Here is a 202,005-nt window from a genome sequence, read left to right on the forward strand (position 1 = left end):
AATTTATTGCATATCCCTTATAATATCTGTCCCATCTCTAAGCTCTAGGATTGGCTCTCATGTTCGGAACAGTGGTCCCTCAGCAAAGATCAGGTCAACATCTCCCCCGTAAATTGACCACAGGCCGACACATCTGAACGAAAATATATGTAGAGGAGGACACGGATGTGTGTTGTTCTCTCCATTCTTTGCCACAAGCATATCGAAAATATCAAAATAGGCTTACAAGTAAATATCATGAAATCATTTCATAGCATAAATATGTTTATTAATTATTAAACCATAAATAACAATCACTTTAAAGATTAGGAAACGTAGAAAATTTTCAGCTAAAATATACATATACATTACATAAAAGATTTTATACAAAGATAAAAAAGGTCATTTTTTTTTCTACTCCACAATTAAACACCTGATTTTAATTGATAAACATCAGCTTTTATAGAAAACTTTCAAACCTCAAATATCTGGGGGTTTTTTTTGGTCAGAAACAAACATGGAATACAAAAATATTTTTTTGATTTAGCAATTTTAGACAATGTTGAACACCAAGGAGGCAAACACTAATGGCAGATGTACAAGTGATTTTATCTTCTTCAAGATGGGAAAATAATTTTTTTTATTCATTTTTGCAATAAATCTGGTTTGTGTTAGTTGAACAAAGGAGGCCAAAAAGAAACATTAATAGAATTAATACTAATAGAAAATCTGCTCAAAAATCAATCTGTTCTAACTGGCCAACCATGTGTTACTAGACTGGATCCACATTGCTAAATGGTGTGAGGTCCACTTTTCCCAGGTTGGAAAATATTATATTTCTCATATAAAATGATCTAAGTATTTTCACTTTCTTTAAATGATTTCATTAAACCTGCCAAGAAGGTCGCATCTTAACACTTTTGCTTCTTTGGAGGCTTTTGCTTCTATGACGAACTGTACTTGAGCTTTGAGTTTGTTCAGGTTGGCTCTCCGGTATCTCTTTCTCTTTTATCGGGGAGGTGAGAGAGTTTTTTCTTACAAAGGAAAAAAGTTGGGATGTGATATCTGCAATTTCCCGTCTGTGATCAGCAGAAGTTGGTGTCTTTCCATCCGCACCTTCACCCTCTGATTTTGAAGACTGGTCATTGGAAGAACTTCCCTTGTGCTTTTTTCCCATCTTTAAAGTTTTGATGGTATCTAATGCCTGATTAAATTCTTGTCTCAATTTCTCTATTTCAAAGATGGACCGATCTCGTTCTTCTTTACAGTTTTTAAGTGAACTGTCTAAAGAAATAAAGAATTCTTTGCCAAGCTTAGAGAATGCTTCTTCTCCTTAAGAAAAGAAAAACAAATATAATATAGCATAATTATATCATGAACTAAGATCAAGCAAGGTCTAAAACAAATGAAAGAATTTTTACAGCTACATCTGAAAAAAAGTCTGACTTCTAATGTATTATATTAGGGGTCCCCAACCTGTAGCTCGGGAGCCACATGTGGCTCGCAGTCCCATGGATTGTGGCTCGCGGCTGTCTGCCAGCTTGGTGCATTAGCTCCAGGTCTAGCAAACAGGTATGAGGAGAACATCTCAGAATGGTGAATTTTGTGAATAGCCCTGCACAGAAGAGCAGATCTGGATGACATATACTGGTCTTAGGGGTTTAGAGATAATTTAAGTATGGTACGCTGGAGACAGGATGATACTACATGTCAGAGGAGGTGCTTGAAGCTGGATGCAACAGTGTGGTGGGAGAACTTCATGGGAGAATACTGAATGGGGGGATTGTGGGAACCCCTGGATCATGTTATACTGCTTCGGGGTTATTTCTATGGAAAAGCTTTGGTTATCATTATACCAGTAATGGGGACTTTGGTTGCCACTACTGTGAGGGGGACAAGAGCTGAATGTGGCTCGCGACCCTCTCTCAAAGATGAATGTGGCTCTCAAGGTCAGAAAGGTTGGGGACCACTGCATTATATCAAATAAATCCTACTTCTACACATATCTAGGAGTTGTATAGCAATCTTCAGTCAATCTCCTATTATTGGGTGGGACCTCTCTAAGTCCCAGGTAAGGCTTTCATAATACCAATTCCCACTAGGTGTCCGGGAAATGCAATCTGGGACCTGTCAGAAAGACAATCATTTACAGAGGCTTGCGATATTATTCACCCCCCCTTTGCATTTTTCGTGTTTTGCTACCTCACAACCTGGAATTTCACTTTTTTTTTTGAGAGTTTGCATCAGTTCATGTAAAGAACATGCCTACAGCTGTGAATATTTGGTTTTCTTTTTATTGTGTAGCAAACAAAAAATAGGACAAAATAACTGAAAACTTCAGTGTGCATAACTATTCACCCCCCTAAAGTCAGCACTTTGTAGACCCTCTTTTTGTGGCAATTACAGCGGCAAGTCACTTTGGATAAGTCTCTATGAGCTTTTCACATCTTCCCACTGGGATTTTTGACCATTCCTCAAGGCAAAACTGCTCCAGCTCCTTTAAGTTAGATGGTTTCCTCTGGTGAACAGCAATCTTCAAGTCTGACCACAGATTCTCAATTGGATTAAGGTCTGGGCTTTGACTAGGCCACTCCAAAACATTTACACGTTTCCACTTAAACCACTGTTGCTTTAATAGGATGCTTTGGGTCATTGTATTGTGAAGGTGAACCCCTGTTTCAGTCTCTAATCACTGACAGATTGAAACAGGTTTTGCTCAAGAATATCCCTGTATTTTGCACCATCTGTATTCCCCCTCGACTCGGACCATTTTCCCTGTCCCTGCTGCCGAAAAACATCCCCACAGCATGATGCTGCTACCACCATGTTTTACATAGCATTTACCTTGGTGGCCAAAAAGTTCAATTTCGGTCTCATCTCACCACAGCACCTTCCTCCATACATTTTGGGAGTCTCCCTCATGTCTTGGTCCCTGACTTGTTTGGAGATCTCCTTGGTGTTGCTTGGTTATTGAGGCCTCTTGCTTAATGGTGCTGCAGCCTCTGTGGCCTTTCAGTAAAGGTGTGTATATACTGACAGACCATGTGACACTTAGAGTGCACACAGGTGGACTCCATTTTACTAAGCATGTGATTTATGAAGGTACAAGTGCTTCTCACTAAATTAGAATAACATCAAAAAGTTAATTATTTCAGTTCTTCAATACAAAAAGTGAAACTCATATATTATATAGAGTCATTACAAACAGAGTGATCTATTTCAAGTGTTTATTTCTGTTAATGTTGATGATTATGGCTTGCAGCCAATAAAAACACAACAAAAATTATTAACTCAGTAAAGTAAAAAAACACCTGCAAAGGCTTCCGATGCATTTGTAAAGGTCCCTTAGTCTGTTTCAGTAGGCTCCACAATCATGGGGAAGATTGCTGACTTGACAGATGTAAAGAAGGCAGTCACTGACACACTCCACAAGGAGAGCAAGCCACGAAAGGTCATTGCTAAAGAAGCATGCTGTTCACAGAGTGCTGTATCCAAGCGCATTAATGGAAAGTTGAGAGGAAGGAAAAAGTGTGGTAGAAAAAGGTTCACAAGCAACCGGAATAACCGCAGCCTTGAAAGGATTGTTAAGAAAAGGCCATTCAAAAATTTGGGGGAGATTCACAAGGAGTGGACTGCTGCTGGAGTCATTGCTTCAAGAGCCACCACACACAGACGTATCCAGGACATGGGCTACAAGTGTCGTATTCCTTATGTCAAGCCACTCATGACCAGTAGACAATGCCAGAGGCGTCTTAACTGGGCCAAGGAGAAAAAGACCTGGACTGTTGCTCAGTGGTCCAAGGTGTTGTTTTCAGATGAAAGTAAATTTTGCATTTCTTTTGGAAATCCATGTCCCAGAGTCTGGAGGAAGAGTGGAGAGGCCCACAATCCAAGCTGCTTGAGGTCTAGTGTGAAGTTTCCACAATCAGTGATGGTTTGGGGAGCCATGTCATCTGCTGGTGTAGGTCCACTGTGTTTTATCAAGACCAAAGTCAGCGCAGCCGTCTACCAGGAAATTTTAGAGCACTTCATGCTTCCCTCTGCCGACAAGCTTTTTGGAGATGGAAATTTCATTCTCCAGCAGGACTTGGCACCTGTCCACACTGCCAAAAGTACCAATACCTGGTTTAAAAACAACAGTATCACTGTGTTTGATTGGCCAGCAAACTCACCTGACCTTAACCCCACAGAGAATCTATGGGGTATTGTCAAGAGGAAGATGAGAAACACCAGACCCAACAATGCAAACGAGCTGAAGGCTTCTATCAAAGCAACCTGGGCTTCCATAACACCTCAGCAGTGCCACAGGCTGATAGCCTCCATGCCACGCCGCATTGATGCAGTAATTGATGAGCCCGACCAAGTATTGAGTGCATTTACTGAACATACATTTCAGTAGGCCAACATTTCAGATTTTAAAAACATTTTTCAAGCTGTTGTTATAAAGTATTCTAATTTACTGAGATAGTGATGACTTTTGTTTTCATTGGCTGTAAGCCATAATCATCAACATTAACAGAAATAAACACTTGAAATAGATCACTCTGTTTGTGATGACTCTATATAATATAGGAGTTTCACTTTTTGTATTGAAGAACTGAAATAAATTAACTTTTTGATGATATTCTAATTTAGTGAGAAGCACCTGTAACTGCTTGCACCAGAAATATTTAAGGGTTTCATAGCAAAAGGGGTGAATACATATGCACATGCCAATTTTTAGTTATTTGATTCATAAATTTAATTTATGCCTAGATTTTTCTGACTTGACTTAACTATTTAGTGCTGAAGCATCACACACAAATCGGATTTCAAAAATTTTTAAACACAGGTTGTAATGTAACAAGATAGGAAAAAAGCCAAGGGGGTGAAAACTTTTGCAAGCTACTGTATTTGATTGCAACTAGAAGTTCATAGTGGACCACAGAACTAACAGTATTATCAGCCCTCCTGAGAGTGTCCAATTAGTTTTACAAAGACATGAAAAGGCAGAGTGTGGTATTTTTATTTCTTTTAAAGGGAGTTTGATACCCCCAAAACTTGATTTATGCTATTAATACAGTCCTACAGGGGTCTTAGTCCTTATAAACCTCATATCTGCAGCATCCCTTCCCTCCCATGGTACAGAAAAATGGTTTTATTTCATATGCAAATGAGGGCTCCTCTGTGAGCCCTGGGTTTGCATCTCCACACTGACACTGCAGGAGCAGAATAGTGACGCGCGTGAATACACAGTGTCAGTGCGAGCGCATTCCCACCCCTCTCTTCTATTTGCAGCAACCACTCATTGTTCACAGGATCACACAGTAGCAAGTAACGAAATTATTCAATCCCCATTGCAAATTATTTTTATTAACAGAGTTTACAAACTTTCTGCTGTTTGCAATAAACCAATGAAATAAACAATTTCATAGCTCAACATAATTAATATAATAGGTGGCATGTTGTGTTGAATTTGGAGAAGCCACAGAATCACTGTTCAAACCTAGCACAGGCGCTCGGCGCACCCTTGGTGTGGGCAAACATTTAAGTGCATCTTTCCATCTATCTCTGGCGATATGAAGCCAGAGCTGACAATCAAAGAAGAGAGGCGTGGAGATAGAGGGAAAACAAATAGATGGGAAGGTATACTTAAATGTTTGGCCACGCCAAGGGTTCACAGAGCGCATGTACTTGGTGTTAATAGTTATTCTGTGCTCACAGTGAACGTATCACCAGGTCAAAAGTGGACAGTTTTTGCTGTTATTTTACCCCCGCTGCTCACCAGAATATTCCTTTTTTTGTTTGTTTTTTAAAATCTGCAATACGGGCCTTTTAAGTTTGTGCAAATTTTTATGGTCTTTAAGGGCGAAGTCAGATGGCTGTATAACACGGACGATGATAGCATCACAGTGCACAGACTGGCCGGCAGCTCTCCTCACCCGAGCGTGACAGCTGCACAGGAATACACTCTGTCACACTCGGGTCAGGAGAGCCGCCGGCCAGTCCAAGCATTGCGATTGTCTGTGTTATCCAGCCGTCTGTGTCCTTAACAAGAGGATGTGGCTCAATAGTTAATAGGGCAGAGCAGCCTAAAGACATGCCCACAGAGTAATATGTAAGTCATTACCCCTTAGTAAAGAGCATAATTATTAGCTCTGAAAAGGCCCATATCTCTGGAACCATATGGCGAATTTCTAAAAAACTGATTAATCAGGGGAGGAGCAGGAATTGGCCATTTATGACTGGTGACAGGTCACTTTTAAATTGTTCTTGTTTAATTGAAAATAAACCTAATTTGCAATTGGGATTGGATACTTTTAATTGCATATGTATAAAATGTGGATCTATTAAGACTTATAAGTTGCATTGTTAAAAAAAACTAGTCAAAACCGTTGCGAGTGTTTAATGAACAATCTGAAAATAACATTATTGATATTGTAACTCTTTATAAGTGCTTTGTTGCAGGAGATACATAGAAAATGAAGCACAAATATTAATAAAAAAAACGCTACCTTCATGCTGTTGAGTTGCTGACGGAGTCAATGTGTCCACAGCATCTTGAATCTGTTCTGCATTGTTCTTAAAAATTGTTAGGAAATTTCTTAAAGAAGTTTCAGAAGCTTCAGCTTTAAGGTCAGCATAGGAGGAAAGCACCTCTAAAGTACAGAAAAGAGAATAAAGGGTAGCCTTCATTTTAATCTTTTTTTTCTAAAAATCAATAGTACACATTAAAATAAGAAACGTTGAAATCCATCTTATTAGAGAAATTGCAATGTGTGAACATACCCCAAGTGTATGTGCACACAGTAAGTGTTTGCAGCAGAAATGTCTGCACCATTCTGCATCTCTTCGCAAGAAAAATGCTGCGCAAAATCGGTGAGGGTTTGCTGCATGCATTTTTGGTGCAGATTTTCCCCCACTCATTAGTATGGGTGAAATCGGCAGCAAAAATGCTGAAAGAATTTACATGCTGCAGATTTAAATCTGCTGCAAATCTGCCAGGAAAAATTTGCAACGTGGTCATGACACTTCAGGAATCTCATTCTCTTTGCTGGCACCAGGAAATCCTTCAGGTTTTGTGACAAATCTGGGAAGAAAAAACATGACAAAAACATGACAAATCCGCAACGTGTGCAAAGGCCCTAAGAGTCTTTACACTAAAAGGACTCCTTCACACACTATTTTCTTGTCTCAATCCTAAAACACATGTCAAAAACATCACGTGGTTCAAGTATTTTTTACGTCTTCAACGCTGTACTGACATGGGTAATATACCTTGTGATGTGTGTGTCTTTCCATATGTTTTTTCTAATGTATTGTTACCGGACATGGAACAATGTTGGTGGGATTACAATTGCACAAAGTCTCCTTTTAATAGTTTTTGAAGAGATGTGTCTGCTGCTAGAACTTTGTGTGGCATTGACCTGGTCTCTAATCTGAGCTGCTGTTAACCTGCGATTTCTGAGGCTGGTGACTCGGATAAACTTATCCTCAGAAGCAGAGGTGACTCTTGGTCTTCCTTTCCTGGGGTGGTCCTCATGTGAGCCAGTTTCTTTGTAGCGCTTGATGGTTTTTGCAACTGCACTTGGGGACACTTTCAAAGTTTTCCCAATTTTTCGCACTGACTGACCTTAATTTCTTAAAGTAATGATGGCCACTCGTTTTTCTTTACTTAGCTGCTTTTTTCATGCCATAATACAAATTCTAACAGTCTATTCAGTAGGACTATCAGCTGTGTATCCACCAGACTTCTGCACAACACAACTGATGGTCCCAACCCCATTTATAAGGCAAGAAATCCCACTTATTAAACCTAACAGGGCACACCTGTGAAGTGAAAACCATTTCCGGTGACTACCTCTTGAAGCTCATCAAGAGAATGCCAAGAGTGTGCAAAGCAGTCATCAAAGCAAAAGGTGGCTACTTTGAAGAACCTAGAATATAAGACATATTTTCAGCTGTTTCACACTTTTTTGTTAAGTATATAATTCCACATGTGTTAATTCATAGTTTTGATGCCTTCAGTGTGAATGTACAATTTTCATAGTCATGAGAATACAGAAAAATCTTTAAATGAGAAGGTGTGTCCAAACTTTTGGTCTGTACTGTATGTATGTGTATATATATATATATATATATATATATATATATATATATATATACATACATACAGTGCTGTGCAAATTAATTGGGACAAAGCCAAAAAAAAACATTTTTGAATATTTAATAATAAAATGTTATAATGCACTGTTACATACTAATTTTAGTAAGAAATATGTCCTCCTTTGGCAGATATGAGATTTTGGCATTGATTCTACCAAGTTTTTGCATAAATTCTTCAATTCTTCATCATGGAACCACACTTGTATGGCACTGTTTTTCATGCGTTCTTTGGTTGTACAGTCCATTTTTCCAAGACATCTCTTCACAATGCTCCACAAATTTTCTATAGGATTTAAGTCTGATGAATTGCCAGGCCAGTCCAGCACTTTTACTTTATTTTCTTCCAGGAATTTCTTCACACAATTGGAATTGTGGCATGGAGAAAAAGTACACTAAACCACTCCTCACAGAAACAAGCTCTCAACTGAAGCGGAGGGGGCAGCTAGCTGTTATTTTCTGACTAAAACCAGTCAAACCACATTTTGGTTGTACACTTACACTTGTTCAAAGCAGTTAAAACTGGTTTGAATCACTGACTGGTAACCAACTTACGATTTTACTTAAAAAATGCTTTGTCCCAATTAATTCAGACAGCACTATATATATATATATATATATATATATATATATATATATATATATATATATATATATATACACATACACACATACATATACACTACTGGTCAAAAGTTTGGGGTCACCCAGACAATTTTGTGTTTTCCATGAAAACTCATACTTTTATTTATGAAATGAGTTGCAAAATAATTAGAAAATATTGTCCAGACATTGACGAGGTTAGAAATAATGATGTTTATTTGAAAGAATAATTTTCTCCTTCAAACTTTGCTTTTGTCAAAGAATGCTCCCTTAGCAGCAATTCCAGCATTGCAGACCTTTGGCATTCTAGCTGTTAATTTGCTGAGGTAATCTTGAGAAATTTCCCCCCATGCTTCCTGAAGTCCCTCCCACAAGTTGGATTGGTTTGATGGGCACTTTTTGCATAACATACCGTCAAGCTGCTCCCACAACAGCTCAATGGGGTTGAGATCTGGTGACTGCACTGGCCACTCCATTACAGATCGAATACCAGCTGCCTGCTTCTTTCCTAAATAGTTCATGCATAATTTGGAGGTGTGCTTTGGGTCATTGTCCTGTTGTAGGATGAAATTGGCTCCAATCAAGCTCTGTCCACAGGGTATGGCATGGCGTTGCAAAATGGAGTGATAGCCTTCTTTATTCAAAATTCCATTTACCTTGTACAAATCTCCCACTTTACCAGCACCAAAGTAACCCCAGACCATCACATTACCTCCACCATGCTTGACAGATGGCATCAGGCACTCTTCCAGCATCTTTTCAGCTGTTCTGCGTCTCACAAATGTTCTTCTGTGTGATCCAAACACCTCAAACTTTGATTCGTCTGTCCATAAATCTTTTTTTCCAATCTTTTTCTGTCCAATGTCTGTGTTCTTTTGCCCATATTATTTTTTTCCTTTTATTAGCCAGTCTCAGATATGGCTTTTTCTTTGCCACTTTGACCTGAAGGCCAGCATCCCGGAGTCGCCTCTTCACTGTAGACGTTGACTTGCGTTTTGCGTGTACTATTTAATGAAGCTGCCAGTTGAGGAGCTGTGAGGAGTCGATTTCTCAAACTAGAGACTCTAATGTACTTGTCTTATTGCTCAGTTGTGCAGCGGGGTCTCCCACTTCTCTTTCTACTCTGGTTAGAGCCTGTTTGTGCTCTCCTCTGAAGGGAGTAGTACACACCGTTGTAGGAAATCTTCAGTTTCTTGGCAATTTCTCGCATGGAATAGCCTTCATTTCTAAGAACAAGAATAGACTGTTGAGTTTCGCATGAAAGTTCTCTTTTTCTGGCCATTTTGAGAGTCTCATAGAACAAGCAAATGTAATGCTCCAGATTCTCAACTAGCTCAAAGGAAGGTCAATTTTATAGCTTCTCAAATCAGCCAAACCGTTTTCAGCCGGGCTAACATACTTGTGTAAGGGTTTTCTAAACATCCATTAGCCTTCTTACACAGTTAACAAACACAATGTACCATTAAAACACTGGAGTGGTGGTTGCTGGAAATGGGCCTCTATACACCTATGTAGTTATTGCAATAAAAACAAGACGTTTGCAGCTAGAATAGTCATTTACCACGTTAACAATGTATAGAGTGTATTTCTGATTCATTTCATGTTAGCTTCATTGAAAAAAAATGTGCTTTTCTTTCAAAAATAATGACATTTTTAAATGACCCCAAACTTTTGAACGGTAGTGAATATATATATTTATATATGAAAAAAATAGTAGAAACAGCACTCCAAAAATAGATGATTTATTAGCTCAGGAAGAGCTGTGGCAACGTTTCGGCTGAATACAGCCTTTTTCTGTTTTTTTTCATATGTAAGAAGGTTTGGTATTTACCTGGAGGACGGGCACCAACTCATTTACAAGTTGTTTGCTTGTGTTGCTCTTTTTCTTTTTTTTTCATATATATATATATATATATATATATATATATATATATATAAATATATATATATAAAATTTCCACCATGTTTAGAGCTTCCAGGACAACAGAATAAAAAAAAACCTGCTATTGAAGCATATACTGGCTATGTGTGCCTCGTAATTCCCGATTCACATTTTTGACATTTTAAATTATGCTGAAGTTTTGTGGCAGAAACAATAGACACATTGTTAGAATTTCTGAATGGTTCAGATGCCGAATTACAGGAAATTGCTTTATCAGGTAAAAAAAAAAAAATCTAGAATGCACAAAGTTAAAGCTTTAAAGAAAAACATCTAAAAATGTCAAAGTTGCATGTCTTAAAGTATTAACAAAACATTCACTGTCCATTTCACTTGCCTACTAAGAGCACGTTGTCCAAGTTCTTTCTAAAGGGTAAAAACTAATAACAGTGACCAAGTTATCCTGAAAAGTGTCGGCTGGATGTGCAAATGCTATTTCTATGTCTCACTAACCTTTCAGTGGAGAACAAACAACCGACACAACATTTTCTTGAAAATTATGATAGGCTTGTTTTATCCCTTGGAAAAGAGCTTGTGTGTACTGAACTTGTAGGTTGTAAATACCCCGGTGGAAATCAAGTTCAGCTTCCAGGGCATGGATCTAGAAAACAAAGGTCACAACAGACAGAATGACAAGACTTCCGATCGTTAGCACAATACGGACAGCACAGCACAAGTTTCTGAGGTGATAAATAAAGTAATACATTTATTATCAATAAATATATACTCATTAAAGCGGTTGTCTAGATACAAGATATGCATGACTTATCCTTAAAATAGGCCATGAATATCTGATCGGTCAGGGTCCGACACCTGACAACCCCACAGGTCAGCAGAAATTAGCTCCGAGGGTGGATGTAAACACTCTGAATGGTGCTGTGCAGTGCAGACCAGCTTTGCTCTATGTGTAGCCGCCGCTGCCGGGTACTGCAGAAAATCTCCTATTCTCCTGAATAACAGCTGATCTGCAGTACCCAGCAGCAGGTGCAAAGTTCACCTCTGTTCAATGTATCTAAATCCATTCGCCAATGTAACTAATAACAGCTGATCAATGGGGTTTCTAGGTGTCAACCACCCATTGATCTAATATTGAGGACTTATAATCATAAATTTAGAGAAGAAATTAGTGTCATCCAAAAGCCTGCATTCATAGCCCTCTGTACAATCAGAGGACAGTTTATTGGGACCATCAGAACATCGACACAATGAGATTATTACATTGATTTTGCAGACAAAAGATTACTGGATGCTATAGAAAGTTGAATGTGAAAGCATCAGTGAATACCACAATGTTTAGTACAAGACTCAATGAGTAAATGGGATGGTTGTGGGTAAAGCTCTGGTGCAAGTAGAAGAAAAATGAGAGAACATTTCCTGGGAACTATACAAATGGAGAAATCCCTTACAGAACTAAAGATAGTCTCTTTCATTCTGTGAGTGCGCTAATTTGCATTCTTGTCTCCCATGTGCACTGTCTGTAAGACTCCATACTTGGGTGGTCTCTTTAAGAACCACCTAGTTCCAGAGAAGCAGGTGTTACAAGATTTTTGAAGGTGGAGCAATAAGGCAACAAATAAAATGAACACAATATGGCCAATTTAATTGACAGTGGCTTATACTTTTTGATTAATTGGTTCAGTTTTAGATAAACTAGTTTAAATTTACAACACTTATTAGTTGGTTTATTCTGGTATAATGTGCCCCATCCTGGTATATACTAGTATAATGTTCCCCATCCTGGTATATTCTGGTATAATGTCCCCCATTCTGGTATAATGTCCCCCATTCTGGTATAATGCCGCCTATGCTGGTATAATGCATACCATCCTGGTATAATGCCCCCCATGCTAGTCCCCTCCCCTGCCTCTGGCCAGCAACGAGTATTGCAGCGTAGGGAACGGCAGGTCTCTACACCACAATACATTTCACCTGAATCTGCAGGATGCACATCCAGGTGAAATTAGAGATTCAGTGGGTCCTCCTCCCCATGAGCCTGGTCGCACCGTGATCGTTACACTCCTGCTCTGTTCCAAAACTTAGCAACACAATGTGGGCTCAATACTGACACACTGTTGTGTATCTCAAACCAAGTGCCTTTCCAGGTGAGCCATGTCTCTTTTCAAATGAGATGGTAACATTGTTTAAAACAAATAATAAATGTTTAAATAAATGGGAACAAATAAAAGCAGAAATGTACTAGAATAAGCATTATAAGTCTCCCCCAATGATTTACTGTATATACCGTAGTGTTCAAAATAATAGCAGTGTGTTCAAAACATGAGTTAAGAACAAAATATTTATACTAGATTTTATTGCCATGCACTGGGAACATTGCACACTGTTTTCTAATTGAAAACATGAAATGTATACAAATTTTTAACCAGCTGCTCTAAAAAATAGCAGTATCTGCATTTGTCTTTACAAACTCACAATATGTACTTTCTTTGAGGATTTAGCATTCTTGTGAATCACTAACCCAATATTTAGTTGTATACCCAGAGTTTTTTAGAACTGCTTCACATCTATGTTGCATAGAGTCAACCAATTTCTGGCACCTGTCAACTGTTATTCTAGCCCAGGATGCTTTGACTACATCCCACAATTTTTTGGCACTTGTTGGCTTGGCCTCAGAAACCGCATTTTTGATGCCATCCCACAAGTGTTCTGATTAAGGTCTGGGGATTAGGCAGGCCACTTCATAACCTCAATTTTGTTGGACTGGAACCAAGATTTTGCTCGTTTACTGGTGTTTTTAGGGTCGTTGTCTTGTTGAAACACCCATTTCAAGGGCCTTTCCTCTTCAGCGTAAGGCAACATGACATCTTCAAATATTTTAATTTATGCAAACTGGTCCATGATCCCTGGTATGCGGTAAATAGTAAGAGAAATAGAAACATACTAAGAGAAACATGCCCATATCATGATGCTTGCACCACCATGCTTCACTATCTTCAAAGTGTACTGTGGCTTGAATGCAGAGTTTAGGGGTCGTCTGATGAACTGTCTGCAGCCCTTGGACCCCAAAAGAACAATTTTACTTTCACAAAATGTTTCTCCATTTCTCTTTAGGCCAGCTGATGTGTTCTCTGGCAAATTGCATCCGCTTCATTACATGTCTTTTTTTTTTTTTTTTTTTTTTTTTTAATAGTGGGACTTTGCAGCGACTTCTTGCTAAGAGATTAGCTTCACACAGGCGTCTTCTAACTGTCACAGTACTCATAGGTAACTTGAGACTGTCCTTGATCATCCTGGAGCTAGCTGATCATTGGCTGAGCCTTTGCCATTCTGGCTATTCTTCGATCCATTTGAATGGTAGTCTTTCATTTTCTTCCACGTCTCTCTGATTTTGCTTTCCATTTTAAAGCATTGGAGATTATTTTAGCTGAACAGCCTATCGTCTGTACTTCTTTATAAGTTTTACCCTATCCAATCAACTTTTTAATCAAAGTACGCTGTTCTTCTGAACAATGTCTCGAACGACCCATATTTCTCAGGCTTTCAAGGAGAAATGCATGTATAACATGTGCTGGCTTCACCCTTAAATAAGGGCCACCTGATTCACACCTGTTTCTTCACAGAATGATTGACCTCACTAATTGAACTCCACACTGCTATTATTTTGAACACACCCCCTTTCAATAAATTATTCAAATACACAGACTCAAAAACATGCAGATCATGAATGCGGAGTCTGTTGGTTTTCTTAGAATCTAGTGCACCAACTGGTAAATTGTTTGACATGTGGTAATATAAATTATATCAAAGACAGTGATTAATCTAGTTAGTCATATTGGACTGCTATTATTTTGAACACTACTGTAGGTAAATAGACGATAAACTATCACACAATTGTTAATCCGAATTAAGGATGATTCATGATCAGTCCTTAACTGTACATCACAATACTGGGAATTACAATGTATGGGGAAAGGAATAAGAATGCTTGTAAATTAATTCAATAAAAATAATCAATTTATTTATATAGCGCCGCCATATTCCGCAGCGCTTTACATTTCAGACAATTTACAGACATTAATCGGCACTGTCCCCATTGGGCCTCACAATCTAGATTCCCTCTCAGTATGTCTTTGGAATGTGGGAGAAAACCGGAGAACATGGAGGAAACCCACGCAAACACGGGGAGAACATACAAACTCCTTGCAGATGTTGTCCTTGGTGGGATTTGAACCCACAACCCCAGCGCTGCAAGGCTGCAGTGCTAACCACTGACCCACCTGAGCCACCATGATGATGCTCATAATAAAGTACACATGGCTAAGTCAGAATAAAGCATAGACAGATGCAACTTCTTTTGACAATTAAAACTGATGGCCACATATTTCAGAAACTTGGAGAAGCCATGTGATCGGCTGATCGCGAAGCTGACATCAATCCTTAAAAGGACTCCATCCCTACCATTTAAAGGTGATGTCACGTACAAGCACTCAACCTGGTACGCTTTGGTTGCCTCCTGCCACCTTCTTTGAAGACGCAAATATTCTGGTTTTCCTGTAGCCAAGATGGCCACCACTGTGACATGAGAAGTATTAGTCTGAACAATGCCTTCCTTGCCTATACTATGATGTGGTTGTGTAGTTCAGACTTACCATTGCTCCTTAAGACATTGAAGTGGCCATCTTAAATGTAGGAGGAACAGAACATTGGTCTCAGTGGAGGAGGCAGTAGGAAGCAAACAGAGAACCAGGCGGGGAAAATATACATGACAAAAGTATAGTCCGTCTACAGTACCAGGGTGGAGGGTCGCTTTAAAGTTAAGGTGTGAAGATGATGCAGGATATGAAACAGCAGAGTGATAACATTTTTATGACATGTCTTGGTAGCTAAAATCTAATTGAAAACCTACGTAAGACTAATGTCTGCAAAAATAATCTATAAAGTACAGACAAGGCTCACTATCAAAAGAAGACATAGGATCAATAAGTCTAAGTCTATGATCAAAAGCTTTTTGTGTGACATTAATCAAAAAGGAAAGCTATACACACGTAACAGATTTTTGTTGATAAACAGTGCTAAATAGTTAAAGGATAAAATTATTTTAAAACCTAAAACTATGTTAGGGTGATGGAAAATATGGGTCTAATTTTTCAAACAAAGGATTTTTGAGCCACGGCAGTATGACAGTATTTATTTTCAAAAAGGTTCATAAGCACAGCTGGGTCCTGCTACCCCGCTGTCAGCAAAAAATAGATGTGGAATGATTCCACCGCACCCTATGCATTCTCGCCTCTAAAACAAACGCCTGCAGAGTGGAGGAAAAAATACATTTTTTTCCACATATAATATCTGTCACATTCTCATCTTAGTGACAGTGCGTGCAATAAGGTCTGCAATTCAAATGTTTACCAGGCTACCTGACAAATAGCAATGTCTGGGTATGGCAGATTATAGGGAAGAAATATCACTGCAAAATGTGAACACCAAAGAGAAATGGAGCAAGAGAATGGAGGTGTAAAATAAAATGGATATTTCTGTGTGGTTTTTGGAAAGGGATGATTTTTCTAAGTGTAAAAGAGCAATTTTAACGGAACAGAGGAAATTCAGCAATAAAATGATACGGAGAAGCTGCCAAAATTCTACTTTAACAAGAAATATTCAGAAGCTGCAGATACTGTAAATTAAGTCTGGATAAATACATTGAGTCTACACCTCGCTCTAATGCCTTGTACAAGATCCATTAATTACGTTCAGCTCATTGTAAACAGACTTCGTTCATTACTCGGCTACGTCTGAAGTATCTTCACCCCTTAATAATGGCCAGGCCATTCTCAATTTGTCACTTCTGTTCATTTATTCCAACCTTCGCAGCGCCGTAACTTTTTTTTTCTTTTTATTTCTGTTGTCTTGTGAGGGCTTGTTTTTTTTTTAAAGTTATCTTTTTTATTGCCACTACTTAACTTAACATTGGCTTCAATAACAATGGAAAGTGGGAAATATATTCTATGTGAGGTGGAATAGAAAAAACAAATAAATCAGCATTTAGCTTCTTTTACAATGTGCACAACTTCATTTTGTGAGTCAATACAATAACAGGAACAATAACTATTTTTTTCTTAAAGAAAAAGAAAATAATATCTAAGGCTTTGTTCAAAGGCAGCGGGTTTTTTTCCAGCATTTTTTAATGCAAATTAAAAGCTGTGTTTTACAGAACCAGCAAAAGTACGGTAATGAGAACTGCAGCGTTTTTGAAATCTGCAGCATGTCAACTCTTTCAGCAGTTTTTGCAGCAGTTTTTCACCCATAGAAAGCAATGAGAGTGCAAAAACAGCAACTAATGTTTTGTGCGACGTCTTTTAAGTGTTTTTGGTTGAATAGAACTAACTTTATTAAATAGGTACCGTAGACAAAGCAAACATATAATTAGCAGACCCCCCCCCCCCCCCAAAAAAAAACTGCAAAAAGAAATACGACAAAAATAGCATGAAAATGTTGCAAAAACGCTGAAAAATGGGCATTTGGAAGGTGGTGTTTTTTACCTTCAAGAGAGCAGAAAAAAAACGCATTAAAACGGTGCATGTGAACATAGTTAAAGACTCATATGTTCTCTATTTTAGCAACTTTCTTTTTATTTTTTAGTGTTCACAGTGCAGAATAAATGTGTGATTTTGTAAAAGTATTATTTTTTTATTTTCGGAATAGGAAAAAGGGGGTGATTTAAATGTTTTTATTTTATTTTCATATGCTTACAATTTGTTCCCCCTATGGTACTTGAGCCTGTGACCACCTGATTGCTGGTACAATCAATGCACTGCAATACTTCCACATTCTTGTATATTGACCTTTGAGTGTATTACTAATCCCTGGGGTACACCTGTGAGCCTTTATTAGGTCTCCGGCCACCATGATAATCCATTGTTACCCAACAATTGCATCGATGAAGGATACAAAATTACTACAGGTTCTGGCAGGTATTAATAAGCAGCCCTATATTAGAAACCTTGCAGTGTGATAAAAGAAAGGACTGAGAGATAATCGAAGTCTAAGAATAGTGTCTTCAAGGAGGGGGCATTTTAGCTATGGAAAGTGTTAAATGAATTTGGCAGCCCCCTTCGAAAGTGCTTCACTGGTCTTGGTTTTCCAGAATCCATGCAATAAAACCTAATCAAGCAGCTGTTTCCTGGGAGGATCCTGACTCCGTGAAAGCTCGGTAGGCTTCAGAGCAGCTGTTTATAATAATGGTTTTACTTCACACATAACAGAAAGCAGATCAATTGCAAAGCACTATACAATGAATAGATGATTGAATCATGGTGCTAAAGTAACCTTCAAGATACCTGTTGCACTGCCATTAGTCTGGAATAATTGGCGGCTTTCACTAATGCTTCAGCGGCTCTCTTTGCCCGTTGCTGAGGAGCGCCTTTGGGAAATGCTGGCAACACTGCAAGAACATTCTCCACAGTAAATTCCTGGCTCACAGAACACTCAATTTTTGCCTGTAATACAAACATAATAAAGTCAACTGGTGGAAACCAAGAAAGCATCTTCTTCTATAAAACGCAGGTGGAAACAAGCTGAATAAACAGATAATATATGGAGAATTATAAAGTCATAAACATGAATGGAAATCAAAGCAGTGACAATTTCGTTAGCTAAATGTTTATAGCTCGCCTTACGTGCCCCCGTGTTTTACCGCCATTTATAACTAAACATCGCAATGACGAGAGAGCAACCCGGACACTTACATCAATATGTGTGTGGTTTCTATAAAAATATTCTCTTACATTTTCTATTACGAGCTGTCTAAATATATTTATACAGAAGGGATCATCACTGGCCAATGTGGAATTACACAATGATTAGTCACTCACAGGCCACCATAGCAGTCGTGGGGAGAGCTGTATGTGCTACAAGCACAATCCACTATTCTATCAACACACTATTCAATTAAAATTGTTTTCGTTATATTTTGTATGATAGTTTGTAATGTGGAAAATGTAAAAAAAAATCCAATAATGTGAACATACAGCTCTGGCAAAAATTAAGAGACCACTGCATAGTTTTCTAAAAATCCCCATCTCTACATGTCTGACAGCCATTCCATTCCAGTGTCAGTTGAATTCCAACCAAAGTCCACCTCATTCTACTTAATGTGCTTCTGATTAGGTGATCACCTGAACCAAATCTTATGTAACGAGGGAAAGTATAAAAAACATTGCTGTGGTCTTCACAATCCTCTTGCAATAGGACAAGCTGGATGGCAAAAACAAGTGCTAGGAAAAGCCCAAAAGTAATTTGAATGAAAAAATAACTTTTAACCATGTAAAAAGGAGTTGAAAAGAAAAGTCTTGAGTGAGGAAAAGAAGGGCTCAATTCTGGCTTTACTAGCAGAGGGATACAGTGAGCGTCATGTTGCCTCCATCCTTAAAATTTCAAAAGACAGCAGTCCATTACAACATGGTCAAGCAGCAGACATTGTGGACAACAAAGCTACAGACCGGCAGAGGGTGAAAGCGACTCTCCACTGACCGGGATGACCGTCATCTTATTCGAATGTCACTCAGCAACCGCAAGATGACATCAAGTGACCTACAAAAGGAATGACAAATGGCAGCTGGGGTGAAGTGTACGGCAAGAACAGTTCGTAACAGGCTCCTAGAGGCAGGACTCAAGTCATGTAAAGCTAGAAAAAAGCCTTTCATCAGTGAGAAGCAAAGGAGAGCCAGGCTGAAGTCTGCCAAAGACCATAAGGATTGGACCATAGAGGACTGGAGTAAGGTAATCTTCTCTGAGGAGTCTAATTTTCAGCTTTGCCCAACATCTGGTCGTCTAATGGTTAGACGGAGACCTGGAGAGGTATGCAAGCCACAGTGTCTTGCACCCATTGTGAAATTTGGTGGAGGATTGGTGATGATCTGGGGATGCTTCAGCAAGGCTGGAATTGGGCAGGTTAATCTTTGTAAAGGACGAATGAATCAAGCCGCATACAAGGTTATCCTTGAAAAACACTTGCTTCCTTCTGCTCAGGCAATGTTCCCCAACTCTGAGGACTGTTTTTTTCCAGCAAGACAATGCCCCATGCCACACAGCTAGGTCAATCAATGTGTGGATGAAGGAGCACCAATCAAGACCCTGTCATGGCCAGCCCAATCTCTAGACCTGAACCCCATTGAAAACCTCTGGAATGTAATCAAGAGGAAGATAGATAGTCACAAGCCATCAAACAAAGAAGAACCGCTTACATTTTTGTGCCAGGAGTGGCATAAGGTCACCCAAAAGCAGTGTGAAAGACTGGTGGAAAGCATGCCAAGACGCATGAAAGCTGTGATTAAAAATCACGGTTATTCCACCAAATATTGATTTCTGAACTCTTCTGAGTTAAAACATGAGTATTGTTGTTTCTAAATGAATAAGAACTTGTTTTCTTTGCATTATTTGAGGTCTGAAAGCACGGTTTATTTTTTATTATTTTGAAGATTTCTCATTTGCTGCAAATAAATACAAAATTTTTAGCTTTGAATTTCGGAGACATGTTGTCAGTAGTTTATAGAATAAAACAACAATGTACATGTGACTCAAAAATATACCTATAAAGAGAAAAATCAGGGAAAATGAAAATTTTGCAGTGGTCGCTTCATTTTTGCCAGAGCTGTATATTGGTCCTTCAGTAAGCATCCAACTAACTGGAACTTTATTGTAATATTTTATGACATGCTAGATCATTGATGTTACGTCTTCATAAAAAAAATTAGGGATATATGAAGCAACAGCCATCAGTCTATATTAAAAATGAAAATTATACTAATATCTTACTTCTATACTAAAATAAGGAATTGGGGTTCTCCAGTTGAGGTTCTTATGATAACCTATCCTCATGGGTTTCTACCCAAGTGTTAAAAAAATGGTGAATTAAGCATATGTTGTGAAACTCTTCTCTTTACCAGACACTGAGAAGGAGACGTGCAAAGTCTTCCAGTTGAAGGTTGGGGATCACAGTTTCCTTTAAAGGGGTTGTCCAATACTGAAACAACCCCTTGTGAACCCTATGTTACCCCCCTTAGTAAAATAATAACACCTATAGTTGCCTCCAGTGCCATTCCAGTGGTGTGGGCACTGGCTATGCCAAGGCTCACGTAACATTGTCTCCTCTTTTGGACAAATCAAAACATCCAGAGGAAGTGAGAGAACGGCTGCTGAGAGTGAAAAGGACGCTGATCACAATGTCTCATGAGCCGCGGGAGAGCCAGTGACGACAGGGCTGGAATGGCGACTGGCATTGGAGAATAGTATAGGTGTTATTATTTTACTGGGGGGAGGCTTAGGGGTCACAAGGGATTGTCCAAGTAGTGGACAACCTCTTTAAGCTGTGCTACACCGCTAAGGGTTCCCACTGAGCTGAATCCCTGAGCTCTCTCCTTAAAGATATTGCAAATATCACACCACCCAATCACAAGCTGTGGCTGCACTGATAGAGAGTACTAACTCCTTTGTGCATCGATCTCTGTGATCAATGTATTAAAAGAGCAGGAAGCTAAACAATGCTGAAGACTAGAGTGGTGAGTAACCCAATGTAAGAAATACTAACCCTTCCACTACCTCAGACTACCAGGGATTTGGACACTAATCCTCCCTTTGCCCTAGATCACCAGAGATACTTGCATTAACCCTTTCATGTGCCTTATACCATCAGTCATGCAAATATTAACCAGCGCTATGGAGTCGACTCCAAAAATATATAGTAAATTGGGTACAGTATTTCAATGCTGTATGTACTGAATATTTTTTCATAAGAATTTGGGAAAGTTATGAAATGTCCTATAAATGTCTGTCCTATTCCTGATCTAAGGGTCTAGGCTTTTAGCTGAAATGAATCTGTTGCCTTAAAATAATTAGATCAGATTTGAGGTCATCTATGAAGGAGGATCTGATGGAGGCGATACTATTTCTCAGAACAAATTCATAGACTTCACAAATGTTATTTAGTAACTTTTTGTTGAAAATGTTTTTTCCCCACTTACTGCATAGTGTATTGCATAATAACAATTTTATAAAAGTTTTTTTTTGTGTGTTCTAAAGTTGTATGGCAATAAATATATCTAAATATATTATTGATTATTGTATCATAATGGTGATTAAAAGCTTGATGCTACCATTTTATTACAGTAAACTTGTCCCTTAAACATGAGCCATGTATGAGGGAGTCGGAGGTTTGGCTTACCGACTCCACAGCTCTTAATATTAACTCCTCTACTTCCCATGACATCCAGGGATAATTGTATTAATAGTTTTCCTCCACTGGATCAATAGGGTTGCAAACATCAATCCTTTCTATGCCTTATACCACCAGGGTTAGCATTACTAAACCCTTCTCTTCTCTAGACCACAAGAGATGCTGATAATAATCTCCTTTGCCACAGACCGGTGTTTCTCAATGTGTAACGTTGGCCTCACCAGTGAGGCACCAGCTAGTTGTCAGTGAGGCGCTGCTAGGGAGTCAGTTTCCATAGAAGTCTTCGTATGCTGCACAGTGATCATATGGCTGCAGCAATTTTTGATTTAGCAACAAAATTGACTAATTCTGTAGTTATTTTAATGTAATACTGGGTTCAGGAGGCAAAAAAATAAAATTCAGAAGTATTATTAATTTGATCATGGACTTTCACTACAGATGGTGAGGCCCAGACAACATATTGATCAGTCTAATGAGGACCCAGTATAAAAAGTTTGAGAAGTCCAGCCCTAAACCAACAGTGGTCCTGGGAGTAACCCATATCTGCTATACGGAAACAGAAATTAGGCCCTCCTCTATCCTAGAGCATGGCAATGCTTCTATAAGCCCAATAACTACCCTCGCTAATTAGTTGGCATTATACAGCAATATTTAGTAGCTGCTGTTTTGGATCACTCAGCTTAGAGGCAATAGTGTCCAGGTCCCTATATGTACCGCTTAGAAAAAACACTGATTGTAGTTTGCAGTGGAGTTACAGTCTGCAACATTTGTATTCTCCAGTACATGGATGATTTTTTTGCTAGATTTAACCAGCTGTCACTGCCATTTAACTGCCCTGAGATGGCCAGGCAAGTGTTTAAAAAAAAATAAAAACAACACACACCTCACAGCTAACTCGTCCCGCTGTCTGTTCCTATTCTTTTCCCCTTCCTTTGTTGTGAGCATCCTCTTTGGCTACTTCACTCCTTGCCATTGCTTCTATTGCTGACTAGGCTTCTGACATCACCGTACCGTCGCAGCGTATGTCTTGACATCACAATAGGTGACTTCCAAGGCCTAGACAGCGATTGAAGAGGCAGAGGTCCAAATCACGGGCTGACCAGACCACAGACCAGTGCCAGTCAGTATACCCACTGTAAAATAAATGGACCAAGCATAACAACTGTCTTACATTTAGGTAAATGATTCATTAAGTATGCAACAGTAATATCTAATAGTGCTTTAAAATAAATGTTAAATATCTTAAAAGAAAATTGTTTTAATAGTAAAAAGGAAAATGTTTTTTGTGATCTAAAAGAGGAATTCAATACTTGATCCTAGAACAGTCTATTTGAAAGGAAAATGTATTTTAAATCATCCCTAGTATACCATAAATATGGAAGATCACATTGCTGAAGTCATGGATCACCATTGAGATTCAAAATTATAGGGCACCAAAATGTCTGCCACTTTGTAGCAGGCAATCAAAAGCTACAGAATAATAACCATACCCCAAAAGAGAATTCAAAGGGAAGGGATGGGGAAAATAATTTATGATACCCGGTAAATAGCCACAATCAAATATCCATTAATATGGTATAGGGCAACAAGGGCAGGTAATGATGAGGGAGGGCGAGAAGAAATCAAACTTTCCCTCAAATGAAACCCTAAATAAACATCCTACCTAACCGCGGAGGTTAGCACCCTAAATCAAACGCAATATTGGCGCCCCCGCTTGATGTCTTCTTACACTAGGAGACCCTAAAAAGGTCATACTGATATCCTTGGGGCATTACCCTAACACACCTTCAAGAAACACCAGTTATATACCTCCTGATAAACCAGTATTGTGATGGAGAAAGGCGTCGAGGTCTTGGTGATATGGTAGCTATGTTGGGTTCCTTGCACTTAAATCACTTTATTAACTTTTTGGCTTTTGCGTAGAGTTGTGGGATTTGGATTGATTTACCCCCCCCCCCTCCTTTTCCTTTTATAGGGTTTCTACATTGGTCCTTAGCACTTTATTGGCATGTATTGTATATAATCACTATATGTGGTAGATAGGTAGGGAGGTATGGGGTGTTTTGTATGTGTGATTTATTTGTTATTCCCATGTGGATATAAATTCTGTCCTCCCTTGTTGGGGGAGCTTTTATTAGGAAGGGGGAATATGGTGGTATAGGGCCTTTTTAGGGTCCTATATCATATTAATGGATATTTGGTTGAGGCTATTGCACTGGGTATCATAAATTATTTTCCCCCCATCCCTTCGTTTTGAATTCTCTTTTGGGGAATGGCTATCATTCTGTAGCTTTTAATAAATATTAGTAAATAGTATTTTCATTAGGGGTTATTTAGCTATGTGAGATATTTTGAAACCCTCCAGATACGTTTTTCTAGTTAGCCCACTGTATAGCAGGGCAGATATTACATTGGCATCAATATGTCAAGGATGTGGCAGTTGTGATGTGTCATACTGAAGAGGGATGAGCTGTCACTCCACTCAGTCTACATGAGCCATCGAATTAGTCGCATTAGGATTCAGGTTAGACGTCTCCTTAACTAGGGTGGATTCAGTCACACAATTACTCCCAGTCTGGGGAAGAGAAGGCGAAGTCAGAACCTGCGGGAGAATTTACATGGAGGGGCTTTGTTTAGAGGTGCTGGGCAATAGCCCTTAGGGATGCTGCAATGGTTAGCTGGTGGCCAGACGGCCTAGTATCTACTTTAGTACTATTATGTGACAAGGAAATATAGCTGGCTGTGGCTAGTTTACATGAAAATGAACTGCGTTGGATATGAATGTGTCCAATGAGTGTGCACATGTGTATGATAAAAGTAATCTGGCAATGTACAGAGGGATGGAATTCCAGATCAATGGTTTTCAGCCCCATTTATTTGGTGGAAGGCTCCGTAACCCGACATCTCCCGTAGACTAGAGGAAGGAAGACTTTAGAAGAGAGCTCCATAGCACCATAGACTTAAGAAGGTGGCCCTGTAGCCCCTCTGGTTCATCACCCCAGTAGAGCACTTATGATCTAGTGGCTTTGGAAGAACAACTTAACTTGGAGTTTTGAAGAACAAAATAGAAATAGCATTTAATAAAGGATTGTCAAGCTGCATAAAATTCCTAAAAGATAAACTACACAAAAAGAGCAGAGAAAATCTGAAAAGACCTGTTTGAGAAATCGCAGTGAAAGTAGCCTCATTCAGATTCAGCGTTTCACGTACGTGTTCTATCGTGATTGTCAAGGGTAGAAAACATACCTATTGTAGTCTATGGGGCTTTTACCATGACCGTGTGTCTATGCAAAAATCATGGAGACATGTCCATTTTTTTACCAGCATCACAGATGAAAAGTACCAATATAAGTCTATGGGTCCATCAAAAACGTGCCCAGCACACGGACCTCATCTGTGTGCAGTCTGTGTGCAGTCCGTGATTAACATGGTAATGGATAGGAGAAGCTTTGTAATTTATTTATTTGTCCATACATTAAAATCACTGATGAAACACTGACGGTAAAAACTGATACACTGACCAAACACTGAAGAAAATTGGATCCAAAACATTGATGACAGGTACTAGATTTTTGCGTATGTGAAAACTTGGATGTCTGAATAAGCCCTAACTTTGCTTTAGCACGGTAAAAGCTCATGCTGATTTTCAAGCAAAACAGAATTAAAAATCAAATTAAAAATTGTTAAATGTGCATTATAATGGAGTCTCAACCATTTACTGTGCATAAGCAAACATTTAGTTAGGAGGAAACATCTGAGAAGAAAACATTTATCCAGGAAATTAAAAAAAAACTTTGTCAATGGCCAATTTGCAGGGGTGTTAAACTTTATCAGGAAGTATAAATGTAATTTGTGGACTAAAATAGGATACTAAAATAAGCCAGTTTTAATAGTTCGGTAAATTGGAGAATGTTAAAAAAAAACAACCAAACTTTAATTTTCAAATAAGATTAAAGAAATATACACTGGTCTGATGACATTTTCATATATTGGGATGTTGCTAATCCGGAAACCTCCTGATCCTATACGGTTTAGGTACATGAGTACTCTTGGTATACTGTTCATCTGTTTATGCAATCATCCTGTTTGACCCGAAAGCTATATCTCATGTATTTTCAATGGGAAGAAAAGAAATAAATGCTCTGCCGAAGAACCTTGGCAGCGGCTTATCTAGCAGGATGACAAAAGGGTCGGATGCTTGAATTGGGAGGTCCCCACACATGTTAGATGTGTATGGGAGCCTACTCAGGGATGTGAGATGCAGGACTTTCTTTAACACTTGTATAAGTAATGTGCACCACAAAGAAACAGTTTTTAATTATTGCATGTATATACTTGATATAACAAAATATGATTGTGATCCCAATTGGGAGATGAACATAAAACAATCTGTGCAAAGCACCATAAACTATGTAGGTGCTTTATAAGATAACTATTCATAGCTACTGTTGAATACTGAGAAAAAGGTTGGCTGAATAAGGCTCTGTATGCATCCTCTTTGGTCATAAAGAAAGGCACAACAATCTGCCAGGTAACTCGCAAAACGGACACCAATGGTTGGTACCCATCAAACCCCATAAGACAATATGGTTAGTCTGGCTCTGTCAAAGTGTCTTTCCTTTTGACATGAAAACTAGACCCGTACAAAGCACTATGGTCCAGATTCATCAAGACAAGCGCTGTTCACGCCGGGGGAGGAGTCCTGAGGAGATAATTTGCATATTCCCACTGCATTTTGGGGTAAGTGAAGAGTCTCCGCGAGCTCAAAGAACACTGGATTTTGGCTGTTGGAGCTGAAAAGAGGACATCGGTAAACCAGGGGAGGAGTCCTGAGGAGATAATTTGCATATTCCCACTGCATTTTGGGGTAAGTGAAGAGTCTCCGCGAGCTCAAAGAACACTGGATTTTGGCTGTTGGAGCTGAAAAGAGGACATCGGTAAACCAGGGGAGGAGTCCTGAGGAGATAATTTGCATATTCCCACTGCATTTTGGGGTAAGTGAAGAGTCTCCGCGAGCTCAAAGAACACTGGATTTTGGCTGTTGGAGCTGAAAAGAGGACATCGGTAAACCAGGGGAGGAGTCCTGAGGAGATAATTTGCATATTCCCACTGCATTTTGGGGTAAGTGAAGAGTCTCCGCGAGCTCAAAGAACACTGGATTTTGGCTGTTGGAGCTGAAAAGAGGACATCGGTAAACCAGGGGAGGAGTCCTGAGGAGATAATTTGCATATTCCCACTGCATTTTGGGGTAAGTGAAGAGTCTCCGCGAGCTCAAAGAACACTGGATTTTGGCTGTTGGAGCTGAAAAGAGGACATCGGTAAACCAGGGGAGGAGTCCTGAGGAGATAATTTGCATATTCCCACTGCATTTTGGGGTAAGTGAAGAGTCTCCGCGAGCTCAAAGAACACTGGATTTTGGCTGTTGGAGCTGAAAAGAGGACATCGGTAAACCAGGGGAGGAGTCCTGAGGAGATAATTTGCATATTCCCACTGCATTTTGGGGTAAGTGAAGAGTCTCCGCGAGCTCAAAGAACACTGGATTTTGGCTGTTGGAGCTGAAAAGAGGACATCGGTAAACCAGGGGAGGAGTCCTGAGGAGATAATTTGCATATTCCCACTGCATTTTGGGGTAAGTGAAGAGTCTCCGCGAGCTCAAAGAACACTGGATTTTGGCTGTTGGAGCTGAAAAGAGGACATCGGTAAACCAGGGGAGGAGTCCTGAGGAGATAATTTGCATATTCCCACTGCATTTTGGGGTAAGTGAAGAGTCTCCGCGAGCTCAAAGAACACTGGATTTTGGCTGTTGGAGCTGAAAAGAGGACATCGGTAAACCAGGGGAGGAGTCCTGAGGAGATAATTTGCATATTCCCACTGCATTTTGGGGTAAGTGAAGAGTCTCCGCGAGCTCAAAGAACACTGGATTTTGGCTGTTGGAGCTGAAAAGAGGACATCGGTAAACCAGGGGAGGAGTCCTGAGGAGATAATTTGCATATTCCCACTGCATTTTGGGGTAAGTGAAGAGTCTCCGCGAGCTCAAAGAACACTGGATTTTGGCTGTTGGAGCTGAAAAGAGGACATCGGTAAACCAGGGGAGGAGTCCTGAGGAGATAATTTGCATATTCCCACTGCATTTTGGGGTAAGTGAAGAGTCTCCGCGAGCTCAAAGAACACTGGATTTTGGCTGTTGGAGCTGAAAAGAGGACATCGGTAAACCAGGGGAGGAGTCCTGAGGAGATAATTTGCATATTCCCACTGCATTTTGGGGTAAGTGAAGAGTCTCCGCGAGCTCAAAGAACACTGGATTTTGGCTGTTGGAGCTGAAAAGAGGACATCGGTAAACCAGGGGAGGAGTCCTGAGGAGATAATTTGCATATTCCCACTGCATTTTGGGGTAAGTGAAGAGTCTCCGCGAGCTCAAAGAACACTGGATTTTGGCTGTTGGAGCTGAAAAGAGGACATCGGTAAACCAGGGGAGGAGTCCTGAGGAGATAATTTGCATATTCCCACTGCATTTTGGGGTAAGTGAAGAGTCTCCGCGAGCTCAAAGAACACTGGATTTTGGCTGTTGGAGCTGAAAAGAGGACATCGGTAAACCAGGGGAGGAGTCCTGAGGAGATAATTTGCATATTCCCACTGCATTTTGGGGTAAGTGAAGAGTCTCCGCGAGCTCAAAGAACACTGGATTTTGGCTGTTGGAGCTGAAAAGAGGACATCGGTAAACCGCGCGCCTACCGGCGCGCGCATTTTGAAGCTTTTTTTTTAAGCTTTTTTCACTGTTTTCAGAACATTAACAATAAGAACATGGGAGAGTCCAGGAGCCATTTGGTGAGCTGCATATCCTGCTACATGTTCACAGACTTGCCAGTGGAAAAGCCAAACTTCACATGCCAGAAATGCAAGCTTGTGTCCCTGTTGGAGGAAAAGTTGCGAAATCTAGAAGAGAGGTTAACTACCTTGAAAATCATTAAGGAAGGTGAAGAGTTCTTAGACAGAGCAGAATTATCTCTTCATGATTCAGAAAGGGAAGAAATTCGAACTGCACCTGACGAAACAGAGGAATGGAAGCATGTGACCCACAGAAGCCGGTGGATTGAGAGGCAGTCAGCACCCATACTGCTCAGGAACCAGTACCAGGCTCTCACGCAGGAGAACCATGAAGAAATACAGCAAAATAAGACTTTGCCAGCAATGAATAACCTTGTAAGCCCTCAGAATCCTCCTGGATGGAGAAAGAAGAATGTTGTGAAGAAAAAACGGAGAGTGGTGGTCATGGGGGATTCCCTGTTAAGAGGAACAGAGGCAGCTATCTGCAGACCAGACATAACCTCAAGAGAAATGTGCTGTCTTCCAGGAGCAAAAATTAAAGATGTGTCTGACAGGATATCAAGACTCTTCAGACCTACAGATCACTACCCATTCCTGCTAATACATGTGGGGACAAATGACACCGCAAGAAAGGACCTGGAAACCATCTGCAGTGACTTTGAAGACTTAGGCAAGAAAGTGAAAGAATTGGGAGCGCAGGTGGTCTTCTCATCCATCCTCCCAGTGGATGGCCATGGAACAATGAGGTGGAATAAGATTCTACAGGTGAACAACTGGCTACGTCGATGGTGCCGTCAACAAGGATTTGGATTTCTGTATCACGGAATGAATTACCTATACGATGGACTACTTGCTAGAGATGGGGTGCACCTTACTAAGACTGGAAAACATGTATTTGGAAGTCGCCTTGCTACACTCATCAGAAGAGCTTTAAACTAGAACAATGTGGGAAGGGAAGCAAAAGGCCAGAAAAAGCCATACAGCTGACAAATACTATTGAGATCTCTGCTACTGGAAGTGGAAAGGAAGAACAAAGACAAAACAATTTAAATAATAAAAATATGGGAGGAAGAGAAACCAATCACAAACTAAAATGTTTTTATACAAATGCACAAAGCATGGGCAACAAACAAGGAGAATTGGAACTACTAATGCAGGAAAAGGAATATGATGTCATTGGAATCACTGAAACTTGGTGGGACGATACACATGATTGGAATAAAAGGCTAAAAGGATACAACTTATTTGCAAGAAACAGACTTGATAAACGAGGAGGAGGTGTTGCATTGTATGTTAGAAAAGCGTATATCTGCACAGAGATTGAAGCTTCAGAGACTGGGAGTTCTGTGGAAACTGTTTGGGTAAGAATACAAGGAGAGAACAACGGAAAGGACACCATTGTAGGCATTTACTACAGGCCACCTGGGCAAGCTGAAGATATGGATGAACTCTTTATGTATCAAATGACCAAGTTCTCCAAAAAATATGACGTAGTGGTCATGGGAGATTTCAACTATCCAGACATTTGTTGGGAATCTCTCTCAAGTAAAACTAACAGGTCAAGCAAATTCTTATCCTCTCTTGCTGACAACTTTATCTTCCAAAAGGTAGGGGAGAAAACAAGGGGATCTGCTACTTTGGATCTAATCCTTATAAACAGGGAGGAAATGGTTGAGGAGGTAAAGGTGGCTGGGACCCTAGGAGGCAGCGATCATGCTATTATAGAATTTTGGATAACTAGAGGAGGAAGACATGTGAAGACTCAGACTTCAAGGTTAGATTTTAGAAAGGCAGATTTTAAGAGACTCAGAAAGAGAATAGGAGGGATCCAATGGCTGGATGTCCTTAAGGACAAAAATGTCCAGGAAGGATGGGAAATTTTTAAAAATGAGATTCTCAAAGCACAATCGTTAACAATCCCGAAAAGTAGGAAGAATGGGAAGCATTTAAGGAAACCAGGATGGATGAACACAGAACTTAAACACATGCTAAAAAGAAAGAAAGAAATGTTTATTAAATGGAAAGAGGGAGGCATATCTAAAGAAGATTATAATGCAGTCTGCAGATCCTGCAGGGCACGTATCAGGTTAGCTAAAGCTGACAATGAATTAAGGCTTGCAAGAGATGTCAAAAGCAATAAAAAAGGATTTTGGGGGTATGTCAAAAGTAAAAGAAAAGTCAAAGATGCTATAGGATTTTTACAGGATGAAAATGGAGAAATGGTAAGAGAGGATGTTGAGAAGGCCGAACTTTTTAATTCCTATTTTGCATCTGTTTTCTCTCAGAAAGAAAATGTAACATCAACTGATCTTCACTGTCCTTTTAAAGGAATAGAGGAATCCAAGTTATCTGTAAACAGAAAGATTGTGAGGGAATATTTAGCTAACATAAATGAGTTCAAGTCTCCAGGTCCAGATGAATTACACCCCAGAGTACTGAAGGAGATCGTAGAAGAAATTTTAGAACCACTCTCCATAATCTTTGAAAATTCTTGGAGAACAGGAGAAGTCCCAGAAGACTGGAGAAGAGCAAATGTTGTTCCTATCTTCAAAAAGGGGAAGAAGGTGGACCCAGGGAACTATAGGCCGGTGAGTCTGACTTCTATACCAGGAAAGATCTTTGAACAAATTATTAAACAACATGTATGTAAGTACATGGATAAGAATGAAGTGATTAACCAGAGTCAGCATGGGTTTGTAACTAACAAGTCATGTCAGACTAACTTAATTTCCTTTTATGACAGAATCACTGACTGGGTGGATCAGGGAAATGCTGTAGATATAGTATATCTTGACTTCAGCAAAGCATTTGACAAAGTATCTCACACCATCCTTATTGAAAAAATGACCAAGTATGCAATGGACCAGGCAACTGTTAGGTGGATTCATAACTGGCTTAGTGATCGGACTCAAAGGGTGGTTGTAAATGGCTTCACATCCAGCTGGATGAATGTCTCAAGTGGGGTACCACAGGGCTCCGTCCTGGGACCTGTATTGTTCAACATCTTTATCAATGATTTAGATGAAGGAATTGAGGGTAAACTGATTAAATTTGCTGATGACACAAAGCTAGGAGGGATAGCTAATACTAGAGAAGAGAGAGAGAGGATTCAAAAAGACCTAAATAAACTGGAGCAGTGGGCAGCAACCAACAGAATGGTTTTTAACAGGGAAAAATGCAAAGTACTACATCTGGGCAATAAAAATGAAAAAAGCATATACAGAATGGGAGGAATAGAGCTAAGCAACAGTACATGTGAAAAAGACTTAGGTATACTAATAGATCATAGACTGAACATGAGTCAACAGTGTGATGCAGCAGCAAAAAAGGCAAATACAAGTCTGGGATGTATTAACAGAAGCATACAGTCTAGATCACGTGAAGTCATTATCGGTCTTTACTCCTCTTTGGTCAGACCTCATCTGGAATACTGTGTACAGTTTTGGGCACCACATTTTAAAAAAGACATAGACAAACTGGAGCATGTTCAGAGAAGAGCGACCAGAATGGTGACTGGTCTGCAAACCATGTCCTATGAGGAACGGTTGCAGGATTTGGGAATGTTTAGCTTGCAAAAAAGAAGACTGAGAGGAGACTTAATAGCTGTCTACAAATATGTCAAGGGCTGTCACATTGTAGAAGGATCATCTTTATTCTCATTTGCACAAGGAAAGACTAGAAGCAATGGGATGAAACTAAATGGGAGGAGATACAGATTAGATATTAGAAAAAACTTTTTGACAGTTAGGGTGATTAATGAGTGGAACAGGCTGCCATGAGAGGTGGTGAGTTCCCCTTCAATGGACGTCTTCAAACAGAGGCTGGACAGACATCTGTCTGAGATGATCTAGTGAATCCTGCTTTGAGCAGGGGGTTGGACCAGATGACCCAGGAGGTCCCTTCCAACTCTACCATTCTATGATTCTATGATTCTATGATGAGGGTGCGTGCGTCTTAATAATCTGGCATATCTAAAAAGTGCAAATCTTACTCTGATCATAGACTGGAGTAAGATTTCTGGTATAAGGTATGCCACAACTCATTGTGAATTTGATGAGCTGTGGCATCACGTCGCTGTACCACCCTAGGTCCGCTCAATTTGGCAGAGCTCTATTTTTTCACAGATGAAATTGGCGTGAAAATATTTAAAATCATAACATTTTCGAGTTGTAAAATAATGTAATGATTTATCAAAGTGTTTTACCCCAGATTTCTGGGTCTGCAGCATCACCACTACACATACAGACCGGTTCTCATCAACCCGGGATCCCATAGCAGCCTGCTAAAAGTCCCCATCACAGCTATCTTGGCCCTTCTGAGAAGCTCAGCCAAGGACTGGGCTCCATGGCAAACCAGGAATGGTATAAGCAATGGTACGATCACAGGTTCAAGACTCGTAAGAGAAATACAATAAAAAAAAAAAAAATTCAAACCAATAAAAAAATATATATAAAATGAATTATCCTGTACAATAAACACCTGAAAAAAAAAACAAAACAAAAAAGGAAACTTTTTTTTGGTCACCACTTCTCCCTGAAAAAAAACAAAACAATGAAAACGTCTGTACCCCAAAATGGTATCAATGAAAGCGTAAGCTTGAAACACAAAAAAAACATTTCACAGCTCTCTCTCTCTCTATATATATTATATTATATTATATTATATATATATATATATATATATATAATATTTCCATTCAATTACAGTCTGGCTAAATTTACAGGTACATTAGTAAATTCCCAGAGAAAACTCAGACATCATTATCAAAGGACTGAACAAGATTTGCAACTTAAAATTCATACGGAATACATAAAAATGCCAGATAAACACACACATACTTCAAAAAAATTAATTTTTTCTCAAAGTACAAAGCAACCCAAGATCCCTCCTGTATTATGACTCAAGTTCAAAAAGAGCGTGAAAATTAGCTTTGAGCTAAATAACCGGTGAAAATTAAATGGGAAAATATTCCCTACAGAATGGATTCATTTATTATGTTGCTTCATGTGCTGTAAAGATGCACAAACGTTTCTTAACGGCAGCAGACACCTGCAGGGAAATTTTAATGAAATCTGTCAGTTACTTTAAAAGTTGGAAAACTGCAGAAAAAAATAAATTAAGTGAGTGATTATATAGAAAAGAAAAAAGGAGGAATCGTCTGAGCCAGGACGTCACCAGCCATAACATGGAGAGGCCGGATGGCACATTGGTAAATATTTCTCAGTTTTTTCATACTTCATGTGTCCTCCCTGTTGTCCAATATAACATTAACCCCTTAATGACATGTGACGTGCCTGTGCGTCCCGTTTGTGGGGTGAGCGTACAACGCAGGCTCCTGCAACAGTCAGGATTTGGGATAACCCTGATCCTGGCAGTTTACCCAGTTAGATACCACAGTCAGTCCACAAAATGCAACCAACTAGACAAAAAGGGGAATGCAATCCAACACAATCTTCCAGGTTGATATGGCAGCCAGAGGCGTACAAAAGGCCCCCTGTCTTCCCACCTTAGTACTTCTGTTAAATATTGGAACAGGAGAATGATCCAACAGGGAGCTAAAAATTGTCAAAATCAAACAGAGGGCTCTGTTCAACTTTTTTTCCCCACAGTTATGGGAAAAACTAAGTACATCCTCTTCAAATTATATGGTGTGAAAAAAAAAATCTGGTCCTTAGAAGGTGTCCCATTTGAGGAGTCCCCTGTCCCCAGGCACAGTTTGCTTTTAAAATAATCGGCAGAGCAGAAGTCATGTGGACAGCTCTGCAGCCAATCAGTGAGCTCAGTGGCTCTGAGCGGCATGTGCCATCTATTCGGGCAGAGACGATGAGCTCACCGATTGGTTGCAGCACTGTCAATGTGACAGATACAGGGAGCAGTGGCGAAATCTCAGTGCTGGACCAGTGTAGGGTAAGCAAAGGACAGGGTTGTTTTTTTTTTTTTTTTTTTTAATAAACTGTGCCTGGGGACACAGTTTCTAGAAATGGTAAACCCCTTTTTAAATTTAGGTAAATGTAACTTACAAATTACACCGTGTCGTAATTTTTTTCCACCCTACTACTGAACTTTGCCATAGTTAGAGGCACATAATGGCTGATTAAATCTGCTGCAAGTGCGGGGAAAGATGCGGGCTCATGGCAGGGGACATGGCATAAGACATAAATATACATCATAAGTCATGCAGGGGGTTAATGGTGCGAATCGCCCTATACAATCCTGTGTGCATTTGGAATACCCGGCAACCACCCCCTGATGTATGGTGGGTTTGCAAGTGGTTTTTCATTAGTGGTGCCTCCGCCATTATCAAGAGGGTCTGCTGTATCCGGTGGTGCATTGTGTTGTCACATGGTGTTGGTAAGTACAGTTGCCTTTTTTCTCAGATCCTTTTTTCAGTGAATTTCTTTCTTAGATGTACTGTATATATCATTTTTTTAACGTGGCAATGTTTTGTTTTAAATGATCACAATCTTTATTAAAAGACAAAATTTATAATCTTGCATTGTTCACATTGACTACTGGGGCTTTTTTTTTTTTTAGAATAATACGTTGTAATATTGCCTCTTAAAAGAGTCTTGCTGAAACCGTTCTGAAAGAACAATGACAGGCAACACTTCTATACATTAATCACAACAGGCGATGTCACAGAACCCCTATTCCCCCTCCCTTCACAATGACATTTGCACACGCTCATTAGGTGCTTCAATACAAAACATAGAGTTTGAGTCTATTCATTGTGGCAAATGTACATGTGATGTTTCCGGAAAGAACACGAAGCAGTCTATGTGAGTCTCGATAGTCAATGTGAGAAAATTCTACGTTTTCTATTTTTTTCAATTTGAAAAAAGTCATTGGCAAAAATTAAAACAAAAGAGAACTAACATTTTACAAAAAAACCCGAATTAAACAATAGGTCATAAAAACTGATGCACAGATTTGAAGAAATAGTGTGAACGGAGGCATGTGACACTTATGAGTCCTCCCACATTTCATGTTGTTGCAGCCCGAGCCACTTTAGAGACCCAAAAGTTTTTCCTGTATACATTTTATAGAACATAGTTTATTTAAAAAAAAAAAATCTTAATATATTGTAATATATCATTCAAATTCAATGTGTTGATAAGAGAAAAAAGTCAAACAATAAAAAAGTATACAGGACAATAATAAAAAATACAAAGTACATAGAAATCTTTAAATGACATATAGCAAAGAAAAACAATAGGTATTCACTCACCCAGGGTGCAGACGGCACAATGAGGGTCATTGTGAGCAAATCTCTGCAACATTCCTCCAAGGACTGAGTACATCTTGTCAAATGATTTATTAACCGGGAATATGTAACTGTAGGAAGTATATGATGTGCAGATTGTGAAGGATCTGTTCCCGGGGCTAAAATAATGCTCAGTGTCTGTCTTGCAGCATGCAGGTGTCTGAACAAGGTGCTAAGTTTTCCTTCAAGCGCACTCTGTTTTAAGAAAAAAAAAAATCAAGTCAAACAGTATCATCAAACACCCTAAACTTCATCCTTTTGACCTAAGGGGAAATTTCCATCACAAATTTTGTGTATGCGAGTAGAAACTCAGCTTGTTACATATTACACAGGTAGAATCCAAGAAACATATATATAAGAAGCTCATAAAAAAAAAAAAAGATTTCAACTGCTGTATGCCAAGTACAACTTACATACTGTGCCTGGCATCCAGCTGAAGATGACATTTAGGAGGAGCCCTGCATGGAAGACCTTTTAAAGTGCATGTAAAATAAATTACCATATATACAGAGCCTTGATAAAGTATTCATACCCAGTGACCTTTTACACATTTGTTTACATTACACACAATTGGGATTTATGTGATATACCAACAACAACTGCTCAAAAATCAGCGGAAAAAGCCCTAACAACACAATCAATAGAATAGATATTTTTGACCACCGTAAAAAGGCACAGGGTGAACACACCCTTAGGCTATTTTACCAAAAGAGCAGCTACAGGGAGAAAGTGACATTTTATTCTCCCTGCAGCTGCTCATTTTATCAGGATGTTGCAGGGAGCTGTTACAGTTGCCGCTCACCACTGTTATCACTCCCTGCCACATTAACAGTCTGTCCTGCGGGCACACTACAGAACAGCATGGCAGTCAAAATACAGGGGGAGTGATTACAGTGAGCTCACTGTATATGAGTGGTAACTGTTACAGACCCGTGCCTCAACCCAAAGACGGGAAACGAGAGGATGCTGGAATTAATTTTCTCCCTGTAGCCGTGCTTACAGTAAGCCTTCCAGACAAGATTTAAATTGATTCGGTCACGAGTTTTTTGCCAGCCCATCAAAGGCAGCATAATGTAGAGAAAGAGACCCTGATTCCTGCAATGTGTCACTAACTGGACTGCTTGCTAGAGTTTTGATTAAAAACTGTTTTAAGTGCTGAAGATCTGTTCTCTGAATCCTGAGCTCTGTATAACCTCGCCCACACCACTGATTGACATCTCTCTGTATACACTGTGCATAGGCAGAAAGCTGCCAATCAGAGGTGGAGGCGGGGTTGGACTACCCGGCAGCAGGTTTACTAGTCCTTTGGTGATAATATCCTACTGATAAAACAATCATTATATAAAAACTGCAGCAAGCAGATCAGTAAGTGACACATCTCTGGCATCAGAGTTTCTGCCTCTACATCATGCTGCTCTCAGATTAAGTAGCAAGAATCTGGAGACAGATTTCTTTTAAATTCTATTTACCTGCACACGACCACTATATCTGGAGGTAAATTGCATTTTTGCAGGTGACAGGTTTCCTTTAATTCCTTAGTGACTGAGACAATTATGTCCTTAATGACCAAGCCAAATTTTACAATTCTGACCAATGTCACTTTATGAGGTAATTACTCTGGAACGCTTCAATGGATCCCACTGATTCTGAGAATGTTTTCTCGTGACATATTGTACTTCATGATAGTGGTAAAATTTGTTCAATATGAATTGCGTTTATTTGTGAAAAAAAATCGGAAATTTGGCAAAAATTTGGAGAATTTCACAATTTTCAAACTTTTAATTTTTATGCCCTTAAGCCAGAGAGTTATGTCACACAAAATGGTTAATAAATAACATTTTCCATATGTTTACTTTACATCAGCACAATTTTTGAAACTTAATTTTTTTGTTAGGAAGTTAGAATTTTAAAAAGTTGACAAGCAATTTCTCATTTTTCCAACAAAATTTACAAAACCATTTTTTTAAGGGACATCATATTTAAAGTCACTTTGAGGGGCCTACATGATATAAAACAGCCAAAAGTGATACCATTCTAAAAACTGCACCCCTCAAAGTGCTCAAAACCACATTCAAAAAGAAACTCCCAACAACCGAGCCCATTTTGGAAATTACACCCCTCAACGATTTTATCCAGGGGTATAGTGAGCATTTTGAAAGCACAGACACTACACAGAATTTGATAACATTAGGTCGTATGAGGCAGTGAGGGGGATCATATGCGAGGGACGGTATGTATCCCCCAGGATGCGCATAAAGGCATATTGAACCCGCTGGAGTGCATTGCAGTCACAGAAATATCTGTGGTTGCAGTGCAAAATAAAAGTAAAGTTTGGACTAGGTCAAACTATTTGGCTAGGTTATATTTAAGTGGGGCGGTTCACTCCCTCCAGCCGGGTGTTACAAATGGCTCATGGCCACAGATTCCATTTAAAAACCTGTAGCTAAGGTTTGGGTGTGTCAGTGGTTTGTTTGCAAACTGAAGAGTAGGTGGCTCTGCAAAACAGGTCTGTGTGAAGCTAACAAACAGCCAAGGAAACCAAAACTCCTGGCAAACCTCAGGCGACCTGGCGGTGCAGTAGCAACGGGTATTGGAGAGGGACTGTTTGACGCCCGGCTGCGATCCGGAGGATACCATTTGCCTTTTCTTTGTGGGTTTTGGAAAATAAAGACATTTGAGTTGAACTTTACTGGGTCACGGCCTCATTACAGCACAGTGTGAACACCGCCGCACTACAGTCGTCATTAGTTTGAGCGCAAGTGCTCGCTACTCAAGTTTGCATCAGGTGCTCGGGTATACACCGAGTATTGTGGGTCTTCGAGGGATATTTTTTGGCTCTCCAACAGCCGAGAAACATGTGGGGCGGAGACTCAAGAATGTCACTGGAGGACCAGCAATACTTGGTGCATACTCAAGAACCCGATGCAAACTTGAGTAGCGAGCACTTGCGTTCAACACTAGTCGTCATATCGTAGTCCTTTTTTTTCTTTTTTAACTTTTGAAAAAAAAACAATCCTAACTCTAATCCTTAGTCTAACCACAACCCCAACACTAACCCCAACCCTAACACAATCCTAACCGTAACACAACCCTAACCCCAAACCCAATATTTTATTTTATTTTTTTTTATAATTTTTATCTGACTAAGAGGGTGACAAAGGGGGATTTGTTTCACTATTTTTTGGCTTTTGATCACTGTGATAGGGTCCATCACAGTGATCAAAAGGAACCAATAGGAAAATTACCTCTGCTGTTTCTGGGTACTGGCTGGCAGATCTTGGTGGGCACACTGCGACCGCCATTTTTTTTTTTCAGGAACATGACACGGAGGGCTGGTGGACAGAGCAGGAGGGACCGGGGAATTCCAGAGGTACCAGGGGGGGGACTTGAGGACATCATTTCTCTTTCCTCCGACATGTATATCATGTCAGAAGAGAGAGAGAAATGATTTTAATGGCGAGCACAGTTTTTTTTTTCGTGATCGCCGTTATTTACTGAATAGTGGCGATCACGTAATTGAGGACCAGAAAATCCGGCCCTGATCATGTTCTCCACGGTCTAAGCTACTCCCCGGTAGCTGAGACTTCAGATATTTTCCAACTCAGGGGGATGCTGTACCCTTATGGCCGATCACAATTTTAAAACAGCAAAGAGGGAATAAGGCCTCTTAGCGGCCACCGTTTTAATGCGTATCGGCAGTCATTAATGGGTTAAGCTAATAAAAGAAGACATGCATGTCAGAGCTCACCAACCCCAATGTACTACCCAATCCGCTCACTGTTTGTGCTTAGATTATATACTTGAATGGAAACACGTACACTATAGAATATTGTTATTTTAAATGTACTGCATCTACCAAAAACCTTACCATCTGCACAAGAAAAACAAAATAGAAAAACAATATATAAAGCAAAGGAAGTGAGAAGTCCATCTTTGCCACTGACAGTGATGGAGGAGCTGTGTACACGGCCAGTAGCCTTAAGGGACACACTGGTCTTGTAAACTGTGACAATATAGATTATTCCTCTGAATTTTCTACTGAAAAATAATGACACTGCAAAGGAAAAGTGATAAAGCTGGCAATAAAATAGTTATGATTAATAAAATGATTCAGAATAACAGCTAAAAGTATGCCTTAAAGACACAGCTAAAGAGTAATAAATTTATCTGGTGTCTTCTTTGTATCAATCTAGTTGACTAAAAAAAAAGAATTAAAAACATTTCCAAATTTGATGTAATATATTCAATAGCCATTCAGCTTCCAAATATCTATAATTTATTCATGTAATTAGTATGATGTACAGTGGGTACGGAAAGTATTCAGACCCCTTTAAATTTTTCACTCTTTGTTTTATTGCAGCCGTTTGGTAAATTCTAAAAAGTTCATTTTTTTTTCTCAATAAAGTACACTCTGCACCCCATCTTGACTGAAAAAAAACAGAAATGTAGACATTTTTTCAAATTTATTAAAAAAAAACAACTGAAATATCACATGGTGATATTTCACCATGTGATATATCTCCTCCATATATCAGTGACCTAGTCTCCCGTTACATACCCGCACGCAACCTCCGATCCTCACAAGATCTCCTTCTCTACTCCCCTCTTATCTCCTCCTCCCACAATCGCATACAAGATTCCTCCCGTGCTTCCCCCCTACTCTGGAACTCTCTACCCCAACACGTCACACTCTCGCCTACCGTGGAAACCTTCAAAAGGAGCCTGAAGACCCACCTCTTCCGACAAGCCTACAACCTGCAGTAACCACTGATCCACCACACCGCTGCACGACCAGCTCTACCCTCACCTACTGTATCCTCACCCATCCCTTGTAGATTGTGAGCCCTCACAGGCAGGGATCTCGCTCCTCCTGTACCAGTCGCTGTCAGATTGTGTTCAAGATTATTGTAAATGTTCTTGTATTACCCCTTGTATTACCCCTTTTTCACATGTAAAGCGCCGTGGAATAAATGGCACTATAATAATAAATAATAATAATGGTCATAAGTATTCAGACCCTTTGTTCAGTATTGAGTAGAAGCACCCTTTTGAGCTAGTACAGCCATGAATCTTCTTGGAAATGATGCAACAAGTTTTTCACACCTGGATTTGGGGATCCCCTGCCATTCTTCCTTGCAGATCCTCTCCAGTTCCGTCAGGTTGTATGGTGAACGTTGGTGGACAGCCATTTTCAGGTCTCTCCACAGATACTCAATTGGGTTTAGGTCAGGGCTCTGGCTGGGCCAGTCAAGAATGGTCACAGAGTCGTTCTGAAGCCACTCCTTTGTTATTTTAGCTGTGTGCTTAGGGTCATTGTCTTGTTGGAAGGTGAACCTTCGGCCAAGTCTGAGGTCCAGAGCACTCTGGAAGAGGTTTTCATCCAAGATAACTCTGTACTTAGCCGCATTCATGTGTCCTTCAATTGCAACCAGTCATCCTGTCCCTGCAGCTGAAAAACACCCCCATAGCATGATGGTGTCACCACCATGTTTCACTGTTGGGATTGTATTGGGCAGGTGATGAGCAGTGCCTGGTTTTCTCCACACATACCGCTTAGAATTATCAACAAAAAGTTCTATCTTCGTCTCATCAGACCAGAGAATCTTATTTCTCATAGTCTGGGAGTCCTTCATGTGTTTTTGAGCAAACTCTATGCGGGCTTTCATATGTCTTGCATTGAGGAGAGGTTTCCGTTAGGCCACTTTGCCATAAAGGCCCGACTGGTGGAGGGCTGCAGTGATAGTTGACTTTGTGGAACTTTCTCCCATCTCCCTACTGCATCTCTGGAGCTCAGCCACAGTGATCTTGGGGTTCTTCTTTACCTCCATCACCAAGGCTCTTCTCCCACGATTGCTCAGTTTGGCTGGACGACCAGGTCTAGGAAGACTTCTGGTGGTCCCAAACTTCTTCCATTTAAGGATTATGGAGGCAAAGGGCTCTTAGGAACCTTGAGTAATGCAGAAATTCTTTTGTAACCTTGGCCAGATCTGTGCCTTGCCACAATTCTGTCTCTGAGCTCCTTGGGCAGTTTCTTTGAGCCCGTGATTCTCATTTGGTCTGACATGCACTGTGAGCTGTCAGGTCTTATATAGACAGGTGTGTGCCTTTCCAAATCAAGTCCTATCAGTTTAATTAAACACAGCTGGACTCCAATGAAGGAGTAGAACCATCTCAAGGAGGATCACATGAAAATGGATAGCATGTGACTTAAATATGAGTGTCTGAGCAAAGGGTCTGAATACTTATGACCATATGATATTTCAGTTTTTTTTTTTAAATAAGTTTGCAAAAATTTCTACATTTCTGTTTTTTTTTAGTCAAGATGGGATGCAGAGTGTACTTTACTAATAATAAAAAAAAACTTTTTATAATTTACCAAATGGCTGCAATGAAACAAAGAGTGAAAAAATTTAAAGGGGTCTGAATACTTTCTGTACCCACTGTAGGTTTAAAAGGTTACAAGCACGTATAGCAGACAATCTGGAAAAGTTACAAGATCAGCGGGTGTGAGGGTGATCATGATATGGTAAAAATGTACTACCTAGTATTGTGGAAACAGGACGGTGTCAGCTAACAATCCAGTTATAAAAATCAAAGACCACACTGCAAACCAAATTTATAATTCAGAAATTATCCGTCTGTCGTGCCCAGCTGGTATAATTTACTATTGACAACCTTCAACTTAGCAGTTAAGAGTCTTTTGACAGAAGTAGAATCTCGACTTGCTTCTCCACGCTCGAACATCAAGTAAATCTCAAGTGGAATGAAAAAGTTTTTGCTTTAAGGTTATGTGCACACACGGCCTTTTAGATGCCAGCGTACCGCTGAGTTTTTCAAGAGAAAGATACTTCAAGAAAACACCGGTGGCATTTTTCCTGAAGCATCTTTTTTTAAGTCCTCTGCAAATCTGCTGCAAAAACTCATATGTTGGCAGGAAAATCAGAGGGAAAATACATGAGTTTTTGATGCATTCTTGCATGCATGGTTTATGTGTTTTTCCAATTCATTAGTATGGGTGAAATCTGCAGTAAAAACGGTGAAAGAATCAACATTCTGCAGATTTAAATCTGCTGCAAATCTGCAAGGAAAACATACACAGCGTGTGCATGAGACTTCAGAAATCTCATTCACTTTGCTGGTACTAGGAAATCCTGCAGGTTTTGAGACAAAGCTGTGCAGAAAAAAAACCTACAAAAAGTGCACTGTGTGCACAGACCCTAAAAAGTCCGGCACACACTGCACCAGCAAGGGGAGTGACCCACTTGCCCCACTGCACCCGTGCTGCAAGGCAAAGCCCCCGCGGCTTCAGGTGACACTATCCCACAGCAACAATGACCATTATACAGCACCAACACCAAGTGGAATAATCTAACAAACTCACCTTCCACACAGTCTCAGTCAACAAGCTGAAAGCAAAATAGGTAGAACTCCTCTTGCAGCTAATTAAAAACGCCTGGGCCAAGTAAAACCAATTAAAACAAAAAAGGAGTGGGAACGTATGCAATATGCTATAGCAGTAAAAAAATAAATAAATAAAAAAATGTGCAAAAATTTACTAAAGTGAGCATGATCGTTACAGGCTCATTTTTCAGTAAAAAAAAAATAGGTTGGCAGGTCATTAAACAGAACCCATCCAAGTGTAGGAGTCGTAATATATGGCCAATAACAGTAAAGCTGACCAAACATGTCTCATAGGTGTCGGCTAGACACTTGGGGCACTTTCAGAAGTCTGTGACCCTTGGTCCAATCTCAGATAGTAAAGCATGGACTAACCTCTTGTCTCTCGAACCGAGCATGACAACCTCCTAAAAATACATGAAGCTCGGGTCAGGAGACGCGCGGTCAGGCTGTGCATTGCAATCCGAGATTGCATCGATGATCACGGACATCTGATAGAGCCCTTGCTCAAATGACAGTTTTCCTCCCGAAGCCCCATTGTTAGGCTATGTCCACACATCATGTTTTTTTCTGCAAATTTTCAGCTGCCTTTTACAGTAACAGCAAAGTCTGAGATTCTAGAATTCTTAGTTCACACATGTTTTTTTTTTGTTCAGGATTTTGTGCCTTGCGTGTTTTTTTTCTAAAATAGAGCATGTCACTTTCAGCGTTTTCCACCCACTAGAAGTAATTGGTAGTGAAAAAACGTTAAAAAAGCCTAGTGTGAACATAACTATCAGGTTTTGCTACGTTTTTAGTGAAAATAAGCAAGTACAGCAGTATGTGAAACTCATTTATTTTTGTGATTTTACCATCTTGTCTTGGTCACTGAGATGGTAGTTTGTATTAGTACAGTGTAATTAAGTTAGTGATGTGTACAGTGTAAACATTGGCTGAGCTAGGTGTGAGATTGAACAATATCTGTGGCCCAGGCAGGTATGAAATTGAACAATGCCCTGAGCAACTCAATGACAGACCCCATAGTGTGAAAGTATATAGTGTCATACAAACTCAATGCACTGCCAGTGTCTTAGGTAAACTATTCCTGAACAATTCACCTCCCCCACTGTACATTTGTAATTCTGGTTAATATGGTTTCACATACCTCTTGCATTGGTGACCTGTGCTCACGCTTCTGTGGTGGAAGCAAAGCTGAACTTTGACTATGTCCACACATCATCTTTTTTTCAGTGTTTTTGTGCCTAAACCAGAATCAGATGTTTTTTTTTACTGTACTTTATGTAAATGCATAACAGAGAAAAAAGGACAGTGAGAAAAACGCTGAAAAAGTGCACAAAAAAAATGCAAAGAAGCAAGAAATCAGCAACAAAAATCCTGCACAAACTCCTGGCAAGAGATCAGGTTTTGCTGCAGAAAATGAACGCTGAAAAAAACATGATGTGTGAACATAGCGTTACAATTCAGCACTATGTTTTGGGTGTGATTCAGGAGGCCCCACACACAGAATATTCTCAAACCCACAGAAATTGGTGAATTTTACTAGTTTTTCTCTCATGTGTATGGGCTCCTTTACACCACAGTAACATTCATTACAGTACATTAGGACTCTACTGACAAGCATTAAAGATCTAGCAAGAACATTTAGTAATAATATGTTAAATATTATCCACCACTTGGCCTTTAAATACGCAAAGAAAGTGTCCTTAAATGTCATTTCAGGACTAAAAATATTGTAACACAAAGCAAAGCATTGTGAAAACCTCAGGACGAAAGGTTAATTGGTTGATTCATACTCTGCTCATTGTGTTGACTTGTCCAAATAGCTGAGGAAGAATATATTTAATAGAAAACATAATATGGAGCAACAGGCCAACATGAATCTGCAGGCTTTTGTAAACATTATTACTACCACCCGGGAATAGTTTTTAAGCAAATATTAATCTTGTGAATTAATTAAGGAATGCATATGATCTTTAATAAAATCCAAGTGACTAATTCAATATTTTCATTGCAAATGTGACTTGATTGGATCTTACAACATTAGGTATTTACAGAAAAAGAAATAGAATTATCATTTCTACTATGTTGTTAAGAGTTCTTATTCATACACAGGACTGTGCAAAGGTTTTAGGCAGGTGTGGAAAAAACTGAGGAGAATGCTTTTCTTAATAGAAGTGTTAATAGTTTATTTTCAGCAATCAACAAAATGCAAAGTGAATGAACAGAAAAGAAATCTAAATCAAAATTTCATGTGACCACAGTTTGCCTTCAAAACTTCTAGATATACTTTCACAAAGTCAGGCATTTCATAGGACTAGAGGAGTAAGAGTGACCAATTACACCAAACAGGTAATGATGATAACAATCATCATTTTCATATGAAGGTTATAATAATAATCTTTTTATTTATATAGCGCCAATAAATTCCGCAGCACTTTACAATTCAGACAATTTAGAGACATTATAGGCACGGTCCCTAATGGGGCTCACAATCTTCATTCCCTATCAGTATGTCTTTGGAGTGTGGGAGGAAACCGGAGAACAAGGAGGAAACCCACGCAAACACGGGGAGAATATACAAATTAATTGCAGATGTTGTCCATGGTAGGATTTGAACCCAGGACCTCAGCGCTGCAAGGCTGAAGTGCTAATCACTGAGCCACCGTGCTGCCTTGTTGAAGGTTGAAATATGGCCATTAACTGAAACAAAAGCAACCGTGTTAGAGACTTAAAAGTGGGTTAGCAACAGCCAAACTCTGCTACAATGGTGAGGATGTGGAAGACTGTTTCATGTCAGGTTTATACTACATCCCCAACCAGTTATTCAACACTTAACTCCCTCCTCCGCCACCACTGCCCCCTCCGACCTCCCTAATCTCTTCAGAGGACTTTGCCACACACTTCAAAAATAAAAATCGACCAAACAACGCAAATTTTTTTTGTTCAACCACGAAAACCCCTTTGTAAACCAGACCAATGCCCTTACCCCATAACCTCCCTCTCCAAGCAGAGCTTACTCATCTCCTCTCCAAATCACACTTCACCACTTGTGCACTTGTCCCCATCCCATCCCACCTCCTCCCCAACGTCACCACCACACTTCTCTCATCACTAACCCATCTCTTCCACCTATCACTAACTTCTGGTACCTTCCCTTCTGCTTTCAAACATGCTACAATCACACCTATCCTAAAAAAGCCATCCCTCGACACGACCGCTATTTCCAGCTATCGCCCCATATCGCTTCTCCCATTCACTTCCAAACTCCTTGAGCAGTATGTTCATGCTGAACTTTTCTCTCACCTCTCATCTAACTTGCTCTTCGACAACCTATAATCTGGTTTCTGTCTCGATCATTCCACTGAAACTGCCCTGACCAAAATTACTAACAACTTACTTACAGCGAAAGCTAACAGACAATTCTCTATAATCCTCCTTCTTGACGTCCCCTCTGCCTTTGACACAGTTGACCACTGTCTCTTACTACAGATCCACTCTTCCTTTGGCATCAAAGACCTTGCCCTATCCTGGATCTCCTCATACCTACTCAACTGCACATTTAGCGTCTCCCACTTCCACACTACCTCCTCATTCTGCCCTCTCTCTGTTGGAGTGCCTTAAGGCTCTGTCTTAGGACCCCTACTCTTCTCGATCTATACACTTGGCCTGGGACAACTCAAAGTCCCAGGGCTTACAGTACCATCTGTATGCTGATGACACTCAGATCTACCTCTGCTGTCCAGAATCCTGGAGTGTCTATCAGCCATATCCTGCTTCTTCTCCTCTCGCTTCTTCAACCTCAATGTGGACAAATCTGAACTCATTATCTTTCCTCCATCTCACGTATCTTCCCTATCTGATCTATCAGAATAAATGACATCACACTTTCCAATGTCCCGGAAATCCGCTGCCTCAGATTAAACCTGGACTCTGCCCTGTCCTTCAAACCACACATCCAAGCTATCGCCACCTCCTGTAGCCTCCAGCCCAAAAATATTTCCAGAATCCGACCTTTCCTCAACCCTCAATCTACTAAAATTCTTGTGCATGCCCTCATCATCCTCTTCTGAGGCCTACCTGCTAACACTCTCGCACCTCTCCAGTACATGTTTAACTTTGTTGCCCGACTAGTCCATCTTTCTCCTCGTTACTCCTCTCCTTCCCCCCTTTGCAAATCCCTTCAATGGCTCCCAATTCCCCAGCGTATCCAGTTCAAACTACTAACATTGACCTACAAAGTGTAGCATCAGTGTCTCAGCCCCCTGACAGGCAGAGACGCCGCCCCCCTTACCGCCGCGCTCCTGGCCCGGCATCTTCCGGCCCTCCTGCTGCTGCCGGCGCACGCAGCTTCCCGAGCACTGTGCTTAGGGCGCGCGCGTGCTCCCTCCCTCTTAAAGGGACCGCGCACCCTGTCCTAAGGAGTCCCCGGCCAATGGCCAGAGGACCTCTCATATAAAAGGCACCTCCTCCAAAATGGAGGTGCCCGTGCAAGGTTGTAGCTCTGTGTTCTAAACTCTGCTTCAGCCCTCAGGTCCCGCTGCTAGTCTGACTACCAGTCCAGTCCGCTAGCCTGTCTACCTGTGTAAGCCAGCCAAGTACACTCTCCAGCCCGACGGTCTGTCTACGGTCCTAACCCACCAGTCTGTCTATGGGCCAGGGTTGCCTGCCTACCTGAAGAACGTACCAGTTACCTGCCGTGCCTACCAGCCAGCCTACCTGGAGGCTCCTGCCAGTTACTCGTGGTGTCTGCCGTCTGTCTTCCCGGATCACCGGTCAGCCTGCCTGCCGTGCTCCTCTGCTGTACCGGTCAGTCCCTGCCTTCTGACCCGTGGGAGTCACCTGCTCTCATACAAGGACTGGTCCAGAGTAGCACCTGGTCCCTCTGCTCGGTCCTTCCCTGGTTCACAGAGTCGATTGAGCCGCTGTGCGACCTTGGTCAGTCCGAGCTGATACCTAGTTACGCCCCTCTGGTCCCTCCTTGCACCGCAGCACAGAGGTTCCACCACCCAGATCCGTAACACAAAGCCATTCATAACCTTTTTCCTCTGTACATCTCCGAACTAATCTCACGATATCTTCCCTCACGTAATCTATGGTCCTCCCAAGACCGCATTCTCTCCTCCACACTTATTCTTACCTCACCCAATCGCCTCCAAGACTTCTCCCAAATATCCAGACGCAAGGATATGGCCCAGTACCACCATATATCTAAACATACACTCGTGCCAAGGTCCCAAAAGAGACAATGTAGAAAGAAAGGAAGTGGAGGGAGAACAGGCACCAAGCGTAATGAATAATCAAGTATAGAGGCAGTGTATTGAAAACATAGTGTAAATTTTATTATAGTCAGGACATACAACACCACTTGTTAAAAAACATAGTTAAAATGACATATAAAACAGAAAAACAAACATCTGGACAAAGATGACCCCTTAAAAAGGTTTTAGCATATATCCAAAAAGTACTGAATACACCTAAATTCATATATCAAAAAATGCATCACCGATATGGTATAAGAATAAATAATTCTAATAATGTAGACATATGGCTAAAATGTATCCCCTAAATAAATTATACATTATAAAGATATAGAATAAATAATTTGAACAGGGGGAAAGAAGATATGTCTATGTTCTCCCTAAAGCGGACAGTACCCAATAGGTCATAGTGGGAAGGGGAGAATAGGTAAATAGATAAAGTATACCAACCATGTAAGGTCACAGTGGAGAAAAAGGGGGATGTCAACAGTGCATTACCCTACGCGTTACGCCATTAGGTTCTGGCTTCCTCAGGCCCTGAGTTATTAGAATTATTTATTCTTATACCATATCGGTGGTGCATTTTTTGATATATGAATTTAGGTGTATTCAGTACTTTTTGGATATATGCTAAAACCTTTTTAAGGGGTCATCTTTGTCCAGATGTTTGTTTTTCTGCTTTATATGTCATTTTAACTATGTTTTTTAACAAGTGGTGTTGTATGTCCTGACCATAATAAAATTTACACTATGTTTTCAATACACTGCCTCTATACTTGATTATTCATTACGCTTGGTGCCTGTTCTCCCTCCACTTCCTTTCTTTCTACATTTTCCCGAATATCCCTCATCCTCTGGAATTCTGTGCCCCAACACATACGATTATCAACACATTCAGATCCTTCAGACGGAACCTGAAAACCCATCTCTACAAGAAAGCTTACATCCTGCAATGACCACGCTGCCACCTCAACACCACTGGAGGTACTGCAACCTCCCCAACCTACTGTCTCTTTCCTCATCATCCTGTAGAATGTAAGCTCAAAAGAGCTTCTTCCCTCAGTATCACTCTATCATTGTTAGTTTGTTTACTGTAAATTATATCTGTATTTTGTATGTAACCCTCTCCTCAAGTACAGTACAGTACAGCACCATGGAATTAATGGTGCTATATATAAATAAATAATAATAATGTCACAGGTCATACACCATGACAAGACTGAGCACAGCAACAAGACACAAGATAGTTATACTGCATCAGCAAGGTGTCTCCCAGGCAAAGATTTCAAAGCACACAGGGGTTTCAAGATGTGCTGTTCAAGCAGTTTTGAAAATGCACCATGAAATAGGCAATATTGATGACTGTAGATATAGTGGTCGGCCAAGGAAACTTTGTGCAGCAGATGAAAGTCACATCACGATTAATTCCCTTCAAAACTGGAAGATGTCCACTCCAGTAGTGCTATCCGCTCAGAACTAGCAGCAACCAGTGGGACCCAGTTACACCCATCTACTGTTCAGAGAAGTCTGGCCAGAAGGGGTCTTCATGGAAGAATTGCAGCCAAAAAGCCATGCCTTCAACATGAAAACAAGGCCAAGCGACTCAATTATGCATAAAAAGAAATGTTAGTAGGTGCTCTGGACTAAGGAGTCAAAATGTGAAACTTTTGGCTGTAACAGAAGGCGATTGTTCACCGACAGACTGGAGAGCAGTACAATAACGAGTGTCTGCAAGCAACAGTGAAAAATAGTTAAGGTTCCTTGCAAGTTTAGGGCTGCATTTCAGAAAATGAAGTGGAAGATTTGGTGAAGATTAATGTTGTTCTCAAAGCTGAGAAATACAGCCAGATACTAACTCATCATGCAATGTACTCAGGGACACAACTAATTGGCTCTTAATTTATTCCATAGCCGGACAACAATCTCAAACATATAGGCAATGTCATGAAGAACTATTGTCAGCGTAAAGAACAACAAGGAGTCCTGGAAGTGATATGGACCCACAGAGCCCTGATCTTAACATCGAGCTTGTAGGAGATTGCATGAAAAGACAGGAGGATTTACGTAACCTCCCTGTCCAAGTCCTTCAAAAACTAGAGGACTTGATGCTGTTTTGAAGGCAAAGAGTGATCACACAAAATAATGATTAGCTTTTACCTTAGTTCATTCACTTTACATCTTGCTAATTGATAAAAATAAACCAATAACATGTTTAGTTTTTTTAAAGCATTCTTACATTTCAACAATTTTTCCACACCTACCTAAAATGTTTGCACAAAACTGTAGATTTAAAAAAAAAAGAATACATTTTTTTTTAGAACCCAGCTAATGTTTTCACAAATTGAAGCCAGCCTTCATACATGGTTCTTCCATCACCTTCCAGTCAACTTTGACTCTTTCATTACAGCAGAGATTAGTGAGGAGTGAGGGAACATAACCAAAAAACACTGAAGTTAGTCTATGCTATTAAAAGCATTCATTATGATTTGCTCATTACAATTTTACGCACATTCAATGAAAAAAGCTTTAGAGCATTAAAGAGAAAAGGTAATGAAGTAGCATAAACTACCTGTACCTGTATATAGTAAGGGGAGGCCCTCATCTTCTTAAGGCAGTCCTGGTATTATAAGACAGCTCAAAAAGCATTTGGCACATGTGCAGTGAACTTGTAATTTCAGGACTCAAGAATTTTGCTCTCAAAAATGCTAAAACAGGACCATGAAGGTTTGGCTGTCTTACACAAATGTATCAATAATTTATACTGTAAACCACAAACATCTGACAAAATCTAAAAATTTTTGACAGCACACAACATAACGTACAGTATATAGAAAGAAAACCTAATTTTTACTTACAAACACCTTTTCAGCACTTTTCATCAAACAGTGATTCTAAAAATATATCCATATATTTTTTTGTATATAGATAGGAATTTTCATGCATAGAAACAGTAAGATTTATGTTCACATATATGCATTCACAGGAGCAGGTGTTCAAAAAATGGCAAAACTGATTTGACCGTTTATAGAGAGTCATTTCTGACTGACTGAAATGTGTTCCATCTGTCAGAAACATTTTAGACATTTTTCTTTAGTGATACTAGTTATCGCCATCACTGTTAGATTATAACGGGTATCGTTAGAGTCGTGGTCAGAATATTTTATGAATCGGGTTAGAACAGGGTAACCTTTGCTGATGGTTTTGAGGGATGTGAGTGTTTGGCATGACCTATTTGAGACAGTCATTTGGACTCTTGTAACTGGATTGCGGCAACAATAAAAAAATATATATATATATGCACGGGGTTGATTAGAAGGGCAACTGCTTATATTCTCAGTACTTTTCCAGGGGAAAAAAAAGTTCCCTATATGTAACAATCATAGAGCAAGTATGTTGTCTAATAAGGTGGTAAAACATGAACCCCTGGGGTTATGTACAGGAAGTCTGGATTTTTATAGAATGGTTTATCCTGAGTTTAACACTTTTTTGAACTGCCTGTTACAGTGGCATGTAAAAGTTTGGGCACCCTGGTCAAAATTACTGTTATTGTGAACAGTTAAGCAAGTTGAAGATGAAATGATCTCTAAAAGGCCTAAAGTTAAAGATAACACTTAACTTTAGGCAAAAAAAAATGTTCATCTTTTAAATTTTAAAAATTACAAAAAAGGAAAATGGGATGAGTCAAAAGTTTGAGTACCCTGCATGGTAAGTACCTAGTAGCACCCCCTTTTGAAAGTATCTCAACTTGCATATGCTTCTTGTAGCCAGCCAATAGTCTTTCAATTCTTGTTTGAGGGATTTTCATCCATTCTCCCTTGGAAAATTCTTTCAGTTCTGTGAGATTCCTGGGTTGTCTTGCATGCACTGCTAATTTGAGGTCTAGTCACAGATTTTCAATTTTGTTCAGAACATGGGACTGTGAGGGCCATTGAAAAACCTTCAGATGCGCCTTTTGAGGTAGTCTATTGTGGATTTTGACATGTGTTTAGCATAATTATCCATTTGTAGAATCCATCCTCTTTTCAACTTCAGCTTTTATACAGATTGTGTTATGTTTCCATCAATAATTTGTTGAAATTTTATTGAATCCATTTTTCCCTCTACCCGTGAAATGTTCCCTGTGCCATTAACTGCAACATAACCCCAAAGCATGATTGATCCACCTTCATGCTTAATGGTTGGCGAGATGTTCTTTTCCTGAATTCTGTGCCATTTTTTCTCCAAACATAACTTTGATCATTGTGGCCAAAGAGTTCTATTTTAACCTCATCGGTCCAAAGGACTTGTTTCCAAAATGCATCAGGCTTGTTTAGATGTTTTTTTGCATAATTCTGATGCTGAATTTTATGGTGAGGACACAGGAGAGGTTTTCTTATGATCACTCTTCCTTGAAGGCCATATTTGTGCAGGTGTCTCTGAATAGTAGAACAATATACCACAACTCCAGAGTTTGCTAAATCTTTCTGAAGGTCTTTTGCAGTAAATCGGGGAATTTTAATTAGCCTCTCTAGAAATCTTACGAGCAGCTCTCACTGAAATTTTGCTTTGTCTTCCAGACCTTATCTTGACCTCCACTGTTAATATTAACTGCCATTTCTTAATTACATTTCGAACCGAGGAAAGGGCAACTTGAAAACGCTTTGCAATCTTCTTATATCCTTCACCTGCCTCCACCATTTTCAGTGTGCTAGGCAGCTGCTTCGAAGAATCCATGGCTGCTGTTTTTTGGCACAAGGTTAGAGGAGGCTGGATTTTTATAAGGCTGGGAAATCTGCATCACCTGGCCTTTCCTAAAGATGATAGTGAACAAGACATAATACTAACAGGCTAATTAAGGTCTGAAACCTTGGTCAAAGTTATCTGAACACACAAAACTCCAAGAGTGGCCAAACTTTTGAATGGGCTCATTTTCTTTTTTGTAATTTTAAAATGTAGAAAATGAAATAATATTATATATATATATATATATATATATATTTTATTTTTTTTTTGCCTAAAAAGTTTAGGCCTTTTAGAGATAATTTAATCTTTAACTTGCTTAATTGTTCACAACAACAGTAATTTTAACCAGAGGTGCCCAAACTTTTACATGCCACTGTAAGTAACAAAGAAATAAACTCACGCACTTCTGTCACAAACTGCTATGGTTTTGAGTGATGTATAACCTGTATAAACCAAAATGCAAAACTGCAGCAATTTGCAATATGACTGTGTGTGCCTTTTGACACGCGTTATTATGTACTTATGAAAAAAACAAAAAACCTTGAGAAAATTACAATAAAAAAAGTGTCCTACAAGAACCCAGTCTTATACAGGAAGATGAGGAGAATCACTCATCACAAATTCTCCTCTTCTCCATGCTGCCTGTCAGTACCCTTTGCTATCCCCACTCTACTCCTTATTACTGGTTAATGGCTAGGGAGGTAGGCTTCCCACTATAGCAGGCTGTATTTCAGCCTGGATCATAGCTAGAACTTCATGATTTACAGCAAGACCTAGATTGGAAGTCTAGTAGGGAGAGCTTCAGACATTCATGCAGCTTTCACTTCAACACACCATATCTCAGGCTGGAATGGGCCTAGACCATTAAAGCTCTGAATCTAAGAATTAAAACAAAAACACTATCTCCAATCTAGTCTGAGAATAAGTCATTACGTATTAAATATATCCTTGCTACTGATGTGCCTCCCTGCGATGATATATGAGATACAGGGTAAGAGTTCATTTGTCACCATTTGGTAATTGATTTTAAAAGTAGAATAACTGTCTTGTAACACAAGTTTCAGATGAGACCAGAGCAATGTAATAATGTCTATGGAAAATGTTAATTACACCAGGGGTCTCAAACACGCGGCCCGCATGCGGCCCCTCCAGCTGCTTCTTGCGGGCCGCAGGCACAGACCCCGTAACGATCGCGGCTCTCTCCAGCAGCCGCCGACATCAGCGCTGTAGTGCAGTGTATTGCCGCGCAGAGACCGGCTCTCTGCACAGCAATACCAGTGTCAGCAGCAGGCCTATCAGAGGCCAGCAGCTGACATCTGCGTCCCAGCGCAGCGGCGTATGACATCACTGCCATGCGCAGATGTCAGCTGCTGGCCTCTGATAGGCTGGCGGCTGACACTGGTATTGCTGTGCAGAGAGCCGGTCTCTGCGCGGCAATACACTGCACTACAGCGCTGATGTCGGCGGCTGCTGGAGAAAGCCGCAATCGTTACGGGGTCTGTGCCTGCAGGCCACAAGTGCAGAAAGGACGCCGAGGGAAAGGAGGACAGGTGAGAATCTTTTTTTTTTTTTCTCTGTCATGTGAAATACACTACAGGGGACCTGTGCTCAGTATGGGGGGGGGGGCACTCTGAGCGCTGTATGGAGGGACGGGGACCCTGAACGCAGTATTGGGGGGACGGGGACCCTGTGCACAGTATTGGGGGGGACGGGGACCCTGTGCGCAGTATTGGGGGGGACGGGGACCCTGTGCGCAGTATTGGGGGGGGACGGGGACGCTGTGCGCAGTATTGGGGGGGGACGGGGACCCTGTGCGCAGTATTGGGGGGGACGGGGACCCTGTGCGCAGTATTGGGGTGGGGACCCTGTGCGCAGTATTGGGGAGGGGACGGGGACCCTGTGCGCAGTATTGGGGGGCGACCCTGTGCGCAGTATTGGGGGGGACGGGGACCCTGTGCGCAGTATTGGGGGGGGGACCCTGTGAGCAGTATTGGGGTGGGGACCCTGTGCGCAGTATTGGGGAGGGGACGGGGACCCTGTGCGCAGTATTGGGGGGCGACCCTGTGCGCAGTATTGGGGGGGACGGGGACCCTGTGCGCAGTATGGGGGGGACAGGGACCCTGTGTGCAGTATGGGGGGGGACGGGGACCCTGTGCGCAGTATGGGGGGGGGCGGGGACCCTGTGCGCAGTATGGGGGGGGACCCTGTGCGCAGTATGGGGGGGGGGCCCTGTGCGCAGTATGGGGGGGGCGGGGACCCTGCACGCAGTATGGGGGGGACCTAGATGGGGGATATGTCTGCAAGATAAGGACCAGAATGGGGGACCATGTCTGCAATATGGGGGACCATGTCTGCAATATGGGGGACCTGGATGGGGGACCATGTTTGCAATACTGGGGACCATGTCTGCAATATGGGGGACCTGGATGGGAGACCATGTCTGCAATATGGGGGACCTGGATGGGAGACCATGTCTGCAATATGGGGGACCATGTCTGCAATATGGGAGACCATGTCTGCAATATGGGGGACCATGTCTGCAATATGGGGGACCTGGAGGGGAGACCATGTCTGCAAGATGAGGACCAGTTCAAAAGGTGTATAGAAAATAAAATGGTATCACTAAAAATGTCACTTTGTCATGCTAATAATGCGGCCCCCCAAATTAAATGTTTTTCCGTGTGCGGCCCATATGTCCAGCTGAGTTTGGGACCCCTGAATTACACCATGACTTGGACACACTGTTTGAGAATATCCTATACAAAAAGATTTAAAAGAATGTCAAGTTATGCATTTGGGTACAAATAATGTGCATGTACCAAGTGTTCCGGGATAAAGCTAGGAGAGTCACTGGTATAAAAGGATCCAGGCATAGTTAGGAAGGGATAGGCGGACCTGTGGATGTTCAGGTCCATCCGAACTCTATAAAAATGTTCGGCTCGGGTACCAGAACGATACCTGAACTTGATCCCGAACCCAAACCCCATTCAAGTGAATGGGGGGCCCAAACAGCCGGCTGTTTCCACGTGGTCCTCTGTGTAACAGTGTGGGAAACAGTGGCTGTGACTGGCAGTGACCTTACTGAAGTCACCGCCGGTGACAGCCGCTGGGTATTGCGGTTCCCCCGCTGTCACACAGAGGACAGCGTGTGAGCCAGTGGCTGTGATCAGTGTCGCCAGCTGTCGCTGAATGCAGCGAGAGCAGGAGATGCTGATGAGAGTAGTCATCAGCCGGCACCTGTGCATCGCAGTACCTTTACTGCTATCAACAGGCGCCGGAGACAAAGAAGAAGATGGACTTGACGTGGATTACTTTGTGGGATCATTTTATTAATTAGTGGTGGTTAAAAATTGGTGAAAGAGGTCTAACGTGGGGGAGTCTTTATTCAAATAATTTTTTTTCTGTGTGTTTATTTACTTTTACTACTGGGTTAGTAATGGGGATGGTCTGAATGACACCTCTCCATTACTAACCCCAAAAACAATTATTTTGTTTGCCAAAGCACCAGAGCAATCGGGAAGAGCTGAGGCTAAGGGCCAGAATTGTCGCATCAAATATGATGCCCCACTTCTGGGTCGGCTACAGACAGATATTTGTAGGTTGGAAATGGCCCAATAACCATGGGCATTCCCAGCCTATTAATGTCAGCCCACATCTGTCTGCTTTCCCTTAGCTAGTAAAATTATGTGGGACCCCACAATGCTTTAATTTATTTATTACTAATAAATAACTGAAAAATACTAAGAAATAAATAAATGAAAAAAAAATGGTGTAGGGTCCCCCTATTTTTAATAACAAGCCAAAGGAAAGCAGACAGCTGTGAGCTGGTCTTATTATGGTGGGAAGGGGCTATTATCCACGGACCTTCCCAACCTATCAGCCCCCAGCTGTCGGCTTTGCCTTTGCTCATTTTTAAAAATAGAGGCACTCTAAAAAGAATGATGTGTGGTGCATCCTATTTTTAATAACCAGCTAAAGCAAAGCAGACAGCTAGGGGCTGATATTAATAGTCTAGGAAGGGCAATGGATATTGGCCACTTCCCAGCCTAACAAAGACCAACCCTCAGCCGCTCCAGAAATGACGAATCCATTAGATGCGACAATTCAGGCACTTAGCTTCGGCTCTTCCCGAATGCCCTGATGCAGTGGCAATCAGGGTAATGGGATTCTGCGGTTGATGTCAGCAGTGTAATGTCTGCCGACATGAAGCTCACGGGTTAGTAATGGAGAGGAGTCTATCATAAACCCTTGTTACTAACCCAGTAAGTAAAAAGAAGAAAACACAACGAAAGTCCGCCGTAATTCATTATATAGAGGTCCCACAACGATCTCGGTCTTTTTCATCCAGTCTATAGAGCTCCGTTCAGGGAACGCAGCTATATAGACTGGAGCAGTAGCCACAGTCCGGTCTCGCGCTGCAAGGGCAGCGCGAGAGCGGGACTAAAGAGTGACCGCAAGCCCAGCACTCGGCATTCCGGCACTCATGCTGCCCTCGTGAGAACCGGCCGCTGTGAACTGAGGTAACCTTATTGATTTCACCTCAGTTCACAGCAGAGCGAGCAGGAGGCTGCTGCTCCAATCCATGGAGCTGCATTCTCTGAACGGTGCTCCATAGACTGGGTGAAGTTCTCGTTCTGAGACGAGGCTCAATAGGGTTACTTGCAGTCAGCGGCAGGTAGGAACGTGAAAATTTCCATACCTGCTGCTGAACGAGAGCGAACTATGACGTCTTGTTCTGGATCATTTCACTATTGGATTACCGTTGGAACTTCCTGGATTTATTTTTAATTAATAAATGGGTAAAAGAGGGAGCATGGGGGAGTCTTTATTCAAGTAAAGTATTTTTTTCCTGTATGTCTGTGTTTTTAAAACTATTCACTTACTGGGTTAGTAATGGGGGTTTCTGATAGACGCCGCCCCACTACTAACCTCTGGGATTGATGTCAGCAGACATCACACAGCTGAAATCAACTGCAAAATATCACCCCGCTTGCCAATGCACAAGGGCAAGAGGGAAAAAGGGGCAAAGTGCCAGAATTGGCGCATCTAACAGATGCCCCTTTTCTGGGGCAGCTATTTTTAGGCTGGGGAGGGCCAAATATCCTTGCCTTTGCCAGCCTGAGAATACCAGCCCGCAGCTGTCTGGTTATCAAAAATGAAGGTGGTAATACGCCATTTTTTATTATTTAAATCATTTAAAAAAACGCCGTGGGGAGCCCCTCTATTTTCGTAACCGGCCAAGATAAAAGCAGACAGCTGCAGCCAGCAACTGTCTGCTTTACCTGTACTTGTTATTAAAAATAAGGGGGACCTCACGTCTATTTTTTTTTTTTTTTTTTCACATGGCTGTGATGGGGCCGGATGTGCCCACACCGGAAAAGCTTGTTGATTGGCTTTCAACAAGCTTTGTTCGGGCTGCCAAACCGAATACTAACACGAAATTCCTTGAGAAATCCGTGTTCACAGTCCGTGCACGGACACTAGGTGTCCGGCAAGGAACCCGAACTTTAGTGTTCGGGTTCGCCCATCACTAATATTGCATACTGTAATTTAGTGCAACTAAATACTGTAATTTTGAGCTAACTATCAATCACCAGTTTATAGGACTAGCATGATATGGACATGTACAAAGAGGTGTAAAAATAATGAAGTGCATGGAGACCCAGACTGCAATGATGTGTCACTTACTGGGCTGCTTGCTATCATTTTGATAAAATCACTGACTTATCTGCTGCAGATCTATGCCATGAATGCTGATACCTGTATAACCCCACCCACACCACTTATTGGCAGCTTTCTGCCCATTGAAAGTGTAAATCAGAAAGCTGCCAATCAGTGGTAGGGTCGGCATTTTGCAGAGCTCATGAATATAGAGGGCTACAGTAGGTTACTAGTCCTCTAGTTATAATCTCCTGATAAAACAGTGATTTTATAAAACCTACACTAAGCACCCCTGTAAGTGACATATCACTGGAATTAGGGTCTCTGTATGTATATTATGCTGATCTCAAAGTAGGTGGAAATCCTGGTGACAGATTCCCTTTAAGTCTTTAGAATACAAAATGGGACATGATAAATTTGTACACATTTATAAATGACCCATAAGACACATGGTAAAACGGAGTTTAACGTTAAAGGGGTATTTTCATCTCCAATATCCTATCCCAATATGTAGCAGGTGTAATAATAGTATTAGCAAATACCTCCAATTAGAAATGCATTTGAGTCCTTCTGATACCCTATGCCACTTACCCCATGTGCAGGGCATTTCAGTAGCTTAGATACCCATGGTAACTTACGACCACTCATATAATGACAGTTAATTGTTAGTGGTCATACCCATTGATACCTAAGCTACTTCAATGCCCTGCAAGTTCAGAATTTTGATGAATGATCAATTTTGGCAGAGAAAGAAGCATATTTTTCTGATAAGATATATTACAAAGTTGCTTATTTTCATGTGTTGATCATGTTTCATCTGTTGATTTAGGAAATACATTAAAGTGACGGTTACTCTTTAAGCGATGACCTGGTATGCGATGGGGTGATGGTTGTTTCCCTTGACCAGACGCTTCAAGGAGCGTGATTGCAGCATGGCGACATTACGTACTATTTAACCATTTGCTAAATCTGCACATGACAGTAAGCAATAAAGCAATAACACAAGAATAAATATCTACATGATATAAAAATACAAAATAGAAATACAAAAATAAACTTCGATCATTCATGTTTTTAAAAGTTAAAGTGCCATTGCTTGTCCTTATTTCTCTTATTTTTTACCTATCAGATATTCTTCTGAACTCGTCTTGAATATAAAGCAACTGTACAATATACTGTACAAATAAATAAAATATCCTTTAGATTAGATAGATTTTCACATTAAGGATTATTATTTATCCTGTATAACTGCATAATATCTTTAAAATATAGTGCGATAAAAATAAAATGTTGCATAGCCTTTCCCTTTGCAATTAAATTACAATATTCATATCGGTGTGACCCCTTGCCCTTGTGATTACCATTCAGAAATGCCCTGTTGAAATGCAAATTCCTCCCTTTGTTATCACTAATCTAATGCACTGTAAAACATTATGTAAGCAAAATGGTTGTAATTCTCAAAGACTTAATTGTAAAGCCTGCTGCACATATTTTAATAAGCAATGTGAAATCCTGCCAGCAGGTGCACTATATGAGGTAGTGCTGGAAATGAATAATTCAACAAGGAAAGCACTTCTGCTGAGAAGGAATTTGCAATAATGTTTTTTGCATGCGAGATCAGTAGCTCCCATAGGCTGTCAATGTCAATTTGCTTCAGTTTAGCTAGAAAAGGTCACACCCATAACACAAACAAAAGAAGTATGACATGGCCATTGTGCCTTTCCTCCTACAGGTTAGGACTGTTTAGCCAGTCCATTTGTCCTAATAATATAAATTGTGTAATGGTTCTTGCTGTTCAAATCAATTTTGAAATTGGTTTTGACAGACAGAATATATGCTAAATACATACAGTACAGACCAAAAGTTTGGACACACCTTCTCATTTAAAGATTTTTCTGTATTTTCTTGACTATGAAAATTGTACATTCACACTGAAGGCATCAAAACTGTGAATTAACACTTGTGGAATTATATACTTAACAAAAAAGTGTGAAACAACTGAAAATATGTCTTATATTCTAGGTTCTTCAAAGTAGCCACCTTTTGCTTTGATGACTGCTTTGCACACTCTTGGCATTCTCTTGATGAGCTTCAAGAGGTAATCACCGGGAATGGTCTTCCAACAATCTTGAAGGAGTTCCCAGAGATGCTTAGCACTTGTTGTCCCTTTTGCCTTCACTCTGCGGTCCAGTTCATCCCAAACCATCTTGATTGGGTTCATGTCTGGTGACTGTGGAGGCCAGGTCATCTGGCGTAGCACCCCATCACTCTCCTTCTTGGTCAAATAGCCCTTACACAGCCCGGAGGTGTGTTTGGGGTCATTGTCCTGTTGAAAAATAAATGATGGTCCAACTAAACGCAAATAGGATGGAATAGCATGCCGCTGCAAGATGCTGTGGTAGCCATGCTGGTTCAGTATGCCTTCAATTTTGAATAAATACCCAACAGTGTCACCAGCAAAGCACCCCCACACCATCACACCTCCTCCTCCATGCTTCACAGTGGGAACCAGTCATGTAGAGTCCATCCGTTCACCTTTTCTGCGTCGCACAAAGACACGGTGGTTGGAACCAAAGATCTCAAATTTGGACTCATCAGAGCAAAGCACAGATTTCCATTGGTCTAATGTCCATTCCTTGTGTTCTTTAACCCAAACAAGTCTCTTCTGCTTGTTGCCTGTCCTTAGCAGTGGTTTCCTAGCAGCTATTTTACCATGAAGGCCTGCTGCACAAAGTCTCCTCTTAACAGTTGTTGAAGAGATGTGTCTGCTGCTAGAACTCTGTGTGGCATTGACCTGGCCTCTAATCTGAGCTGCTGTTAACCTGCGATTTCTGAGGCTGGTGACTCGGATAAACTTATTCTCAGAAGCAGAGGTGACTCTTGGTCTTCCTTTCCTGGAGCGGTCCTCATGTGAGCCAGTTTCTTTGTAGCGCTTGATGGATTTTGCAACTGCATTTGCGGACACTATCAAAGTTTTCCCAATTTTTCGGACTGACTGACCTTCATTTCTTAAAGTAATAATGGCCACTCGTTTTTCTTTACTTAGCTGCTTTTTTCTTGCCATAAAACAAATTCTAACAGTCTATCCAGTAGGACTATCAGCTGTGTATCCACCAAACTTCTGCACAACACAAGTGATAGTCCCAACCCCATTTATAAGGCAAGAAATCACACTTATTAAACCTGACAGGGCACACCTGTGAAGTGAAAACCATTTCCGGTGACTACCTCTTGAAGCTCATCAAGAGATATTTTCAGTTGTTTCACACTTTTTTGTTAAGTATATAATTCCATATATCATTTTCTTTTTGTTAACAGATTTAATTTTAGAATTTCTTACCGAAAGGTATATATATATATACATACATATATATATATATATTGTGACAGAGTCACAGATCTGAATGAATGAAATATTCTCATTGAATACTTTGTTCTGTACAGAGTTGAATGTGCTGACAACAAAATCACACAAAAATCATCAATGGAAATCAAAATTATTAACCAATGGAGGCCTGGATTTGGAGTCACGCCCAAAATTAAAGTGGAAAAACACACTACAGGCTGATCCAACTTTGATGTAATATCCTTAAAACAAGTCAAAATGAGGCTCAGTATTGTGTGTGGCTTCCACGTGCCTGTATGACCTCCCTACAACAACTGGGCATGCTCCTGATGAGGTTGCAGATGGTCTCCTGTGGGATTTCCTCCCAGACCTGGACTAAAGCATCCACCAACTCCTGGACAGTCTGTGGTGCAACGTGACGTTGGTGGATGGAGCGAGACATGATGTCCCAGATGTGCTCAATCGGATTCAGTTCTGGGGAACGGAAGGGCCAGTCTATAGCTTCAATGCCTTCATCTTGCAGGAACTGCTGACACACTCCAGCCACATGAGGTCTGGCATTGTCCTGCATTAGGAGGAACCCAGGGCCAACCGCACCAGCATATGGTCTAACAAGGGGTCTGAGGATCGCATCTCGGTACCTAATGGCGGTCAGGCTACCTCTGGCGAGCACGTGGAGGGCTGTGCGGCCCTCCAAATAAATGCCACTCCACACCATTACTGACCCACTGCCAAACCGGTCATGCTGAAGGATGTTTCAGGCAGCAGATCGCTCTCCATGGCGTCTCCAGACTCTGTCACGTGCTCAGTGTGAACCTGCTTTCATTTGTGAAGAGCACAGGGCGCCAGTGGCAACTTTGCCAGTCCTGGTGTTCGGTGGCAAATGCCAAGCGTCCTGCACGGTGTTGGGCTGGGAGCGCAACCCCCATCTGTGGACGTCGGGCCCTCATACCACCCTCATGGAGTCGGTTTCTAACAGTTTGTGCAGACACATGCACATTTGTAGCCTGCTGGAGGTCATTCTGCAGGGCTCTGGCATTGCTCCTCCTGTTCCTCCTTGCACAAAGGCAGAGGTAGCGGTCCTGCTGCTGGGTTGATGCCCCCTCCACATCTCCTGGTGTACTGGCCTGTCTCCTGGTAGCGCCTCCAGCCTCTGGACACTACGCTGACAGACACAGCAAACCTTCTTGCCACAGCTCGCATTGATGTGCCATCCTGGATGAGCTGCACTACCTGAGCAACTTCTGTGGGTTGTAGAGTCCGTCTCATGCTACCACGAGTGTGAAAGCACAATCAACATTCAAAAGTGACCAAAACATCAGCCAGAAAGCATTGGTACTGAGATGTGGTCTGTGGTCACCTGCAGAACCACTCCTTTATTGAGGGTGTCTTGATAATTGCCAATAATTTCCATCTATTGTCTATTCCATTTGCACAACAGCATGTGAAATTGATTGTCAATCAGTGTTGATTCCTAAGTGGACAGTTTGATTTCACAGAAGTTTGATTTACTTGGAGTTATAATCTGTTGTTTAAGTGTTCCCTTTATCTTTTTGAGCAGTGTATATACATACATATATTATATATACACACACATACACACACACACATATATATATATACACACCGCACCATTCTACTGAAACTGCACTGACTAAAGTCACCAACGACCTACTAACCGCCAAATCTAAGCAACACTACTCTGTCCTCCTCCTCCTAGACCTGTCATCTGCCTTTGACACAGTGGACCATTCCCTCTTACTACAGACTCTCTCATTTATCGGCATCACAGACTTGGCGCTATCCTGGATCTCCTCATACCTAACAGACCGGACATTCAGTGTTTCCCACTCACGCACCACCTCCTCATCTCGCCCCCTATCTGTCGGTGTCCCGCAAGGTTCAGTTCTAGGACCGCTGCTCTTCTCCTTCTACACCTTCGGCCTGGGACAGCTCATAGAGTCTCACGGCTTTCATTATCACCTCTATGCTGATGACACACAGATCTACCTCTCTGGACCCGATATCACCTCCTTACTAACCAAAATCCCACAATGTCTGTCTGCTATTTCATCCTTCTTCTCTGCCAGATTTCTAAAACGTAACATGGACAAAACAGAATTCATCATCTTTCCGCCATCTCATTCAACCCCCCCAACTGACCTATCTATCAACGTCAATGGCTGCCCACTCTCCCCAGTCCCTCAAGCTCACTGCCTTGGGGTAACCCTGGACTCTGAACTCTCCTTCAAACCACATAGCCAAGCCCTTTCCACTTCCTGCCGACTCCAACTCAAAAATATCTCCCGGATCCGTGCATTCCTCAACCATGAATCTGCAAAAACACTAGTGCACGCCCTCATCATCTCCTGCCTTGACTACTGCAACCTCCTGCTCTGTTGCCTCCCCTCTAACACTCTCGCACCCCTCCAATCTATCCTAAACTCTGCTGCTCGACTAATCAACCTGTCCTCCCGCTATTCCCCGGCCTCTCCTCTCTGTCAATCTCTTCACTGACTCCCCATTGCTCAGAGACTCCAGTTCAAAACCCTAACCATGACATGCAAAGCCATTCACAACCTGTCTCCTCCATATATCTCTGACCTAGTCTCCCGTTACATACCCGCACGCAACCTCCGATCCTCACAAGATCTCCTTCTCTACTCCCCTCTTATCTCCTCCTCCCACAATCGCATACAAGATTTCTCCCGTGCTTCCCCCCCTACTCTGGAACTCTCTACTCCAAAGTATCAGATCAGACTCTCGCCTACCATGGAAACCTTCAGAAGGAACCTGAAGACCCACCTCTTCCGACAAGCCTACAACCTGCAGTAACCACCGCTCCACCATACCGCTGCACGACCAGCTCTACCCTCACCTACTGTATCCTCACCCATCCCTTGTAGATTGTGAGCCCTCGCGGGCAGGGTCCTCGCTCCTCCTGTACCAGTCGCTGTCACATTGTGTTCAAGATTATTGTAATTGTTCTTGCATTATACCCCTTTTTCACATGTAAAGAGCCAAGGAATAAATGGCGCTATAATAACAAATAATAATAATACACACATATATTGTATAAATGAGATAAATTTATTTGCATTTTGCAGTGAGAAATATTTGATCCCCTATAAACCATTATGAGTACTGGCTCCTACAGACCAGCTAGACGCTCCTAATCAACTCGTTACCTGCATTAAAAACAGCTGTCTTACATAGTCACCTGTATAAAAGACTCCTGTCCACAGACTCAATTAATCAGTCAGACTCTAACCTCCGCAAGATGGGCAAGACCAAAGAGCTTTCTAAGGATGTCAGGGACAAGATCATAGACCTGCACAAAGCTGCAATGGGCTACAAAACCACAAGTAAGACGCTGGGTGAGACGGAGACAACTGTTGGTGCAATAGTAAGAAAATGGAAGAAATACAAAATAACTGTCAAACGACATCGTTCTGGGGCACCATGCAAAATCTCATCTCGTGGGGTATTCTCGATCATGAGGAAGGTGAGAGATCAGCCTAAAACTACACAGGGGGGACTTGTTAATGATCTCAAGGCAGCTGGGATCACAGTCACCAAGAAAACCATTGGTAAAGGTTTAAAATCCTGCAGTGCCCGCAAGGTCCCCCTGCACAAGAAGGTACATGTGCAGGCCCGTCTGAAGTTTGCCAATGAACACCTGGATGATTCTGTGAGTTATTGGGAGAAGGTGCTGTGTTCAGATGGGACAAAAATTGAGCTCTTTGGCATTAACTCAACTCGCTGTGCTAGGAGGAAGAGAAATGCTGCCTATGACCAAAAGAACACCGTCCCCACTGTCAAGCATGGAGGTGGAAACATTATGTTTTGTGGGTGTTTCTCTGCTAAGGGAAGGGCTGTGGAGTCGGTAAGCCAAACCTCAGACGCCTCAATTTCCACAACACTGACTCCAACTCCGACTCCAGGACTCCGAGTCCCTCATACATGGCTCATGTTTAAGTGATACATTTACTGTAGTACAGATTCATCTCAGCTAAAAGTCTAGACCCTTAGATCAGGAATAGGACATTTCATAACTTTCCCAAATTCCTATGAAAAAATATTCCCCACAAACTGCATTGAACTACTGTACCCAATTTATTATATATTTTAGGAGTTGGAGTTGGTCCATTTTATACCGACTCCGACTCAACAGCCCTGGCTAAGGGCACAGGACTACTTCACCGCATCAATGGGAGAATGGATGGAGCCTTGTACCGTAAAATCCTGAGTGACAACCTCGTTCCTCCGCCAGGACATTAAAAACGGGTCGTGGCTGGGTCTTCCAGCAAGACAATGACCCAAAACATACAGCCAAGGCAACAAAGGAGTGGCTCAAAAAGAAGCACATTAAGGTCATGGAGTGGCCTAGCCAGTTTCCAGACCTTATTCCCATAGAAAACTTATGGAGGGAGTTGGATCTCCAAGTTGCCAAGCAACAACCTCAAAATCTTAATGATTTAGAGATGATCTGCAAAGAGGAGTGGACCAAAATTCCTCCTGACATGTGCGCAAACGTCATCATCAACTACAAAAAAACGTCTGACTGCTGTGCTTGCCAACAAGGGTTTTGCCACCAAGTATTAAGTGCTGTTTGCCAGAGGAATCAAATACTTATTTCTCACTGCAAAATGATAATAAATTTATCTAATTTATACAATGTGGTTTTCTTGATTTGTTTTTCGATATTCTATCTCTCAATGTTAAAATTAACCTACCCTTAAAATTATAGACTGTTCATGTCTTTGTCAGTGGGCAAACTTACAAAAACAGCAAGGGATCAAATAATTATTTCCTTCACTGTATGTATCTATCTATCTAACTTGATAGGTACACACACAAACACATTATACAGTGGCATGTAAAATTTTGGGCACCCCTGGTCAAAATTACTATTATTGTGAACAGTTAAGCAAGTTGAACATGAAATGATCTCCAATAGGTCTAAAGTTAAAGGGGTATTCCCATCTCCAAGATCCTATCCCAATATGTAATAGGTGTAATAATAAGAATATTAGCAAATACCTCCAATTAGAAATGTATAGTTTTTCTGAATCGCTATGTCTCTTTCCTCATGTGCAGGCATTGCAGGACCTTAGGTATCCATGGTTATGACCACTGGTATAGTGACAGTTACTTACCTCATTACTAGTGGTCGTAACCACGGATACCTAAAGTCCTGCAATGCCTGCACATGAGGAAAAGTACATAGCGAATCAGAAAACTATACTACATTTCTAATTGGAGGTATTTGCTAATTATATTATTATTACACCTACTATATATTGGGATAGGATCTTGGAGATGGGAATACCCCTTTAAAGATTACACATTTTCTTTGTATTTTGGGCAAAAATATATATATATATTTTCATCTTTTACATTTAAAAAATTACAAAAAGGAAAATGGGCGAATGCAAAAGTTTGGGCACTCTGCATAGTTAGTACCTAATGGGAGGAAACATACAGAGAGAAGCAGTAAATACCGTTTAAGAATTTGACCAAAATTGTCCATATTAAGTACTGCCCATCTAAGACTGTATAGTAAACTAGGTCATCTAATGCACTCAACAACAAAATGGGAGGGGAAGCGAACAGCCCCCAAACAGATAGACCAAGACAACATGGTTATAAATATACAAACATATTTTATTGATTAAAAAGAACATACAAAATGAGAATGGATAGCATACAAGGGGATACACAAGTGGACATCCCTGGAGCACACGGCCAAAATATTACATATACGGTACAATATTGTGTATAATAGTATATAGAGGAAATCAGGTATTAATTATAAGGACCTAATCCTGTCTAGTCATATATACCGCATCAAAAAATACAACTAGAGGTCACTAAATCTATGTATATACATTCCAGTGTCTTCTATTTTTTTATAGTTATTATTAGTAGTTAGTGTGAGATTCCTGAGTCTCACTGTGAGGGCCATTGTAAAACCTTCAGCTTGCGCCTTTTGAGGTAGTCTATTGTGGATTTTGATGTGTGTTTAGGATCATTATCCATTATCCATTTGTAGAAGCCATCCTCTTTTCCAGTTCAGCTTTTTTACAGATGGCGTTATGTTTGCATCAAGAGTTTGTTGAAATTTTATTGAATCCATTCTTCCCTCTACCCGTGAAATGTTCTCCGTGCCTTTAGCGGCAACACAACCCCAAAGCATGATCGATCCACCCCCTTGCTTAATGGTTGGAGAGATGTTCTTTTCCTGAAATTCTGTGCCCTTTTTTCTCTTCGCTATTTTCTTATAGCCTTCTGCTTTGTGGGCCTCCACCATTTTCAGAGTGCTAGTCAGCTGCTTAGAAGAACCCATGGCAGCTATTTTTTGGCACAAGGTTAGGGGAGGCTGGGGTTTTATGAAGCTGGGAAATTTGCATCACCTGGCCTTTACTAACAATGATAGTGAACAAGCCATAACCCTAACAGCCTAATTAAGGTCTGAAACCTTGGTCCAAGTTATCTGAGCACACAAATCTCCAAGGGTGCCCAAACTCTGGCATCGGCCCATTTTTCTTTTTGTAATTTTTAAAATGTAAGACACTAATTATAATATATATATATATATATATATATAAAAATATAAAGAGGCAGCACTCCAAGAAATTTTTAAAAAAAAATGGACTTTAATGAGCCCAAAGGCGACGTTTCGGTTCACAGAACCTTGAGAAAGGTTCTGTGAACCGAAACGTCGCCTTTGGGCTCATTAAAGTCCATTTTTTTAAAAAAATTTCTTGGAGTGCTGCCTCTTTATATTTTTTCTATTGACATGCAGCAGTGTGGACAGACTGTTTGGAGGCTTGGCACCGACTAGTGAGTAATATGAAATGGTGCTGTCTTTCATATATATATATATATATATATATATATATATATATATATATATATATATATATATATATATATATATATACTAGATGGTGGCCCGATTCTAATGCATCGGGTATTCTAGAATATGTATGCGGCCGACCGGGCGCAATCAGCAAAACGGTGTTTAAATTTGGCGGCAATATCGGTGATTGGTCGCGGGTGGCAGCCGCGACCAATCAGCGAACTGTGTTAGTGAGGACCGGAGAGCTTGTTTAAATTTGGCGATAAAATCGACCAATCAGCAGAGCGTTGTTTAAATTTGGCGGCAATCTCGCTGACTGGTCTCGGCCGGCCGGCGGCCGGGAACAATGAGCAGAGCGGTGTTTAAATTTGGCGCCAAAATCGCTGATTGGTCGCGGTCGCTGGCGGCCGCGACCAATCAGCACAGCGGTGTTTACATTTGGCGCCAATCTCGCCAATTGGTCGCTGTCGGCCGCGACCAATCAGCAGAGCGGCGTTTAAATTTGCAGTCTATATCGCTGATTGGTCGCGGCCGGCCACCACGACCAATCAGCACAGCGGTGTTTAACTTTTGGCGCTAAGATCAGTGATTGGTTGGGTCCGAAGACCGCGACCAATCATCGAATCGTCTTGGTGAGCACCGGGGAGCGGCGCTGTCTGTGCGGGTACTTCCGCTGCGAGAACCCGGGACATGAGCGGGCGCTCGCAGCAGAAGTATCCCGACCCGCAGCGCTGCTCCCCGGTCCTCTCTTCCGCATGGAGGTCAGCGACGCCGGCGGTCCTTCCGCTGCTACCGGCCGGGAGATGAGCGCCTCGCGCCGGTCATCTCCCGGATGCATCTCCGTCCCGCAGATGGGTCTGGAGGTCGAGGTCCTTCCGCTGGTACCGGCCTCGCGGCGCTCATCTCCCGGCTGCATCGCTGCTGAGCTCCGTCCCGCAGATGAGCCGCTTACGGCCGCCATCTTTTTTCAGAAATCCCGCGGACCTGATTGGCTGCTGCCGGACCAGTGAGCGACGCGGGATTTCCTGGACAGACACACAGACAGACGGGATAAGACGATTATATATATAGATATATATCTATATATATATATAGATATATATTTTTTTTTTTTGCCTAAAATAGAAAGGAAAGATGTCACTTTAGCTATAGCCTTTTTACAGATCATTTCATTTTTTACTTAACTGTTCACAATAACAGTAATTTTGACCAGGGGTGCCCAAACTTTTACATACCACTGTATACACACACACACACACACACTATAGAGAGATCTGATCTTATCTATATATATATATCTATACATCCAAAAAGGGAAAAGGCAGCACTCTATAGTCCAAAAAGTGACAATTTATTGACCCATCATGTCAGGGCGACGTTTCGTTCCACACTGAGGAACTTTTTTAAGCTTGAAAAAATACACTTTATTCTTTTTGTATCATCTTATTTCTGTCACCCCAGCAGCAGCATTACTTCACTCTCTTGGAGTCAGATTGAATCCTCACTTATAAATGCACTCTAGTTGCTCAATTTCCCCTTTGTAATCTTGCAGCATCTGTGACAAGATAATATTCAATAGATGGCTCTACATGTTGCAGTGTGTGCACACTTTACTCTCTTCCATGTTAATTATTCATTCAGTTGTCTCTCCTTCTCCTATGTCTTAGTTGAGATATAAAGGATTGAGAATCTATCAGATCTTTAAATTAAAAGCTTTGAGGATTTCAACATGAGGTTTTCTGCAGCTATCGACTTGACAGTTGGGTGTTTTTTATCTAAACCAGCTCCTTTAACCAAAATAAAAAAAAAAAAATCACTACAAATTAAATATGTACTAGTATCAAAAAATGCATGATAACATTCCCATTTAAAGAGACAGTATAAGTATTTAATACTTAAAGAACCATTCCCTCCAAACTTTTTACTACACTACTATACTGTATAAATATACATGTAGTGTAGTGTAAGTGTGTTAATATACTCACCGATCACTATCTTTCCCTGGTTACCAGCGCAGCTCCGCTCCTCTTCTTCATGACGGTTGTTCTGACTCATCAGATCATACTGGGCTTTATGTGTGAGCCAAAAGTGGCTTTTATTATGTAAGTCTATGGAAAGTCAGAGCATGACTCTGGTGGGAGTGTGTCTATAATATTATTAGATAATATTTTATAAATTCTCATTAGTAATATAGTAGTAGATAAAAAGTTTTAACCTTTTTTATTATGAAAACCATATAATAGTCACTGTACTGTATACTTGGAACTTTACTGTTTAAATCAATTCAGTATATTTTAGTGTAAATCATATAGGGGAGTCATCATATAGGGTATCCACCATCCTGTAGTCAGCTATTCACGCAACTGTTTGGTAGGAGGTGCCAGGAGTGGGACTCAGGCCAATCTACTGAAGTTATTTTATTATTATAGCAGATTTTTTATTTTCATCTTGATTTTTTTTTTGTTTGTTCAATTTGGTTTAGATAAATGTAATGAAAAAAAAACAAAACAAACAAACACTGTACTCACCTTTCCTGACACTTCTGAACCAATACCCCCCTGGACTCCAGCCACATGCGATTGCCACAGAAGCACCAGAGGTGAGTAGAATATTCTATTTTTTTTTTTTTTTTTTTTTCATTTTAATTGCTTGACTTGTTTCTGCAGGGAAAACCACCAAAAATATCCAGACAAAATATCTGCACGACTTGGTGTCTATCTCCCTTTGGCTTTCAAGCCTGAAGTGGTTAAAAAGTTACAAAAGACATAAAATGCAGTGGATATAAAAAGTCTACACACCTTTGTTAAAAAGCCAGGTTTTTGTCATGTAAAAAAAAAAAAGTCAGAACTTAAATAATGTGGTTGCGCAAATATACACACCTTTAGAATAATACCTTGTTAAAGTACCCTTTGAATTTATGACAACATTCAGTCTTTTTGGATAGGAGTCAATCAACTTGGAACATTAAGAATTGTCGATCTTTGCTCACTCCTTGCAGTAGCACTCCAAATCTGTCAGATCGTGAGGGCATCTCCTGTGTACAGCTCCCTCTTCAGGTCAACCCTCAGATTTTCAATTGGATTCAGGTCTAGGGTCTGGCTGGGCCATTCCAAAATGTTGATCTTCTTGTGAAACCATTCTTTTGTTGATTTGGAGGAATGCTTAGGGCTGTCATTTTGCTGAAAGGTAAAATTCTACTTCATCTTCAGTTTTTCAGCAGAGGCCTTAAGATTTTTATGCAAAATTGACTGATAATTGGAATTGTTAATATTTCCCTCTATCTTGGCTAAAGCCCTAGTTGCAGCTATTGAAAACCGCCCCAAAGCAAAATGCTGCCTCTACCATGCTTCATTGTGGGTATGGGGTTCTTTTAGTGATGTGCGGTGTTCGACTTGCACCAAACATACCTTTTGGAATTATGGCCAAAAAGTTCAACCTTGGTCTTATCAGACCAAAATGCATTTTCCCACTTGCTTGCTGAAGGCCTCCTGGCAGCCTACTAGACAATTTTTTTGCTGGTCTTTTATAATTTTTTTTTAGGGATGTTCAGTTCTAGGTAATGACCATGTTGTATGAAATTTAAGCCACTTCATGATGACAGTGTTCCATAGTATATCTAATGCATTGGAAATGCTTTTGTACCCATTTCCTGACTGAGAACTTTCAACAATGAGATCCCTTTGCTGTGTTGTAAGATGTTTAAGAACCATGGCTTTTGCTGAAAAATACAACTAAGAAAATTTCAGGAAAATCCTAATAGAACAGGTAAGCTTTATATGGGGTTAATCATAATCACTTGAAATGATTGCAGCTATGTACTGACTACTATTTAACATGAGTGTAAATGTGATTGGTTAAGTCTGAACACAACCACATCTCCAATTATAAGAGCATGTTCACACTTATGCAACCACATTACTTTAGTTTTGTTATTTTAATTTTCAGTTTGTTTCTCAATAGATTTGGGCAAATTATTGGTAACATTAAAGGTTGATAAAGTTCTGAAATGACTCTTCTTGGCATGATTTTTAGTACATGACAAAAACCCAGCATTTTAACAGGAGTGGGTACACTTTTTATGTAGACTTTATGCACAGCAATTCATTTTGACATTGCTGTGAGTATTTTCTTTTAGGACAGAATCCTCCTGTAAGACGTAGTGTGCACAAATCGTAATGTAAAGTGCTGTTGAAATTAATGGCGTTACATAAGCAAGTAAAATAAATAAATAAATACATTTATTGTAGTATATGAAGGGCATGGTCTGGCCTTTTAGAGACCAAGCATTTTAGTGAGAAAGTGTGAGGGGCTTAACTCTTACCTCCTCTTCTCCACAGGTGAAGCAACATATGGATGAACACACAAGCTAAATGTAAAAGAGGAGGTAAGAGTTAACCCTGGCACACACAAAAATGGGAGGTGATGAGAACACTTTATTACCTGGGGCAGTGGGCACCAAACGCAGAAGAGAAGCCCTTAAGTATTTAAGGATGGTGGTGGCCCATGATATATATTTTATCTCCTATCAGACTGAGCCGACAGTGAAAGTTTCAGGGAGATGTAGATACTACTAACTGCTCTCCCAGTTGATGGAGTCGTGCTGCAGCTGTTATAGGATTAACAAAAATAGCCCGACGTACATAATTTCTAGACAATTAGCTCCAACTCAGCTAGCCGATTCCTGGTTAAGTGCAGAAACTCGGTACACATATCCCCCTGCCCACTGCTCTCCTCACGCGGCCTCTTCACTTCTTCCTATCCTCTCCCACCAATGGTGAGACAACACTGTTGTGGGGGAGGGTTGAATTCAATTGTCCAATTCTAACAAAAATTTGATTAATTGCCCAGCTCTAGTCTCTAATAAGACACCCCTTTTTAGGATGGAGACATTTGTCATCATTTATGCAATGAGCTTAAATAATAATAAAAAAAAAGAAGATTACTGGAAACTTAGAGGTGTTTTCCCATCTCCAAGATTGTATCCCAATATGTTGTAGGTGTAATAATAATAATGTTATCAAATACCTCCAATTAGAAATGTAGTATAGTTATCCTGATTCGCTATGTCGCTTACCTCATCTGCAGGCATTGCAGTTCCTTAGGTATCCATGGTTATGACCACTAGCAACAGACTGTCACAGTGATCGTAACCATGAATACCTAAGCTACTCTAATGCCCTGCACATGAGATAAGCGACATAGTGAATCAGGAGAACTATACTGCATTTCTAATTGGAGGTATTTGATAACATTATTATCACACCTACAACATACACCGCTCAAAAAAATAAAGGGAACACTCAAATAACACATCCTAGATCTGAATGAATGAAATATTCTCATTGAATACTTTGTTCTGTACAACATTGAATGTGCTGACAACAAAATCACACAAAAATCATCAATGGAAATCAAATGTATTAACCAATGGAGGCCTGGATTTGGAGTCACCCCCAAAATTAAAGTGGAAAAACACACTACAGGCTGATCCAACTTTGATGTAACGTCCTTAAAACAAGTCAAAATGAGGTTCAGTATTGTGTGTGGCCTCCATGTGCCTGTATGACCTCCCTACAACACCTGGGCATGATCCTGATGAGGTTGCGGATGGTCTCCTGTGGGATCTCCTCCCAGACCTGGACTAAAGCATCTGCCAACTCCTGGACAGTCTGTGGTGCAATGTGACGTTGGTGGATGGAGCCAGACATGATGTCCCAGATGTGCTCAATCAGATTCAGGTCTGGGGAACGGGCGGGTCAGTCCATAGCTTCAATGCCTTCATCTTGCAGGAACTGCTGACACACTCCAGCCACATGAGGTCTGGCATTGTCCTGCATTAGGAGGAACCCAGGGCCAACCGCACCAGCATATGGTCTCACAAGGGGTCTGAGGATCTTATCTCGGTACCTAATGGCAGTCAGGCTACCTCTGGCGAGCACATGGAGGGCTGTGCAGCCCTCCAAAGAAATGCCACCCCACACCATTACTGACCCACTGCCAAACCGGTCATGCTGAAGGATGTTGCAGGCAGCAGATCGCTCTCCACGGCGTCTCCAGACTCAGTCATGTCTGTCACATGTGCTCAGTGTGAACCGGCTTACATGCACATGCACATTTGTGGCCTGCTGGAGGTCATTTTGCAGGGCTCTGGCAGTGCTCCTCCTGTTCCTCCTTGCACAAAGGCGGAGGTAGCTGTCCTGCTGCTGGGTTGTTGCCCTCCTACGGCCCCCTCCACATCTCCTGGTGTACTGGCCTGTCTCCTGGTTGCGCCTCCAGCCTCTGGACACTACGCTGACAGACACAGCAAACCTTCTTGCCACAGCTCGCATTGATGTGCCATCCTGGATGAGCTGCACTACCTCAGCAACTTCTTTGGGTTGTATAGTCCGTCTCATGCTACCACGAGTGTGAAAGCACAACCAACATTCAAAAGTGACCAAAACATCAGCCAGAAAGCATTGGTACTGAGATGTGGTCTGTGGTCCCCAACTGCAGAACCACTCCTTTATTGAGGGTGTCTTGATAATTGTCAATAATTTCCATCTATTGTCTATTCCATTTGCACAACAGCATGTGAAATTGATTGTCAATCAGTGTTGCTTCCTAAATGTACAGTTTGATTTCACAGAAGTTTGATTTACTTGGAGTTATATTCTGTTGTTTAAGTGTTCCCTTTATTTTTTTGAGCAGTGTATATTGGGATAGGATTTTGGAGACGGGAAGATTTTAGATTTTTTTTTTTTTTTTTACAAAAGAATACTTTAGTGGCCAACTCTGTTTTCCCAAGACCAGCTTCAAGTCCCGAGTGACTATAGCGGTGTCAGTAGGTGTAAGATATTAGGGCACAGAGTGCGAGAAGAAAAAAGATAACTACTGCTGCGCCTTTCATGCCCATCAGCGCCCTGCCAGACAGCAAATTGCTTCGGAAAACTGCTCTTTTCCAGGTAAACCAAGGTTCCAAAATCCCTTATTTTTTCCACACTGCACCTTGTGTACAGAATGGAATCTCTTTCTAGCTGTGTCAGGCTGCATGCCCACTAGGCGTTTTTCAAGCATTTTTGCTGCGGAATTTCCGTAGCGAAAAAGCTTAAAAAACGCTTGGTAATACGTGCCCCATGGTCCCCAATGATAATCCGCACGTGCTGTGCACATGAGGCGGAAATTTCCGCTGCGGATTATCATTACATGTGCACATGCGGATATGAAGCGATTCAATGTGCGGATGGTAACCGGGTCTGGAGAAGAGGAGACTTTCACCCAGACCCAGGTACCTGTATATAAAAAAAAAAAAGAATTTAAAATAAAAAATAAAGATTATACTTTCCGATGTCCCCCGGCCTCCTCAGCGATGCGTCCGGTCTCTTGTACAGCTCGCGGTGGTGTGAGGACCTGACATGACTAAATGACGTCATCACAGGTCCTTTTACACAACCGCGAGACACCAGGGAGACCGGACGGAGCGGAGAAGGAGAGCGCGGGCCATCGGAAGGTGAGTATAATGTTTCTTTTTTATTTTTCACCATTCTTATTCTTTTTTTTAAACTATTACTTCGTCACACTATATAAATCCATGCCGTTTGCATGGATTTATATAGTGTGACCAAGTTGTCAAGCACTTTTCCAAGTGATGCTAAAATCGCCTGGAAAAGCGCTTGATAACCCGCATGCAGAAATGCATGTAAAAACGCTTGACAAACGCTTCTACCTGGCGGGAAAAATGCATGTAAAATCTGCATACGTTTTTCCTGACAGAGAGAAGCGGAAAAAATCTGCAGCATTTCTGCATCGTGGGCACTTAGCCTCAGCAGCGCTATCATGTATACGCACCTACACATCTACCAGATGATCACACTGCGGGTATTTATTAACTATTTCTTAACTATACATACGAGGCTTATAAAAGCGTCCTGCTATAAAGATGATGGCGCGCAGTATGTTTCCTCAGAAGAATCAACAATCAAATATCATCATCCTAACAATGGGTTTTCTAGTTTCAGCAAATAAATCTGATTTATTGTAAAATGAAAAGTTTTGTAACTTCTTAATATAATTAGGGTGTTGATTCAATTCTATTTTATCTAGTATATCCGATTCGGTTTTACTTGTGAAAACCACAATACGCAATTAATGAAATAATATTTATATCCCGTAGCAATGTACGTTTGTGTACTTCAACCTTTATGATACATTATTTTCAATAACCCCCTGCTAAAACCTTTTTCCATATACATCTGCTTTTCTTTTATTATGACTACAAATCATCAATTATCCAAAAACAAAAAAAAAATGTTACTGCCTATGGTCAGGAAATAAACAGGATTTTTATTTTCAGACTGGCACATTGATTTAAAAAACAGGGCTGAATAAGGTGTGATTTTTAGTTATATATTTTAAAGCTTCATCTTTGCCATGTGTCCACGCCACATTCTATTGATGGGCCTAGGGAGGGTCCTAGTCCGTGCAAGTACACCAGATTTCCACAGTAAACCCTGCCCAACGCCTCTCTTGTGGCCTTGATTGATAGCTCTAGCCTTCTGCTGTGTCTCGGATCTTCACATTGACATCTCAAGGATGTGCCATGCGTTCCCAGTCCAGAGTGCTCTCCTGGCTGGACAGAGGCCATACTAATGCACCGTATACATCAGGCTGTTGCTCAAAGCAGGGAGTTTAATGAGTATGTGCCGGGTAGGGGATATTAATGATGAAATCAGTGACATACCAGAAGGGTAGAGACGTCAGTCAAGGCCAAGAAGTAGGCACTGGGCAAAGTATACTGCAGAGAGCCAGGGCACTTGCAGGGTTTGGGGCGCACACTGAGCACTTGTTAGCTCATATGCATAATGGTTTAAAGTTAATTTTCACAGCAAAGGTGCATTCAGATGTCCATAGAAATTGGTCCGAGATCGGATTGCGATGTACGGACTGGTCGCCGGTCTCCTGCCCCAAGAGTGACAGCTTCATATATTTTTATGAAGGTGTCACGCTCGAATCAGAAGACTCATGGCCAGTCCGTGCATTGCTGTCCGATCTCAGACAGATTTATATAGAAGCCAGGAAGATCCAGGCAAAATCCCTTTAACATGCTCTTTATCTTAATCTGTTTTAACAAACATTTTGGAAAATCGTAGCCATGACATTATTACTATTGTGTATAATGGCATCTTGAAAACTTACCACATAGAGAAGGTTAAGGTTATCAACTTTCCCATAACAAAGATCCAACAGGGTCACTGGGTTTTTAGTCGCTTGTCTTACGGACATTATCCAAGGTAGAGCCAGATTTTCTACACTTGTTGTCTATAAAGTAATAGCAGGAAATATATGATAATAGGTTTGCAAGGAATACAATATAACAGAGCAAGGGGGTTAAATGCAGTGCAGTAATAGCAGACCATAAGTAGAACAATCACGACCAGGGGGTGCGTTCTGCATCCTCCAGTCGGGATCCCATAGAGAAGTAGGGATCAGATGGAAGAGAGTATGACTGCACAATCTACAGAGGGCTTCTATGACTATGGCATTACATAGCTCTGCATTTGAGCTGCAGAACAGAACAGTATGACATTTATCAAAACTAGAAGCAAAGTTGCCTAATTTTTATATTAGAACATATGGCTGAGATAGAAATACCCTTTAAGGTCACAAGCTGTACTTGCACATTGGGGCATATTTATCAACCTGCTAATTCTTAGGCAGCGCAATCATTAGGTCCATTTACACTACGCGATGTGCACGCCAACTCTGCTTCAGCTCTGTAATAGATCGCTTAGTGCACATCAGCACTGGTACCCAGGTCCTGAAAATCAGTTTGATTACAGGATTTTGTGCAGCCTATTTAGATTGCATAATTGTCGTGAAACGAGTGTACCTAGAAATGCTGGTTTATACGAATCGTTCAGTATATAAGGTACCTTCAGACTAAACAGTCTTAAAATGCACCAGCTTTATCAAAGTCATTCATACTGGTTTATAAATCTTTGTACTGTCTAGCCCAACTTTACACCACCTGTAAGTTGGCTTACTTTGTGCCAGAAATTTGTGGCAAAATTATAGCACATCTATTGTAGCATGATTTTGCATTTAAGTCATGCACATTTCCAGCGACGCCACACTCCTCGTCAACCGAGGCGTAGAACGTGTCTAATATATGGCACAAGCCATGATAGGCTGTGGTTTTTTTTCACACAGTTTTAGTGCATCCCATTAGAAAATTATTTTGAAATACATTTCTTGTTCTTTTTTTAAGATGTTCTCCAGACTTATGATATAGATAACCCATCCTTAAGATAGATCATGATGTGATGATGTGTACCAGGTTTGCAACATGTTATATTTTCACTTGTCCTGACATAAGTTATCTTACAAATTTTCCTAATAGCAAAATTTGCAAAGGGTTTTTTAATGGGAGCTGATCTACAGCACCTGAGACCGGCCACTACACCGTGTCTGTGGCTATGCTGCAAACAAAAATATAACATGTTGGAAACCTGTTACACACATCACAATATGATCTATCCTATCACATCATGATACACATTATTGCAGCATAGCCACAGACACGGTGTAGTTGCCGGTCTCAGGTGCTCACATGATGATACACATTATTGCAGCATAGCCACAGACACGGTGTAGTGGCCGGTCTCAGGTGCTCACATCATGATACACATTATTGCAGCATAGCCACAGACACGGTGTAGTGGCCGGTCTCAGGTGCTCACATCATGATACATATCTTTGCAGCATAGCCACAGACATGGTGTAGTCACCGGTCTCAGGTGCTCACATCATGATACATATCTTTGCAGCATAGCCACAGACACGGTGTAGTGGCCGGTCTCAGGTGCTCACATCATGATACATATCTTTGCAGCATAGCCACAGACATGGTGTAGTCACCGGTCTCAGGTGCTCACATCATGATACATATCTTTGCAGCATAGCCACAGACACGGTGTAGTGGCCGGTCTCAGGTGCTCACATTATTATACATATCTTTGCAGCATAGCCACAGACACGGTGTAGTGGCCGGTCTCAGGTGCTCACATTATTATACATATCTTTGCAGCATAGCCACAGACACGGTGTAGTGGCCGGTCTCAGGTGCTCACATTATTATACATATCTTTGCAGCATAGCCACAGACACGGTGTAGTGGCCGGTCTCAGGTGCTCACATGATGATACACATTATTGCAGCATAGCCCCAGACACGGTGTAGTGGCCGGTCTCATGTGCTCACATTATTATACATATCTTTGCAGCATAACCACAGACACGGTGTAGTGGCCGGTCTCAGGTGCTGTAGATCAGCTCCCATCAAAAAACCCTTTGCAAATTTTGCTATTACGAAAATTTGTAATGTAACTTATGTCAGGACAAGTGAAAATATAACATGTTGGAAACCTGGTACACACATCACAACACAGTGAACAGCAAAGGCCCCCATGCACATTAGACTAAATTCAGCCAAACATGCTGACATCAGATGACTGCCTAATGTATAGGGGCCTTACTCTTCTCTGACAGATGATGTCAAGTGAAAGAAGGAATCCAGAAAGATATGGGGTGTTAAATTTCAATGACCAATATCTTTTTCTCCTTGGAGGTAAGCCCCTATCAGTGGAGTCTAGCAGTGGCTCTCTCAGAGAACACAGAAATACTTGGCCACTGGGAGCTGGGAGTTGGCTATCAAATTAGTACATGGGCCTTCAGAATGAGAAGATTCAGCTTAGAGATCTTAACGAAAACTATTGAAAATTTTGCAGTATTCTAATACAGACATAAAAGGGAAAGGACTGAATCCATTTGGCATCAAAACTATGGGGGTCCCTTTGGTAGGACATAGAGATGAGCAAATCAGTTCACAAGATATTTTGTGGCTGTTGGATGGAAGCACAGCGAACCACCTCCTACATGCCGGCATCCCAGACTCCTCTTTTAATTAACCATCCAGGCACAACATCATCATTGCTGCATGACATGTCACACACAAAATGTTGCAGAAAACTGGCTAATCAGAAGAGGGTCCGGGGATGCCAGCTGTTGGGAGGTTTGCAGAGCTTCTATCTGGCACCACAGAATATTGACGTGACCCCTGGAACAAAGGTCTTGCAAATAAATTCGCTCAACTCTAGTAAGAAGCTATAAGTCTGCTCATTACACAAATATTATTGACTTAAAGAGAACCTGTCAAGACGATTCTGTAAGTAAAAACATTGCTGTAATGGCGCTGTAATACTGATTAAATTGACACCTTTGGTGAAGAAGTCTTTGTGGTTCTTCTGTAATCAGCATTTGAAGTTTTCTATTAATTAGGTCTTCTCCTCCCTGTCTGTGATTCCCTGGCCCTCCACTGCCTCTGGTCTGTGAGTAACAGGTCACTGCTGAGATTTCACACAGAGGAGGCCGGTCATTCACAGACTGGAGGCAGGCGGCCGGGCCGGGGAGTCAAAGACCGGTGACAGCAGAGGCGGGGAGTCACAGACCGGAGGCAGCAGAAGCGGGGAGTCGCAGACCGGAGGCAGCAGAGGCGGAGAGTCGCAGACCAGAGGCAGCAGAGGCGGAGAGTCGCAGACCAGAGGCAGCAGAGGCGGAGAGTCGCAGACCAGAGGCAGCAGAGGAGGGGAGTCACAGACAGGAGGCAGCAGAGGCGGAGAGTCACAGACCGGAGGCAGCAGAGGCGGAGAGTCACAGACCAGAGGCAGCAGAGGCGGAGAGTCGCAGACCGGAGGCAGCAGAGGCGGAGAGTCGCAGACCAGAGGCAGCAGAGGCGGAGAGTCGCAGACCAGAGGCAGCAGAGGAGGGGAGTCACAGACAGGAGGCAGCAGAGGCGGAGAGTCACAGACCAGAGGCAGCAGAGGCGGAGAGTCACAGACCGGAGGCAGCAGAGGCGGGGAGTCACAGACCGGAGGCAGCAGAGGAGGAGAGTCACAGACCGGAGGCAGCAGAGGCGGTGAGTCAGACGGTAAGGAGAAGAGCCGGTGTACCGTCAAGCCCCTGTGCACTGAAATCTAATTAGCAGAAAAGTTCAAATGGTGATTAAAGAAGAACCACAAGGTGGATTTCTTCACCAAAGGCATAAATGTAATCTGTATTACAGCGCCATCACAGCCATGTCTTTACTCTACATTACAAAATCTTGCTGACAGGTTCTTTATAATCAATCTTTTAGAGTAGCAGTCCTCTAGTACTTAGTAACAAGGGACAAACATGTAGATACTGAATGGAATACAAATGCATATAATGATCTATAAGATGAATAGTGCATGATGGCAACAGGAATCCACATACAATCCATTATATTTCAGATTTTTTTCATAGCCTAAATTATATTTGTAATAACCTACAGTAGAGATGAAAAGAGTCAAAATGTGACATATCAGAAAGAGCAGAATTATTTCCATCAGTTTCTCTAGTGGTCAGAAGTCAAACGTCCACATTAATATTTCACTGACAGGTCCTATGACCTGGCCTTTATATACTTATTTAATTGTCTTGACTTTCGGCCTTGCTGGTAGCCTGTCCATACCATCTGTACACTGCTTGATGCCTTTATGTTTTTTTGTCTTGGTTTAGAGTTTCAATAGATTTTAAAAGGTTAATCTACTAATAAAAACTTATCGCAAGAAGGAAATGTTCCTCCCAATGGGGTCTATACTGTGAAACGCCAAATTAGTAATAAACTTCTATTATCAGAATGATTTTCTTTATAATTACTACTTATATGATAAAAGTACACAGCAGCTAAATTTTCTACCACTGTCCTGTGACTCAACAGAATTCCCATTCCCATTCATGGCAAACACTAAAGAGCATAATAATGAATTATTTTAATGTACTCCAAGACATACCTGTAATAGAAATTACCATCAAGAAAACAAACAGGTGCATAACGTCTCATAAAATATGACCTTTATTTAAAAATACATAGATAACATAGATAAAAGAACAGAGTAATCCTACGGAGGACCACATGACATATACTTTTAATCTTACATTGTTGATTGCTACCTACATTGTCAATGTTTTTGTTACTCACTAGCTCTGGGCTTAAACCAACTCATAGTTTTCATTAACAAACTGTTTGATCACAATAGCAGAGCAAAAAAAGTGTGAACTAGTACTTAGATTGCCAAGAGCTAGTGTGGCCTGTGGTCCTGTGTGCCCCAATGCACGTTTCGCCCAAGCTTCATCAAAGGCTTGTCACGCCCCCTGGAGAAGCCTGGGCGAAACGTGCGTTGGGCACAACGCACACAGGACCACAGGTAACACTAGCTCTTGGCAATCTAAGTACTAGCTCACACTTTATTTTGCTCGGCTATTATGGTCAAACAGTTTGTTAATGAAGAGTATGAGTTAGTTTAAGCCCACAGCTAGTGAGTAACAAAAACATTGACAATATAGGTAATAACCAACAATAATATTAAAAGTATGTGTCATGTGGTCCTCCATAGGATTACTCAGGGCCAAGTGTTCATGCATATGGAGAATTGGGAAAGATAGTGGTCAGGTACTTTAACAGATCTAGGATCCAAAAAGTGAAATTGACCTCACAGTAAAAAACATGGGTTCATACCTCTTTCACTTGAAGGTTTTCAGGATAGTAATTGCCATGCTATAGGACTTGCTAGATGAGCCAACTACTCATCTTAAGGTATGTATGCCACAGAGTAGAGTATTACTGTAAATGCAATGCCCTAATGTATTAAGGCAGGTTCACCAGAGGTAAAACCAAGTTGTATATTCTCTGCGTAAAACAAAGTAACGTCCAAATGAGTTAAGCTGACGTACCACATGGATACCCATAAATATATTTGCAGATGAAATCATGTTTCAATAATTACTTCAATAACTGCTAGTCCGCTTTGGGAATGGCAGGTTTAGGAAAAGAACAGCAACCTGTGTTCGTGCTTTCAAGATGTTCTGCCAGCCATGGATGAAGCGTAAATACTTCGATATGCCAACTTCACATTAAAGAAATATATGAAAATACTCATTTACTGTGAAGTAAAACATATTTGCTGCTTATTTTAGTGCATAAGTCCTTTATATTACAGTTCAAGACACATAGATGTGAGCGCTTGTAGCTTTGGCTCTCCGCCAGTGTTTCCTTGTAACCGTAAAGTCCCCCACTTTTCCAATGGGCCCACAAGACTCTGTCCAGGAAAATTAGCTCTCCGTCCAAAATCTCACCTACCCAGCTATGTTTCTTCACGGTTAAAGCCTTTTCCAACATCCATTTCTTACGCTGAGAACCTGGCACATTGTATTTTACTCTGCCTCATAAAAATGTCCAGAAATAAAAGTTAACAAAACACAAAACCTGAAAAGAATGAAAAGATGTAGGACGAGTTAGTACTCACCCCACTGACTCACCTTTAGTGAACCTAAGCTTGTATATTAGGAAACTGTACATAAAGAAATTCTCTAATACATTTTTATCATCAGGACTGTCCCCTCCATGAGAAGAAATTATCTGATAATATATTACTAGAATTGTCATTAGACTGGGCAGTATATACAGTTAGGTGCAGAAATATTTGAACAGTGACTGAATCGTGGTGATTTGGGCTCTGCATGGCACTATTTTTTATACAACTAAGATACAGTTGAAGTGTAGACTTTCAGGTTTAATTAAAGGGGTTTAACAAAAATATCCTGTGAAAAGTTTAGGAATTGCAACCATTTTTTTACAAAGCCTCCTCATTTCAGGGGCTCAAAAGTAATTGGACAAATTAACTTTATGATAAATAAAATGTTAATTGTTAATACTTTGTAAAGATTCCTTTGCAGGCAATGACGGCGTGAAGTCTGGAAGCCATGGACGCCACCAAATGCGGAGTCTCCTCCTTTGTGATGTTTTGCCGGCCTTTACCTTTACTGCAGCTGACTTCAGTTATTGCTTGTTTGTGGGTCTTTCTGCCTTAAGTTATGTCTTAAGCGTGTGAAATACATGCTCGATGGGGTTGAGATCTGGTGATTGACTCAACCATTACAGAATATTTCACTTCTTTGCCTTAAAAAACTCCCGTGCTGCTTTCGCAGTATGTTTTGGGTCATTGTCCATCTGTACTGTGAAGCGCCGTTGTAACATACCTGGCGGCACCCTTGCATGGTGGTCCATCTCCCACTGTGCAAGAGCGCGCACTTGATCTCCAGTCCAGAATGTCTCTCTGGCTTCCCTCCATGCTGTCTGTTTGTGTCTGTTTCTGCTGCTTAAGGGCGGCGCCCGATCACTTCCTGCTTTTTGTACCTGCTGTGGGTCACACCCCTTGTGCGTCCTCAGCCTATTGCTGTCTGCCACCTGGTATATAACCCAGCTGCTCCAATCAATCCCTGCCTGAGCATTGTGTTTCATTCAGTGTGTGCTTGCACTCTGAAGGTGCCAGGTCCCGTTCTGTGTTTCTCTTGTCCGCCTATCCTGGAGGCTGTATTTCCAGGCCTGTCTGAACACGCTCCTAGCCTGTTCCTCCCGCCTTCTAGGGGCCGATTACCTAGACCCGCTCCTGTATCTTGTCTGTCCTGTCTGAACACACTCCTAGCCTGTTCCTCCCGCCTTCTAGGGGCCGATTACCTAGACCTGCTCCTGTATCTTGTCTGTCCTGTCTGAACACGCTCCTAGCCTGTTCCTCCCGCCTTCTAGGGGCCGATTACCTAGACCCGCTCCTGTATCTTGTCTGTCCTGTCTGAACACGCTCCTAGCCTGTTCCTCCCGCCTTCTAGGGGCCGATTACCTAGACCCGCTCCTGTATCTCGTCTGTCCTGTCTGAACACGCTCCTAGCCTGTTCCTCCCGCCTTCTAGGGGCCGATTACCTAGACCCGCTCCTGTATCTTGTCTGTCCTGTCTGAACACGCTCCTAGCCTGTTCCTCCCGCCTTCTAGGGGCCGATTACCTAGACCCGCTCCTGTATCTTGTCTGTCCTGTCTGAACACGCTCCTTGCCTGTTCGTCCCGCCTCTCTGGGGGCCGTATTCCCAGACCCGCTCCTGTATCCCGCTGCAGTGTCGGTCTCTTCTGTACACTCAGTTCCAGTCTGAACTCTCTCCTATCCTTTACCTGTTTTGCCTCTATGTCCGTTCCTTTCCTTTTTCTGCAGAGTCTGAACTCGTACCTAACTCCTGCTTGTTGTCTCTGTACTCCCGTTTGTGAGTTTGTGGTCCACTCGCTACTTCACTGCAAGTACCCTGTGGGTATCTGGCTCTGCCTTTCCCTTCCTGTCTGTTCCGTGTGAACAGAGCCCTGTCTCGTCCTGCTCTGCTCTTGCTCACCGCTCCAGGCGGTCTCGTCCTGCTCTGCTCTTGCTCACCGCTCCAGGCGGTCTCGTCCTGCTCTGCTCTTGCTCACCGCTCCAGGCGGTCTCGTCCTGCTCTGCTCTTGCTCACCGCTCCAGGCGGTCTCGTCCTGCTCTGCTCTTGCTCACCGCTCCTGGCGGTCTCGTCCTGCTCTGCTCTTGCTCACCGCTCCTGGCGGTCTCGTCCTGCTCTGCTCTTGCTCACCGCTCCTGGCGGTCTCGTCCTGCTCTGCCCTTGCTCACCGCTCCAGGCGGTCTCGTCCTGCTCTGCCCTTGCTCACCGCTCCAGGCGGTCTCGTCCTGCTCTGCCCTTGCTCACCGCTCCAGGCGGCCTCGTCTTGCTCTGCCCTTGCTCACCGCTCCAGGCGGCCTCGTCCTGCTCTGCCCTTGCTCACCGCTCCAGGCGGCCTCGTCCTGCCCTGCTCTCGCTCACCTCTCTGGGCGGCCTCACTCTGCTGTGTTTGTCCGCCACATCTGTGGTTCTGTTCCTGAGTCCCAGTGTGTACTGGGTCCTATCCCGCCTGTGTTCCTACCTGCTAGTGCCTTCCTGTCTGCACTCTAGCCGTGCTTGCCTGTACCCCCCTGCCTGCATACCCACCTGCCTGCATACCAGTTGTGCCTGCCTATTCCCACCAGTCTGTGTGCCAGCCTAACCAGTCTGTTCCTATATTCCCCTGTGTGGGTCAACAGCAGTGTCCGGGGTCTGTCCTGGAGTAGCACCTGGTCCCTCTGCTCGGTTCCTCCTTGGTGCACTGGCATCGTATGCCGTCGTGCGACCCTGGTCGGATCGGGTGAATACCTAGTTACGCCCCTCCAGGCATTCACTCTCCGGCACGGGCCAGTGGAATCACACGCACACGCCGCTCAGCCCGGGCGTGTGCATTACAGCATGCTCAGGCCATGGTTCCCGTTGAGCCCCACGGCCTTCGCTCTCTGAGACGTTTTCCAGCGAATACATGCATTAAAAATAAATAAATACAATTTTTTTTTCTCTAGCTGAGTTCCTGGCTAATTACGCACCCGTCCAGATGGATCTATCTGCTCTCGTTCCTGCGGATCCGCCACGTTACTATGGGGATCCAAGACAAAGTTGTGCATTTGTGGAGCAATGCATGCTACACTTCAAGTTCTACCCTCTTTGCTTTCCCACCGATCGGGTTAAGGTGGCATTCATTATGTCTAACCTAGCGGGTGATGCCTTGGAATGGATAAACCCCCTATGGGAAACACAGGATCCTATCGTCCTGGACATAATGGCCTTCCTGGTGGCCTTTCTAATGGTCTTCGATGATCCTAACCCGGAGGCTCCTGCTGAAGCTTCACTTCCCAATATCCCGGAGCAGCCCCGTTGGGTAATGTGTGTGGGTAGCGCAATAGTCCTCCAGCCCAATGAGACTACTGCCCACCCAGAATCCTCACAGGGTGACTACGCTCTCCGGAATACTTCTCCCAACCTCAAGAGGCAGTCCAGACGTGCTAGACGTAGAGGCAAGCCGTCACGCCAGGGTCTGTCCTCCCTGAGACCTCCTGACCCCAACCTTGAAGTCCCTACTGAAGTGTCATCTCCCTGTATCCCGGAGAAGCCCCAACGGGTAATGTGCGTGGGTAGTGCACCAGTTCTCCTGCCCGAAGAGACTACTGCCCATCCAGACTCCACACAGGAGAACTTCCTGCACCCGGCATCAGATGCTTCACCCACTTTAACCGGTGTGCATGTCCAAGGATGCTCCGAAGCTATGATTACCTCAGAGTCTGTGCACCTCTACTACCTGGCGGAGGACCCCCAGTTGCCTCCTCAATCCTCCGGGATACCACTCGATGACAAATGGAGAGAGACTTCTCTACACCTGGTACTCGATACTTTGTCCGCTTCGTCCTGTGAGCCTGACAATGGGTACCCCAAAGTGGTAGTTACCCCCGAGTCTCTACACCCCTCCGACCAGGCGGAGGACCTCCAGTTGTCTCCAGAACCCTTTGGGGTGCTGCCTGGTATCGAAAGGACAGAGACTCTCCTATACTCTGTACCTGATACCTCGCTCGCTTCGTCCAGTAAGTCCAACCTAGTGTACTCCGAAGCAGAGGTTACTCCCGAGTCTCTACACCCCTCCGACCGGGCGGAGGACCTCCAGTTGTCTCCAGAACCCTTCGGGGTGCCACCTGGTGGTGAATGGACAGAGACTTTCCTATACTCGGTACCCGATACCTCGCCTGCTTCGTCCAGTGAGTCCGACCTAGTGTACTCTGAAGCAGATGTTTTCTCCGAGCCTCTGCACTCTTCTGACCCGGCGGAGGACCTCCAGTTGTTTCCTGAATCCTCCGGGGTACCACCAGATAACAAAGAGACAGTGATTTTTCCACATCCTGTACCTGATAACCCGTCTATTTCTTCCTGTGAGCTTGACAAGATGTACCTCGAAGCAGAGTTTACCCCCAAGTCTCTGCTCCCCTCCAACCCGGTGGAGGACTTCCAGTTGTCTCCTGTACCCTCTGGGGTGCCACCTGAAAATATGTGGAGAGAGACTTCCTTGTGTGCTGTTCCTGGTACTCCACCCGTTTCGTCTGTTGCTGAGGATGACTGGATAGGAGGTAGCATCCTAGCTAACCAGATGAGACCAGTTTTTCCTGTGGACAGTGGGAGTGATCTCCTTAAAGTGAAGGATTGGCCCTCGAATTCCCTGCGGAAGATTCTGGCAGGCCTGAAGAAGAGGGGGCGTAAGAGGGGGGGTACTGTAACATACCTGGCGGCACCCTTGTATGGTGGTCCATCTCCCACTGTGCAAGAGCGCGCACTTGATCTCCAGTCCAGAATGTCTCTCTGGCTTCCCTCCATGCTGTCTGTTTGTGTCTGTTTCTGCTGCTTAAGGGCGGCGCCCGATCACTTCCTGCTTTTTGTACCTGCTGTGGGTCACACCCCTTGTGCGTCCTCAGCCTATTGCTGTCTGTCACCTGGTATATAACCCAGCTGCTCCAATCAATCCCTGCCTGAGCATTGTGTTTCATTCAGTGTGTGCTTGCACTCTGAAGGTGCCAGGTCCCGTTCTGTGTTTCTCTTGTCCGCCTATCCTGGAGGCTGTATTTCCAGGCCTGTCTGAACACGCTCCTAGCCTGTTCCTCCCGCCTTCTAGGGGCCGATTACCTAGACCCGCTCCTGTATCTTGTCTGTGCTGTCTGAACACGCTCCTAGCCTGTTCCTCCCGCCTTCTAGGGGCCGATTACCTAGACCCGCTCCTGTATCTTGTCTGTCCTGTCTGAACACGCTCCTAGCCTGTTCCTCCCGCCTTCTAGGGGCCGATTACCTAGACCCGCTCCTGTATCTTGTCTGTCCTGTCTGAACACGCTCCTTGCCTGTTCGTCCCGCCTCTCTGGGGGCCGTATTCCCAGACCCGCTCCTGTATCCCGCTGCAGTGTCGGTCTCTTCTGTACACTCAGTTCCAGTCTGAACTCTCTCCTATCCTTTACCTGTTTTGCCTCTATGTCCGTTCCTTTCCTTTTTCTGCAGAGTCTGAACTCGTACCTAACTCCTGCTTGTTGTCTCTGTACTCCCGTTTGTGAGTTTGTGGTCCACTCGCTACTTCACTGCAAGTACCCTGTGGGTATCTGGCTCTGCCTTTCCCTTCCTGTCTGTTCCGTGTGAACAGAGCCCTGTCTCGTCCTGCTCTGCTCTTGCTCACCGCTCCAGGCGGTCTCGTCCTGCTCTGCTCTTGCTCACCGCTCCAGGCGGTCTCGTCCTGCTCTGCTCTTGCTCACCGCTCCTGGCGGTCTCGTCCTGCTCTGCTCTTGCTCACCGCTCCTGGCGGTCTCGTCCTGCTCTGCCCTTGCTCACCGCTCCAGGCGGTCTCGTCCTGCTCTGCCCTTGCTCACCGCTCCAGGCGGTCTCGTCCTGCTCTGCCCTTGCTCACCGCTCCAGGCGGTCTCGTCCTGCTCTGCCCTTGCTCACCGCTCCAGGCGGTCTCGTCCTGCTCTGCCCTTGCTCACCGCTCCAGGCGGTCTCGTCCTGCTCTGCCCTTGCTCACCGCTCCAGGCGGTCTCGTCCTGCTCTGCCCTTGCTCACCGCTCCAGGCGGCCTCGTCTTGCTCTGCCCTTGCTCACCGCTCCAGGCGGCCTCGTCCTGCTCTGCCCTTGCTCACCGCTCCAGGCGGCCTCGTCCTGCCCTGCTCTCGCTCACCTCTCTGGGCGGCCTCACTCTGCTGTGTTTGTCCGCCACATCTGTGGTTCTGTTCCTGAGTCCCAGTGTGTACTGGGTCCTATCCCGCCTGTGTTCCTACCTGCTAGTGCCTTCCTGTCTGCACTCTAGCCGTGCTTGCCTGTACCCCCCTGCCTGCATACCCACCTGCCTGCATACCAGTCGTGCCTGCCTATTCCCACCAGTCTGTATGCCAGCCTAACCAGTCTGTTCCTGTATTCCCCTGTGTGGGTCAACAGCCGTGTCCGGGGTCTGTCCTGGAGTAGCACCTGGTCCCTCTGCTCGGTTCCTCCTTGGTGCACTGGCGTCGTATGCCGTCGTGCGACCCTGGTCGGATCGGGTGAATACCTAGTTACGCCCCTCCAGGCATTCACTCTCCGGCACGGTCCAGTGGAATCACACGCACACGCCGCTCAGCCCGGGCGTGTGCATTACAGCCGTCCAATCGTCCTTGCTGCAGTTGGTTGAATCTGAGCAGAAAGTATCGCCCCGTACACTTCAGATTTCATCCAGCTGCTTCTGTCTTCAGTCACATCATCAATAAACACTAGTGACCCAATGTCATTGGAAGCCACACATGCCCATGCCAGCATATCGCCTCAACCGTGTATTACAGAGGATGTGGTTTGCTTTGCATCATTAACCTTTCCAAAGCCTTCTCCATACTTTCTTCTTCCCATTATTCTGGTCTTCTCTTTATGGTAGACTTAGATACTGAAACACCTACTTTCTGGAGAATGTTCTTCACTTGGGTGTATGTTGTGAAGGATTCTGCGATCATCCACCACTGTTGTCTTCCATGGACGTCCAGACCTTTTTGAGTTCCTGAGCTCACCAGTACACTTTTTGTTGTTGCAGAATGCTCCAAACTGTTGATTTTGCCACTTTTAACATTTATGCTATCTTTCTGATGGATTTCTTCTTTTTTTCAGCCTAACAATGGCTTGTTTTTTTCCAGTTCCAGTAACAGCTCATTTGATCGTAGGTTGTGGGTTCACAGCAACAGCTTTCAAATGCAAATTCCACACCTGGAATCAGCTACAGACCTTTTACCCTACTTAACTGATGATGGATTAACGAGAGAATAGCCCATGCAGCTCATTAAAGAACTTTTGAGATAACTGTCCAATCATTTTTGGTCCCTTTAAAAAGAGGCAGCTACATATTAAACAGCTGTAATTCCTAAACCCTTACTCCAATTAGGATGTGAATACCCTCAAATTAAAGCTGAGAGTCTGCACTTTAAGCCCATATTGATTAACAAAACATATTCAAGATATAGTTATATAAACAGCTAAAATACCAAAACTTGAGACACTGTCCAAATATTTCTGGACCTAACTGTATATTTAGTTGAAAAACAGCTTCGGTCTGTAAATAACAATTAGGGCCCTTACAGACGCAATGACCACCAATTGTTTAGACAGACTGACCATACTTCCATGTACCCTGAAAGCGCCTTAATTTGATCGTTCCCAATTATTGGCCTAGCTAAATGGGCCCTTAATTAAGTGGCATTGGACAATACTTTAATCAATCCTGGTCAAAAAATTCAACTGAAGAATACAAATAAATTCAGAAAAATAATGCTGAAGTTTTTCACATCAATTACAATTTTGCTGGTAGCTTTTCAATTTCACCTCTGCCACAGCAGTGAATATACACCATCACTATTCATGAATAAAAAAAAAGAAAAGTGGCAATTTGTGTTTTTTTTGCTAGAGATATGGTGGGAAATAACATACAAAATTCTAAATTGCACAAAGTAAGACTAAACTTACACTTAACAGGTACCTGTCACAATAAAGGGTTAAATCTGCCAGCAGCAAGGTATAGAGAAGGATATATCGTTTTGTGGAAAGAAAGAGAAAGAACCTAGCATCCAATATACATGAAAGACATCTGGATTTACTTAAGGTCAGGGTAAGATCCACATGAAAGAACAGAGGAGAATTGTTGAAATCTCTGCCATTACTATGCTGAGGGGTCTAGTAAGTGGTATCACTCAATGATTGGTAACCTTCCCTGTAAGTGCAGACATACAGAGATGGCTTTGAGTACGACTCCCCCACCCCCACACCCTACTGGACCCCTAATGCCAGAAAGTGCAAAGATGAGAAAAATCCAAGTTATACTGAATGTTTTCAGACAAAACTATATCAATTATCTCAGAGCCTCCAGCTTTATGATATCCAGCGCAGAATACATGTTCTACATGACAGGTTCCCCATAAACTGATATTAGGATGCCGATCCAGCTATTGTCACTAAGACAGGAGTCCAACCTTACGAATGTTGTTAAAAAAATGAAGAACGGAACTATATTTATCAATTTTAACTTCATTGTTTGTCAGCTATTGTACTAATTTAAAATTTTATCCTAAGGTGTCTCAAACAATATTTAGACAACACCTGCAGGAAAAACCATCACATTTTCATAGAATCATAGAATGTTAGAGTTGGAGAGGACCTCCAGGGTCATCGTGTCCAACCCCCTGCTCAATGCAGGATTCACTAAACCATCTCAGACAGATCTCTGTCCAGCCTCTGTTTGTAGACTTCCATTGAAGGAGAACTCACCACCTCTCGTGGCAGCCTGTTCCACTCATTGATTACCCTCACTGTCAATAAGTTTTTTCTAATATCTAAATTGTATCTTCTCCATTTCAGTTTTACTCCATTGCTTCTTGTTTCCACGTGCAAATGAGAATAAGGGTGATCCCTCTACACTGTCACATCCCTTCATATATTTCTAGACAGCTATTAAGTCTCCTCTTAGCCTTCTTTTTTGCAAGTTAAACATTCCCAGAGCCTTTAAAGGATTGGCCCTGATAAAATAAAAAAAAGCCTATACTCCCCTCCCGTGCAAGCGCCGTTCCTGTGGTGTCGGCACTCGCTCTCCCCGGGGCTCTCGAGCGGTGTTGTGACACGTGACGCCGGCGCTCAACCAACGTTGATGTCACTGTCCCCGCCTTTGTACGAATTAAACATGAAGAGGAAGTCAAAGAGCAGCCGCAGCCCAGACTTTCTTTCCATGTTCAATTTCACAGGAGGCAGGGACAGTGACAGCAGCGCTGATTGGGCGCCTGGCTCACGTGTCACAACACCGCACGAGAGTCCCAGGAAGAGTGAGTGCCAACACCACGGGAACCGCACCGACATGGGAGGAGAGTATACTTTTTTTTTATTTTATCAGGGCCAAGCGTGGGGTATGAGAAGGGGTTGTCCTAGTAGTGGACAACCCCTTTAACTGTTCCTTGTAGGACATAGTTTGCAGTCTGCTCACCATCCTGTTAGCTCTTCTGTGAATTTGCTCCAGTTTTTTTATGTCTTTTTAAAATGTGGTGCCCAGAAATGGACACAGTATTCCAGAAGAGGACTGACCAAAGAGGAGTAGAGGGGGATAATTACTTCATGTGATCTACACTTTATACTTCTGTTAATACATCCCAGAACTAAGTTTGCCTAGAGGTAAGTGAAAAAAAGACTCTGCGGGTTGATATGTGGTAAAATGACAAATTTCCTATAAAGAATTTTTTGGGCACTATTTATGGATGTTGGCAAATCCCTGTTTTCTATCTCTAAGGTGTCCCAAGTTGCAGGATATAAGGAGCTGTGAGGTTGTATGTTGGGTAATAAGCAAAATGTTTAAGCTACTCATATTGAAGATGCTTCTTGTCTGAGTGCCAGGGAAGTGTCTACACCTCCAACTACTTCACTGAACTGTACCCAGTCCACAAAACCACAAATCACCAGTTAAGTAATATTTCTAGTATATGCTCTTCTTCCAGTGAGTCATAATTTTTTACCAGACCAAAAAGTAATGCAATTCATTATTCTGTGTATACTAACCCTTGCTTAAGTGGAATTTAGTTTAAATGATTTTAAAAGCAAAACTAATAGCAAACGTATGAGTATTGGGTATGAATTTATAGAACTGTATTTTGCCAAGTGTAGTCATTAAAGGGGTTGTCCGAGAGCAATCATAAACCTGATAAGTTTTGTAAAAAGGTGACATAAGGCAGTTTACTAATAAACTTGTTCAAAACAACAGGCTTCACCCCATTTCATCTTCTTTCAGATGATCACAAAAATATACAGATTTTCTTGATAACTGTGCTTTTCTGACATAGGCTCCTTCTCCCTATTAGGCATCAATTATTTCTGACAGATAAAACACGGACCATTGTTCAAACGGGTTTTGGATAGGAGTTTCATCAGTGTTTGGTCAGTGTCAGATTTTACCATCAATGTTTCATCAGTGATTTTTCAATTAAAAAAAATTAACCTGCAAAGCTTCCCCTATCCACTAAAATGTTAGTTACGGACAGCACAAGGACTGCAAACAGATGCCATCCGAGATTTTCAGACTTATAGACTTGTATGGGTAATTTTGATCCATGACTCAGATCAAGACATGGTTGTTTTTGGAGATACATGGTCCATAAAAAAAAGCATGGACACGAGTATAGTACTATAGACTTCAATGGGCATGTGTTCGACCCCTGAAAATCATGTTAAGAACAAGCGATTCATGGAGGTCCAAATGAGGCCTAAGTCAGTGACTTACATTCAGAATTCCTGTCTAGCTCAGGTTAGTTATACCAAGCCTCTTCTCTTTCTCCTAATAAACTGTGATGGAGAAGAGGGTGGGCTCAGCTAATGAACGGAATTCGACAATCAGCCCCTTCATACATGTCACCTGTAAGCAAGATGAGGGAGGGAGCTCCTGGACGCCAGAGAATGGGTCAGAACTTCACAACTTTCATGAAAACCTGAAAACTTCCAGGACTATGTTGATCTTATTGTGGCACTAAAATGACGACTGTCAGAAAGAGAAAACTACCCCCTTAAACCTCTGCTGGTGACCTATTCTCTTTAAAGTGGTCATCCCATCAGAGACATCGCCTTTAAAAATGGTCACAGTGTGTGTGTGTGCTTCCTGTGTCTAATATGTGAGTGATGTGTACTGCATGTGTCTTCATATGTGAGCCCCAATGGGGACAGTGATGATGATGTCTGTGAAGCGCTGTGAAATTAATGGCGCTATATAAGTGACTAAAATAAAATAAAAAATAAATATGTGAGTGGTTTGTGTGTGTGATGCAGGTGTCTGATATGTACATGTTAGATGTGTCTGATATGCGAGTAGTATGTGTGCTGCATGTGTCTGATATGTGAGTATTATGTGTGGTGCATGTGTGCTGCATGTGTTTGATATGTGAGTAGTATGAGTGTTACATGTGTCTGATGTGAGTAGTATGTGTGCTGCATGTGAGTCTGATGTGTGAGTAGTATGTGATTCATGTGTCTGATATGTGAGCGATGTGTGTGTTGCATGTGTCCAATATGCAAGCAGTGTGTACTGTACATGTCTGATATGTGAGTGGTGTGTGCGACCAATAGGTTAGCAGTGTGTACTGTACATGTCTGATATGTGAGCGGTGTGTGTGACCAATATGCGAACAGTGTGTACTGTACATGTCTGATATGTGAGTGGTGTGTGCGTGTGACCAATAGGTGAGCAGTGTGTACTGCACATTTCTGACATGTGAGTGGTGTGTGTGTCCAATAGGTGAGCAGTGTGTACTGTACATGTCTGATATGTGAGTGGAGTGTGTGTGTCCGATAGGTGAGCAGTGTGTACTGTACATGTCTGACATGTGAGAGGTGTATGTGTGTGTACAATAGGGGAGCAGTGTGTACTGTACATATCTGATATGTGAGCGGAGTGTGTGTGTCTGATAGGTGAGCAGTGTGTATGCCTCATGTGTTTGATAAGTGAGTGATATGTGGCACTAAGTAGAATAAGATCTGAAAAGCAGCAGCTAGTGAATAATGAGCAATTCTAAAAGTGAATATATGAGCATTTCATTATTTAGTCAACACTTGAGCACCAATACCATATTAGTACGACACAAAATGGCTCAAGTTCTTTTGTGCCCACTTAAAGCAGAAAAAGATTAAAATGCAGCCATCGGACTAAAAAAAATTATTTGTGCACCACTGAGTTATAATATCTAATCATCAAACCCAAAATTAACAGTAGGGACAGTTTGATTGATGCCAGACTCACTGGAATCCTACACTAATGGAAACCTGATTATCAGACTTTCACTGTAATGTATAGTTCTCCTAAGTTGAGGAGAAATAACTAAGGACAGGTGTTTGCAGAAACAGGTAATTCTTAAAAAGTGGAAAATACCAGCTGATATCTTCTAATAAATATGTAGAAAGTGTGCAAAAGCTGAGCAAAACCAAACAATGACAGACTATATAAAATTAGAAAAAAAGGTGAATGTGTTCCTTTGAGTGAAGAGAGTAAATAACTTGGAAGCCAAGTGATCCTGTGTTCAAACACCGATGTGTTTGCATTCTCTGACATGTTTCTAAATAGTATGTTTGCATATCGACTGCAAATACTAGAGGGATGATTATGAAACGTAGAGTGGGGTTATTCATTCCATCATGACAGATTTCTGGTTGGGAGAGCTAAAAACGGACATACACCAGGGGAATGTCAAATGGAGTAAAGACAGCGGCCTCAGCTCTGGAACCAAATATTCTTCGTTGCAGCCGTCTTTTCTTTCCATAATCAAAGTAATAATATTTGTAAAGCACAAACGTACTAATTCTATAATAATATGTATGTGTATGATCTATCTGTATACACACACAAAGAAGTGTAACTTTCATGGGTTCTCTGCCTGAATGTGTATTTTCAGAAATCTGATTAACAACGTTTTCCTGATTTACTCTTTATGAGATCAGCTCCTGTTTTTTGTTTTTAACAAGAATTATATGAAATGAACACAACCTGAAAAAAAAAAAACATCCACAGCGATGCACTCAGTAATTACGTTTTACTACAAAAATGTTTGAAGAAATGTATCGGTAACACTGAGAGGGGATGAGTGTATTACTGACATTACAAAGTTTACAGAAAGGAGTTCATAATAAATCATCCTTCCCTCACAGGCATACAGGGAAAATGTCATTAAAACAACCTGCTGAACAGATCAGTTATGGATTGTTTAACCACTTCGCGCCAGAGCCTGTTTTTGCCTTCGTGACCGGGCCAATTTTTTCATTTCTGACCACTGTCACTTTATGAAGTAATTACTCTGGAACGCTTCAACGGATTCATCTGATTCTGAGACTGTTTTTTCGTGACGTATTGTACTTCATGATAGTGGTAAAATTTCTTCGATATCACTTGCGTTTATTTGTGAAAAAATCGGAAATTTGGCGAAAATTTTGAAAATTTTGCAATTTTCAAACTTTGAATATTCATGCCCTTAAATCAGAGAGATATGTCACACAAAATAGTTAATAAATAACATTTCCCACATGTCTACTTTACATCAGCACAATTTTGGAACCAAAATTTTTTTTTGTTAGGGAGCTATAAGGGTTAAAAGTTGACCAGCGATTTCTCATTTTTCCAACAAAATTTACAAAAACATTTTTTTAGGGACCATATCATATTTGAAGTCACTTTGAGGGGTCTTTATGACAGAAAATACCCAAAAGTGACACCATTCTAAAAACTGCACCCCTCAAGGTGCTCAAAACCACATTCAAGAACTTTATTAACCCTTCAGGTGCTTCACAGGAATTTTTGGAATGTGGAAGAAAAAAATGAACATTTAACTTTTTTCACAAAAATGTTACTTTAGACCCAATTTTTTTTATTTTCGCAGGGGTAACAGGAAAAAATGGACCCCAAATTTTTTTGTTCAATTTCTCTTGAGCGCGCTGATACCCCATATGTGAGGGAAAACCACTGTTTGGGCGCACTGCAGGGTTCGGAAGGGAAGGAGCGCCATTAGACTTTTTGAATGTAAAATTTGTTTGAATAATTAGCAGACGCCATGTTGCATTTGGAGAGCTACTGATGTGCCTAAACAGTGGAAACCCCCCACAAATGACACCATTTTGGAAACTAGACCCCTTAGGGAACTTATCTAGATGTGTGGTGAGCACCTTGCACCCCCAGGTGCTTCACAGAAGTTTATAATATTGAGTCGTAAAAATAAAATTTTCACATTTTTCCCACAAAAAATGTTTTTCATCCCCTAATTTTGCATTATCATAAGGGTAACAGAAGAAATTGCACCATTAAATTTGCTGTGCAATTTCTCCTGAGTATGCCGATACCCCATATTTGGGGGAAAACCACTATTTGGGTACACTGCAGGGTTCGGAAGGGAAGGAGCGCCATTAGACTTTTTGAATGTAAAATTTGTTTGAATAATTAGCGGACGCCATGACGCATTTGGGGAGCCCCTGATGTGCCTAAACAGTGGAAACCCCCCACAAGTGACACCATTTTGTAAACTAGATCCCTTAGGGAACTTATCTAGATGTGTGGTGAGCACATTGGGAGACATAATAAACAAATCAGTAGCAGGTGAAGAATTGATTTTATTTATTTTTTACGCCGTTCCTCGTGCGGTATAAGTGATGAGATTACTTTATTCTTCAGGTCGGTGCGATTACAGAGATACCAGATTTATATTGGGTTTTTATGATTGACAGCTGTTACACACTAAAAGACGCTTTTTTTTTTTGCAAAATCTAGTTTTTGCATCGCCATATTTTGAGAGGTATAATTTTTCCATATTTCGGCCGACAGAGTCATGTGACGGCTTGTTTTTTGCGGGACGAGTTGACATTTTTATTCGTACCATTTTTGGGTACGTGACATTTTTTGATCGCTTTCTATTCCGTTTTGTTGGGAGGTAAAATTAACAAAAACCAACAATTCAGGAATTGTTTTTTGAGGTTTTTTTTTATGCCGTTCTGCGTGTGGTAAAAGTGATAAGGCAGCATTATTCTTCGGGTCAGTACGTTTACAGCGATACTACACTTACTGTATATTTTTTTATGTTTTGGCGCTTTTACACAATAAAACAATTTTATAGAAAAAATATTTTTTTTGCATCACTTTATTCTGAGCGCTAGAACTTTTTTATTTTTCGGCAGAGGGAGCTGTATGGCAGCTTTTTTTTGCGGAACAAGATGACGTTTTCAGCGGTACCATTTTTATTTCCATTTTGCTTTTTGATCGCATTTTTTTCCACTTTTTGTTTGGCGATATGAGGAAAAAAGCATAGTTTTTTGCTCCGTTTTTTATTTATTTTTATTACGGTGTGCACAGAAGGAGTTAATTAGTGTGACAGTTTTATAGCTCGGGTTGTTTCGGACGCGGCGATACCAAATATGTGTACTTTTTTGGTTTTTGCATAAATATACGGATTTATCGGTTTAATATTTTATTTATTTATTTTGTGATTTCTTTTAACAGTTTGAAAACATTTTTTTTACATTTTTACTTAGTCCCTGTATGGGACATTAATTTTTATTTTTCTGATCATTGATCTAATCCAATGTAATAGACATATATTACATTGGATGAGACCACTGCTGACAGTTTCACACTGTGTCTCCTGCTGGACTCAGCTTGCAGGCTGAGCCTAGCAGGACACCATATATGGCAGATCTGGAGGCGGTCATGTGACCTCCAGCTGCCATAACAACGCCAGGTCCTGGAAGGTATCAGGGGTCGTCGGAGAGGTAAGTAGACGACCCCCTCTCCACCTGCTATCTTCTATATGTCGCGATCACTATAGATCGCGGCATATAGAAGACAGCAAAGGGTTAACATCACTGGGACCTGATCCAATTAGGTCCCGATGATGTTCCCTGTCAGAGCTATGGCTCTGCACCGCACCCGCAGAGCTTGCCGGACCCTCGGGGTCCTGAGCGCTGCGGGACCACCCACCGTTTTTAAACGTCGGCGCTGCACAGAGCCCAGGCAGCGCCGACGTTTATCTACAGTGGTCGGTCGGGAAGCGGTTAAGAACTAAATACTACAGACACACTTCCACTTCTGTACAGAAGACTTTTCAGCAGTATCATCACAGACAGGATTACAATTAAAATGAACTACTCTTTATATAGTAGATAAGACAGGATCCACCATTCACTAAAGGCCCCGTCACACTTAGCGACGCTACAGCGATCCCGACAACGATAAAACCTGTCAGGGATCGTTGCTGCGTCGCTATGTGGTCGCTGGTGAGATGTCAAACAGTCAGATCTTCCCAACGACGCAGCAACGATGCGGCGACCCGTAGCGACCTGTATAACGATGCACGCCTATGTGTTTCTGTGTCTGAGTCGTTAACAAGGTCGTTGGTAAGGTGTCAAACACACCGATGCATGCTACCCAGCGGGGCCTCAACGATCAAAGAAATGTCCAGACCATTCCGACATGACCAGTGATCTCACATCAGGGGCCTGGTTGCTGCTAAGTGTCAAAAGTAGCGAGATCTTGTGACTCAGCAGCGATCTCGCTAGCGATCTCGCTTAGTGTGACGGGGGCTTTAGTGTCAACACAGCTCACCTTCTCCCCCTCACTTCATAAGGACCTAGACAGATTCTAATTTAGGCAAAGATAAGGCTTCTATATAAACAATTAGGTTACATTTTGAGTAGTAGCTTTGGGTGAAAGCTAAATATGTTTAAAAAATTACCCCCCCTCCCCAAAAAAAAAAAAAAAACATTGAACATAAAAACTCGATTTAAACATCAGGTCATTTTCTGATGACACATTCCCTAGAAGATCACATTAAAATAGGCTAAACCTGTCGACATTAGCAAGAAGAGAGAGCATTTTATGTATTGAGGGTCTTAAACCTCTGATATCGATGGAGATTTGAATTCAAAGATTTGATCTTTTGCTCTCTGCCACAAGAGGTGCCTGGCGGCAGCGGATTGCCCCTCCCTATTGAAAACATATCAATGCTTGGTCAATCAAGTGTATTGGAAAATCAGGAGAGATGGTACACATCTATCTAAGGTGTATGGGCACCTATAGATTAAATCAAATGGCCAGCTGAATGGCAATGTAGATTATCTATAGATATAAATTTCCTCTGGATCAATAAAGTGTATTGTCTCGTATAATCTACACACAATGGAAAAAAGAAAACTGTACATTCAACAAACTCTGCATGAATCAATAATACAGTGCCTGCAAGTAGTATTCAACCCCCTGCAGATTTAGCTGGTTTGATAAGATGCAAATAAGTTAGAGCCTTCAAACTGCAAACGAGAGTAGGTTTTATGAACAGAAGCATAAATCTTACAAACCAAAAAGTTATGTTGCTCAGTTGAATTTTATTAAATTTTAAACATAAAAGTGTGGGTCAATTATTATACAACCCCTATGTTTAATATTTTGTGGAATAACCCTTGTTTGCAATTACAGCTAATAATCGTCTTTTATAAGACCTGATCAGGCCGGCACAGGTCTGTGGAGTTATCTTGGCCCACTCCTCCATGCAGATCTTCTCCAAGTTATCTAGGTTCTTTGGGTGTCTCATGTGGACTTTATTCTTGAGCTCCTTCCACAAGTTTTCAATTGGGTTAAGGTCAGGAGACTGACTAGGCCACTCCAACACCTTGACTTTTTCCCTCTTGAACCAGGCCTTGGTTTTCTTGGCTGTGTGCTTTGGGTCGTTGTCTTGTTGGAAGATGAAATTACGACCCATCTTAAGATCCTTGATGGAGGAGCGGAGGTTCTTGGCCAAAATCTCCAGGTAGGCCGTGCTATCCATCTTCCCATGGATGCGGACCAGATGGCCAGGCCCCTTGGCAGAGAAACAGCCCCACAGCATGATGCTGCCACCACAATGCTTGACTGTAGGGATGGTATTCTTGGGAGTCGTATGCAGTGCCATCCAGTCTCCAAACGTCGCGTGTGTGGTTGGCACCAAAGATCTCGATCTTGGTCTCATCAGACCATAGAACCTTGAACCAGTCTGTCTCAGAGTCCTCCAAGTGATCAAGAGCAAACTGTAGACGAGCCTTGACATGACGCTTTGAAAGTAAAGGTACCTTACGGGCTCGTCTGGAAAGGAGACCATTGCGGTGGAGTACGTTATTTATGGTATTGACTGAAACCAATGTCCCCACTGCCATGAGATCTTCCCGGAGCTCCTTCCTTGTTGTCCTTGGGTTAGCCTTGACTCTTCGGACAAGCCTGGCCTCGGCACAGGAGGACACTTTCAAAGGCTGTCCTGGCCGTGGAAGGCTAACAGTAGTTCCATAAGCCTTCCACTTACGGATGATGCTCCCAACAGTGGAGACAGGTAGGCCCAACTCCTTGGAAAGGGTTTTGTACCCCTTGCCAGCCTTGTGACCCTCCATGATCTTGTCTCTGATGGCCTTGGAATGCTCCTTTGTCTTTCCCATGTTGACCATGTCTGAGTGCTGTTCACAAGTTTGGGGAGGGTCTTAAATAGTCAGAAAAGGCTGGCAAAAGAGATCTTTAATCCACACATGTGAAGCTCATTATTCTTGGTGCCTGAACTACTTCTTAATACTTTAGGGGGACCAAACAGAATTCTTGTGGTTTGAGGGGTTGAATAATAAATGACACTCTGAATTAACTTTTTACGTTTAAAAAAAAAAAAAAAAAAAAAAAAAATTTGCTGCAGTGCATTTCCCACTTCCAGGCTGATCTCCAGTACAAATGTCACAATGCCAAGTTAATTCCGCATGTGTCAACCAGCTAAATCTGCAGGGGGTTGAATACTACTTGTAGGCACTGTACATGTGAATGTAAGAAACTTTGCAATATGTCTTATCAGAGAATTCTTCTTCTTTCTCCACTTTTTCTGCCCTCTGCCTCCTGAACTCAATTTCCACTGCTCTACTCAATTTTGTCCATGGCAATATGGACTAGCACCACAGTGACATGTCAGGTTACACAGCCTAATATACACGATGGAAAGGGGATGTAGGAATAGGAGTGAAGACCAGAGGGAGAAAACAGGCAGGGAAACACATAGAAAGATGGTGCTGAGCTTTCGAGCAAGTAATTTACTTAACCCAGAGCTGGATTCACAGCTACACTGCTCAGTATTGGTGTATAATTTCCTCCATGCTGCTTCTGCCGCCACGGTCTGTGTGCTAAGGAGTGAAGAATAGGAATTCATCCCTGCATGCTACTGTATGATGTGTATGGGAGACATGATATAAGCTAGTCTTCTCCCACTAGCTCAGATATGACTGCAAATATAGATATAGAGTCTGCAGAGGTGAATATTGGTGAAAATGAAGGATAAAAATGATATAATTTCCAAAGATTGTTTTATTTTTCATGAACACAGATTGGATAGCTTATTCTGAAAAAATTTACTGGAAAGTATCGTACATTTATCCTTTATAAGAAAGCCATCATCAGAAAATGACCTAATGTTAAAATCAGGTTTTTGTGTTAAATATTTTTTAGTTCATTTTTGTCAATTCCATTTTTTTCCATATCAAGATCTGCATTAGAAAAAAAAATCTTGCAATTTTTACACTGACCACTTGGCTTTTTTATACACAAGAAACAGGAAATAACACATACATTTGCCACAATGAACAGACCTTCACCCTATCTTTTGTATTGAAGCATCTAATGAGCGTGTGCAAATGTCAGCTGTGACATCACCTATTGTGATTGATAGCTCTTGTGTTATCAGCTGTATCTGTCATTGTAATCCGGCCTGGACTGATAAGCGGCCTGCTGAAAACTCTACCTGAAAGTACTGAAAAGAGGAGTCTAAAAAAGCCCTAGTGGCCAGTGTGAAAATTGCAGCATTGCCAATTTAGTTTCTCATTCAAATAAATATGAAAAAAAATTGACAAAAAAAATACATGCAACACAAGAAAAGGATTTAAACAATTGGTCATTTTCTGATTACACATTCCCTGTACAACACCTTCTGCAGTTGTTTTACTGGCTAATCCTCTCCACTACAAGAAACAGAGCAGTGGTCACTGCTTTGTTTTTTTCATGTTTTTTTGTACAGACTTTTTCATTTATTTTGGCTTTTTAGTACGGCTTTTGGCTTTGGCTTTTAGTACGGTTTTTGGCTTTGGCTTTTAGTACGGCTTTTGGCTTTGGCTTTTAGTATGCAGAATGTTCCAATAGATCCATATTTGTACTGTTTTAACCCTTGTAAGTCAAAAGTTTTTTGTTTTTTTTACAAATGCAATAACCCAATTTGCATAGTTTACATGTGCTTATAACTCGTTATGAGAAGTATTTCAGTAACATTTCAGAAAAAGCAACAACAAAAAAAGAAAAAAAAGTCATACGTAAGTGTAAAAGAAGAGCCCTATTGCTATTGGTAAAAGACCACAGGCTTCGCAAAGAAACGAGCACTTCTATAAAGTAATAGGACAGATATATTAGTGTATTTTCACTGAACGGTATCTTGTGAAAAGTCCACACATCCGAAGTGTCAGCCCCCCAGCAATCTCACATTCCTGCCTCCCACTACTCCGCTCGCGTGGGCCATTTTCTGTAATACGTTCTATTACAAACAGACGTTTGCCTATTTGCAAATAAAACTAAAGTATGGAAAGACCCAAGGAGAGTAAATGATGCCAACCTTTTAGGAAGAGAACTGCTGAGAGCAGGCTTCAGAGCCCCAGCACGTTACATAATGACCTATTAGGGTGAAACCATCTTGCATATAGCTGCTAATCCATTAACTTTTTTTTAAACCATATTTATAGCACGAGTAGGGAACGATCAAACAAGAAATTTCCTGTTCTCCTCCATCACTCCGCCTGCCTCGATTCATGGATGCTATTTATAATGTCTAAAAACCACAGCAAGTGAGAAGCAAGGGCTAGCCAAATCTGACTATGCAAGACTGACATGGAAAATCTGTACGCTATGAATCACTAACATATGGCGGAGGGGAAAAACCAAAGCTAAACAGCGCAGTCAATAAAGGAGACACTGTGAAATTAACTAGGTTTCTAACTCATGTAAGAAAAGCGGAAACAAGTACGGTTTTATGGGGGGCTGAGAGCAGCCAATAAGTACAGCTGTGGAAAACAGCTATATTTGGATATTACATGACCACTTCACTTTCACCATATATTAAGTGCTCCGAAAAATGCAATGTCATTAATGTCGCCTCTGCAAATTCATATTTGGGCTTAGGGATTCTTAAGACTCAGAGTACAAACCTGACAAACCCAACTGGATATGTAAATAAAATAAAAAAGTATGTTTTTATATAATTCTGAACTTTGTACATTTAATAATACATTCCTGTTATTAGCCAACATGACCTGATCAACGAAGCTGTCCATAATTAAAGGCAACAGCCAAATTAAACAGATTGGTCCCCACTAATAGCATGTCTGTAACCTCGGCATTGTTATAGTAAGTGTGAGGAAAGGGCCGTCCAATAAAGATCAAATTATCCACTAAAAGAAGCCAAAATTATAGGACCTCTCTAATGACTGTGCTCATACAAACACGTGCCTGTATCACTGACGCTAGAACATAACGGAGGTCTTCAAGATCAGCGATCAAAGGGTGACTATAATGATGCTCATATGATATACACAACTTATTACATAGTCCTAAGGCTTAGTACAGGAATAAATACAAGATCAATAATCCAAATAACTGCAAGACTTCCATCGTGGTTTTCCACGTTGAAACAAAGGCAACCATACATTTTCCATTGTCGGAATATCATCGTTTGGTACAATGTATTAAAGGGAATCAGTGGTCAAAAATGTAGTTATTAAGCCACCGCAAGCATTCTACTGGGCTGATAAATACCTTCCTACACGACTAGAGAGAGCAGCATACACTGGTTTTATACAATCAATTTCTCCCTCCTTAGATTTAAACACGGAGACGACTGAAACTTTGCTTTATCTGCTCCAAAGTGGGTGCAGGGCTTCAGAAGAACTGAACCCAAATCTCCACACCAAATCCAAAAAAGGAAGGCAGGATCATAGAGCTGTCATCATGGATGCCATAAAAAACGAGGCTATGACACTGGTACAAAAAAGGCAATGCCTGCTGGGGAAATTATGGCAAATAATGCCAGTTTAGAAGAAAACACTTAATAAGTAGGGCTGTAGAGAAGTTTCTTTCTTCTGAAAAAGAACCATGTGTTCTCTTTAACATCAGTACTGGTGTATTCACTGTTACTGTATGATGTGTACATTGAAGTAACTAGTATTTTTTTGATCACTTACTGCCATAAAGGAACGATTTTGGCGAAAAGAAAGAGGACTTATTCAACTTTCCCCCATCTAGAACACATGCATGCTCAGGAAAGCAGAGCATGCATGTGCATGTTTTGGCTGAGAGGAACAGCTGTTGGGATGAGGACCCATACAGATTCGCTTGTTTGGCTGTCAGTTCTCTCTCCTGTCTGCCCTATACACAGGAACGCTTGGCTGAGTGCTTCTGTGCTCTTTAAGATAGAGCACTGTCACACTCATCTGCAGGCAGATTACCTCCAGGAGAACAAAAGGATCAACCGCTGAAATCATCTGTAGGGTAAGAGTCGTGAAGGCCCCATAAACACAAGACAGTCGGCCGGTCTCCTCGATATCTCTGGGTTCAGCTGACTTTAGTCTCATGTGTATGGAGACCATAACACACCAAAGGTTGTATCAAGCGTATGGCTACCTTACGGACACACGCTTCATCATTAGGTCATGTACTGCATATTAAGAAAAAACCTGGGAGTTTGAACTGAAACGTAAATTGATGTGCATGCAAAATGTAAATGCATGTTCACATAAGGCCTATGGACAGAGAAAAACCAAAGACAAGCAAAATACCTAAATAACTGAAAGAAAATGGATAAATCGCACAGTGCACAAATAACTGCATATTGTAGTGGTTGAGATTTTATAATATGTATATGTGTAGTTAAGTACCCGAAACTTTTAGGTTTTGGCAAGAGTAAGAACATTTTGTCAAGTATCTAAGAAATATTTTATTAATTCCATCACTGGGTAATTGCTTTAAAAAAAAAAGTATCAGGATCTCATTCATATGAAACGTTATGTAAATTACTGATATTTTAATGGATTCACAAATGTTATATTGGCTCTGCCAAAATGGAAAAAAATAAACTGAATAGCACAGCTCGAATCCAGCTCCACATGTCCTGTTAGATAGACACATTTTCTTAAATTAGCCCCCCTTCCATCCAAACAGATTTCAGGCACCTTCATGTTACACACATTATCCCATCCTGCTATTAGGTCTATGTCAGCAAAGTGGCTGACTAATTCACTGCTAGGCCCAACACTTACGGCATTAAAAATAAATGGCGACAGGGCTGTGACAGCAGTTAAGTGCTTTTATAAGGCAACACCAACTTTACTCATGCATTTCTGTTACTGCTGCATTTAACTTTTTATTGAATTATTCTGTTCACAAAAACTTAATATGGCTATTCTGAATATCAGAGATAAAAAAATATCTTTGGGCGTGACAGAAGTAGGACACTAATTTCAAAGTTATTTCTGATTCATTTTACTGAAGGATACCTATCGCTTTACTATTTTTTTATATGCTATTCCTAAATAAACTTCCTACAGATCAGTGGGGGTCTGGTCTTGAGACCCCTGATGTCTGCCCAAACGCCTGCTCACAAACTTTCATTTTAGCAGTGCTCCGGTCCTGTATGAGTCCACCTACTAAACAGTGTATGGACAGTCTATGGGTCCGTACCATTGTGTAGGAGCTGAGCCCTAAAACTTGCTGAAGTGAGCACTTGTGAGCAGTCTGATGAGCCATCGGTAGGGGTTTCAGGACCCGGACTACCCACTGATCTCCAGCATGCTAGGGGGGAATAAACTAATCAAAATGTGAAATGATAGGTACTCTTTTAATGGGAACCTGGCAGCTGATTCGTGCTGCTGGAAACGGGAACATGAATCAGAATCCGGTATCGTCATTTCAGACAGGTAGATTTTACACTGAAACGCTGCAGCATGTCAGAGAATACATACATTTACAAGCCATCCAGGGACCGTGTCAGCCAAGTGACTAGTCCAAGAGACAGGTCCCCGGGCGGATTCTACATGCTCCACTCTCCAGACTGACAGGTCTGTCCCTATAGTGGACCGGAGCCATCCTCCTGGACTAGTCATCTGAGTGGCATCGTCACCCGCTGACTTCTAAATGTATGTTTTCTCTAAAACTGTGCAGTGTTTAATAGCAAGAAATACCTTGCTGAAATGACAACCAGTACCCGACTCATGCTGCCCGTCGCTCAGCATCACAGGTTCACTTGAAATTTTATTCTCTGGTTGCACGAGCTTCTTGGGGAATTCATGGGGGATACACGTCATATAGACATAACCTATAAATTGACAAATATATCATGAGGCAGAAAAGTATAACTTGACACCTAACTATTAGTGATGAGCGAGCGTGCTCGTTTAACACTTTCACCGAGCATGCTCGGGTGCTTGCCGAGTATCTTCGGCGTGCTCGTATATTATGTTCCAATCACTGAGTCTGCATGATTTACAGCTGTAAGACAGCCTGAATACATGGGAGGATTCCCTAACAAACAGGCAATCCCTGCATGTGTTCAGGCTGTCTTACAGCTGTAAATCATGCACACGCAAGGACTGGAACATAATATACAAGCACGCCGAAGATACTCGGCAAGCACCCGAGCATGCTTGGTGAAAGGGTTAAACAAGCACGCTCGCTCATCACTACTAACTATACAAGTTCAATGGCTTGGGTTGTGTTAGGAGTTGACTTTCTATGTCATGATATCTTTCTTTTGTGTTAGTTTAAGAAAGGCTACAACAGTAGCAGAGCTGGGTTTGTAATCTGTACAACACATCATAATATTATAGAGGGTTAACTGGGGTTTTACAGCATGTAAGAAAGCAGTAATCCTATACTCCATTAATACAACAAAAGCACCCCTGAAAACAGAAGGATCAGGCATAGAAAGTATAACTGCTCCATCCTTCTCTCCTCTTACATCATCTGTCAAGGAAAGTCAGGAGATTCCCAATAAACTTCAGCTGATGGGGCCGATCCTGCTTAAATTAGAGGGTTTGGCAGACTAAGAGAAAAGTCACAATTTCTATATCATGCACACCAATGGAGATAAATAGATAGTGTAGGTATATTAGAAGACAGACAGACATATAGCTCGCCCACTCGCTTGCTCATAGAAATGTCAGCGTTCCTGGCGGTTGTTAACTTGGGCAACACACCTCTGTCCTAAAACAGTCAATAAATCCTAGATTCTAGGATTGTTCCATTCCATTCTAGATTGTTTTCTAGATCTAATAATTCTATTACACATCTAGCACAGCGAATCACTGATAAAACTGCTTATACCAAAACATGCTAAACAGCTGAGCAAATAATTATGTAACATGTCCGCACATAGTATTTCATTCCCTTTAAGGTGCAAGGCTGTGTGACCTTCTACACATTGCAGATTAAAAAAAAAAAAAAAAAAAAAAAAACATATAGTGTGTGACACCAGCCAGTGGGGGAATCTGCACGTTCTGTGCTGTTACATTGCTGCAAAATCAGCAGCAAAATCAGCATGTATATAAATCTGAGCGCAAAAAGGTGCAAAATCCATAGAGATAACCTGGATTTCGCTGAAAATGTTACTTCTCTACCCTGAGATGGGTGAAATCTACGACGCAAATCCAAAGAAATGACTTGCTGTGGATTTAAATTTTCACCCAAAAACATTTCCAGTTATTAGATGACCTTTTCGAAATCTCATCTCCTTTGCTGGCCCTTTACTACGTTGCAAATTTGGGATGAGCAAATATACACAGAACGCAAATATGCCACATGTGCATTTCCTCTAGGGCTTCATTCACACGTCTGTGTTCCATGTACATGTTGTATCTTCTTTCTTCACACATACAACACGTACCAATTATAATCTTTGCTGCTGTTCACATGTACATGTTTTTCGCGGACTGTGTGTCTGTGCAAAACACATGGAGACATGTCCATTTTTTTCCGGCACTGCAGATGATAAGGGCCAATACAAGTCTAGGAGTCTGTGAAAAACAAGTACAGCACACGGATGGGATCTGGATCAGTGTGCTGATCGTATATAACATTCTGAAGTATAGGAGACGCTTTGTCATTTATTTATCCATCCATAAAAAACAATTGGTGACACTGATGGCAAAAATTGACACACTGATCCAAAACACTGATTACGCCGGTACCATTTTTTTCCACATACATGTTTATACACGGACATGTGAATGAGACCTAACACAGCTTTTCTTCATGACCCCGTTAAAAATCTACGCCTCCCGTTGGCATTGTACTGAAGGTTATATTCTCATTTCAGAGCTCTTTATTCCCCATATAAAACAATAGAAGCAAAAATGGCGAGATAAGGTTTGAATGGTTCCAATATTTGTTTAAAAATTCATTTCATTTAGACAATTGCTGTCATGGATACGGTGCTAGAAAACCATTGTTGGTGGGAGATGAGGAATTGGGTATAGATTCCAGAGATTCTGCTGAAAACTTAACAAAGTAGCTGTAAATCATGATGATAAATTTGTGGTCGTCGTCCCTTTCAGGCTAACAAACAAATGTGTAGCTGTTTTCTATTTTTTTCATTTTTTGATACACATGAACTCCATTGTGAGCGTCTATAAAAGACAAAAGCCTCAATGAGTAGACATTTGCATTATCTTGCTAGTCATTTCAGTTGCAGAATGGCCCAGGGAGGAAATCGAGGGATGCGTTAACCCCACCTCAGACTCCAATTAGCATTCCTAATTTAATTACACAAATATAAATGGAAATTTTGTATTTTCTTTTTGGCTGCACAGAAGAGATAATTCTATAAAAAGAGAGTTTTTCTTTGTGCATATAAAGCTTTAAGCTAAAAAAAATATATACTTCGGAAAACCCTTTTCTCTCTCATTAGGTTCCAATGCATTGATTTTGTGGACTACATTTTGGAATAATTGACAAGTGTCTGTTTTCTTTGCAGTTACATGGTCTTTATGATTATAACAAAGAACATTAAAATAAGACGTAATCTTGCTACGAAGCTACACGGAGACATCTAGTGTTAAACAAGAGAAAAGCAGAAGATTCGGAGGATTTTCAGATTTTTGTTGCCATTTTACTTTTACCAGTGTAACTAATCTTCAGTTCACTAAGAAGTTCCCACAATGAGTATTCGGTGCGTTTTTTTTGCTGTGTATTTTTCAGCAGTTACAGCAAAGTGTATGTGCTTTTTCTACGCTGCAGAAACTGATCTGCGGTACGATTGTGAAATCGGCAATAGTCAATTTCTCCTCTGGGTAAATAGGTGTTATGGATTTTCCTTACAGGCATGAATGAGATTAGGAAGATCCACAAATAAAAAACTCACATGCAGCGAAAATGCAATAAAATCACGTGTAATCCACACTAAAGTTTTATCAAAGCCAAGGAACAGGAGGTTTCCAAACCAAAGCAGCTTTGTTTAAAACAAGACAAGAACTGCAGCGGGAAAACACACACAATTGAAATGCTTTAAAAAAAATGCACTTAAAAATGCAAATCTAATTTAGCTAATTGGTGCAGAAATGCTGCAGAAAATCAGCAACGTCATAAACGTACCAAATACTCATTGTGAGACCGATAGAATAAAAGTAAAAGTATAGTAGATAGTTGTAAAGAAAGCTTCCCTCCATCGCCGTGCTATTTACCGCACACAGATTTGTATAGTATTGCTGAGTTGGTCACTTAGCACAATTAGTCATAACACCATAATATATGTTTTACCAGAAGATTTGTGATATTGCATGTAAGTTTACACAAAGTTATATCTACTGACAGAGTGAACACAATTGGTCAAAGCCGCATAAATTCTCATTATACCAGCAGCAAACCTAAAGAAGTGCTCTAAATGCATAAAAGAAATGAAAAAAAATCTGTTTATAGAATATCTGTGATTGCTTGTTCACAAAATAACTGTTCAAACCAAGCCGAGCACCCTTTTGGTGGCTGAGCAGTTCCGTACACCTTCCCACCTGCCTGTTCTCCATCTATCTCCTCTCTCTTCTTCCTTGATTGACAGCTCTGGCTTTACAGGAGCCAGAGGAGAGCGGAGACACATTGAGAACAAGAAGGTGGGATGGTGCCCTGAGTCATTCAGCCACGCCAAGAGTGTAACGAGCTATGCTTGGTTTGAACAGTCATTTTGTGCTCACAGATTCGCTTTAATAAAACTATGGCACTTTAATACTCTGCTGAGCGCCATGTTCCTTCAGCTACTCTTGCAAAGCTGAATATGGGGCAGATACAGTCTACAGCCCAAATTCAGGTTTCTAAAAAAAAAGATAAAAGCGTGTGCCACAGACCCTTCATTCTAGAATTTGGAAGATGTCAAGCAGCAGACCTGATCCACCAATTAAAACTTTTGACATCTGCCTAAGACACACCAAAAGTAAGGAGAACTGATAGAGACTTTTAAAACCAGTTCCACCAGTAGAATCTGACCACAAATGAGCAGCTGGAGGCCAGTGGTACCTGCAGACGTCCTCACCTGATGACGGTGCTGCAGTTTGTCCTGCATGGATTGGCAGATCTCAATCATTCGTATTAGCTCTACTCTGGAGACTTGTACGTCAGGAGTGCGGTTTTCGCTGGTAAGTAGAGACCTGATTTACAAAGGGAATTAAATGACTTAAGACGCTGATTTATAAATAGAATGTGCTTGAACTGACAAAAGTGCATATTTTTAAAAAGAAATTACAGATTTGACATAGATTGCACAAATTGGAAATGTATAGTTATAGATACATACATACAACAACTCCCATCATGTCAAATGTCATGTGTAAGCCGATCTACAGCACATGGCTATTAGTACTTACTGCATCTTCTCTACAACGGCTTGTAGTGCGTCGCCAAGCTCAAGAAGTACAGACGCCCTGGAGCTGAGCCCTTCCGTCAGCAGCATCACCTGATGGCAGACAGGAGGCAACAATCACCCACACCAAAATAAATCTAGTAGAATATAAAATACTTCAAACATTGGTGTGAATTTACTTTATTAGTACTTAGAAGGTATGTTTCTCTAAAATCAGAAAACACCTTCAAGCATTAAATAAGTTTCAGTACAATACTTTTTCCCTGTGTCATTTCTCATGATTACACATAACCTAACATTATGGACATCTATGGTTTCATTTCTCTGCCTGGGTGGATTGGATGGGTTGTTACCGATCTCTGGTGAGAATTTCATGTCAATAGCACCTTTAGAAATATATTTACTTAGAGAATTGGTGACGTGTTCAATACTTATTTCACCCACTGTATATAATAACATTCAGATGTTTCTTCTGTCAAATTCTTACAATTCTGGTTGTTTTTGTATGGCATATAATTATGTCCTGGGAAAAGTGCGATGTGCAACCAGGCTAATATTTCTGGTTTCCACAATGGTTTGCACCTAGGTTTTCCAAAAAGCCCAGGGCGTGTCCTTATGGGGCATACAGTGGTTAGCACTGCAGCCTTCCAGCGCTGGGGTCCTGGGTTCAAATCCCACCAAGGACAACATCTGCAAGGAGTTTGTATGTTCTCCCCGTGTTTGTGTGGGTTTCCTCTGGGTACTCCAGTTTCCTCCCACAATCCAAAGACATACTGATAGGGAATCTAGATTGTGAGCCCCAATGGGGACAGCGACGATAATGTCTGTAAAGCGCTGTGGAATATGATGGTGCTGTATAAATAAATATATGCAGCGGATCTGTGTACAGAAAAGCTACTGCATTTACAGTAGCCAGATTTATAGGAGAGCCCTTGCACAACCAGTGTACCCCTGGGAGAACTTGTCTCATCTTTTCCACATCGGAGAATTAATCTGTTCTCCAGAAGTCCAAAGCACCAGAGGATGCCAAAAAAAAAACTTAGCTGTTATTTAATCCATCCATAAAAGACACATTGCAACGTTTCGGCCAAAATGGCCTTTGTCAAGCAAAAAACGGAAAAGAATAAAACATAGTTGTTCACCTGTGTTGTAAAATCCTAAATCAACGGCATGCCATTTTTTTGCTGTAGATTTCATGCAGGTTTCACACTTTACAATGTAAACAGCAAATCTACTGGTCGCAGCTAAATCCGCAGAGGTATTTGAGAATTTTCTGTTGTGGAAATCCCTGTATGAACACACTATATCAGTATGTGCACACAACGGCTTTTTCAGGTGCCTTCCGCCTGGAACAGCTTTAATTAAAAGCTACAAAAAAATGAACATAATTAACAGCAATGTAAAAACAACTTGCTGTGCATATGTTCCATCTTTTGTCACTACTTTTAACAGCTTCAGACTTCGAAACCAAGCAGCATGTTCATTCTTCGGGCGATTTCCTCTTGTAAGCTGCTCGCTTATTAGTAGTCTTAATTCCGAAGAAAAAAAGATGCCGGTCGCAAAAACGACTGTAAAAACGCCAAAGACGATGCAGGAAAACACTGCCAACATTTTCCTGGAGCCTGAAGGCAAAGGTGCTTTCACATTGCATTTAGGCACCAGTTCGGTGGCCTCGTTTTGCGGGAGGTTCGGACGTATGCACCAATGGAGCCATAGACTATAATGGTGCCAGCAGAGCGAACGTGCGCGCTGCCGTGCATCATTTTCGGGCGTATATGCTTACTGGAGGAGGACATTCAGATGTAGTAGACTGTGTCTGTGTATCCACCTCCAGTAGGCGTATATGCAATAAAATGATGTACGGCAGAGTACACGTTCACCTTGCTAGCACCATTTTAGTCTATGGCTCCGTTGGCACATACAATACAGACCAAAAGTTTGGACACACCTTCTCATTTAAAGATTTTTCTGTATTTTCATGACTTTGAAAATTGTACATTCACACTGAAGGCATCAAAACTATGAATTAACACATGTGGAATTATATACTTAACAAAAAAGTGTGAAATAACTGAAAATATGTCTTATATTCTAGGTTCTTCAAAGTAGCCACCTTTTGCTTTGATGACTGCTTTGCACACTCTTGGCATTCTCTTGATGAGCTTCACCGGAAATGGTTTTCACTTCACAGATGTGCCCTGTCAGGTTTAATAAGTGGGATTTCTTGCCTTATAAATGGGGTTGAGACCATTAGTTGTGTTGTGCAGAAGTCTGGTGGATACACCGCTGATAGTCCTACTGAATAGACTGTTAGAATTTGTATTATGGCAAGAAAAAAGCAGCTAAGTAAAGAAAAACGAGTGGCCATCATTACTTTAAGAAATGAAGGTCAGTCAGTCTGAAAAATTGGGAAAACTTTGAATGTGTCCCCAAGTGCAGTTGCAAAAACCATCAAGCGCTACAAAGAAACTGGCTCACATGAGGACCGCCCCAGGAAAGGAAGACCAAAAATCACCTTTGCTTCTGAGGATTTGTTTATCTGAGTCACCAGCCTCAGAAATCGCATGTTAACAGCAGCTCAGAATAGAGACCAGGTCAATGCCACACAGAGTTCTAGCAGCAGACACATCTCTTCAACAACTGTTAAGAGGAGACTTTGTGCAGCAGGCCTTCATGGTAAAATAGCTGCTAGGAAACCACTGCTAAAGGACAGGCAACAAGCAGAAGAGACTTGTTTGGGCTAAAGAACACAAGGAATGGACATTAGACCAGTGGAAATCTGTGCTTTGGTCTGATGAGTCCAAATTTGAGATCTTTGGTTCCAACCACCGTGTCTTTGTGTGACGCAGAAAAGGTGAACGGATGGACTCTACATGCCTCGTTCACACCGTGAAGCATGGAGGAGGGGTGATGGTGTGGGGGTACTTTGCTGGTGACACTGTTGGGGATTTATTCAAAATTGAAGTCATACTGAACCAGCATGTCTACCACAGCATCTTGAAGCGGCATGCTATTCCATCCGGTTTGCGTTTAGTTGGACCATCATTCATTTTTCAACAGGACAATGACCCCAAACACACCTCCAGGCTGTGTAAGGGCTATTTTACAAAGCAGGAGAGTGATGGGGTGCTACGTCAGATGACTTGGCCTCCACAGTCACCAGACCTGAACCCAATCGAGATGGTTTGGGGTGAGCTGGACCGCAGAGTGAAGGCAAAAGGGCCAACAAGTGCTAAGCATCTCTGGGAACTCCTTCAAGATTATTGGAAGACCATTTCCGGTGACTACCACTTGAAGCTCATCAAGAGAATGCCAAGAGTGTGCAAAGCAGTCTTCAAAGCAAAAGGTGGCTACTTTGAAGAACCTAGAATATAAGACATATTTTCAGTCGTTTCACACTTTTTTGTTAAGTATATAATTCCACGTGTTAAATCATAGTTTTGATGCCTTCAGTGTGAAATGTACAATTTTCATAGTTATGAAAATACAGAAAAATCTTTAAATGAGAAGGTGTGTCCAAACTTTTGGTCTGTACTGTATGTCCGAATCCCGTTTTGGGGTTCAAGTGTAAGCCCCGACAGGTCAACCAAACGGGTGCCAGAATACAATGTCAAAGCACCCAAAGAAACTATGTGCACATATCCTTACTTTGCCAAGTCATTCACTGATACAGACATGAATTATGTATCATTTGTGTTACACAGACTACGTTATACATGTATTCCTCAGTTACCAATAAATATAAGTAAAAAGATTGGAGGTCACCTTGCAGCAGTTGATGGGCACACATGAATTGGCCAATTTATGCGCTAAGAACCTCCATTTTTTGTAAGTAAAGCTCATTGAGTAATAACACAGTTTAAATCAAATGGTTTTATTGTCTTTATGTATCTTGGCCATAATGGAGTGCTGCTGCGCTTTCTTTTTATGTAAGTAAAAAGATAGACATTTATAATGGAAACTACCATTAAACACTATTATCTTTCCTATTTATAACACTGTCATAAATGTAAAAAATCACAACAATTGATGTTCTAGTCTTTTGAACCAAGAGAGCATTAGAGAGTAACTAAACTCCTCTGATTGTGGGTTTTTTTCAAATTTGACAGGCACTTTAATTGCCTGCAGATCGGTTTTGGGCCAAATTCTGAAACCCCTACAGATTGCCAAATAGACCCCCAAACAGTGCACAGTTCAGCACACAGGAGAGCGCACACAGTATTGAGTGGGCCACATAGTTCTTATGAACGTTGTGGGTGACCTTTCTTGTGCAACATTTCAGCTTATATCCATTATATTCTTGCTTACTAATCGCATTATATACTTTGCCCTCCATTTTGGCATAATCTGGCCTTATGAATATATTAATAAAGCATTTGAAAAGTGCCAAACTATGAAAAGCTTTCCATTGCCAAAGTGAAAGTGTCTGACCATAAGGAGACAGTAGATGTCCTACTGGCTGATATATATTACCTGTCGTTCCAGCTGTAAAACCTGGGACTTTAGGAGTTTCACGCGGCGTTCATCTAAGCATTGGTTCTTGCTCTCATCAATTAGCTGCATGTATTGAAATCTATGGAGAAGAATGAAAAATGCCATTCAGTTTCATTCAGCAGTGTAGCACTGGGGTGCTGGGTTCAAATCCCACCAAGGACAACATCTGCAAGGAGTTTGTATTTCTCCCGTGTGTGTGTGGGCTTCCTCCAACTCGAAAGCCATACTGACAAGGAATTTAGATTGTGAGCCCCAATGAGGACTGTGCCGATAATGTCTGTAAAGAGCTTCCGAATATGATGGAACTATATAAGGAAACATAATAAAGTCACTTATTAAAGTGGCTGCCCACTTTCTCTGTATTTTAACAAAATGTAGTGGGGACATGATTTGGGGCACTTACTAATGTACAAGTATAGGTTCTCCTCCTGCTTTTAGTTTTGCCTTCTTCACAGACCTCACAGCGCTCCTATACAAAATGGATGCTAGTAGATGAAAATGTTACCAGACCTGTCCATCAGCCTCCATGTATGAACTTTTTTTCATTTGGAGGAGGCTGATGGACAGGTCTGATCACCTGCTCCTCTACCATCAGCCATTTTTTGTACAGGAGAGCTATGCAGTCTTTGATGAAGGCAACACTATTAATTATAGGATGAGAACATGTAATACTTATATATTAGTAAGGGCCACACAATCACATTCCCAACACATTTGGGAAAATGGACAACCCCTTTAAGCAAGTCAGATTAAGAGGACACGTCTGCAACCGCAAAGATGGAGAGAATGCTTAGGTTAGAGCTTCCAATTAATAAGACTACAGACTTCACTACGGTTTCCACTGTTATTTTTAATTGGACATTATTGGAGGTTTTTCACCCTCCATGTTGACAATGCTTAAGGCTATGTTCACACGTTGCGTTTTTGCTGTGTTTTGTTTTCTGCAAGTAAAACCTGCTCTCTTGTGAGTAAAGAAGCTGCTTACAAAAAGCAGGTTTTGCTGCGTTTATGCTGCGTTATTCAGGTTCCAAGTTCAGCTTTGCTTCCACCACAGAAGCATGAACACAGGTCCCCAATGCAAGACATATGTGAAACCATAAAACCATTTTTGTAAAAAAGGGCAATTTGATCAAATTATTTAGTGGAAATAAGATTTTTGTGTCTGAAAAAATAGTGACTATTCTGAACAAAAAACTTCATAGGGGTTCATGAAAAAATATATAATTAGAAATGTAACAGCGGGGGGGTTGAATTGGTCAGGAATAGTTTACGTAAGACATTGGAAGTGCATTGAGTTTGTAGGATACTGTTTACTTTCACACTTTGGTCAGCCCTTGAGTTGGCCATGTATTGTTCAATTTCACACCTTGGTCAGCCAATGTTTACTTTTCACACACTGCTAATCTAATTAAACTGTACTAATCCTAATTGCCATTCTCAGGTGATGAGACCAAGACATTATGGTTTAAACTTGGGAAAATCACGAAAATAAATATTTTCACATACTGCTGTACCTGCTTTTTTCACTAAAAATGCAGCAAAACCTGATACCTGCATTTTTGCACTTACTCATTGCTATCTATGGGTGAAAAAAAGCTGCAAAACTGCTGAAAGAAGTGACATGCTGCAGTTTTAAAAAAAGCAGCAGTTTTCCAATTCAGTCAGGAAAAAAAACAATGTGTGTACATGAGATTTCTGAAATCTCATAGCTTTTGCTGGTACTATAAAAAGCAGCTTTTAATTTGCAAAAAAAACGCACCTTTTAATTAAAAAACGCAGCAAAAACACAACGTGTGAACATAGCCTTAATCTCCCACCGTGTTTCCCGAAGCGCGGCCCTGGCAAGTTACCATGTCAAATCACAAGTTCCATGAAGGGGGAAGGAAAAGAACTGGGGTCAACGAAAACCTCAGATTTTGGATTCTACCTGTAGCCGCCTTTTAAATCTAACTCCCAACTTGTGTGACAATCGCTGTAGTCAGATCCTTAATAGAAAAGCCAAGTGAAAAGGGTCACAGGGGGCACAGAATTTAAGGACAGCGGAAGCAATCCTGAACTGTTTGACTGAATCCTCTACACTTTTCTTTCATGGGGTTTGGGAAAAAAAGATGGCAATGAAATGTGATGGAGCTTTTAGGACACAATGGGACCACCTTGTTCTATTAGGACAAAAGAAAAATAAAATAAACCTTTCAACACATTTTTAAGAAACCTTTTAAAATAAGGTTGATAAAGCATTCACTTTAAAAAAAGGAAAATAAAATAATGCTATGGCCGTACAAATAAATGTTTACAGTGACTCTTGAGAAGCTGCAGATCCATAAAATATTCCATAAAGCACCATACACAACATCATTTAGTATGCTGCTCATTTCAAGGCAAGCATCATGGTCCTGGGTGACCATCTTTTCCATGAAATGTCAGAATTCTTGCCTGTCGATCAGAAACTGGGACCACAAGAGTATAACTGAGATCTGTGGTGACGGCAGTGGTAGTTCATCCAAGGCAATACTGGAGAAAAACAGATCTGCCCACACATCAAAAAGTCAGTGTCCTAGAGAAAGTGCTTAAAATAGAAGATCAAGCTTCCACCTGCTGCTTATCATATGTAAGCATTATAGGCTTATGAATATTACATCCATCACTTCAAAGGGGATCTGTCAGCAAGATTTCACCCCCAAAACTACCTACATGCAAAAGTAGCTCTTTCAAAGACAAGTCCAGTAATACCTTTATATGGCCAGTCTGTTCCTCCGTTACTGAGAAATCAGAGTTTTAATTTATATGCAAATAAGGCTGAAGAGCTATTGGAGATCTGAAGCCTCTGTCACTCCGGCTCTATTCATGCCCGGCACCTCCTTCTCCTACTTGACTGACAGCCTGTGTGACTATCAGTAATGGAGCTGTCAGTTAATCAGGAGGAGGTGGCGATGGGCTTTCTCTAATGTGAACAGGTGTTTTACATAAATACTAATGCTGCAATCTTACACGAATGTAGTTTTATTATGTAGCATAGCTTATACTAATGAGACAAGACTAGTCTGGCGGGGTGGTCTGTCCCCCTGGACTAGTCCTGCCTCTCTCTGGGTGTGAGTGACAGCTTGCAGGCAATCCCGACTCTGATTATGCCGGATGTCAATCACTCCCATGGAAGTGTAATTAGAAGATTAGAAGTACTAATAGCAGTTACTGGTAACAGCCGGGATTTCTTTCTGAATAAAATATTATTGTACTTTTACTTATATGCTTTCTGGCCTAAATATTTGTGACCACAACATTGTTATTAGAATTACCCATTTTTTATCTAGTTCTAATCTGAGAACATAAATTAATTTGAATAATTAATAAAACATATTCATTCAGGCTATGTTCACACGTTGGGTTTTGCAGCGTGCTGCAGATTTTTATGCAAATTTTCAGTTGCGTTTTGCAGTACCAGCAAAGTCTATGAGAAACCAGAATTCTCTGTTCACACATCTTGTTTGCTTTTTTTTGCTGCGTATTTTGTGACTTGGATGGGTTTTTGGAAAATAGAGCATGTCACTTCTTTCAGCGTTTTTGCTGCATATTTGCAGCGTTTTTTTCACCTATAGGAAGTTGGGTGGTCAAAAAAACGCAGCAAAAACGCATCAAAACCTGCGTTTTCAACGCAGCTGTTTTCCTGCCAGAGAAAAGTTAGCAGCAGAAAAAAACACAACGTGTGTGAACACAGCCTTATAAGGGACATTTCTTCATCACTCCTTTGTTTCCTGGGCACTTTCTGCTCAGTGATGGTATTGTATAGCCTTTTCAGTGTAGTCCCAATAACTACTGCAGTAGGTTCCTACTAAGATTTGTGTGCGTGTTTAATTCTTCACAGATTTCTGCATTAGTGGGCAACAAAAGAATACCTGATCAGACTAAAGAAATTTACATGCAAATCAGTAGTGGGCCTGGCTTTGGACCAGTAGGCACGTGCCAACTAGTCATATAGTAATAATCTCCTCCTGATAAAACACTACTTTTATAGAAACAGAAACACGCATTCTATTAAATGACAAAGTGCTGGAATCAGGGTCTCAGCCCTTACATTAGGCTGTTCTCAGATCACATAGCACAAACCTGCTGACAGATTCCCTTTAGAACATATGGGAATAAAAGGATGTAATCTTTGCCTGAATGTAGTCATTGGATCATCTGAGGAGGATTGGGCTGATGTTGGTGTCCACATTAGTCTTCTCCTGTTCAACTTCCCTGAGAAATAGCCCTATAAGAAACTTTATATACAGTACAGACCAAAAGTTTGGACACATCTTCTCATTTAAAGTTTTTTCCGTATTTTCATGACTATGAAAATTGTACATTCACACTGAAGGCATCAAAACTATGAATTAACACATGTGGAATTATATACTTAACAAAAAAGTGTGAAACAACTGAAAATATGTCTTATATTCTAGGTTCTTCAAAGTAGCCACCTTTTGCTTTGATGACTGCTTTGCACACTCTTGGCATTCTCTTGATGAGCTTCAAGAGATAGTCACCAGAAATGGTTTTCACTTCACAGGTGTGCCCTGTCAGGTTTAATAAGTGGGATTTCTTGCCTTATAAATGGGGTTGGGACCATCAGTTGTGTTGTGCAGAAGTCTGGTGGATACACAGCTGATAGTCCTACTGAATAGACTGTTAGAATTTGTATTATGGCAAGAAAAAAGCAGCTAAGTAAAGAAAAACAAGTAGCCATCATTACTTTAAGAAATGAAGGTCAGTCAGTGCGAAAAATTGGGCAAACTTAGAAAGTGTCCCCAAGTGCAGTTGCAAAAACCATCAAGTGCTACTAAGAAACTGGCTCACATGAGGACCGCCCCAGGAAAGGAAGACCAAGAGTCACCTCTGCTTCTGAGGATAAGTTTATCCAAGTCACCAGCCTCAGAAATCGCAGGTTAACAGCAGCTCAGATTAGAGACCAGGTCAATGACACACAGAGTTCTAGCAGCAGACACATCTCTATAACAACTGTTAAGAGGAGACTTTGTGCAGCAGGCCTTCATGGTAAAATAGCTGCTAGGAAACCACTGCTAAGGACAGGCAACAAGCAGAAGAGACTTGTTTGGGCTAAAGAACACAAGGAATGGACATTAGACCAGTGGAAATCTGTGCTTTGGTCTGATGAGTCCAAATTTGAGATCTTTGGTTCCAACCACCGTGTCTTTGTGCGATGCAGAAAAGGTGAACGGATGGACTCTACTTGCCTGGTTCCCACCGTGAAGCATGGAGGAGGAGGTGTGATGGTGTGGGGGTGCTTTGCTGGTGACACTGTTGGGGATTTATTCAAAATTGAAGGCATACTGAACAAGTATGGCTACCACAGAATCTTGCAGCGGCATGCTATTCCAGCCAGTTTGCGTTTACTTGGGCCATCATTTATTTTTTAACAGGACAATGACCCCAAACACACCTCCAGGCTGTGTAAGGGCTATTTGACCAAGAAGGAGAATGATGGGGTGCTACGCCAGATGACCTGGCCTCCACAGTCACCAGACCTGAACCCAATCGAGATGGTTTGGGGTGAGCTGGACCGCAGAGTGAAGGCAAAAGGGCCAACAAGTGCTAAGCATCTCTGGGAACTCCTTCAAGATTGTTGGAAGACCATTTCCGGTGACTACCTCTTGAAGCTCATCAAGAGAATGCCGTGAGTGTGCAAAGCAGTCATCAAAGCAAAAGGTGGCTACTTTGAAGAACCTAGAATATAAGACATATTTTCAGTTGTTTCACACTTTTTTGTTAAGTATATAATTCCACATGTGTTAATTCATAGTTTTGATGCCTTCAGTGTGAATGTACAATTTTCATAGTCATGAAAATACAGAAAAATCTTTAAATGAAAAGGTGTGTCCAAACTTTTGGTCTGTACTGTAGCTTATAAAAAATTAACTTTAAGCTTCATTGAAATAGTGGTATTGTGACTATGTGCAAATTCTGTACAGCGTTATACTAAGGCCACGGCCCCACTATCAGTGTTCGGTCAGTATTTTTTCTCATGAGTGGGAGCCAAAACCAGGAGTGGGTGATAAATGCAGAATTGGTGACTTGCTTCTATTATACCTTTTCTCTGATTGTTCCTCACCTGGTTTTGGCTCCCACTCCTGAGAAAAAATACTGACCAGAATACTGATAGTGGGGCCGTGGCCTTAGGGTAAGCTTTATGGGGGCCCTTTTTGGACCTCCATATGTCATTTTGCATTGTTCCTTTATTTTTCGGATTATATAAAATAAAACAAAAACATTGAGAGGAAAACATTGATCAAGTGACACAAACCTAAGATCTTCTAGTTCCTGTTTAAGTTGTTCATTTTCTTCCTGAAGTTTCTAAAGAATGAGAGAGTATATGAAAAAGTAAATCTTATACATGCAGAAACACACCACAACATGAATCAGTCTATGAAAAGCGAAGTTCAGATTTTTATTTAATACAAAAAATGTTAAAAAAAAAAAAACCTGAATACCCTGATAAAAAGATTTATGACACCCATAAATGGTGGAACATCATTGATCCCAACTGTCCTCCAATTGTTTTCAAAGCAATGAAAAGCCAGAAATGGAAACCCATTTATTTCTAGTTGGCACAGTCATGTATCTGTAACCCTAAATGACATGTCAGAAACACTAAAGAATATAATAAATGTATCCCCTATCCCAAGAAATCATTACTGGATGTCACACACACAATGATCAAAAAAAATAATGCAAAGAGGTTGTGTTAGTACGTAAAGATCACATGACTGTCCCGCAGTGGCGTAATGTCACACTCATGGTCCCAATGCAAACTCTATAACAGGGTCCCAAACTGACATGGGTATTTAATAGTTTAGGTCGTCTCATATGGTTCCGCCTACACCACAGACTTTGGGTGCTACTGCAACCCCTGCACCCACTATAGTTACACCCCTGCATCATCATTATGACCTCTCTGACTTCTAAGAAATTTAAGATATTCTTTATAGCAATGAATATTTTTTAAATGAATTTCCCTTAGCTCAGAATATTTCAAGTTTACTTTTAGCTTATTTTCTTTGGGAAAAATACAGGAACATATTAGGAAACTGACCGCCAATTTTTGCTCATTTCCTGAAGACCTCCTACTTGAGGCATGGGACTGGAACTCATTCATCTTTCCATGATTCCCCGGGCCAGTGGAAAGATGTGTGCCTGCTGTGGACAAGCGGACAGGCTTCCCAGCCTAGTCAGAAAAAAACATACAGATGCATGACTGCAAAAGGGAGAGACAAACATTATACAAAAAGTGACCGTAGTTCACAGCAAGAACCAGTAGAAGCATAAACCACTATGGAATATCAAGGGTGCAGCATCGGCTTATAGAGACGTACTGAAAGACGGAGAAGAATAATCATAACCTCACTATGTACAGTAAAAAGCCAGAATGGTGCTAGAAAAATGAGAGTGACCATGCAGTTTCATTTTTTCTGGTACCAAGTGAACATGCCAGAGTCTCTCTCTAAATGGAGACTGTATGGGTCAGCTAGGAAAGCTGAACAGTCTGTGTGTTGGAGCTGCAGAGAACATGTGGAAGCTGCAGCCTGTTCAGTGTGAACTGTGCCCAGAGTTGAACACTTCTGTGTGGCGCTGAAAGCTGCTGGAGCTTGGTCTGAAGGGGATACCAAGATTTGGTAGGATCTGCCTCTTCTCTGTATATGAAGCTTGCTCCAGGAGAAAGGACTGTAATCTGTTCGGGTGAGCGTGCATTAACATATGTGTCTAGTGAATGAGCTGTTTGTTTTCTGTTATAACTTTGTGCCCAGAAGAGGCTGGTTTTAGTTTTGAATCCCTTAGTGTTTTATGAATGCAATAAAACCACATGTTTGGACCAAACCGCATTGCTTGTGTGAACATTACCTAATGCCTACCTGAGAGCATGAATCCCTACAATATGTAACGATTTACTTAGCACGGCTACTTAGCCTTTTGATCCGTATATTTTTATTGTTCCATTACATGTTATATATATACACGTTTTTTTCTATGACCCTGCCACTGGATTTAGAATCATATTCACCCACCATGTGTAATTGATTGCATCTGATACACCCATTGTCTTTTATTGTACAGTATTTTTGATTTTATCTTCAGTAAATAAAATGTAGATGCCATTTATATGAGAGAGAGAGAATGTTTTAAGGCATTTTGATTACTTACTGCAAAGTCAATATTTTACATACATTTCATTAGTATTTGGTACCATTGCCCTTAAACTGAATGACTTGGGTGAAACGTTTGGGATATCCTTCCACAAGCTTCTCACAATAGTTGGTCGGAATTTGGACCCATTCTTCCTGACAAAACTGGTGTAACTGATCCAGGTTTGTGGGTCGCCTTGCTCACACCTGCCTTTCCAGCTTTGCCCATACATTTTTAATAGGATTGGGATCAGGGCTTTGTGATGGCCAAAACATTGACTTTGTTATCCTTAAGACACTTTGTTACCATTTTGGCAGTATGCTTCGGGTCATTGTCCATTTGGAAGACCCATTTCCGCCCAAGCTTTTTTTTTTTTTTTTTTTTAAACAATATCTTTTTTATTTGGTTTTTGAAAACAATAACATCAAGATATTTATACAATACAAATAAACTGATCTGAACGTACATTGTAAAAGAATAACATAACATACAGGACTGAATAACGCATTGAAATATATCCAGACAAGTAGGAAAGTATACCAAAGTCAAAGCTTGGTTATATTATCAGGATGATCTAGCCAAGCTCTCCAATTTACCATAAATGTAGGCATCTTATTATTTCTATATGCTACCATTTTTTCAAATACACACGTTCTATTTATTGAATGAATTATTTCTTCTATTGTGGGTATCCCAGAGGATTTCCAATATCTAGTGATCGCAATTTTCACTGATAACAGAATATGAGCAATAAGTATTCTATATTTAAAATCAATAGAATGAATTCCCAGTAAGAGCATTGCTAAAGATGGTGAGGGTTGTACTGTGCAGTGAATTAATGATGAAATCAGTTTGAAGACGGCTTTCCAGATGGGGGCTATTAGTGGACAGGTCCATTGATATGGATGAGAGAACCTTTAGAGCCACAATTACGCCAGCATAACTGCAAGGATGCAGGAAACATTGTATGTAATCTCACTGCTGTGTAATACAATCTCAACAGTTTTCATATATGATTCGAAGTAGGAAGCACATGTAAATGTGCGAGTGGCTAATGCTAGTGAGCTGGACCATTTATTATTTGCTAGGGGGTGCCGAAGCAAAAAACAACGATCATATGACCCATTGTATAGAAAGTATGAAAAAACTTTATTCAAAATATTATTACAGAGAGTCTAGAGAGACAGAACACATGCCAAAAATACATACATTGCTTTAAAACATACTTAAAAACAAGCAAGTATCACGCAAGGTGCAGGTATCCCACCTCTCAAATCACCTTATTCACTGGTGTCATGTGTACTAATACATAGGGGAAACATGAACAAACCAGTATATATAGTATAAATAATAATCTCAAAATTATTCATGTCACTACCCTTCATACATCACGCATGATCACCTGTCATCATCATTACCTTAATGAGAGTAGAGCCTGCACCGAGCGTGATTCCCCGACGCGCGTTTCGGCACTAATGCCTTCCTCAAGGGGACTGCTAACCAATGGGGCGGCTATACCACCCCCAACGGAAGTTGTAGATCATGTGTTCGTTACCATAGCGGCACACGACACTACCCAGTAATGCACCGCGACTCGCCGGAAGTGACGCAGGGCGCGTCGCCGTAACTAGGACACCAGCCCCCGTAGGCATCGCGGCAGCAAAGGCTACCCTGGGATGCCGAAAGGAGTCCGGCGTGCAAGGACGGCGATACCCCTGCGTACTGAGTCTCACGGTATGTACAATGAAAAAGAACTCACATATACACCAATGTCAAAGAAGAAAAAATAAAAAACTGTACAATGTGAAAAGCATCATTACGAGTTGCACAACACAGCCCATTATGGAAGGATTTATGCCCCATCTCATAGTCAAATCCTATGGTCACGAAAAAAGGCTCATACTAATGAATTAACATAGATGCACACATATGGGATATATATCGTTCTCTACTATCAACTTAGAATTTGGGAATATCCCCAATATACCTCCTATATATGTGTGTGATTCAATCTGAACCCAGTTGCTTTCCTTTTCGTCTCTCCACCGTCCTTTGACTAGGTCGAGTTGGGAAGCCAAATAATAATCTAGTATGTTTGGAAGACCAAGTCCACCCAGCTTTTTAGGTCATTTTAACAGGTGATTGGACAAGTGAGGTCTTTTATTTTTCCACACAAAAGCGTTGAATATTTTATGTACCTGATGAAAAAATGCCTCTTTGAGAAGTATTGGGATAGTACGAAACAAATATATTATCTTAGGTAGGGAAAACATTTGAAAGGCTGCTATGTGTCCCACCCATGAATTCTCATATTTACCAATTTTATTCAAATCTGATTCTAAAGTGTGAAGTAAGGGGAGATAGTTTGATTCATATAATGCTGAAGTTATAGGGGTTAGTGATATCCCCAAGTATGCAATGTAGTCTTTTCTCCAATCAAGGAATACTTTTTCTCGGAGTTGGGCAAGGACTTTGTCTGAGATGTTTAAAGGGAGAATTTGGGACTTGTTTTCATTAATTTTATAAAATGACGTTTCCGAAAAGTTTAATAGTTTTTAGAGCTACCTCAATAGATGTTTCTGGTTCAACCAATGTCAGTAACACATCGTCTGCATACAGTGAAAGACAATGCGAACGCCCATGTACCTCTACACCTCTAATCTTAGTGTTTTGCCTGATAGCTTGGGCCAGTGGCTCTATAGATAACACTAATATCAGGGGTGACATAGGACACCCCTGCCTTGTGCCGTTTGTTATTAAGAATTCATCAGACATGGTTCCATTAACAAACACCTTTGCGGAGGGTATTGAATAAAGGGCTCTAATGGCATGAATAATTGGACCTTCAAACCCAAACTTATTCAACACCGAGAAGACATACGACCAATTGACTCGGTCAAACACCTTCTCAGCGTCCAGGGTGACCAACACTGCCGGAGCCTTACGTTTATTCATTATATCAATCAGGTCTATGGCTCTCCTTGTGTTGTCTGCTGCTTGTCTCCCCTTTACAAAACCTGTTTGATCTATTGAAATTAAAGATGGAAGAAAGGAAGCTAAGCGTAATGCTAAACATTTAGTGTAGATCTTAAGATCGCTATTTAATAGTGATATTGGTCTGAAATTTTGTGGGGTGTCAGGGGTTTTTCCAGGCTTTGATAATGTAATAATGGTGGCAGAGAGCATCTCCTTTGGGAATGAGCCCTGGGAAACTGCATGTTTTAGTGTTTCTGTTAGGAAGGGGGTCAACTGGTATGTGAAAACTTTGTAGTACATATTTGAAAAGCCGTCTGGACCTGGCGCTTTATGCGATGGTAAAGATTGGATGATTTTCTTAATCTCTATGCTATTGAGCGGAGTTGTTCAGTTCATCTAGTTCATCTTGAGTCAAGGAAGATTTAGTTTAGATAAAAAAAGACTGTGTCTACTGGGTCTGGTGTTATATGATCGGGGTCTGATGATAAATTATAAAGCGAAGAGTAGTAATCTTTAAATTTGTTCGCTATGTCTCGGGGATATATATTTTCTGATGATTTGGGCCGTTTATAAGAGAGTTGATTTTAGCTTTAGATTCTCTGGATTTTAATCTGTTTGCTAATAGTTTCCCAGCTTTATTATCATGAGAGTAATAATGTGTTTTAATTTTTTGGAGATTCTTTTCATATTTCTATACAGGAACATTTGTTTAATTTTTCTAAACTCTAATTCTGACATAATTTCATCAAATCGTTTTTCCCTCTCTTTTCTACTCCTATGGCCTAGTTTAATAAAAATTCCTCGCATGAATGCCTTATGTGAACTTCAAAGGGAAAACATTCATTTGAAAGAATTCATGCAATTTATTTCGGAGATATTCTACATATTGAGGGTTAGACATAAAATATGAGTTGGCTTTCCAGGGATATGTAAGATGTGAACAATGTTCTCCCTCTATTTGAAGAAACACAGGAGCGTGGTCCGACCACGTGTTAAGACCTAATGAGGAGGAAATAACCTTGTTTAATAAAGATCTGCATACTAAGAACATGTCTCTTTCAATATTGTGTTGAATTCTCCAAATATCATATACAGTGCCTACAAGTAGTATTCAACCCCCTGCAGATTTAGCTGGTTGACACATGCGGAATTAACTTGGCATTGTGACATTTGTACTGTAGATCAGCCAGGAAGTGGGAAATGCACTGCAGCAAATTTTCTTTTTGTTTTTTTTTTTTTTTTTTAAAACGTAAAAAGTTAATTCAGAGTGTCATTTATTATTCAACCCCTCAAACCACAAGAATTCTGTTTGGTCCCCCTAAAGTATTAAGAAGTAGTTCAGGCACCAAGAATAATGAGCTTCACATGTGTGGATTAAAGATCTCTTTTGCCAGCCTTTTCTGACTATTTAAGACCCTCCCCAAACTTGTGAACAGCACTCAGACATGGTCAACATGGGAAAGACAAAGGAGCATTCCAAGGCCATCAGAGACAAGATCGTGGAGGGTCACAAGGCTGGCAAGGGGTACAAAACCCTTTCCAAGGAGTTGGGCCTACCTGTCTCCACTGTTGGGAGCATCATCCGTAAGTGGAAGGCTTATGGAACTACTGTTAGCCTTCCACGGCCAGGACAGCCTTTGAAAGTGTCCTCCCGTGCCGAGGCCAGGCTTGTCCGAAGAGTCAAGGCTAACCCAAGGACAACAAGGAAGGAGCTCCGGGAAGATCTCATGGCAGTGGGGACATTGGTTTCAGTCAATACCATAAGTAACGTACTCCACCGCAATGGTCTCCGTTCCAGACGAGCCCGTAAGGTACCTTTACTTTCAAAGCGTCATGTCAAGGCTCGTCTACAGTTTGCTCATGATCACTTGGAGGACTCTGAGACAGACTGGTTCAAGGTTCTATGGTCTGATGAGACCAAGATCGAGATATTTGGTGCCAACCACACACGTGACGTTTGGAGACTGGATGGCACTGCATATGACCCCAAGAATACCATCCCTACAGTCAAGCATGGTGGTGGCAGCATCATGCTGTGGGGCTGTTTCTCTGCCAAGGGGCCTGGCCATCTGGTCCGCATCCATGGGAAGATGGATAGCACGGCCTACCTGGAGATTTTGGCCAAGAACCTCCGCTCCTCCATCAAGGATCTTAAGATGGGTCGTAATTTCATCTTCCAACAAGACAACGACCCAAAGCACACACCCAAGAAAACCAAGGCCTGGTTCAATAGGGAAAAAGTCAAGGTGTTGGAGCGGCCTAGTCAGTCTCCTGACCTTAACCCAATTGAAAACTTGTGGAAGGAGCTCAAAAATAAAGTCCACATGAGACACCCAAAGAACCTAGATAACTTGGAGAAGATCTGCATGGAGGAGTGGGCCAAGATAACTCCACAGACCTGTGCCGGCCTGATCAGGTCTTATAAAAGACGATTATTAGCTGTAATTGCAAACAAGGGTTATTCCACAAAATATTAAACATAGGGGTTGTATAATAATTGACCCACACTTTTATGTTTAAAATTTAATAAAATTCAACTGCGCAACATAACTTTTTGGTTTGTAAGATTTATGCTTCTGTTCATAAAACCTACTCTTGTTTGCAGTTTGAAGGCTCTAACTTATTTGCATCTTATCAAACCAGCTAAATCTGCAGGGGGTTGAATACTACTTGTAGGCACTGTAGATCCTCTTTGCACAGTAAAGATGAAAATTGAGATGAATATCTTTTAGATTGGGATGAGGAGTCTAATACGCTATCATTTATTAAGTTGAAATCACCGCAAAAGATAACGTGACCCGGTTTTATTTTATTAACTTTTTCAGTAGCCTATATAAGAAGTTTGTCTGGGCTTTATTGGGCGCATATACTACTACAAAGGTGTATAATTACATTGTTGATAGAACAAATTTGGATTATATATCTCCCCTGTGAATCTATCACTGCATTTATAGGTGAAAAAGCTACCAAACTATTCACAGCTAAAAGCACTCCCCTCTGCTTTTTCATAAAACAGGCCTGAGTTACATGGGGAGAGAGAGGGTGTCTCCCCCTAAGGGTATGTGCACACAATGTGGATTAAAAGCAGAAATTTCCTGAGAGTTTTTTGCCTCTCCCTGGCAGAAAAAAACACATGCGGATTTACATGCGTTTTTGACACGTTTTTATATGCATTTTTGAAGTGTTTTTGAGCATTAATGAATGATTTTTGGAGCTAAATAAAGTTATTTGGTGGGACATTGCTTAAGTCATTGGATTACCAAGAGCTGGGGTGAATATATTGGTTCATTTAAATGATTAAAGAATGGGTCTGTTGTATTTCAAATAAAGTGTTTACATGGTGTCTGTGTGTTTCTTTACTTTGTTTGGTCATGAAAAGGTCTGATTGACGACACCACCACCACCACCATTGACATCACCAAACAAAAGAGCTGGGTGTCAGCTGATCCCATTCATTCAATTTTCATTAGCATTTCTATTCATGTAATTTATGTGACTGTAGTGAGCTGTTTTTTTTAGCCTGGAAAGGTGCCATTAGGCACACATTTCCCTGGTCATTAAATAACATCTCACAGCTGGTTTGTTAGCCACTACATCCCCCGATCAGCACGCTGCAGCGCTTTGGACAAAACGTATTTATGTTGCGTCCAAAACGTGGTGTTCTAATGCCGCACTTCTGTTGTCGGTACACGTGAATCCACCGCATATAATGACACTTCAATCGGTCAAAATGTGCAGCGGAGACTAGCGTGTCCACTACAGAAATTGATACACTGTGGGTGAGTTTGGGTAAGTGGCCACGATCAGATGCGTGTATATACAGCATCAAACCAGCAGTGTCCAGATGTTACAGCATAGTGGATGGGATCTCTAGAAATACTATGTCCACTATGCGTGCATCGGAGGCTGCGAATCACACGTGGACACTGACATGCGGCGCGTCTTTCAGGATCGCTGGGTACTGAGTTCGGTAGATGTTTTGGACGAGGTACGCTGTGAATTCTATGAATTATGATATCAGTTGAGGAGCAATTTGGTATTGTTTCTTTAATCAGATCTTGCAGGTAACCCCGTACGTTTTGGGGAAGCACATCTTCTGGTATTCACCTCAGCTTTATGTTATTCCGATGGGATCGATCCTCTATGTCTACCAATTTAGTTTGTATATATTCCAGCTCATCTGACAGCTCATTGTGGACATCAATTAGACTGTTATGAGAGTTAGAAAAGTCTCCCATTTTTGTTCTATATGTGAAACCCTTTTATCCAGTTCTTTAGCAAAGTCTTTTTGTATAGAACTACTTAATGCCATTAACATGTCTTTTAATAAAGTTTCAGATGCTGGCTTATCAGTTGTGACAAACTGTGCAAGCTGAGCTGTTGCACAAGAAGAGAGAGTAATAACCCCACACCCTGTTGTGTTATCCGACTCCTCACCCAGCCTCCGCTTAGCTTTATTTTATTGAGGGTGAAGGGATATCCCTCCGCCTGACAGCCAGAACTTTATTTTCATCTGGAACTATATTTTCCTCTGCCAAAGGACCCCAGAGATTGATTTTGCCGTGGGGGAGATCCTGATGATGCTACACTCACTGCAGATGGTGATCTTGATCGTGTTGGTGAGGTCCGAATCGCAGGTGAACTTTCATCTCTGAGGTATGTGTGTTTCTGGTCCAGGGTGTCAGTGTCATCTTTGCCTCGGTCATCCATGAAGTAAAACTCGAGTTTACTTCGGCACTTTTGATTTTCTTTTCCCTCGGGTCATCATAACAGCCGATGGGTGACAAGGGAGGACCGGATCTGTGATAATGACGCTGGAAATGTCGCTATAACAGCTCAAGGCAAGACAGAGCTCTGGTATCAGGCAGCCATTTAGGTCAGCAGCCAAGCCATGCCCCCCATTTCCACCAAAGCTTTAACTTCCTGGCTGATCTCTTGAGATGTTGCTTCAGTATTGCCACATAATCTTCTTTTCTCATGATGCCATCTATTTTGTGAAGTGCACTAGTCCCTCCTGCAGCAAAACAACCCCACAATATGATGCTGCCACCCCCATGTTTCACAGCTGGGATGGTATTCTTAGGCTTCCAAGCTTCTTCCTTTTTCCTCCAAGCGCAACGATGGTCATTATGCCCGAAACGTTCAATTTTAGTTTCATCAGACCACAAGACATGTCTCCAAAAATTAAGGTCTCGGTTCTGGTGTGCATTTGCAAACATTATTTCTGGCTTTTTTTATGTTTCTTTCGGAGTAATGGCTTCTTCCTGTCAGAGTAGCCGTTCAGCCCATGTTGATGCAGTACTCGTTTCACTGTGGATACTGACACAATCTTACCAGCTTCCGCCATCAGCAGCAAGTCCACAATTCTCTTCCTGACATCTTGGCAGATTTCTTGTCAGTTTTGTCAGGAGGAATGGGCCCAAATTCCGACCAACTATTGTGAGAAGCTTGTGGAAGGATATCCCAAACGTTTCACCCAAGTCATTCAGTGTAAGGGCAATGATACCAAATACTAATGAAATGTATGTAAAATTTTTGACTTTGCAGTAAGTAATAAAAATGCTTTAAAACATTCTCTCTCTCTCTCATTATTCTGGCATTTGGCAAATATTAAAAATGATGGTAATCTTAATTGACCTAAAACGAGAAAGGTTTTTTTCTGATTTCATGTCAGATATTGAGAAAAACATGTATATGTGTCTTTTTATATAGTGTATGTAAACTACTGGTTTCAACTGTATATGTTGGCTGGAATTATGTTGCTTTTTGGTGTACTAATAATGTTAATGCCTTGGGACACGTTACCTTACCGGTACTTTCCTTATAGGATTGGTATATAGCCATACTGAGGCATACACCAGCCATAGACTTCAACTCAAGAAGAAAGGTAACCACACAGTGTTTGTTATTGTGTGGGGCATGCTGTACAGGAAGGTGTGGATTGTGGTGCTTTTACAAAACAAAAAGAGGTCAAAAAGACAGGCCAGGTGGCTGGAGCCTTATGGAGCTTGTTGCTTTTTCACATTCACACCAAATGTAAGGCTGGGTGCCCACGTAGCGTTTTTCAAGCGTTTATGCTGCGGAATTTCCGCAGCGGAAACGCTTGTGAAACGCTAGGTAATCCGCACCCCATGGTCCCCAAGGGGATTGCGCATGTTCTATGCACATGCTACGGATTTTTCCGCAGCGTTTATGCTGCGTACAAAAATCAGCAGCATGTCATTTAATTTTGCGGAAGCGCAGCGGAACTCCCGCCATTGACTTGCATTGAAACGCATAGAAACCGTGACTGTACATTTGTACAAGAGGCTTCTATGCGTCTCTATGTGCGGATGGTACCCAGTTCTGGAGGAGAGAAGACTCTCATCCAGACCTGGGTACCATTGTACCTGTAAAAAAAGAATAAAATAACAAATAAAGTTTATACTCACCTTTCCGAAGGCTTCTCTCTGAATGCCGGCATCGCTGAAGGACCAGCGGTGACGTCACAGTCATGTGACCGCAGGCCCTTCACCGCTCTGTCTCGCGATATGCCGGCAGCCGGGAACCAGACAGTAACGAGCGCTGCAGCCACGCCGGGCATCGGGGGTGAGTATAGCTTTATTTGTTTTAATTTTTACGGTTCACACTGTATAAATCCATGCTGTTTGCATGGATTTATACAGTGTGACCTAGTTGTCAAGCACTTTCCAAGTGATGCTATCGCCTGGAAAGCGCTTGTCAATCTGCATGCGGAAACGCATGTGAATCCGCATGTGGATCTGCATGTATTCTGCAGGAAAAACGCATGCACAGTCTGCATGCGTTTTTTCTGCCAGGGAGATGCAGAAATGCTGCAGAAATTTTCTGCTTCATTCCTGCATCGTGGGCACATAGCCTAAATGGAGCAATAGATTACAACAGACTTGAAGGGGTTTTCCAAGCTTAAATTTTTTAGTCAAAGTTTGCTCTGTATAAAATCACTGGGTTCAACTCTCTTGTGCCGCCTAATTTGTCATGACCATCGAGTCCAGTGATTGCCAGCAGCAGTCACGTGATAATCATGTCATTGCCGCTGTCAACAAAAAGGGGCAGCAAAGGAAAGGCAGAACTGGAGCAATAAAGGGATAGAAAGTCCTCGTTCAGCCAAGTTTGTTTTTGGACACAAGTCCATTTTTTGATGGCCCACAGAACTCAACGGTTGGGTAAAAATAGGACGCCATACTGACACCATCCATTTGTTTTTAAAAGATCCATTGCAATGATTATATAGGAAACAGAATTAGGTCTTTTATTATTATTTTTATTGAGATTATTAATCAAATGGACAAGATGACACAGGCATGACATAAGGACAGGACAAAACACTGCCATATATGCAGTCTAAATGCTCATTTTAACTCATCCTTAGGTGATTTCCTATTATTACATAGAGTAACCGTGTGCACTAAAAATAAATAAATCTGGAAACCCCCTGAAAAATGGATAGGGTAAAGGGTAAAATAAAAAGTATTGCACAAACCGCAATTTTAATCCTATGCACAGAAGACAAACAACAGATTCCAAAACGTTGTTAGGGATGAAATCCATATTAGTAATGAATACAGATGATGGCTCCTGTGTTGGGGGATTCAGAGGTTTTAGTAGCTTTCGCTATGTCCAAGCAGCAGCTGTTTTTATCCATTGACACTCATGTCCATTGTCCTGTTATAATAGGAGAAGTTGAATAGAAGTGATCGCAGTAGGAAAGCTCGCAGGCACCACACGTTCAGTGCCAAGCGCCACACTCTAATTAGTGAGCAGTTCCGGTCTGACAAGAAGGCCTTAACCTTCTGGAGGGCATAATGAGCCAGGCAATGTTTGAAGCTTAAAAATAAGCTGCAGCGAACAAGAAAGGAGCTGAGAACTACTTTAAAATGTGCTAAACCAACAGATACAGGTGACCGAACACTGAACTGTACACTTGGCAAAGGCGAGTGAAGCTCTGGGGGTAGAGAGGGGTCGCTGGGGCTTTGTTGGTCCTTTTGTTTACGAAACAAGTGACACAATCTGAGCGATCACAGCTCCTCGCAGCTAGTTATGTGCAGCAAATTAGAGGCAAAACTATCTTAGTGTTAATAAAAATGAAAAGAGGCAAATCAAGAGGAATGAAATGTGCAAATTGCTGCCGAGCTTTGTTTAAATTACACTTAACAGACTAGGAGAAAGATAGATAGATAGATAGATAGATAGATAGATAGATAGATAGATAGATAGATAGATAGATAGGTAGAGACACACAAACTCCCAAGTCTGAATGCAACACAATTATTGTCTTGTTATTTTGAGCAAGATGTTACATATCAGTCCAAGTGTAGATTTTTTGTTGCTGTACCGCAGAGGAAAAAAAGGCCTCCAGGATTGTAAGCGTCTTTTCTTTAACTCTGTAAAAGCTAGGCTCTAAAGTTCAGCAAAAAGCTTGGAAGAACTCTGGTGCAGCGGCCATGTCAGAAGTCTGTGCACGCCGGAACAGAGCCCTGCTAACTTTCCTCAGCCTCCAGAGTCTCTTTTGGAGGCACGATAACCTGTGTGTTAAGAACATTGTGCAGCTTACTAATCAGAAGAAACGCCGAGAATGCTGCAGGTACAAGGACGTTCACATGGTTCTGGTCCGGCAGCCATGTCAATAGTTTGAGCATGTCAGACTAGAGCCTTGCTAACTTCCTACTACCTCCAGCATCTCTTCTGCAGACACAATGACCTGTGTGTTAAAGCCGTTGTGCGGTCTGTTAGTCAGAAGAGACAATCTGAATGCCAGGTACTAGGATGTTCACGGTCTTTGGTCCAGTAGCCATGTCAGTAGTCCGAACACGTCAAACAAAAGCTCTGCTAACTTCCTACTACCTCCAGCATCTCTTCTGAAGGCACAATAAAACATGGAAAGATTGTGGATCCACAGCAGCCATTCAATCCTGGACCAGGTCAGCCTACATCGATAACATTTCTGATATTTATCAACCAGATAAGACCCTATCCTTGTGCTATTTTCTTCTACGCAGCTTTTTTTTTTTGCATTTCCTGGAGGCACAATGTCATGTGTGCTAAGGGTGTTGTGCGGCATACTAATCAGAAGAGATCCTGGGAATGGCGCAGGTAGTAGGAAGTTCACATGGCTCTTGTCCAGCGGCCATTGACTACCAATGTGGTTGCTGGACTAGAATCCTGCAAATCTCTTTTGCTTAACTCCACTAGGTCCTACGCTGGACGTACAGTAAACGCCTGAGTTGCAAAAGACTTTATTCAGACTTACATAGAGGCGTACCCATAGACTAAAGTTAGCGAAACATTTGTTTATGGTAAAAATGTTATGTCATTATGTCATATTGCAGCTTTTTGGACATACAGAAAAGTGTACATGACCAAACGTTTTGCAGATATAAATATAATTTTTTTTCTACTTTATTGTCAATAGAAGACGTTTTGAAACGTAACGCATTATGTTTCTTTATGTCTGATATAAATGTTTTTAATGAATTTGTTGGGGAAAAAAGGTTTACTCCCATAGACAATCCTTCTGCACTTCCCGACAGAGTTGAGCCTGTCTAAACCAGCAAAAACTAGTGGGGGTGAAAAATGGATACCATTTTTTGTTTCTTTAAACTTATACAGACATAGCTGGACACATTACATACATTAAGGGCCCAATTCATGAAGGGGTTTTTGCCAGTTTTCTGACATAAAACATCAACAAGTGTCGCAAAATTTTTGAGCAACACAAAGTGGAACAAATATTTTGCAACTTTTGGTGTTTTCACAACAATTTCAGAAAGCTCTGTCAAAGTGGGCAGAGCTGGGACGGGATAAAGGCCCCCCAGCAAGTTCATGAAAATTTGAGGTGTTCCTTAGGCCGGAAATATTGCTCCAGTCGCTGACAGGTGTAACATTTCTGGGAGAAATGCACAGAAGAGCACGCCAGTTGTAAGATGCCCCTAATTCATTAACTGGTGGGCACCTCATAAAGAATTTGACACATCTTACTCCAGCACGCCCATCATTAAGAATGATGGGAACAACATCAGTCTTAACGAATCGAGCCCTATAAGTCGAAATTAAGGCAGGTGTAGGTCAATGGAAGCTACACATTTGAATACGTTTCTAATATGTACAGTACAGACCAAAAGTTTGGACACACCTTCTCATTTAAAGATTTTTCTGTATTTTCTTGACTATGGAAATTGTACATTCACACTGAAGGCATCAAAACTATGAATTAACACATGTGGAATTATATACTTAACAAAAAAGTGTGAAACAACTGAAAATATGTCTTATATTCTAGGTTCTTCAAAGTAGCCACCTTTTGCTTTGATGACTGCTTTGCACACTCTTGCCATTCTCTTGATGAGCTTCAAGAGGTAGTCACCGGAAATGGTCTTCCAACAATCTTGAAGGAGTTCCCAGAGATGCTTAGCACTTGTTCACCCTCTTGCCTTCACTCTGCGGTGCAGCTCACCATCTCGATTGGGTTCAGGTCTGGTGACTGTGGAGGCCAGGTCATCTGTCGTAGCACCCCATCACTCTCCTTCTTGGTCAAATAGCCCTTACACAGCCTGGAGCTGTGTTTGGGGTCATTGTCCTGTTGAAAAATATATGATGGTCCAATTAAACGCAAACCGGATGGAATAGCATGCCGCTGCAAGATGCTGTGGTAGCCATGCTGGTTCAGTATGCCTTCAATTTTCAATAAATCCCCAACAGTGTCATCAGCAAAGCACCCCCACACCATCACATCTCTTCCTCCATGCTTCACGGTGGGAACCAGGCATGTAGAGTCCATCCGTTCACCTTTTCTGCGTCGCACAAAGACACGGTGGTTGGAACCAAAGATCTCAAATTTGGACTCATCAGACCAAAGCACAGATTTCCACTGGTCTAATGTCCATTCCTTGTGTTCTTTAGCCCAAACAAGTCTCTTCTGCTTGTTGCCTGTCCTTAGCAGTGGTTTCCTAGCAGCTATTTTACCATGAAGGCCTGCTGCACAAAGTCTCCTCTTAACAGTTGTTGTAGAGATGTGTCTGCTGCTAGAACTCTGTGTGGCATTGACCTGGTCTCTAATCTGAGCTGCTGTTAACCTGCGATTTCTGAGGCTGGTGACTCGGATAAACTTATCCTCAGAAGCAGAGGTGACTCTTGGTCTTCCTTTCCTGGGGCGGTCCTCATGTGAGCCAGTTTCTTTGTAGCGATTGATGGTTTTTGCAACTGCACTTGGGGACACTTTCAAAATTTTCCCAATTTTTCAGACTGACTGACCTTAATTTCTTAAAGTAATGATGGCCACTCATTTTTCTTTACTTAGCTGCTTTTTTCTTGCCATAATACAAATTCTAACAGTCTATTCAGTAGGACTATCAGCTGTGTATCCACCAGACTTCTGCACAACACAACTGATGGTCCCAACCCCATTTATAAGGCAAGAAATCCCACTTATTAAACCTGACAGGGCACATCTGTGAAGTGAAAACCATTTTCGGTGACTACCTCTTGAAGCTCATCAAGAGAATGCCAAGAGTGTGCAAAGCAGTCATCAAAGCAAAAGGTGGCTACTTTGAAGAACCTAGAATATAAGACATATTTTCAGTTGTTTCACACTTTTTTGTTAAGTATATAATTCCACATGTGTTAATTCATAGTTTTGATGCCTTCAGTGTGAATGTACAATTTTCATAGTCATGAAAATACAGAAAAATCTTTAAATGAGAAGGTGTGTCCAAACTTTTGGTCTGTACTGTACGTCTGACGTATACCACGGTGTAGTAATTTTTTCATTTTTTAGCCCATCTCATTTTCAAGACCATACGTATTCATTAACTTTTTTTCCAAAATCTGAGAAGCATCTCCTATTCACTAAAATTAAAACCAAAGAATGGCAGCAAACTGAGCGAATTCTAAGTGCTGACATGACTATGAATGCATGTCTTCAATAGGCAACAACAAATGCCCAATTCTGACCCATTTTAGTCACCTCATCTCTTCCTCAAAAAGAATGAAAAATAAGAAAAGTGATCAAAAAGCCATATATGCAGTGCATCAAAATGGCAACAATAAAGACTACAGCTCTCCTGACAAATAAAAGCTATGGTGTCATTTCCTGCACATTAGAAGTGGCAGAGGATTGGTCACATATGATTTATTTTTTTCCACCATTTTAACTATTTTTTTTTTTTAGAGTGAAAATGTTAGAAGATTAGCACTCAGAAGGGACTTGAATGAAATTGTTGAGTGCCATAGTCCTAAGGATCTCAGTAAAGGCAATTTTTGTCCTAAAATGTTAACTCGGATCAAAGAAATGGCCAATACTGCTACATTATTTTTTTTTCAAAGACCTTACAAAGAACTAGAGGACGTTCATTACATGTGGAGGAAAGACAATTCTGACATCTATTAAGTAAGGGTTCTTTACAGTTAGAGCAGTCAGACTCTGGAAAACCCGACCACAACTAGTAATGGCAGATAATTTATCGGCATTTAAAAAAAGGACTGGATGCTTTTCTTATAGCAAATGGTTTTGTGGGTTAAAAATGATCTCATGATAGGTTAAATATAATTGATCGAGCACTGTTGAACTTGGATAGATTGGTGTCTTTGTTAAACCTATGTAGAAGGCCAGCACTTCAAAATAAGACTTCCATTTTTATTCCTCTTGCAACAATTCAGCTATTTTAGTATTTTTTAAGCATTTCCTCTTTTTATTTTATGTAATAAGTGAGGTAGTGAGTGGAGTACAGATAGGCTGTCATTTTTCTTATACCAGCATCCATTTAAAGAGAACTTCTCAGGTCCCCCATGCCCAGAAACCACCCCCATGTGTTTATTCTTATGTTAACACCCTGCCGGACAAGCCCTTATACAGTGTAAGTGATTGCAGTGTATGGCAAAAATGAATGTTAAAAATCCGCTATCAATAGATAATTAGTTTTAAACTAGTCGAGGGGCGTTTGTTTCCTCGGAGTAACGTACACCCAGCTTCATGGCGCACTGACATGCAATGATTAATGTTTGAGTGCGTGCGTGAGAGCTGGCGGTGACAAACAGGTGCGGCAACATGATTAGTAGGATGACTATTGTAGGGAAACCAAAGCCCCCCTCAACTAGTCTGAAACTAATTAGCATATTGGATTTTTAACATGCTTTTTTGCCATACACTACAAAACACATACTGTACAAAGGCTTAATAGGCAGCATGTTAAAGAGGTTGCCCACTACTTTAGTATTGATGACCTGTCCTTAGGATAGGTCATCAATGTCTGATCGGTCAGGGTTTGACACCCGGCACCCCGGCCGATCAGCTGATATTGGTGTCGGCGGCCACCAGCCGGAAGTACTCCCTTGCGAAGCTGGCAGACTTCTGATAGTGGACGCGGAAGGGTACTACACATCCGCCTCCTATTGATTTGAAAAGGAGGCAGATGTGTAGTACCCTGCGACGGCTACTATTAAAAGACAGAGCAGCTCCGCAAGTGAGTAGTTTTTTTGCCTGCAGCTGCCGATGACTACACAAATAACAGCTGATTGGCGAGGGTGCCCCGACCGATCAGACATTGATAATCTAAGGATAGGTCATCAATACTAAAGTAGTGGACATCCTCTTTAACATAAGAATAAACACATGGGGGCAGTTTGGGGGATCTGTCATGTTCCCTTTAAAAGCTGAATAAAGCAATATCCCTTGCACTGCCATTAGCTTCTATGCGGTGTAATTGGCGCTCAGCACCACAAACACCTCTGTCCAGGGAGCTACTACCCTTGATGTGAAATTACCCCACAAGCGACACTTACGTGCACGTGTGTATGTATCTTGTAACATGTATGATAATATCTGTAAAGCGCTATGGAATATGATGACGCAATATAAGTCAGCAAAACAAAAATATTACAAGGGCAATTCTATCATTAGCCCTCAAGGTGGATCCGGCAATCATCACCGCAAGCTGCGAACTACATGATCCCGCTTTACCAGTCTTAAGTGGAAACTTGCTGACATCTTGTGGCCTACATGAGAACTGCAGAACTTACGCTTTAAATATTCTTTATGGAGAAAAAAAGAGATGATGTAGAATTACTATAAAAAAACTGTAGTAATAATAAATATAAAGCAGAAAAAAAGATGTTTTATTTCTAAATAGTAACTTGTAGCTTTGCTTACAAAGTAGTAACTAAAAAACCCTTGGGGCCTGTAAAAATGAATAACTGTTCCTGTCCCTGAGCACTGCTCGGTGCCAGCCCTGTGTATTCTCTAGACGTCATGTCATTCGGAGTCTACAGTCTTTGTGATTTAATGTCCCCGACTACACGGTCAGCAAATCCTCGGTATTCTTTTAGGTGAATGGTCAGCAGTATTATGTATGGAACATTGATTAGGGATGCCAGAATTATCTGTAAGGTGGGGGGGGCGACCCCTGGGACTCCCAAAAAATCCCAGTACGGGGGATGCCTAGTCCTCGATTACCTGTCTCCATTTAAGCCTATGTAAGATACAGCCAGCACACTTACAGACCACAGTGGGGTCACAGACTTCTACCTTCTTGGATCAGACATTACAGAAATAGCAAACGGAAAGATTTTGAAGGAAAACTTCATTTAAAGAATCAGTACTCCTTGAAATGCACAAATCCTAAAATGTCGCCGCCTTGGTGACAACTTTTACCATTTCTGCAACTTTTACCATTCAGCCGTCAGATGTTTCTACCTAGTGAAGACATTGGTCCCGATTCATCAAAGTGCTTACATCAGAAACCTGGCATAAGACACTTTGAAAAGATAAAAATTTTGTGCAATGTAAGTGTTTTCATGCCAAGTTCATCTTGGGATCGGGCATGGTGATGCCCGCTTGTCTAATTCATGACAAACTTATGCCTGAAATCTTTCTATATTCTCCAACTGGTGTAAGACTGGCATATGACCCTTTTAAGACATGCCAGATTGATTAAGAGGTGTCCGCTTCTCAATGAATCAGGTGCCTCAGACTCCACCGCGCCTCCTCATCATGAGTGTCATGAACAACGCCCATCTTGGTGAATGGGGACCTCTAATGTAGCTGGATGCCATATCTTTCATCAGAAATAGTTACAGGCCACTCCTGAGAAACAGTACACGCCATGTGTACCCTGTAGTGTATCCCTGCATGCAGATACATAGGCCCGGTTCATGCCAGTCTTAGTGAGGGGGCATGTTGGAGTCAGACGCCTCTTAGTGAATCAGGAGGGTCTGACAAGTGGCATGCTCCTCTGCGGGATTTCCCACAAATCTTATTCCAATCAATCCACATTGTGGCAGAGTCGGGCGAAACTGACCTGACAACTGCACATTGCCCAAAAATTTTCAAAGCGATTTATGCATAAATCTCTGATGAATTGGGGTCATTGTTTCATCAGCTAGTTAGATCAGATCCGTGTGCGCCAAGAATGAAAAACGTTATGTTTTTTTATTACATGAAAAAAAAATACAAAAACAAAATGCGGAGAACGTTTTTCTTCCTATTAATAGCCATATTCAAATAAAACACATACCGTGGAGAGTAGAAACAAAAAACAAAATATTCACCCCAATTAGGGAACAATGACGGAGTCCCATAGAAGATCCTCATCCCGTCCAAACAGGATACATCAATGAATAATGGAGATAGAAGTAGCAGGAATAATTAGCGACATAACACGCCATCACGAGGCTCTCATAGACTTACACTGAGAGCTTGTGATCGTTACCCCTGACTTGAGGTCAGTCATAGGCTGCGGTCGCAAGATGGTGGCACAGGACCGGAGCGGAGCCGGAAACAGATGAAAACGGCGGCTGTAATACCTGAGTCAGGGAGCTTAGATTAGTGACACCGCTCCAGTGCTGAAATAAAAAAAAAAAGATGCTGGAGTGGCGATTTATATTAGTATCCTCTTTACAGGGGTTATGTGCCCCCTCTCCGACGCGGCGATCGGCCGTGCTTACCAGTCACATGGTATATGGGCAAATTACTCCAGACATGGAGACAGGAACTCACTGACAAATGACTGTGCGCGTGTGCAGGGACTGCTGGACAAAAGCCGTGCAATGATAACCCCAGGGAGGAATGAGGCAAATACAACCAATAATAACACATTGCCCCTAGGTCTCATTCACACATCCGTATTTAAACACGGATGTGAAAAAAATGGTACAGGTGTCATCAGTGTTTTGCATCCGTATGTCATCAGTGTTTTATTATAGATGAATAAAGAAATAAATAAATTACAAAGCTGCTTCTAATGTTAAACATGGACTGTACACTGCTGCCATCCGTGTGCTGTATGTGTTTTTCACAGACCTATAGACTTGTATTGGCAATTTTCATCTGTGCTGCCGGAAAAAATGGACATGTCTCTGTGTATATTGCACGAACACATAAAAATCATGGAAAAGTGAAAAGCACTATAGATAATGGGTATGTGTTGTATCTGTGAAATAAAGTGAATGGAACACAGAAGTACAACACAGACGTCTGAATGAGGCCTATGCACTGGTCCCCAGCCTTTTTTCACATTGAGAGCCACAATCAGCTCTGCGAGATTGTCGAGAGCTACATCCAGAGCCCCCTCAGCAGTGGCATCCAGCTACAGCCCCTCGCTTTACACCCCCCATTACTAGTGACACCCAGAGCCTCCATTACCAATATAATGACAGCCAAAGCTTCCCCACAGAAATCACACCAAGGCAGTATACTTACCCCCTAGGGTTCCCGCCTTACCCCCAGGGGTTCCACCTTACTCCCCGTGAGGCTCCCACCTTACCCCAACTGTAGGGCTTCCACCTTACTCTCGGAGGTTCCCACCTTATCCCCAGGGGATCCCATCCAGTTTCAAGCACCTCCTGAGACTGGAAGTACAATCCTATCTGCAGCCCCCCCAAGGCCAGTACATATGTGCATGCAGCTCTACTCGTCTGTGCGGGGGCCACTCACAAACGTCACCATCTGGAGACCTGCTCTTCATAGCAGTTTGCTAGACCCGCACCAAGCTGATAGACAGCGAGCCACAAGTGGTTCCCGAGCCACAGACTGGGGACTCCTGCCCTGAGGCAACAAACCTCTTACTTCCCCATACCAAATAAAACGTCACTTTATTATGTCATTCCAAATATACTAACTACGCACACCATGAAGAATGGAGGAGCCCCCCTTGGAGATCTTGGCACATGTACCAGTAAAATAAATATAGCATGCTGCCCTATTTCTTCAGGTAAAAAGATGGCTGTCGTGATTGCACGGATATCAGTCATGTGATGGATCTACAGTGTCAGAGCAATACAATGCAAATAAATAGGGCAGATGTGAACATGGACTTCTGCAACGTCAAATATCACTTAAAAAATAGAGAACATAGAGAATGCAAAATCAATCTTAACAAAATAGGCTAGAAATGTTTAATCCTTTTCTTGCAGGTCTGTCCTGGAAACAAGCGCTGGATTATCACATTCTCCGGGTGACACGGAGGTCTGGCCAGCTCTAGAAAACCAGCTCTGCTGGAAAAATGTAACTCAACCGAAAAAGAAAAATCTGTAACAGCAAGGAGTCATTTCATAGTGAAAGCTTAGAAGATCTGTAAGAGGTGCAGTCACCGGCCCTACGCGGCCAGACACCCAAACTGCTGCTATTATAGCACCTACGTCTGTGCAAGTGCTGTGCCTAAAACAGGATTCTGGGAAACGAGCAGTGGAAAGTCAAGGAGTTTTTTATTATTTGACTATTTTTCTTACATTTTACAGGAATTCATTAGCTAAAGTAACATAACTGCTAATCAAATTTATCTGCACGTCGTTTAGTGAAAAAGTTTTTAGGAACTGTACAAATTAAATGGAATATTGAGATCTCATGTTAAAGGGCCTGTCAGCACAAGATGACTGATCAAACCAAGCACAGGCACTCGGTGCATCATAGCGGGGCCAATCATAGAAGTGCACCTTCCCATCTACTTGTTTTCCCTCGATCTCCACTCCCACCCCAATCTTTGATTGACAGCTCTGACTTCATAGAGCCAGAAAAAGGCAGAAATAGAGGGCAAACAAGTGGGTGGGAAAGTGCACTTATATGATTGGCCCCGCTATGATGCACCGAGTGCCTCTACTTGGTTTGAACAGTCATTCTGTACTGGCAGAGTCCCTTTAAAAAGGGCTAAGAAATCTGCCAGAAATGCCAACCTGTTAAACTGGAGGTGAGTGGGTATAAATCCACGCAGCCAATGGTCCAGAATGGAGTGGAAGACCAGAATAGTTTAAATGTGGTTTTTATATGTCAATGGGTTTCGAAGTAAACAATTTCTTCATCAGGACAAATCACTCTGGACCATTGGCTGAACCCACTCACTTCCAGTATAACTAGTTTATCCATATTGTGACTCTGCAGCAGACAACTTTCTAAGCCAATACAGGGTGATCATAATCTGCTTTTTACCTTCCCTTTTTAACCCGGATAAGACCTTATTGCGCTTACTGTCTCTCCAGTTTTTTATCCTCTCGAGAAATGCCAACCTGTCACCTGAAGAGCCTCCAGAAAACAAGGACATCTGGCAGAAAATTCAGCGCTATGAGCTGCATTTACTAACGGTTAGTGACAGCACAGCTTCAGCGCTTCACCAGGCGCCTTCCCTCACCAAACTGACACAACACATGAGCAAGAGAGGGGTGATATGGAGAGACCACTCCACCAACTGAGAACCTACTGGATCTATAAAGTAAAGTTCTGCCCACTTAAGTGCAGAAGAAGAAGGTTGACAGTGAAGAGAGAGATGTGGCATAATTATAGGGAATGTGTCATCACAAAATAACCTATTGGTTAAATCAGATTTTTATCTGAAATTTATTTTTCTAAAAAATATTAGCAATATTTTGTTTTGGTTTTTTTTCATATCCCAATCTGTATAAAAAAAATAGAGTCCTGCTATTTCTCACTGACCACAGGGGATATTCTTAACTCTAACTTTCTATTGTTTCAAAATAGAGCACTCGGACATTAGCCACATTGAGTAGTCTCCAGCCCCATCTTTTGTGTTGAAGCATCTAATGAGCGTGTGTAAAGGTGATTGTGAAAGGAGGGGGAGCCGGGTCAGTTGTGGCATTATCTATTGTGAATGATGGATCCTGTGTTATCAGCTGGGTACCTGTCATTGTAATATTAAGTTCCCACAATGAGTTTTTGATGCTCTCTATTTTTGCTGCCCAAAAAAAGCAGCGTCTTACAATTCTAGCAAAGTGGATGGGATTTATAGAAATCTCCTGCCCGCTGTGCTTCTGTTTTAATCAGCATAAACTGACCTGCGGTGCGTGTTTCAAAACCGCAGCATGTCAATTTCTCTTGTGGGTACGCTGAGTTTTCTTTGTGGAATTTCCCCATAGACTTACATTAGGTGCGAAAATATAAAATCTTATGCCCAATCGCAACGTCAACTTCTCTTGTGAATGCGTTTTATGTACGCATTTTCCCCACAGAATTACATTAGATGCATAAAGTCAGCAGGTAAAAACTGCTTATGTGTTTTTAGAGCGTTTTTGTGGCGAAGAAACAAAAAAAACTGCATGAAATCCACATGACTGCATCTATAAAGTTTACTCAAAGCCAAATGCCAGGATATATCAAAAACAAAGCAGATTAATTTAAAACACGACATACCATAAAGAGACAAAAGCCACAGCGTCAAAAATGTATTAAAAACGCATGTAAAAAACACAAGTAACCCAATAGGTGCAGAAATGCTACAGAAAAACTACAAGAACAAAATCTCACCAAGTACCCAACGTGGGAATAAGACCCCTCATCCCATGATGAGTATTTGGTGAGTTTTTGATGTTGCAGATTTTCTGTAGCATTTCTGCACCTATTATGTAAATTAATTGCGTTTTTGAATGTGTCTTTTCTTACATGTGTTTTTATCACATTTTTTTTCAGCTGCGTTTTTTGTCTGTTTTTGCTATGACGCGTTTTAAATAAAACTACTTTGATACTACCTGTTACTTAGCTTTAATAAAAGTTATTTGATTAAGTCATGTGCGGATCACATTTGTTTCTGCTATGAAAATGTACTAAAAGGGCATATGCATCTTTTATATCCAAGTTTTCCTCATCTCTTTCAAGTCTATAGGGAAGATCTGCAAATAAAAAGGTTATTTACTGGAAGAAAAATTAACATGTCGCTGACTTCAAAAACATACCCTGGGTCAGTTTATGCTGCGAAAAAAAAAAACCTAGTGGGTATGAGATTTAGAGAAATCCCATTCACTTGGCTAAAACTGTAATATGCTGCTTTATTGTGTAGCATACATACACAGCATCAAAAACTCATCAAATGCTCATTTTGGGAACTGAGCCTAAGATATGTGAACAGAAAGTCTTTTTCAGGTGGATTCCATTAAAAAGCGCTGAAAAAACACAAAAAAATTAACATAATGTGCAACAATGTAAAAATAACGTTACGTTACTTCTGTTAAACACTTTAAGGTTCGGAAGCTGTGAAGGGGGTAAAAGAAGCAGCATGTTCATTCCGCAGATGGGGTCGGCCAGGCAGCAGCTCACTAGCCATAGTTGAAACAAAGGGTCAGATAAAGCGAAAACAAGGGTCAGATATTGACTTATAGAGTAGTTACCTTTCCCAAGTGGTACTTGTGAGATAGCTTTCTTGCAGAGGAAAAGAAAGCCAATTTGCATAATCTTCAATCATGGCACAATGCTAATAAGACTCCATACTGAGCTAGTCTCATTAAAGGGAACCTGTCACCTTCAGATTAACACATAGTGTTATAAACAGGTAAGCGATTCAATCATGTCTGGCTGGCTTACTGGAGCAGTCTCTTACAGGAAGAAAATGGAGTGCAGAGTATGTTTTCAGAGCAGGATGTCAATCACTGGGCAGGGGAGTGATTACAGCCACACTCACTGTGTAATGAGCCTTGATAGTAATAGCTCCCTGCACTGCCCCGATGACTGGAAGTGAGCGGCTGCAGGGAAAATATAACTTATTTTCTCCCTGTAGCTTCTTTTCCAATAAGCTGATCAGACTTAAATTGAAATGCAATTTACCAGTATGAAAATATGGTTTCGGGGATGAAATGTTTCCTTTAAAGAGCGCCAATACCTCCCAAAGTTCAGATGATGTCCAAGCAAATAGCTGTGTGCAACACTTACCAGTAACTTATAGTTTTATACTATAACTTTCAGTCTAACAGGGTATCTAGAGTATAACAAATAATTATATATACCAGTAAAATAAAAAGCAAACACTAGAATTTCACACAACTAACGATACCTGGAGAAGTTCTGAGGAATGCATGAACGACATGTTTCTAGCAGCAGATGTCTGAAGGGCAATGATTCTGGAAATAAAAAAGGATATCTTATAGTTTGCAATATTTCCTTGTATTAAAAAATTACAATACTTATCTCATTAACACCGTACACGCCTTTCTATTTCTATCCTCATTGATGAGATCCAGGCTGAATGCATAGTTGTCAAAATCCTCCAGAGCAGGAGCGGAGGATCAGTGTTTTGACCTGTCGCTTAGGTTTGCTTTTTTTTTTTAAACAAAAGTTGTAAAGGTGTGCTGGATCTGATCCCGAGAGACCCAAGGGGTACCAAAAAAACCCTGCCTTAAAACTGGAAGCATCCCCAACTCTGTAAACCATTGGCAAAGCTGGCCAGTACTGGCATAAAACGCCAAAACTCCCAACATTTGTGACATTACAAACAATTTTATGTCAGAATTCTGGGGAAAACCGTGTGATATGTGGGAGCCGGTGTCTTCTCTTATTACATGGTCTTAAAAATGTTGATATACTGGAAAAAAAATGTTAACAGCTTCCCGTTACTCAACAGCCTTTTCTTGTGCCGCCTTCCACAAGACATGACAATGCATTGTTTTCTTTTCTCTGGGATGAGAACCCCCGGGGCTCCCTATCTTCACCTCCAAGAAGGGACACAGGAGCAGGAGGGGAGCACAGTACAGAGGGGTCCAGAGCGGCTCTATTAACACCTTACATGCTATGGTCAACTGTGACAACAGTATGCAAAAAGTTTAGGGAAAGCTTTGCATGTACAGGCCCCCCACAACTGATCACAGTGTGCTGATGTGGTGCTATGGATATTGTAGGGGTCTCCGAGTCTTCCACAGACCAAAGCATATTAGGCTGTACCAGAAAAAAAAATAATAAAATTGGTATTGCCATGTCTGTAGCAACCCGCACTGTAAAATTACAGCGTATCAATATTCATCCCACCAGTTTAAAAACCACAGAAAAAAAAAAAAATCTGCAAAAAAATGACAGAAATGCAGTTTTGAATTGGTACAAAAAGAAAAATAATTGAAGGGACACGATCTGCAAAGCTTCTGAACACATAAATGGGTATTCAGATACAAACCTCCTGGATGTCCACCCACAGCTTGTTCCTTTGTTGGCACACATCTGGCCCAGGCTAACATTACTGCCAGGACTGGTGTACAGGGCCTAATAAAGAAAAGCGCTGACCCGCAAACACCTCCAGAGCAGCTCGTGGGCCACACACAGCTCGGACTTCTGGAAGGGTTAGGTCTCCTTATGCTTTTTCCAGTATATTAAAAAGTAAAGAATAAAAACAGCCCAAAAAAATGGTCACTTCCTATTTAAAGGGAAGTTATCATTAGAACATGACCTTGTTTAAATCAGGTTTTTTTATTAATTGTATATTTTCGGCAATTAATTTTTTTTACATATCATAATGTGTACTAAAAATAAAAATGAGAAACCTTGCAATTTTCACCGCTATGGGGTTCTTTAATTCCTGTTGTTTCAGTAAACAACAATTGTACATTATCAACAATGAACAGACCCTGATCCTATTTTTGTATTGAAACATCTAATGAGCGTGTGCATATTTCATTCCAGCACCGGTTCGGGGCCCTGTAGTGGCTTACGTCCAAAACCCCTGCAAATCGGGATTTGGATGTATGCGCTAACAGAGCGATAGACTATAATGGTGCGTGCACTCTGCCGTGCATCATTTTCGAGCGTATAAGCCTACTGGATGCGGACAATCAGATGTAGTACACTGCGTCTGAGTGTGTGCCTCCAGTATGCGTATACGCCCGAAAACAATGCTCGGCAGAGCGAACGCACAATTATAGTCTATGGACCCGTCGGCGCATACGTCTGAGTCCCGATTTGCGGGAAATTTGGACATAAGCCCCAATGGGACCACCAAACGGGTGCCTGAACACAATGTGAAAGCACCCCAATTGTGATGGGAGGGGGAGCAGGGTCAGCTGTGACATGAAATATTGTGAATGTTGGATCCTGTGTTATCAGATGTGTACAGAGGTGTTACCGATCATTGTAATCCTGCCTCTGATGATCAGGAAGGTGTTCTGATCAGATGAGACCAAAGTAGAACCTTCTGGGCTTAATGCAAAATGCAATGTGTGATGGAAAACTAAGGGTATGTGCAGACGTATCTCCTAGCCTGTGGCCCCGACGCTGCGGAGGAGCCACGTGCGGATATGCAAATGAGCTCCACCTTTTTTTTTATTTTTTAAACCTACAGACTTTCCCCATAGAGATTAAGTCTATGGGGAAAGTCCGCGTGCGGACCCGCAGGAGGGATTGACATGCTGCGGTCTGGAAAGACGCGCCGCATGTCAGTTTCCGCGGGTGCACGGAGACGCATAGTGGACATGGGATTGGTACAAATCCCATCCACTATGCTGTAACAGCTGGCCGCTGTGGGTTTGACGCTGCATAAGTCCGCAGCGTCAAACCCGCAGCGGCTCCGGATCGTCTGCACATGCCCTAATACTGCACATCACCCTGAAAACAACATCCCCACATTAAACATGGTGGTGGCGACAGCATCATGCTGTGGGGATGCTTTTCTTCAGAAGAAACAGGGAAGCTGATCAGAGTTGATGGGAAGATAGATGGAACTAAATACAGGGAAATCCTGGAGGAAAACCTGTTAGCTGCTGCAAAAGACTCGAGACTGGGGTGAAGGTTCACCGTCCAGCAGGATAACGACCCTAAATATACTGCCAGAGCTATAATAGAATGGTTTAGATCAACACATATTCATGTGTGTGAATGACCCCATCAAAGTTCTTGTGGAAAGACTTGTAAATTGCTGTTCACAGACATCTCCATCCAATCTCACTGAGCTAGAGCTTCTTGCCGGCTTCAGTGGTCATCATGTGACCTCAGAGCATGCAATTTGCATGGTTGTAGTCGCATGCAAACTAGAATCTCGGCCACTGAGCTGCAATGACAACTACTAAAACCTGCAAGAGAAGCTGAATCCAAACAGTGTGTTCATTACACTCCACTAGGATTGAGCAAGTAGCAGCACTTGCCAAAATGTCTTCATGGGTAGACAACTCATGCAGCCCAAACCGCAGGGAGCATGAATTGTAGGCAGGTATATTATTATCTGGCTTTGAAGATTCAACCAGAGACCACAGCCAGAGACCAATGTCCAGCACCGCCCCTGGCCAGCTCTTCCCAGCACAGCTGTAGGTGACTGACCGGTCTCTCTCTGTACACACAAGTGAAAGACCTGGCAATCACATGCAGCGGTGCTGGAAGAGCCGGACTAGTCTGGATCTTTTAAGTATATTCTCTGAAACGTGGGAGCGTTTAAGAGTATGATTTACCTGGCTGCGCTTCATGTCGGGTTCTCTGTACAAGGAACTTTCACTGGATATTTTAATTAAAGTCACGGCCCCACTATCAGTATTCGGTCAGTATTTTTTCTCATGAGTTGGAGCCAAAACCAGGAGTGGGTGATAAATGCAGAATTGGAGACTTGTTTCTATTATACCTTTTCTCTAATTGTTCCTCACCTGGTTTTGGCTCCCACTCCTGAGAAAAAATACTGACCGAATACTGACCAAATACTGATAGTGGGGCTATGGCCTTACACTGAGCCCTTCCTCCAATTTCCATTGATTCTGGGAGGGTTTTTCTTTTATTCTGTGCCCCTCCATTCCAAAGTTATGCCCCCTCCCAGTAATAATGATGCAAAGAGAAAAAGCCCACAAACAATTTCTGTGGTATTCACCAAGGTGGTTGTAGGGGAAATGTGCCCCATTATTATTGGAGGCCATAACTTTGGGATGGAGGGGAAAAGAAAAACTGTTCCAGAATCAGTGGCGCAGCGGATATTGGAGGACGGACTCAGATTACATGAATAATTCCAGTGAATGGTCAGGAGCACCCTGCAATGTGTTACACGGGGTCAGCGGGCGGTGTTGTGCCTCCCCCCATTGATGTGAATGTTCGTCACCTGTCTGCGACTTACATGTTTTTCTGCGCTGTGTGTGAACAGCGCTGTGTGGTCTTTGCCCTGTTCTCTATAGAGCAAACCTTGCAGTGAATGTGGATCTGTCACAGTCACTGGTTCTGTTTCCCATAGAGCAGGGTTCCCCAACTCCAGTCCTCAAGGCCCACCAACAGGTCATGTTTTCAGGATTTCCTTAGTATTGCACAGGTGATAATTCCATCACCTGTGCAATACTAAGGAGATCCTGAAAACCTGACCTGTTGGTGGGCCTTGAGGACTGGAGTTGGGGAACACTGCCATAGAGGATACACAGTGTCAGTGACTTGTAGTGCTGGCGCTCACAGGGCAGTAATAACACGGGCGGAACCTGTACCTGCAGTACTACAACTCCCAGCAGTGCACCTCGCCCGTATGCTCCTCCGTGTACCTGTGCTCAGTGTGCTGGGAGTCCCGGCTGCGCTGCTCCCGCCCACTTCAAACTTTACAGTTTTCTCCTAGGCAGCCAAGGTCCTGAAAGGGCGATAAAACCAACAACTAAGCACGCGTCCATTCCGGGGCTGACCGTCGTGGCGACCGGCACTGGATTTCCTGTATGACCATTGTATACAGTATGTTACCAGGACGGTGCGGTCCACAGTCACATTCCAGCGCTACACGGCACCGAACACTACACAGCTGCCAGGACCGTCCAGCATGCTGTTCGGCAGCAGCGTAGTGACGCAACACGTACGGCTGGAACGCACGTGGGAGAGTTCTGCGTTCCAGAAGGCCAGGTGGTCAGCATGGGGAAGCTGAACGTGGTGCTACTCCGGTACTTGTCCAGGGATGATTTCCGAGTGCTCACCGCGGTATGTACGGGGCCGGGCACAGGGTGTGCAGGGGAAGCTCGGTGTGTCCTACAGTCCGGGACCCACAGCTGCTCTCACCCCTTGCCTACAGGATCTTCATAAGCTTCACACAGCATACAGCCGAAGCATACACACAGCACACAGCATACAGCCGAAGGACATGAAAACCTCCCTGTAGTCCCCGTCCTCTCGTGCTGCGCCTCCGTGCCCCCATGCCCTCGCCCGTTATCCATACTCTCTCCCCAGTGCCATCTCCTCCATCCTCATACCCATGTCCCCGTGCCCTTACCCCCGTGCCGTCGCCTCAGTCCCAGTACTCCAGCCTCCTTCTCCATACCCTTGTCCCTTCCCCATGCCATCGCCCTCTTCCCCATCTTCTCGTTGCCATGCCCGTGCCTTTTCCTCCATCCCCGCACTCTCATCCCCATGCTGCACCTCCATCGCCATGCCCTCGATTTTTGTGTTGCACTTTCATCCCCGTACCCTTGTCCCGCACCTGTGCCCTCACCTCCATCCCGGTTCTCTCATCCCCGTGCCGTCACTCCCCTGTGCCATCACATCCATCCCCGTCCTCTTGCCTCCGTCGCCATGCCCTAACCCCTGTACCTTCATCCCAGCCCCTTCTCCCCCATGCCATCGCCTCTGTCACCGTGCTCTCGTCACCGAGCCATCCCCTCCATCCCCGTGCCCTCATCCCCATGCTGCGCCCTCGTATCCTTGCCCCCGTGCTGTAACCTCTGTCGCCATGCCCTCGCCCCAGTCCCCTCTCGCCCATGCTGTCACCTCCATCCCCGTACTCTTGTCCACGTGCTGCGCCTCCGTCGCCGTGCCCTCACCATTCATGCCTCCTTCCCTGTGCAAATTACAGAACACATTTAGGCCTCTCTTGTATAACTGCTTTGGTTTCTCTAATACCTGATATTGTTTTTCTTTTAGGTTGAAATGGGCATGAAGAACCACGAGATTGTGCCTGCCAGTTTAATTGCCTCAATAGCCAGTCTGAAACATGGCGGATGCAACAAAATCTTGCGAGAGCTTGTAAAGCATAAACTAATAGCATATGAGCGGACAAAGAGTAAGAATAATTTATATTTTTATTGTCTTTTTCGTGTGTTTGCATTGTAAATCATTTCTGTAAATTTAGACAAATCACACACAATTTTTATCTATATTATTTTTTACACACTCGTACGAGTGATATCTGGGGTTTTCCTAGATGACACTTGTACCTGTGACAGTCTATGGGGCCATTCACATATCCGTGATTTTGATCTGAAACATGTCCGATTCTGATCCAAGGGTCGGATCACAATCAGCAATGCACATCTATGGTGCTGTAAAAAAAAAAAAAAAAAAAATCCCTCATTCAGCTCTGGAAAGAAAAAATAATAATCATTAGGGCTCACTCACACTGGCGTATAATATGGAGGAGAGCTATGTGCGAAAACATTGCATTGCACTCTGACCAATGTTATTCAATGAGGCAGAGCAGATCTGCATATATTTTTTTTTCTCTGCTCTAATCGGCCTCAGGAAAAAATTGCAGCATGCTGTGATTGACTGCGTATATCGGTTGAGACTCACCAATGCAAGTCAATAGGTGCAAGAAAAAAATCGGCCGGCACATCGGCCATCTGTCTGCCGTCCGATGGTTACTCACAAATCTCAAAGGAGCCACGAAATTTCATCAGCCAAGCACAGTAAATTCACAGCCAGATCCCTTAGGGTAGATAGATATCCTGCAGATATATAATTTCACAAGGTCCCTATACATTATTAAACTTGCCACAAAAAAGACACTAAAGGGTGTTTATGCTTGTTTAACTTAAAAAACCGATGTGAGGTCCCCCTATTTTAATAACCAGCCAAGGTAAAGCAGACCGCTTCTGGCTTATGTTATCAGGCTGGGAAGGTCCATGGTTACTGGGCCCTTCCCAGCCTAAAAATATCAGACCGCAGCTGCCCCAGAACTGGAGCATCACATGAGATGTGCCAATTCTGGTGCTTTGCCCGGCTCTTCCCGATTGCCCTGGTGCGGGGGCAATCAGGGTAATGATAGTTGGGGGTTGATGCTAGCTGTGATTTGTCAAAACTCACAGCTGGTATCAAGCCCTGGTGTTAGTAATGGTGAGGTGTCTATCAGACACCCCCATTACTAACCCAGTAATCAAAAAATAAAAACACACCGAAAAATACTTTATTTGAAAAAACACTCAATACTTTCCCCAGTTCACCAATTTATTAAAGTAAAAAAAAAAAACATGCAGGTCCTCTGTAGCCCACAAGTGGATACCTGAAAAACATAAAAAGAGAGAGGGGGAAAAAAATAAGACCGTGTCGTTCACCAATTTATTACAAAGAATGTTCACACGCAGGTCCGATGTAGTCCAGCGTTCCCCCGAATCCGGCGACTGTGAACAGTAGTAAGTAACGTTACTGCTATTCGCAGCTGACGGGTAGTGATGTCACCGCTCATCAGAATTCCCGGCTCCCGCTGCAATCCGCGAGACCTGTCAGCTCTGCAAAGCGGTGTCAGTAACTACTTCTCATCAGAGCCGCCGAGTCTCATGGATTGTTAGCGATCTGCAGAATAACATTAGTGAATGGTGTTTAAAGAAAAAAAATATAACCGGATTGTGGTTTCTTTTGTACATTTTTATCTCCCAAAAAACGTAAAAAGTTATCAGTCATGTACCTGAAAATGGTACCACCAAAAACTACATCTTGTCACACTAAAAAAAAATACACCCTCATACAGCTCCATGGATGGAAATTTGTAAAACATATGGCTTTTGGAATATGGCAGTGCAATAACAAATGATTTTCTCCAGTGTATATACTGTACAAAAGCCATAAAACTACCTATGTTTGGTATCACCATGGTCGCACTGACCCACAGAATATAGTTATACTTTATTTGTGCAGAACATGAATAGTGTAAAATGCAATAAAAACTAGCAAAATTGCTGTTTTTACTTCTATTTCTCCCCCTAGAGTTAATAAGTTACATGTTATTCGTACCCCAAAATGGTGCCACTGACAAATACAATTCATTCCACAAAAATATGCCCTAGTACAGCTACGTCTGCCAAAATATATATATATGGCTCCTAGAATGTGACTATGAAAAAGTGACAAAAAAAATGTTGTGTTCTAAATGATCTGCTGTCATTGTAAATAAAGAGTAAGCTTCACGCCGGTGACTTCTGTGTTCTGTCAGCCGTTCAGGGCTACCGGCTGATCTATGGTGGATATGATTACCTGGCACTAAAGACTCTCTCATCACGGGACGTCATCACTTCCGTTGGCAACCAGATGGGTGTGGGCAAAGAGTCAGGTAAGAAAGGTCTTTTATTGACCCCTTCACGACGCGGCCAATTTCCGTTTATTGTTTTTAATACCTTTTTCAATTTGGGGGTGATTTGAACTTTTATGTGTTTTTTGTTTTTTCAATTTTTTTTTCACTGTTCAATACCACAGCATCGCTGTATATAGCAGAAATTGGGGTCTCCGTTAAAGTCTGGCCACAGGCAGGGTTTCAAAAGAGCTCTGTATTGAAGACCTCTGTGCCTATCAACAGACCCCTGCTGTCCTAGCAATCCATCGGTGACCCGCGATCATGTCATGGGCCCATACCGCCACATGTTAAATGCCGCTGTCAGAGATGTCTAACCGCAAAATGAGGAGACTGGATGGGCATTCTTATAATTCAGCAGGTCCGCTGTTGCCCCTTATGGAATAGATCTGGCACTGCACCAATGTGAACAGGGCCTTGTTATTTTACCTCACCGTCACAGTGGCATTCCTCTTTTTTTTTTTCTCCATACAGATATCTATATTGTTGCAAATGAAGACGATAAGCAGCTCGCATTAAAACTTCACCGACTCGGAAGAACGTCTTTTCGTAACCTTAAAAACAAGCGTGACTATCACAAGCACAGACAGAAGATGTCCTGGCTCTACCTGTCTCGTCTGGCTGCCATGAAGGAGTTTGCATACATGAAGGTAACGTATTGCTGGGTGTGAGGAGAAGAATGGCTTCAAGGTTATGGTGCTGATCGGTGTATGGGACAGTAAAAAGGATTTCTATCATCCATGTATTACTAGATGTGGGATTTAATGCTTCATACATTTCACTGTGCACATTACAGAAGATGGCTACCCCTGTCCTCATGCAGAATTACTGCTCGTGTGGGTTATAATTCAGGGTCCCCGTTACCTAGTGCTGAGAGATACTGCCAAGATCAGTGCCCTCTCTGGAGCATCCTGCGTGTCCATATATGATAGCGATCGTACAGTGATGCCCATAGTCGCCGTGCCCCATGCCATACAGCTCCTTTACGGGTGCTGGCAGTTAAATAATTTTTTGTTAAGAAATGATGAATCATGTTTTCCTTTAGTAAAACAAAGTAAGAGCAGAGTCAGAAATAGTGCCGCGTCTATGGGGATTAGATTGTGTTAAGGGGAATTTGTCAGCTGATTTTTGAGCATAATGTAGAGACCCTGATTACAGTGATTTGTCACTTACTGAGCTGCTTGCTGTAGTTTTGATAAACTGGTTCTATCTACTGTAGATCTTTCTAGTCCTTTTAGTGATGAGCCCTGTATATCCCCGCTCACACCACTGATTGGCAGTATTCAGTGTACACTGTGCATAGGCAGAAAGTTGCCAATCTGGTTTTGTGCTTGTGGGGCGGCGTGGCCTGGAGTCATGGGGACTCGGTCTTGCAGCATGGGTGCTGTGAGGCATCAGTCCGCCTGCCCTGCTGGTGCATTGCCACTGCTGCGGTGGTTGGCGCACGGCTCCGCTCCCATTCAGGTAGGAAATTTTAGGACTCACTACGAGGTTTGCCGTGACTTGGCAGTGGGCTTCACACAGTCTGATCAGAATGTTAAACTAAGAACCTCATGTTCAGTTTTATATATTTTTGCAAAGAGGCATTAGATCAACGTATGTTTTTGGAGGTGAGGTCCATTCTCCTTTTCAGCTCAGTCCAGTAAGTCACATTGCTGGAATCAGTGTCTCTGCCTCTACGTCATATTGCTCCCAGACGAGACGGCAAAAAGCTGGAGAAAGGACACTGTTTGCTGAGAAACTGTTTAACGTGGGGAGCAAAATATGAAATGGTATAATCCCTATTACCACTAACTGAAAACAGGATATGGCGCCTGTCCTCCGGATCAGAGGAGCGGGAGCGGAGCATGCCCATGCACCCTGTTCTGCTGGGCGGGAGGAAACCAATTCTGCTCCATCTGCCAGTTCTGTCTCCCATAGGATGTAATGTAATGCTTTTCCATACATCACAATTGTGTATTTTTCAGTGAGTTTGATATATATCCTTTCAGTACAGGGGTAGAAAGGCCATTTTTAGGAATTAGATTTATTGACTGTAATGTACTGGAGGAACACACTGGTTGTTTGTCGGTAGACTATTATGTAGTCCATTTCCCTATCACCCTAAAAGAATATTCCACTAGTAATCAGATGTGAGTGTCCTCATCAAATGCATGACAGCAGTGTGAGCCGTACTGATAGGAGCCACAATGAAGATGATGGGTGCGTTGGGTAACCGATAACATTGATTCCTCATTCATGATGTTCTTATGCCCCAATAAGTTAAGTTCCCACCAGTGCTCTAACCTCCATCACACTAGTCCTCATCCGGAGCAGATTAATAAATTTCATTGCATGGACTGATTCATTATAGGACACAAATGGATCCAATTGACTTATTTTGGAGTTCGTCAGATTTCCATTGTTGTGCCGGTGTTGCTGAAAAAAATAGTGCAATATACAGTGATAAGGACAGCCTCCACCGCAGGTGTGCACCTAGCCTGAGCTCGTGATATATCATTACGTGGTTTTTCTTTTTGGTGAAGCGGTGTCCAGTGACCGCTCAGACATGACTGTGATATCCCAGGACCTTAGATCTTACCTGCAGTCATACCAACATTAGGTTGCCCACAGTGCAAACATCAGGGGCGACATTATATAATTTATTATCGTGTGTATATAGAGAACTCCTTTATGTCTCTGTTGGAGATGTCCAGTGGCACGACGAATGATGGAGCACATCTGGTGGAGCCGCCATCTCAGCCCCCCGTTGTGGAAAGACGGAGCATCCCTGTACAATACCTTATATCCATTGAGAGGTGTAGACACGGCCCTGCTATCCATCATACCTGGCCCCATTAGAATAGTGAGAGCACCTTAAGCTGTGTCCTCCTAGCCACGTGTCTGACCATGCCCAAATTGTGGAAGTCCTCCACCCTTTCCCCCGGCAGAGTGCACAGTCACAGAACGCAATCATATCATACACACTTCTTCTTTATCTGCTTATTTGTATGATAACTGCTCAATAAATTTGACTAAAACTAGGCTTTTGCTTAAGTTAAGCCTCATTTCCCACCCAAAATGCTTATTACTTTGGAAATCTCAAGGGTTCCCAATTTTCTTTCTTCCAGACTATGGGTTTTCCGGGATTGCAGTTTCTGTATAGATCTGTGTGTATAGTGTACGTGTAGCATCACTTCTGTAATACAAAGTGTTAGATATTTATGAAGCTGTGCCTGATAATTTCACGAATGTTCGGAGCTTTGGATTCTGCAGTCATGAATGTCTTCTATTGTTGCAGGGATTACTTGTCGGCCAATATATACAGGACCCTAAAGTAGTAAAGTCACGAGTAGAACATTACCCCAGGACCCTAACAAATCCTTCTCCATTATTCACTAGATTGGGTATCTGGGTTATCCTGTGGAGAACAAGCGACTTGTTATTTCCTCTATGTGTCTCTCTGATTCCTCTTCTGGAGGCCGGAGACACATGGAAAGCCCGTGCTCTGCAAGAAGGGTATTAAATTGCTTCTGCTGTTCCCAAGGAAGAATGTCATCCTTAAGCTTCAAATTCCACAGTCTAATTGGTTTTCTGTATATCCATCAACTAAATGCCTGGCGTATTCTGGGCACAGCCATCTTTTGTCTGTCTTGGTAATCGATGGCTCTGCACATCGGCGCATCAGCCGGATGTCTACTCACTGTGTTACCCGCATGAATCCAGGGTTAGGACTCCCAGATGGATGTTACGGGAACATTGTCTTTTATTCAGTTATGTTGTTCATGCGCTCAGTAACAACTGTATTGTCATGTTTTTGTGTTCCACTTCTAACCGGAGAACGTCTTCACTTCTCAGCTCTTAATGTGTTTGTATTTTTAGTTTTGTTTTTTAATGAAGCTCTGCCATTGAAACGCACAGTAATTGTATACATGACCATCCCATAATGTGTTGTAATATAACATGAGAAATCCTCCCTTTATCCCCCGCACACTCGGGTACCAGGCTGCAGGTCTGCGGTGAAGCTTACATGCCCAGTACTTGCCCTGCAGAATACAGATGCCATTTACAGCTACTGATGGGTTTGAAGGGGGTTTTACGCCAAGTTCTACAGTGCAGAAATACAGATTTTTTTCATCTGCGTATTTTCAGAAAATCCGCTGTGTATTACAGTGCCAACTTAGTGCAAGAGATTTTAAGAAATCTTTACAATTGCTGCAAAAAATATCCACAGCGCAATTTTAGAGCTTTGCTTTTAATATCTGTAATGTGACTTTTTTTCTCCTCCTTTATGATGATATCCTGAGCGGCTCCTTTGCTGGAGCTCCGCAGTAGAGATGTTACACAGGAACATGGCCTTACAGCAACTTTTCAGTAAAAAGGGTCTCGTGTCTTTAAATATTGTTGGCATATTCCATAAGTAGGTGATTGATGGGGGGTGTGGTGTTTAGTAGAAAGAATCGACAGTAGCCCCAAATGTGGTCTGAAAAGTCCAAACCCTACAGCACATTCATGATGTACCCTAGCGGTGCATCTAAAAATACAAAACCCATTTAAAAAAAAAATGTATTCCCATAACGTTGGATTGCGATTTATGCATTTCTTTTATATGATTGACGGTGGTGCTGCAGATGACGCTGTGCTTCTTGCACATCAGGGTGCTGATCCAGACAGTCAATCAAAGATTAATCATTTGGTTACAAAATTAACCATGTTACCAAATGTGATACCGATGTGCCTTTGGGAAGGGTTGAAGGTCCCAAAAAAAGTTTTTTTTTAATTATCTTTTTTTAAAAAAAATGTTTAAAACTAAATGCTAAAGTATTCTGATTTTCCCCACCACTCGTCATCGTACGCTTCCCAGGTTCCTACCCATGTCTGTGTGGCCGGAAGAGGGATACAGTCATGTGACCACTGCACCCAATCACAGCAGTCAGCGATTTGCTTCAGCTGTCACATGTCATCCATCCAGAACAGTCTGGACAGACACCGTCCTGCCTCTGTACACCCTGAATGGTCTGGACAGAGCAGGACTTGCTGATCGTCACTGAGGCCAGTGATTAGCTGCAGGGTCACATACATGTCCAGCTGGAACAGAGGTCCACAGATAATTTATCTTTTTTATTTTGAAAGATTTTTTTAATGTTGGGGTGACAAGCCCTTTAAGTAATTGTCATGCTAATACAATATTTGTTAGTCATTTATGTAATCTAGAAATGCAAGGTTAATAATTTTGACTTTTAGAAACCCATTTTGCTGACACATTTCTATATATTTTTTTCTAGGCCTTGTATGAGAGCGGATTCCCCGTACCAAAACCCTATGACTACAACAGGCACGCTGTAGTGATGGAGCTAATTAATGGCTACCCCTTGTAAGTAAGGAGGAGATATTCAGTATCTCTGATGCTAGTGTAATGCTCGCTGACTAATTCCTTGCTGTGAAGCAGCGACAAAACCAGACAATCGTCCCACCCTGACGCTAAGTTAGTTGGGTCATGTGAGATGGGAAGGGTCCTTTAAAAAACCGAATAACACGATTGTTCCTCTTTCTCGGTACTCCTTTCCATAAATGTTCATCTGGAAAGATAATGTTGCAAATTGGCATCCGGCGTCATAAAATATTTAAGGGGTTATTGGCAGCACTCTTTTCTGCATCGAAAGTGAGTGGTCTTGATGACGTTACAACCCCAAACACCTGCCAAGACTTGTATATGGTCAGCGGGTATCACACACATGTCCTGTTATTAGAATACCTGCTGATCAAGCACATGCCATTGCCGGTGTGCCGGGTCATAACGTCATTGGCACCTTAAGTAAATAGCGCCGTATAAGTTTGTTAAAGTGGTTGTGCCCATAAAATCCACTCATCACTGCAGGTAGAGCTTCAGAGACCACCAGCTGTCAGCCAGTGGAAGCTGGGGCGTGATATCCCCCTGCAGTGACATCTGCCTATCCATGGCATACATGGACATGTCAGGCTAAGGGAACTCTCACCTCTATGACACTGATAGGACATATGGCAGGGGGTTGTCTGTCTACTAAATAATTTATTGTTTTGTGCTGTCTGAAACCACCAAACTATTTCTCATCTCTCTCCCAACCAGAACTTACACCCATCGTCCTTCTCAGTAATGTAGACCTAAAGGATAATTGTTATTTTAGTTAAGAACAATTATTTTACAACATTCATCAATGGGATTTCACAAATGTCTGTTGGAAACCTCTTGGTTTTATTGTATTTTCACTACAGAATATTTTATGAAGTATTTCATTCTTTTTCCTCAAGGTGGCAGTACAGCCATGTCCCCTGCCTCTTCTCACCAGCACAATGGCCTCCTTTGTAGACAGCCATATTGCTGTATGTAATAGGAGCCAAGGTTGGGAAAGCAAAGCTTGCATACAGCAGTTCAGATCCAGTGACTTGTCACAAGGTCAGCCAATACGTCTGATGATCGGTGAATGTGCCAGGTCTATGATTAGTGTCTGAGACCTCCGCAATAGCCCACCCATCTGTACAGTGACTGAGTATGTCTTCTGCTGAATGGCAAGACACCATTGCAGCTAAGATACGATAGCTGATTCTTCTCATTCCTGGTTTTATTTTATTTTTTATTCGTTTTACTACTCTTGCAATTAAATGGGTTTTTTTTTAACTCATTTTATTGAAGATTATACAACATAACAAAGTTATGTCATAGAAGAAAAGAACCATCAGCATTTCTCATTGCTCATTAATACTGTCTGGCAAAGTAAACCTTGCCCTTAACATACCCTGGGTCTAATATCTTAACCAATGGTATAAGATGCCAAATATCACATCCTTGAATCATGGCAAATGAGGTTTAATGTACAATAATGCACCTAGGACGGAGTAATCCTATTGCTGCATACGCATTAAATGAGAGTATACTCGAGACTACAGAACAGGAGAAGGATTTGGGTATTCTGGTTACAAGTAAGCTGAGCAGCAGTACTCAATGTCAAGCAGCTGCCGCAAAAGCAAATAAGATTTTAGGATGTATAAAAAGAGAAATAAAATCCCGCGATCCCAACTGTAAGGTAGCGCTATTCATCACGCTGGGGGTACTCGCTTCACCGGATCAATTAAAGCACACATGCAACGTTTTCTGGCAATATGAAGACCAGCAGTTTATTATACATCATAAACTGCTCATAACATAGTCCATCTCAGTGGCTCGCAGGAATGTTACATATGTATCCTAGAGGCTTTTCATTGGCAGCTATGCCCGCTTAGCTTCAAATACAGACTTCAGCAAGGTACAGCAACAATATTCACTTGTGGCGCCGATTTACCTTTGCTGGGTCTCCGATGCTTCTGTCAGCTCGGTTCTGCCACAGCTGTGGCTTTAAGGCTTCCCAGTTTTAGTCTCCAAGCCACGTGCCTTCCAAGGCTACTGGTATCTCCACCACAAGGATCCAGCCTCTACCTTCCAGGCTAGTGGAGTCCCACACAGGGACCAGGCCTCCTGCCTTCCAAGGCTACTGGCATCTCAAACACAGGGATCCAGCCTCTGCCTTCCAGGCTTCACCAGGCCTCTCTCTGTTTCAAAACCACCAGGATTTATATACCCTTCTGTGCACACAGGACCTGTGATGATGTCCCAGTCATGTGATCAGTCACCTGAGGGGGAGGTAAATGGTCAGCCAGAACACACCCCCTGGACATTTTAGCAATGCAGCAAGCCGCTGCATTATACAACATATTGTTACCCCTCTATAAATCACTGGTGAGGCCACATCTAGAATATGGGATCCAGTTTTGGGCTTCACATTTTAAAAGGGATATTCAGGAGTTAGTCAGTTCAAAGGCAGGCAACTAGATTATTACAAGGGATGGAAGGCCTCTCATATGATGAGAGGTTGGAAAAGTTGGGTTGGGCTTGTTTAGCTTAGAAAAAAGACGCCCAAGACGAGATCTCATTTATATGTATAAATACATGTGTGGCCAGTACAAGGACTAGCACATGACTTATTCCTACCAAAGACCATACTAAGGACCAGGGGGCACTCATTACGGGTGGAAGAAAGGCGATTCCGGCACCTAAACAGGAAAGGGTTCTTTACAGTCAGACTGTGGAATCCCGACCACAAAAGGTAGTGATGGCCAACACTAACAGCTTTCAAAAAAGGGCTGGACGATTTCCTGAAATACACATAACATTGTGGGGTATAGGAAGTGTTTTGATCCAGAGAGGCGCTTCCTGAACTGATGAGGACTCCAGATATAAAAAAATATATATAAAGGTGGAAAAAAAAACGTCATGGAGGTTTAAACCCCAATGTAGTCCGTTCAAAATAGTGTTATTTTTAAAAATTGCAAAGGATAAACTCCTGGATTAAAACACAAAACTTCCAATTTCTACGCGTTGAAAAGTTTTCAGGAAACAATTTTTCACGGTACACCAGACTGGCAGCAAGCCTTCCGAAGGATTCCTTACATTACAAGTGATCTCTAATGTTGTGCCGATCTGTTTAACCTCACCAGGTGACAAAATGCCAATTATTTCACCTCAACATATTATTGCCACATTTACTACGTTTAGCTAGCGCTCCATGTGGGTTATAGATAATTTAGGGACAAAAATGTATAATTGGTGGAAAAAGGTTGAACTTGATGGACCTAGGCCTTTTTTTGACCTATATAACTATATATGAGAGAATACTCCTCATCACCTGGGAACTAATGTGATTCAAAAGAGAATTTAAACCAAGGCTTTCATACCTCCTCAAATTTTTGAGGACAAAGTCTATTTTTATATACCACCCTCTGATCGGAAGCTGCAGCATTTACCATATTGACCCAGTGTGGTCTTCTATCCATTAATCTCATGGCGATAGCCTTGCAAGCCAATAACAATGTTTTCCTGAGAAGAGTGCGAGGATTGTGAGGCCAGGTCTCCTCATCAAGGATTCCTAATACACACACCTTAGGGCAGAGTGGTGCAGGGGATTGTATGATCTCGATGAGGATAGCCAGGACCTCCCTCTTCCCCAAACCTCCATGGTATATAACCTGCTAGGTGTCAGGTAGCATTGATGGACTATTTGGACTAGCTTGTTATTTGCTGATGAAACGTATTGTGCAGAGGTTCAAGGCCTCGCTCCAATCCTCCTCTTATAGGGAGGTAATTGCTGTCCTCCGTTTGGCCTCAATCAACAATGGCGATGAGGAGCATCTCCTGCTTTGTAACTGGGTGTATACAAAGGAGATCAACCCCTTGGGCCTTGCTCCTTAGAATCCCAATCAGGGAGTGTGAGGATATGAGAGAATTTCCAGTGTCTGAGACCTAAAGAAAGTGTGTCTGGGGAATTGATAGAGCTGATGACATTGAACAGAGGAAACAAGAACACCCTGGATATATGTGCCAGTGTCTTGACCCCCTATGTGCGATCAAAACTGGCAATTAAATGTTTAATTATATCAATTTTAGGCTTATCTCTTATTTGTAAGATATTTTTTACTCTTCTAAGGCTATGTGCCCACGATGCAGGATTGAAGCAGAAAATTTCTGCATGTTCTTGGCAGTAAAAACGCTTGCGGATTTTACACGCATTTTTTAAGTGTTTTTGCAGCATTTTTACATGCTTCTTTCAGTTGCGTTTTTCAAATGCATTGGGACCTCAAATCCGCATGCAGAAACGCACAAATAATGGACATGCTCCGGATTTTTCCGCAAGGAAAATCCACTGCGGAAAATTCCGCAGCATGTGCACAGAACATCTGGATTTTCATTGGGGATCATGGGGCACGGATTACCAAGCGTTTTGCAAGCGTTTAATGCTACGGAAATTCCGCAGCAATAACGCTTGAAAAACACATAGTGGGTACACAGCTTTACTGTTGTGTTTTGATGTGACCGCCCCTACAGAATAACCACCATAGTCACTAGATCACTGTGCCCCTAGTGGCTGCAGGGAGAACATAACTTTCTCTCCCTGTAGCTGCTGCTCCGGTTCCGCATCCAGAGAGGATTTAAAGGGGATATCTGAGACTTCCTGGAAAAACAAAAAAAAGTGACTATTACAGGGCTGTGGAGTCAGTCTGTGTCCATTTTGGTGGAATTTGTATAAAATGGACCAACTCCAACTCCTAAAATATATAATAAATTGGTACAGTAGTACAATGCAGGATATGATGTACATTTTTTTTCATAAGATTTTGGGAACGTTATGAAATGTCCTATAAATGTCAGTTCTGTTCCTGATCTAAGGATCTCGGCTTTTAGTTGAGATGAATCTGTGCTGCACTTTATGTACACGCTCAGTAGTGATTCACCTGATGAAGGCTGACCCAGCCGAAATGCATTGTGTTTTTTCTTTGCATTTTAATAAACCGTATTGAAGAATCCTGTAAACAGTGTGGAAGCGCCAATGAAAGCGTTTCTGAAAAAACCTGCTCAGTAGTGAGGCAGTGCTGTGGAGTTTGAGTCTGAAGACAGGGAAATTGAGGAGTCGGAGGTTTAGCTCATCGACTCCACAGCCCTGGTGACTAAGTCCTAACCAGCAGATAGTTGTTACCTACCTGCGTGTTGTGCCTGGCACCGATTATCGCTGGCACAGAGGGGTCACAGACCACTCCTGATGGTGATTCAGCTGCCTCTGCTGACTTTACATCGACAGAGCGGCAGCTTCTTTTCCGCTCTGCTCTGTTGATGGGGCGAGGCAACATTATTATGATAGGCAACAGGAATCCAGCTGTCAAACTGGGGGAGCAGACTGTCAATCAGAATGACGTATAAAGCCACGCCCTGTTGACAGAGCAAGGCGGAAAAGAAGCTACTGCTCTGTCGAAATGATGCCAGCAGAGGCAGCTGAATCCCGGCAGGAGCGGTCAGTGACTGCTCTGTGCTGGGGAAGAACGCTACCAGGCACAACAGGCAGGTAGGTAGCAACTACCTGCCTGTTGGTGAAAAACAAAAAATGTGCCTATTATCCAAGTCCCCTATATACCCTTTAAACACCGATTACCACTAGATCTGCTTGTTTATAGCATTTTTACAGATAATGTTCTGTTTTTTAATCTTATTTCAATAGTACACATGAAAATAAGAAACTTTGTAATATATCTTATCAGAGAAATCTGATTGTCTCCCCCTGGACTGATTATTCATTTTGAAAATTCTCAAATCATAGGTAAAATGTGTATTCCGGTCTCAGTAATGTAACAATCTGTCTTCACTTTACCTAATGATTTGAGAATTTTCAAAATGAAGAATCAGTCCCGGCAGAGAAAGAAGCCGTTTTTTACTGATGAGATATATTAGAGTTTCTTATTTTTGTTTACTTTTAGTTTATGAAATAAAAATTGAAAGAACGGGAACTCTCCATTCAGAATCAATGTAAAGGGTTATTCCCACAAGAGCAAGTTATCACCTATCCACAGAATAGATGCTGATTGCACAGGCACTGAAATTCCCCATTACAGTGTAGTGGGTGTCATGTATGAGCACCACCATTCTATTCTTTATCTATGGGACATCACCTGGAGAGGGGTGATAACTTGTTAAAGGGAACCAGTCATAAAATGCTGTTAATCTGCAGGTTAATGGTATTTTAAAGCTGTGTGGCCGCTACACTGAAAGCCCCGCTGCCGGGAGAAAATGAACTTTATTCCCCCCCAGGCAAACCTCCAGCCTTCAGCTATAGCGGAAGCTGTAACTACGCGCCTGGCACTGACTGTCGGCTCTGCACTGATGCACTGCTGCTGGAGGCTGCTGGGAGGAATACAGCTCATTTCCACTCTGTAGCCGCGCTTTTAGTGCTGTGGCCGGGCAGATTTAGAATGCTATTAACCTGCAGATTAACTACATATTCTCAGGTTAATAACGTTCGAAGACATGACAGGTTCCCTTTAAGCTGGTAATAACTCTTCCCAGATAACAAATTACAGCTAACTCCTATAAAGTCACCAGCTGGAAAATTTGGCTGTCATTTAACCATAAGTTTTGCCTGCTAGTTTAAAATCAATTGCGTATCCCGTATATTTTCCTTATTTAAAGGGTTTTGTCCTTTACTTCAAAGGGCTCATTCACTATCTGGACAACCCCTGTTTAAATGATGTAGTTCTCCTTGTAAAAAAAATGAACAAAAATACTCCCCTCTCCCACCATCAGTGTTCTGACAATGTCTGTCTGCATCTAGTCTCCTAGGGCTCTTGCGACATTGTTATGCCATGTGAGCCCTGCAGCCAATTGGTGGCCGCTGATTGTTATGCTATGCGAGCCCTGCAACCCAATGTCACAAGAGCCCTGGAGACCAGGCACCAACAACACTGAAATGATGCTGGTGTGGGAAGTAAGTGCGTGTTCTTTTTTAATTTTACCAGGGGGACTACTTAATTTAAAAAGCGGTTGTCCAAATGCTGTATAACCCTTTTGAATAGGTCCTAAATATTTGATCACTGGGGGTCTGACACCAACTCCAGTGGCTGTCAGGATGTATACAGTGAATTGGATAGGAGCTGAGCTTCAGTTCTCTATACACAGTGTACGGAGCAGTTCTGTACCGCTTCATACATGGTTCACATCTGAGCGCTACAGCAGCTCATAACAGCTGATCAATGGAGGGTGCAGGATGTCGGACCCCCACTGATCTAATATTCATATCCTCTTAATATTAAAGCAGAAGACAAACCCCTTTAAAGGAACCCTAAACCTGGAAAATGTATAAAACAAAAAGCCAGGAATTTCTCCATTAGTCTACTCCTTTTCTGTGATCCTATTTTGCCTTATATTACAATTTGAACTGCTAAATATTGTAAATAAATCTTCTGTACATCTTATGTGATCAGCCATGCTTCCCTTCATCCTACTCACTGTCCTGTGTGTGGGTGTGAGACCACTGGCCGCAGCAGGAGCCCCCCCCCCCTTTTTCACTGTCTGCAGTAGGACAAAACAATTAAACACTGAACCTTGGTTAAGTCCCACTCACTCAGTTGTTGGGGGGGAAAAAATCAGCAGGATTTTCTTCATGGCTCTGATATACAAAGAGGGAACGATTATCTCTGTTTCTTCTATCATTCATGTCTTGGTTTAGTTGATTACCTCTCTACAAGGCTATTTTTAATGATCCACTTAAGTGAGATGAACACTCATTGTCCACGAGAGTCACTGACGTGCTGGCATCTGGATTCCCATCGAGGGATCACGTTCTCCCAACATCTCTGAAATGTAATTTTTTAGAAACTCCGCCTTTTACAGGTTTTGGTTTTTTTTACATTCTATTTTTTAACCACTTTCCTTTTCTTGCCTTTTAGATGCCAGGTTCGTCATCTTGAGGATCCAGCAGCACTGTATAATGAAGTAATGGAGCTGATTATCAAGCTTGCCAATCACGGTCTGATCCATGGTGACTTCAACGAGTTCAATCTAATGCTGGATGATGAGGACCACGTCACCATGATTGATTTCCCACAAATGGTGTCTACATCTCACACAAATGCAGAATGGTCGGTGTTCAGCCTGGTCACTATCTATTACCCAAAGTGTCATGTAGAATTATGGCTGTAAATCCCCCTGCAGTGATCCCATACACACCACAACCATGAATTGATTAATCTAGCGTATGCGCTAATCTTGGCTCTGATACTAATGTCCTTAATGCTGAATTATTCATGCGTACATCAGCTACCTACTAATAGCAGCATTCCTCCTTGTCTGCTCGTACATTGATAGAGACATGAATTGTCAAAGTGCGGCTAAGAACACGTCCAAGTGATTTATTGGTTGAGATTATAAATGCAGGAAAGTATTATAATGTGTGATCTCCGCACAGAGAATAGGCCTGATATCTGAGCAGCGTATGTGCGCACAGCTGAAGGTGGATGCGGAGACACATGTCACATTAGAAGTGTTATGTCATACCGCTGAACGGATTTTTTATTTTTTTTATTTTTTAGGTATTTTGACAGAGATGTGAAATGTATCCGAGATTTTTTTGTGAAACGCTTCAACTATGAAAGTGAACTTTTCCCCACCTTCTGTGATATCCAGTAAGTGAGGCCTTATGTATGATGTCTTGTGACCTGCTTCATTATTATCATGAAATGCAGATGGGCTAGATGGAGAATGCTGTATACGGGTGGGCTAGATGGAGAATGCTGTATACGGGTGGGCTAGATGGAGAATGCTGTATACGGGTGGGCTAGATGGAGAATGCTGTATACGGGTGGGCTAGATGGAGAATGCTGTATACGGGTGGGCTAGATGGAGAATGCTGTATACGGGTGGGCTAGATGGAGAATGCTGTATACGGGTGGGCTAGATGGAGAATGCTGTATACGGGTGGGCTAGATGGAGAATGCTGTATACGGGTGGGCTAGATGGAGAATGCTGTATACGGGTGGGCTAGATGGAGAATGCTGTATACGGGTGGGCTAGATGGAGAATGCTGTATACGGGTGGGCTAGATGGAGAATGCTGTATACGGGTGGGCTAGATGGAGAATGCTGTATACGGGTGGGCTAGATGGAGAATGCTGTATACGGGTGGGCTAGATGGAGAATGCTGTATACGGGTGGGCTAGATGGAGAATGCTGTATACGGGTGGGCTAGATGGAGAATGCTGTATACGGGTGGGCTAGATGGAGAATGCTGTATACGGGTGGGCTAGATGGAGAATGCTGTATACGGGTGGGCTAGATGGAGAATGCTGTATACGGGTGGGCTAGATGGAGAATGCTGTATACGGGTGGGCTAGATGGAGAACGCTGTATACTGCCTGTGGTTATTAGGGCATCCAATGAATTGTAATTTTACATCCGCAGCAGGGCAACTGGTTGAAACCACTTCTTTATTAGTGATTACTGTATATTTGTGATCAGCAGATCCAAAAGTATACATTATTTTCAGATAAAAAATACCTTTTACATAAAACAAATATGGAGTTTACTTTCAGGAGAAATTAGGTTCCCTCATAAGCTTTATAGGACAATGTAAAGAGCTGTACTGGAGTACAGTAAATAAGTGCAGGTGTTGCCCCCGTGCCCATCACCTCCCATGAGAAAGGGGTTCCCTAGCCATGCCCCCCATGATAGTTAAGAGTTGTCCACTAATCAGAATACCGCTTCTTAATTGCTATATTTCATCATGTGAAATTAAAACTGCCTCTACGTTGGCGCCCGCTCCCCCGAGTCTCGCGTGACTTTGTCTCACAATCCCTGCAGCCAATCAGCGGCTGCTTCTCTTCCGCTTGCTTCTGATATAACTGATATTTGGAGGAAGTCAGGGAGCACCAGCAGTTCTCAGTTATTTCTACTGTCAGTTTTGTCTGAAGGAAGTGAGAGTGAAGCTGCCGCTAATTGTCAGCAGGGCTCACGTGATAGAACGTCACACAAGCCCCAGCGCTGATATCACTGGAACAGTGCCTGCACCATAAGTGAGAAAACGCTGTTCTGTTTTACATCAGGGTGTATAGCAATTAAGATGGAGTTGTCCAAGTCAGTGCTGTGGAGTCGATAAACCAAACTTTCGACTCCTCAATTTCTTTGACTCCTGACTCCTCATTGCCTCACTACTGAGCGTGTCCATGAAGTGCAGCACAGATTCATCTCAACTAAAAGCTGAGATCCTTAGATCAGGAACAGAACATTTCATAATTTTCCAAAATTTATGATAAAAAAATGTGCAGCACATCCTGCATTGTACTACTGAACCAATTTATTATATATTTTAGGAGTCTGTCCTTTTTATACCAACTCCACCAAAATGGGACACCGACTCCGCAGCCCTGATCCAAGTAGTGGAGAAACTCTTTAATAAAGGGATAATGATGCATGCTCATATCTTTCCATAACTCCTAGTTTTCACAGTAGCCTCTGCTCAATTAACTTACTAAGGAGAAAGCATCTGGCCTAAATGTGCAAACACTCTCCCCACATTTGTGATGTACCCTATGGATCTGCCATCCTTTATCGACACTTTCTTGTGTCTCCACTATTTTTCATTAGGATGGATTATTATACATTTATGTAATATATATAGATAGATATATTTATTAGATTTTTTTTTTTTTTACTATAGATTGTGCTAAACCAAAAACATGGGCCAGCACACCTGTTAGTATAAGCGTAATGTGTCAGTGCACCTGTACGCTGTGGCCATTAACAGACAAGTGTAAACTAGAATAAAAACATTGCGTAGAAACACTGCAGTAAGTAAATAGTAATACGTAGAAAAAAACATTGGGTACATTTTTTGATCAGAAAATTGTAAAAGCCATCTTACCATGACACGGTGTATATAATTCTAATAATTTACCTTGCTATAGACCTGGGCCTGACTGTTTTACACCTTGCTGTGGAAAGTTGGATATATAAATGGTGTACAGACCGAAGGGGCGGCCAAACCCCCAAATGTACTGCGAAAAAGAAACTGAAGCAAAACCAAAAACATGGGCCAGCAGCAGTTAGTATAAGTGTAATGTGGGTGCTATAACCATTAACAGTCAAATCTAACCTAGGCCCAGATCTGCTCCATCTCTTTTGAGACCTCCTGGCACATAGAGAGACAAGTTACCAGAGTAGGGACCATCCTGACTGGGTGCACCTTGCCGCAGTGGGATGATTTTACTTTTTTTTTTTTTATTATTATTATTATTACTCTTTAAAAGAAAGGGTACTTTTTTTTTTTTTTCTATGTTTTTTACATGTGTTACTATTTACTTACTGTAGGGTTTCTTTGCACTGTATTTATTCTAGGTTGTATTTGCAGACTGGGATATGGGAACTTCAGTGCAGGTTCTGTGCCATGGAAGTTTCTGTTTTCAAGTATTGTGTATTCTTAAACTCTCATTAAGTACAGATTTGGTTAATGTTAATTAATATCATCTGATCATCCATGGTCCTCTTTGAACCCTTGGGGTAGAGCACCATAGTTACTGAGTGCTACTCATCCCCACTTGCTAGCTATCTATGATGCAGGCACCATTGCTGGGCTGCACAGCTCTAACTACTCTGCCTGGCTGTCATTCTACGTTTCTGACCTTACCTGGCAGGAAACTTTTTCTGCTTTCGGCCACATTTCTGGTATATCCTGTGGTTCTGCAATGCTTATTGTAGGAATTCAATTTATTAAATTCTAAGGATGTATAAAAATCTTTACTGACATCTGTGTAGAGCTCCCAGTTCCTATTGTCCATGTGGTTTTCTTCCAACATACTTAGTTTAATTGACATTTAAATTGGCTGAAGTGTGTGTGACTGCACGAAGTGATCATTTAATCCTGGCTGCTCTCACCGTCCGCTATAATCTGTTGCAGAAGAGTTACAAGAATAATATAACAGAATATGTAAATTGCCCTCCAAGACGGTGATACATAAGTGGTGCTGTGTCTCCGCCTGACACACAGGGGATTCTGCGTGGCCAAAATGAAGAAACATTTCATACCTAATTAAGATGAGTTCTTGTGTCTCCACTCCTTTTCATTGAGATGGATTATTATATTATATATATTTTTTTAACATTCTTTGACTGTAGATTAGGATATGGAAACTTGAGAAGTAATTGCGGTTTCTGTGCCAAGGAAGTTTCAGTTTTCACATGAGCTGTGTATTCTCCAATTCCCATTAAGTACAGAACCAAGTGATCGCAGTATACTCCTCTACCAGATACGACGCCATACTGCAAGCTCATGGATCTGCTATATTCTTTATCTTCCCTTTTATGTATATATAACTGTTTATAATTTCCACACATTTTTCAAGATATGTTTGCTGTCAGTGAGTGAGAACATAATGTTTATATGGTGAGGCTACTACCAGTCCTGATGAGAAGGAACTCTTGTATCCAGCTTTTAAGCGGTGGTGGGGTGCCCATTTAAGCAGTTGGTTCCCACTCAGAATGGCCGGAGCAATGCTGACCTATACAGGAGACCGCTCAGGAACACTTAGATGAGGCAACACTTGGTTAGAATAGAGGAAGACAGTTGTCCTACTGCATATCATTGCCTCCCCCGTGCACCAACTTCCTCACTATTTCTGTGGTGGCAAACCTCTTCACTCACAGCCTCCTCTGGTGTGGCAACTCCTTGGCTCTTGTGGAAGCTAAACTTCCACTTACTGATGGAAATACTCTTCACGTCCCAACCACTTTGCTCCTTTCTGTAGTGGCAATCCTCACTCTTTGTATTGCATGTACACTCCTACAGGTGGACTGGCCTCCTCCACTCAGGGCTGAGTACACCACCAGCAATACTTTTTGTTGCCCTTCATATGCTCGTCTGTGACCCTCTCCAAATCATTGGTGTAGTGCACCATATTAACGGTGTTACTCACAACCAGGGCTGTGGAGTGGGAGTTGGTGTCCATTGTGGTGGAGTTGGAGTCTGTATAAAATGGACTGACTCAGACTCCTAAAAAATGTAATAAATTGGTACAGTAGTACAATGCATGATGTGCTGTACAGTTTTTCATAAGAATTTGGGAAAGTTATGTCCTATAAATGTCTGATCTGTTCCTGATCTAAGGATCTCGGCTTTTAGCTGAGATGAATCTGTGCTGCACTTTGTGTACACGCTCAGTAGTGAGGCAGGGCTGTGGAGTCAGAGGTTTGGTTTGCCAACTCCTCAGCCCTGCTCACAACAGCTTGCTAGTTTTCTATGACGCAAACATCAGCTGGAGCCCAAATTCATCAAGACTGGCATTTTGCGACATTTTAGCCCCTTTCACACCAGAATTCTGACGTGTGTTTGATGAATCAGGACCTTAATGTTTTGTGCAAATCATAGCAGGCTATTACCATACTGCTTCACTAGCCACATAGGTAACATTTTACACTAAGATGCACATCTCGCCTCTTGGTTTAACTCTTTTCTGTTAACATATCTGCAATGGTTTCTTTTCAGGAAAGAGTGCTCTCTTGATGTAGAAATTGCAGTCAGTGGCTATACCAAAGAAATGCAGGAGGATGATGAGCTCTTACAGCCAGCTGGTCCTGATGATACCGACGAGGAAGATACAGAAACCAGCTGTACTCCGCCTAATGGAGGGGGTGAACAGAAAAGCAAAAACTGCCGGGAAGAAGACACAAGACTACTAGATGCCACAGACACATCTACTACTGAAGACTCTGAAAGCAAACAGAACAGTGACAATCATGGACCAGGCTTAGACATGTCAGAATTCAGTAACGCTTTAGCTGAACTGGAAGGAAAGGCTGTTGAAAAGACTGACAAGAAAACCCCTGAAATCTCTGTACATGATGATGATGAAGGTAGCAGACTGGGGAATGAAAAGCTAATCTCAGATGAAGATGCTGAAGGTCAGGAAAGTGAGGAACTTGAGGACTATGATGATAAATGTCCTGACCTGCTGGATCTTTCTGGAGTAAACAAAGAATACCGACCATTCAGGTAATTCCTCAAAATTTACAAGATTCATTGTGATAAGGCTTTGTCTAAAGAAGGATATTCCCAGTCCTCTTCCTGGCATACCCTTCATTGTGCTGATTGCGTGGGATGGCTGAAGTCGCGCCTTAGTGATCAGACATTGAAGCTATAGTCAATCAGTATTATAGTCCAGGAGAACCAAGAGCTGAGCAAATCGATTTGCAAGGGCCCTGGTCCAGTGGCCACATCAATAATTCGTGGCCATTGGAGAGGAGCCCTGCGAATAGCCTCCCACCTGTGGGCATCCCCAGCTGCTCTTTTGATCAGCAGTACTGGGACAACATCATTGTTAGGCTATGTGCCCACGATGCAGAAATGCTCTGGATTTTTCCTGAGCGTTTCTGCATCTCCCTGGCAGAAAAAACTCATGCGGATTGTACATACGTTTTCCTGCCAGGGACAAGTGTAAGTGAAGCGTTCTTCACATGCATTTCCGCATGCGGGTTGTCAAGCGCTTTCCAAGCGATTTTAGCATCACTTGGAAAGTGCTTGACAACTTGGTCACACTATATAAATCCATGCAAACGGCATAGATTTATATAGTGTGACCAAGTTATAGTAAAAGAATGGTAAAAAATAAACATTATACTCGCCTTCCGATGGCCCCTGGTCTCCTTGTCCGGTGTGTTGGGCTTCTCGCGGTGGTCTAAAAGGACCATGCCTCAAGAAAGCTGTGCGCATGCGCGAGGTTTGCAGAGAGATGGCGATGAATGCCGTCTCTTGCAAATCATATTGTTATGCCCCTCTGGGTGTGATAACAAGCAGAGAAGGACGACTAGTCTGGGGAAACTTAATTTGACATCGACTAGTCAAAGGACTAATTTGCATAAGAAAAACGGAGTTTATGAATGTGTTTTTTTAACATGTTTAGGTGACTAACAGGATAAAGGGCTGGATAGGCAGGGAATTTAGCAGTAAATACACAAATGCTGGTGGGTCGGAGGGCATGGGGGACCCGACAGGTTCCCTTTAGAAGCGTAGCCAAGGATGTCTCCTGGCAGGAGGCGGTACGCAGGGCTTCTATCTGGTAGCCATCCATATTGATGTGGCTACTGGACCAAATCCTGAGAATTTTTTTTACTTCTCTCTATGGGAATCTGTTTAATTTTCAGTGAGGATTTACAGGGCATATAGAAATGGTAAAGGGGTTGTCCAGCCTCAGTAAAAACCTTTCAGGCACCAAAGATGGGGCAAAAATAGTGATTTATACTACTCGCTTGTCACCAACATGGATACAGCTCAAGGTACTCTGGTTGTCTTGACAAAAACAGGGCCTCATCGGATATTTCTCTGCACATGGGCCGTTCATGAATGCCATGGCTTTTGGTGCTGACTTAAACCACCAGAGCCTCCTGCGCTATATCCCTGGGGTGACGCTGATGCTCAATTATGCTGCACAATCTGTTCAAATATTACTTCATGATATCGGATATTTTCAGCCATGGCTGGCTTGCATTTTTCTAACCGCTATGGTGAACACGCACGTTTTTCAACATCAGAATGTCATAAAATTCTAATTTGTCCAGATTCTCACTAATGTGAAGATTTAATTGCCAGACTGTTTACAGGTAAACTATTGACATGGGGGAATGGTGACACCTTTTTCATATATTTCTTGGAGGAGAAACAAACATAAGGTTCTGAAAGAAAAAATGGTTTTGCCTTGTTGTCTGTCTTATATTATCCATGAAACATGTCAGAAGAGCCGACGGGTCCTCTTTAATTATGATTTGTGGGGTATTACCTTGAACACTATGCATTGGTTTCATCATTTTGTATTTTATTTCTAGAGATGAAGACACTATACAACACATTAACCAGCACCGTACACGAACCACCAGCGTGACATCCATGGGTACAGTCGGCAGCTGCTCCACAATCCCACCGGTCAGTGACTTCTTACCCCACAGATTGTTATAATCACTCTATTAAATTACCGTTTACTGGGGTGGATAGTCATGCCCTTTAATAGCGATCGCCCGGCAGCAGCAGGAGCCGCGCTGTGGCTACGCTGTGTGCCGGCTATGAAGGAGCATGAAGTCACTGCTCCCCGCGCACACAGTCCCGGCGTGGGGAGCAGTGACTTCCGGCAGCTGATCTCTCCTTGTGAGCCACGCATGGTGGTGACGCCATGCGCGGCTCACATGGCGAGATCAGAGCGGGCAGACCGGACGCAGCGCTGGAGGAGAGAAGAAAGGTGAGTAGGAGTGTTTATTTTTTTTATGTGCAGCATGATGGGGATTAGAGGGGACCATGCATACATAACAGGATAAAGGTGAGGGGTGCCATGCATACCAGGACAGGGATGAGGGGCGCCATGCATACCAGGACAGGGATGAGGGGCGCCATGCATACCAGGACAGGGATGAGGGGCGCCATGCATACCAGGACAGGGATGAGGGGCGCCATGCATACCAGGACAGGGATGAGGGGCGCCATGCATACCAGGACAGGGATGAGGGGTGCCATGCATACCAGGATGGGGTATTGTCAGAATTGGGGGGACATAACCCCTATACCAGTGTCAGCAGAAGACCCCCTTCCCCTTAAAAGTGCATAGTGAACACATTTTTTGTTTAAATTCTTTTTTCTATTTTCCTCCTCTAAAACCTAGGTGCGTCTTATAATCCGAAAAATCCCGTATATAAGGGTTTTTATAATGGAGGACTTAAAGGGATTTTTCCATGAACAAACTTTATTATTCTAAGATCTATTGAATAAAATTAAGTTCTACTATTGGATGTGTTAAAAAAAAAAATGTTCCTGGCTTAGATCTTATACATGTGCCCCAGCAGCTATGATCCCATGCTGTATACTGTTTTCCTTCCTCCCCTGCCCAGGAGATGTGGTATGATCAGACCATGTTCCTGCACGGTCAGACACAGCCATTACACAGTACACAGCAGGGGCACATTTATAAGATTATCTCAGCACAGGAACATTTTATTTAATGCATACAATTGTGGAACTTATTTCAAGATCTGTTGATTTAAAATGTACTTTGTTCATGGGAAAACCCATTTAAGAACTCCAGAACCACCAGTGGTGTATAGGCAGCGTAAAAAGCAATGCAGACCCAAAATAAGACCTGACTAGTTTGTATGCCCCCTATTTTTTCTTTACTGACTAGTTATGGGCCTGCTCTTTAGGGTGGCACCACAACAATTTTTTACTTGTTCCAGGTAAAATCCCCTTTTTAATAGTGACCTATTCTTCAGCAGTAAGTATACATGTCCTAGTGATGCCCTCTTCGGCCGGTTGACTACGTGGGGTGGATAGTCACGGTGTATCATAGAGTGATACCGTAGATATTGTCGCCAAAAATTGTATAAGTGAGAATATAATTTGTGAACTGCCTCTTTGGTTACACAGAATAACTTTTAAATACAAATGGCCACTAGATGGCGCCACAAAGTTGATTCAATTGATGCCCAAAATAATTCTAAAATAAATTGCGGTCTTAAATGTTGGAGATGATTTTGGCTCATATTTTATCAGTAAGGTTAAATTGTTTTCTTGTACCAGGAACTGACTGTGTAGGACGCTGACCAAGTGCCAAAGAAGATATAACGTTATACTGATATTACACTGAATATTATGTATCCGGATATGATATGATCTTTGGGAGCCATATCCCAGAAAATAGCTAAAGACAATGTTTCCTTTAATGGAGCTAACAAAAAGTTCATGCTCTGCTGTGAAAAAAAAAACCTGAGCAATGGGTAATAAAGAGCCTGCAGGAGCCTGCAGAGGGAATGTAATGCCGCGGCCATACCCGCTCCATCAGCGCATCGGAATAATCAGTAACTTGAGTCGTCATGCTATCATGCATGCACACAATTGGGGGAGATTTATGGTCTTGGATGCTGTGCATCACAACTATCAAACATTTTAGACACCTTTCCTTGCTTTATAAGCATGTAGCCTACATGACGTGGAATAGACAAAAATTTGACACATTATAACAAAAGTTATATACACTTAAATTGTATTCCCTTTACATTGTCTAGTCCACACATGTGAAACTCAAACACACAGAGGGCCAAAATGAAAAACCTGGACGAAATCGTGGGCCAACCAGTATACCGTATAATGGCCCCACAAAATCCTCCGTACAGTATAATGGGCCCCACATAGTCCTCCATACAGTATAATGGGCCCCACACAGTCCTCCATACAGAATAATGGACCCCACATAGTCCTCCATACAGTATAATGGACCCCACATAGTCCTCCATACAGTATAATGGGCACCACATAGTCCTCCAAACAGAATGATGGGCCACACATAGACCTCCATACAGTATAATGGGCCCACATAGTCCTCCATACAGAATAATGGGCCCCACATAGTCCTCCATACAGAATAATGGACCCCACATAGACCTCCATACAGAATAATGGACCCCACATAGTCCTCCATACAGAATAATGGGCCCCACATAGTCCTCCATACAGAATAATGGCCCCACACAGTCCTCCATACAGAATAATGGACCCCACATAGTCCTCCATACAGAATAATGGACCCCACATAGACCTCCATACAGAATAATGGGCCCCACATAGTCCTCCATACGGTATAGTGGGCCCCACATAGTCCTCCACAGAGGCTGCAGCACCATTAATCAAGAGGCATCACTGACCAAACATCACCATGAAGACTAAGGAGCTTTCCAAACAAGTCAGGGACAAAGTTGTTGAGAAGTTGTTGAGCACTCTGCTCAGCCGAACGGGCCCAGGAGGAAACAAACAACGCTCCCTGTGAGCCGCGCTTTGCGCATGCGCTGGGAGATGAGGGGAAAAAACCGCACGTCACAGGACTCTGTGACATGCGGGGGGGGGGGGGGGATATGGTAAACGTGTACATAGGCGGGGATAGCTTGTGTGAAAACCAAGAAGATAAAACTACATTTCTCTAGATTCAGACCTCTACCGTGGGCCATACGGGTATGTATAGATTTACTTTTCTATACCCTGTATACCCATAGTAGAGGTCTGATAACTCCAAAGTGGTGACCGATTCCCTTTAAAAAAAAAATATATACAGTAAAGACCAAAAGTTTGGACACACCTTCTCATTTAAAGATTTTTCTGTATTTTCATGACTATGAAAATTGTACATTCACACTGAAGGCATCAAAACTATGAATTAACACATGTGGAATTATATACTTAACAAAAAAGTGTGAAACAACTGAAAATATGTCTTATATTCTAGGTTCTTCAAAGTAGCCACCTTTTGCTTTAATGACTGCTTTGCACCCTCTTGGCATTCTCTTGACGAGCTTCAAGAGGTAGTCACTGGAAATGGTCTTCCAACAATCTTGAAGGAGTTCCCAGAGATGCTTATCACTTGTTGGCCCTTTTGCCTTCACTCTGCGGTCCAGCTCACCCCAAACCATCTCGATTGGGTTCAGGTCTGGTGACTGTGGAGGCCAGGTCATCTGGCGTAGCACCCCATCACTCTCCTTTTTGGTCAAATGTCCCTTACACAGCCCGGAGGTGTGTTTGGGGTCATTGTCCTGTTGAAAAGTAAATGATGGTCCAACTAAATGCAAACCGGATGGAATAGCATGCCGCTGCAAGATGCTGTGGTAGCCGTGCTGGTTCAGTATGCCTTCAATTTTTGAATAAATCCCCAACAGTGTCACCAGCAAAGCACCCCCACACCATCACACCTCCTCATCCATGCTTCATGGTGGGAACCAGGCATGTAGAGTCCATCCGTTCACCTTTTCTGCGTCGCACAAAGACACGGTGGTTGGAACCAAAGATCTCAAATTTGGACTCATCAGACCAAAGCACAGATTTCCACTGGTCTAATGTCCATTCCTTGTGTTCTTTAGCCCAATACAAGTCTCTTCTGCTTGTTGCCTGTCCTTAGCAGTGGTTTCCTAGCAGCTATTTTACCATGAAGGCCTGCTGCACAAAGTCTCCTCTTAACAGTTGTTGTAGAGATGTGTCTGTGGCTAGAACTCTATGTGGCATTGACCTGGTCTCTAATCTGAGCTGCTGTTAACCTGCGATTTCTGAGGCTGGTGACTCGGATAAACTTATCCTCAGAAGCAGAGGTGACTCTTGGTCTTCCTTTCCTTGGGCGGTCCTCATGTGAGCCAGTTTCTTTGTAGCGCTTGATGGTTTTTGCAACTGCACTTGGGGACACTTTCAAAGTTTTCCCAATTTTTCGCACTGACTGACCTTCATTTCTTAAAGTAATGATGGCCACTCGTTTTTCTTTACTTAGCTGCTTTTTTCTTGCCATAATACAAATTCTAACAGTCTATTCAGTAGGACTATCAGCTGTGTATCCACCAGACTTCTGCACAACACAACTGATGGTCCCAACCCCATTTATAAGGCAAGAAATCCCACTTATTAAACCTGACAGGGCACACCTGTGAAGTGAAAACCATTTCCGGTGACTACCTCTTGAAGCTCATCAAGAGAATGCCAAGAGTGTGCAAAGCAGTCATCAAAGCAAAAGGTGGCTACTTTGAAGAACCTAGAATATAAGACATATTTTCAGTTGTTTCACACTTTTTTGTTAAGTATATAATTCGACATATGTTAATTCATAGTTTTGATGCCTTCAGTGTGAATGTACAATTGTCTGTACTGTATATATATCCCAATCTCTGATCCCCTGAATCACCAATAAATCCATGAACACCAAATGGAAAGAACATGGTACCACAACAAACCTGCCAAGAGAGGGCCGCCCACCAAAACTCTCAACCCGGGCAAAGAGGGCATTAATCAGAGAGGCAGCACACACACCAAAGGTAGCCCTGTAAGAGCTGCGGAGTTCCCAAGCAGAGACTGGAGTCTCTGTCCATACAACCACAATAAACCGTACGCTCCGTAGAGGTGGCCTTTATGGAAGAGTGGGCCGAAAAAAGCCTTTACTTACACAAATTTTAAGGCTCATTTTGAATTTACCAAAAGACGTGGGAAACTCCCTGAATGTATGGAGGAAGGTGCTGTGGTCAGAGGAGACCAAAATTTAACTTTTTGGCCGCCAAGGTAAACGCTATGTCTGGCGCCAAACCAACACCGCTCATCACTCCAAGTACACCATTCTCACAGTGAAACATAGTGGTGGCAGCATCATGCTGTGGGGATGTTTTTCACCAGCAGGGACAGGGAAAATGGTCTGAGTCAAGAGGAAGATTGAGGGTATGTGCACACGATGCAGAAATGAAGCAGAAAACTTCTGCATAATTTCTGCATCTCCCTGGCCGAAAAAACGCATGCAGATTGTGCATGCGTTTTTCCTGCGGAATACATGCGGATTCACATGCGTTTCCGCATGTGGATTGACGAGCGCTTTCCAGGCGATTTTTAGCATCACCTGGAAAGTGATTGTGACAACTAGGTCACACTATATAAATCCATGCAGCCGGCATGGATTTATATAATGTGACCCGAGAGTGTATATACTTACCTCCGATGGTCCGCGCTGTCCAGCTCAATCCGTTCTCCCTCGCCGGCAACTTTGAATTGAAAGACCTGCCGACGTCAGCGTCACGTGACAGTCACATGACTCTGACGTCAGCGCAGGTCCTTCAACTCAAGTGCCGGGAACCAAGCAGGAGTGGTGCGCGGGCCGACAGAAGGTAAATATACATTTATTTTTTATTTTATTCTTTTTTTTACAGCTTTTTTAATGGTACCTGGGTGTGGATGAGACTCTCCGCACATTAGAACGCGCCAATAGCGCAAGTACAAATGCAGTCTTGCGGAATTGGCGCGTTCTAATGCAAGTCAATGTTGGCGAAAACGCCGCGTTTACGCAAAATTAATTGACATGCTGCGGATTTTTGAGCGCAGCGTTTACGCTGCGGAAAAATCCGCATCATGGGCACAGCACATGCGGATTTCAATTGGGGAACATTGCTGCCCTTCTACCATGCGTTTTTAATGCGTTTCCGCAACTGCAAAAACGCCACGGAAACGCATTAAAAACGCATCGTGTGAACTCAGCCTTATGGTGCGAAATACAGGGATACTCTTGCGCAAAACCTGTTTCAGTCTTTCAGTGATTTGAGACTGGGACGGAGGTTCACCTTCTAACAAGACAATGACCCAAAGCCTACCGCTAAAGCTACACACGAGTGGTTTAAGGGGAAACGTGTAAATGTTTTGGAGTGGCCTAGTGAAAGCCCAGACCTTAATCCAGTTGAGAATCTGTGATCAGACTTGAAGATTGCTGTTCACCAGAGGAAACCATCTAACTTTAAGGAGCTGGAGCAGTTTTGCCTTGAGGAATGGGCAAAAATCTCAGTGGCAAGATGTGGGACGCTCAGAGACTTATCCAAAGTGACTTGCTGCTGTAATTGCTGCAAAAGGAGGCTCTACAAAGTACTGACTTTAGGGGGGTGAATAGTTATGCACACTGACGTTTACTGTATATTTGTCCTATTTGTTGTTTGCTTCACAATAATAAGAAAACCAAATGTTCACAGTTGTAGGCATGTTTACATGATTTAATGCAAACCCTCAAAAAAAAACTGAATTTCTAGATTGCGGTATCAAAACACGAAAAATGACAAGGAGGGTGAATACTTTTGCAGGCCACTGTATGTGCTGCTGATAACTTGATAGTCTACGCATAAAACAATCATATTAGCAGTCATATTGCAAAGTCGAGAAGTGTGTAAGCGGGCTTTTGAATGACCAACGATTGGATTGTGGCCATGGTCAGCCTACTTAAAGGGGTTGTCCACTACTTGGACAACCCCTTCTCAATCCCTGTGTTTGCTCCCAGTAAAATAACACTTTTACTCGGTGCCGTTCCAGCAGTTTCTGCACTGACTCTTCTCGGTTACACGCGATCCCTGTGGCCCAGTCAGCGGCCGCCTCACTCTCCCCTCCTTCGGACAAATCCTATAAATTCAGAGGAAGCGAATGATGCTGCTCTCACTTCCTCCGGATGTATGTGATACGTCTGTAGGCGGGGAGAGTGAGGCAGCTGCTGATAAGCCGCAGGGATCATGTGACATAATGTCACGAGATCCCCGGGAGAGCCAGTGCCGACACCACTGAAACAGCAATAGCACCTGAGGGGAGTATAAGTGTTATTATTGTACAATGGGGAAGCATAGAGATTGAGAAGGGGTTGCCTGTGTATACAACCCCTTTAAATGCAGCCTTAGGTCAAATTTACACATCTTTGTGTCACTGGTCTGAGTACTGACCGTGATGCTTCGATCGACTGCAGGTCTCCTGACTCAAGCTCGACAGCTTCATATATTCCTGTGTGGCTGTCAAGTTCAGGTCAGGAGAACCGCAACTGGTCTGTACATCTTGGGACACAATACACAGATGTGTGAATGCAGCCTAGGTTTGCAGTTTAAAAATTAAAAAAGGATTAATAAATTATGCGCCAAAATGTGCTTCCTTAAAGAATTAACAATTGGACATAAAATATTTTCTGTGGCACACCTGAGATATTCCTAGTGGTCTATACTTTACCGAATTATTCCTTCAATGCAGTGCATGTGTCTATGTAAAATATATATATTTGAATGATTGAGATCCAAAACATATCTAAGGCCAAAGTTGCATTTCTGAAGAACAGGGTTAAAGTGCATCAGTGGCCAAGTGTCTCCTGATCGGAACCCAACCGAAGCACCTTGTGTGTTCCTTCCTATAGATATCGGGGAGAACTCGTCAAAGTGGCAGCAGATTTTGCCCAGCATTTCTGTCATTATCAGCCTGATCTTTACATCAGGTAGAATTACAAACTTTCCCTATTTTAATTGGTTAGTAACAAATATAGTTGGGTAGAAAAGGGCAGAGATTTGAAAATGGTTTTGTGTTTTTTTTGTTTTTTTAGTTAAGGCTAGGTTCAAACATTGCGGCTGCTTTGTCGCAGGTTGCCAGCACAGACAACGTACTGTGATTTTAAACAAAGAAGCACTCCCAGTGATCAGAGATTTGAAGGCGTTGGTGTAGTAGCCAGGGCTGTGGAGTCGGTAAGGCAGACCTCCGACTCCCTCATACATGGCTCATGTTTAAGTGATAAATTTACTGTAGCACAGATTCATCTCAGCTAAAAGTCTAGACCCTTAGATCAGGAATAGGAGAGACATTTATAGGACATTTCATAACTTTTCCAAATATTCCCCGCAAACTGCATTAAACTACTGTACCCAATTTATATTATATTTTAGGAGCTGGAGTCGTTCCATTTTATACCAATTCTGACTCCACCAAAATGGGCTGCGACTCCACGACTCCACAGCCCTAGTAGTAGCCACCAGACCTGAGCTCTGTGAACGAACTCCTACGTGATGGCATCCTCAAAGCCTCTTTCACTAGTAGGCCCCTGTGACGTCAAGCGTACTTCTTGCCTCAATGATGACTTCTCCCCGGCCATACTAACGAGTAGACGTCGGGGATGCCAGCAGGCTGGAGGCCGGTTCGCAGGACTTGTGTCCGGCTGACATGGAACATCTACTTGGCCTGTTGGAATAGGGTCCTCCAAATCTTTTTGATCATCTCTAACTTGTTTCCTTAATAAATTGCACCTGGATCCAAAAAATAGCTTTTATATATTTTTTTTTCCTACCTAGGATCCTCTCCATGTTTTAATTACTGCTTAAAGGGAACCCATAATCAGGATTTTATACCCCAAACTATTGGCATGTATGTAACTGCTCTTCAATGCTGATTTAGATCCTTCCCTTTCTTGTAGAAATCCATTTTAGAGATATTGTAAGCTGAGTTGGAAGTGCAGGGGATGGGTGCTACATACAGCTCTCCTGCCTCTTCCCCACCCATGCTGCCTCCGGTCTCAGACAGCTCACTGACTCATGAACCTTTACATCATCAACTGTGTGAATAACACCCAACGGTGGAGGGGAAAGTGATGCTGCAAGAGACTGATGGGAAGAGGTGGTAGTAATGGACTGGACAGTTGGCTGCAAACTCTGATCTTTCTCTCTGTGTGGGGATTTTTCTGTGGTTTTTTTTTTTTCCCCTTTTTTGTTTATTTGCCATGTGAGTTTTATCTGTGTGAAGGCTCTTCGTTCTTGCTTTTCTTGATCAGTTAAAAAAATGAATAAAAAATAATATCTTAACTAGATGAACTGTGTGTGTGGCCGGCCGGTTTTCTTCCTCCAGCTGAGGAGTAGCTGCCAGGATGCTCCTGCATCTGGCCTGCAGGATGGAAGGCATTATATCATGAGTTTCTTTGGGAATTCATAACTCACCATGTTCTCAGAAAAATATACAGTGTAGGAGGAGGTGAGACAATGCTCCAGATCTCCGCTGTTTACTGCTGCACAGATCTGTTTTCCTAGCAACAGAGCGGCATTATTTAATAGAAATGGCTAGGATACATGCAAGTAATGTTCTCTCCTCTGCTATACTAATAAGCACAGAGCATTGTTAGCTTACTCTTAATAAGGAAGCTCTCTTTCCCCATTTGATGCCTTGTCTGAGTGTCAGACTTCTTTGCGATTTGTGATTTGTTGTTTTTGCTCTCCATAGGAAATGGTGAAGCAGAAGGTGAAGAGGCAGCTGACAAAGCAGCAAAAACATGTAATCAGAAGACGACTGCAAAAGGGAGAAGCGAATGTGTGCACCAAGCAGCGCCGCGAGAACATGTTCAATATCAAGTGCAGTGTGGACGCCGCCAGCTTCTGGGGTTAATGTCTGCGCCCTTTTTACTTTTGACATCTATGCAGTTGCTTCTCTTTCTAATATCGATATGTGTTTTTACCACTTAAAGTTAAAGAATATACTTCTTATTCTGGATTTCCTGTTTTTCTGCATTACTTTCACATCGAGTCATACGAAGATTTTACAGCTTGTGCAGTTCCAAATGTAACAACTGCTCTAAAGCAATGGCCAGAGACTGGTGACTAATGGATCGAAAAGGCACATGTGGAAGAAAAAAATGCCGTCAAGAGTGGAGTAGTTATATTTTATAGAAAAATCTATACAGTTTAGGCAAGGTTTTGTCCCATTAGTGTACGTCCTCGTATGTGGCATGTTTCTTGTACCAGAAAACAAGAGTTGTAAACCTATGATCACTGATTAACCCCTTCACGACCTTTGACGTATATTTCAGTCAAAGGTGATGTCCCGGCATTTGATGTGGGATCGCACACCAAGCTCACATTTTTTTCCACACATGACAGCTGATTTAATCAGCCATCAAGTGCCTTTAACAGCCATGAGTGGAGCTCCAGCCGCAGCTGTTAACCTATTAAATCCCACAGTCAATCACTGACAGCAGTCTTTAACACGAGCCGATCGGAATCATGTCATTAATCCCGCCCATCGGCACCCTTGTCACGTGATTGCGGGGCGCCGATGGGTTGTCATGACAGTTGGGGGTCTGCTGATGACCCCCATGCCTGTCATTGTGAATCTCCTGTGAACGCCGCCTCGTGGCTGGCGTTCATGTGAGATTGTGATTTCTGCTATACATAGCACAAGCGATTGGACTATCGCAGCTTCAAGTCTCCTAAGGGAACTATTGAAGTCAGTAAAAAAAGTTTGTGAAAATTCTGAAGAAAAAAAACACAAGTTCAAATCACCCCCCCCCCCCCCTTTGCCCATTAAAAAAAAATCTACATTTGCTATCGCTGCGTTCAGAAATGTCGGATTTATCAAAATATAAAAACAATCTGTAAACAGCAGAAGCAGATTTCTCTTATAAAATATATTACAAAGTATCAGAGAAATAGTCTTCTTTCTCCTCCCAGATTGATCAGTCATTTTCAAAATTCTCATTTCTCGGGTAAAATTTGTATTCAGTGAAGACAGACTTTTCCATACAGAGATAGGAGATGGCCGTTACCACTGTTAAGATTCTATGTAAAGGGGAGAAGGGAGGAAAAAGTCAGAGCTTCTCCCCCTCTGGTCTACATAGAATCTTATCAGTAATAATTGTCATGTCCCATCTCAGTAATGCAAAATCTGTCTTCATTGGATACACATTTTACTTTAGAGTTTTGAGAATGAATAATGAGTCGCTGATAAGATATATTACAAAGTTGTTTATTTTCATGTGTACTATTGATTTATGAAATTAAAATCACTGTTATATTTTAAGGGGGTATTCTAGCCAAAAATGTATCCAGTGGTTATAGAAAATGTTAAATTGGTGGGGGTTGCAGTAGACAGAACAGCAGTCCAGACCCAAGCCCCACCCAACACATCATGGAGTCTGACTGGCAGTGAAGCCTGCTCCGGTCACGCGGCGCGGGAGCGCTCCCTCTGCACCGGTCACGCGGCGCGGGAGCGCTCCCTCTGCACCGGTCACGCGGCGCGGGAGCGCTCCCTCTGCACCGGTCACGCGGCGCGGGAGCGCTCCCTCTGCACCGGTCACGCGGCGCGGGAGCGCTCCCTCTGCACCGGTCACGCGGCGCGGGAGCGCTCCCTCTGCACCGGTCACGCGGCGCGGGAGCGCTCCCTCTGCTCCGGTCACGCGGCGCGGGAGCGCTCCCTCTGCTCCGGTCACGCGGCGCGGGAGCGCTCCCTCTGCTCCGGTCACGCGGCGCGGGAGCGCTCCCTCTGCTCCATTACACTCATACAATACAGACCAAAAGTTTGGACACACCTGGTCTCCACAGTCACCAGACCTGAACCCAATCGAGATGGTTTGGGGTGAGCTGGACCGCAGAGTGAAGGCAAAAGAGCCAACAAGTGCTAAGCATCTCTGGGAACTCCTTCAAGATTGTTGGAAGACCATTTCCGATGACTACCTCTTGAAGCTCATCAAGAGAATGCCAAGAGTGTGCAAAGCAGTCATCAAAGCAAAAGGTGGCTACTTTGAAGAACCTAGAATATAAGACACATTTTCAGTTGTTTCACACTTTTTTGTTAAGTATATAATTCCACATGTGTTAATTCATAGTTTTGATGCCTTCAGTGTGAATGTACAATTTTCATACTCATGAAAATACAGAAAAATCTTTAAATGAGAAGGTGTGTCCAAACTTTTGGTCTGTACTGTATGTGAAATTGTAGTAATCAGTGGGATACCAGAGGTCAGAGTCCCATCTTCCCCCAATCAATATATTTGCCACCTTTCAATATTGGCCAAACTAGAGCAAAATGTGTGGTTACGCCAAACATTCAAAAGAAGGTGCCATGTTAAATGATGCTTATAAAATTTGCTTTATTCTAACCATGATGCAAATAATTTAACAATGTACAAAAATATTTAAGTTTGAGAGTCCTCAGTGGTTGATACCATCTTTTCAGTTAGCCATTAAAAGGTAACAAGTTGCAAGCTTTCCAGACTACTGAGGTCTCTTCATCAGGCATAGAATAACACAAAATCTGAAGCATCACATATTTATACACTCTTCAGCCATTAAGAGCTATTAAGCCAATGCACACTCATGCAAGAAGTGAGCGCTGCCGCTTGCAGAAACGAGCTCTTCAGAGCAGTGTTTTGAAAATTCTGTGATGGTCTCTGGACACAGACCCCCGCCCCCTCACCAATCAGCAACACATTTAGGTCTGTAAAACAAAAACTAATTTTAATAGTCACCTTTTAAGTAACTTTTTAATATATACATAAAGGGAGTCTGTCAGCACAACATGACTTTTCACACTTGGGGGTGAGGAGGGGGGGTGGGGTGGTTAAACAGTTTAGTTCACCTTCCCGCCCACTTGGTTCCATCCATCTCTGCTTTACTCTTTCTTGACTGACAGCTCTGACTTTACAGTAGGCAGAGGCAATAGATAGATGGAAGACAAAAGTAGGTAGGTGGGAAGGTGTACTGAACTGCTCGGCCACACCAAGGGTGCACCGTGCGCCTGTGCTTCAATTGAATAGTCATTTTGTGCTGAGAGACTCCAGTTACCTACAGAAATGCCTATTTATTCCATGATGGCTCAGTATGGTCCCATCACAGAACAAGGGGAATAGTCATAGAAGTTACAATTGTGTATTTTAGTTTGATAACTTAAAATGGCATTTTACAACACAGGCAATGTATTTATACAGTCAGTTCAGCCATCATACAGCACTGTGGAGTGGAATAAGAAAATTGGATGTGTAATTCATTGTTTTGGGGGGTGGAAGTCATCATCCCAGCTAACATTTATGTTGGCTAGGTTAGTAACTTTGTGTGTCTGTATACAGACGCACAGACTGGTTTGTTTAGCCCGACCCAAGGGTATTTCTTTCTTTACATCCCATACGCAATCTTAATAAATAACTATCTGTGAAGGTGCCCAGTTGAGTACAAGTGCATCCATATTTTGACTGTGCACCCATGGGTGTAGACTAGAAGTGCAGACTTCATCCTCTATTACAGTCCTGCATTTATAGCAGCAGGGGATTTCAGCTGAACTGATATATAATTTGGTACCTAGAAATAGTGCATACTTCTATAATATCACACTCATTATACAAAACTGGGCATTATTCCACAGGACACCTGGAAATATCAAGTGTGAAAATCAGCCAGATGCTGTAACAGGCTAAGCCGTGAATGCAGGAGCAGATCATTGGGCTAGGCAAAAAAAAAATAATTTGGAGCTTAAAGGACCTGTAATAATGACTACTTCCATACCTTTATATTACAAATCCGGGTCTCTATTGTCTCATAATCCATCGGCAAATTCTTATGCAAATAAGCTTTCAAGTACAGGGGCTTGGTCTGCATTTATAGCTCTCTGGTCTCATTCTCCTGGGGTCGTCATCCTGCCAGTGATTGACAGGTCATTCTTCTGTGACCTGCTACCCCGGCTGACATCTTGCACAGGTGCTGTCATATGCACACGCCATCCCTGGGAATGACGGAGGAACGACGGAGCCTGCATGAGATCTCAGGGGAGCAGGTCCTAGAGACTGACATCTCACGTAGGCCAAGCTCATTTTCATAAGAAGTCCACAGTGGATTATGAGAGAACATAGAAATGGATTTGTCATATAAAGGTATGGAAGTAGTTATCATTACTGTTATTTTACTGTGATGATGTTTCTTTGGGGTCTAAAAACCTGCTTACAGGTTCACTCTAAGCTCTGCAAACGCCACTTTAAAAAGTCAGTGTATTAGATACTTTATAATATTTCTTAGCAGTGAAAACTTTTTTTTCTCAACTCATGATGAGCCATTTATTCCCCCACTCCTGAACTCGCCATCCACTGTGAAAAAACATCTGAAGTTTCTTAGGCCCCTTCACGTCCGTATTAAAAAAAAATGTTCCGGTGTCAGTGGTTTTCTGGTATGGCAAAAGAAATTGCAAAGCTTCTCCTATACTTTGCAATGTTAAACACGGATGACACACAGATGCCATCCGTTTGCTGTACGTGTTTTTCACGGACCCATAGACTTATATTGGTCTTTGTCATTCGTGCTGCCGGTAAAAAATGGACATGTCTCTCTGTGGCTTACACGAACACCCAGTCTGTGTAAAAATATAGACGTGCATAGGAGCCTCATATGTTATAATGGGTATGTGTGGCAATGGCATCCATGAAAAAAAAAAAATGGATGCCATACGTACTGCAAATACGGACATGTGAAGCAGGTCTTAGTCACAGTGAGACTGGCTGTCAGCGCAGTGATGTGCCAAGTTATGAAGATGGGAAGAGGAGTGAAGAGCACTCTGCAAAGTAACAGTCTAGGCAGATCAATCTGCAGCTTCTAGCAACTTTTATCTTACTCTAGTGCTGGATTCACAGCTACACTGCTCGGTACTGCTGTATAATGTCCTCTATGCTGCTTTTATCTGTGTGCTACAGAGAAAGAAGAGCTGGAATCTTGTGCTGTGTATGGAAGACATTTAACAGCTAGTCTTCATCCACTAGCTCAGATACCATGGAAAATTAGAGTACGGAGACTGGATACCAGTCCTATAAATGGCCAGAAATAGTGTTTTTCCTCATGTACACGCAGGACAGCGTATTCTGAAAAGTTGACTGAAACAACAAGTATGCTTTTGTTGTCAGGCACATAATCTGCAGGATGGTTGAAGGGAGGACTTGCGGCCCATGACTGCTGCAGATGGAAGTTATCCTTGCCAGCCTGACTGATCTCTAAGGGTTTATTCACAAATTAAGATTTTTGCTGTCATAATTCCAATATTGTGGCAGTACCACAGCATTTTGTCTAGGGGTTTGTTTTTTGTAATAGTGTAAAAAAAATAATTTTGTGACCATGACATATGAGAATACATTCTTATTAATATAACACTTTGCAATCATGATGTCTACAGACATTTGTGATTGTCATAATACTTTCTAAGAAATCTTGGCTCCAGAAGAACCTTTGTGCCTTTCCAACGTTCATCCAGCACACGGACTGTCCTAGTAGTCCTATTACAGTCATAGTTAATTAGTAATGGGTCAGGAATTGTTGTCTACTTGCTGACAGCATTTCTAAACACATGGACATCGCAGCCACATGTCATGAATTTACGGTAGCCTAGTAGAATTCCAGACAAAAAAACAAATGACAAATCTGCTTTGTTGAGCAAACTGATGAGTTACAGTTGAAACCAGAAGTTTACATACACCATATACAGTAAAAAGACACATCTGCATGTTTTTCTCAATATCTGACATGAAATTAGAATAAACCTTTCCCGTTTTAGGTGAATTAGGATTACCATAATTTTTAATAATTGCCAAATGCCAGAATAATGAGAGAGCGAAAATGTTTTAAGGCATTTTTATTACTTGCTGCAAAGTCAAAAGTTTTCATACATTTCATTAGTATTTGGTACCATTGCCCTTAATCGTTTGGGATATCCTTCCACAAGCTTCTCACAATAGTTGGTCGCCTTTTGGGCCCATTTCTCCTGACAAAACTGGTGCAACTGATCCAGGTTTGTAGGTCGCCTTGCTGCCTTTTCAGCTTTGCCCATAAATTTTCAATAGGATTGAGATCAGGGCTTTGTGATGGCCACTCCAAAACATTGACTTTGTTATCCTTAAGTCACTTTGTTACCATTTTGGCACTCTGCTTTGGGTCATTGTCCATTTGGAAGCCCCATTTCCGCCCAAGCTTTAACTTCCTGGCTGATATCTTGAGATGTTGCTTCAGTATTGTCACATAATCTTCTTTTCTCATGATGTCATGTATTTTGTGAAGTGCACTAGTCCCTCCAGCAGCAAAACAACCGCACAACAAGATGCTGACACCCCCGTGTTTCACAGCTGGGATGGTATTCTTAGACTTCCAAGCTTCTCCCTTTTTCCTCCAAACGTAACAATGGCCATTATGCCCAAAAAGTTCAATTTTAGTTTCATCAGACCATAGGACATGTCTCCAAAAATTAAGGTCTTTGTTCCTGTGTGCATTTACTAACATTAATCTGGCTTTTTCTCTTTCTTTTGGAGTAATGGTTTCTTCCTGGCTGAGTGGCCTCTCAGCCCATGTTGATACAGTACTCGTTTCACTGTGGATATTGACACAATCTTACCAGCTTCCGCCATCATCTTCACAAGGTCTTTTGCTTTTGTCCTTGGGTTGACATGCACATGTCAGACCAAAGCACGTTCATCTCTGGGGAACAGAACCCGTCTCCTTCCTGAGCGGTATGATGGCTGGAAATTCCCATCTTGTTTATACTTGCGTATAATTGTTTGTACAGAGGAACGCGGCACCTTCAGGTATCTTGAAATTGTACCCAAGGATGAGCCACATATGTGCAAGTCCACAATTCTCTTCCTGATAATCTTGGCTGATTTCTTTTAACTTTCCCATGATGCTACACAAAGAAGCAGTGTGTTTCAGGTGTGCATTAAAATACATCTACAGGTGTGTCTCTAATTAACTCAGATGTTGTCAAAAAAAGCTTCCAAACACATGACAGCATCATATGGGCAGTCCAGAATTGTTTAAAGGCATAGTAATCTTAGCGTATGTAAACTTGATTTTGCAGTAAGTAATAAAAATGCCTTAAAACATTCTCTCTCATTATTCTGGCATTTGCCAAATATTAAAAAATTATGGTAATCCTAATTGAAAGGAAAGGTTTATTCTGATTTCATGTCAGATATTGAGAAAAACATGCATATGTGTCTTTTTATATAGTGTATGTAAACTTCTGTTTTCAACTGTATATAGAACAGTGATAACAAGTAATGGGCTTTAATCGAAAAAGATCTTAAAAGAACATATAAGATGTCCATGGTATATATGTAGGCATATGAACTTGGCAAGATGACAGCTCAAGAATGCAGCCAAAAGTGTCAACTATTACACCAAACTAATGGGGTCATATAAACTTAATAAAATATGAGTTGTTTCTTCAACATTTTTTTGTCTTTCGAAGTTGGAAACGTTTTCTAAGACTTAGTCATTGAGGGGATGGATAATGTTAGACAGTCCAGCTGTTCCTACAGTCGATCTTCCCGGATGAATTTATGGGTCTCCTGCCAAAGATTGCCCATCCTTTTATTAAGAAATGAAAAAGTATGATTACTGGAATGATATACTGACGAGCCACTAGCATTAATGATACATCCAACATTCCTGATGACACATTGTACTGGGAAATCATAAAATAGGTCAAAGTGTTGAAAAAAAAAAAGCAGCCAGTGTAATGAGAGAATTTGATGAATTATTAAAACGACTAAAAACTTGGCAATCTGCTACATTTCTGGGAATACTATACTTCGAAGTGAATTAGAAATCTGGAAAGACCTTGTTGAAAGTGTCCTCCACGTGAAGCTTTTGTTAGTACTGGATATGTTTCCATCCGGGCTTTTAAACTACTGCCTGCTTTGATCCATCAGAAGATAATATCTAAAAGAAAGGAAATGTTTAAATACATGTAATTATGGGGACACTAATAATTAAGTAGAAGGTCAGATGAGTGGCAGCTGCTCCAGTATTCCTGTTTCATTGAAAATGTTAAACCGCACCATTATTAAACATGGAGTGGAGATACGGAATGGTCAATGAGACTGGAAAGGAACCATCAATGGAGGATTAGTTGGCGCTGCCGCGAGGAAATGCTTATGGGGAAATATGTTCTTTGATGGTTCAATGAAACAATATCCTCAGCTCCTTAACAGATTAAAAAAGACTTGTTTCAAGCTGTTTACTTCCAGCTCTGGAAAGCATAGCACAATCCCGGGAAAAGACTTCTTCATGTTCCCTTCTCTGGTAAAGACTTTAGCCTTGAGCAGAACAGCATTTCCTGTGTCCATTGACTTTAGTAATTCCCTTGCATCCACTTATCCTGCATCTGCATGTTCTCTCCTCTCCGTCTGTAAAAACTTTTTACAAGGAGTAGGTGGTCCCATTGGCAACCAGGACTCATAATGTTTTGTACTTCTGCCCACCACCAAAGAGTGGCAGACCATACAGAGCACAGACAATATTACATTCTGATTAGCAGAGATAGCTGCTGAATGTGACAGCTATATTCCTGGATTTGGATGCTACCCCAGAGCAAATCTTTATAGAATATGTATGAAATATTAAATATTCTCAGTCACGTGCACCCACTGCTAAGACATATCCTTCCGGATGGCTCTGTTCAAAACTTTCTTGCTGGAAATACTATTTTTTTTGCTTCTGTTCTGGAACATATATACAAAAATCTACACAGAAAGAATTTTCCTTGCACTCCATATTTGCCAGAGGCCAGCTGCTGAATTCAGCCAATTATGAATATTGGAACAATTACTGGTCCTTAATTATAGGAACTAAATCTTATATGCTATTTCCATGTGTTTTATAGACTGGTACCCCAGATGTCCTCCAGAAACAGTTGCTGTTTTGGGCATTTGGAAAAAGTTATGTGACTGGTGTATGTAACAGCCATTCAGAAACTAAAATATAGATCTGAGCCAGTATTAAGGGAAGACTTACTGTATATATGTACGTATATATAAATTCATAACTATAAAACCACTAACAGCTGAACTGAATACAATTATTTTTGTCTCATTGGCATTTGTCATGGGGTTGGATAGATTGTGAGCCCTCGCGGGCAGGGTCCTCGCTCCTCCTGTACCAGTCGCTGTCACATTGTGTTCAAGATTATTGTAATTGTTCTTGTATTATACCCCTTTTTCACATGTAAAGCGCCATGGAATAAATGGCGCTATAATAATAAATAATAATAATATATTAGGCTGCACGTGAATAGTTAATTCTTATAGTTGTGTTGGAAGAAAGAAAAATTGATTGAAAAAAAGGTTCTGAGCGACTTTGACAAGAACCATTTGCAATGGCTAGGTATCTGGGCCAGAGCATTCCCACAATGCCAGGTCTTTTGGGTTGTTCCTGGTTTACAAAAGTGGTCCAAGAAAGACAACTGGTGACACTTTAACGGGCTCCCATGGTCTAATAATGCCTGTGGGAAGCAAAGGCTGTCTGGCCCAGTCACACAGAAGAGCCAACCATAACAAATATTGCTGAAAAAGCTAATGCTAAGGCCTCTTTCATAAGCCCGATTTTCTTGTATACTTTCTAGCCGCTTTTTTCACAGATAGAACACTTACCCATTATATGTCTGCAGACCAAGTGTGTGCAAAAAAAAATAAAAGCCGAGATTTCCAATTTTGATCCCTGTCACAAATCACCCATGCAATTCCATGGGTCAGGGGAAAACTCATCAGCACACTGATGGCTACCTGATTGTATCCTGTTGCTGTCCATTTTTTATTGACTTCTTGACAATGCTGGCTTGAGAAATCTTTTTCTGTTTTTTTTTTGAATATTAGAAAAAGTGATGAAACACTGACTGTACAACTGAAACTTTGGTGAAAATCTGATCCAAAACACTCATGGAAATTGGTCTGTTTTTCACAACTGCAAAAAAAGAAAAACTGATGTATGAAACTGGCCTAACTATGATAGAAAGATGCCGGAACAACCAGTGCATCACAGCTTGTTGCATACGAAGTTGCGTAGATGCAGATTGGTCCGCCTGGCCGTGCAGATCCTTGGCCCAGACCAAGCCTTGGTTGGATGAATCATGTTTCATTTGACATCATTTGGATGGTCACTTACCTGGAGAAGACATGACACTTTGTCTCTGTCAGCTTGCTTATTTCCAGTTTCTGTGTGATACTGTTAGCAATGTTATGCTGGGAAACCTTGTGAATGTTTTACACTTGCCACCCATGTAAACATACAGACCAAGTCCGGTCCTAGCCGCCCATAGTATTGCCTAATAACAGGGGTCTCTTTCAGTCGGATAATGCAAGAAAATGTTGACCTGGCCTCCAAATTCCACAGCTCTCAAGCCAAGCATTTGTCGTAAGAGCAAAACCATGTTGGTCTTTACAACTTACAGTATTTAGAGGGGATTTTCAGATTTTCAAAAATATGCAGAAAAATAGGATCCTTATAAATTTTAAAAAATAAGTGCTACTTACCACCCCAATTCCCAGTTCACTCCACTAGTCTCCACCAGGACCTGTAGTGATGTGTCCCAACCGTCAGGTGTGTGATGATCGAGATGTAATCCTTCAAGAAGTGATGACCAGCAGCCTCATCTTTCACGTGACTGATTGTTGGGACATCATCTATTCCAATCCTTCTGGAGAACATAACATGGGGGTCAGGAATGGTAAGTAACACTTTTTTCTCTATGTTACAATTATCCCTAACCTCTGCAGAATTTTGAAAAATTCAAGATAACAACTTTCATGGATCTGCTTTAAAAGTTTTGGTGCCAGATACCACAAAGCACCACACACCACCTCACCCGTGGTCAAATGCAACTATGTGGAGTAAATTCGCATATATAGATTCCCATTAGGCCAGGAAAAAACACTTAGACCGACCAAAGTACCTTGTCCACCTGTGGTGAAATATTCGGCAAATGCTGTCGCTTGCTAAATCCTAATGGTGTGTAATGGACACACCGTTGGGATTCGGCACCACCTGCCGATTCTGGCTGTCGTCACATGACCACAAGTATGTGATTTGCATACTTACGGTGTCATGCCGACTAGAGTCTTAACCGCATCTTGCAATGTTCTAAAGAGAGATGCAGGTAGACTCTAGTTGGCGTCTGCTTTGAAGATGGAAATGAGCCCCCTTTCCTCTTGGGCTGGTGCGGGTGAACAGGTTGCACCAATGTTGTGTCCACCCCTGCCAGCATTTATAAACCTTTTTGATCTGGCTCTCAGGGTAAATTTTAGTGATGTTTTTGCTACTTTGGAATTTTTGCCGTAAAAGCCAAAGGTGCAATATTATTTTCATATATTTTGTTGCGGACAAAGAGAATTTTGTCCTTAACGTGACTATCCAGTCATTGGACTGTGCAGTCCAAGTTAAGAAAAAGTGTCAGGGTCAAATACAACTATTCTGCCTGTCAGTATGTCAACAGAAATAAGTTTTTCATTTATGCAGCTGTATGAGGTAAAAAAAAAATTGCAAAAGTTGTTCCACCTCATGTGAATAAAACATCTAATTTTATTTTAACGTTTAAAATGTCATTATCTAAAACAGCAGAAACGGACATAGTCTGAAGAGGACCCTGTGTAAGAACAGTACATGCGCCATTTACAGTCCAATAACTCATCATAAAGCACCCTTTTATGTGTCTATGACAGAAGCTAATTGCCACTTTGAAGATGAAAGTGGTCCCCCTTACTTCTCAGAGGTTCTCAAAATGCAACAGACGTTCTTAAAGGGAAGCTGACAGGTCCCTCATGCCCTCCGACTCACCAGCATTTGTATATTCCTTTTTAAATATGGCTCGCCCCCTGGGCCGTGGGGTACTCGGTAGCCGTGCCGGTCGATGTTGGGGGATGTCATGGTGGCAGTGACCCGGTCCGTGACCCAGGGCGGTCAATTAAAGGTGAAGAAAAGGGGAATAAAGTTTTGAGAGATAATGTTCGTGACGCCACCTGTGGTATGCGGCTATATGGGGCCGCCGCTGGGGTGCAGATCCTCTGGAGCTGATGGTGACACAGCAGAGTTGGTTCAGCTCTCCACAGGCAGAGATAAGCTCCAGGGCAGTGCAGTGATGATTTGATGAGGTAGATGTTTGCTGTGCAGTGTAGTGCAGGGCTGGTAATGGCGCAGCAATTATTCAAGGACACAGTGGGGTGCAGTATTCAGGTTTTACTCACAGTTGTTCAAGACTCCAGGTTACAGTTACCGGTGTGTAACCGCCCACGTCGTCCTGTGTCCTCCGGAGTAGGGATCCAGCAA

At 42.0% G+C, this 202,005-nt stretch overlaps 2 protein-coding genes across 6 annotated transcripts; one reads left to right on the forward strand and one right to left on the reverse strand.

Annotated features, from left to right (window-relative positions):
• Positions 1 to 333: 333 nt before the first annotated feature.
• On the reverse strand, positions 334 to 155,030 carry LOC141265258 (uncharacterized). Of its 5 annotated transcripts, none has more exons than XM_073678131.1 (14): positions 154,926 to 154,993; positions 154,682 to 154,818; positions 150,313 to 150,379; positions 124,974 to 125,105; positions 124,185 to 124,234; positions 117,866 to 117,965; positions 113,397 to 113,485; positions 113,066 to 113,180; positions 78,362 to 78,484; positions 35,902 to 36,132; positions 17,956 to 18,114; positions 11,117 to 11,264; positions 6,474 to 6,617; positions 334 to 1,311 (listed from the first exon to the last, which is right to left on the reverse strand). In XM_073678131.1, the coding sequence occupies exons 3-14, from the start codon at positions 150,343 to 150,345 to the stop codon at positions 866 to 868; spliced, it is 1,770 nt and encodes a 589-aa protein (XP_073534232.1). In that variant the 5' UTR covers positions 150,346 to 150,379; positions 154,682 to 154,818; positions 154,926 to 154,993; the 3' UTR covers positions 334 to 865. The 5 variants fall into 5 exon arrangements, with proteins under 5 accessions (XP_073534232.1, XP_073534213.1, XP_073534242.1 ...); XM_073678121.1 differs by having other exon boundaries at positions 335 to 1,311; positions 154,736 to 154,818; positions 154,926 to 154,988; XM_073678112.1 differs by having other exon boundaries at positions 154,682 to 155,030.
• On the forward strand, positions 155,003 to 189,661 carry RIOK2 (RIO kinase 2). The gene is made up of 10 exons (XM_073678155.1): positions 155,003 to 155,156; positions 156,093 to 156,231; positions 158,377 to 158,493; positions 158,986 to 159,161; positions 163,776 to 163,864; positions 171,769 to 171,960; positions 172,411 to 172,503; positions 177,353 to 177,859; positions 179,686 to 179,782; positions 189,395 to 189,661. The coding sequence occupies exons 1-10, from the start codon at positions 155,091 to 155,093 to the stop codon at positions 189,554 to 189,556; spliced, it is 1,638 nt and encodes a 545-aa protein (XP_073534256.1). The 5' UTR covers positions 155,003 to 155,090; the 3' UTR covers positions 189,557 to 189,661.
• Positions 189,662 to 202,005: the final 12,344 nt, after the last annotated feature.

This window comes from Phyllobates terribilis, unplaced genomic scaffold (genome assembly GCF_046119375.1).
Source record: "Phyllobates terribilis strain yellow unplaced genomic scaffold, ASM4611937v1 Scaffold_1__5_contigs__length_1240528914, whole genome shotgun sequence".
In the NCBI taxonomy this organism is placed as follows: Eukaryota; Metazoa; Chordata; class Amphibia; order Anura; family Dendrobatidae; genus Phyllobates; species Phyllobates terribilis.

Bases quoted from the DNA above. Each gene is read 5' to 3' on its own strand.
- RIOK2 (XM_073678155.1), top strand. From the start codon at position 155,091: ATGGGGAAGCTGAACGTGGTGCTACTCCGGTACTTGTCCAGGGATGAT. The intron at 156,232-158,376 runs GTAAGAATAATT...GTGTTCTGTCAG, and splicing joins AGCATATGAGCGGACAAAGA to CCGTTCAGGGCTACCGGCTG. The intron at 179,783-189,394 runs GTCAGTGACTTC...TGCTCTCCATAG, and splicing joins GCTGCTCCACAATCCCACCG to GAAATGGTGAAGCAGAAGGT.
- LOC141265258 (XM_073678112.1), bottom strand. From the start codon at position 150,345: ATGTCGTTCATGCATTCCTCAGAACTTCTCCAG. The intron at 78,485-113,065 runs GTGAGGACGTCT...ATTACTTTATAG, and splicing joins AACTGCAGCACCGTCATCAG to ACAACAAGTGTAGAAAATCT. The intron at 11,265-17,955 runs GTATCTTGAAGG...TTTGTTTTCTAG, and splicing joins GACTAATGGCAGTGCAACAG to ATCCATGCCCTGGAAGCTGA.